Raw genomic sequence first — 286,390 nt, forward strand, 5'->3', positions numbered from 1 at the left:
GATACAGCTTGGCTCCTTGAAGGGCTGTTCATTAAAGAAAGTTCTAGTCACAAAGGAAGTTTTAAAATGTATTTTCACTTCAAAGAAGCAGAAGATAATCTGTGAATCTTCACAGAGTTCGATCAGAGGTGAAGGTTCATTAATTTTACAGTACATCTAATTTTTGGAATGTGAGTGTGAATGATTGTCTGTCACTCTCTGTGTTAGCCCTGTGACAGACGGGCAACCTGTCCAGGATATACCCTGCATCTCACCAATGACAGCTGGGACAGGCTCCAGCACCCTCATGACCCTGAACTGGATAAGTAGTTAAGAAAACAGATGTGTTGAGGGTAAACCAGTATAATCTAATATCTCAAATTTCATACCCCTTGTGTAACCAATGTAATATCTTTGTTTATAGGTATAGTAACAAATCACTGCCTAAACAATATGCTGATTAACCAGCTGGACTTGCATTAGCCCATGTGTCGATAAAGGGAGTTGATTCATGACTTCTATTATGAGAGACAGGCCCTCTACAAGATGGATTGTATGGGAAATCTATGTGAATACATTTGTACATAAATGAGTCTTTGTTATCTTTTAATGACATCCCCAGATAGGCAGGCTGGCTATTACTGACTGGAGACAAGCAGCCTGTTAAGCTTGTAGTGTGAGGGGTGTATCAAAAAACACAATTACAGTTTAGTCAACAGCATTATTGATTTGCGTAAGCACTGTGCACCATCTTGAGTTTGAACACTGGTTCTTTTATGGGATGTCTGTCTGTGATATTTACAGTTGCAAAGTTTTGGGGAAGTTTTATAATTGCGCAATGACACAAACACTACTAACTAAAGATCTGTAGTGAAAAAGAGCTGGCGCACTCTTCCTATTATTTCAATGTGAGTCTGTCACATCATTCCTTGCGGTGAACTTTCTGCAAAACACTTGGTAATGCAGTGTAATATATTGCACTTGCTGTGTGCTGATTGAAGTCGGTCAAATGACACTGAGTGCAAATGCCTTTTTAGCAATGTGCAGTTTTCAGCTGCACAAATGCTCATTGACAGACGAGGAAAAACACCTTTGACAACAAGCTGAGAGATCAGAACTTGGCTGTGAAGCAGCGGTGACTGTAGGCAGTGTTTAGAAGTATACACAGCGAGGATAAACATCAGAGAGGACCCTGCCAGGCAGCCAGTAAAAACAATGCGCACTACCTATCCGAGTCCCCCACCCCACAATTGTTTTTCTTATTATGTGTCTTTTCCTCTCTTTCACTTACTGTCTTTCTTTAGTTAAATATCTCTTCCTCCTTCCTTTTCTGTCTCTGACACACATTTATTATGCCTGCACACACACACACACACACACACACACACACACACACACACACTAAAAGTCCAGCCTCCCACTGTGTGCAGAATGTGTAATGAAGCCACCCGTGTATCAGGCGGGGAATCCAGCATAGGCAGCCTTCCTACTATCTCATCTGTTGATCAAAGAGCTGCTAAACAGACAGAAACTACAGTGGGTGCAAAATGAGAGCATGCACAGCAATACAATTAGCAAGCAGCTTTCCACTTTTTTTTTTCTTTTTACATGTTGAATTCCACTCCCTACCCCAGACACTTTCAGAAGCAAACGCAGCTATGTGCATACAAATGTGGAAAATATAAACATGCAAACATGTCTGTTTATTCCAAATATTTTTAACGCATATATATTCAAAGTATAATCAACTGTGGTTTCACCTTTGAGTGACTGCTCATGATAGCATCAGCCACTGATCTTTAAGTTGCTCAATTAAAGTGAGTGAAGAGCCTCAGCAGAGCAACGACTGGAGAGGAAGAGGAAGATCAAAGGAAATATAATAAAAAAAATCATTGCTAGAAAAACGGGGAGAGAAAAGGGACGTGTGAGAAAGTGCACAGAGAGAGATCATGATAGGAATAGGAGCTAAGAAATCTCAGAAGAGGAGAGCACAGTGGAAAAAACAGTTAGGCTATCCATCTTACCCATCTTATCCACTGTCGTCTTCTTATATTGATGGAAGAACAATAGCTTGCATGCAAAAACAGATAAGACATAGCAGTATGAAAAAAATAAGTTGAGAGGCAATTGTCTCTCTGCTGGCACCACATTTCTATCCCCAAACTCACAATCGTTTCTCCACTTAGTGATTGTTTTTTTTAATTGTTTGACCCTGTTGAGCTGTCAGAGAAAGCAGAGGTCAGTTCGTGTCATTAACAGCTGATTAACAGCAGCACTCCCATCTACAGCAGAAACCGTATGAAGCACGAAGCAAATAAAAAACATGCATTTATGAGATAAGAATGATGAACATGCGAAAAGCAACTCAAAATGCCAAGTGGTGCAGAGTGAAAACAATGCTGAGTGCCAGAGAGTTTAAATAATTACAAAACAGATATTTCAATTTCAATTTAGTTCTGACTTTTTTTTAGGACTACTTACATACAGTTGGACTAAAAAATTAGTCAAACCACACCCTGTTGTGCTTTCAGGGGTATTTTGCTGCTTATGTTTGGGTCTGCTTGCTCCTTACGGAAAGGGTCACTTAAAATCAATATAAAGTTGCTGATCACCTTTATCATGGGGTTAAAGATTTATAGCCTGATGGGAATGCAAGGTTCCCATCTATAGGTCAGAAGAGGTATGAAAATGAATCATATGCTAAGCACTTATGGGAGATTTTGGACTGACAGCACTGTCTAACAGCATCATTAAAACAACAAATGTGGGAAAACCCTATAGAAGATCTGTGCTCCTGACAATCATGCCAAGATATATTAAAGCTGTTCTGGGGGCATCTTTTTTGTAAGGCTCATTAGCAATGTGAAATATATTTTACTTTTGGACCCTTGTTACAGTACCTGACATTCAAACTACAGCCTCAATGTAAAAGATATAAAACAAACACTTGATCATTTCAGTAGACTGTAAGAGTCTCACGTGATTGGTAACATAATGTATGGCTGCTAAAATGATCAAACCTAATTACTGATATTACTGTATCTGACATGACTGAGTTGATTCACTGGATGTAATAATCTTAGGTACTTGTGCTGTTAAACTGCAAAATTAAGAAATGACACTTGTAAGAAATCGGCAGCAGGATGGGAAAAAAAGAAAGACATCCATGATGACAAGTGAAAGGCTATTAAGCAAAGCTATTAAAGGGACATTTGTAAGAGAATAATCATTTGAAACCTAATAATTAAAATGAATATCTTGTTCTTAAAACTATGTTCTTAACATTAAAACACAGTCCCAGAAAATTTCTGAGAGCAGTGCCAGGTGGGGATAAGTCACAAATCTACAGGGATGTGTTCAAATGTAAATAGAAATATGTAAAAAGGTCGGCATGTGCATGTTGTGGTTTGGGTTCCCTTCACTGCTTCTGTTTATTCAAGTGTGCCCTCCAATGGAGGAAAACAGGTCATGTTGACATAATAGACTCCTATGCTGGCAGTTTAAGTGATACTTGGTTCTATTTCAGTGCTTCTCTGGCTTCTGTGTTTGGACTCTTCAGCAAAGTTAAATTTCACCATGACTTTTCTCTGCCCTTAGGTGCCCAAATAAGTGAGCTGAGTGCATGTTCTAGAGGCGCTTCAGAGTTAAACTTGGACATTACCTCGGATCTAACCATTAAGCCACATTGAACATCACAAAATACTCTGTGAACATAGTGAATAAGTCAAGCCAGATATTATGAATGTCAGATAAACGGTGGGCTAGGAAATTTAAACTCAAAACTTTTTAATATTAAAATAAGCAACCAAATACTTTTCTCCCCAAATTCATAAAGTATTATTTCTGATAATCCAAAAGCCTTCAGAACAAGCACAGACTTCATTTGTAGCATATGTTCATTAGCAACACATTATAATGTAGTTTTTCGAAAGGTCGCTGGATGATTGCGAGGTTCTAATCCAAATGCTAATTCAGTAACTGATTGGAAAAGCACAGTAATGTGATGATAATGATATGCAGATGAGTTCTCATCAGAGCTGTCTATCCATTAATGAGATGATATTTGAGTGCAATGTGTGTGTGTGTGTGTGCTGGCAGTTGAATGTCTATGCACCAGACTTGTGTATATAAGGGTGCACATTCAATTTCATCAGACTTTTTGGCATATTAATGTTCAATCAATCTATCACAGGACTAATGCAAAGTTTGATTAAGACATGCCATAGTCGGCAATTAACAGACTGAAGAAACTACACTTGAATATATCACTACAAGTTTGCAGGACCAGAGAAACCCTTTTTTTTTTATCTGCACAGAGTTTGAGCTATCCCATTTTTTCCATGAGTACAAGAAAAAATATGTCGCTCAATGTGATTGTTCAAAAGGTACAAAGAGTTGTACAGTGATCAGGTGCCCTACTTTAGGTGGAACTACAGCTTTTTTTTATCCCCACAATGGAACCAAAACACCACATTCCAGTGTGCTGAAGTTTTAATTTGTTTGCCTGCTATATGTAGTGGGTGAAAAGTAAAAATTTAAAAAATGTTGTACCTGTTTTGTGTCTTATAACCCTTCTACTCCCCAACATTTTAATGCAGGATTATTTTTTTTACTTAATTTAAAAAAAAAAAATCTAAAAGTCAATACACCGATAGAATTTAAGGTTTTCAGCTATTTTACTTATCTCCCCTTATGAATACAATCTTGGGTCTCTCTACTATGTTTTAAATGTCTAATATATTGGCACTTCCTTCAAAGAGACTAAAATTGGTTTTTGATAAATATCAACACTCCAATTTGTTACAGGTTTTTATTGACGGTTATGCAGTTTAATGTCTCATTGCACTCTGAAATGAAAGCATACTACAAATAAGCAATTGGAGTTAAAAAAGAAAACATGAAATCAATTTATAGACCAAAATGTATTCGAAATTTTGGACTCATCAAAATAGCTAGCTTTCACTCTTCTGTCCGGTTCATCCCAAACCAGCTCGATGGGGTTTATGTCTGGAGACTGTTTTTGGCCACTCCATGTTTTCAAGTTTACCATCTTGTTCTTATTTCCTGATATAGTTCTGGCATAGCTGCGACTTATGTTTTGGGTCATTATCTTACTGCAGGATGAACCCCTGACCAACTAGGCGCATATCAGAGAGTACTCCATGGCCCTGCAGAATGCTGTAGTAGCCGTTTGGTTCAGGGTGCCTCTCACTCTGGATCCAGCAAAACAGCCACAAACCATCACACTTCCTTCTCTGTGTTTGACAGTTGACCACACACTATGTAACCATCTTTTCGCCTACTCGACAGCATATAAAGATCCTGAGTGATGAACCAAAGATTTCAAGTTTTGACTCATCAGTCCATAATACCTTCTTCCAGTCTTCAGTAGTCCGATGGCAGCGTTTCATGACCGAGGCAAGCCTCTTTGTCTTATTCTGTCGTCTTAGCAATGGCTTTCTTGCTGCAATTTGTCCTGTCAAACCTGTAGCTTGAAGTCTTCTCTTCACAGTTGAAACTAAGACTTGCTTCCTATGACCACTATTAAGCTGTACTTGAAGCTGTTGTCCTGTGAGCCGCCTATCACGCAAGCTGTTAACTCACAGAAACTTGTCCTTTGATTCAGTTATTTCTTTGGGTCTGTCGGATGTCTTCCTGTGAGAGTGTACCCCAGATTCTGAGTGCCTTTTGATGGTGAAGGAAACTGTACTCACTGACACTTTGACTTTCTTTGCAATGTGTCTGAAGGAAAGATGTTCATTTTTACATGTTATGGAAGAGAGACAATGTCTCTTTCCATTGTTAATTGCCCTTTTTTTTGCCATTTTTGTAGCTACTCACTACCTGCACTGCAGTACAATACTGTTCAACTGATGCTCACGAGGGTATGGTACCACAGTGTGTTCACTGCTTTTATGCAGACAGAGGGGGTTGTAGGTAAACTAGAAAAGTTGGAACATCTGTAGGAATTAGTAGCACCAGCTTTCAAGGCTTGATCAACCTCCACTGCTGGAGAACAGCTTTAAATTGTTAACCCATTTTGTGTTCCCTGAAAAAGGCCTTTTTGTATAATTCTGAAATGTACATTATTATTCAGTTTTGGGTAGCCTTAACCTTTTTTTTAACCTCTGGCAGCTCACCACTTACCTTTGTACCATTTCAGGCTTTTCATTGGACTTAAATGACTTGAATTACAATAAATAACTGAAAAAATTGGGGAGTTCTAAAACTTTTAACCAGCAGTGTATATCTTTGTAGTCCTTTTATAATAGAAGAAAAGGGTACATTTTGCTTTTTTGTTTTTGTTGGGGTTTTTCTCCCCTACAATCCCAACTCTGAAAAAAGTTAGATTTCAAGACAAAAATGGCTAATTTTGAATTTCCTGGCAACACATCTCAAAAAAGCTGGGAGAGATATACCATTGCATGGTAGCCCTTCATCTTTTAAAAACAGTCTGTAAATGAGGAGAACTGGACTTTGGGAGAGGACTGTTGTCCCATTCTCATCTGTATCTTGTCTTTTAGCTGATCAACAGTCTTGGGTCTTCTTTGTCATATTTTTCCATTTCATGACGTGCCAATTATTCTAAAAATACAAAATGTCAATTAATTGTGCTTTTGTCTGCTGGACATACGACAATGTCAAAGCAGTAAAACACAATTTGTATGCATTTGATCTTTTTAGAAGACTTGTATTCATGACTTTACACTGAGAAGTAAACTGCTTAATGTGTCTAGCCACCTTGCCATCATGATAAATGATGCTTTGTTTTGTCAGTTGCACATATACAACAGAACCACAAATCAAATCTTTGTGTTATTTGAGGGAGTGTAGTATGGATGACTCTTGATGTCACTTGACCCATTCTTTAATGGCGTCGAATCCCTAAACACCGCTCAAACGTCAGCACCATTTCAAGCTCACTAACACTACATAAAGGCAGAACTTATTCTGAATTCAGATTGGTCAGCTTTACTTTCTCTGCCCATTACCCAAATGAAAAATGTTGTTTCTTTCACTCTGGGACCCCATGCCCATTAAAGAGTGATGAAACACAACGTAACTGCTCGTCTCTGCTTAGTTCAAATTTTCATCCCCTAAATTGAGGAAGAAAATATATGATGGAATAAGCCTGTTAAGTTCTATTTAATGGCGATGTGCACTGAATCATAATCTTATCTATTTCCAGTAGAGCCATGTGTTTTGTCAACATTTATTTCTCTTTATGTGGAACCTGTTGAGTTGATTCTGCAGGATAACATCCTGCTGTAACATGTGCATTTAAACAGAGCCAAATACAGCGGGCTACACAACCAGCATGCTGATCCTACAGTCAGTTCCAACCCGTTTTGGCAGAAGTTAGTTATCAGCTTCCCTGCAAATGTCTACCGTCCAGAGCCAATTCAGATTTACCGGCCCTTCTGGAAGAAAAAAAATAAAAAAATTTACACCAAAAAACAGGACAATGTTGGCCAGTAGAGGGCAACAAAGACCAAACTAAGTTTCTGCATGCGGCTGTTCTTTCAAGTAATTCATACCTCATTAGTAAGAAACGCCTTTAACTTAGATGTCCACTTCCTTTTATCTCTAATCACTACTTTTTTTTTTATCAATTATTAAAATATCATTAACAAGGACATGTACCATTCCTCACTCTTTTCACTATTAATCCAACTGTGCAGCTGATTCTACTCCCAATATTTCAAACACACAAAATTAGTGGAATTATTCAGTATACATAATGCATATGAGGCGTATTAGTGTGATGACACAGACCCTCTCTATAGTTTTAGTTATATAAACATATTGGTGCTGTACTGACATCTGGTGGACAATTAAGTGGAGACAGGCCAGTCACTCTGCAGTCTGCTAATGATTGACAATGAATGTTAGGATACTTGATTTTGTAATTCATTGGCATAAAGTGATAGTTCTTAGTGTTGTTACTGGCATTCTATCCATGTAATAATTCACAAGGTGCTTGTTTGACTGCTTTCCCTTGAAATAGCCATAACCTTTCATCTATCAATTCCTGGAATCAAAGTTTTGTTATTTTTGGCTTTCCTCAACATTACTTTCACGTCCTGGAAAACAATTCCTTATCAGTTGGCTCTGCATAGATACTGATCTATGTACTGATCAGTGTCTGCGTACACAAAATAAAATACCTCTTTTGAGAGACATTTGGACTTTGGAGGAGGGAATCATTTGGTTTAGACATTAAAATGTTGTTAATGTTATGCATTAAAGCTATTAAAGGACTTGGCTTTTGAGAAAAGATCATTGTTTGTGGTTAAATTACAACTTTCTGCCATTTCTCTATACAGAATACATGCTTCTGACATAAAGCCCACATGCTGTGGAGATATTTTCTTGGCACACTTTGGATCCCTTCATACCCACGAAGCATCATTTAAACACCACCTGGGTACCAGTTACCTAGTTATTATTGCTGAACGTTTTGCAGATCACTTCAAACTGGTTTCTTGAGCATGATGATGAGTTCACTGTACTCAAATGGCCTCCACAGTTACCAAATCTCAATCCAGTAGAGCACATTCAGTATGTTGCTGAAGAGGAGATTTGCATCATGGATGTGCAGCCATCAAATCTGCAACAACTGTCTGATATGATCATGTCAATATGGAGTGGAATGTTTACAGCACCTTATTGAATCTATTCCATGAAGAGTTCTTAATGCCAAAGTGGGCCCAACCCAGTACAAGCATGTTTTACCTAGCATATTTTTCCTATCAAAATACATTTATTAATTTATGCACATGGACCTGAAAGAAAGAAACACTTTTTCATGACCATCTGATGTGTCAAAAGTGGAAATCTTCGCTTCATCGCTCAGGATCGTTGTACACCGTCAAGTAGGCGTAAACACATCCAAGTAGAAGTACTTCTATTAATTAAAGGCGACTATATCTTAGAATCACTGTTTGCTATCCATCCAACTGCAATTATGAAAAAGACCATATCAGAGCATATTTAAGCAGTTAGTTAAAGTAGCAAACAGATGAAAAAGACCAGAACGGTTATTTGCTGTAATCACAAACATTTTATTTTTATGTGTATTTCATGACCAATAAGATTAATAATTTCATAAACCATCATGTAAACACAATAGCCTCATTACAGTATAACTCAGGGGAGAAGCATTGTTAAAAATTAATGCACAAACGTTTACAAATCTTTGATGTTTGGGAACAACAAGAAAAGTTAGACATATGCAAGGTCTTCATGTGCTTCTGTCTGTTACAACACAGTTAAAATGTTTACAATTCCCTTTGCTCAAGTGCTGATTCAAACCGATTCACTGAGAATCCCAATAGAATCCCAACATGAAGTGACCTTTGACCAAATAAAAAGCATTTTGCAGTGTGGCTAAATAAAACAATTGCTTGTATAGTGATTGTTCATCTCAGCATTGAGCAATCACTCTGAGCAATAGATAGATACTCGTATCGATATTGAACCGTTCAATACAGTGCTTTCGGTTCGGTACACATATGTATCGAACAATACAAAATTTTTAATTTATTTTATCAACTTTTCTTCTGACGACGCTGTCTGTGTTGAGTGCTCAGTGGATCTGCGTTCGACTACTCTGCCTAGGCTGCACTGTCGAGCGCAGATCCACTGTGCGCAGAAAAAGCTAGCAAGACAGAAGCTAAGCTCATTGCAACATGGTTTATTGAACCTCCCCACCCTCATTCAGATCTGGCCTTTGAAACTATTTTGGTCTTCATGTGAAGTATGACCCTGAAGGTAAGCGCGTCATGGACAAAAGTAAAACAGTATGTCGGATGTGCCAGGCAATGCTCAATTACATGGGTGGGAACTACTGCGTTAGCGCAGTTTCCTCGTTAACGTGTTGACGCCGTCCAGCCCCACGCACAGGGCGATCCGCGGTAGCTCGTTAACGGAGATTTGCCGTGTTGTGGCGTTAACGTCAAGGTATGAAAACAAGGGGCTATTATGCTCATTTACAACTGTCATAAATAAATAAAATTTAGGCATACTGCATTACATGTGGATTAATAACTAGGGATGTTCTCATTTATGTCTGTTAAAATTTGATATCAGTAATAAGTTATTACAGACTGAATTTAAATTTAAAAATTAACGTCTCTCAGCTATTTTAACTTTCAATGATTGACAAAAGATATTTGTATTTGCTACTTGTTTTTAGAGTAATTCAAGATATGAAGCTTGATTTTGACACTTTAATATCAATATTTTTTATCACTATGTCTAATTTTCAATCTCCCACCAAAAAAGTAATACAATCTCTTCCTTTTATTACAGACAGTGTTGTAATAAAGTTCCTTGGTTGTTTGCATCCATCCAACTGTCAAATACTTGAAACATCATACTTAAAAACTAATATTACTAGCTAGATAAAAATGATTATCAGATTTGCAGTCACTAAGTAAACATTTGTTAAAGTATAGGTGAGTGAATCCCAGTAGCAAGATGCTTATTGACCAGTGTTATCCTTACCACAGCAACCGCTGGAGACAAAAGCAGTTCAGTTGTGGTCATAACAGTGAAGTAAGCAACATTGACCAAAATATAGCACACAGTAACCAAAGGAATCCCAATAACAATCGCCAGTGGTAAGGTCCTGAAATTAATCAACAAAAGAAAATTTATTTAAAAAAAATTCAACGCCTTGTAAATTATTGCCTAATACTAGAGTTTCTTTAAGGCATGTTTTTACCTAACTGGGTTTTTTAGCTCTTCTGTGATGAAATTTAGTTGGTTCCTGTAAAAGTAATGAAATGGAAAATATATGACACATACTTCTCAGTAGAGCATTGGACTCAAATGTATATGCACATACTCAGTAACCCAGTTAAGTCCAGTTTTCCTGGCCTAATAAACAGAAAAAGAGTTAGCCTCTTCAGCATCTTCGGTAGCAGTAACTTATTCTTTTGTGTCTTTTATGTTTTATTTGCCCTTTAAATACAACCTCAGATGAATGACACTAAATCATGTTTTCCATGGAAATTAAAAGGTTTAATACCAACTGGTGCTGCTAATAAACTACACTGCAGTGATCACTGGCAGTTTTGGCAGTTTTCTAGTCTGGATCATTCAGGTGTGTGTTAACACAGAGGCAAGGGGGAAAGATAGTAAAGATAGAAGTTAGTAAAGATACTGGAGAAACAACTTTACTATTCGTCAATCTCAGAAGAGTTGTAAGGCATGTATACATTTTAAAGCAAGCAATTTGAACTTCATGAATCTATAGTGCCAAGTGCCAATATTCCCAGGATTACAGAAGTTGCCAAAAACCGAAGAGTTACATTTCAGACTCTACAGGCCTTAGTTACCATGTTCAATGTTAAAGTTGATGACAGTACAAATAAAAAAATACTGAACAAGTATGGCTTTGCTTGGAAGGTTTGCCAGAAAAATGTCTCAGTTCTCTAATAAAATATGGTAGCAAAATTTGCAAATACATCTGAAAAAACCCAAGATTCCTGGAAGTATATTCTTTTCAAAGATGAGACCAAAGTGGAGAATATTTGGCAAAAACAAAAGAAATTATATCAGCACAAACACCTCACACCAACTGTCATGCAAGGTGGTAGAGCGGTAATGATTTGTGCTCGTTTTGCAGAGCCTGGGCACCTTGCAGTCATTGAGTTGACCATTAACTCCTCTATATACCAAAGCATTCTAGAATCAAATATGAGACCATTTATCCAACAACTAAAATTGGCTAAATTGAATCATGCAAGAGAGCAGTGATCCCAGCAAAGCTACAAGAGAATGAGTGAAAAACAAATAAAAAATATAGGTGAAGGAAATTTCCATCCCGGGTTTCCTCCGTGGCGTGAGCGATAAGCAGAGTTCTGTCCTTTCCTTATAAGATTCCTAATTATTCAAAGTAACACTCAAGTATGCCGTTCAGCGGGTTAGTTACAGCGCCGGGAGTAGCTTGGGAGAACAAGGAAACACAGACTGCTTCAGGTTGCTTTCCCATAATCAACTCAAAGGTTTATTAAGTACACAACAGCTTATATAGAGGAAAAAGGTTCGTGTGTCAGCAGGTTCTCAGTTCAAACCGGTACAGACCAAATAAGGAAACGTCTTCCTGCCTTGTGAGCAAAGAAGTATCCTTTGTGTAGTTTATCAGTTCAGCTACATTTTATGATCATCCCAGCAAAATACACTCCTAGACATAGAATACAGAGTTCTTTCATTAGTAAAATTCTGAAACAAACCACCTGGCTTTTTAACAAGCTCTTTTCTAAAAGATAAGGAAGGGAGGATGGGAGTAAGGAAGTGGTCTCGTCTCTGTGGTATTTTCGACCTTGGGGTACCAGCCTGTGATTCTTACACATCAATTCTTGGGTCAGAGAGAAAGAGTAGCTCTTTTCTGTATAATATCACTACAAAACAATATCCTGTAAATGCTACCATGGTATCAAAATATCACAACAGTTCCCCCCTTTTATCATGAAATGATAACATAGTATAAAGACAGAATGTAATAACATAATCTAAAGACAAATCATAAACGTAAAACAAATCATAAATGTAACTGGTCCTTCGAGCAAGCTTAATATCAAAAATTCTGAGAGCGTATACATGGTATCACACAACAGACAATAATCATCGAAAACATGCTGCAACGGTTACAAAGGCTACAATTAGTTCCTTCCATTTTCCAAACGTGTCCTGTAGCCACTTATCTAGCCACTGACCGTGGCCTGTATTGGCAATTAGTTCTATCTGCAATGCTTCAAGTCTATTCATAGCTTGTGTGAATGAACCGTTAGGGGCGGTATTATTGGGAATGAAAGTACAGCATACATCAACGGTCACTAGACCACAGGTACCGGTCCAATTAACAGGTAAAGCTAATCTAAGGGTATTATTGCACATCCAATAACCATTAGGGATTGCTCTAGTTAGGCGCGTGACCATGTGTGATTTAACTAACTCCCCCCAGTCAGTATCATTTAATACACCGTCTGGGGGAACAATGATCGATTCTCCGCTCGAACTTGAACTGTGTGTGTGTTCCTCCAGATATGATACAACTTCAGCCACAGAGACAGCTAGCCATGTCTCATTACAGCGTGCACCTGGGGAGTCAGAGAAAAATGTGTAGTTATCCTTTGTATAATCTATGTGGGTGTCTGGGCCAGTTAACTTTAGTCTGCGCAGACATACCATACTAGTATTAAAATGGAAAAGGATCTGTCCTAGGGGTAGTGAGGGCTTTAACCTATTCTTGGGGCGTTTCATTGGGGCGCAGGTCCCTGCGGTGTCATTAGATAACTTCAATAATTCGCCTAATGGAGTCTCAGGGTTAGTTGGTGTGTGTGTGTGTCTAAGTAGGCAGTCGAGAGGGCTCAGAGTCAACTGTAAAGTGTCTTTAAGGAGAGCATTATCTCCGCCGATTTTCTCTAGTCCCTCAGTGAGGGGGAAACCGGATATGGGGTATCCTACTATAACCTGTTCTGGGTTACCCTTTGAACAGACATAACAATTACTGTTTCCTAAATCACGAGCAGCTGTTCTAGCATTTTCATACCAGGAGTTAGCTCCTGCTCTAGGGGGTGCATAAAATGGTTTATTAGTGGCGTCTATGTTGCCATTTACTGATTTTAGGGAACGTGAGGAGCGTATTAAGTGGGTGTCTTGCAAAATAGAGCATGAGGTATTGTCAGCAAAATATGACCTGCAGAAATGTGAACATGCTTGCAGTCTACAATACAAGATAGCAAAGAAAAATCCTAAAGTTAATGCGATAGATATGATAAATAACCTAAATATATAAGAAAAACAGTTCTTCAGTCGTCTTCTGGCCTGGTCCCAGGTTCGAGAGACATAGAATAAGCGTCGTATGATGACAATGGGCATTTCATTTCCTCCATGATCAGGATGGAATGAGTCTAGCTTTATCAGATTAGACATCATGTGGTACTCTCGGCTTTCTGTTCCTGCTGGATGTTGAGTACCTTGTTCTTGTTCACGTGAAGGATCAAAGAGCTCTGAGCCTTGGCTCTTTCAGGCGTTGTGTGTTAATCAGTAATTGCGTGTGTGTATGTACATTGGATCCGGGCGCTGGCCCGCCGGAGATGTCGTCTGCTTGATCCGACGCCTGAGATGGTCCGATTGGGCTGGTCTTAACCCTGCTGGCATGAATCCACTGAGGTTGTCCGTCCGTAAGGATGCTGGTTCTCGTCACTGCCAGTACAGCCTGGGGGCTGGAAAATGCGCGGCCTCCCAGAGTGTCCTTGGTTTTAGCGGCTTCACCAACACCGCATCTCCTGGTCTCCACTGGTGGAACTGTGGAGGGGAGAGGCTGAGAGAGACAAACTTTCTGATAGTTATTATTCAGTGTTTCTACCAGATTGTGAACATAGTCGGACAATGCAATATACATCACCTTCTAATAGCGGTGCCCCTCTGGAAGCTGACCATGGTGTTGGAAACGGTCTTATTTCAAATGGAGATAATTTGGTTACTGCAGATGGAGTCATTCTAATCTCACAGAGGACTTGAGGAAGTAATTTGATCCAGGTCATTAAAGTTTTAGCACACTTTTGAATTACTTCTGATGTGAATGAAGGTCCTCTATCACTGTTAATTTGGTGAGGTATTCTGAATCTGGGTATTATTTCATTGCTCAACTTTTGACAGACTACTTCTGCAGTTTCTTTTGAGGTTGGATAAGCTTCTACTCATTTACTAAATTGATCCTGGTAGTACTTGCACTGGCCTTCAGTTTTACTGACCTGTTTTCTGGCGATAATCGTTCAGGATAGGGCTCCGGAAATAAATTAGAATGCATTGAACTTACAGTTCTTAAGTTGTAAACAAAGTCAGTCACGTAAGTACTTCCGCATGTTCTGGTTACGTAATCATGGAAGTCTTCACCGATTCGCGGACGTGAGTTGCACGTGACCGGAAGTGGGAGGCGTACTGAGCCGTTATTTGAAACTTTATATTTTTCTTTTTTTTGGTTTTACAGTTGATTTCGATTTTTTCTCGGACCTGTCTGAGTTTTTTGAATTATTCTGACCCATGTTCAGTGATTTCCAGAGGGGTTTACACGCTTTGAAGGATTTATGTTAGTATTTTGCTGTGGCACAGCTGAGGTTACTTTAAATTTTTGTTTGGGTGAGCAACTTCTCACTTAACGAGCAGCTTCTCGCAATACAACAGGCAACTTCCTGTGTCTTTCTGCTTTTAATTTACTTTATTCAAGGACTAAGGAAGTCGTCAGTGTATCTCTCTGGATCACTAAGTGAAACTTCGTCAGCATATCCCGTTTCTTTTATAGGTTGATCACTGAGAGAGGTATAATACGGTCTTATATAAATATAAAAGACGCATATTTACCTTCGTCAGGATCCCACTTCTGACACCAAAATTGAAGGAAATTTCCATCCCGGGTTTCCTCCGTGGCGTGAGCGATAAGCAGAGTTCTGTCCTTTCCTTATAAGATTCCTAATTATTCAAAGTAACACTCAAGTATGCCGTTCAGCGGGTTAGTTACAGCGCCGGGAGTAGCTTGGGAGAACAAGGAAACACAGACTGCTTCAGGTTGCTTTCCCATAATCAACTCAAAGGTTTATTAAGTACACAACAGCTTATATAGAGGAAAAAGGTTCGTGTGTCAGCAGGTTCTCAGTTCAAACCGGTACAGACCAAATAAGGAAACGTCTTCCTGCCTTGTGAGCAAAGAAGTATCCTTTGTGTAGTTTATCAGTTCAGCTACATTTTATGATCATCCCAGCAAAATACACTCCTAGACATAGAATACAGAGTTCTTTCATTAGTAAAATTCTGAAACAAACCACCTGGCTTTTTAACAAGCTCTTTTCTAAAAGATAAGGAAGGGAGGATGGGAGTAAGGAAGTGGTCTCGTCTCTGTGGTATTTTCGACCTTGGGGTACCAGCCTGTGATTCTTACACATCAATTCTTGGGTCAGAGAGAAAGAGTAGCTCTTTTCTGTATAATATCACTACAAAACAATATCCTGTAAATGCTACCATGGTATCAAAATATCACAACAGTTCCCCCCTTTTATCATGAAATGATAACATAGTATAAAGACAGAATGTAATAACATAATCTAAAGACAAATCATAAACGTAAAACAAATCATAAATGTAACTGGTCCTTCGAGCAAGCTTAATATCAAAAATTCTGAGAGCGTATACATGGTATCACACAACAGACAATAATCATCGAAAACATGCTGCAACGGTTACAAAGGCTACAATTAGTTCCTTCCATTTTCCAAACGTGTCCTGTAGCCACTTATCTAGCCACTGACCGTGGCCTGTATTGGCAATTAGTTCTATCTGCAATGCTTCAAGTCTATTCATAGCTTGTGTGAATGAACCGTTAGGGGCGGTATTATTGGGAATGAAAGTACAGCATACATCAACGGTCACTAGACCACAGGTACCGGTCCAATTAACAGGTAAAGCTAATCTAAGGGTATTATTGCACATCCAATAACCATTAGGGATTGCTCTAGTTAGGCGCGTGACCATGTGTGATTTAACTAACTCCCCCCAGTCAGTATCATTTAATACACCGTCTGGGGGAACAATGATCGATTCTCCGCTCGAACTTGAACTGTGTGTGTGTTCCTCCAGATATGATACAACTTCAGCCACAGAGACAGCTAGCCATGTCTCATTACAGCGTGCACCTGGGGAGTCAGAGAAAAATGTGTAGTTATCCTTTGTATAATCTATGTGGGTGTCTGGGCCAGTTAACTTTAGTCTGCGCAGACATACCATACTAGTATTAAAATGGAAAAGGATCTGTCCTAGGGGTAGTGAGGGCTTTAACCTATTCTTGGGGCGTTTCATTGGGGCGCAGGTCCCTGCGGTGTCATTAGATAACTTCAATAATTCGCCTAATGGAGTCTCAGGGTTAGTTGGTGTGTGTGTGTGTCTAAGTAGGCAGTCGAGAGGGCTCAGAGTCAACTGTAAAGTGTCTTTAAGGAGAGCATTATCTCCGCCGATTTTCTCTAGTCCCTCAGTGAGGGGGAAACCGGATATGGGGTATCCTACTATAACCTGTTCTGGGTTACCCTTTGAACAGACATAACAATTACTGTTTCCTAAATCACGAGCAGCTGTTCTAGCATTTTCATACCAGGAGTTAGCTCCTGCTCTAGGGGGTGCATAAAATGGTTTATTAGTGGCGTCTATGTTGCCATTTACTGATTTTAGGGAACGTGAGGAGCGTATTAAGTGGGTGTCTTGCAAAATAGAGCATGAGGTATTGTCAGCAAAATATGTCCTGCAGAAATGTGAACAGGTTCTCAGTTCAAACCGGATGGCGGCGTGTGAACAACGCGAGGCTCAGTGTCTCTCCAGAATCTGCTATTTAGCGGTTTTTTATCTACTTTTAACCGGATTATTCGTCCAGAATTGCTGTGCGTTGCTGACCTACAGCAGACAAGAGCTTCTGGACATCTGGACTCACAACTCCAACAGTTTTATCGCCGATCTCCGACTCATCCCAGAGATCTCCAGAACACCGGAGGCTGCCCACTCTCCCCGGCCGGGCGGAAGTGCACGCAGACGGCGCCGAGATCGTAAACAAAGGCGAGGTAGGCGCGGAGGGCTACGGGCTAAGCTAAAGCTAACACCACACCGGCTGCCTTTACCCAGTATTTTTCTCGCCAATGTCCGTTCTCTGGCAAACAAAATGGATGAGATACGGCTCTCCATCACTAACAACAGACGGATTATGGACTCAAATGTCATGTTTTTCACCGAAACATGGTTGAACAACAGCTGCCCGGACAATGCTATCGAGTTAGCAGGACGCCACACACACCGAGCCGACAGGCTAGCAGATGACTCCGGCAAGACCAGAGGTGGAGGTTTGTGCATTTATATTAACAATGCTTGGTGCATGAACTCCACTACTACTGAGAGTCACTGCTCACCTAATGCGGAGTTTTTAATGGTCAAATGCAGACCTTATTATCTCCCCAGAGAACTCACTTCGATCATACTCACTGCCGTGTATATCCCCCCCGACGCTAATGCTAGGTTGGCCATGAAAGAACTTTCTGCAGCCATTAACAAACACCAGAATAAACACCCCGAGGCTGCTTTTATTGTTGCTTTAGACTTTAGACCATGTGTATTCCAACCTGGCTGGAGCCTACAAAGCCACACCCCTCCCCCACATTGGACAATCGGACCATCTCTCCCTGTTCCTTACACCTAGGTATTCACCACTCATCCAACGTGTGAAACCTGCTGTGAGGACAATTAAAGTGTGGCCAGAGGGGACAGAGGCAGTGCTCCAGGACAGATTTAAAAACACAGACTGGAATATGTTCACCCACACAGACCTGGACCAGTACGCATCATCTGTACTGGATTACATCTCCGAAACCACAGACAGTGTCACCACCCAGAAACGGATCACCATGTACCCCAACCAGAAGCCTTGGATGAACCGGGATGTTCGTCTCCTCCTGAAGGCCCGCAACACTGCCTTTAGGTCAGGAGATGCACACGCCTACAGCACAGCCAGGGCTAATCTAAAGAAGGGCATCAAAAAAGCCAGACACCATTACAAAAAGAAGGTAGAAGAACACTTCTCCAACTCCAACCCCCGACGAATGTGGCAAGGACTCCAGACCATTACAGACTACAGGACCACCAAACCCTCCCCCGCATCCTCTGATGTCTCCTTCCTCAACGAGCTCAACAACTTTTATGCTCGTTTTGAGCGAGGGAACCCCACAACCACAACCAAAGCAGACATGACGCCAGACCACCAACCTCTGACTCTCTCCCCCACCGATGTAGGAGCGGTGCTGAGCAGGATCAATGTCCACAAGGCTGCAGGTCCTGATGGCATCCCTGGGCGTGTTCTCAGAGCGTGTTCTGGGGAGCTTGCAGGAGTGCTCACAGACATATTCAATCTGTCCTTGGCCCACGCTGTGGTACCGGCCTGCTTCAAATCCACCTCCATCGTCCCGATACCCAAAAACTCCAACCCATCTTGCCTCAATGACTACCGCCCAGTAGCACTCACCCCCATCATCACTAAGTGCTTAGAGCAGCTGGTCCTAGCACACTTCAAATCCTGTCTCCCCCCCACCCTGGACCCCCACCAATTCGCATACCGCCAGAACAGGAGCACAGAGGATGCAGTCTCCATCGCACTGCACTCTGTCCTCTCACACCTGGACAACAACAACACCTACGCCAGAATGCTGTTTATAGACTTCAGTTCAGCATTCAATACAATCCACCCCTCACAACTCATCAGGAAACTGACAGACCTGGGCATCAGTTCCCTCATCTGCAAATGGTTACTGGACTTCCTGACCAACCGCCCCCAACATGTCCAGCTGGATAACCACTGCTCATCTACCATCACAATGAACACCGGTGTACCACAAGGCTGTGTGATGAGCCTTTTCCTCTACTCCCTCTTCACCCACGACTGCAGACCTGCTGATGGTTCCAACACCATCATTAAGTTTGCAGATGACACCACGGTGATTGGCCTCATCAGTGACAACGATGAGGCCGCCTACAGGGAGGAGGTGGATCGTCTGGCTGAGTGGTGCGACACAAACAACCTGCTGCTTAACACCGAGAAGACCAAGGAGCTCATCGTGGACTACAGGAGGAATGCTGACCCACATCCACCCATCCACATTAAGGGGACGGCTGTGGAGCGTGTGAGCAGCTTCAAGTTCCTGGGAGTCCACATCTCCGAGGATCTCACCTGGACGACCAACTGCTCCAAGCTGGTCAAGAAGGCTCACCAGCGCCTCTTCTTCTTGAGGACTCTGAGGAAGAACCACCTGTCCTCAGACATCCTGGTGAACTTCTATCGTTGCACCATCGAGAGCATCCTGACCAACTGTATAACAGTCTGGTACGGGAACTGCTCTGCCTCGGACCGGAAGGCGTTGCAGAGGGTCGTGAAAACTGCCCAGCGCATCGCCGGAGCACCACTTCCTGCCATAAAAGACATCTACAGGAAGCGGTGTCTGAAAAGGGCTGGGAAAATCATCAAAGACCCCAGTCACCCATCACATGGACTCTTCACCCTCCTGCCCTCTGGGAGGCGCCACAGGAGCCTCCGGACTAAGACCACCAGGTACCGGAACAGCTTCTTCCCCACAGCTGTCAGACTCCTGAACTCTGCCTCCTGACATCTGACCCACGTTAAACTCATGGACTGAACATACACACACACAATGGACAACTGTACCCTCAAACACACAATAATAACATGGAGTGAACCACCACTCACAACCACTAGCACTTTATATAGCCTCTGTAGAAACTATCTACACCCTCACTTATCTTAACTGCACTACTGTATAGCTCTGTGTAAATAATCATTCTGTACATTCAATAATCTTTAATCCTACAACTGTTTACAACTTGCATAGTTCCCATTTCTGTATAGCTGTATATCTCAGATTTCTGTAAAGTTATTTATTTCATATTCTGTATAGTTTTTCATATTTATATCCTGTTCATAGCTTGTACTCACTACAGCCTGTACATACTTAGTTATAGAATATTCACAACATACTTCATACCGTGTACATTATAACATACCATAATAGACCCATTTCTGTAATATACTTACATATCTATATTTACTGTAATATATCTATATCACTAAAGCACTTCTGGATGGATGCAAACTGCATTTCGTTGCCCTGTACCTGTGCATGTGCAATGACAATAAAGTTGAATTCTATTCTATTCTATTCTACAGACCAAATAAGGAAACGTCTTCCTGCCTTGTGAGCAAAGAAGTATCCTTTGTGTAGTTTATCAGTTCAGCTACATTTTATGATCATCCCAGCAAAATACACTCCTAGACATAGAATACAGAGTTCTTTCATTAGTAAAATTCTGAAACAAACCACCTGGCTTTTTAACAAGCTCTTTTCTAAAAGATAAGGAAGGGAGGATGGGAGTAAGGAAGTGGTCTCGTCTCTGTGGTATTTTCGACCTTGGGGTACCAGCCTGTGATTCTTACACATCAATTCTTGGGTCAGAGAGAAAGAGAAAAACAACTAGTAAATGGGCCTTATTGAGTAACTCTTTTCTGTATAATATCACTACAAAACAATATCCTGTAAATGCTACCATGGTATCAAAATATCACAACAATAGGTATATCTGTCACTCAGTAAAAATTCAGCCCTTTCTAGCTGAAAAGCAGTGGTAGGAGTCGTGCATAAACAAATGCCCAAAACCTCACTGAACTGAACAGTATTGCAAAAGCAGTGGGCCAGAAATCCTCCATAATGATGAAGGAAACTGAGAGTCATAGAAGAAATGACTAAGTTAATTTATTGCTGCCAAAAGGGGTTTTACAAACTACTGAATCGTGGAGTGTATTCCAGTTTTCATACACTGCTCCTGCATTTGGACATAGCTATTTCATCATGAGGTTGTAATTTAATGGTTCTAGATCTAGTAAGATCTAGATGATTTTTTGCTCATCTCCTGTTATGTAAAACCTTAGAAAGAGGGTACACTTTTTCACATGCTTGTACTAGCAATGTAATACAGAAATGCATAACTAAAAACAACATACTCAACCAGTACATCATCTGTAATTGTATAGAAAGCTAAAATAGTTTCACAGGTTCATCATCAAGGCCCACGTTTCTACCTGGGCCTTGATGGTTATGGTATCTGCTTACTAAAAATATTTTAGTGTAATTTGTTGAATGCTGCCTGATCTGGATACATCAGTAAGGTTATTTGAGATAAAATGCAAGCAGTTTGAAGTATGTCATTTTTAAAAACAAAGATGTAAAACAGTTTTGTTCTTTTCTTTTCTGAATGCTGAGGATGGTGCCCCTTATTTGAATTCAGAAGAGCAGTACTCATCATATTATCACATATAGCCTGAGAAAGTATGAAACCAAGTGAATAATTACCATCCATCATAAGCCCAAAGCCCATTATAAAATGCAAGTCCAATTGCTCCAAAAGCTGTCTTTTTGTGTTAGCCTTGTGACAGACTGGCGATCTGGCCAGGTCACCAGTCTCGCCCTATGGTAGCTGGCATAGGCTCCAGCCCCCACATGGCCCTGACAAAGATAAGCAGAAGAGAATGGATGGATGGACACAAACCGCACAGCTGGTTTAACTGCTGGCACAGATAGTGGCAGCTGAAATGGCTGCGATGCATGTGGAGCAAGCAGCAGAGCAAAGAGAGCAGCTGTGGAGACTTCAGGACCGAGCATCAGGCACAGATTTTGGGGAGGTGGGTGAGGGTCACTTTGCCACCGCCCCCTCGTCCACTGGCGGTGATGATATACTGGATGGGGGAGGGTGACGACCCTTGGGTCTTTCTGGAGGCATTCAGAGCCACAGGCGTAACAGTGGCAGAGTGGCTCAGATGGCGGTTCTGAGCCTGCCGCTGGCCTCACGACGAAACTTTAAGGGCATCTGCCATGGATAACTTGGGCCTCTACCCGGAAGACCATCACCAGCGGTTCCGGGACAATCAAATGATGGCAGAGGACCAGCTGTTCATATGGGCCTGGAAGCTGCATGACACAGCAGTGAGGTGTCTGCAGCCCGGCCATCAGAGGGAGAGGCGTGGCAATGATGGTTCTGGAGCAGTTCATGGACGACCTGGAAATGGCACGTTGGGTCCGCTGCCATCAGTCAGCAAGCTTGGAAGCCACGGTCACCCTTGCAGAGGACCACCTGGCTGCACGGACCGAGGCAGCAGAGATCCACAGCCAGCCAGGAGACCACAGCTCATGCAAGCACTGAGATAGAGGCTCCCTGGCCCCTCCTTAGGGGAGCAGCAACTGGTGCTTTGGGCCACAAACCATTTTTCACCTGGTCCGCTTGCCCAGGCCCTGGAAGGAGCAGACAATGTATCCAAGCCACGGTGGGTGGCACAGGAGTGCTGGAAGTGCAGGCGGCTGGGATCTGAGTGTCTGTTGAGGTGTTTCACATACCTGGGGCTCCAAACACCTGCCCTGGTCCAGGAGGGATGTACAGCATTCCAGTAAGTTGTCAAGGGGGTACACGCCAGGCTTTGGTGGACACGGATAACACACAAACCCTGATCCACCAAACCCTAGTGGCGAATCCACTCTGCCTTTAATAATGCCCAATGGCAAATGGGCTATTAATGAAGGCAGAGTAGATGGAGGTGAACTGTGTTCCTAGGGATCTTCACAAGTATCCCATTATACCTCTGCACATAAAGTTCAAAATAAAAATGCATACAGTGAAGGCTGCAGATAACTCACGTCTATCCCCTATTTCTGGGAACAATTTGCTAGGGATGTGATACGAATGGCTATCCGGTGGATGGTCTACTCCAGGTATTACCTCCTGGAATGCTCATCTGTTTCAGGTCATCTCCTGAGTTGGGATCATGAAAGTGATACTGACTGATCAGGGCACATGATTCATGTCTCTCACACACTTAAAGAGTTGTAGGAATTGTTGGGAATTAAATCTGTTCAGACCTACAGTACGTCTACCACCCTCAAACTGATGAGTTGGTGGAGTAACTGAATAAGACTTTAAATTCCATGATTTGCAAGTTCATTCACAAGGATGAATGCAATTGGGATCACTGGTTAGACCCTTTGTTATTTGCAGTGAGGAAGGCTCCCCAGGGCTCCACAGGACTTTCAGCCTTTGAGCTACTGCTTGGCAGAAAGCCATGGGGGGTGTTGCACCTGATTAAAGAAAACTGAAAGAAAGGTCCAAGCCAAAAATGAGAGTCAATGCATCCTGGACCTGAGAGCAAAGCTGCACACTTTGAGGAGGTTATCTGGGGAAAATTTGCTCCAGATCTGGTAACGTCAACACTGTTGACTCAGGCAGTTTTCACCGAGAGACAAAGTACTTGCATTACTTCCTTCTTTAAGCTGAACGTTACTCACCAAGTGACAAGGACCCTTTGTGGTCACACTACAAGTGGAGGACGTTAACTATGAGGTGGTGCGCTTGGGGAGGAGCCACACAAATATGTCACCTCCACATTGTGAAAGCATGAAGAGAGGTGGAAAGCGCTTCTCTGGTGAGCCTGGTTAAGAAAAGGCTCAGCATGTGCGGAGCATGTGCAATGGGTGGCTGGGATCCTGGAGTCCCTGAGGCAGCTGGGTTCAGATCCAACCTGAAGAAGTGTGCAGTTGAACAGAGGGAGGTCCAGTATTTGGGGTACCACTTTGGGGGCGGACAGGTGCACCCAAAGATGGAGAAACAGCATCCATCACAGCCTGCCCATGTACTACCACAAGTTCATGCCCGGAAGGGTGAACCAGATCTGGTCCAGTGGATGGAGTGGTGTCAGGCGGCATTTGTGTAGGTGAAGAAGCCCTTCTTTGGGGAGGTCCCCACACCTTACTTTTCCCTCCCTTTTTGTCCTGCAAATGGACACCTCGAATGGAGGGCTGGCCATTTTGTCCCTGCAGGTAAGGGGGGTAAAGTGACCGATCTTGTACATCAGCCAGAAGCTGACAGAGCGAGGAAGAGCTGGTGACAGGAGAGTGGAGTCAGCTGGAAACCTGACTCCTTTTACCCCAAAACACTGTGGAAGCGCAACAAACAAAAGAAACACATAGCAAGAATACTGTGTGGTCTGAGTCATGTGTAGGCTTCACAGTTAGCTTTAATCATTTTAATTTCAATAAAAGTTGTTGTTTTTTTACATCTGCAAATTGGGCAATGACATTGTTCTGGACACCTTACAAATAAGGCACACATTAGCTTGAAATGGCTAATATGGCCTGAAAATCGTGGTTTCCATTGTAAAGTATAGTCATGTATGAACTTCTAAAGTGACTCTGTACTTGTGTATAGTTTATTGCTGTCAAGCATGAACTTACATATAGCCGCTGCTGCTAGACACTTGGTGACAATTAGAGGTGGAGAGCAGCCAGGGTAGAAAGGAGTAGAGGCATATTCTGCAAAGCTCAGTGTGATGATAGCAAAGGATGAAGGCTTTAACACCATAATAGTTGTCCAGGAGTAAAGGTAGGCAACAATAGAGCCAAAAGCCTCCATGAAACAGGGGTACTCGCCGCCTGATTTGGTGATCATGGTTCCAAGTTCAGCATAACACAGTGCTCCTATACAGCCACACATAAAATCACAAAAACACAGAAAAGAAAGTTGTAAAACAACACAGAAGAAGGGACTTTCAAAACTTGAGTCCATGCATTCAAAGCAGTGGTAAGAAACCTTGCATGTCTGTGACACTCATATATGCTTGGTCATTATATCTCCCTTGCTTCTTATGCTCTCATGGGGCGATTGTGGCTCAAGAGTTGGGACTTTGCCTTGTAATCGGAAGGTTGCTGGTTCGAGCCCCGGCATGGACAGTCTTGGTCGTTGTGTCCTTGGGCAAGACACTTTACCCGTTGCCTACTGGTGGTGGTCAGAGGGTCCAATGTCCGGCAGCCTTGCCTTTGTCAGTGCACCCCAGGGTGGCTGTGGCTACAGTGTAGCTTGCCATCACCAGTGTGTGAATGGGTGGATGACTGAATGTGTAAAGCGCTTTGGGGTCCTTAGGGACTAGTAAAGCGCTATATAAATACAGGCCATTTTCAATCCCGTTTACCTCTCCTTTTAGTTTTAATAAGCTTAAAATAAATGGTTTTAAATTTGTTTATTTCTAACTTTTTGTGTTACATTGCAGGTGCTTGTGCTTCCAGAAATAAATTTTATATATAAATGTAATATATATATATATATATATATGTATATATATATATATATATATATATATATATATATATATATATATATATATTAGGGGTGCAACGATACACAAAATTCACGGTTCGGTTCGGTTCGATACTTTGGTGTCACGGTTCGATATTTTTTCGATTAAAAAAAAAAACGTTCATGCCTTTTTAATTTGTCATTTATTAAATTTTCACGGCACATTCCGCACCACATCTCTGTGCGTTCATCATTTGTTTGAAGCCAGCTCACCTCCTGCAACTACTTTTCCGAGAATACGTGCTTCTTTTGTGGTTCGGACTCCTTCTGACATTTCTTTGGAGGTGGAAGAACATCACAGTAATTGCTTAAAGGAGCTTGCTTCTTTGACATCTTTAAGAGTTCTAAACAAATGTCTGTCCTCCTCCTGAAAATCTTATGTATGCAAACACGCGTTGCAACTTCTTATCTTGTGCCCGTTTTTTATTTTGACAGCGAATGCGCACCTGCGGACCACTTATGTGCAGCCCTGGTTATTTCGCTTGTCATATTGCAGCCACAGAAATTCTTTTGTCCATGAAACCATAAAGCTGCACTTTCTTTTTGCCTTATAGTCTGATTTGTCATAACTTTTCCGTTTTGTGGTAAGCTTTTCTTTGGCTGTCACTTCTTCACCCTGACCTGTCTTACTTGGCTCAGCAGAACTAAAATATTGTGGTGAGCTCAGACAAGGAGGAGACGAAGGTATCGTTTGGTCTTGCTTCCCGTGAGCTAGCCAGGGAGCACAGCCGTTTATTGACATCTGCAGAAGAACACTGCCGCTAGCAAACTGCTCAGCGCGGCAACAGCACAGCAACAACAACACACAGGGCGCCCTCTGACCCCGGAAGGACACACCGTCGCAGCGAGAGGGCGTCACCCGTCACTATGGCAACATAAACAAAACATAACTGTACAAACAGAACCCCGAACAGCCCTGACCCGCTACAATATGTATCCTGCTGCTTTTACACACGCACCCACATAACGCTCAGCGATTCTCTGCGCGATCAACCTCTCACATGTTTAAGCTTGCTGCGGGAGATTTCACTTGTCATGTTTGCATAGTAAGCTAACGATTGATAAGACGATGCCAGAGGAATTGGTGCGCAAATTATCATCACTCACCAATCAGTGCTGTCGCTCTCTATACACAGTTCACGCGATTGCAAAGTGAAAGCAAAAAACAAGCGCAAATTCAAACGCGATTTCAATATGTCACATATTGACAGTGGCTCACCAATGCCAATGACATAATTACCCAGCTACATTTCCGAAAGAATGCAAAACCATTGACATATATTTTTCCTTCCTACGATAGCCCGACGGGCAGGGCAGAGATAGATTTTGGTAGCCCGACTGGAAAAATCGGGATGTCGGCGATTTTGCGAGCCCTGTATCTGATTGAGGAATCACTCATCTTTGGAAAAGAAAGTTTATTACAGAGAAATGGCTCTTTCCAAAATAAAAGCTATACTATACGCTTCGTCTGGGCTATATTCTCAGCAGCATATTAAACATATCAGGTCCCCATAAGAAGAATCATGTGCTAACGGCTGTCTAAATGACTCGGGTAAAGTTTGTAGCATGCGTGCTTGTTGTTTTTGTCTGCTTCCACTTGTCTTTGCACTAGGATGATGTCGGTGTAAATGTGCAGTCATATTTGTTGTGTTCCCACTAGTGCTGTCAGCGTAAATCTCGTTGAAATGACGTTAACGCCACAACACGGCAAATCTCCGTTAACGAGCTACCGCGGATCGCCCATGCATGGGGCTGGACGGCCAACACCTTAACGAGCTAACTGCGCTAACACACTAGCTCCCACCCATGTAATTGAGCATTGCGTGGCACATCCAACATACTGTTTTACTTTAGTCCATGACGCGCTTACCTTCAGGGTCATACGTCACATGAAAACCAAAATAGTTCCAAACGCCAAATCTGAATGAGGGTGGGGGAGGTTCAATTTGCCATGTTGCAAGGAGAGCTTAACTTCTGTCTCGCTAGCTTGCCCTGCGCTCAGTGAATCTGCTTTCGACTACTCCGCCTAGGCTGCACTGTGGAGCGCAGATCCACTGAGCGCTCAACACAGACAGCATCGTCAGAAGGAAAGTTGATAAAATAAATAAAAAATTTATTTTGTATTGTTCGATACATATGGGTACCGAACCGAAAGCACTGTATCGAACGGTTCAATATCGATACGAGTATCGTTGCACCCCTAATATATACACTCAACAAAAATATAAACGCAACACCTTTGTTACTGCTCCCATTCCCCATGGGATGGACGTAGAGACCTAAAATTCATTCCAGATACACAATATAACCATCCCTCCCAAACAGTGGTCACAAATCAGTCCAAATGTGTGGTAGTGGGCACATCTGCTATATTGAGATAATCCATCCCACCTCACAGGTGTGCCACATCAGGATGCTGATCTGACAACATGAGTAGTGCACAGGTGTACCTCAGACTGCCCACAACAAAAGGCCACCCTGGAATGTGCAGTTTTGTCTCACAGCAAAATGCCACAGATGCCACAAGCAATGAGGGAGCGTGCAATTGGCATGCTGACAGCAGGAATGTCAACCAGATCTGTCGCCCGTGCATTGAATGTTCATTTCTCAACCATAAGCCGTCTCCACAGGCGTTTCAGAGAATATGGCAGCGCATCCAACCGGCCTCACAACCGCAGACCTCGTGTAACCACACCAGCCCAGGACCTCCACATCCAGCAGGTTCACCTCCAAGATCGTCTGAGACCAGCCACCCAGACAGCTGCTGGAACAATTGGTTTGCACAACCAAACAATTTCTGCACAAACTGTCAGAAACCGTCTCAGGGACGCTCAACTGCATGCCCGTCGTCCTCATCGGGGTCTTGACCTGACTCCAGCTCGTCGCCGTAACAGACTTGTGTGGGCAAATGCTCACATTCGATGGCGTCTGGCACGTTGGAGAGGTGTGCGCTTCACGGATGAATCATGGTTCACATTGTTCAGGGCAGATGGCAGCTGAGAATGTCCCAGTTCTTGCATGGCCAGCATACTCACCGGACATGTCACCCATTGAGCATGTTCGGGATGTGCTTGACCGGCGTATACGACAGCGTGTACCAGTTCCCACGAATATCCAACAACCTCGCACAGCCATTGAAGTGGAGTGGACCAACATTCCACAGGCCACAATTGACAATTTGATAGACTCCATGCGACGATGTGTTGCACTGCATGAGGCAAATGGTGGTCACACCAGATACTGACTGGTTCTGGGTCCCCAGACCCCCAATAGCGCAAAAAACTGCACATTCCAGGGTGGCCTTTTGTTGTGGGCAGTCTGAGGTACACCTGTGCACTACTCATGATGTCAGATCAGCATCCTGATGCGGCACACCTGTGAGGTGGGATGGATCATCTCAATATAGCAGATGTGCCCACTACCACACATTTGGACTGATTTGTGACCACTGTTTGGGAGGGATGGTTATATTGTGTATCTGGAATGAATTTTAGGTCTCTACGTCCATCCCATGGGGAATGGGAGCAAAAACAAAAGTGTTGCGTTTATACTTTTGTTGAGTGTATATATATACATATATATATATATATATATATATACATTCCATCCATCCATCTTCATCCGCTTTATCCGAGGCCGGGTCGCGGGGGCAGCTGCCTAAGCAAAGAGGCCCAGACCTCCCTCTCCCCAGCCACCTCCTCCCGCATATCCGGGGGAATACCAAGGCGTTCCCAGGCCAGCCGAGAGATATAATCTCTCCAGCGTGTCCTGGGTCTGCCCCGGGGCCTCCTCCCGGTGGGACATGCCTGGAACACCTCACCCAGGAGGCGCCTAGGGGGCATCCTTTTCAGATGCCCGAACCACCTCAACTGGCTCCTTTCGATGTGGAGCAGCAGCTGCTCTACTCTGAGCCCCTCCCGGATGGCTGAACTTCTCACCCTATCTCTAAGGGAGAGGCCAGCCACCCTTCGGAGGAAGCTCATTTCTGCCGCTTGTATCCGCGATCTCGTTCTTTCGGTCACTACCCACAGCTCGTGGCCATAGGTGAGGGTAGGGACGTAGATCGACCGGTAAATTGAGAGCTTCGCTTTTACACTCAGCTTCCTCTTCACCACGACGGACCGGTGCAGCGTCTGCGTTACTGCAGCTGCAGCCCCAATCCGTCTGTCGATCTCCGGCTCCCTTCTCCCATCACTCGCGAACAAGACCCCGAGATACTTGAACTCCTCCACTTGGGGCAGGAACTCATCCCCGACCCGGAGTGGGCACTCCACCCTTTTCCGGCTGAGAACCATGGCCTCAGATTTGGAGGTGCTGATCCTCATTCCCGCTGCTTCACACTCGGCTGCGAACCGTGTATATATACATTATTATATTTATATAGTGCTTTTTGAGTCTTTTCTAGTACGGACTACTCAAAAGTACGGATACTGTGTGAACTTGTTCCTATTTTGACCATCATTATTTGTCTACATGACTTGAAAAGAATATTAGATTCCTGATATAGCAACAGAACTGGTTGCTGAATACAATGAAATATGAGTTAAAATGTTGGTCTCACCAAGAGTAGATAACACGCCGCAAGCAGTCCAGATTAGGAGGCAAGGTCCCACAGCTCCCGAGTACAGCAAAACAGACTTTGGGGAAATGAAAATGCCTGAGCCAATCATAGTCCCCACAATGAGACAAATGCCACTCAGCAGACCAACCTAAGCAAGCACATGGAAAATAAAAAATATTAATGTGTTTTTTCAGTTATTTAATGTCAGTAACTGTTTTCAGGAAACTATCATTCCCATGTGTTCTATAACATCATAATTATATTATAAAATAATATTTTTTTTAGCAACACCGGTTTAATGCGTGGCTGTGCTTCAGCTCTTGGGATCTGAAATAATAGTGGAAATAGTTGATGCACCATTTCCGTGTCATATTTTGATTTTAAGTTGGTTGACAGCAGCAGTTAAACTCAAGAACTGGTTCAATCAGATATCATTACATTGCCATGCTGAGTGAGGCAGAGTAAGCTGCTAAAGACTAAATTAAAGATGAAGAAGTCCCTTATCATTAAAAGCAAAATTCTCACATCTCACAACATGTGAAAACAAACAGCAATGCCACTTTTATAGGTAATTTCATTTTTTAGTCACTATAGATAGATCAGGCAAGAGATAAGGGCAATACCCAGCAATACCTAGTCATGAAAAAAAAAAACAGAGAGGCTTGTCATCTCTATACTTGTTTAGAAATTTCCCAAGTATCCTTGAGAGGAGCAAAGAGCTGGTTTAATGTTCCTCAACCAGAGTGAAACCACATTTTTTATTCTGAATCTGAGGTCCAACAAAGGGGCAGACTCTTCTCTTTTGTACCCTTGCATGCATCTTGTAAGGGAGGATACAGAGTATGGTCCCGTCTTCATAAAAAGGATGACCACCACTTTAGTTTGCACATTCAAAGACACCACCTTGACCACAATGTTTCAGAGGCATGTCAGCACACACCCTGATATCCCTTTGTTGGTGTTGATCTGATATCATCATAATAATTTTGGAGGAGGATCCAAAGATCAACACAACAACCAACAACCTCTGAGTTTTCAGTTAGTATTTTCCAAGAATTTGGCTAATCCTATTACATTTTCACAAGTAAACCAGCATGAGTAATGTAAACTGGCTAAAGGCAAACCTAACTTGATAGTATATTTATTATATTGTATTGATTAATAAAGAAATACAGAAAAGACACATCCTGGGGTTATTGAATCCAGGTCACTGACCAGTGTCCGTGGCACCAAAGCGATAATTAACTAGTTAACTAGTAATTAAAAATTACACACTCTTTCAATTCTAATTGTTTTTTTTAATCAAAACATAATAGAAAAAATGGTTTCACAAAACATTAAATTATACTTTTTCATTTATTTAACAAAAATTAAGCCAAAATTCAAAAAGCAGTATGTAAAAAAACTGTCATGGTGCTGGGTCGTTGGCCCAGCGTTTTGTGTTTTATGATTATTTCCCTCTGTTCTAGTTATTCTGTGTCCTCCCCCCTTGTGTCCGGTTCGGGTTCTAGATTTCCTGTTTTGTTCTGAAAGTCTGTTGTCATTGTGTTCAGCTTGTCTCCTCCGGTCCTCATGTGTATTGGGTTCAGCTGTTCTTCCCTCCTGTGTGTGATTACCCGATTACCTTGTGTGTGTATATTTAGTGGGTGTTGGTCTGTGTTCATTGTCGGCTCGGCTGTGTTTCTTGGTATCCTGTTCCTTAGTCTGCGTCTCTCTGCTCCACTCTCCGTTTCGTTAAGATTTCAGGTTTGCTCTTTAGTTTCTCCCAGTTTAGGTTTCCGTTAGTATTTTCTCATGCTTCGTTGCCTGTTTCTGCCACTGCCACCTTGTAAATAAACGCCACTCATATCATCAGTTGGCTGCCTGCATTTTGGGTCCTCCTTTCCTCCACACCACACGGCTCACCCCGCAGCCGTGACAAAAACAATAATAGAAAACTAAGTATACCTCATTCAGTGAGAATTGAGTACCAGCCAACTGCCAATGATCAAATACACTTTTACACAATTAACTGATCATCAGCAAGTATGACCACTTCTAAGAGCAGAAACATTGTCAAGTTGTGGGTCTGAAGCATTCAAGTGTCTGATAACACAATGTTGTAAAGGAAAGACATTAGTAAAAATGTTAAAGAAGCAATTATTACTGCCAATAAATCTGAGGTTTCAAGACACTTCCCAATGTTTTCAACAGTGACTTGAAAAAGTAATCAGTAACTAATTACTGATTACGTCCCCTAAAAAGTAATCTCATTACTTTACTGATTACTTGTTTTCAAAAGTAATTAATTACTTAGTTACTTTAAAAAAAAAACATGATTTACAACCTGAATAGGTAATAAAGCAATAGATCTTTCAGCCCAATTCTACTTTCTCTGCATAATCCATCATACAAAATGTAATCAAGTAGAAAAGTCTCTTTTTAAACTTGTTTTATTAGTTTTAATCTTTTAACTTTATCCATCAAGCAAAAATTAAATTATAGGCAACATTCTCTGAGTGGAAGAAATTTGTTTGACATTTAAACCTATTTTCTGCGCATTCCAGCACATAAAATAAAATATTTTTTGTGTTTACACTCAGTCTTTCGAATAAATGCAAGTGAAACAGCAGAAAATAAATTAAATCAAAGACTCAGCGGTCCTGTTGCTCTATTTTTACCTGTATAGCAGGCTGATGTTTGCCCTGGTGCAGGTGTGCCGCAGCGGTCAGTGGAAGAATCCGCGAGTTTGTCTGTGAATTTCCCATTCCCTGGTAGTATTTGCCGGTGCTTGCTCGGAAGTTTAGGGGTTTTCTTCCCACGCAGTGAGCAGCGGACCCGCTGCTCTTCATCCTTTGCATGGACACTGCGACGGCGGATCTCCAGTCACCCCATCCCTGGACACTTCTCTACGCCGACGATGTCTTCCTGGCCGATGAATCGCGAATAGAACTGCAATACCAAACGCAGCAGTGGAAGACTCGCCTAGCTGACTTCGGCCTGAGGCTCAACACCAACAAGACCGAATACTTAGAGGCTGGCCCCCAGACCGACGGCACGATCAGCGTCGATGGAGAAGATCTGGCGAAAGTACCTCATTTCAAATACCTCGGATCGATGATCAGCAATGACGGCGATATCCTACTAGATGTACGAGCCAGGATCAACGCAGCGTGGATGAAATGGCGCCAAGTCACCGGCGTCCTGTGTGACCGAAGAATGCCCAATCGCCTCAAGTCAAAGATCTACAAGAGTGTAGTGCGCCCCGTCGCCCTCTATGGATCCGAGTGCTGGCCAGCCACCGCAAAGCACGAACAAGCCCTTCACACGATGGAAATGCGGATGCTGCGATGGTGCCTAGGCCTGACACAATGGGACCACGTCATGAACACCGACGTTAGAAAGAGGATGGGAATCGCGCCAATCACAGATAAGATGCAAGAAGCGAGGCTGCGGTGGTACGGACATGTGGTACGGAGAGATGAGAACTCAGTGGTGAGAACAGCACTGCGGCTCAGCCCCCAAGGACGTCGACCTAGAGGCAGACCAAAGCGGAGATGGATGGACCGAATCAAGGACGACGTGAAGAAGATCGAAGCCGATCTGACCGACGCCCTTGACCGACCCAAGTGGAGACGACTTTGCAGAAAAGTGGACCCTGCAACCGAGCGGGAAAAACGCTAGGAGAAAGAAGAAGCAGTGAGTAGCGGACGCTAATGTTTTTGTCACTTTTTACGGAATGAAACTCAAAGTAAGGTCAGTACTTCCACGCTTTAAACGCTGCACGTTCATACTCTCTGATCTGATCTGCACACAGCTGTTGCCACGAATGTTGCACTCGCTTACGTCATTGTCATCAGACACGGTTTTAGTAACGCAGTAACGCAGCGTGCTTACGGGAAAGTAACAGTAATCTACTTACCTTTTTTACAATAGTAATCCCTTACTTTACTCGTTACTACAAAAAGTAATCAGATTACAGTAAAGTGTTACTTGTAACACGTTACTGCCCATCTCTGGTTGTCAAGAGTGAGTATTCCAGAAAATTCACCCTAAGGTCAGGCTGTTTGGTGCTCGGAAAAAAGACCCCCCAAAAAACAAGAGCTGCGTCTTCCATAGGCCTCCGCTAGCATGTTAAATGTTGCGGATCATGACAGTGCAATTTGAAAAAGACTATACAAACATGGTTTGTGTAGAAAGGTTGGAAGGAAAAAGCATTTTGTATCTAAAAAGAACATGGCAGCATAGCTGAAGTTTGACAAGTTGCATGGGTTGCCAGGTGAAATTGTAGGGTAAAAATGTCCTTTAGGCACACCATATCAACACAAACAACTTTTGACAAATGTTTAGCACACTAGTGGAAGGGTAATGGTTTGGGTGACTCAGCCACAGGACTTGGGCACCTTGTAGTCATTTAGTCAACCACTAACTCCTGTATACAAAAGTATTCTAGAGTCAGATTTATCTGTCCAACAGCTAGCCTGACCAAAAGTGAGTCATGAGCCAGGAGAATGACCCCAAACACATCAGCAAATCTGTAACAAAGTGGCTGAAAAAAAGAAACTAATCAAGGTGCTGAAGTTCCCTGTCTAAGTCTTGAACCTAATTGAAAAGCTGCATAAACAAATATCTACAAACTTTAGAGCACTGAAGCAATATTGTAAAGAAAATTAGGTAAAAAAAATCCTCCACAATAATGTGAGAGACCAATAAGATAATAATTACTTCAAGTTATGGCAAATAAAAGTGGTTCTACAAGATACTGAATCATTGGGTGTACTTAGTTTGTCCACAAACTGCTTCTGCATTTTGGCTCAGTTTTTGGTAAATAAATAATGAAACATTATAATATGCTATGTGTTGTTGTTCATTTAATGTTTATTTAAATCATTTTAGTACCTGGTAAGGACTGGATTTTTTTTTTTACTGTCTTGAATTAGGATTGATGGAGGGTTACTTTTACCATGACTGTAAATGCCGATATAATAAAAGAAGACACGCAGCAGAATTACGTGTGCGCGCGTGTTTGTGTGGGGGGGGAAGATATGCGTGTATTCACATCGTTTATGTTAATGAGAGTGTGGGGAGTGAGTTGGAGGGTGGGGTGAGCTGCTTTTAACCATGTAAAGCACTTTGTGCTACATTTTTTTTGTATGAAAAGTGCTTTATAAATAAAGATTGATTGATTGATTGATTGAAGAAGAAATAAAAAAGCAATATCACATAAAAACAAGTCTATAAAATGTGTTTAAAGAAGAGACCAAAGTAACTGATTTTCCAAGCCTTATCTCTTCAGGTAGGTCATTCTAAAGCCTAGGGTGTGGTCACTTTTAGATTTATGCTTCAAATGTGAGACGGCCTCCCAGAAGGGCCCTACCTGAGGATATAAGGATGCAAACATTGGGTAAAATCTTAAAGATCTATTAAAATAAACAGCGATCTGGTGGGGCTTGATATAAAGATACAAAGCCAGTGACTTTTCTTTATGCCAGAAAGAGAATTACAGAAGTCTGCAGGAAAATATGTGTGAATGGACTTTTCCAGGATGAGAGCAACGACTATCATAATCCTATTTTAACCTGAGAAAACCTTTCAGTTCCCATAAGTTTATTTTAGGTCTTATGGAGCTTATTAGGCGTCTGGATTGCACTGCTGAGTGGATGATTATGGAGTTAATCTGTAGAGATGCTTGCTGTGGTACTGCCTGGTACTCAGTTCCAAGGCTCTATTATTGTAAAAGGTAAGGATGATCCTTTAGTGTGAAAATTTAGTGAGACTTGTTCTCAGGAACCTGCATGTATATAAAAGTCAAGCACACTGGTTCATACTTACATCTTTTTGAAGGGCAACGGCCTTCACCACCTCCTTGTTGTCTTTGGTAAGGTCAGTGGAGCCATTCTGTGACTTCTTTCTCTTCCTTATTCCACTTTCATCCATAGCAACACACTGGTCTATGAGGTAACATAAGTGTTGACACACATTACAGACCACTTGCATTAACTTTTACAGGAAACACATCTTTGTTGTCCCTATAAAAGGTTATCATGACATGATAACGTTTAGAGGGAAAACTATGCTCTTCCATGGGCAGTAAATGTTCCCCTTCATCAAGATACACAGTGACTCTCAGAAACAAGAGCTCACTAAAAATCCACTCAAAGCCAAATCAAAACTAAATTTGTTCACAAATTGATTCCCATAATCTTACAGATTTAATTACATTACCAGGAACAGATATGGCTCAATTGCACAAATTTTGATTTTAAAGAGTTTCACTACAGTATTAACCTCATGCAGTGATATCTTAGACTAATCATCAATAGAGCAGCTCAATAACAGCCTTAAAGAGATCACTGAAATATCTTTAGAAGGGTTTTGGGTTGATTTTAAGTTTATTATAAGGTGATTCAGCATGTAAGCATTGTTTGTGTGGAGCTTTTAAACAAATATAATAGCAATTTTTAACAAATGTCCCTTAGAGCTGTATTAACTGTAATCCTTAACATTCATTAACTATTTGAGAGTCAAAGGGTTAATTTTAGTGATTTTTTTGTGATTTGTAAAATACAATTTAAAAGTAGAACATTTGGATTTGGCGCTCTTTAGTGCAGTAATGATCAGCTCATATGCTTCATATGCTTTTTAACTGGGAAAAACTGTGAACATATTAGTATTCTAAACATAGACCCCAACTTAAAGTCAAACTAGGAGAACTGGTACAGACTGGCAGTAAGTCAAACATTATAAAAAAGAGTGGGAAGAGCTCAAATGTCTCTTACTCTGACACTCTGTGATAATATTTAACTACAAATTATAATATTAATACTTAACATATATCAAATAACAAACGACTTGTTTAAGATAGAATTGCTTGAATGTAATTACATTTAACAGTAGCTCTGCATCACCACTATCACATACTAGAGGTGGGAATCACCATGCATCCCACGATACGATATCACAATATTTACAATATTTAACGCACGATACGATATTATTGCAATTTTTTAAAATATTTTGCGATATTCAGATTCTATACATAAAAGTAAACTTTATCAATATTCATTTTATCTAATATCAAAGTGTCACACTCAGTCTTTCTCTCATTTCAGTCAGTTTTATTGTTGACAAACTTGAACGGTTTGTATTACAGTCTAGTCCAACTTAACTGAATGCAACCATCTGGTACAATTATAGCTATTCTGAACTATGCAATTTATGAAAACTATGCAGCACATTCAGCAACTGAAGAATTTGAAAGTACATTAAAACAAAATATAATTTTACATTAAATAAAAAAGTTTTAAACTTAATTAAAATAAAACATGTCTTAAATTAAAATAAGTAAACTGTCATGTTTATTGCTGCCAAAAAAAAAAGTGAAACACATTTGGACAGTGAAGGAATGTCAGGATTCTTGCTCAGAAAAAGGATCAACATGCACTGAAGTCAGAGCATGTTCCAGTCCACAAAAACCTTTTTGTAACAAAATATCGATTTCTGCTGTCCCTGTATCGATACATTATTAGCAAACAAAATATCACGACACTACACAGTATCGATTTTTTCCCCCACCCCTATCACATACTATGTAATACATGATTATAAAGAAATGCACATTTAAAAAACATGTTTTAACTTACTTAACTTACTTGAAGAAAATAAAAAACTCAATGTTGGACCTTGAATGCAGCTTTTTCAAACCCAGGTGCAGTGTTGTGAACACACAAATTATGTTAAGCTAAGTTCAGCGAAGTAGAGCAGAAATGTCTGATGAAAATTGGAAAAGAAAAAAAAAACTGCATTAAACTGAGCAACTCCTCTGGTGGGAGGTTCCCAAATGTGATTGGACAGCTCTACATGAGAAGGGGGATGAGTTAAGGCGAAGTTCTAGCTTCATGAAATCTATTGAGCAGAAGCTTTAAAAAGGGACTGCTTTGAATTACACAGCAGATTTTCTTAACTCATCATATTGTGCAATAGCAAAATTTTAAACATATGCAGCTCCCCAACTTTGTAAAACAGTAACTGAGAGTAAGAATAGAGTGAGAGTCTGACGGCGATACTATAACCATAAAAAAGAAAATCACATGATAAGCTTTCTTTACAGAATGTAGTGGCAGGCCGCCGGGCAGGCAAACAGTTGATGCCACACACTGTGGAACCACCCTTTCGCCTACTTGACGGCGTACAAAGATCCTGAGCGATGAAGCGAAGATTTCCAGTAGTCCAAACGTTTTCAGTGGTATAGGCCTTCAAGTGTCTGTTGGTTGTTAAAGTGTCTTTACAAGGAGAAGGGTTTGTCATGAAGACCTTAGAGTCTCTTCAACTTGCTGCTATAACTTTGCAGCACTCTTCACACACTGAAATTAAAATGGAACTCTAATGGAACCAGCAATTCAAACATAGTCTGCAAGAGCTCACTGTATCTCTCTGACCTGCCTTAGAAACTTTTTAAATGAACTGAAATTGCCAGCCATAAGACGCTACCAGTTACCTGAAATAGAAATGTCAAAATTTGTGACAAACACATCCAATTAAAAGTACTTCTATTAAATGAAAGGCGAGTATATCTTAGAATCACTGTTTGCTATCCATCAACTGTAATTATGAAGAAGACCATATCAGAGCATATTTAAGCAGTTAAAGTAGCAAACAGATGAAAAAGACCATAACGGTTATTTGCTGTAATCACAAACGTTTTATTTTTTTGTGTATTTCATGACCAATAAGATTAATAATTTCCTTAACCATCATGTAAACACAATACAGCCTCATTACAGTATAACTCAGGGGGGGAAAGCATTGTTAAAAATCAATACACAAACATCTACAAATCTTTGATGTTTGGGAACAACAAGAAAAGTTACACATCTGCAAGTCTTCATGTGCTTCTGTCTTTACAACACAATTAAAATGTTTACAATTCCCTTTGCTCAAGTGCTGATTCAAAATCCCAATAGGTTTACATGAAGTGATCTTTGACCAAATAAAAAACATTTTGCAGTGTGGCTAAATAAAACAGTTACTCAATACAGTGATTGCTAAACTCAGCATTGAGCAATCACATCACATCACAATATATATATATATATATATATATATATATATATATATATATATATATATATATATATATATATATACATATATATATATATGTGTGTGTGTGATATGTGTGTGTGTGTGTGTGTGTGTGTGTGTGTGTGTGTGTGTGTGTGTGTGTATTAGGGGTGCAACGATACACAAAATTCACGGTTCGATATTTTTTCGATACAAAAAAATGTTCATGCTTTTTTAATTTGTCATTTATTAAAATTATGAATATATATTTTAACTCAAAGGTACAGTTTTTAAATTTAATGTTGCTGAAACAAAGTAATAAAAAAAATTAATCTATCTGATCGAGAAATCACTCATCTTTGGAAAAGAGAATTTATTACAGAGAAATGGCTCTTTCCAAAATAAAAACTGTACTATACGCTTCTTCTGGGGTATACTCTCAGCAGCATATTAAACATATCAGGTCCCCATAAGGAGAATCATGTGCTAACGGCTGTCTAAATCAGCGGTCCCCAACCTTTTTTGCGCCACGGACTGGTTTATGCCCGACAATATTTTCACGGACCGGCCTTTAAGGTGTCGCGGATAAATACAACAAAATAAAACTAGTACCGGTACCGAAAAAAGAAGATTTATTCATAACACACATGAAAAGACCCAGGAAAACCGAGTTAACGATAAAAACGATAACAAAAAAAAACGCTGAAAACCAATAAAAACCCTGAAAACCATACATTTCACACATGAGCCTCAACTCTCGCGGCCCGGTACCAAACGATTCACGGACCGGTACTGGTCCGAGGCCCGGAGGTTGGGCACCGCTGGTCTAAATGACTCAGGTAAAGTTTGTAGCATGCGTGCTCACCAATGTAATTGAGCATTGCATGGCACATCTGACATATTGTTTTACTTTTGTCCATGACGCGCTTACCTTCAGGGTCATACCTCACATGAAAACCAAAACAGTTTCAAACACCAGATCTGAATGAGGGTGGGGGAGGTTCAATTTCAGGTAGCGTTGAGGCAGTAGCCATGTTGCAACGCGCTTAGCTTCTGTCTCACTAGCTTGCGCTGCGCTCAGTGGATCTGTGCTAGACAGTACAGCCTAGGCAGAGAAGTCGAGCGCAGATCCACTGAGCGCTCAACACAGACAGCATCGTCAGAAGAAAAGTTGATAAAATAAATAAAACATTTTGTATTGCTCGATACATATGCGTACCGAACCGAAAGCACTGTATCAAACAGTTCAATAACGATACATGGATTGTTGCACCCCGAATATGTATGTGTATTGTGTGTGTGTATGTGTGTGTGTGTGTATAGTTCACAAGTATATAATTTTTAAAAGTAAAAACAGATGAAAGCGTACCCTTTCATCTGTTTTTAGTTTATATGTCATATACTTCTGGAATATCCTGCAGATACTCCCACTGTATCCTGCAGTCATTCTATATAAACACAATTTCTGAGCCCTGAACCAACAAATTTAAATTATTTCATTTCATCCTACTTTTGCAGAGAAGTGAGCTCTAAAATGTGTCTCTAAGCCTTTAGGCACACTTCCTGTTTCCAAAACTAGACAGAGCATTTTTCATTACCCCGTAGACACCGAAACGCGTTATGCCGTCTCATTCAGTTTTCTCAGGAGGAGCTACATCCATTAGCAGCTGGAGATGCATAGTGATGGGCCCTATCAGGAAACAGAAGTTAGAGGTCAAATCAACACAAGCACTTAAGTAATCATCATTTCATATCAATATTTGATCATATAATTCTACATACTTCTCAACATATATATTTTAAATTTTTACAGTCAAAAATATAAACTTACTCATGATTTTGCGCCCCCAGTTCACTTTTCGGTAGACAAATGGGTAGTAAAGGATAAGACCACTGAAGATGAAGATGGTACAGTAAAGGTATTCCAGCTCTGGCTGATCAATGATGGGTGCCAAGACCAGGTAGCAGGACACCAGGACCATGATGCCTGCTAAGACCACCGGTATCTTCAAGGGAACAGAGAAGTACATAGGAAGTATTTGATTTATGTATTTGATTGTCTAATATTTGATGTAACACTTAAAAATAATAACTTTTACTACTACATTTTGAGACAAAAGCTAAATATGGCTGACTAACAAATAAAACAGAAATTACTGTTGACTGCATAGACGAGTCAAAACAGATAGAAATGTTTTCTAAAAAACTGATAAACTTTTCTAAAATCAAGTATATATTTGACCTTCTATTACTGATCATAACTATTCTGTTAACTAGGTATTGTTAAAATAAATAAAATAAATCCTCATCTCAAGGCTTGATTGTGGTCATTTTTTGTATGATGTGGTTTGTCAATCCAAATTAACAAGGCATCAAAATGAATAAAATGATCTTTTGTGCCAAACAGCATAAAAGATAAACTAGGCTCACCTTAACTGGTCTGTCCAGGTCCTTTCTAGTGAAGCGCATGACTATGAGAGCCAGTGCTGCCAGCCCATAGAAAAACCACTGAGCAAAGCTGAAGTAGTTAATGAGGGCGTTGATATCTGCTGGAATAATGTAGAAAATAGCCAAAACACCCTAAAACAGAGAAAAATTAAACAGTGAAATGCCATGTAGTGAAACAACACAGTGTATTGTTTATCTGAGAATCCATGTAAAATTTATAGGACTTGAAATGACACTGGTTTTTGGGCTCATTTAAAACTTTTACAATCTGTAATCAACACACCGTGAAAGGACATATAACGTTTTAAACAATAGATGGCTGATCATCTGAGGCCAAATAGAATGCATACAAAATGAGTCATTAATGCGTAAGACTCACATTGAATATAAGAGCAGGAGCAGGAGTGTAGCGTTTCACATTAATGTAGGATAAGATTTTCACCATGTGTCCTTCTCTGCCAGATGCATAGACCAATCTGTAGAGCAAAAAACATTAGGTTTACATTATTAATTTTTTTCTTTTTGCTATAAATTTGTTGTATTTTTTTATTTGCTTTTTCGTTCCATCCCCTTCAGGATTCTAACTTTCATTTTCAGATGTTGTTTCATTTTTACACATACATAAATATGCACTTCAAACCGCTCTAAAGGTACTGACAGAAATAATCTAGATTATGCCAAACTATCAGCATGACATGCAATATGTAATAGATGTCTCTTTTACCTGCCAGCAGTGAAGCAGCTTCCATTGGCAGAACCAAATGTTGAGAAGACAACAAAGAGAGGAACAATCCAAGATGCTGGGTAAAGGACTCTGTCTCCAAAAGTCTAAAAAAATACAAACTAATGTTTCAGAAAATACAAGGTGTGAAAACATGGGGCTATTATGCTCATTTACAATTGTCATGTCATTTACAGTAATTCAAGATATGAAGCTTGATTTTGACACTTTAATATCAATATTATATATCACTATGTCTAATTTCCTATCTCCCACCAAAAAAGTAATACAATCTCTTCCTTTTATTACAGACAGTGTTGTAATAAAGCTCCTTGGTTGTTTGCATCCATCCTTTACATTACAGTTGTCTTGACCCTGCAGTCAGCTATTGTTGCAGAAAGCTTGTTTTGTACTCAGAGAAAACTTAGCTGTTTCCATTTTACAAGCGTGTCCATCTCACATTAATGGTGACTTAGGCTGGGCAAGCTGAGAAGTCAGCAGCTTTTTCAGGATCAACACAAAAATAAACCTTCTTTGATTTTGTCTTCACTTTTCTCGAAACCAAACTTTTTTTCTTAAATTCTGAAACACATCATCCTTTCTATCCAGTTACTGTAACTGTCAAATACTTGAAACATCATACCTAAAAACTAATATTACTAGCTAGATAAAAATGATTATCAGATTTGCAGTCACTAAGTAAACATTTGTTAAAGTATAGGTGAGTGAATCCCAGTAGCAAGATGCTTATTGACCAGTGTTATCCTTACCACAGCAACCGCTGGAGACAAAAGCAGTTCAGTTGTGGTCATAACAGTGAAGTAAGCAACATTGACCAAAACATAGCACACAGTAACCAAAGGAATCCCAATAACAATCGCCAGTGGCAAGTCCCTGAAATTAATCAACAAAAGAAAAAGTATTTTAAAAAAAATTCAATGCCTTGTGAGTTATTGCTTAACACTAGAGTCTCTTTAAGGCCTGTTTTTACCTGAATGGGTCTTTTAGCTCTTCTGTGATGAAATTTAGTTGGTTCCTGTAAAAGTAATGAAATAGAAAATATATGATACATATTTCTCAGTAGAGCACTGGACTCAAATGTATATGCACATACTCAGTAACCCAATTAAGTCCAGTTTTTCTGGCCCAATAAACAGAAAAAGAGTTAGCCTCTTCAGCATCTTCGGTAGCAGTAACTTATTCTTTTATGTCTTTCATGTTTTATTTGCCCTTTAAATACAACCTCAGATGAATGACACTAAATCATGTTTTCCATGGAAATTAAAAGGTTTAATACCAACTGGTGCTGCTAATAAACTACACTGCAGTGATCACTGGCAGTTTTGGCAGTTTTCTAGTCTGGATCATTCAGGTGTGTGTTAACACAGAGGCAAGGGGGAACAGTGTTGGAGAGCAACGGAATACATGTGCCGCCGTTACGTATTTAAAATACATGTAACTGTATTCCGTTACAGTTACCGTTTAAAAAGGTGGTATTCAGAATACAGTTACTTTGCTAAAATAAAGGGACTACACGACGGTCTTTCCTGTTTCATATGTTAGGCCAGACCTTCCCAAAGTGTGGGGGCCGCCCCCTAGGGGGGGGCGCAGAGCCATTGCAGGGGGGGCGCGGAATGAAAGAGGGGGGGGGACAAAACGCTTGGACACTGCTAACACGGGCGCCCACAGAAACCAGGGGAGGCTGAGACCAGGGGATACAATTCTACTGTTAATGAACATGTGGTGTCCCCTCACGGAGTTAACTTGACACAATTCTCCTGTGTTTCTGTGAGCACATTATTAGACAAGGTTTTGAGTTCCAAGGATAATGTTACCACCAGCACACAGCCTAAAATGTCACCTGTCTCAGCTAAGGGTGCTAGCACAGCATTATCTGTACCCATTTCTCCATACACTCTACATAACACCCTTGAGTTACAGTCCACCTCAAGCATGGTCCCAAGTCAATGTACCATTACCACTATCATGCTGGTCAGTTCTCATCAACCAGATTCATACCTGAATATTTCATGTTTGCCCAGGAGCTTATCCATGAAGGTTTAAGTCATGTTTTTGTGGGTAATATTGTAATCCTTGTTTTCCCTGTGGCTGACCCAGCTTATCTGGGCCATAAAGATAAGTCATTGATTGAGACTGAAAGGAGGAATGTAGAAACAGGGCTTTCTGTTTTAGAGCCTATTATGACAGCCAACATGAGTCTTGAAGTGAATGAGCTGGTCCCTGCCTCAGGACATCTAACACCTGTTTGCTTCTGGACTGATAACTGTAAGATGTCATGTGAATGCAGCCAGCATCTCTCTTCGTCAGCTGGGGGGCCCGAGGAGTCCGTCCAGCCTCAGCTTCTGCTTCGCCTGGTCCATAAAAATGAAAAATCACCATCGGCCCACTGGGCAAATGCCCCAATGGCCAGTCCAGCTATGCGGTCAGCTAGTGGGTAACAGGCATCTCCGAAAACATTAGAGCACTTATGCAAATATGTGATGTCTTGATAAATCAAGCAGATATTTCAAGTTTACACAGCACTATTCTTGCCTGAAAATATCGTAAAAGTTTATTTTGTGACCCAGAAAGAGTAATATTTCAAACTCCGCCACTCTGTGTTCCTCTGCCACTGCCTTGTTTGAGTTTTGGACGTAATGGATTCTGGGATATTGCATTTCGTCATTTTGAGCTGATTGGAGACCAAAACAGACTTGCATCCAAGACTGTGATTGGCTGGTTTTGTGGCACAAATATAATGGTGTACAGAAAGAGTTGAGCGCGCACGGGCAGAAAAGTTGAAAGAGCAAGCAACACATTGAGGGCAAGCGCAAATGCAAAAACTGAGCAAGAGGGGCTGCTATTGTGTGTGCGTATGGATAATAGCAAACACTGAAATACATTTTTTTGCACGCAGCAATGAATTTTGTTCACTCAAATTTAGCTTTTCTTCACTCAAAATAAATTTCTCCTCAAAATGCGACACTTGCACCTGCAAAGTTTTTTTTACGTGCGCTCAGAATACTGGCACAAAAATAACGCCATAGTTATGTGTCTGTGAGCGCCAGGGGGGGAGAAAAAGTAGAGTGGAAAAGTACGAGCTGTCACCGAGCAGAAGTGGGAGATGGAAGCATGTAAATATAATAATAACCACTGCAGCCAAAAAGAGTGCCTGACAAGCCCAGTTGTAAGTAAGCTATTAAGACTCGACTGTACACTGTGTTCGTGTTTTCCTCCAAACCAATAAGTTCCTTAGGAGCAGCCTTTCAACACCTCTCTCTGTCTCTCGCTAGCAAAGTTGACAACAAAGTAAAGCTAGTTTTCAGCTACGAGCCCGTATTAGCCAGAGGTCCCTTTACTATGGTTTGGAGCCGCGGACCTGTTTTATATACGCGCGGAATAGTTTTATATACGAGATGACTGTAAAAAGTGCAGCTATACCTAATGTCCACCTACTGTTACTCATTTTATATTAAGATTTAAAAATCTAGTTGCTATTGGCATGGCGAGTAACCTTCAGTAATAAATCACACAGCAATAGTACATTCATGTAGTTGTAAAAAAGCATGGTAATATATTAAGTAATCCAAAGTATTCAGAATATGTTACTCTCATTGAGTAACGTAACGGAATACGTTACAAAGTACATTTTGGGGCATGTATTCAGTAATCTGTAGTGGAATACATTTTAAAAGTAATCTTCCCAACACTGAGGAGGTAAGATAGTAAAGATAGAAGTTAGTAAAGATACTGGAGAAACAACTTTACTATTTGTCAATTTCAGAAGAGTTATAAGCCATGTATACATTTTAAAGCAAGCAAGCAATTTGAAATTCATGATTCTATAGTAGGAAACATTCAAGACAAGTGCCAATATTCCCAGGATTACAGAAGTTGCCAAAAACCGAAGAGTTACATTTCAGTCTCTACAGGCCTTAGTTAGCATGTTCAATGTTAAAGTTGATGACAGTACAAATAGAAAAATACTGAACAAGTATGGCTTTGCTTGGAAGGGTTGCCAGAAAAATATCTCAGTTCTCTAATAAAATATGGTAGCAAGATTTGCAAATACATCTGAAAAAAACCCAAGATTCCTGGAAGTATATTCTTTTCAAAGATGAGACCAAAGTGGAGAATATTTGCCAAAAACAAAAGAAATTATATCAGCACAAACACCTCATACCAACTGCCAAGCAAGGTGGTAGAGCGGTAATGATTTGTGCTCGTTTTACAGAACCTGGGCACCTTGCAGTCATTGAGTTGACCATTAACTCCTCTATATACCAAAGCATTCTAGAATCAAATATGAGACCATTTATCCAACAGTTAAAATTGGCCAAATTGGATCATGCAAGAGAGCAGTGACCCTAACCACACCAGCAAAACTACAAGAGAATGAGTGAAAAATACAAATAAAAAATATAGGTATATCTGTCACTCAGTCAAAATTCAGCCCTTTCTAGCTGAAAAGCTGTGGTAGGAGTCGTGCATAAACAAATGCCCAAAACCTCACTGAACTGAACAGTATTGCAAAAGCAGTGGGCCAGAAATCCTCTATAATGATGAAGGAAACTGAGAGTCATAGAAGAAATGACTAAGTTAATTTATTGCTGCCAAAAGGGGTTGAATCATGGAGTGTATTCCAATTTTCATACACTGTTCCTGCATTTTGATATAACTATTTCATTAACTAATTAATTACATATAATATGTTGTGTGTGTGTGTGTGTGTGGGGGGGGGGGGGGGGGGGGGGGGGTGTATATCTGCTTACTAAAAATATTTTAGTGTAATTTGTTGAATGCTGCCTGATCTGGATACATCAGTAAGGTTATTTGAGATAAAATGCAAGCAGTTTGAAGTATGTCATTTTTAAAAACAAAGCTGTAAAACAGTTTTGTTCTTTTCTTTTCTGAATGCTGAGGATGGTGCCCCTTATTTGAATTCAGAAGAGCAGTACTCATCATATTATCACATATAGCCTGAGAAAGTATGAAACCAAGTAAATAATTACCATCCATCATAAGCCCAAAGCCCATTATAAAATGCAAGTCCAATTGCTCCAAAAGATGTTGCAGTGCCATCAAAAGCATTTGAAAAATTCTCTGTTTTTCCTAGACACAAATACATAATATACAATAATGTTAGTGGTTATACATTGGTTAACATTTATTAACACAAACATTTAAAGACAGAGTTGTATGTATAGATCTATAAGAAGACTGACCTTGTGCCAACAGAACGATTCCTGCTCCAACTATGACAAGAATGATTATAAGTTTGGCTGCAGTAAAGAAGTTCTGCACATAACTTGCCAGTTTGACACTCAAACAGTTGATGAATGTGATGATCACTGCAAAAAAACAGAAAATGTAATCATATATTTTCCCACCTATACATTTATAATTAAACACATTTTTCGAAGAAGACTTGGTATTAGGGGGTTAGTTTATCTGATAATTCTAAATTGACCAAAGGTGTGAATGTGAGTGCAAATGCACGTGGAGCAAGCAGCAGCAACTGTAGAGACTTCAGGACCAGACTGAGTATTGACATAGGTGTTGGAGAGGTTGTTGAGGGTCACTTTGTTGCTGCCCAATCATCTACTGGCGGTGACGATATACTGGATGGGAGAGGGTGATGACCCTCGGGTCTTCCAAGCCACGCTGGAGGCATAACAGTGGCCTCCTGCAGAGTGAGCATCGTGACTACTGCCTCCGCTCTCTGGAAAGGATCAAATGAGCCTGCCGCTGGCCTTACGATAGAGCTTCAACGACATCTGCTGGGCCATCATGGATAACTTGGGCCTCTCCCCGGAAGACCATCATGAACGGTTTCGGGACAGTCAGATGAAGGTAGTGGAACAACTGTTCATGTGGTCCTGGAAACTGAATGACACAGCAGTGAGGTGGCTGTAGCCCAGGCCGTCAGAGGGAAACCACCATGAACTGGTGGTTCTGCAGCAGTTCAATGAAGGGCTGCCCAGGGAAATGGCACGATGGGTCTGCTCCCATCGGTCAGCAAGCTTGGAAGCTGCGGTCACACTTGCGGAGGACCACCTGGCTGCGCAGACCAAGGGAGCAGAGAGCCACAGCCAGCCAGTTACCAGACCACAGCTCATGCAAGCACTCAGACAGAGGCTCCCCGACCCCTCCCCAGTGGAGCGGTCGCTGATGCTTCATGCAACAAACCAATTTTTACCTGGTCTGCTTGCCCAGGCCCTGGAGTGCTGGAAGGAGTGCGCCCGGGATCTGAAACGGGAGTGTCTGTTGAGGTGTTTCGCATACCCGGGGCTCCAAACCCCTCCCCTGGTCAAAGAGGGATGTACAGCATTCCAGTAAGGTGTCAAGGGGGTATACGCTAGGTTTTGGTGGACATGGATAGTACACAGACCCTGGTCCACTAAACCCTGGTGGCGAATCCACTCTGCCTTCAATAATGCCCCATGGCGAATGGGCTACTAGTGAAGGCGGAGTGGATGAGGTGAACTGTGGTCATGGGGATCTTCGCAAGTTTCCCATTGTACCGCTGCATATAAAATTTAAAGGAAAAATGCATACAGTTAAGGCTGCAGATAACTCACGCCTATCGCATCCCCTATTTCTGGGAACAATTTGCCAGGGATGCAATACGAATGGCTATCCGGTGGATGGTCTACTCTGGGTATTACCTCCTGGAATGCTTATCTGTTTCAGGTCATCTCCTGAGTCGGGATCACCAAAGATTACTGACTGATCAGGGCACATCATTCATGTCTCACACACTTAAGGAGTTGTAGGAATTGTTGGGCATTAAATCTGTTCAGACCTGCGTCTACCACCCTCAAACTGACGGGTTGGTGGAGTAACTGAATAAGACTTTAAGTTCATTCACGAGGATGAATGCAGTTGTGGTCATTGGTTAGACCCTTTGTTATTTGCAGTGAGGAAGGCTCCCCAGGGCTCCACAGGACTTTCAGCCTTTGAGCTACTCCTCGGCAGAAAGCCACGGGGGATGTTGCACCTGATTAAAGAAAACTGATAGAAAGGTCCAAGCCAAAAATGAGATTCAATGCATCCTGGACCTGAGAGCAAAGCTGCACACTTTGAGGAGGTTATCAGGGGAAAATATACTCCAGATCCGGGAACGTCAACACCGCTGACTCAGGCAATTTTCACCAGGAGACAAAGTGCTTTTATTACTTCCTTCTTTAAGCTTAATGTTACTCACCAAGTGACAAGGACACGATGATTACGGGACATTAACTGTGAGGTGGTGCGGTCGGGGAAGAGCCACACAAATATGTCATCTCAACATTGTGCAAGCATGAAGAGAGGTGGAAACCGACTTTCTGGTGAGCCTGGTCAAGAAAAGGCTCAGATGTTGTTTGCAGATGTGTTTGCCCCCTGTCCGGCTGTATGAACCTCTCATAGAGCACCATTTTGAAACTCAGCCTGGTGTGACGGTGCGTTCACAGCCATACAGGTTACCTGAACATAAAACACACCCGAACATAAAAATGGGGATAATAGAAGAGTCACACACTACGTGGTGTAGCCCCATAGTTCTTGTGGTGAAAAAAGATGGGTCTGTATTGTACTGCAAAGTGAATGAAGTGTCATGATGTGATGCCTACCCTATGCCCCAGGACAACGAGGCTCTGGACCAGTCAGGCACAGCTGAATTTTTCATGCCACTGGATTTAACCAAGGGCTACTGGCAAATTCCCTTGTCTGCAGAGTCCAAGAAAAAAATGTCCTTCTCCACTCCGTAAGGATTGTACCAATTTGTAACACTTCCGTTTGACTTGTTCAGTGCCACAGCCACCTTCCAGTGCCTCATAGACCAGGTGTAGCGTCCACACGCTTCATATCCTGCTGCCTACCTGGAAGATGTTATCATCCATAGTCATGCTTGTGCATGTGCAATGGGTGGCTGGGATCCTGGAGTCCCTGAGGCAGCTGGGCTCACATCCAACCTGAAGAAGTGTGCAGTTGAACAGAGGGAGGTCCAGTATTTGGGGTACCACTTTGGGGGCGGACAGGTGCACCCAAAGATGGAGAAAACGGCATCCATCACAGCCTGCCCGTGTCCCAAGACCAAGAAGGAGGTGAGGCGGTTCTTGGGGCTGGTCGTGTACTACCACAGGTTCATGCCCGGAAGGGTGAAACAGATCTGGTCCAGTGGATGGAGTGGTGTCAGGCGGCATTTGTGTAGGTGAAGAAGCTCTTCTGTGGGGAGGTCCCCACACCTAACTTTTTTCCTCCCTTTTTGTCCTGCAAACAGACACCTCGAATGGAGGGCTGGCCGTTTTGTCCCTGCAGGTAAGGGGGGTAAAGTGACCGATCTTGTACATCACCCAGAAGCTGACAGAGTGAGAAGGAGCTGGTGACAGGAGAGTGGAGTCAGCTGGAAAGTGTTTACCCCGAAACACTGTGGAAGCGTAACAAACAAAAGAAACTGTGGGATTATAATATTATTTTATGCCATGTTAGACCCCTAATTAAAGATTGTGAATTATTATGTAGTTTTAGTTTGCATTATTCTCCTGAATTAGAAGAAGGTGATAACTATTGCATTTGTTAAACTGATTTGCATTACATTAGACTGCTGATTTATTGTGAATGAATGATATTGTTTTATGATGCATTATACTGCTGAGTTATAAGAAATACTGTTCGCAGAAAGTCATCGCCTTATTTGTCTGATTAGAAGAGAACAGAACATACTGGAGTTTTCTGCCCCATCTCAGCAGGAGCAGATAAACAGGGAGCCAAGGTCGTAGCTTAGGCGCTGTGTGAGAGAAAGAATGTGAATGTTTAGGCTTTTATGATTAGGTGGGGGCCACTAGAGGCTATAAGAGTTTGATCAATGCTCCACCATTTTGAGATCTGATGCTGTCTGCGTACGGTGTCCATCTCCCACGCGTGTGATCATTAAAATCATCGTTTGACTCAACCCGGCCGGACCAGTGTTGTTATTTTGGTTTTTCCTCTTGTATCCATCCCCAATATTTGAATCCGTAACAAAACCCATAGCAAGAATACTGTGTGGTCTGAGTTGTGTGTAGGCATCACAGTTGGCTTTAATTATTTTAATTTCAATAAAAGTATTTTTTTTTACATCTGCAAATTGGAGAGTGACATCGTTCTGGACACCTTACAAAGTAAGGCACACATTAGCTTGAAATGGCTAATGTGGCCTGAAAACCGATTGTCTTCACAATCACTTTGTGGTTTCCATTATAAAGTATAGTCATGTATGAGCTTCTAAAGTGACTCTGTACTTGTGTATAGTTTATTGCTGTTAAGCATGAACTTACATATAGCCGCTGCTGCTAGACACTTGGTGACAATTAGAGGTGGAGAGCAGCCAGGGTAGAAAGGAGTAGAGGCATATTCTGCAAAGCTCAGTGTGATGATAGCAAAGGATGAAGGCTTTAACACCATAATAGTTGTCCAGGAGTAAAGGTAGGCAACAATAGAGCCAAAAGCCTCCATGAAATAGGGGTACTCGCCGCCTGATTTGGTGATCATGGTTCCAAGTTCAGCATAACACAGTGCTCCTATGCAGCCACACACAAAAACACAAAAACACAGAAAGGAAAGTTGTAAAACAACACAGAAGAAGGGACTTTCAAAACTTTGTATGAGTTCATGTATTCAAAGCAGTGGTAAGAAACCTTGCATGTCTGTGACACTCATATATGCTTGGCACACTCAATCGCTGTCATTATATCTCCCTTGCTTCTTATGCTCTCATTTTCAATGCTCTTCACCTCTTATTTTAGTTTTAATAAGATCAAAAGAAATGGTTTCAAATTTGTTTTTTTTCTAAATTTTTGCATTACATTGCAGGTGCTTGTGCTTCCAGAAATATATGTAATATATGATATATAGATAGATATAGATATATATCTATATAGATATAGATATAGAGATATAGATATGTAGACACACACACACACACACACACACACACACACACACACTTCACCAGTGTGCCACCCAATTTCTGGGCTTTCAAGTTAGGTTGACCAGAAAGTATATCTTCAGATCCATATAATTAGATTCAGGAAATCCAGATTAGATGGAACCCATTTTATATAAAACTCTGTCAAACTACAATAATCAAAATCTAAATACAACATAACTGAAATACAAACTAAAGCCATACTAAATAGCGTGTGCTAGTATAAACAGTACAAAACAAAAATTTAACTGACTTAGATCAGACATCTTTTGTTATTTTTTCCCCATTTAATTGTTTTCTCACATCAAACAGTTCACAGTGTCTGAGTGATAAAACAACGATGTTCTTTACGCTTTTCGGGAACATCTCCTTTGTATCTGTGAGCTTAATTAATCTGAAGACTAATGTGCACTAAAAATCCTCACAATAACGATTTTGACTTCAACAGCCAGTAAAAACATCTTCCACAATGAAAAATTATATTCCTGGCAGAAAACAAAAGGTGATACTGTGTGAGCTTGTTCCTATTCTGACCATCATTATTTGTCTACATGACTTGAAAAGAATATTAGATTCCTGATATAGCAACAGAACTGGTTGCCGAATACAATGAAATATGAGTTAAAATGTTGGTCTCACCAAGAGTAGATAACACGCCGCAAGCAGTCCAGATTAGGAGGCAAGGTCCCACAGCTCCCGAGTACAGCAAAACAGACTTTGGGGAAATGAAAATGCCTGAGCCAATCATAGTCCCCACAATGAGACAAATGCCACTCAGCAGACCAACCTAAGCAAGCACATGGAAAATAAAAAATATTAATGTGTTTTTTCAGTTATTTAATGTCAGTAACTGTTTTCAGGAAACTATCATTCCCATGTGTTCTATAACATCATAATTATATTATAAAATAATAATTTTTTTAGCAACACCGTTTAATGCGTGGCTGTGCTTCAGCTCTTGGGATCTGAAATAATAGTGGAAATAGTTGATGCACCATTTCCGTGTCATATTTTGATTTTAAGTTGGTTGACAGCAGCAGTTAAACTCCAGAACTGGTTGAATCAGACATCATTACGTTGCCACGCTGAGTGAGGCAGAGTAAGCTGCTAAAGACTAAATTAAAGATGAAGAAGTCCCTTATCATTAAAGGCAAAATCCTCACATCTGCTGTGACAAAACAAATTTCCCACGTGTGGGACTAATAAAGGTTATCTTATCTTATCTTATCTCACAACATGTGAAAACAAACATCAATGCCACTTTTATAGGTAATTTCATTTTTTAGTCACCATAAGTATATCAGGCAAGAGATAAGGGTAAGAATGCACTAAATGGTAAATGGCCTGTATTTATATAGTGCTTTACTAGTCCCTAAGGACCCCAAAGCGCTTTTCACATCCAGTCATCCACCCATTCACACACACATTCACACACTAAACTCGTACTTTGTCTAAATCACTGCAAAAGTGTTCCAGATCTTTCTGTGGATCTCATACAGCCTTACCCAGTCATGAAAAAAAAAACCCAGAGAGGCTTGTCATCTCTATACCTGTTTAGAAATTTCCCAAGTATCCTTGAGAGGAGTAAAGAGCTGGTTTAATGTTCCTCAACCAGAGTGAAACCACATTTTTCATTCTGAATCTTGGGTCCTGGTTGGTGTGTTGCCGGGGTTGTGGGCGGGTGGGTGCATGGGGGCCCAGCCCTGGCGCAGGGTGCCGCCGGTGCGTCGAGCCACCTGGGGGGCTCTTCAACTGGTGGGGGAGATGGTCACATCTTGCAGGAGCTTTCCGCTCTTCAGGAACTCTCTCTGCAGGAGGGGGAGATACAGGAGAGGTGGAGGAAGATCTCAGCCTGGGCGTCTATTGTCTTATGAGTGGATGGTGGTGTGGGTGCAGTTTTCTCTGTGGTGGGGTTGGGTGGACTGTCCTGGGCTCTGTGGGGCCGGGGGGCGCTGCTGCACTGGGCCCCAGTCTGGATGGGCCTGGGCCCCCTTTCCCTGGCGGGTCGCGGAGTATGGGGGTGCCTACTGGGGTCAGCGGGGGAGCTGGCCCCAGGGAGGGGTTACCTGCCCCTCCCTTCCTTCCCTCCCCATCTCCAGCTGCCTCCCTCTTCCCGCTCCACCACAACCACCCACACATGCAGGGCCTTGGAATAGGGGTATGTCACCAGGGTGCAGAGGAGGCTACCCCCCCCCCCCCCCCCCGTCCGGCTGCCTCTGCCTCAATTTTATCCCACAACTTAGACATTCACATTACTCACACTCTCATTACACATACATATAGGATCTTGGGGGTGGGCACGATACACGGAATCCAAATTACCATCAGGGTGTACACCTCACCCCTGGCGTCGTTGCCCACCTCTCAATTTTAAATACACGTAGACATTGAGGGCTAGCAGGAGGGACTATGCGCTTACCTGCTGCTCTCTGGCAGGTAGCTCCATGCCCTCCTGGGTTTTAAATGCACCTTAGAACACACATGCATCAACACTACAATGAGCGGGTGGAGGGAGGTTTGGAGTCTTCTCTCACCCCCATTCTCTGCGGCCTGCTGGAGCGGGGGGGCTAGGAGGAGGAGTTGGCCGTCCGACTGCGGTCTGGAGTGTGGGGCCTCCCTGCTGCTGCGGAGTCGGGGCGGTCTGCCTCCCCCCACCGCAGGGAAAAGGGTAACACCACCTGGGTCTGGGTGCAGTTCCCCCTCCAGGGGCAAGGGTACCTAGACCCGGTTCGTAGAGTACGCTTGGGGAGTGTGATTGTGTGTACAGCGTCTCTTTATGTCTGTCTCCACGTTGGTTGAGTGTGGAGTAAGTGCATATGAGAGCATGAGGGTGGGAATGGATGTTTGTATCTGTGTGTGCCTGTATGTCTGTGTCTATATGTCAGGTTGGGTGTCAGACGCCACCTCTCTGGGGACATCTCAGGCCCTCCAAGGTTTGGACGCCTATCTCCCCCCACCACCACTTCCCCTGCCAGTGGCGGACTCCCTCAGGTGTCGGTGCATTGGTGGTTCTTTGTGTCTGGGGGTGGGCGTCCGGGTACACACCGGCTCACTCCTTGGCGGCCGCTTATCGGGGCCTGGAGCCTGGGGCTCGCTCGGGCCACTTCGGAGGTGGGGTGCCCTCGGCCTCTCGGCCTGGGGCTCGGTCACTCAGGCACAGCTGGCTGCCGGCGGAGCTCACGGGCGCGTCACTGCAACCCCCCCTGGCTTCTGCTCCGCGGCTGCTGAGTGAGCCCTCATCTGGGACTCTCCTCAGCTCTTTCTGGGACAGTGGCGCGGCTGCCCCTCTGTTGGTCTTCCTTGGTCTCTTGTGTTCTGAGGGCCTCTGGATGTCTGGAGTTTTGATCTCCTTCATACCTGCTTCATGCCCTGGAGGACGGGGCTGTGGCCCCCCCACACCCTCTAGCAGATCATTACATGAAGGACCCTTTTAAAAAAACAAGCGCGTCCATGCTCACAGGTGTACACACTAGAGATGGCACGATACCACTTTTTTATGTCCGATACCGATACCGATATCATAAATTTGGATATCTGCCGATACCGATATGAATCCGATATAATGTTTTTTAATCAACAAAACTGTTTTTTTTTAAATATCTTGCTGCATTTTGTATAAGTTCATACTCAAGTTTAAAACAACAACTACACTAAAGCTATTCTGTTATACCTATATGCAAAAAAAAAATATTTCATAGTTCAGCAATACTGATCAATCTAATAAACTTAAACCTACACCATCCTCCCTATTCTGGTATTTTAAAGAGTACTTAGCGTAAATATTAAGCAACCTAACTAATAGGGTTCCAACTCCCAGCAACAACAAAAGTAAATAAATAAAAAATAGGGAACCACCCCTCACACTCCACCTCATGATGCTTAATCAACGTAATCAACCTTAATTTGATGCAGTGTGAAAAAAAATGCACAGAAATCAATTATTTTTCAAGAAATATTAAATAGATTCAACATCTTTCTTCAACAAAATTGCAGACTGCACAGATGGTACCTTCCCAAAGGAAAAAGTACTATAGCTTACTAGGGTATATATATTAGACTTAATAGTCACTATATACAGTAATTGACTTCTATTCATTTTACATCAAATTAAAACTTTGGGTGTAAGATTCGGATAATTATTTATTAAAAGCTAGACATTTTAAATGAGAATAAGAAAGAAAAGTATGTCTTTGTGCCCCCTTTTCCCTGTTAATGCCCTATCGGCCCCCCTGGCTAAACTTTGCTAGATCCGCCCCTGCACAGTTACCAGCGTCAGCTACGTAGAAAAAGATCCTGGAGTAGAAAGTAATATTAAATAAATTCTAACAACAGCTTATCAAGCTTAAACGTGCTGCTGTTGTTCAGCCGCTGGTTTCCTCTTTCTGGTGCAAAGTGGGCCAAAAACAAACAAGAGAGAAGGACTCGCGACAGAAAAGCCGATCAGCTGATCGTTAAGCAGTTTCATGATTGAAGTAGCAGCAAGAAGAGGCAGTTGTTCCATATATCGTTTGTTAAGCTTAATGCAGGAATGCTTTACAAACATTCAGAGATGGACTTACACACTTGCTTTACTTCTCTCGGGGATAACTTTGTCAGAGATGAAATGCCGGGTTGCTAGCGAAGCTCCACATGCTATCCAGACCACCGACAGGTCCCGCATGCCACAGCCGCTCTATCACGTGATGCATACTGCTCCGACGTGCTAACGTTCTGAGGTGAGTTATGGCGTGTTGCAAGTTTTGTGAGCTGCTTTCGTGATATTTAATGGATCGGATTACATTTTTTATTTTTTTCCGATATCCGATCCAGTAATTTAGGTCAGTATCGGACCGATACCGATACGTAATATCGGATCGGTCCATCTCTAGTACACACGGGTGATCACACCCACAAACTACACCCTTTTTGGCTCCTACCTCAAAGCACACTGTGTTCTGTTGATCTTATGTGCTGCACAATAATGTTTAATATTTTGTATTTACTGTCATATTCCCATATATCATTGTGATGTTGTTTATTCTATTACTCTTGTTCTCTTCTGCTTGTTTTCTTTTTTCTTTCTCAACAGGTGATCCAGGTGATCGATATATGCATTTTCTTTTTCTTTTTTTTTCCTGCTTATTCTGTTGGTTTTTGTCTTTTGCCCTTCTCCCCCGTCCCTCTTCTCAGCTGTTTCCCTTTCCCTCTTTCTTTCTCCCCTTCTTTCCCCCAGTCAAGTCTGTCCCGTATTCAGCAAGTGAAAATAAAATAAACAATAAAAGGTGAATCAAATGGACCATTATGGCAAGGCTGGGATGGTCAATTTGGTAAAGTAAATCCGTTGGGCATCTTTCTTTGCCTTTAGACAATAATTCTGATGGCAAAAGAGCCAAACGGGACAGGCAAAAAAATAAATAAATAAATAAATAAATAAAATAATAGTGGAAATAGTTGATGCACCATTTCCGTGTCATATTTTGATTTTAAGTTGGTTGACAGCAGCAGTTAACAAACTCAAGAACTGGTTGAATCAGATATCATTACGTTGCCACGCTGAGTGAGGCAGAGTAAGCTGCTAAAGACTAAATTAAAGATGAAGAAGTCCCTTATCATTAAAGGCAAAATTCTCACATCTCACAACATGTGAAAACAAACAGCAATGTCACTTTTATAGGTAATTTCATTTTTTAGTCACTATAGATAGATGAGGCTAGAGATAAGGGTAATACACTAAACTTGTACTTTGTCTAAATCACTGCAAAAGTGTTCCAGATCTTTCTGTGGATCTCATACAGCCTTACCCAGTCATGAAAAAAAAAAACAGAGAGGCTTGTCATCTCTATACTTGTTTAGAAATTTCCCAAGTATCCTTGAGAGGAGCAAAGAGCTGGTTTAATGTTCCTCAACCAGAGTGAAACCACATTTTTTATTCTGAATCTGAGGTCCAACAAAGGGGCAGACTCTTCTCTTTTGTACCCTTGCATGCATCTTGTAAGGGAGGATACAGAGTATGGTCCCGTCTTCATAAAAAGGATGACCACCACTTTAGTTTGCACATTCAAAGACACCACCTTGACCACAATGTTTCAGAGGCATGTCAGCACACACCCTGATATCCCTTTGTTGGTGTTGATCTGATATCATCATAATAATTTTGGAGGAGGATCCAAAGATCAACACAACAACCAACAACCAACAACCTCTGAGTTTTCAGTTAGTATTTTCCAAGAATTTGGCTAATCCTATTACATTTTCACAAGTAAACCAGCATGAGTAATGTAAACTGGCTAAAGGCAAACCTAACTTGATACTATATTTATTATATTGTATTGATTAATAAAGAAAAACAGGAACGACACATCCTGGGGTTACTGAATCCAGGTCACTGACCAGTGTCCGTGGGACCAAAGAGATAATTAACTAGTTCAGCTTACATTCCACTAACAGTAAGAACACAGGAGGAATGTCACACAATCAATATGAAAAAATAAAATAAAAATTACACACTCTTTCAATTCTAATTGTTTTTTTTTTATCAAAACATAATAGGAAAAAAATGGTTTCACAAAACATTATACTTTTTCATTTATTTAACAAAAATTAAGCCAAAATTCAAAAAGCAGTATATAAAAAAAAATAATAATAGAAAACTAAGTATACCTCATTCAGTGAGAATTGAGTACCAGCCAACTGCCAATGATCAAATACACTTTTACACAATTAACTGATCATCAGCAAGTATGACCACTTCTAAGAGCAGAAACATTGTCAAGTTGTGGGTCTGAAGCATTCAAGTGTCTGATAACACAATGCTGTAAAGGAAAGACATTAGTAAACATGTTAAAGAATCAATTATTACTACCAATAAATCTGAGGTTTCAAGACACTTCCCAATGTTTTCAAGAGTGAATATTCCAGAAAATTCACCCTAAGGTGAAAAAAGACCCCCCAAAAAACAAGAGCTGCATCTCAGAATCCACAGGCCTCCGCTAGCATGTTAAATGTTGCGGATCATGACAGTGCGATTTGAAAAAGACTATACAAACATGGTTTGTGTAGAAGGGTTGGAAGGACAAAGTGTCATGGTCCTGGGTCGTGTGACCCCGTGTTGAGTTTTATGTATCTTTTGTATTCATTTATGCTTTAGCTTAGTTCGTCTAGTTAATTTCTAGGGTGCTGTTTAGCCCTTTGTTTCTTAGTTGTTTATGTCATCTCCCTGTACTCAGTCTCCCTGGTTCGTGCGTCTACCTGTCATGCGTGGTTATGTTTAGTTCATGTCATGTCTAATCTCCATGTTTCCTGTTTTACTTTGAAAGTCTGTATTCAATGTCAGTATATTTAGTTTCACTTCTCCTGTCCTGTCTTTAGGTTCATGTGTGTCAGCTGTGCTCCCATGTGTGGCCACTTCCCCTGATCATCCCTCATGTGTATTTAGTCTCTGTGTTTCATGCAGTCTGTGTTGCGTCGTCTGTGTTCCCACCCTCCATGTCCTCACGGCCAGTCTTTACAGTCATCTTCATGATTTTCTTAGTCTTCATAGCTTATCAGTATCTGCTTCCAGTTTAGTTTAAGTTCAGTTTAGTCACAGTATTTCTGCTTTGTTTGAAACCTGCTCTCTTGTATTCGCACCGGGGTCCACCACACACACCACCGCACGGTCTGTCTCCTCAGATCGTGACACAAAGCCTTTTGTATCTAAAAAGAACATGACAACACAGCTAAAATTTGAAAAGTTGCATGGGTTGCCAGGTGAAATTGTTAGGGAACAATGTCCTTTAGACACACCATATCAACACAAACAACTTTTGACAAATATTTAGCACACTAGTGGAAGGGTAATGGTTTAGGTGACTTAGGCACCTTGTAGTCATTTAGTCAACCACTAACTCCTGTATACAAAAGTATTCTAGAGTCAGATTTATCTGTCCAACAGCTAGCTTGGCCAAAAGTGAGTCATGAACCAGGAGAATGACCCCAAACACATCAGCAAATCTGTAACAAAGTGGCTGAAAAAAGAAACTAATCAAGGTGCTGAAGTTCCCTGTCTAAGTCTTGAACCTAATTGAAAAGCTGCATAAACAAATATCTACAAACTTTAGAGCACTGAAGCAATATTGTAAAGAAAATTAGGTAAAAAAAATCCTCCACAATAATGTGAGAGACCAATAAGATAATAGTTACTTCAAGTTATGGCAAATAAAAGTGGTTCTACAAGATACTGAATCATTGGGTGTACTTAGTTTGTCCACAAACTGCTTCTGCATTTTGGCTCAGTTTTTGGTAAATAAATAATGAAACAGTATAATATGCTATGTGTTTTGTTCATTTAATGTTTATTTAAATCATTTTAGTACCTGGTAAGGACTGGATATTTTTTTTGCTGTCTTGACAAGGCTCGCAAAATTTCAAAATCTCTGGTAGCCATTCGGGCAGGCATTCTTCAGTTTTTGGTAGCCCAAAATAAATTTAGTAGCCCGAATAAAAAAGAAAGCAATTTTTTAATGTTTTGTTTCCGTTACAATATTATACTTTAATGTATAATATTGTAATGGAAACAAAAATGAATCAAAAAAAATGTTAAAATACAAATCACAACAACTGTATAAAAATTACAACCATCAACTCAAATACTTGGTTCAAATTGAACAGAAATTTCTATGAACTTGTAAGAATCAGTCTGTGTCAGATCCTGAATCTGAAATTTCCACTGAAGTCATGGGTAAGAGGCAAGTGGAACCAAGATCTAGGCCATTTGCTTTTTGAAGTTTGCAAAGACTGCTAAATTTTGCCAATAGTAGTTCACTCTTTCCAATATAGCACGCTGTTCTAAACAGCTTTTTCAGGAGTTCTTGTTGTGCTTGGTTTATTTTTAGTATGTTTTTTTGCAATTGCTGTTTGTTCTGGGAAAGATACTGCAGACTGGGCAATAATGCATTTCTTGCATTTCTCATGGGTTCTGATGGGGTCTTTCTTAAAATTACTGGTCCCAGTAACAAAGGCGCTTGTCGACTCAGAAATCAAATGAAACTCACAACACGCCTGGCAGAACATCATGTTATTTAGCTTGTCATATTCCAGCCACAGAAATTCTTTTGTCCATGAAACCAAAAAAGCTGCGCTTTCTTTTTGCCTCATAGTCTGATTTGTCATAACTTCTTCGTTTTGTGGTAAGCTTTTCTTTGGCTGCCCCTTCTTCACCCTGACCTGTCTTATTTGGCTGAGCAGAACTAAAATACCAGCGTAAATCCTGCTGCTTTTACACACGTACTTACATAACGGTCAGCGATTCTTTGCACACTCAACCTCTCACATGTTTAAGCTTGCTGCGAGAGATTTCACTTGTCACTTTTGAATAGTAAGCTAATGAGTGATAAGACGATGTCAGAGGAATTGGTGCGCAATTAATCGTCACTCACCAATCAGTGCTGCTGCTCTCTACACACCGTTCGCACAATTGCAAAATGAAAGTGAAAGCAAAAAACAAGCGCAAATTCAAACGCAATTTCAATATGTCACATATTGACAGTGGCTCATCGATGCCAATGACATAATTACTCAGCTACATTGGCGAAAGAATGCAAAAGCATAGACATATATTTTCCTTCCTATGATAGCCCGACGGGCAGGGCTGAGTTAGATTTTGGTAGCCCGACTGGAAAAATTTTGCGAGCCCTGCTTGAATTAGGATTGATGGAGGGTTACTTTTACCATGACTGTAAATGCCGATATAATAAAAGAATTAAGAAGCAATAAAAAAGCAATATCACATAAAAACAAGTCTATAAAATGTGTTTAAAGAAGAGACCAAAGTAACTGATTTTCCAAGCCTTATCTCTTCAGGTAGGTCATTCTAAAGCCTAGGGTGTGGTCACTTTTAGGGCCCTTCTGGGAGGGCCCTAAAAGAGAGACCAATAAGATAATAATTACTTCAAGTTATGGCAAATAAAAGTGGTTCTACAAGATACTGAATCATTGGGTGTACTTAGTTTGTCCACAAACTGCTTCTGCATTTTGGCTCAGTTTTTGGTAAATAAATAATGAAACATTATAATATGCTATGTGTTGTTGTTCATTTAATGTTTATTTAAATCATTTTAGTACCTGGTAAGGACTGGATTTTTTTTTTTACTGTCTTGAATTAGGATTGATGGAGGGTTACTTTTACCATGACTGTAAATGCCGATATAATAAAAGAAGACACGCAGCAGAATTACGTGTGCGCGCGTGTTTGTGTGGGGGGGGGGAAGATATGCGTGTATTCACATCGTTTATGTTAATGAGAGTGTGGGGAGTGAGTTGGAGGGTGGGGTGAGCTGCTTTTAACCATGTAAAGCACTTTGTGCTACATTTTTTTTGTATGAAAAGTGCTTTATAAATAAAGATTGATTGATTGATTGATTGATTGATTGATTGATTGATTGATTGATTGATTGATTGATTGAAGAAGCAATAAAAAAGCAATATCACATAAAAACAAGTCTATAAAATGTGTTTAAAGAAGAGACCAAAGTAACTGATTTTCCAAGCCTTATCTCTTCAGGTAGGTCATTCTAAAGCCTAGGGTGTGGTCACTTTTAGATTTATGCTTCAAATGTGAGACGGCCTCCCAGAAGGGCCCTACCTGAGGATATAAGGATGCAAACATTGGGTAAAATCTTAAAGATCTATTAAAATAAACAGCGATCTGGTGGGGCTTGATATAAAGATACAAAGCCAGTGACTTTTCTTTATGCCAGAAAGAGAATTACAGAAGTCTGCAGGAAAATATGTGTGAATGGACTTTTCCAGGATGAGAGCAATGACTATCATAATAATCCTATTTTAACCTGAGAAAACCTTTCAGTTCCCATAAGTTTATTTTAGGTCTTATGGAGCTTATTAGGCGTCTGGATTGCACTGCTGAGTGGATGATTATGGAGTTAATCTGTAGAGACGCTTGCTGTGGTACTGCCTGGTACTCAGTTCCAAGGCTCTATTATTGTAAAAGGTAAGGATGATCCTTTAGTGTGAAAATTTAGTGAGACTTGTTCTCAGGAACCTGCATGTATATAAAAGTCAAGCACACTGGTTCATACTTACATCTTTTTGAAGGGCAACGGCCTTCACCACCTCCTTGTTGTCTTTGGTAAGGTCAGTGGAGCCATTCTGTGACTCCTTTCTCTTCCTTATTCCACTTTCATCCATAGCAACACACTGGTCTATGAGGTAACATAAGTGTTGACACACATTACAGACCACTTGCATTAACTTTTACAGGAAACACATCTCTGTTGTCCCTATAAAAGGTTATCATGACATGATAACGTTTAGAGGGAAAACTATGCTCTTCCATGGGCAGTAAATGTTCCCTTTCATCAAGATACACAGTGACTCTCAGAAACAAGAGCTCACTAAAAATCCACTCAAAGCCAAATCAAAACTAAATTTGTTCACAAATTGATTCCCATAATCTTACAGATTTAATTACATTACCAGGAACAGATATGGCTCAATTGCACAAATTTTGATTTTAAAGAGTTTCACTACAGTATTAACCTCATGCAGTGATATCTTAGACTAATCATCAATAGAGCAGCTCAATAACAGCCTTAAAGAGATCACTGAAATATCTTTAGAAGGGTTTTGGGTTGATTTTAAGTTTATTATAAGGTGATTCAGCATGTAAGCATTGTTTGTGTGGAGCTTTTAAACAAATATAATAGCAATTTTTAACAAATGTCCCTTAGAGCTGTATTAACTGTAATCCTTAACATTCATTAACTATTTGAGAGTCAAAGGGTTAATTTTAGTGATTTTTTGTGATTTGTAAAATTTGGATTTTGTAAAATTTGGATTTGGTGCTCTTTAGTGCAGTAATGATCAGCTCATATGCTTCATATGCTTTTTAACTGGGAAAAACTGTGAATATATTACTATTGTAAACATAGACTCCAACTTAGTCATACTAGGAGAACTGGTACAGACCGGCAGTAAGTCAAACATTATAAAAAGAATGGGGAGAGCGGAAATGTGTCTTACTCTGACACTCAGTGATAATATTTAAATACAAATTGTAGGAAAGAATTGCTTGAATGTAATTACATTTAACAGTAGCTCTGCATCACCACTATCACATACTATGTAATACATGATTATAAAGAAATGCACATTTAAAAAACATGTTTTAACTTACTTAACTTACTTGAAGAAAACAAAAACCTCAATATTGGTCCATGAACCTTGAATGCAGCTTTTCCAAACCCAGGTGCAGTATTGTGAACACGCAAATTATGTTAAGCTAAGTTCAGTGAAGTAGAGCAGAAATGTCTGATGAAAATTGGGGGGGAAAAAACAAAAATCTCCATGAGACTGAGTAACTCCTCTGGTGGGAGGTTCCCAAATGTGATTGGACAGCTCTACATGAGAAGGGGGATGGGTTAAGGCGAAGTTCTAGCTTCATGAAATCTATTGAGCAGAAGCTTTAAAAAGGTACTGCTTTGAATTACACAGCAGATTTTCTTAACTCATCATATTGTGCAATAGCAAAATTTTATACATATGCAGCTCCCCAACTTTGTAAAACAGTAACTGAGAGTAAGAATATAGTGAGAGTCTGACGGCAATACTATAACCATAAAAAAAGAAAATCACATGATAAGCTTTATTTCATTTAATTTATACCCTTTTGTTTCTTGAGGGAGATCACTTAATCTGTTACTCAGTGAGCACTCCAAGAATCCCAGTAAGAAACTAAAAGTGACACAACCAAAACACCTATTACGTTTTTTTCTGTTTTGTTTTTTGATACTCTGAAAGAATTCCTTCCTTCTGAGTTTACCTAGCCTGACTTCCTTCACAATGCCTCTTTGATAAGGATATGTGACACCCCTGCAGTTGTGTGCTTGAACATTTGTGAGTTTGTGTGCTCATGTTTGACATTCCCTTTCCACTATACATGTTCTTTTACCTCTGAAAGAACATGTATTTTAGGCTGTAAAGTTAGCTCTGACTAGGTCACCTTTAAATATACCTTCAGATATTATTATACAAATCTTTGCTTCATTATGACATCCACAGATTCTATTACAGACATTAATATTCAATGAAATGAGTGAATCAAGCTAAAAATGAGAAAGCTTTGTATATTGTTAGAGTGAATTGTTAAATGTTTGTCATTTTTATGTTTACCATTTGTACATTGTTTTAACTCTGATGAAAGAAATTTCACTGTCCTTCCCCCAGATTCTCGAGGTTCTAGGTGGGGAGCTGTAGTCTTTTATCACAGACACATCCTTGTGCTTTTGATGTAAGCTTCCTGCGTTTACGACCCTTTGGTCAGCAGGAGGTCTGACACACACACACACACACACACACACACACACACACACACACACACACACGCGCGCACACACACGCACACACATGCACACACACACTTACTTAAATACAGAAGTTCACACATATACATACAATGCCTTGTCTTGGAACCAAGGGGGCGTGGCTTTGTTCTGACGTGTTTTGTGTGAACTGTCTCTCAATAAAAGGCAGCAGGTGGAGGTCAGATCTAGAGGTCATTTTCGTGGTGGACACAGACGAGGCCTCCCTTGCGCAAATAATTGATCGATCGACTGTCTTGTTTTCTTCATGATGAATAAGTCTCTAGAATTACCGGGGCTTGTGGAAACACAGACCCAACATATATAGGATCATATTATGTCTTATGTGAATAATCTTGTATGATCTGTGATGTAAATGTAAGTGCAAATTCAAACAAATGCCTTAACAAAAGTGAACATTGCAGAATTGTTGTGCCTTGTGATAAGGGCAGACAATGACCTGTTTAATTATGTCATTTTATACGCATCTGTTTTAAGAGATGATGGACTATGACTCTTAGGGGATTTGCAATAATGATAACTGTGGTTCAGATAAGACATGATAAGATGAAATAATCCTTTATTAGCTCCACAGGATGGGGGGGGTTCAGTCTTAAAGCGGCACAGAGATAGACGCATAGAGTCAAATAAAAAAAATACTAGTATCTGTAAAAAAATAAAATGTGGTTGTAGTTGTTGTGGTGGTTGTTGTGGAGGTTGTGGTGGTGGTGGTTGCCATCTCCCTTGGACTTTTACCACATGCTGACTCATTACATAAATGAATGGGGAAATTCACGTGTTTACGTCAGGCATTCAGTTTTACTGGAATTGTGTCATCTCCATGACAAATGTAGATGCGTGATTCATGACTAAACATCACTTTAATCCAATCATCTGCACTCAGTGACTGTTTCTTTAGCCCATTACAAGCTTGTTTTCTCTTGTTTAGGTGTTAGTACTGGTTTTGTTTGGCTTTTTTGTATGTAAATCCATTTAGCCCATATCTTACAGTTCTCTCACAAATTTGACTACAATTTTTGCCCATTCATTTTTCATTTTCCTGTTGTGCTTGTTTTTCTATTTTCAAAGCATATTTCCATGTCCTACACATCTTCCCATGTCCACCTGTATAGTTTCGCCTTAATACCTTTTCCACTTTGATTGAATTTTCTTCAAATTGTAGATACAGCTAACTGAGAATTACCAACATCTCCATGTTGAATTTCCTTCTTGAAGGACTTGTATATTTAATTTGAATATTTAAACTGACAGATCTCTTGTTGGAGGAATACTTCCTTACAGCAGCTTGTTAAAATTTGCAAACAATCTTTTTTAAATTTTTATTTTGAGTGGTTTGATTTGTGCAGGCATTGATGCAAATTCAAAGATGACTCCATATTAAATGTTTTTATTTTTGTTTGTTTTTTTCTGTATGTGATCTAGATTAAAATGCTTTATCAAGTATTGTTGGGTCTATGTTTCCACATGCCCCGCTAGTTTAGAGTCAAAAAGCAGCTCTTGGAGCTCACACTCCTCACCTGTCCCATAGCCCAAATCCTTCAAAGAGCAGCTTCCCTCGCAGCTATTTATTGACAAACTGTTACAATACACATCACAGCAAAAGCACCTCCCCTCGTAAGACCCCTCTTGATTACAAAGACAAGGCACTATGTGTGTATGTGTAGGCACTTGTATGCATGTGCAAGAACGTGTGTGTGTCTATGTGTGTGAGAATGTGTGTGCGTGTGTGTGTGTATGTGACCTCCTGCTCACCAAAAGGGTCGTAAAAGCAGGAAGCTACAACACAAGAAACAGATCTTCCAGATAGAATGTATCTGCAGTAAAACCTCCCCCAGCACAGAGTGGCTGGAGAGGTGGTCAGAAACAAAGGAATGGCTTTGATCCTACAGTTTGAACCAAGACAAATTTAAGAAACACAATGACAACATTCAACAATTAGACTTAACAAGTATTAAATCTACTAACCTCAGCCAAGGAAGAGTTATGGAGGACTTTTGTCTTTCACCAACAGCACTACTGATTGGACTACAGGCAGCCATTTCAGCCTTGTTACGCATAAGCCTCACTTTGTTCACACTGTGGGTGTGTTTATGGGTGTCATCAACATCACACATAAATAATAAATTATACTGATGGAGATCACTTAATCTGTTACTCAGTGATAATGATAAGCTACATTAAGGAATTATAATCCTAAAGTTCCAATTAAACACCTAAAAACCAATCAAATATACCCCCACATGCTCTCATCTCTAGTCATTAGAATCTTGAAGTTTTCATTTGACCTCTGTCAATGGAAAATTGTATTTAGTAGTCAGTATAATCTTTTAGTGATATAAGTTTGCATATGATAGAATACTGCATGTAGTTATTTGTATTAGGAAATATTCAACCATGTATACTTAGAGGCATATAATCAATTGTGTGTGATCTCTAACAGGCTGCAGGCTTGGTGTGCACTCCAGGAATGCACCCCCACGTCCTGGGAGCATGAGAGTTCGTACCTTGTTTTATTGTTTCACGGCAGGATTAACGTAGCTATGTCTGTTTTAGTTTAAGTGCTTCTTTACATATAGATGAACTGTTGGATTTTCCAGACCAGCAGGTTAAGGGAAGTTGTTTATGGGGTCACACTCTGACCCTTTGATCTCACACACACACACACACACACACACACACACACACACACACACACACACACACACACACACGCACTCAGTCTCAGTCTGGAGGCTTTACTGAAGAAGTGTTTTAGAACATTTTCCTTAACAACCTCTGTCCACATGTATTTTATTAGTTGTATCTTGGCCTGTCGATCCATCAGTGAAATGGAATGATTTTATGTCATTTTTGAGATTAAGTTTGAAATAATAATAAGGTGAAAAACCAAACTAACTTCAGATCTGGTTAGAATTATATTTGGTTTTGAGTGAGTTAAGAATGTGTATATTTGTACAGATTGGGGTCCATTATGTGTCTCAACAACTTTAGAAGTTAACACAGGATCAATTATTTATACAAGTTCACACTTTACTGGGTCTTACCGGGAATGCTACTATGTGCTTCTTTGTGATTTTTGCAGCAGGTAAACAACACATTGAAACAATGCTGGTCTGAACATTCTGTCCTCCAGGAGATGTTTAACTCTACCACCATCAATGTGTCACAAGAAAAAAAAAACAACAAAGGTGAGGAGGATTACTACAACAATTACAAAGGAATATACCCTCTGATTGATGAAAAAGTGTTTAGTGTTAAACTAGAATTCCTAGACACTTTTGCTGTCTTCATTGTTCCTGCTACTCGTATGTAACTTTGAAATTGGCAGGATATTAAAAAGGCCTATAATGTTCAAGCTGCTTGAGTTGAGTTGGCTCCACTTGTATGTTCCTCAGCTTGATGCGACCTTTCCTGAAAAATATGATTAACCACATTTTTGGGAAATCTCAGTTCAAAATCCCTGCCAAATCTGTTGAAAAAAAGAAATTACATAAATAGAACCTGTCTAACAAACTAGTAATTTAAAAGATATCAAAAAGCAGCACATCATGCACTGTAAAATCTAATTAGTTCCCAGAACTCAAAAAAATTGAGGAAACTCGTTGCCTCAAAAAAAATTGAGTAAAGCTAAGCTAAAAATGACTAAATTAGGACAACTTATTTATTTTGAGTACTCTATACAGGCTCATTTGTTCCCAGAACTCAAGAAAATTGGATCAAGTTTACGTAAGATGACCAAGTTAGGGCAACTTACTCATTTTGAGTACACTGTACAGCCTTGTTAGTTCCCAGAACTCAAAACAATTGAGGAAACTCGTTGCCTCAAAAAAACTAAGTAAAGCTTACTTAAGATGACTGTTAGGACAACTTATTCATTGCAAGTCTGCAGTATTAAGAATAACTTGATATTTCTGACTGTACAATACTAATTGTTTACGTCTGTGAAGGTTCTCAGTCATCCAGGTCATCGTAGTCAAAGGAGCTTGCAAAGAAAAGCGTCTGGACTTCTTTAAGTTACTTGAAGACGTTTCACCTCTCATCCGAGAAGCTTCTTCAGTTCTAAGGTCAAATGGTGGAGAGTCCCAGATATAAACCTAGTGGGAGTGACCCCCCACAGAGGAACAAAAGGACCCCCTGATGATCCTCTAATCGCCTGAGCCAAGGTGTGAAACTGGGTGTGGGTCCCAATCAGCCAGAGTTTTGGGTGAGTTCATTGTGAAACCTGGCCCCACCTTATCATGCGAATTCCTGAGATCAGGTGGCCCAGGATGTGAGTGGGCGTTAAGGCGTCTGGGAAGGGATCTCAAAACTGGATTATAGATGGCAGAGAGTTGGTGTCGTAAACCACCACCTCTGTTCAAAGATGGTCGCTCACAGTGGACATAGATGGCTTCTTTCACTCCTCTTTCTTTGGTTTGAAAGAGGAGTGAAAGAAGCCATCTGGCTCAAGCGATTAGAGGATCATCAGGGGGTCCTTTTGTCCCTCTGTGGGGGGTCACTCCCACTAGGTTTATATCTGGGACTCTCCACCATTTGACCTTAGAACTGAAGAAGCTTCTCGGATGAGAGGTGAAACGTCTTCAAGTAACTTAAAGAAGTCCAGACGCTTTTCTTTGCAAGCTCCTTTGACTAATTGTTTACCTACTGACAAACATTTCAAGTTCAACTAAATGAAAAAACAATTTGTGGTAACCTGAATATGATTAAAAATAATTAACAAAACTTTTTGTAATGATGTTAAAATCAGCCCAACTTTTATTTTCAAACACAACCAAGTATAACAGCCAACATACTGGACACTGTTCTGCTGAACAACACTGTTATATCACTGTTATAATCTCACAATGAAACAAAGTCTCAGATGTAATTATTCTGAAAATAAGTTTAGGCCTACCACAAGTCTGTTTTGTACTTACATTACTTATATAATCAAAATAAAATATTTATTGTTCTGTCACAAGTGCAGTCTCTGATTTAAACAACACATTTGTTTTTCATTCCAACACATGAGCTGGAATGTTGTAATGTTTTAAGGATGCTTGTTTCCAGTCCAGGCATTACTGCCTGAATGACTATCATGGATCGATGTGATCCAAATGTAGGTGCAGAAGAAAGTCTTTAACTTCCCTTAAGTACAGTGGCAGTGGATGTGGGTTGGAGATGCAATGAGCTTGAACCTGCAGGCGACCATCTTCACTGACCACACTATCTGTGACGGAGGACTCATCTCTCCTGGTGTCCTGCAAGCAAACAATCATATTTTTTGGAACATGAACTTAATTGCTTTCTTAAAACATTTTTTATGTGTAATGCTGAAATATCTACTTCATTTATCAAAATATCACATATTTGCAAAAGTGCTTCCACGTTTTCGGAGAGCTCTGTTATCCACCAGCAGCTGACCGGGAGGTCAAGGCTCGATAGAGTCCGGGAGCACAGCTAACTTCTGGCTATTCTTTTCAACCCCCCTGCACTCTTTTGCTACTCAGGTTAAACATGATATATAGTTAGTTAGTTAGTTAGTTAGTTAGTTAGTTAGTTAGTTAGTTAGTTAGTTGGTTATGGCTATGGATTGAAAATACCCCCACCCCTAACGGCTGCACCTCCCAAAGAATTTTATCTGGGCTCTTATCTCACTTTTTTTTATTTCAAACAATCAACAGAAAATTTCACCGACACAGTTTTATGTAAGGTTTTTAAGGCTGTTGTGTTAATTTTTAAGTAACATGACCCCAGCGGCAGCAGCAACGCTAGGCTAACACTAACTAGCTAGCAAGATTATAAACCTGGTGCTAAACTAAGAGAAGCCGCAAAATCAGTTTGAATAAGAGTAAACATTTACTCACCAAGTCAGTGTATCAGGTAAAGATTCACAGCAATGACAATAATCTCTTGAGCTGACGCTTCTCCAGGTTTGCTCAACATATCCCATAACAAATGCTGGCACCATGAACATGTGGACTGATCCGAGAGGGAGGAGGAGGTAGTCATGTGGCATTTTCAAAACACATTTTTCATCCTTCCGCCCTGAGAAGCAAAACTTCCAGCTTACTTAGTTTTTCTAAGTTTAGACAACTCAAATAAATTGAGTTTATCAGCATTTTTGCATAAAAAGTACTGGTAACTTATTTAAATCGAGTTCTAATAACAAATTGATAAAAATTGAGTTCAGCCCATTTAATATTTTTAATTAAACACAATATTACATTTTACAGTGTGCCATGATCTGAAGAAACCCAAGAACAACTGAGATTTGCATTGTGGGCTACTTTTTGTGAAAACTTTTGAATTTATCAGTGAGAGAATAAAAATCCTCGTCTCAATCATGTTTAATATCTAAGCAATAATATCTTCAATAAAAGGACTGAATAAATTCCTTGAGGAAGATTGCTGAAACTATCAGAATGGAAGTGAGGGAATTAATCAAGAGGGAAAAACTAGAGAGACAACTATGTTTGCATCTGCAAAAAAAAAAAAAAAAAAAAAGACCACATAAAAGAGTGGGCACCAAGAGGGAATGTAACCAGGATTTTATTTTAACTTCAAACACTGGCTTCCTCTAGTTCTTGCAGCTTTTGGAGTACCTACCGAATACAAAGGAAATGTTTAAAACGCTTTAAGGAGAATTTGAACCTTTGCCGCAGACACAGTTATAATCTGCTAACACAAAAACACACTGGCATATGAACTCAGTAACCCTGAGACCCAGAACTTATGACCACGTTTCAGACAAATACAAGGGGGAGGGGGTTTAGGATCTGACTGAGTGAGTTTTCACCAACAAAATTTAGAACAGTTTGTGAGAAAGTAAGAGTATTTACTGCAGTGAGAACTTTCAGTTTGACAGATTGGCAGACACTTTCATTCACTGAAACTCCAGAAACAGTCCCTTACTCCCATAAGCCTTTACTGAAATACTTGGAAAATCAAAGTTTCAACTCTAGAGTGTTATTGGCTTTTTCATTTTTATGTTGCAAACCCAGGACAGGAAAGTTACCAATATATGATTCATGGGTAGAGCTATGTTGAAAACAAATATTTACAGATATATATAGTTTAAAAAACATTGAAGCTACACAATTCAATAAAAGCTTAATAATTACTAAATAAGTAAAATGGAATAAAACTGCTGTATTAAAGCCTAAAAAAATCAGATTTAGGGCATTACATGTAACATTACATATTGTAATTACATATTTACTTCTATTTAAAATCATGTTACATTTTGCAATTTAGCTGCCTTTAATTAAAAGACTTTTCTTTAGTTTTACAGCAAAGTAACCACGACACATCATTATAACTGAGATAGATAGATAGATAGATAGATAGATAGATAGATAGATAGATAGATAGATAGATAGATAGATAGATAGATAGATAGATAGATAGATAGATAGATAGATAGATAGATAGATAGATAGATAGATAGATAGATAGATGGATGCTGAAAAACTGTTATAAATTGTATTTAAGGATCGTGTTATTGTTGATCTTCCAGCCTGTAGATGGCGATAACGGCTTCTGTCCCCAGTTCCCCGAATCATGTGACTTCCACCAAAACAAAGCTACCAGCCAGCTGACGGTGAAAGTACAGAGGTCAGAGGCTGAAACTTTTTAGACTTTTTAGACTGAATGAAACCGCTGCTGGTTTAGGATGAACACGACACTGAAGCACTGGAAAGAGGCGGCCACTCTGATTTTAGCCGCAGGACGCGGGCGTGGTTTCACCCCGAGAGCACCGCTGACAGGGGAAAGCGACTCTGGACAGTCACATCTGCCCCACGGGTCCCTCTTTGATTACGACGTTTTGCTGCTTAAAAGAAGCGGTAAAAGCGGATTCATGCCCAATGCTTATGTGTTTCCTGGGGGAGTGGTGGACGCATCGGATTTTTCCAGTGAGTGGCTGGACATTTTCAGATCTTTCACTAACTCCCTGACTTTCGGGTTAAGAAGTGTCAAACAGCCTCTGGAGACCAGACCTCCAATCTTTGCTACAGACCGACTGAAACTAGGCTCTCCCATCCCGGGAGAAGTCGCCCTCCGGATCTGCGCGTTGAGGGAAACATTTGAGGAATCTGGCGTACTTCTGGTTGCTCCCAAAACAGAGGAGAAAAAAATGTTAAAAAGCATAAAGGACTTTGGTTACATTGAGCGCTACGGGGTGAATGATCTGTGCAGCAGTGAGCTCACCAAGTGGAGGGCTCTGGTTAACCAGAACCCCTCCAACTTTATCAGGATGTGTAGAGAGCTGCAAGTGTTGCCTAACATCTGGGCTTTACATGAGTGGAGCAACTGGCTGACTCCAGCAGGCCGATATGGGACGACGAGATTTGACACAGCTTTCTTCATCTGCTGCTTGCAGGAGATTCCGCATACGCTACAAGATGATAAGGAAATTGAGCGTTTTCAGGTGATTACATATATCCAGCCAGATTAATTTATATTCTTTATAGACGCATGAAACGCACACGTGACCATCAAAACCTGCTTACCAATTCATTAAAAAGGGGGTCAGTCATATAATCCAACAGTATCCCAACTAAAATCTGGGATCTGGTAGATCAACTGACTCCTGAGCTACAGCCACTGAGGGGTGGCTCCTTTCTGATTTTTCTATCTCTTGGTATGGCCATATTATTTAGCAAAGATATCGTATAGCCATACTCAGCACAGATGTCCCTGTATACTATGCCAGGCACTTGGTTATAGGGTTCCATGTATCCCCTGCCTGCTAGCATCTTGCACGCTGCTGTTATGTGGTCATCTCAGGAGCATCTTTGCACAACTTGCACCGAGGGTCTTGCCTGGTGTGGTAGGACACAGCCTCTATCGACCTTTTGCTTATAGCTTACAGAAAACAAGAGATGTCAATTTATTCTTATTAGACAGACCTGCAGATCTTTTTGTCCACAGCCCATGCAATGCCAGGGGACAAAGTAAAGCAAAGAAATGCTCCAAATGTAACAGGAAATGAATTCGGAGAACAAAATTAAGACCTTTCAGTAATCACTGCTAAATACTTTATTGATCCCAGAAAGGAAATGATTGTGTTACAGCAGTGGGATAAGGAATAAAAACAGCACAGTCTGCAGTAAATAAACAACCAAATGAATGTATAAGTGCCACAGGTGCACAGTAAGGGAATTATACTGTTAAATAGTGCAAAAATTTACATAGACTACAATGATAACAAACAAAGAGTAAAACTGAAGCGAATGCAAGAGAATAGTGTAAATTGCATTTACAAAAAAATTAATAAAAGTAAACATGAAAGGGTATAATACAAAAATGTGTGTTTTAGATCTTATTCCTGACAGGTATGTTCACCTGTGACAGAACAAAACCTTATTGTACAGTTTTATAGAGAAATATAGGATTGATTTCCACAATCATTCTTTATGGCAGTGTGTTTGAATCAGTCTGAAGGAGCTCTGCTGCCTCAGTAGTGCGGAGTGGAGTGGGTGAGATTGTCTGTGGTGGAGAGCAGTTTGTTCAGTGACCTCCTGTCCCTCACTAACGGAAACACCTCCAAATTCTTGATAGTGATGCTTACCGCCTTGTGAATCAGTTTCTTGACAATCATGATTTCTGTTTTACGACACAGAGTTCGTTTTTGTTTTTTTTAAAGAAGCACAGTTGGAAAATATCATAGACCTAAGAAGTGGTTCGATACTTGCTCCTTTTAAAATTTTCCCAGTGCAGTCAACTTGCCTCTTAAATAATGTTCCTCATAAAAAAAAAGTGTGATCTCAGAAAATCACACTGTGAAGCTAGCATCTTCTCTGACCTCCCAAGATAAGAACTGATATCACCTGACACTGAACTTCTATATACAATTCCTCTACCAATCATTAAAATCTTCCAGGGGCCACTGGTTACACAAGGATAAGTCAGCGTGAGTAATTCAAAAATGGGGTTTTGCAGCTGAAATTACACAGAAAATGTGGTAAAATTAGTTTCAGTGGGTAAATAACACTAGCTCTTTCGGGTGTCTTTGTACCAGCTGATTGATATTGTGTACCAAATCAAAGGTAAGATCACAGTGTTGCAGTTCTAAAACACTAACCCCATCTGTGTGTTTCAGTGGTCCACACCCTCAGAGATCTTGCAGAGCTACCAGGCACAGGAGTTGTGGATTGCGCCTCCACAGTTCTATGAACTCAGCCGCCTGTGCCACTTCCCTCTACTAAATGATCTCCACAACTTCGCCAGCCAGCGTGCCACAGCGGGCTGCGAGCAGTGGATGCCCGTTGTTGTATCAAATGATGAACATCATATATCGCTGCTGCCAGGTGCAGATTTTATCATTATCATTTAATGATTTACACCTATCTATGTTTAATCTTTCCTCTCTCTCTCTTGGACTACTTACTCATCCAGGTGATAAACTTTATCCAGTGGACAGCCCAAGAGACTCTGAAGCTGCAAAAAACACAGCCCCTCAATCAAAGGATCATCAGGATGCTTCCCCGCTCCACCGTGTTGTCATATCAGATCCATACACTTTAAGGGTACAGATCACCATCACTCCAAAATACAAGCACGTCCTCCCTGTTGCACATTCAGCAGTGTCACATGACTCAAAAAGTCAGCTTTGACAACCCTGTGATCCTTGTCCTCCTGTGCCTATGAAATAAAAAGTCACAAAACCAGGCAAATTTACAGTCATATTTTTATATCGGTCTCAGTCATGTTGCTCTCATCACTGTATATTTTATTATGTTAATTTAAATGAGAAATTTTGCAGCACTTTGAGAGTTAATGTGTTTCAGATTGGCTTGTTTTGGGTAGAAATTCCTAGTACATGAAGCTGGAAGAGAAGAAGAAGACAAACATGGACAGAAGAGAAAGAACATTCAGTCTTCAGCTCAGGCCAAACTTTGCAGGACCTGCCAGACAGCTCATTTAAATAATGGCAGTAATCGTGTCTGTTTTTACAGTGTGTAGTTAGTTTTTACGTCAGGACAAAAAGCAACTTCAAAAATTGTATATGCAGTTTAAAGATTAGACAACTTTTTATTTGCACGGACCTGCCTGCACAGACACAGATGCATTAAGAGGTCAGATTTTTGTTCCAATAAAAATGTATATATAGTTATTGCAATCCAAAGACATGTTCTTCATGACTATACAGAGGACCAGAGTATCCTCAAACTTTGTCGCAGTTGTAGTGAAAGCTGAAGGCTGTGTTTGATCAGTTGTGCTTATTACTGGAAATATAGGTTGATTACAGCAATGCTGTTAATGAAATTTGTTAAATCTGATTAATTTAAACATAAAGGCTGCTGAAAAACACAAGTGTCTTGTGTGTGTTCATGGTTGTCCTTGTGTGGAGGATGCATAAGTAGAAGTTTTCCAGAACAGTGTCCTTCAGGACAAATTGAAGCCCTGTGAGAAATACTTTGTGCAAAATGGGCCACGCAGGATTTTTGCCAGTATAAATGAATTTATTATTGAGCATATTTGATCATTATTCATATTAACCTTTCAATAACGCTGCTTTAACCTGCCTTTTTGTGCTATATCTTATGATTATTTGTGATGGACATAAGTAATGAGCCAAATGGTTTGTCCTATTAAAATTAAGGCTCTCAATTCAGTTCAATCATCACAGTATAACACAAAGTCAGGTAAGTTTCAGGCATATTGTAGGGAACATAGACTGCTGTAAATCAGTTTCATCCATTTTGGTGCAAATCAACGTGATAACACATGCAGTGCTTCCTCTCCTTTGCTGTAATTTTTCAGTACCATTCTTGTCAATACTGGCAGCATGAAACAGTACCTGAAGCACATTCCTTTTGCACAGATAGCCCAGCTCCTCCAGGATGGCATACCTGTTTATACTGTCTAAAAAATGTTTCCTGTATCTCCCAACTATCACCATCAAAAGTGTGGAAGAGCATCAATCCAGCAGCAGGATTAGTATCTGCTTGTTTGTATGAGAAAGAAACACTACCAGAGCTCTGGAAGTGTTTGTTCTGCTCTTTCAAATAGACTTCAAAAGGGCTACTCATGCATGTTTTTCTTATCAAACAGCCAGACACAGGCTCCATGAGGGTGGTGTGAGGTAGTTTGTTAAACTATCTGAGAAAACAGTTCATATTAACCAGGTTTTAAAGTAAAAGTCTGGATATGATTTGTCATGAAATCCAAGACATGACAAATTTTGTTTCTTGTGGAACATGAGCATCCAAAGATTTTTTTCTTTTAGCTTTCAGTGTTCACTTAACTGTATATTTGACATAACAACAAGCTTTGTACAGATACAAAATTAATTTCAGATAAAAGAGGCCAATGGTTGAATTCACCCCGAGAGTTCCAGTACATTATGCACCAGTCACCTTTTTCAGAAAAGGTGCAATTCAGAGGTACACTTTCACTAATTCACACTCAAAATGTAAATAAAGTATATTACAACTTTATTTATAATGTTCTTTCTTCTGTAGTAAGAAAGAACCGAAAAACCACCTGTTTTTCGGGCCGGAAAACTGGTGGTGGCTCAACGTACCCATAGCCTTGTCTCACACATTTCTCCAGTACAGTATTTTAAGACAGGATTTTTTTTTCATAACTGTTTTTGGTATCGGCTCTCAAAAACACAAAGTGCACTTTAAATGTGACAGACCACCGTCTGCTGGACTGCTGAGACGACTAGAACAAGTGGGAAGAGGCTGAACCAGCACAAGAGATAGATCCAAATATGCTGTCATAATGTCACCTGTGTTCATCAGAAAAAGTACTTTAATGTCACTCTGATCTGACGAAAACATTTCTCCCAGAAAAAAAAAATGAAGACACACACTGAAGCGAGTCAGCAGCCCTCAGTCTGGTTTTCATCTTTCTGACATATTTTACCTGTCAGCTTGATAAAAGATGCAGAGCTTCTGTCCCCTTTTGCCCTCCCCTGTCCTCACACCTCATCTCTTACTGCTTCAGAGTGCCGTGTGTGTAGGATGGTGGTGGCAGAAAGCGGGTGAGTTGAAATAACGCTGCTGAACCTTCTGTGCTGTTTGCGGAGTATGTTAAGGGTTTCTATGGCAACTCACAGCCTTGAAAACCCACCATCTAAGTCCAGATGAAGTGATGATGCAGTGGTCTGTGTCTGCCAAGTGTGTAGCTCACCTCTTTGTGAACCAGTCTGCTTAGTGTGCTTGTTTCCAAGCGAGCGAATTAAGCAAATACATGGTTTTGTTGTGCATATGTTAAAATAAAATACCTCCAAACAGCTGTTGAGAAACCTGATTTACTCACCTGTAAAGGTGAGTGATGGAGCACTCTAAATATTTGATGCTACTTAAATCTCCTCCCTCTCATCCTCATGTTTAATTAATCGCTTTTATATTTTTAGATTTCCGGATGACAATGTAAATCTGTCATAAGTTTCGAGAGATTCAAGGTCCGTGACTCACTGTTAGAAGAGCATAGTGCCTCTGTGAAATGACAGCAACGATAAACAAGATGTCAGAAAGCCTACTGTGAATCAGATGTGAGTAGAGCATGCCACTGATTTTCACACATCGAAGTCTTGCCAAAGAATGCTTTCAGCTTTTTTGTTAGAAGATTAAATATCTTGCATTTTATCTACTTTGTTTACTCTATTATACTAGTTTCTTTTTTAAATGTTTCTCCACAGAATTTCTGTATTGAGAGGTGGAGAAGAGAGAGAGATTCATTTCCTGGAAACAGGAAATGAATCTGAAACTTGAATACCTTTACAATGTTTTACATATAGTTCATATATATATATACACACACATATATATATATGTAAAGGAAGGAGCCTCTGCTTCGAACAGGAATGTGGATGTACTGTAATTGCATTTAAACATGTGAGATAACTACATTCAGCCTAAGACTCAATTGACTTCAAATGCCATGGGTCCACTTACCATATACAATTAGTACAAGAGGACCTCCTTAATAGTGAAGAAGCTGATCATTAGGGTCCTTTCAGGGCTCATGTGATGTGCAGCTTTTCAGGTGCCAGCATTTAAACAGTCTTTTCATTAGAATTTGCATCAAACTGTTATTTTAATGATACAAGTGTAAATATTTATCTTGAATTATTGTTTTTAGTTAAATTGGCTCTTTTGTCAATCTAAATGGACCTCCTTCTGATTTGACTGATGACCAGAGTCATTACTTCCATGACTGTTTGTTGTTTCACTTATGAAATCAATGAGCGTTTAGTGAACATAAGTTAACCAACTTGCAATGAAGATGAGGAAACTCACAGGATGAACACGGTGGCCTGTTGGGGAAAGAAACTCAGACACCTACTTACATGAAGTGGCATGTTTTTTTAAATGAATAATAATGATAACACACAAACACTCTGACACAAAAATGCAATGAGTTTGTGCATAAATCTGGTTTTCTATTTCACTTACATAGACATTATGGCTATGTAAGAAATGAAGTTTTGTGATACCTGGATATTTTAGCCTGGAGGTATCAAAGTACAAGTTACTGTGATTTCAAACCCAGATTATGACAAAGTTTCAATGACCATTATTATTTTTTACCCACATATACATTTCTGAAAATATCTACATGCATGCTTATACCAACAATTTTGCTATCTTTATTTTTTAAGTGCACTTTTGTCTTTTTGACTTTTTACATTTTTTGTCAAACTTTTGTGGAGTTAAAAAAAGTGGAAGATGTTTTCAATCCTTTGCATAATTCTATTTTATGAATTTTAGGGTGGTTTGACAAGCATTAGATGCATTATCTCTCTATATGTTAAGGTTTTTGTTTTTAGCCCCAATGTACTAAAGCATGTGACTTGAAAATATTTCTGGAGCAGCACTCGTTTCTGTTCTGCAAATTAATAACTAACTTGCATTTATATTCATGTTGGGCTAAAGAAAACTGTCTTAGTGTGCATCTACCCTTAACTAACAACCACATGGGTGGAAACTTTGACTCTGACTGCTTCCAGTTCAACTGGATGCCAGTCCAGGAATACCCTTAAAGGCTCTTAGATGTAAAACTATTAGGGATTTAAGCATAGTCTACTTTCCATTTAAATTAAGTACTATTTTAAACCTAAGGTGGTTAAGTGGTTAATTCCCTTCTTAAAACATCTCTATGTGTGTTAGATGTATAGATCTCTAGCTTAGGTTTGCAGTGATTACAAACTAGGCCCGGACTGGTACACAACTTACCACACCTTCAGACAAAGTGACCTTACAAGCATGCCTGGTCATGTTTGTAAAGCACCTATCAAACTGCAAGCACATTTTCAAGTGTGTTTCGAAGTTTTATTATAATAAATATACTTGATCGTATGTACATTTTCTGAAACAGCAGTATATACAAACCTTCTATTCATGTTGCAATGTACATTCAACACTGTGCAAGAAAACCCTGAAAAGGAACATGAGCAGGCTTACAGTGAATGGGTGCGTTATTAAAAGACTGTGAACATCTCTTCGGTCCCAAGGCTCTCATCAAGCACATTGTGATTTGATGCGGTAAAGTAAGATGCAGGCCTATTGCAATCTGGCTATACAGATTATTATGACGCATTAAAACGGTGCTGAAAGGAGTGTAGAAGAGTGCAGATTTGATAACATCCGACCAGTGTGGTTTGACGAGCAGAGATTAACTGTGCTGGCTTCCACTATAGTTTCAATAAGACAACCGTTTTTTAGATGCCCCCCTGTTTGTTTGAGCAGATTTAACTTTTCTGGATGCAAAGCATCAATCCACAGAACATCATGAGAATAGTTAACCGTAGGCTACATTTCTGCTTGAGCTTTTCCACTAATCCACTTGGATTACGTGTTGTTTATATCATCCTGATGGCTAGACTCTGTCACGTAATTTTATGACCTTTTTTCCCACCCTCTTCCAAAAATAAATGGTCCACTGGCCCTCCCCCCCAAACATACTTTTTCTACCTCACTCCCATTATTTTCACACTTTGGCTATATTGTTCTAGTACATTTTAGCTTATCTAGTGCAATTTCTCGTCTCTGCCAAATACATTCACAAATCAAGGAAAGCTTAATAACTTTTCTGTGTCCACATTATTTTTCAAGCCCAAAAAGACGCTCTTTCTCTTTCTTATGGGCCTGCAGAGTCTTACCGCTCCCTGGGCAGCTTCACAGGATGTCCATCAGGGTGGGCTTTTGGTTAGACAGTTCACATATTGACGACCAAATAGCCTAGAACCAAGGCGACTATAACGATGACAAAGAATCCAATCACCGCGCAGATTGACGCAAAACCAGTCTCCCTGCTCCCTCCGCCACCTTCTTCTTCTTTGGGCTCTTCTTCGCAGATCGAGATGACACCCACTGAGGAATTCCCTACACTCATGTTGGACTTGAGCTCAGCGCCTGCCTCCTGCTTCGCCTCCACGGCCCACGGCGCCACCTGCACCTTCATCTCCATTTCTTCCATCATCTGGCTCACCTGGGTGATCTCGGCCTGTAGGTCTCTGAGGTCTGCCGTGTCGATATTGCTGTCCGCCTCGTACTTCATATTCTGCACGCTCATGGCCCGGGCCGCCACCGTGGTGGTGCTGCCGGTCATCCCTGTCTGGATGAGGTGTCTTGTGGGCACCTTGAGGGGGAAATCCTGTGCTATCTCTAAGGACCTTTTCATGTCCACCTCAAGAAGCTCCATGCAACTAGAGAACAGCACCCACAGGCGCTCGTACTCGGCCCGATCCTCTTTGCTGATGGTCTTATCTTTGAGCAAAGAAGTCAGTTTAGTCCTGTTGGCCACCGCCAGCTCCTGGGCCTTTTTGCGGGTCTTCTTCAGCTCCTCTCGCAGGTTTTGCGAGTCCGAAGTGCTCCCAAGAGCGATGACCAAATGCCTGTAGCAGGCGGTCACTTTGTTCAAAGCGTCCAGCATTGTTTTGCATTCCTCTTTCCCCATGACTGATAAAAAAAAAATCTATATCCTTCTTAGAAAATATGAAATGATTAAAAAGGGGGAGCTCTAAACAGCGCGCTTATTCGAACAATGCTTTAGCCACTGACCTCGGTTTAGTTTCCACGGGAGCTCACCAGCCGCTCTCTAAATCCACTCAACGCGCTGGTGAGAGAAAATTCCTCTCTATCCATGCTCCTTCCTGTGCAAGCAGATATAGAGAGTGGCTTAGAAAGTAATGCCCCGTAGCCTAAAAGGCTTTAGATTACCTTTGTGTTTTCCAACACGAGATCATACGGCTCCGCAGCCCGTCTCCTGCAGGACGGATGCGAACGTGAAACAATCCAACCACCCTTTTATGAAATTGCGATCCCGATTCAGCCACAGGTGTCACAACATCCGCCTAACCGTTTGCGTAGAGAGCTCGGCGCCTTTTCTCTTCAGCAGCTTAAAATAAATGTTCAAAGAAAATGCGCTGCCGGACAAGTTAGGTTCGCCATTCAGCGTCCGCGAGGAGCAACGCGAGCCATTGTTGTTTTGGTTTGTTTTATCTGCATGAGGAGCTGTCCACTTCAGCACCCGATCGATGATTTTTAAATACCAGTAAGCGCCTTCTGTAGTCACATGTGCACGCACAACAGTGCTATTCAGCGACAGGCAGAGGCAGGGCAGCAAAACAGCTTCACTCCCATTGGTTTTTTTTCCACACAGGCGTTTGGTTTACATTCTTCATGCTATTGGCTGCTCTGTCCATGATGTGGGCAGAACTGCGATGTCTATCAGCAGGGAAGTCAAATCACAAACACCCTAACTCTCTGACAATACCATGGTCATCAGGGTTCCTGCTTACAGTCGGCTGCACGAGGAAAAATAAAGACCGGTGAACCCAGAGAGGAATGTAAAGTAAATAAATAAAAAAATTAGATTGTTATTTATATAATTTTTTACTTAAGTTAAACAATCTATACTTTTAGTATGAATTGTTTAAATGAATGGTTCTTTTCTTCCTCTTGGAACTATCCTCAGTCTGTTTCAGTGTTGCCTATTACTTCATCTTCACTGCTGGAGGTTAGGCTAAAGAGCTTTCACTGGTACTCTCTCTCGTTCCCACAGTTCCCTTTCAATGGCCATAAAATAATCAAACTCTGATGCCCTGCAGTATATATATGTGGCTTGTAGACTTCCTGTGTTCTCTGTGTAACAGAGGCTATATTGCCATCAACATAAAAATGCACTGTACTTTCAACTAAGCTGCAATAGTTAGCAGCACACTGATAAATCTACCCTAATCTGTAATGTATGCCTGCCATCACTATGTTAGGAACTCTCCAACTTCTTGGTAAAGCCAATAACTAATAATAATAACTAATCCCATGGCAACAACTCACTGCACTTAGATGTGTAGACATGGTAAGGATGAATTGCTGTAGTTCAAACTAAGCACCAGAATGGAGAATAAAGGGTATTTAAGTGGTTTTAAATGTGGCATGATTTGTAGTGTCAGACAGGTTCCACTGAGTATTTCAGAAACTGCTGATCTACTGAGATTTTCCCCACATAATCATCACTAGGGTTTACAGAGAATGACCCAAAAAAGGGAAATTATCCAACCAGTGACAGTTCTGTGGGTGAAAATGCATTCTTGTTACCAGAGGTCAGAGGTGAATGACCAGACTACTACAGGCTGATGGGAAGACAACAATAACTTAAATAACCACTTGTTACCACCAAGGTTTGCAGAAGAGCATCTTTGATTGCACAACATATTGAACCTTGAAACAGATAGGCTACAGCAGCAGACAGAGCACACTGGGAGCTATTCATGTTAGCTAAGGACAAGGAAGCAAGGTTAGGTTAATTTAGGTTCATTTGTGTGGGCTCATCAAAACAGGAAAACAGAAAACTGGAAAAACATTGGCTGGTCTGACGATTTGATTTCTGCTGCAACACTCAGAGATAGAGTCAGAACTTAGGAATAAATAACACGAAAGCATGAATCCATCCTGCCTTGTGTCAGTGATTCAGGCTCTTGATGGTGGTGTAATGGTGTGTGAGATATTTTTGGCACACTTTGGGCTGTTTCGTACAAGTTGAGCATTGTTTCAATGCCAACAACTTACCCGAGTATTTCTGCTGACCATGTCCATCCCTTAGTGATCACAGTGTACCAATCATCTAATGGTTGCTTTCAGCAAGATAAAAAAACATGTAAAAAAAAAAGATCAAATCAAAGTTGTTTTATTTTATTTCATTTACATATATTTTACATGACAATGTGCTCACAGTCAGTGGACCTCAGTCCATTAAATCACCTTTGGGATGCATCATGGATGTGCAGCTGACATCTGCAACAACTGTGTGATGCTATCATATCAATATGAACCAAAATCTCTCACACCATAATCAGTGGAACAAAGAATCAGAAAGTTCTGAAGGTAAAACTGGCTTCCAACCCAAGATTAGCAACATTTTTTCTGATAAAGACATCGGTGAGTGTAGATTGTAGTGGAGGGTGATACATTTGAAAAGCTGCTAAAAAACAAACAAACACTATTGACGATGCTGCACCACCTTTTCATCAGCATATCAAAAATGCATAATTTTGCAATACTAAAAATAACAGAATAAAAAATTACCATCTGGTTGACATGTATTGCACCATTGACTGTCACAGCTGAGTGTGTTCATTGAACCTGATGTGTAATCAGGTTCAATGAACACTGAAAGCAAACCCAAAACAAACTGATGATACCCTGATACCAAAAGATCTTTCATACACTGACTAAACCTTCAGTCATATGTTCCTATAAAAAGATAAAACACTTTGTTTCTCCTTGTGTGTTGTTCCATGTGATTTTAAAGCTACGCTGATGTGATTATGAGACACAGGTTTGCGGAAATAGTATTCAGTTTTTCTCTTGCCATTTTTTTTTTCAGTTTTATAAGTGTGGTAAAAGTGGATAATTTGTGGGTTGTCACCACAGCTGCCTGCACACTGGGAGGAGGCCTGTTGTTGCACACAGTACTGGATGGATAATGTGTTGTTTAGTTGGCTCCTGCTGTGTTGAGAGATGAGAGGCACATAAGGCTGAGTGGTATTTGCCTGCTTTGCTCTTTTTGCATTATTCAAGCGGATGGGGCCTAATGATCCAGTGACTACAGTGCAAAGCTAATGGACTGGAGTGCAGTGAATGCCTGAGGAACTGAGTGAGAGGCTTATTGTTCGTTTCACATAAAATGACATCTGCTGTGGCATGGGAATTGATTTCTTCTGTTCAATTTATTCCTAGTTTGAATCCATTTTTGCTCATATCACTCATTAAAAACATTATGCATGCCCGCCCCTCATATTTGATGCTTTATAAGGTAACTGTGTACTAAAACCTGCAGATCACCATCCCAAGATTACAATATGTGGCTCTGCTGTAAACTGCACTGTTTAATATATTTAAAGTGCTGGTAGCCATTTCAGCACTTTCTGACTAATAACAAATATCTTGGTTGAGTCAGATGATCTTGGCAAATGGATCGTCTTTCCTTTCATGAATATGTTTCCATGGCTACCTCTCACCTCTTACTACTCTTCAGTTATTTTTCTCCAAGGTATTTCATTGCTCTGAGATGTCATCTTTCACTTTGTGCATTTAAAGTTACAAATCAGTTGTTTTCTGTTGTTTATTTCATGTTCTCATGAAATTCCTTAAGGAGCTAACTTTTACACAGACTAAACAAATAACTCAGTTTCAATTTTCATTTCATGCGCTTTCATTAATTTATTTTGAGCTTGAATTTAAAGTGTAAAAAAATAATTAAAAATATAGGAATTCATTCAAAGATTAAAGACCATATGAATTCCCAATAAACGTATAACTGGGCTAATGTAGACTTTATTACCTTTATAAATAACTGATGAAACGCTAAAGTAAGTCGGACTTGCAGGATTAGAAAATTGGCCATAGTCTCTGTCTGTCTACCTCTCTGTCTTTCTCCTCTCCTGTAAAAAGGTTGCTGATAAGCTGTTGTGTTAGATTCAAGTGATGAGTCAGACATGCAGTGGTCTGATTGCTCTCAGTGCCAACACGTGATGGAAAACTCCATTTTTGATTTCCACAGGATTTTTGTTTGCACAGGACAGTAAAATGATATAGAACTCTCCAGATATTACTGTTGTTTTTACACAGATTATCGAAGAAATAAAGAAATACCCCCAAATCTCTGTTTGTGTAACAATGCATTATGAGTACATCATTAGATCATTTACACTGATATAGATCCCAAAGAATATGACACATATAGCAAGTTTGTTTAGCCTGGAAGAGCTACAGTGATGCACTAAGTACACACCATGATTCAGTAGCTTTTAGAACTACCTTTAGCTCCAGTACACTGAGTTGCTTTCTGTGTAACTTTATCTCTCAGATCATTGTGGATGAATTTTGACACACTCTTCTTTACAGTGTTGCTTCTTCCTCTCAAGGTCCTGCCACAACATTTCATTCAGGTTGAAATCTAGACTTTGACTGGGCCATTACAACATCTTGATTGTTTTCTTTTTCAGTCCCTCTGTTGTAGAGTTGATGTTTTGTTTGGGATAATTGTGTGTTAGATGACCTAATTTTGAAAATGCTTTAGCTGTCAGAGAGATGACCACACATTTGACTCTTTAATACTTGGTACACAAGGGACTTCATGGTTGACTCACTGACCGTCTTGTGGCTGCAAAATAAGCCCAACTCTACACCCCTGCACCACTGTGCTGACAGTTGGTATGAGGTGTTTGTGCTGACATGCTGTATTTGGTTTTTGCCAAATGTGGCACTGTGCTTCATGGCCACAAATCTCCATTTTGATCTCATTCTTTCAAATGATGTTTGAATAGATGTATGAGTGTGTATTTGCCAGGGTACTTGGCAGGAAGGTTGTTCCAGGCTTTTTAAAAAAATTGCCATCTTTCCTTTTTGGATCCATGTGTCCTCCGGTGCTTCTGTCTCTTTATGTAGTCCAAATATCAATCTTTGATGTTGAGTTCAGGGTATTGTGGAGTCTTGTTCTTCTTGTGATTCTTGTGTTGCTGCACAATGAATTTAAAAGAAAAAACCCAAAGGTATTCCTCAGCTCATTGTGGTACTAAAAGCTGAACCATTGCCCCAGTCTTAGGTCCAGGTTCTCTCTGTGCTGCACTGAGCCTTTAATGAGTCCCTCTGTCTGGGAAATTTGCCTCTTATGCTTTATCTCTGACAGGCTCTATAAGAAGTGTCATTTACCTTTTCTTAAACTAAACCAAGTAGCCTATACAAACTGTGAAAGGAAAAAACACGCACACATACACAACATAAAACAAACTTCCATAAGGCAAAATTATCCCATTAGCAGAATTCACCAAAAAAAAAAAAAATGTCTAAACAATGTCAAACTTGTTTTCCATGGAGATTATTAGTTTTTAGTATATGATAGCATTCAGATGCTAAATTACTCCATTTTTCAATGGAGTAATTTTATATAAAATAAAATATAGTATATATGGAATGTTTAACTGAGAAATTTCATGCACCAAGAGCTAAGCATTAAAATAAGAGGCTCAAGAGGTTAAAAAGAGGAGGACTTTAAAAGGGAGGAAAACATCTTAGTGTGTAAAGGAGACACAAATGATGCTATAACATGATACAAATTCTATAATCCAGATTAGCAGTTTCCTACAGGTCCTGGGATTAGCAGTATAATGCTCACTAATGTATCTTTTGAAGAACACTGATCTGTCTCTCTTGCATTTTCGTCATATGGAATCAATGGTTTTAGGGAGGAAATGGAGGCCTCTGATGCTTACTACACTTTGTGTGAGATGATGGTTAAAAGAGGACAGACATAAACACGGTTTCCCCCTGATCTCTGATACTCTGACCAAACACATTAGAAGACTCTAACGTCTGTAAGCCCTTTGATAATCCCAGTAAAAAGCTCCAGCACTACCTGATATTTCCCAAATGACCAAATATGCTTTCTAGTTACAGCCAGCTTTAAGTTTACACTAGTGCAGTCATCAATGTGACTGCTTTTGTTAACACTTAAGTGACATCCTATTCTTAGTCTGTGGGGTTTAACATGATGTTGGCCCACCCTTTGCAGATATAACAGTTTCAGCTCTTCTGAGAAGTCTTTCCACGAGGTTTAGGAGTGTGTTTACGAGAATTTGCATTTTTGGACTGGCTCTCAGTCTCCTATCTAATTCATAACAAAGGTGTTCTCTCAGATTGAGGTACTCTGTGCAAGACAGTCAAGTTTTTCCACACTAAACTCACGCATCCATATCTTTATGGGCCTTCTTGTGCGCTGATGTACAGTTCCCAGTTCCAAAACTGTTCCCAGAAAGATGTAAGTGTGAATTTGTCCAAAATGTCTTGGTATGCTGAAGCATTAAGAGTCCTTTACAATGGAACTAAGGAGCAAAGCCCAATACCTGAGAAAAAAAACTCCATTGTCAGGTTCCCTTCTCTTCCTGGCTTGAGATGTCCTTCCGTCTTTCTCTCTCTCACACTCTTTGTTTCTCTCAGTTCTGCGTTGTCTTCCAGAGGTAGATTGTTTTACTACTCTTTGCTGCGGTGATCACATACCTGAATTCAGCAACCAATCACACACCTGCAGGTTGCCAGACCAATTATACTCTGGCTACTGGAAGCTGGAGATTCTCTTCAACTGACACCAGATCATTGCACTGTTAAACAAGCTCAGCTCACCTTCCAATCAGTATTGCAAGAATCAGTGTTTGTGCGTTTCTTTCCCTCTTTCCCTCTCTGTCCAGAGCTCTTTCAATGCAGAGTGGAAAAGGGGATATTAGACCAGCATGGGAGAGTAGCTCAATGAAGACAAGAACGCTTATGGGGGATAACTTTGCAGTCACCACCTAAGAACCTGTCTTGAACACTGTATCATAATAAACTTTTTTTGTTCAACTTACCTCTGTGCTCTCCACTTTATACCAGGATACCCACGGACTTAACACCTACACCATGATCCCCTCTAAACCAAACCTTACTTTTAGCACACAAGTACTGTTCCTCTGGCAACCACCAAACCCAGACTCATCCATTGGATTGCCAGATGGAGAAATGTGATATGTCACTTCAGAGAGCACATCTCAACCACTCTACAGTCCAGTGGCACCAAACTTTATACTACTCTATCCTAAACTTTGCATTGGGACAATTGTTATTGCCAATTGAATTGGCACTATACAAATAAAATTGAACTATATATATATTTAAGAAGATATTTATAATCCTTTTCTGATAACATCCTTACAGAAAATCTCAGGAAAAGTCCTTCTAGACTGTATTATCCAGGTGAGCTTGTATGTCGTCACGATATCATCTCTAAAATCCACTTAACGACCACTCATTTCATTGCTTTATAGAATGACAAGGGTCTTACACACCCATGTAGCCCTATACTCATTTGAGCTTCTTCTTTTTTTTTTTAAACTTTGCAGCTTTGTCTTTTAATAGCTTCCAACATTTGGCATAGAAGAAGGTGGAAAATAAAAGCTGTATGCAGAATTAGGAAGATTCAGTCACTTAGAAAAAGAGGCAGAGCACAGAGGGGAATAAAAAGCAGAGAAAGAGGAAGTCTGTCTTTGTTGAATTATAGATGGACCTTATCCACTATGTGGCCTCTTACACGCATAGCATGCAGCAGTGGAGTGAACTGTGAGTCATGCCTCAACTCCACAAAGATCTCCACTCAACCTTGACTTTCAAATATATACACACACAAAGACTGAGTGTCTGAGGACACTATATTGATTTGCAGTGATGTAAGACAGACTTATCCCAGCCCCTAGCTCTAACCTAAATGTAACCTAATTAACCCGCGTAGGCTTTAGTGTGGGTTTTGTTTAGACCATATGGTAAATAGACACATTTTGAGAAACTGAAAGAGCTTTCCTGTGATAGATTGGTGAACTGCATGTATAAAAGTATAGTTGGATGATGGATGGATGATTTGGAATAATTGAAGTTCTTCTAAATCAATGTTCCAAAGAGACAAGGTGGATGTTAACTTAACCCAGACCCTTTTTCATAACACCCTGATGGATGTTACAAACTCAAACCAAGCCATGCCCTTGCAAAGATTTTTATTTAAACTGTTTTATTTCAGTAATCATGTTACATGTGTTTGTACCTGGTTCTGTCTCACTGCTGTTTATAGGTGCATTTCTTCAGTATATCAAGTTTATTTTAATGATTTTCTTTGTTGCATTTATTTATGATGTTGCCAAATACAGTAATCCAGTACTGCTGTACTGCTGTTTTAAAATGTGCTGCATAGTAAATTTGATTAGATTTTCATACCAAAAAGAAAGATGAGACCCTAGAAGCCATGTGCTTCTAGGGTCTCATCCCTAGAAGCACATCTTACTCGCTCCCTATGAAAATGATAGCCAAGCTTACCTTAAAAGCCCTCATACAAAGTTTGCATTGATCGCTGCCAGTGTAAAGCAACATTTATTAAAGAAGGGATATATGTGACTATGTGAGGCTGTGGCTGAAACTGGCTAAACTTTAAAAGAAAAAAATGCTTTTTCTTTCCTAAAGATGCAGTCATCATTCAAACTAGTTGCAGTCACATGCTGGGGAGCTGCTGATCTTCTCATTTAACTTTCCATTACAGAAGAAGTAAGCGTGTTTCCTTGAAGTGTTTACCGCATAGACTCTGAGAAAAAAGGCCTACATTCCCTTAGCTAGAAAATATTATACAATGGCAGCCTTTAAAGGACAAGTATATTTTTTAAGTTGAGGGCAGTCAGTAAGCCTCACTAGTTTGTAACACAAGATAACATGTTTACCTGGACAACTGAGATGAGCCAGAAGATCCAATAGCATTTGCCGCGTCACATCAAGGCAAACTTCAGAAAACTCTGAGGTATGGCAAGCTTTAAAAGTGATATATTTGGAGAATAGTGTCAGCAGAGGAAATGAAGATGCAGGTCATTTGCTTTGCATGCTAAACATTTGAATCAGTTTTCTGAAATTAATTTTGCATCAGCCCTTTTTTCATTCGTATTGCTTCTTGTCATTCTCCACTTCATAGTATCTGATAAAAACATATTAAAACAAGCGGTCCATCCAGCCTGTCATCCTGTGGCTTGCATGTGAAGGAGGTACTTGTTTATCCTTAGCTCCCCTCTCTGGAGCATTAATGTCATCCATTGTACATGTGTCTTTTTGCAGAAAATAGAACAGTACGATGAATGGAGGAAACAACAGGTGCATTAAGGAGATGTCCTCCACTGGGCTCTGAAAAGATATTCAGCTCTGCAAAAACATACTATAGAAGGTTTACATAGTTAATGAGAGAAATACATTAGTGACCTTTAAAAACGCTGAAGTGTTGCTTATTCATAACACTCCTCTTGGCGTCATTTACTGAATGTGCATATTCCAAATAAACCATACGAGCAGAGCTGATGGCCTGCAGGGGGGAAGGGTCATGACCTGTTTGTGCTCTTGCAGTTTTAGAAAAGCAAACAGATTTCCAGAGTCAGAAAATCCCTTCTAAAAGGCTTCTAGGATTTGTGTGGTGAAGGTGGGTGCAGCAGAGATAAGCCTTTGGAAAAGTCAGAGGCCATTCCATCTAAAGACTGTGTATAAAGTCTGCGTTTCACCTTGACCTGGGTCACTTTATATGATATCGTGGAGCATTTAATGTCCATTACTATGTCTGTTTCAATCATATTTAGAAGAAGACCTCATACATTTTTCTGTTGTAGATTTATTTAGCGTGATACTTGTGTACACTCACAACCAGATTACCTACTGGCAATAATAAACATCCAGTACTCTCATGTATTTACTGAAACAGGAAAAAGAAAGATAAAGGTATCTTAATTTATTTTATGTGGTCGCTAATATAATAAAAGTGACCAAACATTCAAAAAAAAAAGAGGAAAAAAAGGCCAAACCCATTTCAGAAATGTTTCCAGCAGTTTTATGGTGCTAAAAAGATTACTTTGCTTCATTCAGCCATGCTTCACAGAGGTCATGAGAATGACCAGGTCATGGGAAATGCATTGAATTGTATTTATCTCCTTTACCTCAGTTTGTTGAACAAATCTTGTTCTTTTAATTTCATTAAGCAGGCCAATCTACCCCTTTAATGGAGGGCTAAGCTGGTCTCCTGTACTGGAGACTGAATATAACCAAGGTGGCAATATTAGTGTTCTTGAGATTAGCTAAATCAAGTCTTACTTCATCTAGTACTCTAAATACTACGATCTAGCATTTTATTACACCGTGCATCTACTCTCCACTGTATTTTCCTCCTCCTTTTCTACCACAAGTAGATTGCTGACCATCTACCATCAACACCAAAGGATTTTCCTCTGAGGGTTCTCTCTTTAACTCTTTTTTCTTAATAAGACATTAATCTTCAGTTATGAGTCTCTTCTCTTACGGTAACTCAGGGTCAGTTGCCTTGGCACAGAATAAGCTTTGCAATGAGAAAATGTCTAAACAATGACTAGAAATATGGAGTTTATATCTTATACAAGAGGTGAATGTATAGCCATGTGACATCACTAAATGTGATATGAAATGTGACAGAGAAACTGAAACACTCATAAAGTAGCAATAAGCACAAAGTAGGTCCAACATGAGGATGCTTTATTGCCCCTTTTCACTCTAATGAGGACTAAACATTGGAAAAAATTGTGCTGTTCTTAGTAAGATGTTAAAGTTGGAAACAATTTATTGAGCTCATAGGTCAAGGAAGTCAACTTGCAGCCAAAGGATTTGCCTCTTGGCCATAAGAAAGAATGCAATTTTCAGGCTTCACTTTTTGGACATAGATGTTATTATAAATGGTCCTCTGTGTGCGTATTTTCTACAAACATCTTAGGTTACAAAATTTGCACCATTCAGCTCCGTTACAAGTTTATTAAAGTGTTAGATTTATTTCTGAAAACACTGACCGGCAGCCAAGCAAAAAAAAAAAGAAAAAAAAAAGGGGGGGGGGGGGGGGGGTCCAATATAAAACTAACCCTCTTTCTGAATCTGTATTTTTTTTTTCTTAAACACACAAAAAATATACTGTGCTAAGTACTGAGTTTGGGGCATAAAACTGACAGATTTCCCCTTGAAACAATGAAACAAAGCAGGTCTTGTAGTTGTGTGTGTATATGTTCATCTAAGACAGCTGGCTGCTGCTGGTAACTTTCTGTAGGAATGAGAGCAGTCTTAAACTTCCTCTTACTGCAGCAAGAAACAGAATAAATATAGTTGCAAGCTGTTGAATTATTCCCTTGAGAAATGTGATTAAAGTGATTTCCCTCTGGTTTTCAAAAGAATTTCCTTCCTTGTGTCATGCCGTGCTGAAGTATTTATATGCACAATTATGCTAACTTAATCCTTAACCAACCACAAAAATTAATATATAATTTGGATGCATCTGGTAGAAACCCAACAAGTGAGATTACCCAGATGGGGCTTCTTCTCCAGGACAAATCTAAATAAGGTTTTTTCAATGTCTGCGTAAATGCATCAGTCTGGAGCTGTTCTATAGACTCTTGTTTCTATTCTCTGTTTTGCTTGTTCCTTCTTTCTCTCTCTCATTTGCCTTTTTTTCTCCTCTCACCCCTTGAGAAGTAACTCAAGCCTTCAATTCTGTTTTCCTCTGTTTATTCCTGCAGCAATATACACACACACACACACTGACAAGAGGACCACCTAGAGTCACATCACGCACTCACTTCAAACCACTCAGGGCTCCACTCGTCTTTGCTTCACTTCATTTCACTCAAAAGTCAGCATGTTAACAAAGGACAGCGGAGGAGACTGCACCAAAATAATAATGGGTACTGCAACCCATAGGCTCCCATTGGGAGAGTTTATTTGTTACATGATCACTTGACATTCATTATTTAATTGGATGCAAGACTCCTGAATACATCAAGAGTTCAAATCAAACAACCCCCTCTTCCCACAGTTTCTATTCACAGTCTCTAATGCCTTTATAGGACATCAATGTTTTGTGAGATGCACATGAGGCATGAAGAGCCGTTTGGAGAATGCAGCACACAATTTAAATATATCCACAGTAGTTGCTCCTTTGGAAGTCAGTCAGATGCTCATCTAGCCGTAATGGAGAGAGAAGCAGTTCTGGAAATGGAAAGAGCTTCAGTCCCCAAATTCAGCCTTTAAGCTGCTTTAGAGGATTGCCGGGTATTTTTTTCTCTCCCTCGCTCTAAAACAGACTGCCAATATTGGCTCTAAACCAGAATGGGAGAGGGCAGACTCCCTGAGCTTTCACTGTGCAGTTGCACAGGGCAGAGAAGGGCCAAGCTGCTTTGTCTTGGCTTTGTAATCCACTCTTGGGTGACACGTGACGGCAGAGACTTCTGCCAGTAAGGTGTTGCCTCTCCCTGCTGTACACCCTGCTGTAAGAAGGGTGCACCTGACCTCAGCTGACCAGATTTAGTGAGTTTATTTTGAGAGAGATTTCCTAGACAAGTCAGAGTTTTATTACAGTATTCATCCTCTTTTTTCTAAATACATATGTGCATGTTGATCAAGGTTGAGTTACAAGAGCATCCTCAACTTCAGACTGATTTTAAAGGTATCCATGCAACAAAAGTGTATGCATAGTTGTTTAATTGTGCAGAGTTTTAACCCTCTGAATCCTATCCTGGCCATTTGTGGCCACTTTGCTTTTCGCTTTTCAACCATTTTTGTTCTGTTAATGCCAGTGGAATGAAACTTCCCAAAGGTGTGTATTTTTGTCAGATTTTTTAATTTTCAACATCAGCTCCTTAAACAGTGTTGACCTTACTCACTGGAGTAAGTGGCATAAAAATTGGGTACTTCAAAAAGTAGGAAAGATATACCTTAAAGCCTCATGCTGTTATAAGGTTTTTGTGGGCAAGCATTTGATAAAGATCTGCAGAAGTATAAAGTAAATTTCTAAAGCACCAGTATGGTCCCTGAATGCAATTCAGCTGAGATGAATAATGAAAAAAAAATAGCTATTCAGTAATTCAAGGGCAATAACCTGAAGTAACAGGGTCCCTGTTTTTATTAATTTATTTTTGTTTCTTTTTTTATTGAGTGGAGTTTGCCCCAATACACACACACACTATCTAAAACACACACACACACACACACACACACACACACACACACACACACACACACACACACACACACACACACACACACATCACCTGCTCTTTAACTATAGTTTAGCTTTTTCACTTGAACTTTACCTAAGGTTATTCACTGTAATTGGCCAATATCACCCACTAGTGGAGAAATCATGGTATCGCAGTTTTTAAGCGCAATTCTATCATTAACCACACGGTGGCAATGTTTAACCAAATATGATTCGACGAAAAATTACGAAAGGTACCGGACAAACCCGAAGCGAACCCCGGAAGCTCTGTTGTTACTGGTGGCTTTCAGCCCGTTGTTCAAACGATGTGTCGCTTGCTGCAGATCCAGCTGCTTTGAGGGTTAAGAGTTCAGCTGAAACGCTACGCCAGAATGTATTGAGACAGAGTTCCCAGGAAAATACATGACGAATATTAAGGTTTGTAATTTAGCTGTCACTCCAAAGGTTTTGTTTTCTCACTCGTCATTCGTATAGAGTGTTAGCATGCTAGCGGCGTTAGCTTATTTTAGTGGCTTGTTAGCAAGCGAGATTTACCAGCCATCCCGGTTGCATGTGAACTGTCAGGCTAGCGGTGCGTGCTGGCGTACGTGCGCGTGTGTCTGTCTGTGTGCGTGTGTCGAAGTGTTGAGTTTCTATCACGACCTCTGCAGGTATTGTAGATCTGAAGATCGACCCCAGTTGATGCTTTTAGCTGGCAGACAGATAGTCCGTGATACCTATACTAGTACGACGAGTTCCACTGATGGCGGAAGATCAATGAGAAAGTGGTTTGTGGTCTGATCAGTCATACCTCTAAACAATCTTTTTGAGTGACGAGACGCCTAAAGACCCCTGATGATGATGATGATGATGATGATGATGATGATGATGATAATAATAATAATAATAATAATAATAATAATAATAATAATAATAATGTATCTGGTCAAACTAGTTTAAAACCAGTAAAAAGTCATTTACATTTCAGTTTAGTTTCTTAAAGAGTAGTTCAAAGTGGTTTGTAAAGGTTTACATGGTTAGTTTTTTGTATCAACGTTGAGGAACTGGTCGTGTTTTTCCCCCCGTGTCTATTAATTTGTGTATTTGATTAGTATTACTATAGTTTGACCACATTGAGCTGATCCAAAGAAGGACTGATTGACCAACTCGGGGAAAAAAAATGTTACTGTTTATATTTGCAGTGTCACCTCATCACCATGACTTGCCTTAATTATGGGTGTGCCACCTGGAAGTAAAAAAACAGTTGTAAATATATATGGCACATACTCTCATTCTGCTATAAGGAAATTAAGCGATGTATAAACTGATCGACAGAAATGGTTTCTTCAATCTGTAATTATGGCCGGTCACAATAAATAAATAAATAAATAAAAATAATAACTTCAGTTCATTACACTCTGTGGAAACTGAACAAATATTTGTGTGCCTTTTGTCTTTTTCAGCCAGCAGTCCACATGTGTATTTCATCCTGAATGCTGGCCCAGGAGGTGCACACCACAGCATGCTGTTGTGAAGCTGGAACATATTAGGTATGTAACAAGAGCAAACAGAGGAAGGACCTTGTGCCACCAGTTTGTCGCTTATGCAAAACCTGGAGAAGTTGCATTCCACTTCTTGGTTTTGGCTGATGAAAAGCGACATTCAGATCAGCAGAGAATATTTGCTTGATCCACTTGCAAACTGGTTTAATTTATGGTATTTTCAATCGTTAATAGCGAATCTGACCTGCAATATTGATGGTGTATGTAAAATGTGACAGTGAGTTGTAATATAACTAAGTAAATCTTCTTTTATATATCTTCTTTTATTTATATATATATATATATATATATATATATATATATATATATATAATTTCCTTTCTTGTTTAGCGTGTTGGGGATATAACAAACCTCAGATTTTATTAGAGGGGATGAGTAACAAAAAAGAAATGGAAAGAGCAGGGGGAAATCTTTGGATCATGAACAAAAATTAAACTCAATAATTCAATCAGATAATGTCTGATTTTAACAGGATTAACTTTTTTAAATGGGCATTAACTGCTGCACGTGGATATCATGGTAGAGGAAGATGGAACCACGAGATGATATTGTCGACGTTTGCATCGTGATCTTGGTTTCTGTTTTGGTGGAACTGCTACATCCCTGTTGGCATGCGATGACTCAAGACTAGTGTGAGTCCCATAAAGTGATCTGAGCAGAATAGCGTTTGGGTGCTGTTTCTGGTTACAAAGATAGGAAAAGGAGGAGAGAGGACAGTTGGTGGCTGTTGTGTTGTGCCCTCTGACTGGGAAGGGCAGACAGCTGGACAAGCAGCAGCTGCTGCGGCTTAAATGGACCTCCTCTTTATTGACAATGGAAAAATCAATACTCCTTAAACTAGCAAGAGCATTTTTTGTCCTCTTTAGGATGGTGATTTTCCTTTTTGTTTGTTTTTATTTAGTTTAACAGTCTACTGGCAATGCTGTCTGTCTTCACCTGGCCTGTGGTCCTAATGGCATCAGCTTTGTGGATATTAAACTTCAGCATGACTTCTTAACATACAAATGCAATGTTGCCAGTGGTATTGGGAATATGCAATGAGTGAGTGAGTTATTCTTTTAGCAAGTGTAGCTGACTGCTGGTGATTGAGCAGCTTTTCCTCAGTATATTCATCAACTGGCACAAACTGTTTCTCCTGTCATTGTAATTAATTGAAGTGAAGCATGTATATGAGCTAGACAGTCGGTCACTATCAGTTTCTGGGCTGACTTTTTCAGTTCCTGTTATACCCATTATAACTGGGTGGGAAACATTAGCTCAGCTTTGCTATATGAAATATTGCAGTCTATCTATACGAAGGAAGTGCAAAATTCAGCGACACACACAGTCATCTCATAACTGAAGCTTTATTTGTGGTTTATTGTTTTTGTTCCATGCATCACATTCGGGTCGCTTGATAACAAACTTCCTTTGTTTTAAGATAGTTTTTATATATAAACAAGGTTTAACAACGTGGAGAATTTTATTAACGTAAGACATCCTGTATTTTGTTATTTTGCACAATATAGAAAAAAATGCACTGCTGTAGTTTATTTGGAGGGTTACAATATGCACAAAGTAGTTTCATTAGATTAGACCAGAGATGCTAAACTCATGTTACATCACGGGCCACGTACAGCTCTCTTTGATCTTATAGTGGGCCGCACCAGTGAAACTCTCCTTTTTGTCAGTGTAAAGAATAGGGCTGCCACGATTAGTCGACTAGTCACGATTACGTCGATTATCAAAATCGTCGACAACAAATTTAATAGTCGACGCGTCGTTTAAAGCCTTGTAAGATCCTGAAAGACGCAGGAATAAGTAGTAGGATTTAAGAGTGTAATAACGGACTGAAACAGAAAATGACAGCACTGCATGTACGAGAATGCCAGCTGCCGTTAAACCTCCAAGAAGAAGAAGCAGTTTCCGATATCGTAGCCGTGTCCAAATTCAGGAACCGCATCCTCTTGTGCCCGCATTTTAAGGCTGATTACGTTACAGCGACACGACAAAGGCTTTTCAAATTCGAAGACTTCTGCAAATGCAGCCGACAAATGTGTTCTACTTTTCCCCAGATTTGAAGGATGGGTCGGGCATATGGCCCAACCTATCCCAGAATTCATAGCACAGCTCAGCATATTCCTGTTTCCAACAATGGCGGCAGCTACTTAGTTTTAATATTACTCTTATTATTCTTTCTGGGTCACAAAATAAACTTTGAACATATTTTCAGGCGAGAATGGAGCTGTGTGAACTTCAATCATCTGTTCGGCTTATCAAGACACCACATATTTGTAAAAGCGCTCCGACATTTTCGGAGACATCTGTCACCCACCAGCTGGATAGCTAGCCGGGGGCAAGGCTCACTGGAGCCCGTGAGAACACCGGACTCCCGGCAAATCGTTTTCAAACCCCCCGCGGTCTTTCGCTACTCAGGTTAAACACGATATATAAGTCACATGTCCAATGGATGCATGATCTGATTAGTCGACTAATCGCAAAAATAATCAGTGACTAGTCGACTAGCAAAATAATCGTTTGTGGCAGCCCTAGTAAAGAACTTTAACTACACATTTAGTCCCTGATATATTTTAATGTGAAAAAGAAGATCTCAATATAAACCATACATACCAGTTTTTCCTCACAATGAAAAAATGCTGCTGTAGTAAATTAAATAAATCTATTTGGGATGATTAAATTGTAAGAAATAAGTGTGTAAAATGCCAAAAAAGTTCTGGTATCATATTGCCCAACCTACATTTTAATTATAACACGAGAGGATTTTGTTATTTGACAGAATGTCCTTTTTTATATAATCAGTTAATGAATTTTTTTTAAAATTCTGGAGCTACTGGAAAAAGAAACATACTTTTCTATAGTAGATGGCAAAAAACAAACTTTCTGTAATTTAATTTATTTATTTACTTTGATGTAGTATTAATGGTTATTAATGAGGTATTCAGGAGAAGAGCTACAAAAACTTATAAAATTACAGTTAAATGCCCCATATTTATGTCCTCCTTAATATTTTCCAAAGCTGCCAAGCTGGCCAGATTGGAGCCTTTGGCAGGCTGATTCTGGCCCTGGGCTTTATATTTGACACCCGTGGATTAGACACACAAGTTACGACACAATGTGTGTATAGGGACATGAGTGTGTTTTGAAATAATATATAAAACAGCACAGCACATTTACCTTTCTGAGTTCGTGTTCAAAGGTGTATATGTTCTTCTGTTGTGCCTGACACTTCTGATTAAAAAAAGGAAAAAGCTATTGTTCTTGAATGAAAGGAACATCAATTAACAAGAGTGGTTAAAAGTGGCAATTTTACCACTTCTGTGCTTGCACACTGAAAATTAGGATTTCTTTTCACAATTTGAACTTCAAAAACATCACTCCATCACAAACAGTGTGTCTCTGACAGGGCATGATAATCAGACAGGTATGTCGTTAAAGGTAACCTTTAAAAAAATACAAACTTATGGTAAACATTTGTTTTGTGCACTATATCTGTAGCTAAGATATGTTAAAGCAGAGACAGTTTGACCACTCTTACTATCTGAACCAGTTGTTTGCACAAGTTACATATTGCTAGCTTGCGTGACGTAATATTTTATCCATGTAGGATGTGTTTGGAAGAATTTGTGTGTTCTAGCACTTACTCTTGTGTAACAATATAGATAACTTCCCATATTATCAAAAGGGACAATCCACACAGACTGTGAAACATGCACTACTAAAGTGTCACCTTGCAACACAGATTTTACAGAACACCTCTATTATTTTGAACCAGTTACCGTGAAATCACTTTGGGGCTTGAACTGAACTCCCAAAGAGAAAGAGGATGTCTGTTTTCTGGCAGCCAGAAAGGCAGTTTTCAACACTGCAGGGTAAAAACCTCATACTGCAACTTCAGTGAAAGTCACTGTCATGGAAAGGTGTTGAAGGTGCAAGCACAAGCAAATATCACCAGGGTATTCCAAAGACAGTCTGATTAGAAATTCTGCACAAGACTGACTGCTTAGCTTTGCACCACCCTATCTCCTGTCTCATTTTATTTAAATGCTTACCTAAAGGAAGCAGCTAAAGCACCTCTACTATTCACCTTAAGTCAATTCTGTAGCGTGGTAATGAGGAAATAGTGTAAGATTGGTGAGGGTGGCAAGACCTTGTGCAAGGTTGTTCTTCTGGCTGAGTCTTATCACTTTAAGGGCCTTGAATATTTGTGTTTGGTTAGCAGGGGCGCATGTATTCTGTTGTGAAAACTGGACATTGTTTAAATTTTTTTATTCCTCTTGTTCCTTTAAAATGGGATCCGTTCTTTTATTTTAAGAGTTAACTCTTTTCATTTGTATTTCTCTGCTCCTCTGTATATAGGCACGTGAAGCAGACACTCATGTGCACTAAGGATGCATCAATCCCACAGTTTCCCGTCTCCATTTGGCTTTGGGCGTATGCCAATACTGAGTATACTGATCAGATAATAATGTTAAATTAATAATTGTATTCCTTGGAGTCATTCTTTCAGCAATTTATTTGCACTAGTCTCATAACAGCTCGGTGTAAGAGTCATTAGGCTACTGCATATTGGTATAATTTTCCAGATGTGCAAGTTTCTCCTTTCCCTGTTGTTCTTCTGTCTCAATGCAAGCGCACCTCCTCACTCGTGTGTTATGTGTGGAGTTGAGGTGATGAGTGAAAGGTACAAATAGTTGACGACATCATATAACCTTGCCACAAGTGAGACAAAGTTTGCCCCAGTTCCCCCCAGATTTGCTGTCATAGGGTGCTAGACCCTGGATGGATGGAATTGTTTTTCTTCTTCTTCTTCTCCTTCTTCCCGTTTGAGTGTTTGGTGGTTCAAGTGTTCCAGCAATGGTAGAAACACTAGATTTGACCTTAAAGTAAGGCTGTGTGATATTTGTTTTCTCTCTTTTTTTAAATACTACAGAATCTAAAAAGCTTTGTTATATTATTTTGTTTTGTCTTTTTTTTTTTTTAACACAAAGCCTACAAGCCAAAGGGAAAATAGGCCCACAAATTATTATTAGCCTTTATTTCTCCTGAACATGTAGCTCAGCTGCGGGATCAGTTTCCTAAAGGTACCAGAATAGCCATTGATTTATCCTGAAGCTGTGGAGATAGTTTCCCCAGCTGGTCCTGAATGTTCGCTTGCGACCTTGAGGAGTATGCCAATGAATCATGCTGAAAGGCTCAACAGGCCCTGAGCTTTGAGGGGGTTGAGTCCAGGGTTGAGCAACATTGATCATATACATACTTTGCCCCATTTGTGTCAGCTGGCATCAGACGTTTGTCCAAAACTTTGAATGTATAAAGTTGCCATAAACTATTAAGAAATGATTTGATTATGTGATTTCAAATTATTTTGGAAAGCACTCTGATCACTAGTTATAATCACTGCTGTCCTAAGGTTTAGTTGTCATTTTACAGATAATCATGACCTAAGAATAAGTACCTTACATTCTTGTTTGATGCTATTTGTAGAACTCTTAATTAACACACATTCCTCATTCTTTTCCCCAAACATTTTACTATTTGTCTCTTTGATGTACTGATTCTAGTTTAAACCGTATTTATTGATTGACTGCTATTACTTTTACTGCTACTAAGTTTGAATGTCTTTCCTCTCTCTAGGGCAGAATGCAGTCTTCAAACCACAGATTACGAGATATGGAGCAGCACCATCCGCTGCTGTCAGCAGGTGCAGATGTCGAGACAGGTAGCCTTGCAGCCGGAGTGATGGTTGGAGGTCCACATGTGGGTCACACAGCAGGAAACCGCACTCTGTGGTTTATTCAGGACAGCTGTGGTATGGTGTGTGCAACCATGACCTGGTTCCTGGTTCTGTACGCTGAATTTGTTGTGAACTTCGTCATGCTTTTGCCTGCCAAGAACTTCTGGTACTCGCTGTTGAATGGTGCTACCTTCAACTCACTGGCTGTGCTTGCGTTGGCCTCGCACCTGCGCACCATGCTGACTGACCCGGTAAGTATGTTTATTACAGTAAGGGTGGAGAAGGCAAAGGTCACTGAAAGTGTGAGAGTTTCAGTCTGATGGCAGTTATTTGTTTTTGCAAACAAACAACATTTACAAATATTAAATAGAACCTGGCTTATTGTTGTAATTTTGCAAGCTAAATTTTTGGTGCTTTAGCTATCAAATCATCTTAATGAAATAAAGATGTGTGGCATGATGCTCAGACTTTGTATAGTAGTCTTACTGCAGTAGATGTTTTGACAGTGAAGCTTACACCAAAAATCACTGACAGTGATACTTGGAGTCACTCACTGATGTAATCTGGGACACTAAGCTTAGGGGTAGTGTGTGAGTGGATGCTGTGCACGAAAGCAGCACAGTGCAGCCTTCTGAACTGAATTTCTGTCAGCTTGTTACTCTAATCTGTTAAGAGCATTTGAGGTTTTCAAAAAAAATGTTCAACTTTTAATTTGGTTTGCTACTGACTTTGCTTCTAATACTTGGCGAATAGTTTAAATACAGTGAAGTCATGTGTCGGGGGGATTGCACGTCTAATACTGTTAGTGCTGCTGTTGAAATGTCAACTGATTCTAACTCAAAGAAACTAAAATGTCTGGTGACAGCCCCACTGGTGCCTCCAGCCCAGTGGCCCTTCCTGAACAAATGCTTAATTGAAATCCACCAAGTAAAACACAGAAGTGTATGCTGTAGTGGAGAAACTGGAGTTTCAGCTGTACTTTCAAGGTCTTAAGGTCATCTGTGTATTTGAGTTTAAGTGTGCGTTACACACTGGGTGTTTCAGTCGACGTGCCAAAATGGTTTTGGGCAAGATACTGAACCCCGAGTTGGACCCAGTGCATTCATCAGAGTGTGAATATGTGTGTGAATGTTTGCGTGAGAGGGTGAGTCAGACATAGTGTATAGAAAAAGCTGTGAGTCCTCAAGTAGAATAGAAAAGTTGTGAATAAGAACCAATGCATCTGTTTGTGTCTCAGTTGGACTATTGCCATTTTGGGTTATTAAGATTAATTACTTGTATTACTTTGTACAAGTAGACATTTTGTTCCTTTTATTTATTTATTTTTTAAATTAAAGTATTTTTTCCCCTCTCACAGCCTAGAGACATTAGGAACAGTGGGTGAATTGCTGTATATGCTTGAATTCTCAATGACCCCAGCATAATGCATTTATGTGGATCTTTTTAATAAATAGCATGTTTCTTTTTCTGTCTGCCCTTTTCCTTAGGGTGCAGTTCCCAAGGGTAACGCAACAAAGGAATATATGGAGAGCTTGCAGTTGAAGCCTGGCGAGGTCATCTACAAGTGCCCAAAGTGCTGTAGCATCAAGCCTGAGAGGGCACACCACTGCAGGTCAGTCTAACACCATGCATACGCAGCAGGCAGAGCATGAGTAGCATGTAATGAGAACAGAAGCACATTCAGACTCTGTGACTTAGTAATACACAGGCTTGTTGTAGCAGGAAAAATGTTCCTTAAAAACATATTTTATGAAAGGACAAACAGAGTAGCTGATTACATTTGCATTAGCAGTCAGTTTGTCATGAATTAAACTCTCCTTTCTCCTGCCTGCAGTATTTGTAAACGATGCATCAGGAAGATGGATCATCACTGTCCCTGGGTCAATAACTGTGTGGGAGAAAAGAACCAGAGATTCTTTGTTCTTTTCACTGTAAGTACACAGTTGCAGTCGTGAGTTAATCTGTTTGTTAAAGTTACAAAGCAAGTAGAAATGCTCGTTTTACATATGAGAATACTGTTTTTAATCCTCTTAGAAAATTGCTTGTTTTCCACTCATTTTAAATTTAAATAAATACATAAATTATATTTTATTTGGTACTACATGGGAGATATTGCAAAAGTCTTCCCACTTGCTTCATTTCCATGATCAAATAAGCAGCTCAGCTCAGTAGAGATGCACCGCACAGCAGGAACATGCCGACATTAAATGTGCTTTCATGGCCATCTGTGACTCTCTTGACAGCATCAGCACTTCTTTCTGGTTTCGTGTGCTGACTGGAACTTTTTTGAGGGCAGAAACATAAAGCTGTCATATATGGTTGAGTGGCACAAGGTCATAGTTAACTTTCCTTTCAGATTGCCATAAAGGAGAAGTTATCTGTGGAAACACAGGTTCATCATTTAACCCTTTAAAGAACAGCATATCGTATTTGATACATGTGTTTTTGTGAGTTTTTGAGACCTCTACATCATCAGCGTGACTTTTTTTTTTAACCCTCAAAAAAGAATATAAATTGCATGACACATTTTTAATGACTAAATTGCAAAAAATATGGTTTATGTAGTAAATGTGATATAAATGAAAACTCATAAATATATATATGCAGATTAAAATTTCAAATATTTGTATTAGTGCTGTCAAAATTAACGCGTTAACACACATTAATCCGCCATCACGGTCAACGCGGTTAAAAATTTTAATGCAATTAACACATGTGGTAGAACCTGTGTTAAAAGATTGAAGAAAACTATTCAAATTCTCTTTGAATTTAAGTATAGATTATTTGTTTCTTCTGCATTTACTTCATTATATTGGATAAATGTCTGTTACAAGCTTAAATATAAAGTTGAAAAAATCAAGTAATCAGGATCAAGTATAATTACAGACAATTTTGAGATTAGTTATTTTTTTAATCTATTAACACCACTAATTTGTATATATTTTGTCTAAATTGTTAATGGCCTGCATTTGTATAGCGCTTTACTTAGTCCCTAAGGACCCCAAAGCGCTTTACACTACATTCAGTCATTCACCCATTCACACACACTGGTGATGGCAAGCTACATTGTAGCCACAGCTGCCCTGGGGCGCACTGACAGAGGCGAGGCTGCCGGACACTGGCGCCACTGGGCCCTCTGACCACCACCAGTAGGCAAACATGGGGTTAGTATCTTGCCCAAGGATATTTGGCATGCAGCTAGGAGGTAGCCTGGGATCGAACCACCGACCTTCTGATTAGTGGCAAGGTTCCACAAACACTCCATTATCAAAAAGTTAAAGATTTCTGGCAGTTCTTTCATGGTTCAGGTTTTAAAGGGTTAAAATAGAAAGTTGTTTTTGTTTTTAAGTCTAAATACTTAAACTTGTGAATAGAGCAGGGTGATATGACCAAAAATATTTATCACGATATACATTTGAAAATTTGCGATAATGATATAACTGACGATATAATTGACACTAGACAAAATACTTTACAACTGCACAACTTTATTAATGTAAAAAAAAACAAACATCAATGTGTTTTCACTTAAACAAGCAGCTGTTTTTTATGTGCATTAAAGTTATATAAAAATTTAACAGTGCAAATGCAAATTCCTTGCTGACAGTTTAACCAAAAGGCATTTCCAGTGGAAACTGGCCGACATATCCTCAGCATAACCATGTATAATATCCACAAAACTTAAAAAGAGGTTATACACACACAATACGGTAATATTATGTTGAAGCACAGTACGTATCACTCTGCGAGGCTCCTGCCTACGATAGCCGTAATGCTCCGACAATCCATCAAGCGGTAGCTTAGCAAAGTCGTATTAAAACGTTTGAAAGATTTTCGAGTGCTGTGTACCACATAAAATCGTTTCGAGGTCAGTAAACACAACCAGAATTCATACATAAGGCACACGGGATTATAAGGGGCTCTGTCGCTTTTCAGAAAAATCAAAGGATTGATTTTAAGTGTTCTGTATGTGCCAAAAAACACGGTAATAACAACGGCCCACTAGCATGCGCTACCAAAAATAGTGCTTTGTTGTGTATCTGACGGACGAAAGCCAAGCCAGTTCCACACCACTGAAGTCGCAGCATTTTTACAAACCAGTTCTGGTTCATCCGTTTCATTCATCGATCCGTTTTCGCTCTTCTCATTCTCCGTCGCCGCCATGCTTTTTCCGCCATGTGCGTATGAAAACAAAGACACTGCGCATGCGCGTTTTACCCATATTCTATCGCGATATTTCATTTTCTTATCGTTGCCCAACATTATACCGGTATCACCTTGAACAGTATGATCTGGCCCAGCTCTACTTGTGAATGTGAAATTTATAGTTTAAGGCTACATTACTCCAGTGAATGTCAGTAAACTTTTGGGTTGTGAGTGGTTTTGCTTACCTTCTTTGTTTTGTATATGTGACTTTTTTTGTTCTCTTCATCTCTCCATAGATGTACATAGCCTTGATTTCTGCCTATGCCCTCGGCCTCAGTGGCATGCACTTCTTCACATGTATTAAACTTCAGTGGAACGGTAAGGCTTCTCTAACGTAACTTTCAAAAACATGAACACATGATGTCAAAGACATGCAGTTTAAGGCAGAAATACAACTATTAGTACAAGTGGTTGAAACTCCTTAGAGACATGAAGAAAAGAAGCAGAGTACGGAAATGAAAGAGATTTTTATCCTGTTGTCAGAACAGCTGCTCTGCACAAGTCATTGAAGTTGTGCGGCAAAGCCATCATTGAGCTGTCATCCATCACTTCCCGCTCCCTTGTGGGTCTGTCTGTAAGAGTGAACCAGAAAATGAAGATAATATTTCATTCTTCAAATTCTAGCTTCTCGTCGTCTCTACAGGATAATACTCTGACCTCCCAAAAAAATACAGTCTGCCGTAGCAATTGTATTGTAGCAAAGGGACTATTTTAATGGTCTGCACTAGATTTTATCCAGTCACCTATGTGACTTTTAAACACCCAAAGGGAAGACATTTACCCTTTTAGAATCTGTCCTATTTTAAATGTATTGTTATTTGATTGGCATTTTATATTCTGTTTTACTCAGTTGTTCAGCGCACTCTGAAACCTCTAACTTTGTTCCTCTAACCAGAGTGCAGTGAGTTCTCTCCGGGGGTGTCTGTGCTGCTGCTTATCTTCCTGTGTCTCGAAGCCATCCTCTTCCTCACTTTCACAGCTGTAATGTTTGGTACGCAGATCCACTCCATCTGCAATGACGAGACGGTCAGTATCTACTGCGCCATGCAAGCTTTGTTCCTTTCAGCAGTGGAGGGATTAAATGTTCATGAATCGAAGAAAGAAGTCATAGACTAATTTTATCAAGTTGTTACGGTGTCATATTCCTGCCTCAGCAATGTCATCTCATTGGTAATCATGATCATTCGTTAATTTTAATCTGTAAAAGTCACAGGAAATTCACCTAAAAGTTGTGTACCGAGATAGCAGTGATATATTATTTATAAAATAATCAACTGAGACATTGTTCAGGCGTACATTAAATTTCTTTAGCTATAGTAGTATAATTAATATGCAATGACTTTTGTTCTAGTTCTCTGCATAAATGTTTGTGTTAGCATGCTAATGAGAAAGGAAATGGACAACTTATTGAGGATCTTTCCTTTCTGGTGGGCTCAAATGTGTTGCAGGAAATTGAACGTCTTAAAAACGAGAAACCCACTTGGGAGCGTCGCATGAGATGGGATGGCATGAAAGCTGTATTTGGGGGTTCGCCATCTTTGCTGTGGTGCAATCCGTTCACAGGCCTGCGTCTGCGGCGCCTAATGCTGTTGACCCACGGTCGCCGTGGTGGGTCTGAGTTTTCTGTCTGAGAAGACTGCAGACTGATGCAACTCACCGACACCTCACCGTGTCTGGTGTGGTGGAAAAAAAGGATTTCTTCTATGCCCTCTTCGACTGGAGCTACCATGAACCTCCGGCGGCGTCTTTCCTGAGTAGGTGACAAAACATTCTGCAGTAATGGGACCCAAGTGTATCACAATCACTACTGAGAGTCTGTGTTGTCTATCACATGCTGATGTGGATCCAACACATGTGATATTGCTTTGCACAAATCAGATGAACAACTGGATTTTTTTTTTGCAGGGTGGGCAAAATGAGGAGCTATGTGGTTTGTGTTGTTTGGTAACGCATGCAGTACGTAACTCAAGTGAGTCTTTTTATTCCCCACCATCCAAGATGCTGTTTGAACTCAACTAATGCACCTTGGGACACAACTTGAGTATGTTTTGTTTGCTGTGCACATGAGATTGGAGAAAAGTCTTTGAATGTTTTTTTTTTTTGAGGGATGGATCAACAACGTCTTTCATCATCACTGGAGCTACACAAGTGGGTCGAAATGGAAAGTGCTTGAATTATTTTTCTTTTGGCCCAGACAAGAGAACCACTGACAGGGGATTCACAGTCAAGGACATGCACTACTTGCATGACACTTGAGGAAAAAGCTTGGTTATGGAGCACAGTGGTCATTAGAGTTTGAACTGTGCTGCATGTATAAGGCTTCATTCAGCATCTTAGTCTGGAAATGAGGCTTTAATCATCTTAACAAGCTACCATGAACACAATGCTCATTCTTATCTAGGAGATGGCTTTTTCTATCTCTTCATCTCTGTTGTTTTTTGGGGGTTTTTTTGTTTTGGGTCCTCGGGATAAAGTTGTTTAGGTTACTCGAGCTAAAAGAAATTTATTGGTGAAGCTTTATCACCATGTGCACACCTCAGCAGATGACCATGACTCACAGGAGACGACTACTGCTAGTCTTCATTTGGACAAAACATTTTGTAATAATTGTGTATGTGTATCCATTTCCATCACTCCTACATGCTGATCAACATCTCCTTATCTCTGCAATCAGTTAAACAACAGGACAACTGATGGCTGTGCTTTCATGATGAAGTGAATTAGGCCGAAGACTAAATGTTACTAAGTTTGCGTTGTTTAATACTTTCATGTTTTGTTTTGTTTTTAACCTCTGTGTGGGAAATCAGAGGGAACTTCTGTGTAGTAGGAATTTTACTATATACAAAAGTTATCGGAAAAGTCTTCACAGCATTTTAAACCCTAAAAAAACAACGTTATAAGCCCTCAAGACAGAGCCGAGTCTCAGACATGGTCACTTTACATGCTCCTTGGCCACCGTGTGTAACAATGAGTTGAAAAGGAAGGTTTGAAACGTTAGCACAACCTCCTTTGGGTCATTGTTTTCACATTCTGATCGACTGTGCAAAGCTCCATTGTGAAGTCAGCTTGTAGATTTAAAAAGAGTGCTTTGCTGAAAAAGACTGAGGTACCAGGCTCACTATACGAGCTTTAATACGGTCTCGGGGAGCTCAGCAGAGGCTTGTGAGGCCTTTTTTCCTATTACTGCAAAAGTTTCAGGCATGTACCATCTAGTGGCAGGACAGCAGCAGACACTTTCCCAGTGTTATTAGAACACTTTGCCATGCCTTTGAAACATCAAATCAATTGAATTTTTGAGATTGAAAGATATTGTGATTTTTGAAAATGTCAATTTTGTGGCTGCCACTCTCCTAACTTCACTCTGCCTAACTAACGAGTTTGTTGGCACCGGATGAATGTGGCTTTTCGAATCTGCAGTTTACAGTCAAGTCCAGATGCACAGGCTGGTATTATCAAAGTATTGTCAAGTCTAGACTCTTAAAGTCTAATTTATTTGCTTGCTGAACAATATTACTGCTGTTTGTTTTCATCTGTGGTCGTTAAGAAAAGGAACTGTGCCCACTGTTTACAATAAATAATATCTGATGCTCTATGGCTGTAATGTTTTGAAAAACATGCTGTCATTAGAATGATATTTGACAGCACTGTCATCAGAAGGGTCACAGCACTGAAAGCTAATTAATATCAGGGGATTATTTTAATGCTGGCCTCATTTCTCATTTGTATTCTGCTGGATTTCATATATTTCCTATTTAAACATTGCTTTACTTTCACTATATATAGATCATAGAACATTCAACAAGTCCCTAACATGCTAAAAACTGAAAACTGTTAAAAGTTAAGCTTCATAGAAAGTAGAAAATGAAAATTTTTATAACTGAAAGAAGTTTAAAATTTGCCAGAAAATAATACTAAAATTCCCATTGTTTAGTTTTGCACGCATATATGTTGCTAATCATGCAGCAGCTGAATAAATGTGTTGCAGGAAATGTTGACGAGTCCAATAAACTATTATGTCATTAGATAAAAGGCAAATATCAAAAGAAATAACAGTTCTAATGCAGTGCTGAACTGTAAGTTGTAGTTGTTGTGGGTACAAAAACAAAAGTAATTGCAGATATTGCTGTGTCAAAGCATTTGAATTTGATTGGTATCATTTGGGCAAGATTGATATGGTCAAGTATTTGACAATAGGATGTCCTGCTCCATGACCGAACTCTTAAACTGTCTCATGTCTTTTTCATATTTGGTAACAGACTCGATGAATGCTGAAGGACTACACTGATAATCTCTGCTTTCTGCTGTATGACTTTAAAAAGCTACAATCACCACAGGAAGATGAATGTTGAACAACATGCAAAGATGCTTAAACCAATACAACACTATTCTGTCAATGCTTTTTTTTTTTTCTCCTCACAGTAGTTGGCAGTTGAAGCAGAGTCCTGCAGAATATAAAGGATAGAGAGAATTTTGTGTTGTGTCGTAATGGTTCTTAACAGGATGGGTGTTTGATCACAGATTTACCGTTAATATCACCATGAACAGTTGTGAAAGTTTTGTGTCCTACACTCCTGAGAGAATGTTTCTTCAAGAACAAAAGTCCTTCAGCTTTACAAGCAAAGTATAAAGGTTACTATTAACAATATATAAATGGAATGTTTTATTCAAGTTTTTTTAATGGTGTCATAATCTTATGATGTCTTATATTGTTAATGTCATACTTTTACATAATAAACTTGATTAATTTAAAGCTATACACTCGGATTAATTGCCTGTCATACTCATGCTCACGTGCTCCTGATTTGCTTAAAGCAGTTCAGCAAGTGTGAGGTTGGGCAGAATTTGGAGTGGATTTTGATTTTCATCATACATTATGGAGTATATGTATATTAAGTCATTTGTGATGCAGATGCAGTGTGCAAATCATCTTTCAGTTGCTTCCTTTAGGGGTTGCTCCGTCTCACCCTACCCCTCGTTTCCTCCTCTGTCACACGAACCCTCTGCATGGCCTTCATTATTACCTCCTTGAACCTTCTATGTGGTCTTCCTCGTTTCTTCCTGTCTGGCAGCTCTGGATTCAGCATCCTTTGTCCAATATATTCCACAATCCCTCCACTGTGCATGTCCAGAACATCTCAGACGTGCTTCTCTAACTTTGTCTCCTTCATGCTCAGCCTGAGCCATCCCTCTGATATATTAATTTCTTTTCCTGTGCATGCCAGTTACGATCAACAAAAACCTTAAAATCTCTAACTCTGCCACCTCCTGTCTTGTTGTTAGTGCCACCATCTCCAAACCATACACCATAGCTTCTAAAACCTTCCCTTTCGCTCTTCCTCCTTTCCTTCTGTCAGAAATAAATACTGCCACTTATTTCCATCCATCTGGTACTGCCTACACTGTACAAAAAGGTTGACCCCACGCACCATCACTAACTCTAGATCTACTAAGCAAATCAGCAGCAAAAAAATACACACTGTAATTACATAATTAAGCATTTAAAGTCTTCAAAGTTCAGTTGAGCTTCATTCAGAATCCCTCCCCAGAAACAGACATGCACAAAAATGTAAATGAGAGCAATTATTTCAATAGGGGAACACCAAACTTTTAGTATTGTTGTAATGCAAGTATTACAGCAACGTACAGGTGTGCTGAGTTGGCAGCGATGGAGCAAAATGCTTGCAAGGTACAAGTAATGCAGTAAAAAACATTTGAAAAGAACAGCGCTGATTCTTCCAGTCCGCTGGGTGGCAGCATAGTGCTATCCTGCTAGTGCAACGTCGGCTCAGAGAAGAAGCGCTTGTGTTTTGTAAGCTGAATTTTGACTTTCAGGCAGAACTCTTTTTAAAGTCTTAATTAAATTTTGTATTTTTGATATTGGACTGGCAGTCATGGTTGTAGTTTCACCGATTTTTAAACGTTATTTGGGGATATTTATTGTCTTGGATGAGTTTCTCTTGTGGTTTTATACAACTGGAGTGACTTAAGTGCTGCCTGAAAAACTAAATTCGGAGAATAAAATGCCCCGGTTTGCCTTTCGGCCAGCCTTCAAATTTTCCCCGCCTTCATCCTAAATGCTTTCCTGCTTTACCGTCTAACTTGACGTGAATATGGCGGCAAAGGAGACTGTAAACAGTTATCAAGTGAGCGTTGAATCTGTCGTGAACGGCTGGCTAGTGGATTATTACTTCTTTTTGGCTTTAGAGTTCTTTAAAAATGAACAATACGAGGATTTCTGTGCCATTATAGATATACTCGACTGTAAGTATAAACAGTGTTTTTGACTAGTTTGGCTAGCTCGTAACCAGCTATAGTACTACCAGAACTGCCTAACTTCGTACCAAACTTAATACAAGTTAGCGGACTTAAATATTAGTGCTCCTTTATAAGTTGTCTTCTATCTTGGTTACGATAATACATGCTCTTAAACTTTCCAGGCGCCAGCTGACAGAAAATAAATGAATAAACGGGGGAAATTTCATGAATCGTGTTGTTGTGAGACTAAGCGGACTCATCGTCTTGTTATGTCGAGCGAGGCTGCTCTTATTTATTTGTTTTGATCTTTTATATACACAAGGAACAATTTCAGTTCTGTTTACATGTATGTACGTTCACGTAGTGGTTTTTCAACATACTAAAATGTGTCTTTTAAGAAAAAAATCAAGGTGATTTTAATGACATATTTATAGTTTTATTACCATACAAAAGACATCTTTTTCTTAAATACAACCTCCATACGCCTTATTTTTGGTTTGTTTTTTTTTAATTATTTATTTATTTATTGAACTTGTTTCTAGGGCATAGACTTCTTTCCAGGTGACATGATAATGGAGTATCAACAGGACTGTCATAATGCCAAGTGTTTATGTAGCTGTACTTCTAATGCTGACAAACATGATACTGACATTACCTGAAAATGTTATTTGTAGCCAGTCAGTAAAATCGGTTATGTATTCCTTCAATTTGAGACACCTCAGTAGACGTTAAAAAAGTGGGCATATAGCCAGCTATTATTGCCAGTTACTTAGGCTATTTTGTGTTATTAATTTCTGTGTGTTTGGGGGAAATAAGAAGCTTCTTTATTGTTTTATTGCAGGTATTATGGCGCGCCCTTTGGAGTCCACGGATGACATCGCAATGAAATTTCGAGTGTTGCAGTTTATCTCCCGGATAAATGAGGGTGAAAACCTTGGTGAGTTCAACATTAATCGACAAGATCGGCACATCTGAGTATTACTGTGGTTCTTTAAGCGACATCAGTGTACAGCTCTGTGCATCAAAATAAATCATTTGCAAAAATGTAATAACTTACCTGTCAAATGATTAAAAAAGGGTATGTAACTAATCTGCAATACATTGTACCACAGTTATGCCACAGTTAGACACATTTAGAGGGCAATATAAATAATAAAAGCTTGTGATTAGAGTCTGACTACACACTCACTGGCTACTTAATTAGTTACACCTTGCCTATACTGGGATTGATCACCTTTTGCTTTCAGAGCTGCCTCAGTTATTTGTGTCACATAATTTTCCTTCCTTGGTCCATATTGACATGATATCCATTGATGTCTATTTAAATACCAGTACACATTTTTATGTAATATTCTGATATCACAAAAGTATCATATCACAATGTCACTGTTGTAGCAACGCCATGCCTTGATGTTCCCTAGTGTGGACAACAACGAGAAAAGCCGAGGCATGTCTCAGAGCAGGAACCACCTGTCAGCTTCCAATGATATAGTGAAGCAGCTCCCTTTTTAGATCCCAACTTCCAACAAAGGAAAAGTAGTTTGTAAAACACCAAGGTGGAAATGTCAAACTTATTTCACTACTTGAGGTGGTGCTAGTTTCAGTCGTCATTATGCAAATGTACTGTTTATAAGATTGGGGAAACCTGCAGTCAGCTGAGACTGAAGGAGTCACTTGGATGACTGACAAAACGTTTCTCCCACTGAAAACGCTGCGTCCAGATGAACAGAATCAACTAACAACAGAATTGGGGACTAACATGCTAAAGTCACAGCGGAGATCAAGACTCACCAGACCAGGCAGAATTTTCCATTTTGAGTGAATGAGTCAACTCAAAATAGTCTCACTATTCTCCTCTGACTTCTCCCATCAATATGACAATTTTTATTCAGCGAACTGCTGCTCACTGGATGTTTTCTCTTTATCTGACCATTCTCTGTAAACCCTAGAGATGATTGTTAGAGAAAATCCCAGTACATCTTAAATGCACAGACCAGCCTGTCTGGCACCACAAACATGCCATGTTTAAAGTCGCTGAAATTCTTATTCTGATGCTCGGTTTGAATTCCACAAGTAGTCTTTACCATATCCAAATCCCTAAATGCGCTACAGCTGCTGCGGTGGGATTTTAGAAATTTCTATTAAGAAGCTTTTGAAACTTATTGGTATTATTGTACCTAATAGTCCAGTGATGTCCAGTGAGTGTATACATGGTATATAAAGGACATCTGGTGACATATCAATACTAGGACTGCTTCTGTAGCGCTCAGTTGTCACGGCGTCACTCACATTTGCAACTAAAAACAGACAACGTAGCAGAAACATATCTAAGAGCAGGGGTGTGTTAAAAACATTACGCTCAAGCTGCTCCGGTTTTTAAACAAAAAAAATCGTTTCTAAAAGAGAATTCAATGAGCAGTTTATTTTAAAAGACCTGTTTTTTTCTCATTTTAATATTTAATATTTTAAAAATTGCTTATTAAAGAGACAAATGTAATTTTCCATTATTACTCAATTGATAGAATACTTGATTATCAAGAATACTTGATAACAAAACTAAGTTTGATTTCTGTCATAATCAATAGCCTGATTCACAGCTTTCTCTAAATTCATATTTGAGGTTGACATCTCGTCATACTGCGAATATTGTGAATAAACACAACAGTGAATATTGGTTTGTCTTTGCCTACAGGTGTTTCATTTGAAATGGATGTGCCATCAACTCCTCTGGAATCAGCCTTAATGTTACTGGAAAAAATAAGCCAGGAATTCAGTATCCCACAGCAGGAGTATGAAAAGGTGTCCTCTTCTCTTAAAGATATGGTAAGCATTTCTCTTGAGCTGAATTCCTTTATTGTACTTCCATTCAAAGTAGAGCTGGGCGATATGAGATTTTTTCATATCACGATATGTTTTTTTCATTTCAGGCGATAACGATATCTATCACGATATAAGCCAAATAACTATATTTGTAAGATTTAAATGTGCCGTTGCTCACAAGTAAAATGTGAAATAATCAGCAGCTTGTTTTTATTTAAATATTTATTTCCCATAATAAGTTCAACAGGGTAGATGTACTTAAGGAACATGAGACTTTTTCAGATAAATAAAGGCAAATATTGCAAACTACACAAAAGGCAGCCGCTAAAGCGTTTAAGTTTCAAAATAGAACAAACAAAACAGACTAAATTGTCAATTCCACTTAGAAACAAAATATTAATTCTAAAAATAAATCTTAGTTTGTTTTACAGAAGATCAGACAAAACTGACTAACTTTTGTCAATATCAAATAAACTGAGAACTAAAAGGAAATTCTCAATCTCTCCTTGTTGTATAGCTTAGCTTTTCAAACAGTTTTAACAGTTACTTTAGTCTGACAAAAGCCGAATGACGAATTAGCGCTTCCAGTCAGAGACTGAGGCTACGTCCACACGTACACGGGTATTTTTGAAAACGGAGATTTTCCGTTTTCGTTTTAAAAAATAATCCCGTCCACACAATAAAGGCAGAAATGAAGGAAAACGCTGCTATGAACATGCCAAAGCAGCAGGTGGCGCTAGATTCCTAACCGTGCAGAAATGTTGGCCAATCAGAAGTCTAGAAGCCTCGGTGGGGAAAAAGTAAACAAAGCTGCAGCATAGAAGCAGAACCGAGTCGTATGTGTGGAGGGACAGTAACTGTGTGTATATGTAAGCATTTAAACACTGCAGAGAGTAGAATTAACAGTATTGTAGAAATTCATTTCACCGAAACAATAACGTGGCGCACAGTGTCACGCATGCACCAGTTTATTGTATTTCCAGACTTGCTTTCGGCACAATTTACAGTGCACGCTACTCTGTTTTTTGTCAGACTTGAAATAGCCGAAATACCTTCACACTACGGAACTTCTATGGCTCTTCCGTTCGACAATCTCTCCGGCATTGGAACCATCATCTGTTTTCTCTTCGGTCACGCTCGGTTGATTTTTCTAGTCGGCACACTCATTTCCTCCATTACCCGCTGGCTGCTTCCCAAACAAACACACGTGCGGCTTGGCACTTGTGCTGTACGTAACAAGTCACGCGGACGTGACGCTGCGGCTGTGATTGGTTCGGCTCTGCGCTACTTAATTTGGATTGGCTGACCTTTTTTTTTTTTTTTTTTTTTTTTTGAGGACAAGAGCGGCGAAGTCTATCGCGATAGCTTAATTTCTCTATCGAGTAAAAGTTATATCGCGATACATATCGTTATCGTTCTATCGCCCAGCTCTAATTCAAAGACAACTTCTCCCTAAATTAAGTGGGTTGTTTTTGTTTTTACATTTTAAATATCTGCACTTGTTCAGCTTTTACATTCTTACATACGTCTACAAAGGCAATCAAAACAGTGGTTTCTAATTATATTCTGTTTAGCAAATAATATATTTCTGTCTTTAGATTGTGGGGATTTTCATCAAAAACAGTAAGTTTGAGAAAGCAGAAGAGGTGCTGATGAAACACTTTCCTCCCAAAAATATTGGAAAGGTGAGGTTACTCGCTAAACCTTTTTTTCACTACACGATAATAACATTTACATTAAAGTCAGTGTGTAACTTTATCCCTACTGATAAGTTATTTTGTAAAGTCTTGTTTAAAAATTGATAAGCATTGTCATATCGATGTTGATATGCTGTGTAATACAAAATAACCAGGATGGGAAGCTTTTGCTAATCGTTTTATAGCTTTTAAGTGTAGACAAAGACACAACGGTTAATTTCATTTCAGATCTACTAGGCTTTGCAAGCTTAGGCCATAAAAATACTGGATAATGGACAGTCTGCTTTCCCATCTTGCATCTCCTCATCAGCCACAGTCATCAGTGTGCTGATATGATGATAGCGCTGGTGCAGGAAGACATTATGTGGAAAAGACAAATTAAAACAATTGGTTTAGCTTGCATGCCTTATAAGTGTCCCTTTTATTATCTGGATGGGGTTGACTGATCACTGAATGATCTTTGGATGGTGGAGCCTCATTTCACTGTAGAATCCTCCCCAACTTTTTCTGCATTTGTTTTTTAGCTCCAGCTCCCTCCAGTGGCCAACCTCCCCCTTTACAACAAAACCATCAAATAACTGCATTGGCTAGTTTTCATTTTCTGTCACATGAATGTTAAACAATGTTGGGTCTGATTTTATTACATCCCTAAAACAATTTAAAAATTAAAATGGTGCATGCTAAGATATTCAAACACATTATATTTTTAATGTCACGTTTCTCACATTTTCTGTAGAGAGCAACATTCATGGGTCTCATCAGGAAAAAGAATAAGATTCATGAAGTCATTGAGCAAATCAACTTTCAGCACTTCAAGGAGGAGATGCTTGCGTTTTGCCTGAGGATCTGCCACTTCAGCCTTCCTCTTCTTCATAAGGTATACATGCTCTGTATTAAATATGTTTTGTTTTTTTTAGTTAATTATAGAAACTAATCAATAGAATAACTTTAAGTAATGTGAAGTCCTTTTAAACATTTGGGGTCAAGATTGGCCCATCTTTGCATTTAGACATTTCAGCACTTGTTGGGAAAATGGAATGTACACTGCCCGGTGCATCTGCAAAGAAATTGCTGTTACATGAGGTTGACAGCATTAAACTGCAGTCCAGCATTAAACTGTACCCTCTAAACCAGGGGTGGGCAACTCCAGGCCTCGAGGGCTGGTGTCCCTGCAGGTTTTATATGTGTCCTTGAACCAACACAGCTGATTTAAATGGCTAAATTACCTCCTCAACATGTCCTGAAGTTCTCCAGAGGCCTGGTAACGAACTAATCATGTGATTCAGGTGTGTTGACCCAGAGATCTAAAGATCTAAAACCTGCAGGACACCGGTGCCTGGAATTGCCCACCCCTGCTCTAAACCAAGTCTCCAGGGTTTTGGAGATATTTTTTTTGTTGGTGTTTTTTAAAGCCTGCGCATCTTGTAAAATTATCAGGATTTCTATATGTTTCTTTATTACCGGTATGTCTATTCTTCATGTACATCCCTGCTGTAATTTCCTGCTTAAGGATTAAGGATTTCATAGATCCAGCTCTTTCAGCTCAGATATAATATATGCTGACACCTTGATTTGTAGTATCTTCCAATACTAGTATTAATCAATAATAAGTTCTTCTTTGTGAGGAAGAGACCAGGATGTTTAAGGCTGCAAATATCAGATTGCTTTCTTGAGCAGTCCTAATAGCTCAGTGTGTTTAGTAAATGCATGAAAGGTTCAACTTGCTGTATATTATGAATTTAAGTGCATTGTCTTTTGACTAGAATTGAGATTCAAATGAAGAACAAACCATGTTTCATATGTAATCAATTCAGAAATCCTGTTCATGGAAGTTTCTTTGTTGTGAATTTGTGTGTGTGTGTGTGTGTGTGTGTGTGTGTGTGTGTGTGTGTGTGTGTTTGGTTTATGCATCCCAGGCTGCAAAACGTATCATTGAAAGAACCCCTGTGGATCAAGACAGCACAACAACTGAAAGTGATGAACAAGCTGAACCTCAGCCATGCTCTAGTTCACAAATAGCCACTGTCCAGTTTGTACCATGGTAATCGCTTCCCTTCTCTTAGTTGATTAGTAATGTTAGTAATGTCTAATGTTAATGTAATGTCCATAGTAATGCCTATTAAGATCAGTGGCAAAACAACAGTCAGTTTGAAAATGTGTGAAGAAAAATAATTCTCCCTTTTCTTTGAATTGGAAGTGATTATTAACTATATTAATACTCACCATTAGCAGCTGCATTAATTGTATGTTGCACTCATGTGATCACACTGTCCATGCATGTAAAAACATTTATGTATTAGATTAACTGTACATACCTTTTTGTTGTCAGGATGTTTGTTTGTCTGTTTTTCAGTTTTCTAGTGTTAATAGTATTTTATTGTCTTCCAGTACACATTCACTTATCCCGAAGACCAGGCTAGAAGCGGCCTACAAATCCCTGGCCACAGGTTTAAATAAAAAAACATTTGCTCAGTTGGAGGAAGAAGTAGACAGAGAGGAGCTGGAAAAAGAAAATTTTTGCGAACAGCTTTCCATGACATCAGAGAGGTGCACAAGTGTGGACTTGGAGGAACTGTTATTTCAGAGAGACTCAGGAGGCCCTATGGAAGCTTCCCCAGCAGACCAACCAACACAAGCAAATGCCATTCCTCCAATTTGGGCAGATTTACACTTTAAGAATCCGATTGTGCTGTGTAAAAGAGAGAACTACACTGTGTCTCGGCTGGTGGTGGAACCAGACAGTCAGGCAAGTTCACGCTGCACAACCGCTTTAGAGGAACTGGAACCTGAGGTCAGAAGGAAAAAAACACCACAGACACTGTCTGCATCTAATGAAAAAGACCGTCAGTGTCGGGGAACAGACAAAAAAGGTGCCACGCCCACCCAAAAGAGCTGCATTCAAGCCAACAGAACTCGCACCAGGTAAGTTAAAGTAGCAAATAGCAAGATGTTTTTGCTATCCGGTCGTTAAGTCTGACGTCATTAGCCGTGCCTGGGCCCAAACTCCGCTGCAGGTCCTTAAGTCACACGATCACTGCAGCATCACTGAGAGTTAAAAACTGTCTAAATTCTTTCATCTGTAATAAAATGATCAGTGTGGCTGCTCTACCAGGTGTAACAATTACGTTTAACATCCAGGCATCCATGAAAACTGAATCTATGAAGTTTAACGGAGTTAGAAGTTAGCAGGGAGTTAGCTCGCTAATTTCCATCTAAATATAATATACCATGTTCTGACCGAGGGATTTCTGAAAAAATTAAGACGTACAGCTCAGCTATCACTTCCGACATAAATGAAGACAGAAAAGTAAACAGCAGTGACTTTTGTAGGGTTACTGAAGTTGGACTAGCTGGTATATAATGATGTGCTACGTGATCGTTAGCGATCATATAAACAGTGAAGCTGGAGGATGAACGCTAACCTTTTTCCACTCGATAAAAAGTTAATGTGAGGGTTCCCGAAGGTTAGGGACAAATGCAATCGCATGGCAGGATGCTGTAAACAGACCAAACGTCAGTCAGGAGAACAACTGAGATAATCCATCCACAATATGAGGTTAGTCATTAATATACTGCTGCATGGGCTGGGCTGCAGTTACATCGTAAGGTTTTAAAAACAGATTTAAAATGATTAGCTGTAATAAAAACTGAGAGAGGCCGACAGTGATCACTGACTGTTTTTAGGGACTTGAGATTAAATAGAACAAGATACAAAGCATTAAAACGTGTTAAATACACAACAGCCTTATTAAACACAGAGTAGTTTGGGCCGGGAAGCAGGATTCATCACGTCCTCACTTAAAGACCGGATTGTTTCGCCTCGTCCATGCCCCACAACTTACGTCTGCCCCTCAGTTTGAGAACCACTGTGTTATGAGAAAGTTACTGTTTAGTAGATATACAACATTAAAAACCGTTTGTTTCAGCTGTTTGAGTTGACTCCTCTGACTCTGCATCCAGCAGGGAAAGTTATGCTGCAGCACAGCAGTTTGATGGTTTACTAAGCAATAAGTCCAAATGTGCATTTCTCACCTGTTACTGGTTACTAGATTGTCAATTTTCAATGTTTGAACTTATTTTATAATAACTTTGATGTGAAAACTAATAACAACCATCAATCCATTTTTCTGCTACTTATCTGGCTCTGGGTTATGAGGGCAGTAGCCTGAGCAAAGATGTCCGGATTTCCCTATCCCCAGCCACCTGTTTTAGGTCTTCTGAGGGTATATTTTGTTTTCACCATGTCAGCCAAATCACTCCAGCATGTCCTGGTCTCCTTCCAATTAGACATAGCAGAAAACACCCAATTAAGTCCTAAATCCTAGTAGGATGCTAAAAAAAAAAAAAACAACTCACCCAATTGTCTTCTTTAGGTCCACAACATGATTGATATTTGACCAGTTTTATTTATTTATTCAGGAATCAGGATAATATGGACGTCAGCCGTACCACATCCTCTTCAGTGGAGAGCTCACCAAGTGAGTCACCTTCTCATCCTGTCCGACAAACAACCTCCACTCCTCACAAGGACTCTGGTCAAAAGAAAAGTCCTCGTCTTTTAAAATGGTTAGTAAACGCCAGTAACTGAGAAACTAAAAGTGGTAGAATACACCTGGGTGAATATTTCACCCAGCGTGATTGAGTAATAGTTCTAATCATTTTTAATTTTTATCTTTTGTAGTTGTGCTTAATCATTTTGCCAAACAAAAACACACTCTGGATCTTATTCACAGGAAGCGACTGTACCATGATGCACAGGAGAGCAAGGGCGGCGAAGAGTCGTATGTTACCCCTAACAAGAGCGGTATGTAACACTTCATTAAATATAAAATGTTTATAAATATTCAATAAGACTAAAGCAAGTTTGCCATCTGAAACATCTGGTTTTAATGTTTTTCTGTTTGTTTGTTTTTTTGCCTTCCTACAAAGGCTCAGACATGAGCACCAATTCAAATTCAGGCCAAAGGAAAAGGGTAAGTATAGCAAAACATGCTACAAAGCTAACTTGTCACTGTACTTTCCTGTGGATGTTATTTATAAATATAAATAATTAATTTATAATTTATTTACATAAATTACACTAAGTCAAACTCTTTGTTCAATACAGGCATCTCCATTTACAGTTTAGCATATATATTTTGTTCCTCTTTTGCACAAAAAGTACTCATTTGCAACCATCATACAAATGTAAGTTCCTGTATGAATAATGCAGTACACATGAGGACATTTCACTTTAGTCAGTTACATTAAAAACAATTGAAACAATGTTTGGACTCTCCACAGTAGGAAAAAGCTAACAAATCTTTCAATTGTGTTGCAGAAATGGACAGAGAGTGAGACGCAGAAGTTAAAAGACGGGGTCAAAAAATTTGGAGAGGGCAACTGGTGTAAGATAAAGGAACACTACGGCTTCAAAGATCGAACAAATGTCAACCTGAAGGACAGGTGGAGAACAATGAAGAAGTCAAATATCGTCTGACTCACCAATGTCATTTTATCCCATCTCCATTTATTTATTTTTGTTTCTTAAGCAAGTTATTGATAATTTTAAAAATTTGTTTATAGATTTGGTAAATGTTCAGTGTCCACGGCTCAAAGATTGTTTTGTTTTGAGGAAGGGATAAAATGTTACTGTAATGTTACTGTAATGTTACTTTCATTTGTGTTTCACGGGGTCCTAGAGGATTACAAGACATGACTCATACGTCCCTTTAGTGAACAAGGACAAAATTCAAGGTCTCTCTTCTTCCCCCCCCCCACCCATATAATCCTAAATTTAAGTGACATTAATTAGCTTTTTAAATTGGATCCATTCTGTATGCTATTGTGACTACATGGCACTGAAGAAAACGAGTCTCCCCATCAGGATGCTACGCAAATGTTGATTAATTCCACATTGTGATCAGTGCGGATACAATTTAGTATATACAGAGTAGCTTTAAAAGTCAAAAATTTCTCTCAGTCTTGTGATCTCAGAAAAGCAGAACAGACCTTTTAATTAAAGATATGACAGCAGCAAAATATCCATTTAGCTGAGATCTACAGGTATATTTTCCCCCAAACAAACTATCGATAAAAAGAATGAATGGAGCAACCTTTTGTGTGTGTGTGTGTGTGTGTGTGTGTGTGTGTGTGTGTGTGTGTGTGTGTGTGTGTGTGTGTGTGTGTGTGTGTGTGTGTGTGTGTGTGTGTGTGTGTGTGTGTGTGTGTGTGTGTGTGTGTGTGTGTGTCAGGTCTGATGCAGTGAAATAGATATAAAAAATAAGCCCAGGGAATTTAAAAATCCTTTCCTGTTTACAAGCACAAACCCATATTGAGACATACATTTTATCATTCAGTCCCTATTAAAAATAATGATGAACATGAACAAAGTTCTGCTATGACATTACTGTTGGTAATTCTGGGTAAATATAGGTGCCCCTTAATGTTCTTTATTCTTCACTTACAGTATTAATAGCTTCCATTGTTTTTTCTCTTCAGTAAATATAGTGAGATTCCAGAAGTGACACTGCAAAATAAAACACGTTTCCTTTTCTCCACTTCTCCGATAACTGTCTCACTTTCATATTCTGTGAAACCGTTCTTTGCTGTCATTTTCATTTATGCGTGTAGTCCAATTAAACCCGTGTAGACTGAAATATCAGTGAGCTACCTTAAAATGAAGATTTAAGTAGGAGAGTAGTGAAATGTAGCAGATGGAAAAAATTATATATACCAAAAGAACTGCGTTAATAATGCCTTTACAATGTAAACATGTTACTTTCTGCTACTGTACTTTTTTTTTTTTTTTTTTATCCAAATACATTTCTTTCTAAACAATACCAATTATTTTTAGGCTTTAATTTTTATTTTTTGGCCCATAAATTGCATTATTATCATTCAAGCTCCCCAGGAAAATAAATGAGGCGTTATTAAAATGTCACAACGGTTTTAATGGCTCAAAACTGTACAGTGCTACAGCAACAAGATAGTTTGCCTAGTCGAGGTTTCTGTAGCAGCTTGGTGTTTGTGCGGTAGGAAAGCTCTGCTTTCTCATCTGGGATTGAAACCTGGATTATCAGGGCTTGATAAATCAGAGTTAGTTAAATCTAGATCAGGTATGTGTAAAAACAAATTGTTTAAGGCAAAAAAAAAAAAAGGAAAGAAAATGCAAAAACAAAATCACTGTTAAAATTGAATGTCTAAAGCGTAATGCGCCTTCCAGTCCAGTGTGTGGCAGCACGAGGTTTTGCGAGTATACGATTTGCCAATGAGTTCAAAGAGTAAGTGTAAGATTTAGTTCTTTTCTTCTTCTTTTTTTTTTACTCTAAATTGAGACCAATGTATTGTTATACGTAGTATTAATTGAGAGTTGTCTCAAAGGGTGTCTTCTGGGGTAGTTGACCTGGTTATTAACTTCTGTCCGACAGAGATAAAGAGTATTGTAAGGAAAAAATGAAGAAAAGATGGCAAAAACAGTGGCAAGAGGAAAGAGGGCGGGGAGGGGGAATGAGAAGCACAGGACAGGAAGGAGTAGGAGAGAGGAGGTGGTCATATCCAGAATAAGATTTGAACATATTGGTTTAAACACTACACTATTCATAATGGGGAAACATAATACAGGGAAATGTGACTACTGTGGAGAAGAGGAAACTATAGAAGTATCAGGTGGAGAGAAGTCAGCTGACCCCAAACCTCAGTAATATGAAAATGAAACTAGATCTTATTGATTTACTTGAAAAGGTCTCGTGAAAGTTATCAGGCCTTATTCCGGTTTTTAAAAGAGGGTTTGGGAGGATTTGAGGGGGGCGGTGTGAGTGACGTTCCGTCCACACTCCATACCAGTTGGTGGTGGTAATGCACAATTCAGCTGTTTGCCAACCGCCCATAAAATTTAGAACTAAAAGAAGAAGTCTTCCGTTGGATATGAACGTTTTGTCTGTTTTTGTATGTGGTGTGTGTTTTGTTTTGTCTTTTTTTACGCTTTTGCTGAATTCTGCCTCTAAAGAATTGGAATGAAGCGCCACCTGACAAGCTAAACCCGGAGATTAATAACCCATCACTCCCTATGAATATGGCGGCAAAAGAAAACGTAAACAGTCGCCAATTTGATACTGAATCCGTGGTGAACCGCTGGGTAGTGGATTATTATTTGTTTTTGGCGCTAGAGTTGTTTAAAAAGGAACAATATGAGGATTTCTGTGCCATCACAGATGTACTCGACAGTAAGTAACAATCAGTTTAGCGTGTTTTGACTAGCCTACGTATCTCTGGGATTACCAGAACTATGTTTTGCAAGCTTGTTATCCTTGAAAAGTGAAGAAGTGCTCTATATATGTCAACGTGTCACGGTTCGTGTGCTGGACTAATTGTGATGTAGGTTCGTGGTTGCATGTCCCACTGGTTTATGTCATTTATGTGACATTTTTATCAATCTTGTTTTTATTGTAGATACTTATATTATTTTGCTACTGCCTACTACTTGTTTCATCAAAAAAATAAATATGCATTTTTTAGCCTTTTGATTGTTTTCTTACAGGTGTCTTGGTTCGTCCTTATGGGCCCATTGATTTCATGCCACAAAAGATTCAAGTGTGGCGGTTTCTTTGCCGGATAAATGAAGGTGACAAACCTGGTGAGATCAACATTGACCATTTATTATCACACATCTGTCAGTCTGATTCATGGTAGTGCTTCTTTTGCATTGTGAATAAACACTAAAATGAACCTGGTTTTTTTTTTTTTTTTTTTTCTCCCAGCTGCAGACACGTCTTCTCAGTCGGTATGTCCTCTGGAATCAGCCCTAATGTTGCTGGAAAGTATGAGCCAGGAGTTCAGTATCCCACAACAGGATTACAAGAACGTATGCACTTCAATTAAAGAAATGGTAAGCATGTTCCTTATTGTTTTTTTTAAATCACCTATTCAATTTATGCACATGATTCGTTTTTACATTCCCTTTCACAAAAACATACAGACATACTATTTTGTTTAATCAGAGACTATAAATGAAATTATTGTGCTGCTAACTTGATGGTGTAAATGCATGGGCGAACGTGTGTACACATCTTTTTTTTTTTTTTTTTTTTTTTTTTTTTTTGTGCCAAAGGATGAATACATGAACTTACTAAGCCTGAGCTAAATTCATTTTTTTACATTATTAATCAGGTTTCCCAAAATGTTGATTCTGTTCATCTGGATGTAGCATTTTCAGTGGGAGAAACATTTCATCACTCATCCAAGTACCTCACAGCCCGTTGTTCATTCAGTGCAGCCCACTGAATGCTATCAGCTATTGTGCAAATGTACTGTTTATAAGGTTGGGGAAACCTGCAGTAGTTGAGACTGTCGAAGTCACGTGGATGAGTGACGAAACGTTTCTCCCACTAACACTACACAGAACAGAATCAACCTTTTGGAATTTACTTACCTGGATCATTGAGCATGCATCAAGACATTAATCAGGTTTTTTCAACAAGTTATTTGTTTCTGTCTTTAGATTATAATGCTTTCTATTAAGAATGGAAAATTTGAGAAAGCAGGAAAGGTGCTGAACAAGCACTTTACCAAGAAGATGGATGGCAGGGTGAGTTCACTAATTAAAACATATTTTTCCTTAAGCAATATTCTTTGATTGTTTTATCTTGGTAACTCTATTCACATTGATTGCCATTTTGACATTATTTACAGTGTTAAAATTAGTAGTTATAAAAATGCTGTGTAAAAGCAATAAGAGTAGGGGTACTTGGTTAAATCATGCTTGCGGAAGATGGGGGGGGCTTTTTAGCTTTAACTGTAAACACCAAAATATTATTATACTAAATTATTGATGGTGATTCATGAAGTTTTTTAGGTGTTCATGTAGTGTCTTATATTAATGAAATATTTGTGTTCTGTGTAGAGAATGCTGTTCATGGGTCTTATCAGCAAGAAAAATAAAAAGCATGAAGTAATTGAGCAAATCAACTTTGCACGGTTCAAGATGGAGATGCTGGCTTTTTGTGAAAGGCTCTGCCCATCAAGCGTTCCCTTTCTCCAAAAGGTATGAATGCTATACTTAAGATAAAGGCTTTGTAGTTTGTTTGGGGTTTTTTTTGGTTTCTTTTTTGGTTGTTTGTTTCTACTTTGTGATCAGTAGGAAATGTTTGCCTGTGACTTCTGTTTATTCTGTTGAAAAACAATTAACAAAACATTGTGGATTTGTCTGTAACATAAAAGTCTTTACACTTACACTATATAAAAGTGTATATTTTTGTGTAATTCTACCAGGCTGCAAATCGGCTTATTCAGGAAAAGAATAAGGAACAAGACAGCAGTGCAGCTAGAGCTGATGAGCAAGTCCAACCGGTCCCCTCTTCAAGTCCACAAGTAAACATGGTCCAGTCTGTACCGTGGTAAGATATCTGTCCCTCTCAGGTGATCTGATCTAATCTGATCAGATTAGGTTTTATTAGATCCTAATAAGTACAGTTATGCTTATCTGTGCTGAGTATTTGCACATTGTGCTCTCTTATAGTCTTAAGCTGCCCGGAGCCCTCACACAAATGCCCAGAGAAAAATCACTCCCCATCTGGACTGGGAATTGCAAACATCCATCACAGATGACTGTTTTAAATTTATTACAAATGAGAAATGTGGTCGTAGTTTCTTCATTATTCAGTAATAGTGAAAGCTATTTCAATTCTGAAATTGAGTACTACTTCCGTTAATATATTGCACACTCTGTATCTACCCCTTGTCAATGCTGGGCAGCATAATATCAGTTGAGAACGGTTGCAGCTTGAAAATCCAATTTAGATTTCCATTTTTTTTTTTTTTTTATTGTTGTTTTTTATGATATTTTCAGGAGTACTAGATTCAGCAAACCATAAAAGGTTTAATTAGGTCCCCTTAACTTTAAAAATACACAAAATAAATCAATATAATCCCAAATTTTTTTCAATAATAATTTGCTCTCTGGTGGCCACTTGAGTACAGTGAATGCAACAAAGAACCAGTTTGAAATGATGTGAGCCTTGTAACAGAGCATGTTATACTGCTGGAGGCGGCTGTCAGTGTACATTTGGGCCATAAAGAGATGGACAGGACCAGCAGCAGTACTCAGGAAGCCTGTGTCATTTAAACAGTGTTCAGCTGGTACTACGGGGCACAAAGTGTGCCAGCAAAAAATATTCCCCCACACCATTACACTAGCATCGCATGTGTTATGCATTCAGACATGCTCTTCTCCATACATTGGTTGTACTGAGTGGTTACTGTTTACCCCCTGTTGGCTCAAAGCAATCCGCCCATTTTCCTCTGAACTTTATCAGGTTGTCTTGACCATGTCTACATGCCTAAAGTTTCTGTGCTATCATGTGACTGGCTGACTAGGTGTTATCGTTAACAAGCTGGTGAACAGGTGTACCGATTAAATTAGCAAGTGAGTGTGAAAAGTTAAATATGTGGCGAGACATCCCTTTTCAGCCCCTTTTCCTTGTCTGCATCTTAATTTCCAGCAAGCATTCAACTATCCAGAGGACCAGGCTAGAAGCAGCCTACAAAGCCTTGGCTACAGGATTAAATGAGAGAATGTTTTCTCAGCTGGAGGAAGAAGTGGAGACAGAGGACCAGGAAAGCGAGCATATGTGTCTGCAACTCTCACCTGATCCTAAAATGGACACCAATTTGGACTTGGAGCAGGAAGTGTTATTTCAGAGAGACTCAGGCAGCCCCATGGAAGCTTCACCGGCAGACCAACCACCACAAGCAGATGCTGTTCCACAAACTCAGGAAAGTTCGCTCTCAAAGACAACTTCTGTGCCATGGAACGGACAGCTTTACACTCTGTCTCGGCTGGTGATGGAACCAGATAGTCAGGCAAGTTCACAGTGCTCAAAGGTTTCAGAGGAACTAGAGACCGAGGCCAGAGTAGAAGAAGCACCACAGACACTGGCTCTGTCAAATAAAAGAGACTCACAGTGTCCAGTTACTGACCAAGAAGTTTCCATACCAGCACCAAAACGCCACAGAAGGACCAACAGAATTAACAGGAGGTACTTATATTTGTTTTTTTCTTTTCCAGGAAAATGATTAGTAGGCACTATTTTCTTACAAGGTTGTAAGGTTTTGCATTTCAGCTTACTTTTAGTATTTGTTTAATCAGTGTATGGCATTAAACCTTTTTTTTTGCTTTTGTTTACAGAGTTTCAACTAGTTTTGCTGAGTTGTCAGCAGAGAGTGAGGAGGACTCTCCTCATTCTGTGGCCAGCACAGCAGTTAGTGTGAAACGTCATAACCAGTCCAGTAGTTCACCCACCAGGTAAAATATTAGAACTCTTAACAATAACCAGAAAGACTTCACCGTCGTTAGAGCAAATATGCATTCATGTATTGTCAGTTTGTTTGTAATTATTGACTGTATCTCCTTGTTTTAAGCTAGCTCAATATTAATGCTAATAAAAGTTACTCAGGTCAACTTACACTTAACAATAAACTAGTTAAAGCAGCTATTATACTCGGTTGCCCACGGTGACTCAGATAACTGTCCACACAATGAATGAATAGTTATTCCTGTTTTAGTTCTTTGAAGTCTGACTGAAGGGTGTGTGCGTAGTTGATGTTCTATAATGTTTTCACAGACATGTCCAGACAGTCACAAATCATTGGCAGGCATATGGATGTCAGCACAGAGCCTCATGAAATTTATGTAACTCAGAACCGACAGCGTGTAGTAAAACACATGAGACATGAAGCTCAGAACTCTAAACTATCCTCACTCTCTTATGTTTCCCCCTCCTCTCTAATGTGAGGGTTCAGTGCAAGTGAACAGGACTCACTTTCAAAGAGAATTCAAATTACACTTTTGTGTATTTGATGATGTCATTTAGTTAATAGTAATTGTTTTTTTAATTAGAATTACTCTTTGTTTTATTACTTTGGTGCTTAAAAACACATATATTAAACACTACAGATAAACAGTATAGTATCTTTCAGATCTCCAGTCAAAGCAAATGTTACATTTTGAAGATAATAGTCTAACAGTCTAACTCTTGTCTAACAGAAACATCAACAAGTCAAAACAGTCGTCATCAGACAGTGAAGGAGAACCACAGAAGCTCTCAGAGCCTTCAGTGAAGGTCTCTCCCAGTCTGCTCCCTCTGCACTCTGCTCCTCAGACAAGCTCCACTCCTCACAAGGATTCTGCTCAACTCAGCAACAACTCCTATTCAAAGAAGTGAGTAGAGATAACACCAGTAGTTTTGGCTATGAATAGATAGACGTCATATGTTCAAGTGTTCATCTTGAGTGTAAGATAAGTGATTTACTTTGATTTTTTTTTTTATTGGCCACAAAGATAACAGCAGTGAAATTACAGATGGGGAACACTGTAACTTGTTAAATACTTTATCAAGCATGGCAAGTCCATATGTACAGCTTCACTTTATACAGGCTTGACATGTCTTATAGCTAAAGATCTACTTTGGAGAACATTAACAATAACTTATTTTTCTGATGTTTGCTGTGCTGCACATTAACTGAAAACATTGAAAAACGGTTATAGATTTTTAGATTTCAAAATGAATTACTCTTACCTACGATGTATATGACACCAAAGCAATCGTCTTAATATACATTGTAGCTTAAGAGGCTGGATGGAATCATTTCAAACTATGGAGCAGAAAAGTGTGAATTAATGGAGAGAAAGAAAAAAAATTCCAACAGAAGAGACGTGCAAAAGACTAAGATTAGCTCAGAAAAAGAAAAATGCATGAAAGAACTAGCTTCATCAGAGACCCATTTAAGATTACTGAAGACAACAAAGAAATCCCTGGAAGAACACCTTGGAAAATGCACTCCGACCCTGCAAAGTCAAGGGTCAGAGTCCATCATCAAAGGAAAGCTCTCCAACCAAAGGTTCTCAATTGACAACAAACAAAAAGCAATGATATCTGAGAAATCCATCAGAAGATGCTATGATGCAAATCTCAGACCATGAACAGATCAAGCAACTCAAGCAGGATGCTTGTAGGGACCTCGAGAAATTTGATCACTCTATGCTCAAAGCTTTGGGCCTTCCAGTTTGGCTTGCTGCCTCATGTACATTTTCTCAAAAGTGACTTATAAATTTATTTATAAACTTAAAGTTGGTTAACAGCTTTGTGGCATCATTGACTCTCATTTGTACTTTTCCCAGATCTAATCATACTCGTTGAAAGTCTAGCCAGCCTCTACAAAAAACTATTGCATCAAAAATAATTTTGTCTTTGATTCCTCATCTTTCTTCTATTGTATTGCTTCGTATTCTTAAATCTCTGTATCTACATCATGGTTTAAGACCTGATCCTTTTTGCAATGATAGTGTATCCCCCACATATTTTGTTTTTTTATGAAGAAGTTATTTATTGAAACATTTATATACAGGGAGTGCAGAATTATTAGGCAAATGAGTATTTTGTCCACATCATCCTCTTCATGTTGTCTTACTCCAAGCTGTATAGGCTCGAAAGCCTACTACCAATTAAGCATATTAGGTGATGTGCATCGCTGTAATGAGAAGGGGTGTGGTCTAATGACATCAACACCCTATATCAGGTGTGCATAATTATTAGGCAACGTCCTTTCCTTTGGCAAAATGGGTCAAAAGAAGGACTTGACAGGCTCAGAAAAGTCAAAAATAGTGAGATATCTTGCAGAGGGATGCAGCAGTCTCAAAATTGCAAAGCTTCTGAAGCGTGATCATTGAACAATCAAGTGTTTCATTCAAAATAGTCAACAGGGTCGCAAGAAGCGTGTGGAAAAACCAAGGCGCAAAATAACTGCCCATGAACTGAGAAAAGTCAAGCGGGCAGCTGCCAAGATGCCACTTGCCACCAGTTTGGCCATATTTCAGAGCTGCAACATCACTGGAGTGCCCAAAAGCACAAGGTGTGCAATACTCAGAGACATGGCCAAGGTAAGAAAGGCTGAAAGACGACCACCACTGAACAAGACACACAAGCTGAAACGTCAAGACTGGGCCAAGAAATATCTCAAGACTGGTTTTTCTAAGGTTTTATGGACTGATGAAATGAGAGTGAGTCTTGATGGGCCAGATGGATGGGCCCGTGGCTGGATTGGTAAAGGGCAGAGAGATCCAGTCCGACTCAGACGCCAGCAAGGTGGAGGTGGAGTACTGGTTTGGGCTGGTATCATCAAAGATGAGCTTGTGGGGCCTTTTTGGGTTGAGGATGGAGTCAAGCTCAACTCCCAGTCCTACTGCCAGTTTCTGGAAGACACCTTCTTCAAGCAGTGGTACAGGAAGAAGTCTGCATCCTTCAAGAAAAACATGATTTTCATGCAGGACAATGCTCCATCACACGCGTCCAAGTACTCCACAGCGTGGCTGGCAAGAAAGGGTATAAAAGAAGAAAAACTAATGACATGGCCTCCTTGTTCACCTGATCTGAACCCCATTGAGAACCTGTGGTCCATCATCAAATGTGAGATTTACAAGGAGGGAAAACAGTACACCTCTCTGAACAGTGTCTGGGAGGCTGTGGTTGCTGCTGCACGCAATGTTGATGGTGAACAGATCAAAACACTGACAGAATCCATGGATGGCAGGCTTTTGAGTGTCCTTGCAAAGAAAGGTGGCTATATTGATCGCTGATTTGTTTTTGTTTTGTTTTTGAGTGTCAGAAATGTATATTTGTGAATGTGGAGATGTTATATTGGTGTCACTGGTAAAACAAAATAATTGAAATGGGTATATATTTGTTTTTTGTTAAGTTGCCTAATAATTATGCACAGTAATAGTCACCTGCACACACAGATATCCCCCTAAAATAGCTAAAACTAAAAACAAACTAAAAACTACTTCCAAAAACATTCAGCTTTGATATTAATGAGTTTTTTGGGTTCATTGAGAACATGGTTGTTGTTCAATAATAACATTATTCCTCAAAAATACAACTTGCCTAATAATTCTGCACTCCCTATACAGTGCTTTTAAGCTCATGACATTATTGGTAGCCAATGAAGAAACACAGACACTGCTCACTTAAAACCACAGTGTACAAGTTTAAACCAGATAACAGCTTAAGGCATTAGTAGTGATTTAGCATTTTGCAGTTAAAAGTTTCTCTCTACTTGTACACATTGTGCTGTTCCTTTTTATAAAACCTGGCTGTTTAACTTCAGAAATAAAGAGTAAAACATCATTTTAATCACCAATCACTCAAAACAGGTCGTTCCTTTTACAGAATATCATTGACTTTTTTTCTCATCTTGCAGAAAGTCTAAAAAGTCAATACGGTTATCGTCAGACAGCGAGGAAGACCCGAAGGAGCCTGTGACCTGCAAGAAAACTCCAGTACAAAAGCCTCATAAGCAGCTGTCCAGTGATCCTGTGGACAATCAAGTGTAACTACAGAATCTTGTATTTTATACCGGTGCTCTAGACGACTAATTAATCATATGATATTTGACCAGTTTTATTTACTTTGACAGGAATCAAGATGATACGGATGACATCCATATTACAGACTCTTCAGTGGAGAGCTCGCCAAGTCAGTCCCCTTCTCACCCCATCCCACAAACGATCTCTACTCCTCACAAGGACTCTGCTCAAAAGAACGTCCATTCCCATTTAGAATGGTTAGTAAACACCAATAAGTCTGAGAAAGTAACAAGAGGGCTGTAATATGTTAAAATGTAACATTTTGAATGCTTTATCCTTTTGATTGGTGCACATTTTGATTTGGTTTGAAGGTGTGAAGTTCCAGTCAATGATTTAGGGTGCCATGTCATCTGCTAGCGCAGGTGGCAATTGGTCTGCTGTGTTCTATTAAGCACAAAGTACACAAAGCAGGCTCTTACCAGGACATTTTAGACCAGTCTGTGCTTCCATCTGGAGATGCTGGTTTCCTTTTCCAGCAAGACTTAGCACCTGTCTACCCACAAGCTGAAAACTGTTGTCAAAGCAACCTGAGCTTTGATAACATTTCAGCAGTTAGAATAGAATAGAATAGAATAGAATAAAATTCAACTTTATTGTCATTGCACATGCACAGGTACAGGGCAACGAAATGCAGTTTGCATCCATCCAGAAGTGCTTTAGTGATATAGATATATTACAATATATATTAGCAATAATATAGATATGTGAGTATATTACAGTTACTCAAGCTAATTGCCTCCATGCCACACCACACTGATGCAGCAACTCATAGCAAAGGAATCCTAACCAAGTGTTTGATTTCTAAATAAAAACCCAGTATGAAATTAGTATACTGGATATTTCTGTTTTTAACAATCTGAAATCATGGATTTCTGATTTTTGAGCTACGGGTCATATTCACTTTTTTATGGTTAGAAATATTTAACATTACTCTATAAATATAGAATAAAGTTGACTATTTTTGAATTGTAAATGTCTCATATTGTTTTTTATATGCACTAGTCATTAGCTGAGAATATTTAATATGTGATTACATGCAAACACACACGAGTATTCCTCCCAGCATATCTGATTAATAGCCCTAATTATTTTTATCTTTTGTAGTTGTGCTTAATCATTTTGCCGAACAAAAACACATTCTGGCTCTTATTCACAGGAAGCAACGGTACCATAATGCAAAGGAGACCAAGGAGGTATGGAGCGACGAAGAATTGTATTTTACCTCCAAAAAGAGAAGTAAGTAATAGTTCATTGAATATTCAACTCGAATTCATGGAGTTTAGATGATGGGGTTCAAATAATTTTGTGTATTTATTTTTTTTTCTTCTCACAAAGGCTTAGACATGAGCACCATTTCAAATTCAGGCCAAAGGAAAAGAGTAAGTATAGCAAAACATGCTGCAAAGCGAACTGGTCACATTACTTTACTGTTGATATTTGTACTTAAATGCCTTTGTCACATAAATGTGTGGAATAGTCCATAGGGAGGACTTCTTGTTCAATATCACACAGTAATTTGCTGCTTTGCCTTTTGTTGCTATCATACAAATTGAAGTTCCTGTATCAAAACCATTGCATGTTCAGTCACTTGCACTGGTATTACAACTTGATCTAAAATGCTGTCATTTTTAGACTTCCCACAGTGGCAAATGGCTAACCGACATGTTTTTACTGTGTTGCAGAAATGGACAGAGAGTGAGACGCAGAAGTTAAAAGACGGGGTCAAAAAATTTGGAGAGGGCAACTGGAGCAAGATAAAGGCATATTACAAATTCAAAGATCGAACAAATGTCAACCTGAAGGACAGGTGGAGAACAATGAAAAAATCAAATATCGTCTGACTCACCAAAGCCCATTTCATTTTATCCCATCTCCATTTATTTGTTTTGGTTTGTAAATGTTGAATGTTTGTGGGTCAAAGATTGTTTCTTTTTGAGGAAGGGATAACAGAAATTGCAGTAATAGTGACTATTGTAGCATCTCTGCAGCCCTAAATAACAAACCCACTTGTTGAATTGATACAGAGATGGGAATAGCTTTAAAAGTCAGTATGTTACTCAGTCTTATGATCTCGGAAAAGCAGAACAGACCTTTAATTAAAGATATGAAAGCTGCAAAATATCCATATAGCTAAGATCTACAGGTAATTTTTTCCTCCCACACAAACTATTTGTAAAAAAAAAAAAAAAAGATTTTAATTTAAATAATACAGAGATGTGGATTTATTTCAAGATTCAAGTTACAAAAAACATACACACAAAAACAAAACCCTTCTCATTTAATACAACAGGGAGGGGACAAACCAGGAAATTCTGCAAATGGCAGAAGTGAGTCAATAGACAGATTGTTTGTTTTAGCCTCTGGACTGTAGGGAAGTGTTCCAGGTATAACAGCTGCTCGTGAAGTAGGAACTTTGATCAGATCATGTCACTATAAAATGTTTAGCAGCTAAAAGTTGAACCTTTGACTTTGAGTGAGTGTTACTGTTAAAAATAAACAGTTTGACAGTCCACTTGTTTCTGCATCTTTATGTTAATGTTTCCTCATTTCTTATGAACTCGCCGACATCAGCCTGGTGGAACACAACGATAGACATGGGGTCCACTCGCCGACACTCCTGCGTAGACTTGGCCGCCACACCAAAACCCTGAAGATTAAGACAAACAGCCAGCCTATAAGTGCCTTTTGTCATATAACCTTGAGTTAATCAGGTATTAACCTCTTTTTAGTACATGAGTGGATCTATCCAATACCCTATTGTGAATACACGGCACTGAGGAAAACAAAACATCTGCATAATATGTGCTTTGTTTTCCAGCATGAGTGTTACCAACAGGAATATGTATCTTTGTTGTACTGTGAATACTGCCCATAACAGTGTGACAAGAAGAGCAACCTTTAAAGGACTTACCAGAGGCACATCTGCCATGGAGTAAACCACAACTCCCTGATACTGCATCGTGTTCTCAGTAATTCTGCCAAGACCAGATTTTAGCACGTGGTTCCCATACAGGAAAGACTGCTCTGTTCCAGGTTTCACCCACACCTTAAACTGAATACATGATAGTTTCAAGTTATTCATACATGAATGAATGAGTCCAATATGACAGCACAGATGAAAAGCTTGAACAATTAAGAGAAAGCCTAGAATTTCTAAGCACAAAGAGCTACTTCTCTCTTGTTCTCATAATATTTATAAACTACTTAATACAGGTTCTCGCCATTTAGGGTCTTCAAAAAGCAAAAAAATACATTCAGTTAAAGTATCCATGTAGCTAAGATGTGAATCTGTATGCACAGATATGAATCTTCTCACCTATGAACTTCAATTTGTTGAAAAAAGATCTATTTTTATAGAGCATGTTAAGCCTAATGCAATGAGATGGAAAAAAATAACAGCCTGTTTATAAGTATAAACAAACTTTTGTACAGCACAATTTTTCATGCAATAAATCTGTAATAGCACACAGAATTGCACATGAGCCTGCAAATCATGTCCAGTGTTTCCCAGCAATGAACAATGATTTTATTTCTGATTGAATATTTTGATTTTCCATCTGTATAGTAAACAGCTGTTTATGCATGTGAAAAACAATTTCTACCCGTTGTGTGTCACTGATCCCAAAAACTGGTTATACACACTCCACTACTTTACATTTTTGCTGTAACTCTTTCAAAAACCCTTCTGGAAGATGATCTGGTGGCATAATTCAGAATGAGCCTCTACTATAGAGGACTTTAGTAATACCCGTATTGTTTCGTTTCCTACATCTTATTTAAGCTCCGCTTGGTATATTGATGGGAGGGAATGACTTGGCTGTGTGTTGTTTATAGTCACCTTTGCATATGGAGCAAGGAAATCCAGGGCTGTGATGTGCAGGCGGAACTTCTTGGTCTTTGTAAACTTCCCAAAACACGTACCCACTGACATGAGTTTGTCCCGGGAAAAGTTGGTGGCCAGCTTTAAAATTTTCTCACTGTGGACAGAAAACCAAACGCCTTAATCCTTACATGTACGGACAGGTACCCAACATGCGTGTTAATTAACCAAAATTACCTCATGTAGTAGACTCTGTCATGGTGCAGCCTGAAACAGTAAACGCCGTCTGGTCGGTCCACTAGAAGTTTTATGTTTTCACCAATGCTGTTACAAGAGAAAACACATGGATCACACACACATTCACAGCGTGAGCTACCGGGCTTGCTGAACGTGTTGGTATAATTTGAACCTTTACAGGCTAACACGGCGCAGGAACCGTTCACTCACTATTTAGATAACTTCTCGAACATCGTTTTGGTCTCTTCTTCTGTTAGCGGCCTCATATTTACTACTATAAATCCTTAACGTTAGCAACGGATAAACGTGTCTCCTGTGAGAAAAAAACGTGGGTTAACGCGGAAGCAGTAATGCTTTAAAACGGAAGTTGTGTGACGTAACAGTGATCACAGTTCCTGGTTTTTTGCCTCCTTTAGCGATCAGTTTGGACGGACGTGTTTTTTCTCCGGTAAACCGGTCGCCATCTGGTAAGTTTTCTCATACTAAATAATTACAATTCACAAAGAAATCTTGAGGAGTAGTTGGCTCTAATTGCGAAAACCAGCAATTGTTTCAGTTTTTGTTTTAATTTAATAACTGAAGTCACAGCTTCCGAAAATGGGCTGCGTTAGCTCCGACAGCTAGCTGTCAGTGGAAAAAAACACAGACCCGCGGCTATCATCGAGCCCGTGAACGTTAGCTGGAAAGCTAGCTGTATTAGCATGTGGTAGAGCTAACACTCCAATTTACTTAAGCAGTTCAGTTCTAATCAACGCCGACGCCCCGGCACAGCAGCAGTACATGTGTTGAACTGCACCCAGCTGCGAGCTGTGTTCAGACTGGTCATGTAAAGCGTCTTTGCCGCAGCGGGGCGAAGTTACATAACGCTCATTTGTTTGTAAATACCGATTAAGTTCCAGTAATCCAAGATCACCGGCAGAGTTGGTAATCCTTAAAGGATGTCAGATGTGGTTAAAATCATCATTAAACACGTCTGCGCTCATTTTACGACTCTTGATAATATGATTCAGTTGCACTGAGTGTCAGCGGTGCATAGCGTCAGCTGCAGAGTCAGTGTTACAGACTGGGAAATACACTCCGTCAGCGAGCACTTCGCTTTTGGCAGATCATTTGATCCTCCTGTCACCAATTGTTTGACAGCCAGAAGGCCTTCTACTGTGTCTTTCTGAGGCATCGACCAAAAAAAACGATTGACATTTCGAAATATGTGGTAACACTGTTTGATTATATCACCCTGTTTTGTGTGTGTGGGTTTTTTTGTTTGTTTGTTTGTTTTTTGTTTTTTAATCGTTTTGTTCGACTTGTTTACTCGTTTCAGTGTGAAATTTCATTGTTTATAATGTTTTTATGTTTGGTATTAATTATTTTGAGTATTAGTTTAGTCTTTTGTGGCTGATATTTGGACAGGAGTTGCAATACAAACACAACACTCTGTAAAGGGAGTTGGCTCACATTGAGAGAGTCATCCAAAACACAAAGCCTCCCCACCCTAGTTGTGTTGACACACTTGACTAAATTTGACAAAGACTGATGATGATTTTAAGATTATTTTATGTAATTTAAACTTAAATATGCACCCAATTTTAATTAACTATAATAGCTTTGTTGATCATATGTTTAACTGCATTTTCTTTGATCCTTGTAAACAAATTAGTAGATTAGTGATAATCCCACAAGTTGTTTTTTTTTGTTTTTTTTAAACAACATTTATCCCTTTTAACTACATTTTTTTTTCCTAAGATATTTGTCAGTATAGCAACATTTACCATACTGATATCTTAAAATAAAAATTGTCATCCAACACCAAATTGATGGCCACAGTGTGCTTCCAAAATCAAATTTCTTTCCTTCATTATAGAATTAAGTATATTTTGAACAAGTACAGTACAGTGAAGACAGTTTTATTTTTTATTTATTTTCCCAAATGGTGCTCCACATTGCTGCTGCCCTATTAGTGAAATAAGCCTCTAGACGATTTCAAGTCCACAGAGATGTTAATTAAAATGGAAAGCTTATCAAGGTGTCGGAGCTAATAACAGCTTTCTGAAAATTGAAACACTGGCTGTTCGTTTAACCTCACAGCCCAAGGTTGGATTCAGGTAGTAAGTTATTTACCACCGGAGATTAACCACAAAAGGGAAAGTAACAGTGATCCCCTGGACAGCTTGTTGAAATAGAGGCCACACTCTGGCCCCATTTCTTTTTCTTAAGACTTGTTACAAGAGAAGTTAAATTTGAATGTGGTGAAGTTTCTGTTTTTAACCTTCTGACGTAAATGTTTCACCATGCCTCATATGTAGTATGTGTCTGACAGTAGTTTAAACGTATGATTAAAAATAACCATAGATTACCTCATCAGACGCGAGATGGTATCATACAAAAAGTGGCAAGCTTCCAATAAAGGAATTTTTAAATATTGTTTTCAATCAAAAGTTGCTTCCTGTAAAAGTAAGTCCAGGGAACTATTAGCTATGGGGAACATGAGCAGCCGAAAGCTGCTGATACACATCAAAATATATCAGCAATTGATTGAAATGTGTTTTTTTTTTTTTTTTTTTTGTTTTTTTTCTTCTTCTTCTTCTTTTGTTAACGTGTCAGCAGGTGTGTGGTGCTCTGAAGTGGGACAAGACTTTTCGTGCCAACGGTTTACCCCCAAGAAGCCACTGGCCTGTGTCTGTCATCAGTTTCCGGCGTGTGTTTGTGGTTCTGGTAACACGGAACAGGAAGACGGGCGTAGAGACGTCTGAGCAGAGAGAGGAAACTGCTGCGGCTTCTTCGTTGGCCTCAGAATGACTGAGTTCTGGGTTTGTTTCAGTTGCTGCATTGCAGAGCAGCCACAGCCTGTGAGTATGAAATTTGCAAGAAGAACTGATTTATTTAATTTAAGCTGCCTTGTTTTTAAAAGTTTTTAATTTGAATATAGATTAACAAAGTAGCATTCATCCAGTTAAACACATCCTGGCAAAAAACACTTTAAATATATTTGCTAAAAGTTATCTGTTGGCAGACAGACAGTCTGGTTATAATAGGGAACTGTTTGATGTCACAATAATAACCCCTGTCCTGCCGCAGCAAGTCTAAGTTGTTGAGTCCTTTGGAATGATCGTGAGTAATGTATCGATTACTCATCATATGTGGTTTACTGCTCAACTAATTCAGAGTTAATGACAAAAACATGCAGACCTTTGTACATTTCCTGTTTGTATTAAACTCCCCAAGTAATTGTTCTCATGGAAGGCTTTCAAATTTAAATTAACTTCTGAGTTTAGAAAACAAAAACTTCAATCAGAAGTTTCTTGTAGCTGCTCATAAGACGGGCACAGTGATTGGGAGGGAATTTGGATCATTCCTCACTGAAAAACTATTTGTTATTATATCTGGGATATCTTGACTTAACATTGAAGCTATCTAGGTCATGCCACAGTATCTAAATTGGTTTTAGACCCAGACTACAAAACCTAGTTTTCTTCATTTAAAAAAGCAAACCAAGAAAAACCCTTCTTGTTTATTTACTTGTGTGCTGTCACATGATCTGCCATGACTGCTGCCCAGATATCGTTCTGTAATGCGGTTATGAATTTATTGCTGCCTTTGTGAATGTGAGGTGTCGCGGACCTGAGCTATAAAAGCAGCTCAAGATAAGCGGGATTTATAGCCTCGCAAATGTGTCCGTCTGCATACAGTTTTCAGTCAGAGAGGGGAGACGGGTTTTCACCCACGCGAGAAACGCTGCCGTGAAGTCCTCCTAGATCCTGACTGCGTCTCGCTGGAATCGGATGACGTATGCGACTGCCAAATGTTAACTGGTTGATAAGTGGGCCAGAAAAGAGCAGGGAGCAGTAGCAGAGTTCCACGGGAATAGGAGATCCTGTTTAAAAACTTCAAAGATCAAAAAATAATGTATGAAAAGCACAGACAGTGACTGCAGTGACAGTTTTCATTGTTTTTAATATTCGGTTTCACTTCAGCTTTTGTGTTTTATAACTTCGTTCTTCTTCGTGTTTGGCTCATAGACCAAAAACAACATGAGCCACAGTTGTCCACAGATTGTTTGTAGCACAGACAGTCAGGCCCTGGAGCGGAGTGGACAGCTAACACGCTCACTCTGCTCCACCATAAATCCCACTGTACTTTCTGCACCATGTTTTTATGGATGGTGTTTTGTGTCGGCTTGCCAGTACTCTTTTTGTTTCCCTCTAAACATAGCACTCCACATTTTGGCAGGTTTGTTTTCTTTTCTGTTTGCCCACATTTGTCTTATTTGCCCACAGAATAGTTTGAGAATCTTTACAGTGAGGCATTCACATAGGTTTAGTTTTTCCAGCCTGAGTGTGATTAATCAGTGTCCATCATAGAAATTCTAAACTTTTCCCTGTTGTAGGTTTAGTAACCCTGGATTGACAAAACAGATTCAGTAAAACTTCATCACTTTGGTAGTGAACTATCTGTTAACAGATAAGATAACACAAATGATTAGTTTTTACCTTTGTCTCAGTGCAGATCCACTATACTTCAAACAAAGATTTAAAAAGTAAACTGATAAGTGTTTAGTTTCTGATTCACACATGCTCTTCTCAGTTCCCAGTGATAGTAATATTTGCTTTGTGTGTAGTATGGTAAGTCTACTTGTGATATTAATATTTAAATTTAGATTTTTGCTACTTTTCAGAAACGGCGGCGAAGGATCGATCGCTCCATGATTGGGGAGCCGACAAACTTTGTTCATACCACACATGTAGGCTCAGGGGACATGGGCCTGGGTTTGGCATCAGTAAGTTTTGGTTTTTTTGTTTGTTTTCACTGAATTTTCAAACATGTGTTTTCAGCCAGCTAACATTTATATATTTCTATAGGTCGACCTAGTTCAGGCCCAGATGAAATCTAAAGGAGGATACGCGCACACAAGTTCTGAAGGTTCGCAGTTGTAACGAGGTGAGAGATGTCCTGATATCCCTTAGTGAAACTGACATTAACCACAGATTTTTCACTACCCCAAAGCCACACAAGCACAGTTTCATCTTGTTTTCATGCAGCCAGAGCCAACTTATAAAAGGTCAAGTTTGTTTTTGAGTGAATTTTCGTTTTTTGTTTTTTTTGTTTTGTTTTTTCCCTTCCCTAGCAAAAGCAGTATTTGTCTTGTTCCTCTGTCTTCCAGTTCTTTTAAATAATAGATTAGAAATATCAATATCATATAGGATGTGTGAAATTCTAGACTTGGGGCTCTAGCCATAAGTCAGTGATAGTGTCAAAGTTCTCGTGACTGTTTCCATCTTGTAAACCTCAAAAGTTTGCTCCACCCATGCACTGTCAAAAACAAGTGATGGCAAATCAAGCCTGCACACAACAGCAGGCTTGCCTTATGTGGCTTTGAGAGGAAATGGGAGAAATGCAATGAAGCACATATTTACACTGTACTGTGCATGGTATTGTTTTGCTGATTACCTCTCAAACTGTCTTTGTGAGCGTGACTCAGCTGTCAGAGTAATGACAGTGTAATCGTGCCAAAGTCAATTTAAAAAAAAAAAATAATAAAAATCTTTATTATATAAAAATGACATACTTTTTTTTTTTCTCTTGACTTTACTGAATTATACTTTTTTTTTTTATAAAATTAGCCTTACTTTAGCAAAATTATAGCTCTCTACTGTCCTAAGACATCAAGAAAGCTACATCTGCAGGGTTGCTTTTTTGGGTTTTGTTTTTTAAGGTGGGGGTGGTGTAACCACTCCCACACAGTGTTGCCATAGGTGCTAAGACAGATCGAACCCAAAGATATCAAATACTTTCTGGGAAAAACACAGATGACTGTAAATTTGACCAAACCAACTAAGATTTTAAAATTGGGACTGACAAATGCACACAGACACAAAAGTACACCTCCAATCAGAAGCAACTCGAATCCTAACATTTGTTCCACCTTTTCCTCCAACAGCTCTTCAGTCTTGTGGAAACTACTGTTGTTCATATAAGGAAGAATTTTCAAAAAGCAGTTCTGTCCATAAAGGACACAGGACCAAAAGATGAAACTACTGCTTTACCTTGATGTTGTATATATTTTTATTTTTCCATTCCCTTTTTTTGTTTTTTGTTTTTAATGAAAGCACTGCTATCCATTTGCTGCCATACTGTTGCACTGTAAAGAGAAACTGTTTAAGAGTAGGGAAGAGGGTTTAGAAAGCTCATAATCTCAGACAGACGTATGTTTGTGTGTATGCATGAGGAAAATTTACTTCAAAGATTCTTGCTGTTGAAGCCAATTTGGATGCCTGTATTTATTATCTTGATTTGACAACGGACCTCATGGTGGCTGGGCCACGCTGGAAAATTGGAACATTGAGTTTCCTTCTTTATCCTCAGAGGTTTATCAAAGGACAGGTAGCAAGGCAAAAAAAAAAAAAGCAACACGTTCATAGTTTTATTCTGAGAAATACTCATTATACTGAGTTGCTTTCAGGGTTGAAGATTGCTGTTTTTGTAATAAACTTGAAATGAGTAGAGTACACTGGACCATACATTGTACACTCACACTTGCTTAGGAGTTCAGCATTGATTTCAACTGTTTTTTGTTTGTTTGTTTTTTATACTCATTTAGATTGAACCATATAGGATTTTAATAAACTATTAACTTCCTAATCTGCCTTCCTGAAGTCATGTTATTTGTTTTGCTAGTGCGATTTGGAAGCTTAAAGCTGAAGTAGGCACAAATCTGGAAAAGGCAATGTTTTAAATGATCACCTTTCTCCCCTTTGCTCTTTGCTGTTTTGTCAATAACCTCTTTATGCTAGATTCTTGAACAAATAGGCTTGACCAAAGGTTGCCACGTGACTGCTTCTTATGTAGCTTCACTTAACGATACCTTTGCTTGTTGGTGGCTTTTTCTGTCATCAATCCACCATCTGAAGGCACATTTGTAGGTCAGCCAATTGAGAAGACTTGATTGTCTGTCACAGTGGGCAAAATTTTTCGATTGATAGAAGAGCTTAGAGGCGGTGCAGAAGGCTAGTTTCTTGCAGAGCACATTAAAGTACAATATGCTGAATTGTTACTGTGGAGCCTTTGCCTACGTATGCCAAAAATGGTGTCTCCCCCAGCTTTAATGCTTTGTTTGAGCTTTTATTTATTTTTGCAATTGCATGTTTTTGAATGCTATGTGTTTTGTTTTGTTTTTTTGTTCATTTGCCTTTTTGTTTTTTGTTTTTTTTGTTTGTTTTTTTTTGTCTTTCCAAGGTTTGTGTACCAACAGTAGACTTTAGACCTTAACTTGGAAGTAATCAGAATGTCGCAAACACTGCAGCAAAAGTGGGTTTTGTTACAGTCGGCAGTATTCTCATATCTAGTTCACCTACCTATCATCGTGGGGGGGGGTTGTTTGTTTTGTTTTTTTAAGATGAAGGGAATTTGCCACAGATAATGCTGTCCTTTTTCTTAAACTAACCTGCCATGACTGTTACAGCTGATAAATGCAGCTTGATGACTTCCAGCCACATGTGACCCACCTTTGTCGCAGTGTTTGAGCTTATGTTGCTTCTGTTTTGAATTATTGCTACATATAACCTTATTTTGTTTTAAAAAAAAAAAATAATAATTTTTTACTAAAAGTATTAACACACCACCTGACCGTCTTGGACATTACTTTATTCACAGTTTGCCAGTGTTTTTAACCTTCAAGCACATAATTTTCCTATTTGGGGGAAAAAAAAAAAATAAAAACAGATCTTATTGCCTGGTTATTCTAGTTGTCAGTCATGTCAGTGATCAGACTAGAATGTCTTTTTGATTTTGTTTTTTCCCTTGGAATTATTGTTGTTGTCCAAATTTCTGAATTAGGGTCCATCTTAAGAAAAAAAATCTAAGCAGAAAGATCAAAAGTGCTGAGCAAACCAGCAGGCCTGGACCTAATAAATGTCATTGTTTGTCCTCTTTGTACATCATATTGATTGACTATTTCAGCGACAAAATGTGTTGAATGTATTAAGTCGAGCATGTAGATTGGTGTTAAATGAGTGCTATTGTCAAAATTTCTATGGTACAAAGAAAACGTCTCATTTGATGTTGGTACTTCAAATCATAGAATACATTTAATTGATGTTGTCAAATTTCTTATATCAGCCTTAAGACTTCTTGCAAGTACTTTGCCCATAACCCCGGACAGATTTAAGATTCATCAGGTTGAAACATTGTAACAAACATCTGTGTTTCTGTAGTTATTCCTATGTGCAGATGGATCCACATACATGTACACGTTTTTGTTTTGTGTTTTTTGTTTGTTTGTTTTCCAGCTCTGGGATAAATGCTGTAGAATGTGCAGTCATACTTGGATTGCAGTACATTATGTGACCAGCAGGCTGTGCCAGTGGACTGTTTGAATGTGACTTAACAGTTTTGTGTTTGGATTCCTGTCACAGGGCTTATTTTATGATGACACTGTTATTACATGATGTATAAAAGTGATGGCTCCACGCTTTCTCAGATTCATATATTTCTGTATAATATTACAAGAAAGGTGTAGTTGGCAAAATCCCCCACCCCGCCCACCCTCAGAATCTGCCTAATGTGTAGTTCTCACTTTAAAGGGAAAATCATCTTTCCTTTATTGCATTTTCAGAATAAGCCAATAAATGTTATACGTTGATGTTTCACCAAATGTGTATTCCATCTTTTCATTTTTAAGAGGAAAGCAGTGAAAGCATCAGTGTAACAAAGACGATACATTTTTAATACAATACAAAATTTTACTTTATATAAATCTAGTAGAATTTTACAGTAAGAGTTCTCACCCCAGAATGAAATACTGCCCGTGGAGCATACTTGGATATACTTTTAGATTGTTAATACATTTGAGTGTTGAATGCTGCAAAGAGGAACCTTATTAACAAAAGTTGGGCAATTAGTGGCTGACATTTCCCGATGCTTGCATGATACTGATAGCAACTAATTTTGAGCGCTCAAAGTCTCATTCACGCAATTGCGCACACATTTATGTTGCACTTTTATCTATTTCTTATCGCTTTGTTTAACACTGACAGGCAGACTTGCACTGTGATGAATACATCAAGGGCCTCTCAGGGTTCAATATGTTGCCCAAAGGTATTTCACCGTTTAGACAAAATGAGCCAGAGAATGCTCTATTAAATGTTCTAACTGTTAAACTACCCAATTTTTAAAATATTTATACATAAATATTTAAAACAATTATCAACTTTTATATGTGATGCAGTGGTTAGCACTCACAGCTAAAGATTCTCAGTCTAAAACTGCTGGCTGGCTGAGGCCTGCCTGTACCGACTTTGCATGTTCTCTCTCCACCTGCATGCACCTTACACCAGCAGTCCCAAGGCATTCTTGTTGGGTTAATTGAATGTGAGAGGTGATGATTCTGTCTCCATGTGTAATCTGTCCAAAGTGTATGACACATTTGGTCCCACGATAACTAGGATAGACTCCATCCCTCTGTGATCCCGAACTGGAAAAAGGGAATTGGCAAGATTAGAAATAAGCACATCAGAGGGAGACCTTGGTTTGGTGCTAAAGTTAGAAAGTCAAGGTTTATATTAGATACAACAGGCAAAGGATCTAACAAGTATGTACAAAAAAGAATCAAAGAGAAGATCCACAGAAACAGCACAGGTCGACATGCAGAGGTTTGATGTGGCAGAAGAGGATGTAAGGGATAGACTGTGAAGAAGGTAGATGATCTGCTGTGGCAACCCATAAATAACTACAATGTCTCTAATAGTAATCCTTGATAGCAGATTCACTTTATCAACATCTGGTATTTTTATTGCACTCTTGTGAAGTGTTATTTGCACTCTGCTTGTTCTGCTGTGATAGACCCGAATGTCTTCTGTTAAAAAGACGTGTAAATTAAAAACACTAATGTATTTGTTAAAAGCACATGTTTGAAGTTTTTAGGTTTTAGCCAGTTATAGCAATTAGATAACTCTGTTTTCAGAAATTTTAGTTTTTATGTTGAATTAATGCACAGTAGCTCCCGTTTTCTTACAAATGGCATATTGGCTTAGTAATTCCAACATGTAAAGCTGTGTTCAAGATTAAAGATTTAAAGCTTTAATCAAGATTTAAAGCTACAACTTTAAAAGCTGTGCTCAAGATTACAACTTCGAGATAAGATCAGAAGATTCAAGCTGTATTCATTGGTTACATGGTTTCATATCTCCTAACACAACAAGGAATGAGGTGAAGCAGATGTTTTAAAAAATAGAAATGTAACATCTGCTCCTTGTTATTCATCACAGGATTGGGTTTTGGATGCTTGTCAATCACAATGAGTTATCATACTCCTCACATATTTCAGGATGTAAACAACGTGCAATAAATGTGGAAAAAAAAAACTAAATCAAAAAGAAACTTGGCAGCTTTTTAATCACACACTAAAATTCAGTATTTTTTGCATTCATTTTTATATACACACAGGATGTCAAGAATCCTGACAAGTTCATGCCCTTGTGTAATTTGTATTTTGTAAAAGCAGGTTTATTTATATATATAATGTAATATATAAACAAATAATATACACAAAAAACAACATGGGTATTATTCACTAAAACACACAAAACACACTGAACAATCTATAGCCTTAAAAAAGATACAAAAAACAAACAAACTTGTATTTCATGTTGGAAAGTTTTTTTTCAAAAGGTAGTAAAATTAATTTACAAATGTAGAAGTCGCACACATATTACAAATGGACAAGGATATAGAATACACCGTATTGTAGATTGGGTCAGCTTTCTGTGAATGCAGGTAAAGTGAGATTTGAACTCCACTCACAAACACAAACCTACAAATTGTTATTCTTTGTTCTTTGTTTATTCTTTGCTCTTCATTTACTGGCTAAACATCCAGTCAAGCTCACTGAAACGGGCGAACAGAAACTGATCCTGCACTGCGATGAAATGAGATCTGCGAGCTTGGGGTCATTTCTGTGAGTGTTAGGCACTAAATCTAAACATAAGTAATGTTGACAGAGGTAAAGCTTGGCTTGGAACTGGATCTTCATCCCAGCATGCTCAGCAGAGAGGATGACAGAGCAATGTTCCCTGCCCTCTCGCATTTCTCCTATTTCCTGCAATTAGCTTATCAGAAAAACAATAAGAGGGAAACGGATGAAGGTTAGCAAGAAAGCTTAAAAGAAAAAACACACAAAGTAAACACAAAGAGAAGGTAGATGGAGTTCTTGGGTGCACAGCTATGGCATCAGTGGTTGCTGATGTGTGGACCAGTCGGAAAGTTCCTTGATGTAGTTTGGACCAAATAGATCGCTGCAGTTCTCTGAGTGCAGAGGATATGAGTTATCATCTCCAGGACCTGAGAAGCATAAAACAGCACATAAACACACAGTCATGGCAACAATCATGGCTGTTGTCACACCTTTAATACATTTAATTTTATCCCACTTTTACAGATTGTTACATGTACACATAATATATTGAATTTGATCTGTCAGGCTTAACGTTCATCTACCTAATAGAGCTGTGTTTGTTTGTTTGTTATTCTCATAGTCTTTCCCTCAGTGTTACTCACCCCAAAATCCATATTTATACAAAAATATATAGTACAACACACTTCCTGTTCATGTTTACATTTACTCTATCCGAGTAAAATTAAAACATTTCAGGATGTAATTTAATTTAATCATTAGTTATTATCAATCTCTGACTCTCTTCCACAGTGCATTTCTCTGTCTTCTCTGTATTATTCTAGGGGGTTTACCTTACAATACAAAGCGCCTTAACTGTTGCTGTGATTTGGCGCTATATGAATAAAACTGAATATAATTGGAAATGTTTACATTAAATCCACATACAGTAAAATGCTGTACTGCAGCTTAGTACCGTGAAGTAGAAGGGTTATGTTTTTTCATAACCATTTCATTTAACTATTGACTAATAATACTTTGCAGAAATAAAATAAGCGTCATACAGTGCCAGTGGTTCCAGAGATTGTGTGTTCTCCATCCTCTCTGCTCCCCGGTCTGGTTCCAGAGCTCAGTGTTGTTTAAGTGATCCATCAGCTGCAGGAAACAAAACACTGAAAGTTAGTCAAACAGATATACAGAGCAGCACATACAGAATCAAAACTGCAGCAAAAAGAAATTCCCAGGAAACTGATCTCGGTTAAGTCAAATATGATGTAGTTCAATTACATAGCAATTATTTTTCGTTTCCTGAGGAAAACCCACATGTTTTTGCAAGAATACCAAGACTGTTGGTTTGCATTTGATTAGTTAGCATATTTAAGATATAGTACCTTAAAGACGGCCTCACTCTGTTCCTGGTCCACTGGTTTGGCGTCCCACATCCCTGCATACCAACAAGAACCATCATCAATCTTTTCAAAGTGTCTCTTACATCCAAAACACCAACAGAGCACTTTAAAGACAAAGCATCTCACCCTGTCTTTGAATGCTGGTAAATGTGTTCTCTGCAACAGCTTCCACCTTCTGTGGTATGTCTGTAATGGGCCTTGTTGTTGTGGGTTGCCAAATCTGTGTGTTGTGCATGTCATTAGATGTGCATTCACCTAAACTGGTCTGTCTTTCTCTGGATCGGTCGAATAACCGCAGCCCTGAGAGGAGAGAGAGTAGGACTGAAACATGAGGCCAGTGTTTGCAGGTAAAGTTGGGAAATACACTTTAAGTCTGTATCTTACCTCTTCTGCGTTTCTGTGTTTGTGAGCTGGGCAGCATCCTGTAGACTCTGTAGGCATTACTGCCTCTCTTTTTGCTGTGCTCTCGCAGCTCACAGATGTCAGGCAGAGAATTCAAGGCACAGCGGAAATTTGCTTTCCATGTCTTTGGATCTGGCTTATCTTTGCCTGGATGGTACCGTCCTACAGAAGCATATACAGAAAGGTTAATGATAAAGTCAGAAAAAGACTGTGGTCAGGTGTGTGTAGCTAGGGAAGTCTGCGGTGTGTATAGTTTTAAATACAGACTTTATTTAAAAGCTGCACACAGCAAAAGCACGTCTTCTAAACCTGCAATATTTCTAATGGCCAACAGGGGGCAACTCATCCGGTTGCAAGTAGCCAAATCGAAAAGAAGTCAATGAGAAACTGATCCTACTCATTTCACAAGTGACTTCAGTAAACATCCTCCTTACTAGGCTATGGATGGCCTCAGTTATAAGTGTCACAGCTTCTTTGTTACAGCATAATATTTGTTTTAAAAATCATGGTCCCAGTTAGAGTGACAACAAAACAGAATACACTTTAGGGCACACCTTCCTTGTGATTTACTAGAGATAATCATACTCATGGGTGTGCGTAATTATAGAGGCTGAAAAATAGTCCAGAAAACAATGGAAGGCAGCTACAGCCAAACTCTTTATACTGTTAAATAGAGTTAAAGGTGTGGCTGCACCTATTAACATACTTAACAGTAATATCACAATTTGGAATGTGTGAAGTCCTTAAAATATAGTCAGATGTGTCTTATAATTAAGGAAACTCAATTTATTAAATTTTGTAAATCAACAGGAAGTACAAGGAAAATGAACTACAAGTCTGATACAGAAATTGTAGTACATGTAGCAGTTTCTTGGTTTCTGATTGAAGACAAAAGAACGTGGAAACACACTGACTGCAATAAAGAAAAAAAATGCTACCAATTTTGTATAAAACAGTGGATGTAAACTATAAGGCCCTGCAATAACCGATATAGGCAATTGCTCCATTATGCTCAAACATTTTTTTTTATTGTGTGGAACTGTGGGGATCAACCTTTAAATGTACCTTTAGATACTAATTATTAACAAGCCAAGTTACTGTGGTCCCACCAATCCACTGTTTCTAAAATCTCACAGCATGGGCTTTCACGATTTGGTTCTTTAAAAAGTTGCGTAAAATCAAAGTCCATCTCAGACTGTGTACAATTATTTTTTAGTCTAAGATTTGAGAGGTATTTATATTTTCACTGTACAAAAAGCTAGAAATAATAAAAAATTATATTTATCTTGTTGGGGTAAAAATGTGAACTAATCCTGCAATTAATTTTTGGGTTTCAAAAGAATGATTTACGAAGATATTTTTTAGTGTTATGAGTGAATTATTTTGTATTTGTTGTTTTCTTTTCCTTTTCTAGGGTAGGTTAGCTATAGTGAAACAAATGTAAGCCAGGCATATATAAGCATTGCTTCTGCCTGAACCTGTTCAGTCACTTGTCAGTACATAGATAGACTTTATGTGTACTGTAACAATCTCTATTTATGTGATTGCTGAATAAAGTACTATAGTAAAAATGGGGAAGAAAAACACAGCTGTGGCCAGCAAAACAAGGTTTTTAAAGGGAAATTCTGATGTAGTTTGACCAGTGTACCTATGTCACTATGCCCTTTTTGGTTTCCTCTCATTAAAGTGAATAAAGGGAACAAGAAGTAATACAAAGCACATATCAACGTAAGCACTGCAAAATTCCTGAAGCCTTAAAGTAGTACCAAGGAAAGGACCACACGGTAATCTTCAGAGACTAGTTAGTGGTTGACTGATTAGTTTGAAAATCACAGCCTTTGGTTTCAACTCTTTGTAATGACACTAGCCCAACTGTCAATAAAAACAACAAGTAATCAAATCAGAACCAGTGTATGCATAATGTTTGACTTGTTCCCTAGTTCTGCTTTCCGAAATTGTGTTATTACACACATTTAACGCATGTTTGTACCACAACATGCCACTAAGGGTGTAAGTCCCCTGTTTGGATTGGAATTTCAATGTATTTTATTTAAGATTACATTTTAATTATATTTACCTACAAATACTTAAAGATAGTCATAGAAAAAGAAGATTTTTACATCCTTATTTTTGCTACATCTTTATTTAATATTCATTGTGTTGATGTGCATGGATGGTCTGTTTTTCAAATGCTTCTTTATTTTACCAATAGAAATGCGAAAAGGACTGTTATCCCTTACAAGCATTTAAATCTCCTTTTTTGTAAAATAACTTTAAGTTAGGCAAGATAGGCAAGACACTCCCAAAAAGTGTAAGATGGGGGAAAATACATTTTTTCCTCTCTAAAGTTACAAAATAATTAAGATACTTATGCAGTACTTAAATGTACTCACAGTAAAATTGTTTCTTTGTTTGTAAAACCTTGATCTCTTACCTCTTTATTCTAGTGTACCCATGTTTAAGCATTCGAAATTCCATTTAATTACAAAAGAACTAAACCCTTAATCGCGGGCCCTATCATGAAGTGTTACCAAGATTCTCCATCACCTGGTGCCAGACCAGGCTTAATGGTGAATCGTTAACATCATTCATCATTAACCCTGCTGTCAGGTGACTTCATCCAGTCTATGGTCGCCTTTCTCAAATTTAGCACAACAGTTTAACTTGGCTCTCAGCCAGCCTTCTGAAAAGAACTGTTAAAGTAATAAAATCACCGGAGCTTTAAGATCCACTATGGATCACTTACAGCAGACAAGGGCTAACAGGAATTAAAGGGGCACATGCAGCGGCCACTGAAACCTCCCATTCATCAAGGTTTCCACAAGTCTCATGTCAAAGACCTTTTTTTATTTAAGACATTAACTCCATGTAGCTTTTTATGGTTTGTGTTCAAATCAATTTAGTATTTATTTCACACCGTGTTTTTACACAGACAGTTCATGAATATGTTTTGTCTCTTTTTTAGAGCTTGTTTTTTTTAAGCCTTAATGTTGTACTTTGACAGCAATTCGATCGCTTTGAGCATTCACAGCAAGTGAACTGGAGCTTTCCCATGATGCAGATGCAGTCATAAATCGCAACTTTCCCAAGACGGAAACATGTTTAACACATGCGCACATGCACTTATGCTTCTCTGTGCATTGACCAAAACAATAATGTGGGGATAGAAGACTATGAAAAATATATGTTTTATATTCTGTGAATTGTGAAAACTCTGTGATCCACTAAAAGGAGTGAGGAAAATTACTCAGTGTTATGTATTAAATTACTAGAAGAAGGTTATCAGACTACTCATGAGAAGATATCAGTTAAATGATCTGGGAAGATAACATGTATTAGAATGCTTCAGTTTGGAACTGGAGAGCGTCAGAGGGGACTTACATGAACTGAACTGACATCCCTAACGTCATTGCAACAGCTTGTAGTGCCAACTATTTACCCTTAAAGAGACCATGTCTATGTTTGATTGGATAAGGCTTGTTTTATTTGAAGTTGCCGTCAAGCTCTCATCACTTAGCTGGAAAGTAAACAGGAATGTGGTAGATCTAGAAAGACTGAGCAACACAACCGTGGAGCTCTTCACTGGAAACACTTCTAGAACAGAAGAAACCGGTCTATAGGCAAATCTCATCAGGGTCGTTAAAACAATGATTGCAATGCAATCTAAGTAGCATTTAGAAACTTTGTATCTGTTCTCTAAAGTATGTAACCCTAAAAAAATACATTCCGTGTTGAACATTCCCATGACTTTGTTGTTTTTGTTTTTGCGAATAAAGTAATTATCCTGATCTTTTTGTTAGATGTATATTTTTAGGTGAGCATATCAGCTCCCTAACAGATCCCTGATCAGACTTGTAATAATTTTTATTACTATTTACTGTAAAAACAAATAAATATCTTTATAGTTCAACGCTAATATCAATAAAGCGCTGAGATTCTGTCCCAGGGATTGATTTTGGTAGTTATTTGTGGGATGTTCCTGTGGTTTCTGTTTGTAGTTCTTGTTGCTCTGTATTGAAACACGAGCGTGCAGTGAAAAAAATGTAGCATAAGAACTTTGTTCTGATCAGTAAGAGCGATCAGTACAACAGATGGATGATAAAACAGTCTGAATTGAGCCGAGAAACAATCAGATGAAACAAATCACATAGTGTCAGTGTTTTGCTCTTACCTGTATGCATGGCCCAGCTCCGGAAAAGGGTAGCATCTCGCTCAATACTCCAACCATGGCGAGCGGCATGTTTCCATGGGATCTGGAAGATTCGTGCTGACTGTTGAATGAAAAAGAAAACAAACTGTGATTTGTTGTATTATTCCCAGGATTATTTAAGAATAAATGCCTTATTATGTTTACCTACTGTGATTTTAACTATAGGAAACTTTCCAAACCCCAGTTGTATTTGTATATGTGTGTAGGTGTATGTAGATATGGTGGTAAGAAGAAGGTGATCTACCTGGTCCAGCCAGCTGACTCCTGGATACCTCCCAGACTGAATCTGTTCCTCCAGCCACGGCCTCAGCCTGAGCCGGCCTTGTTGTTGCATGCTCCAGTCTGTGCTTCAGGTGAGTGGAAAAGGTGGTCAGTACAAAAGCAGGAGTTTCAGCAATAACAGAAAATTTCTTAGGAGCTCAGATTAAATCAGAGGTTATGCTGGGACACCCTTCCTACCTGGCTGGTTCTTCCAATCAGAAGACTCACAGTTAACACGATCCTGCTCCTCCTCCAATAGTCTACCACACAGGCTCTTCCTGTTACAGAAAATATTGTATACTGCATGTTATTTGCTTCAAGTGGAGTTGAATTGGAATAGTGCGGTTATAGGTGGGAGGAGAGTTGTAAAGCTGCTTGTACAGGTTTTTTAATCCTTTTCCAATAGTTGAATATAGACAGAAAAGCTGGTTTATTAACCAGTTGTTTACAGTTAATTTAAAATAACTTGTATAAACATGGGGGAAAAGGTAAATATATATTATGTTTGCATGATATGTGAATTTTTGTATATGTCAGCTGCTGCAGAAAGTCAGTGTCAGTATATTTTTTATTTTGGCTTTATTAAGTCACAGCACAGTTACTAGATAGCATCTATTCATGTTAAGACCACAAGGTGGAAGCACAAGCAATGGTGTAGTAATGGTGACGTTCCCTTACATGTTGCAACAGGGCCTCGACTTTTTAGTGTACATGTTCAGTACAGTTCAGTTAAGCGTGAACATTTCTTTTAAACCTATGCGCCCACCACTAATACTGAGCATAGCCACACACATATACATACACACAGAAGCAACAGGATACAGAACACACACACACACACACACACACACACACACACACACACACACACACACACATATATGCACTATGTAGTATAGAATATAGTGACTTTCACTCACCATAAATGCTTGATGTCTTTATTTTAAGTAGCACATAAACACTAGTTTACATTAGTCCACTGTCATGTTTAAGTACACATATTTACTACATGGGGATCCAAAAAGCAAATAACATGTATCCTACTTAAGGTATATACTTTTGAATTGTATTTTGCATTATGGTCAATTCAATTATGTATAAGATATAATCTCAAAAATGCATTACCAAATTTCATTGGTGTACCAAAGCACACAGCGGACAAAGCTTGTTGTGGATCATTCAAACCTGTTTGTCTCGTTGAAGGAAACACAACTCAGAAGTATTCACATTTATTTGAACTTTTTTATACAACAGAAAATTATTAAGATTCACATCACCCAAATACAGAATAAAGTTGTTTCTTTCAGTTGCATATATTAAAAAGTAACTATGTTTTTATTTTGACAACTACAACATGCTGAAGGCGATGACGTGTGCTTCTGCGGAAACAGATCAACAGTTCCAAAGAAGAGCAATGAGGAAGTAATTTCATAACTCTGAACAGCAGCCCTGAAGGGCAGATAAGTGTTGCGGCTTGTTTTAGTCAGAGAGTGCAGCCATTTCCAATGTAATTCCTACTTAAAAGGTTTAGACTTAATGGGCAAATTGTCTATCTTTTCTATTCTTTTAAACTGAGATTTAAATGAAAACTCTAAAATGGCTCAAGGGGATTACTGAGTTGACATTTTAGACAGATTTGATACAGCTTAGTCATCTCAGCCTTTATGCATTTAAGGAATCTGTCTTCAAAAAGAAATGCAGAATGACATTTAAAAACAAACGGCAACACAAACCAAACTGAACAAAAAGAAGAAAGAAAATTCACTTTGTTCAATATCAGATGTGGAATGTAGATAAATGATGTGATAGGAGCTGTTTTGCCTATCCCTTTGTAGAAAACAAATACTGAAAATATTAAGGCTACAGGCGCATACTGGTTGATATCTGATATCAGTCATTTTATGTGGAAGTTTCATGGACACTTCACAATTTTCAATCAAAAACTTCAGAAAGAAAGTATTTACAGTTGAAATGTTTTCAGAATGAATACCTGTGGATGCTCTATATTGAAAATGTATACATTTATATGTAAAAGCAGGACTTACAGTGTAAAGATCCCATGCAGTGCAAAAAACAGACACTAATTGGCTCTTGAGTTACAATTTTAAAACCGTATCCAAGTTCAAGAATGAACCATAGGTCACAGTCACAGTGCTACACAGCTTGATAGCCAGCATCTGTAATTATTGGCACAGAGTGGTCAACAGACATTAAGGGGGGAAAAGGTATTTGGAGCTGCCCGCCCTGGACATTGTGGATAAAACCTGGAAAGACTTCACTTAAGATGCTTTGAGGAGTCTTTTTGAATAATTTTTCGTACTCACCATTTCCTTGCTCTAAAAGCAAAATATCAGGTTGTTTCTCCAGACTTGGAAGTGCCTGGTAGTCATCATCCATTGCAAGAAAGCTGTTTGACCCTTTAGGCACACAACCATAACAGGGATTTTCATCACAAATTGTGACCTCTTCACCTAGCTTTGGTTTACCACTGATGACCTCATCAGAGCTCTCAAACTCTGCCTCAGCTCTGGATGAAAATTCACAAGGATCAGATGCATTAGTCCCACTAGAGACAGAGGACAAGCTGGTGTCTTCTTCATATGAAAATGTCCCAGAATCTGCTTTGTAGGATTGATATGGCATGTTTGGTTGCCTTAGAAATGAACCAGAATCCTGCTGAGCAGGAACTTGACAAGATGGCAGCAGCTGATGAGGACAAATTCCCATGTCGCTCTTACTGGGATGGTAATCAGGGACACAAAGCATTTCAGCCTTCTCCTGTGCCTCCAAGTCGCCCGTCATGGCCTGATGTTCAGAGACGGGGATTAGGAGGGAATAGGTTTTATTTTCAAATACAGATGATCCTGAACTGGTGTCATTAGCTTGGACACTACACGGACTGTAGGGAGCTGAGCATAAATCGCTTTTTTGCATATTCATTAATTGTGTAAGGGGACTGGTGGTCACTGGTGATATGGGGCTAATATTCAGGAAAAGTTTAGAAAGCACATCATGAACAGCTTTAGTGATAGGAGGTTCTTCGTTCATAGTCTCAGGGGGTTCGGCATTCGCATAACTGAGATCGGAGGAGCCCGTGCTGATCCCACTGGTTTGCTGAAGGCTTCCACTGCTTGTGTCTGTCAGTGACATCTTCGACCTGAGTAGAGAAACAATTACTGAAACTGCCAGATAAAAATCCTCAAGAAAATATCTTGTAATGCTGATGCATCAATAGAGCCAATACTGACCCCAGTTTACTGTCATCTGGTATAAGGGGCTCAATGCAGATAGTGGAGGTAATGGATGGCTCAGGTTTTAAGACCTAAACAAAAGGGATTAGCAGTCTTAAACATGACGCAGGTCATAAATTCAAGCTCAGCTGTAATCCTGTCAGATTGTGTGAGAAGTACTATCCGATATAAGGTGCAGGGCGCCGTCAGTAAATGTTATACTCAGTGAACTAATTAAGTTGTTTTAGCCTGCCTACCATTGGTGCAAACCTCCTCCAGCCCATGTATTCATGTTTGATCTGTGCTCATGAAACACACGGAAGGGTGAGGAAGTCAGCGAAGAGAGCCATACTAAGAATATAAATGACTGCAGATGGAAATAACACTGTTCTTCTGAGTATAACAGTCCCAACCAAACTGCTATTTAACCTCCTAGGACCTGGCGTCCACATATGTGGACATCACATTTTGGGTTATTTAGACCAAAATACTCAATTTTGCTCTACAAGGGCCTGATATCCACTTACAAGGACATTATGCTGCTACTGTTCTATCAAAATTTTAAATGAATATCTTCATATGTGGCTCTTATTTTTCCTAAAAACAGATTTAAGGTAAAAAAAAACAAAATCTGGTAATTCTTTGTTTTTACATTCATTGAGTCCCAATATGCCCAAATATCAAAGAGAAATTAAAAATGCATGCCGTGGAAGACTTCAGGTCTTAGGAGGTTAAGGACAGAACATAAATCCAATGAATTGCTACTAATGAAGAAGTAATGAAAAAAAATTAATAAAAATTTCCCACAATTATTACTATCAAGTCAGAAGCTTTTAACTAGTGTGAAATATGTCTCACCTGTTCCTTGTTTGGATAGATATTAAGAAAGCTTGGATTTGGAGGTTTGGTAACTACATCCCACCAGTTTATTTTAAACCTAAAAGGAAATGTTAAAAAAATAAATCAACAAAAAATAAAAAAGCTCTAGTATTTAGGAGAAATGTGCACTGGCAGAAAAAACTAACTTTTTATATGCACAACCTACTTGAAATAACAGCCACACATAACAGCGCTTAAGATGACGGCAGCAATACTGAGGCAGATGATGATAACCACGAGCAGGTAGTGTGGGGAGCGAGCTGTGAAGGTAGGCGTTTGAAAAAAGTTGAATGCTTTTTCTATTTGTACAGAAAATACACAACTATGAGCAAACACTACTGTATACAGACAAAAGTATGAATCAGCTTTTGTATTCTTTGTCATTTCCAAAAGCATAAACAAAACCTTTGTGACCAACAATTCAAGCAAAAATGAAAACAGGGGAGAGGATGAAAATGATAATGAAGAACAGGTTCAATTTGTATTGTGACATACAGTGGGGCAAAAAAGTATTTAGTCAGCCACCGATTGTGCAAGTTCCCCCACTTAAAATGATGACAGAGGTCAGTAATTTGCACCAGAGGTACACTTCAACTGTGAGAGACAGAATGTGAAAAAAAAAAATCCATGAATTCACATGGTAGGATTTGTAAAGAATTTATTCGTAAATTAGGGTGGAAAATAAGTATTTGGTCACCTCAAACAAGGAAAATCTCTGGCCCTCACAGACCTGTAACGTCTTCTGTAAGAAGCTTTTCTGTCCCCCACTCGTTACCTGTATGAATGGCACCTGTTTGAACTCATCATCTGTATGAAAGACACCTGTCCACAGCCTCAAACAGTCAGACTCCAAACTCCGCCATGGCCAAGACCAAAGAGCTTTCGAAGGACACCAGGAAAAGTATTGTAGACCTGCACCAGACTGGGAAGAGTGAATCTACAATAGGCAAGCAGCTTGGTGTGAAAAAATCAACTGTGGGAGCAATCATCAGAAAATGGAAGACATACAAGACCACTGATAATCTCCCTCGATCTGGGGCTCCACGCAAGATCTCATCCCGTGGGGTCAAAATGATCATGAGAACGGTGAGCAAAGATCCCAGAACCACACGGGGGGACCTGGTGAATGACCTGCAGAGAGCTGGGACCAAAGTAACAAAGGTCACCATCAGTAACACACTACAACGGCAGGGAATCAAATCCCGCAGTGCCAGACGTGTTCCGCTGCTGAAGCCAGTGCATGTCCAGGCCCGTCTGAAGTTTGCCAGAGAGCACATGGATGATACAGCAGAGGATTGGGAGAATGTCATGTGGTCAGATGAAACCAAAGTAGAACTTTTTGGTATAAACTCAACTCGTCGTGTTTGGAGGAAGAAGAATACTGAGTTGCATCCCAAGAACACCATACCTACTGTGAAGCATGGGGGTGGAAACATCATGCTATGGGGCTGTTTTTCTGCCAAGGGGACAGGACGACTGATCCGTGTTAAGGACAGAATGAATGGGGCCATGTATCGTGAGATTTTGAGCCAAAACCTCCTTCCATCAGTGAGTACTTTGAAGATGAAACGAGGCTGGGTCTTCCAACATGACAATGATCCAAAACACACCGCCCGGGCAACAAAGGAGTGGCTCCATAAGAAGCATTTGAAAGTCCTGGAGTGGCCTAGCCAGTCTCCAGACCTCAACCCCATAGAAAATCTGTGGCGGGAGTTGGAAGTCCGTGTTGCTCGGCGACAGCCCCAAAACATCACTGCTCTCGAGAAGATCTGCATGGAGGAATGGGCCAAAATACCAGCTACTGTGTGTGCAAACCTGGTAAAGACCTATAGTAAACGTTTGACCTCTGTTATTGCCAACAAAGGCTATGTTACAAAGTATTGAGTTGTATTTTTGTTATTGACCAAATACTTATTTTCCACCCTGATTTACGAATAAATTCGTTACAAATCCTACCATGTGGATTCATGGATTTTTTTTTCACATTCTGTCTCTCACAGTTGAAGTGTACCTCTGGTGCAAATTACTGACCTCTGTCATCATTTTAGGTGGGGGAACTTGCACAATCGGTGGCTGACTAAATACTTTTTTGCCCCACTGTATATGGGACGTTTAACGCAATAACCACATTATTCAAAGTGTTTGGAGAAAGTACATATTAACACTAATGCAAATAACAAATGTGAGTGCACTCTCTGGAACGTAAATAGAAGGACATGACATCATAGTAATTCGGTTGTTTTGGAGAAAAATTCAAATGAACAAACTGAACCTTCACAGCAAAGTATGCATCGCTTTGCTTTTGAGATATTCAAGGATCTTTTATGTTTGAATACAGGACATTGTAGTTCAGCTTTAATGTTACAATCTGAGGAGCTCATCTCCACTTTTCTCTGGAGACAGCGGCTTCCATGAAAGTTAGTTTGAGAGTTAATATTAAAACTCATTATTTTTCAGCTGAATGTGTAATAGAAATATAATTTGGGCCTCTTAACACAGTTAAGAAATACAGAATTTAAAACTGAAAAAAGACAATACTTACCAGTTTGAAATTCCCACTCTTCGCTACTGTCACTGAACTTGCCACTCAGACTTATGAAGCTTTTCACGCTGACCACATATGCTGAACTGGGATCCAGGTCTTGACCTTTTATTATATAGTAATTTAGTCCATCAACTGTGGCTGGTTTGAAAGGTCCAGATGTCTAGTATGGAGGAACAAAAATGAGTTTGACAGTTGTCCATGTTTACATCTCCAGAACAAATAGTTACTGTGGCATTGTTCCTACCTTTTCTGTTTCTCCTTTTTTATAGTAAGTCACCACAGCAGTCATTTCATTGTTTAAAAATCCCTCCATGTTTGACGTCCACTTGACTTCAAAATTCCCTTCAGATTTATTGACTGATTTGATTGTTGGAGTTTTTGGTTTTACTGTACAGAAACAGAAACAAGAGCATTAAAGTGAATGTTTGTTCGCCCGGTCTTTCTGGCAGATGCAGAGTTATGGGCTGTAATTTAAAAGGTCCTCACATACAAGGTCTTAAATAATCAGGCCCCATCTTATCTTAATGACCTTGTAGCACTTCGCTCTTGCGCTGCAGGCCTACTTGTTGTTCCTAGAGTATTTAAAAGTAGAATGGGAGGGAGAGCCTTCAGTTTTCAGGCCCCTCTTCTGTGGAACCAGCTTCCAGTTTGGATTCGGGAGACAGACACTATCTCTACTTTTAAGATTAGGCTTAAAACTTTCCTTTTTGCTAAAGCATATAGTTAGGGCTGGACCAGGTGACCCTGAATCCTCCCTTAGTTATGCTGCAATAGACGTAGGCTGCCGGGGGATTCCCATGATGCATTGAGTTTTTCCTTTCCAGTCACCTTTCTCACTCACTATGTGTTAATAGACCTCTCTGCATTGAATCATATCTGTTATTAACCTCTGTTTCTCTTCCACAGCATGTCTTTTATCCTGTCTTCCTTCTCTCACCCCAACCGGTCGCAGCAGATGGCCGCCCCTCCCTGAGCCTGGTTCTGCCGGAGGTTTCTTCCTGTTAAAAGGGAGTTTTTCCTTCCCACTGTCGCCAAAGTGCTTGCTCATAGGGGCTCATATGATTGTTGGGTTTTTCTCTGTATCTATGAAGCGCCTTGAGGCGACTTTTGTTGTGATTTGGCGCTATATAAATAAAATTGAATTGAATTAAAAGAAGTCAACATACTGCTCTCTGTGACACTGAAAACTTTTGACTCCATGACGTTGCCATCTTTCCAGATAGTTGCTGTGTGAGTTTCTCCAAGCACGAGTATCAGTCGAAAGGAGCAACAACATTGTCCAGTGCCACACTGTTGTAAAAAGCAATTCTTCTTACTGTGGGAAATAATAATACAAAATGTTTAAAACAAATGATATTTATGACATCTTATGCTGATTAAGCTAATCTTACATTTTTATGTACAGCATTTTCACCCAATGCCTCCATCCCACATTTTTATTTCCTCTAGCTTACAAAAGCCAGTGTTTGAGTCTCACAAAATCACGGCTGGAAAATGAAAGCATTCCCCCTGAAATCCCAAGATGATCACTAGATAAAAGAGGAGTTGAAATGGAAGAGTTAGGCTCCATAGTGTGGTGGTTTACACCTTCGCCTAATAAACAAAAAAAAATTGTGGTGTTTTATTCTGGGAGGAGACAACCCCTTACGAATCTCGAGAAAACCAAAACAAAACCAAAGCTCCAATAACATTGCTGCGGAGACCCCATGTCAATAAGGGAGCGGCCAAAGGAAGTGTACAAATACAAAAATCCACTAACAAGAAGTACAATATATGTTCTTCACGTGAATGTTAATATTTATCATTTTATTTACTTTTATTTACTTTAGTTCAGCATTATAACATGCTTCACTTTCAGTTTGTTAGGATCATTTCTGTGAGGATCAGTCGCACCCCTAAAACAAGCAGGGACACAACAAACAACCAGCAACAATACTCCCGCATATCAGTCCAAATATGCATCCACTTAATGAGTCAAGTCAAAGCAAGTACAAACCCGCCGAAAGAACCCGCTGTTACAGTCCCTGCTCCGCACACTAAGTCGACAGTTCAGAGCTATTAACAAAAGCAGGATCCACTCAAAGTGACGCAGCTGGTTTAAATGTCATCAGGTTAATATTAAAATTAGACTAAAACCAAACAAAACCATCTCAGTCATACCCGTCTACACTCTGGAGAGTCAAACTGTACTCAGTGCAGTTTTGTAGCTCCAGCTGACACAACATCAGCTCGTCAAAGTCGTTGGTACAGTCAAGACTGGAGTTAGTTGTCTGATCATTTCCTGCACGAAACATAAATTATAAATTGTGGCTCCTTAGGATTTCACACAACAATTAATTCGTTTACTGTGAGCTACATACCAAAGGGAACAGTCACGATGTGCCCTAAAAGAAGGAAGATAACAGAGATCCTGTTGCAGACTCGTCTGGAAAAGAAAAAGGGAAAGAGAGATATTTTCTTTCAACAAACATGACGGATTCAGTAAGAAAGACAACTCCAAGTTATTCAGTTTACCTATTTGAATCCATTGTAAGATGAGTTAGTGCATTTTTCTGCTATGGAAAATACACAGCTACGGTCTATATCCTGGGTACGCGAACGCTGCTTACGCCCGAGTCTCACAGTCTTCCTGTTATGGGAGCGATAGAAGGATATATTGCGCCACATTAGGGGAAGTCAGTCCTACTCACATTTCTTTAGAAGGACAGAACCGTGCGCATAAAGCCCACAACAGTAGCCGGGGTGCGGCGAGTCGACTTAAAACAGCTACTGAAATCCCAGTGTTTGTGTAGAGTGAGAAATTGGGTTGAAATTAAAACAAACACCCCCGACAAAAAATAAAAATAACAAATAAAACATATACATATGAAGATTTAAAGCAAGCATCGATATTTTTCCTACCACATCACAGGCACCCGTTAACATGTCCCTCTGTACTGTGTTGTGTGGTTTCTACTCATGTCTCGTGTCTTTTCTCAGCTGTTAGCACATTGAGAGCATTTATTGTGAAAGGTGAAAGTGACTAATAGCATGTTGGCCTATGTCCCACAGAGGAATGAATTATCTGACACAGCCGTATTGAATACGCTTAATGAAATCTATTTAATACTTCAACAAAAATATTACCAACTTTGTTGGTAATGACAGCTTTGAGGTGTCTTGTGTGGCCCGTTGTTCCACACAAACACTCTTCAAATTCTGAAGTTCTGTGGGCCTCTTTGATGAACTTTGAGCTTCGCTTCTTTCCACTGATTTTAAGATGGATTCAGGTCAGGTGATTGGCTGGGCTATTCTAGCAGATTTATTTTCTTTTTCAGAAACCCATTGAGAGTTTCCTCGGCTGTGTATTTGGGATCAATGTATTTGCTGAAAGGACCCCCCTTATTTCATCTTCATCATCCTGGTCCATGGCAGCAGATTTTTATCTAGAATGTCTCCATACATTTTTCTATTTAGCCTTCTTTCAGTCATATGAAGAATGCCAGTGACGCTCTGAAAAAGAGCCTCACACCATGATATGCAGTACCTTTTGACCTCCAAACAATGTTTGTAGTAGGGGATCCAAAAAGTAAAATTTTCGTCTCATCTGGCCAGATTATACACGAGTGTATTTCACAGCCGTTTTTTTTCTCTAAATCTTGTTCCTTAAAATTTGAAAAAGCTTCAACATGCTTTTTCTTTAGCAATAGTCTTGTGTGGTGAATGTGCACACAGGCCATGGCAGTTGAGTGCATTACTTATAGTTTTCTTTGAAACCATTGTACTTCCTGCTTCCAGGTCTTTCTGTAGCTCTCCACCAGTGACTTTTGGCTTTTTGACAAATCTTTTGATAATTTATTTCACTCGATCTCTGAAATCTTGCAGGGACCACTTGGCCATGGCTGGTTTATGGTGAAATGATGTCCTCGCCACTTCCGAATTATGGCCCCAACAATGTTTACTGGAACCTTCAGTAGTTTAGAAATTCTTCTGTAACCATTGTTTGTATGCTATGTACATTTGTTTTGCAATAATAGGGTTGCGAAGGTTGTGAGAGCGCTCACCATGTTTAATGAGAAAGCTTTTCACAGACTATATGTTTGGACTGAACCAGCTAAACTTAATTTGTATTAAGTGGGAGCATTGCTTTCTAATTACTGATAGATTTCAGCTGGTGTCATGAAATCCCATGCTTTTTTTTGCTTGCACCTCTCATTCTTCCTGTGTTGAATATTTTTTGCCTTAGTTATTTGTCATCATTACTGTTAGGGAAAATGTTCTAAAACACTTCTTCAGTAAAGACTCAGAGAAGAGAAACACACAGAAGTTCTTGCTAGCAAGGGCAGTCTCCACACTAAGAGACTCCAGTGAGAGAACTGCCCTGGTCTTTATTTATACTCTTGAGCGTATGTGTGTGTGTGTGGTGTGTGTGTGTGTGTGTGTCACTGCTGATCAAAAGGGTCATATAACATACAAACACAAAAGGTACATCCTTGGCCATAAAGAGGGTAGTCTCCCCCACCCTAGATGGCACGGTGAGGAAGTCCAGCAGTTAAAGCACTTAGACTAAAACAGACATAGCTACGTTAAAACAATAAAACAAGGTGCGACCTCTCCCACGCTCCCAGGATGTGGGGGGTGAACCAAGCCTGCAGCCTGCTAGAGATCACACATCTTGTCACTACACAATTGATTATATGCCTCTAAGTATACATGGTTAAACATTTCCTAATACAAATAACTACAAACAGCATCCTACCATAAGCAAACTTATATCACTAAAAGATTATACTGACTACTAAATACAATTTTCCATTGACAATTACACATAACATTATGTGTGTGTTGGATTGGATGGGCTGCCTCTCTCTCTCTCTACACACACACACACACACACACACACACACACACACACACACACACACACACACACACACACACACATATAAGGTGAAATCATTAAAATGAAATGAACATGATGTACAGAATTTAAATAAAGGTATTTAGTGGTTAGACTCTGATGGCGCGACTTGGCGGAACGGTATCCCAGTGTTGATAGGGATTAGATCAGGACCACCTGGAGTTTAGACACTGGTGGATGAGAGTACAAAATACTTGATGATGTAATGGTAGGTGCTAAACTTTGCCAAGATGGATCAGACAGAAAAAAGTTTTAGTTTTATTTTTCTGATTCATATATTAGACCAGATGCAATGTTGAGAAGAATTTGTGATCACATTTAAAAGGGAACACTTTTCAACTTCAGATGTACAGTATATACAAAAGATATCTGCAGTTCTACAGTTGTATTGCTCTACTGCATCATTTTGCACACTTTTAATCAATATATTCACAACTGTCATAAAATAAAATGTGACATTTTGCTTTGATGGGATCTTTATTTGAAAAAAGAAAACAACAACCAAAAAACATATTAATAGACATGTTATGATGCTACCTGTGCTACCTTTCTTTCTTTCTTTTTTTTAACTAAATGTATTCTCAGTGACGTTTCCTTGTTTGAAGACCAAAAATATGTCTTGTACTGTTCTTGTCCAAGAGTTGATCCTGAGTTAAACTAGAAGTGTTTAGTGTGGTGCAATTTGGATAACACATTAACTGCTGTGTTGAACTGTCAGTAAAAAGGACCGTAAAGATCTAGTCTAAAAGTATACTGTGCGTGATTGCAAATATATATATATAAAAAAACACCCAGCACGCCCCTGCGGGCGGTTTATCCTTCAAGCTCGGGTCCTCTACCAGAGGCCTGGGAGCTTGAGGGCCCTGCGCAGTATCTTAGCTGTTCCCAGGACTGCGCTCTTCTGGACAGAGATCGATGTTGTTCCCGGGATCTGCTGGAGCCACTCGCCTAGCTTGGGAGTCACCGCACCTAGTGCTCCGATTACCACGGGGACCACCGTTACCTTCACCCTCCACATCCTCTCGAGCTCTTCTCTGAGCCCTTGGTATTTCTCCAGCTTCTCGTGTTCCTTCTTCCTGATATTGCTGTCATTCGGAACCGCTACATCGATCACTACGGCCGTCTTCTTCTGTTTGTCTACCACCACTATGTCCGGTTGGTTAGCCACCACCATTTTGTCCGTCTGTATCTGGAAGTCCCACAGGATCTTAGCTCGGTCATTCTCCACCACCCTTAGGGGCATCTCCCATTTTGACCTCGGGACTTCCAGGTTATACTCGGCACAGATGTTCCTGTACACTATGCCGGCCACTTGGTTATGGCGTTCCATGTATGCCTTGCCTGCTAGCATCTTGCACCCTGCTGTTATGTGCTGGATTGTCTCTGGGGCATCTTTACACAGCCTGCACCTGGGGTCTTGCCTGGTGTGATAGACCCCAGCCTCTATGGATCTTGTGCTCAGAGCTTGTTCTTGTGCTGCCATGATTAGTGCCTCTGTGCTGTCTTTCAGTCCAGCTTTGTCCAGCCACTGGTAGGATTTCTGGATATCAGCCACCTCCTCTATCTGCCGGTGGTACATACCGTGCAGGGGCCTGTCCTTCCATGATGGTTCCTCGTCTCCCTCCTCTTTCTTGGGTTTCTGCTGCCTGAGGTATTCACTGAGCACTCGGTCAGTTGGGGCCATCTTCCCAATGTATTCTTGGATGTTCGTTGTCTCATCCTGGACTGTGGTGCTGACACTCACCAGTCCCCGGCCCCCTTCCTTCCGCTTAGCGTACAGCCTCAGGGTGCTGGATTTGGGGTGAAACCCTCCATGCATGGTAAGGAGCTTTCTTGTCTTTATGTCAGTGGCTTCTATCTCCTCCTTTGGCCAGCCTATTACCCCAGCAGGGTACCTGATCATGGGCAGGGCGTACGTGTTGATGGCCCGGATCTTGTTCTTACCATTCAGCTGACTCCTCCGGACTTGCCTGACCCTCTGCAGGTACTTGGTGGTTGCAGCTTTTCTAGCGGCCTCTTCATGGTTCCCATTCGCCTGTGGGATCCCCAAGTACTTGTAACTGTCCTCTATGTCTGCAATGTTGCCTTCTGGTAGTTCAATCCCCTCAGTTCTGACTACCTTCCCTCTCTTTGTTACCATCCGACTACACTTCTCCAGTCCGAACGACATTCCAATGTCATTGCTGTATAGCCTGGTAGTGTGGATCAGTGAATCGATGTCTCGTTTACTCTTGGCATACAGCTTGATGTCATCCATGTACAGGAGGTGGCTGACAACTGCTCCGTTCCGTAGTCGGTATCCATAGCCAGTCTTGTTAATGATCTCACTGAGGGGGTTCAGGCCTATGCAGAACAGCAGTGGGGACAGAGCATCTCCTTGGTAGATCCCGCACTTGATGGTGACTTGTGCTATGGGCTTGGAGTTGGCCTCTAGTGTTGTACGCCACATCCCCATTGAGTTCCTGATGAAGGCTCTTAGGGTCCCATTGATCTTGTACAATTCTAGGCATTCCAGTATCCAGCTGTGGGGCATTGAGTCATAGGCCTTCTTGTAATCAATCCAGGCAGTGCACAGGTTGGTCAGTCTGGTCTTGCAGTCTCGGCTGATTGTTCTGTCTACCAGTAGCTGGTGTTTTGCGCCTCTGGTATTCTTGCCAATTCCTTTCTGTGTCCCGCTCATGTATTGACCCATGTGCCTGTTCATCTTAGCCGATATGATGCCTGACAGGAGCTTCCATGTAGTACTGAGGCAGGTTATTGGTCGGTAGTTGGAGGGGACCGGTCCCTTCTTGGGGTCCTTGGGGATCAGGACCGTCCGGCCTTCAGTTAGCCATTCCGGGTGTCTCTCGTTAACTAGCAGCTGGTTCATTTGTGCTGCCAGACGCTCGTGGAGTGCAGTCAGCTTCTTCAGCCAGTAGGCGTGAACCATGTCGGGCCCTGGTGCTGTCCAACTCTTCATACTGGAGACCCTTTCTTGGATATCTGCCACTGTGATGGTTACTGGACCCTGTTCAGGGAGGTCGCTGTGGTCTGCCCTCAGATCCTCTAGCCACTGAGCATTGCCGTTATGGGTTGTGTCCGTCTCCCATATGCTCTTCCAGTATTGCTCCGTCTCCAGCCTTGGTGGTGCTGTTCTCTTATTGTTCCCTTGCCACTGAGAGTACACCTTTGCTGGTTCTGTGGAGAACAGCTGGTTTATTCTCCTGCCTTCTATCTCTCTGGTGTACCTCCTCAAGCGGCTGGCCAAGGCTGTGAGTCTTTGCTTGGCAGTTTCCAAGGCCTCAGGTATGGACAGCTTGCTGTATTTCTTAGGCACCTTATTTGTCGCACCTTGCTGCAACTCCGTTAGTTGGCTAACCTCCCTCCGTGCTACTTTGATCTTGCCCTCTAGCCTCCTTCTCCATGGAGGGTACTGCCCCTTGTCGCTGTTCAACTTGTAGCCAAGCATCTCACTGATCACTGCTATATATATATATATATATATATATATATATATATATATATATATATATATTTATATATATATATATATATATATATATATATATATATATAAAACAATTAATTATTTTAAATTTAAAACTGTATGTCTTTGAACTATGGGGTTAAGAGAAGGATCCAAGATGCAGGCACTGTCTCTGATGCGAGTGAGCTTTATTATCAGGAGGTGAAAACAAGCAAAAGCTAGGATGGCGAGGACAGAACTAAGCTGAACTGGGAAAACTAGTGAACAAACCTGAAATCATAACATGCAGGGAGGAACACGGGATGATGAGCAGAGAAACGCAGACGGACCGACAACGAGCAAAGGCAAACACACACTTTTAAATACACGGAGGGAAACAAGGAATAGCAAACAGGAGGGAGACACGGCTGAACCTAATTAACATGACGAAACAGGGATGGCGGAAAACTGAATACAGTGACACCAGACATGGACCTTCAAAATAAAACAGGAAATAGACAGACTGAACTTACAGACAGACTCAGAGACACGAAACAGAGAGAGCCAGAGTACAGGGACCAGAGCAAAGGAATCCAAAACCTACGAACTAGAAATACAAAACAGAAACCAAAACACTAGTAAACACGAATCAAGAAGAAACCACAGACTAATAAAAGATAATAATACAAAATCAAAACACCGGGTAGGACCCTGACAGCAACCCTGCAAACTGTGATTTTGCATTTATCTTAGATTACAAAGTGTTAGCAGGCACCACTTTGACAGAGGAGCATCTTCCATTTTCTGTAATGATTCACGGTACACTGGATTAAGCAATATGTTTATGAAAAAGTATTAGCACAATCTTACTGTATTTGTCCTAAACATTTACATTTTAGGAAGTGGTTTGTTTATTTCAAATAAAATCAGATGCTTTTTCTATGATTTTAGCTTAGCTTGTGTAATTTTACACTACACAAACAGCTTAATTTTCAAAGATGCCTCTGTCATAACAGCTCTGCATGAAACATGACAAGACAAGAAACAACAACAGTTATTCTGTAAATTTGACAGTTGATGAAAGATGAAATTTAGTAATCATAAGCTACAAGTCTGTGTTTGCTTTGCTCCTCTGTGCAAAATTTTTTAAGGTGATTCTTTCACATTAAACATGAAGCAGTGATTCATCGAATGAGTGAGTGTGACACACGTTGATATTCCTTTAGTATTAGGTGAGTATGGATATCACAAGTGCTTAAACAACATAAAGAAAGTACGTTGAAGCATGGCGAGGTGGCAGGCAGGCAGGTGCATGAGAGGCAGAATGATGTGCCAACCACAGCTATATAATCGGGGAACAGAGAGCCCAGGAGTTCTCAGATGGCACTGATGAGCCTTTCCCCGCAGGGGTCATCAAACCTGTCAGTAGACATTGCAGAGAAAAGGATGGTTGGATTGTATTATGGGTGTGGATAACTCAACCTGGAGAACTAGACTGGGCTTAAGAGGCTTTGAGCGATAATGGTGAACTATGATGTAAATTTTTCACATCAACAAGAAACCCATCGTTGACATTTAATATTCTTCTTTTGGCTGCCTCCTGAATGGCTCATCTGCCTCCATCTCCTGCTGTTGCATGAATACTCCTCTCATACTAGTGAGTCTTCTTCACATCATCCACACTTTTCGTCTCCATATTACATTCTTTGTCCAATATATCCCTCCTTTCACTATCGCTCCCCTACACATGCATAAACCATCTCAGCCTTGCTGCTAAAATTTTGTTGTCTCCAAAACCCTTATATCAAATAAGTATTTTTTATTGGCATACTTTATGTATAAAATAATAAGGGTGTGATATCTTGCTGTATCTTGTAACATATACAGCATAAAAAGTGACCAGAAGATGTGTTGTAAGCTTCCACTCAAAATTTAAATAGGTGGAAAATGTTGAGAAAGAAAGTGTTGCAATGTGGCATAATCATGCTAGGCTGTGGTTGCGCCTGTAAAAAAATGAAAAAAAGTTTTAGTTATTTTCTCCTTTTTTCATATATTATATTATCTGTTGTTACACTGTGAATGTGTTCCATTAATGTTTTTAAAGTGTAGACTGAAAAATATGAAAAAAGGTCCCACAAATTTAGGAGGGGAATTGAAAGAAGTTCAGTTTTGGTTTGTGATTTGTCCGGTGCTGAAATATATATAAAGAATACACACTACCAGTCAGAAGTTGGGACATACCTTTTCATGTATTTATTTTTATTTTTTTTCTACATTGTAGATACATACTGAAGACATCAGAGATATGAAAAAAGATATATGGAATTATGCAGCAAAGAAAAAAAAACTTTAAATATGTTTTATATTTTAGATTCCTCAATGTAGCCACCTTTTACTCTGTTGGCAGTGCTGCAAACCCTTGGCCTTCTCTCAACGAGCTTCATGATGTAGTCACCTGAAATGGTTTTCACTCTACAGGTGTGGCTTTAGGGTTCATTTGTGGAATTTCTTGCCTTCTTAATAGGGTTGGGAACATCAGTTGTGTTGTGCAACAGTTAATGGTTAACTATTGGATACATTTGAAAGGTCATAAAAAAATCAATCTGTTAAGAAAGTGTTAGGAAATTGTTGGGAGAGGGGAAAGGATTTTAAAAATAGTTTTGGGTGGGTTGGGGATGATAGAGCTGGAGCATTTAAAGTATATGACAAAGAATTTAGTCAGACATTATTGTTGCCTTTAAGGCCTACATGGACATGGAAATACATTAAGGTAAATAGATCATTATATATTAAGAATATTAAGAAGAGGAAATTTACAACAGATATTTGTCAAGAATTTTATAATAGATTGGAGAACAAGTACAGTGACTATTTACAGTCACCACAGCAGTCATTTCATTGTTTATAAATCCCTCCATGTTTGACGTCCACATGACTTCAGAATTCCCTTCAGATTTATTGACTGATTTGATTGTTGGAGTTTTTGGTTTTACTGTACAGAAACAGAAACAAGAGCATTAAAGTGAATGTTTGTTCGCCCGGTCTTTCTGGCAGATGCAGAGTTATGGGCTGTAATTTAAAAGGTCCTCACATACAAGGTCTTAAATAATCAGGCCTGATCTTATCTTAATGACCTTGTAGCACCATATCACCCTATTAGAGCACTTCGCTCTCGCTCTGCAGGCCTACTTGTTGTTCCTAGAGTATTTAAAAGTAGAATGGGAGGGAGAGCCTTCAGTTTTCAGGCCCCTCTTCTGTGGAACCAGCTTCCAGTTTGGATTCGGGAGACAGACACTATCTCTACTTTTAAGATTAGGCTTAAAACGTTCCTTTTTGCTAAAGCATATAGTTAGGGCTGGACCAGGTGACCCTGAATCCTCCCTTAGTTATGCTGCAATAGACGTAGGCTGCCGGGGGATTCCCATGATGCATTGAGTTTTTCCTTTCCAGTCACCTTTCTCACTCACTATGTGTTAATAGACCTCTCTGCATTGAATCATATCCGTTATTAACCTCCGTTTCTCTTCCACAGCATGTCTTTTATCCTGTCTTCCTTCTCTCACCCCAACCGGTCGCAGCAGATGGCCGCCCCTCCCTGAGCCTGGTTCTGCCGGAGGTTTCTTCCTGTTAAAAGGGAGTTTTTCCTTCCCACTGTCGCCAAAGTACTTGCTCATAGGGGGTCATATGATTGTTGGGTTTTTCTCTGTATCTATGAAGCGCCTTGAGGCGACTTTTGTTGTGATTTGGCGCTATATAAATAAAATTGAATTGAATTGAATTAAAAGAAGTCAACATACTGCTCTCTGTGACACTGAAAACTTTTGACTCCATGACGTTGCCATCTTTCCAGATAGTTGCTGTGTGAGTTTCTCCAAGCACGAGTATCAGTCGAAAGGAGCAACAACATTGTCCAGTGCCACACTGTTGTAAAAAGCAATTCTTCTTACTGTGGGAAATAATAATACAAAATGTTTAAAACAAATGATATTTATGACATCTTATGCTGATTAAGCTAATCTTACATTTTTATGTACAGCATTTTCACCCAATGCCTCCATCCCACATTTTTATTTCCTCTAGCTTACAAAAGCCAGTGTTATAATAAGACTAAAAAACCCCCCAAAAAAACCATCTCAGTCATACCCGTCTACACTCTGGAGAGTCAAACTGTACTCAGTGCAGTTTTGTAGCTCCAGCTGACACAACATCAGCTCGTCAAAGTCGTTGGTACAGTCAAGACTGGAGTTAGTTGTCTGAATATTTCCTGCACGAAACATAAATTATAAATTGTGGCTCATTAAGAATTCACACATAGAATAATCCATTACAGCATTTGTTCACTGTAATGTACATACTAGAGAGAACTGCTGCAGTCGCGATGTGTGCTAAAAGAAGCAAGATAACAGAGATCCTGGTGCAGACTCGTCTGGAAAAGAAAAGGGGAAACGCAAAAGGAGATCTTTTCTTTCAACAAACATGGCGGATTCAGTAAGAAAGACAACTCCAAGTTAATCAGTTTACCTATTTGAATCCATTATGAAACAACTGAGTGCATTTTTTTCTGCTATGGAAAACACTCAGCTACGGTCTATATCCTGGGAATGCGAACGCTGCTTACGCCCTAGTGATGGGTCGTTCGCGAACGAAATGGCTCTTAGAGCCGACTCTTTGACGTGAACGACGCGAGCCGGCTCCTTATCGCGAGCCGTCACGTGTTTTTTTTTTTTTCTTTCTCTCAGCCTCTCTCTCGCACTTTTTTTCCGCTTCACTCTGCACGCGAGCCTTGTGCTTTACGCTGGGCAGAGGGGGGAGGGGCGGTAGTTACACTCAGTAGCACAGGAACAGAGCCAGAGAGAGAGAAAGAGAGGCAGGGACAACAACATTAGAAAGGTATAGTAATCATCCACAACTATTTTCGGTTGCAGATGATAAAGGATTGAGAAAGTTTATTCATGCAGGTCCATATGACAGAGAATATGCATGTTCTTTTAGTTTTCATATTATAATTTATATTTAATTGTGTTGTGGTTTGCAGTGTTTTGTGTTCTTTTCACTTTAAATTTGTGAAAGGAAAAAGCTGAAAATGTAAATAGTTAAAACTTGAAATGTGAATAGTTGATTTTTGTATTAGATGATTTATTTATTACATTTTATGTGGAGTGAATAAATAAAAGTATATTTACGGTGGCCCCTAGAGACAAAGCACATACAAACTTCAAATCACGTACGAACTCTGAAGCATGTACAAACTCCAAAACACGTAAAAACACGTAAAAACTCCAAAACACGTAAAAACACGTACAAACTCCGAAGCACGTAAAAACTCAGAAGCATATAAAAACTCAGAAGCACATAAAAACTCAAAACACGTACAAAAGAACAACAGAAGTGCTCCAGGATGCTGGGCACAGTGTTGAGCCTTTGTTATCTTGTGGCTACACAAGCCAGCAAGTACCAATGACCGGATTTGGTGTGTGGTAATAACAGGTAAATGAACTTTTTTTAAAATTATTTGAATATATATATGAGTGCCTGTGTATAAATACACAAACAATACACACATGCTTTCAATTGTGTAATTTAAGTGATCTAGTAGCTCTGCTTTGGAAGTTCAGTTCATGCTAGAAATGTGTTTTGGAGTTTGTACGTGTTTTGTCTCTAGGGGCCACCGCATATATTTATATATAAACATATATAAATAAAACCACTTGTTTTTACGTTAGTAATTCCTTTTGTGCATAATTTTATATTATTGTTAATAATAAATTAATTAAAGCAACAAAACAACCTGAAGAGCCGGTTCGGAGCCGAAAGAGCCGGCTCTTTTTAGTGAGCCGAACCGAAAGAGCCGGATCTCTAAAAAGAGCCGGAAATCCCATCACTATTACGCCCAAGTCTCACAGTCTACGTGTTATGGGAGCAATAGAAGGATATATTGCGCCACATTAGGGGAAGTCAGTCCTACTCACATTTCTTAAGGAAGACAGAACCGTGCGCATAAAGCCCACAACAGTAGTCGAGGGGGAGTTGACTCAAAAAAGCTACTGAAATCCCAGTGTTTGTGTAGAGTGAGAAATTGGGTATGCATTATCTGACACAGCCGTATTAAATACTCTTAATAAAATCTATTTTATACTTCAACAAAGGTATTATCACCTTTGTTGGTAACGTATTACCAACATTGACATTTACATTGACATGTAAATGTTTAGAAAGAAACCCATCATTGACATTTAATATTCTTCTCTTGGGTGCCTCCTGAAGGGGGCACAATGGCTCTCCTGCTGTCACTTGAATACTCTTTGCTTACACTGGCCTTCTGCATGTCCTTATTTACTGCATCTTGTGATTTTCTTTGTTGTCTCTCACTTTTCGTCTCCATATTACACATTCTTTGTCCAATATATCCCTCCTCTCACTATCGCTCCCCTACACATGCCTAAACCATCTCAGCCTTGCTGCTCAAATTTTGTCCCCAAAACACTTATATCCAGTGAGTAGTTTTTTTATTGGCATACTTTATGCATAAAATAATAAGGCCGTGATATCTTGTTGTATCTTGCAGCAGAGATATACAGCATACACAGCATAAAAAGTGACGAGAAGACGTGTTGTAAACTTCCACTCACAATTTAGATAGTTGGTAAATGTTGAGAAAGGAAGTGTTGCAAGAGTTGTAGATCTTGTTCATGTGGCATAATCATGCTAGGCTGTGGTTGCTGCTGTACAAAAAAATGAAAAAAAGATTCAGTTATTTTCTCCCCTTTTCATATATTATATTATCTGTTGTTACACTGTGAATGTGTTACTGTTTTTGAAGTGTAGTCTGAAAAATATATTTAAAAAAAAGGTCCCACAAAGTCAGGAGGGGAATTTAAAGGAGCTCAGTTTTGGTTTGTGATTTGTTCTGTTGGTTTTCTTTCACACACATACAATCAGTAAAACTTTACTGATATAACTGTTACTGTATTGCAGCACAAAACGGCTGACATGTAACTCAACTGCATTAAGGTTGATGTTATTTACCTGCTATGCCCAACGGCCAGAAAGAAAAACCAACATTGGTTAAATACTTACTTACATACTTGACGATGACGTTGGTTGGGTGGGTTGATGTACAGTCATATATGTACAGGGTTGTACAGTAGGGGGCTGGGAACGCAGCCTTGCGGGGATCCGGTGCTGTAATATATATAAAGAATATACACTACCAGTCAGAAGTTTGGACACACGTTCTCATTTGATGGTTTTTTTTTTTTTTTTAACTTTCTACATTGTAGATACATACATACATAAAACCTTTTACTTTGTTGGCAGTGCTGCAAACCCTTGGCCTTCTCTCAGTGAGATTCATGATGTAGTCACCTGAAATGATTTTCGCTCTACAGGTGTGGCTTGTCATTGGTTGAATTTCTTGCCTTTTAATGGGGTTGAGGCCATCAGTTGTGCTATGCAGAAGTCAGGTTGGTAACACAGCTGACAGCCCTATTTGACAACTGTTAGGATTCATATTATGACAAGAACCAACCAGCTAAGTAAGACAAATGACAGTTCATCATTATTTGAAGAACTGGAGGTCAGTCAGTCCAGAAAACTGCTAACACTGAATGTGTCCCCAAGTGCAGTTGCAAAACCAACAAATGGCAATATTGGCTCACATGAGGACCGCCCCAGGAAAGGAAGAGTCACCAGCCTCAGAAATCATTCCCAAAATTAACAGATTACTAGGGACTACTAAAGATTACTAGCGACTACTAAGAAAAAGCAACAAGCAGAAGAGATTGGTTTGAGCCAAGAAACCAAGGAATGGATATTAGACTAATGGAAATCTGTGCTTTGGTCTGATGAATCCACCCGCCTTGCCTTCGCATGACACAGAAAAGGTGAAGCCAGGTCTCTACATGCATGGTTTCCACTGTGAAGCATGCAGGTGAGTGCATTTTCCTCTGTGCTGTGTGAGGCTGGAGGTTGACCTGTTCTGAACAACTATTGGCAATCAGCTCATCAGCAAATATACAATGATTAATTTAAAAAGACAATGGAATAAATAATGTATTTAGAATGATAGTTATTCCATTGTAAATATCTAACATCCCTCCTAAAGTTTGAAAAATCCTAAAAAGTGTAATCTGGATTTTCTATGACATCAATGCTCAAAATTTCACTTGGCAATCTAGAATAATATAAATATTTTTCATTGTAAAAAGTTAATTATGAAATCAAAATTGACTCTAGTTCAAAGTCCTTATGTGCTCTTGATTTGAATTTCTCATCACACTAAGTCATTGACTCCTGTTTATTCTTTATTAAGAGCCTTCTACAGCCATCAAACTCTGCATATACTCAACACTATGATGTAAAAAAAAATAGATATCTTTTTATAAACGTATTACAATGAAGTCAGTGTTCAAAGTGTAATACTGTAATACTGATCTTGCCCCCAGCCCACCTCAATTTTTTGTTCTTGTGCCGGTGCCTCTAAGGCGATACTGAGTTTCGCCAGTAGGTGGCAGTAGCGACTCAAACAAACGAGTGACTGGCAAATCCCTTACAAAAGTAACGCAGGCCAGTTTTGGTAATGGAAGCCTTCAGTAACACCTAACTGCTGTTTTGCTGTGTTTCAGAGCAATAAACCTCAATTTGCACCTGGATGAACCTTGTCTTCCTTCAGCATGTAACAGTAACATAAAGTTATTCTGGCTTGTGATCAATTTGTAAGTGATTTATGAGTCAGTTATGAGACTAGTTAACCCCTACTAAATCTACTATTATATGCTATTGTTTATTATTAGTACATTTTCTACATATTACGCCATACCAATAGGAAAAACTCTGGGCCAGACACAAACAATCAATTAAATAAATGAAACAATGAATATCTAATGCGTGTTTGCATGCTCACCCACTGCAGGTGAGTCTGTTTTGGTCATGTGATTTCATGCAAATTCACAGTGCAGAGGCGACAGTGTCTGCTCATGCTGAGAACACAATATGGAGGCGGACCCTGATAGACATCCAGCCTCCAAGCAACACTGAAGGAAGCCAACATTAAACATCTGAATTAAACAACGTGAACAGAAAAGAGCTACATTATCAGGAGTATTGACTAACTACTGAAAAGTTTATAATAAATGCAGCACTATTTGTATGACTCAGTGTAGCTGTAAATGTATTGTGTTTATCATTACTATATGCACATTAGTCAAGCTTTCAGATATGTGACCCCCTCCATTGTCATTAACAGGATTACATTCTTCTTTGTGGGTTTTGTTTTTGCTATCGGTTTTGTGCTCTCATTTATTAACGACTTTAATTTGAAGTACCAATCTCTAAAATGGGTCACCGCATTGGGATCCAAGTTACAAATGATACGCAATGATGCTTGAAGAATTTAATATTAAATTGTTTGTGCAGACTGTACAAAGTACAGCATACTGTAGATCATTGAAAGTCTTCAGTAATGTCTATTTGAAGCAAACACATCTCAGAGTAATTCACTTTGAACATTTTTTTAACTCGGGAAAAGCAAAGAGATTAAAGCTCACTTGTTTTAGCATTCATGACAAATTTAACATATTTTGGTCTTATCAGTATTTATACATTCCAGTAATACATTTCAAATGTCCATCCATCCATTCGCTTCCGCTTATCCTTTTCAGGGTCACGGGGGGTGCTGGAGCCTATCTCAACTCTCATAGGGCTACACCCTGGACAGGTCGCCAGTCTGGCACACAGAGACAGACATCCATTCGCACTCACATTCACACCTATGGGCAATTTCGAGTTTCCAATTAACGTAACCCACTAACTGCATGTCTTTGGCCTGTGGGAGGAAGAACCCACGCAAACATGGGGAGAACATGTAAACTCCACACAGAAAGACCCTGGCCTGATGGTGGAATTAAACTCAGGACCTTTTTACTGTGCGGCAACAATGCGAACCACTGTGCTGCCTCATTTCAAATGTGTTATTTACAATTAAGTGAAAACAAAACAAAAGAAAATAACTTGAATTTTGGATATAAAAACAACATGACAAATAAAACTTTTTTCCTAAACATTTGTTGAAAACAAACACTTAATAAATTACGGTTATAATTATAGCCATATAATATCTGAAAATTCTTCAGCAATGTTTCTTTGAAACAAACAGAGCCCAGGGTAATTCACTTTGATTGAAAAGCATTCTAATGGCAACATGTACATCACTTATACCCTAAATATCACAGTTTGTTTTTATTTGAGATCGTACACCATAACTGAAAGCCCATTTCAAACCTACACAACAACCTTCTACGTAACTGACTTGCACTTCCCGAGAAAAATAACCACTGTTCAGTCGACACGTACCACAACGACCTGAATGGTGTGGAAGGCTGTGGTGTAGGGATAAATGGAGTTTCTAGTTCCAGCGTCATGTATGAAGTAGATTTATCGCAAAAGTCAAAATAGACCTTAAGATTTACCCTCTGGTGAATGCATTCAGAAACTTGCCCAAGGATATATTGGCATGCAGACTGAAGTAACCTTACATTAGTAGATGACCTGCTCTACCTCCTGTGCTCACCCCTCAAATCCACCGGTCAAGTTAAATTCAGTCAGACCTTTAAGGGTCGGGTCTCCCTTGTAAAAGAGATCTTTGGTCTCAATGGGACTAAACTGGTGAAATCAAAGTTAAATAAATAAAATAATGTTTGTTATGAGTACATTTTAAATATGCTGAACCTAAGTGTTCTCACAGTGCAAATCTTTGACTTACTATATAGAATAATTTCCAAATGACAGCAGGATCATATTCTATAAGAAACAGTTATCATGAGATCATTTTCATGCATCCATGTATTAGAAAGAGCTAAAACTGAAGTTATGGTCACAACACTACACACTTTGATAGCCACTCTCTGTGATTATTGGTACAGAGCAGTTAGTAGATTTAAAACAGGTGGGTACTTGGAGTTCAGAGACACGCTGCCCATCCTGAACTGGAACAACTGGGCTTAAGATGCTTTCAGGGCTGTTTCTAAGTGACTCCTCCTCCGACTTGTCCAAATGTTCCTTATGCTCAGTATTTCTGTGCTCTAAAAGCGAAGCACCAGGCTGCCTCACCAAACTTGGAATTTCCTGATAGTCGTCATCCACTGCAAGAAAACTGTGTGACCCTATGGGCACACATATGGGGACCTCTTGATAGGACATGTCTGTTGATAGAAGAGGTGAAACCACTGATGGTGAAATACCACTTAGTTGTGCAGGAACTTGACAAGCTGGTATCTGGTGATCCGGACATCTCTCCATTCCACTGTTACTGGGATGGTAAATAGAGTCACAAAGCATTTCAGCCGTCCCCTGGGTGTTTAAGTTGTCTGTCATAGTCTGATGTAAACAGCCAGGAAGAAGGAAGTGATAGGTTTTATTTTCAAATGCAGATACTCCAGAACTCGTTTCAGAGAATAATTCACTTCCTTGTGTATTGTTTGACTGTGTCGGGAGACTGGTGCTCACTGGTAATATTGGGCAAATATTTGGGAATATTTTACAGAGCTCATTCTTAGCAGCTTTAGCAATAGAAGATTCTCCATTCACAGCAACGGGGCTTTCAGTATTTGTATAACTTAGATCAGAGGAACCCGTGCTGACCCCACTGCTTTGCTGAAGGCTTCCACAGCTTGTGTCTGTCAATGACACCTTCGACCTGAATACAAAGAAACAATTACTGAAACTGCCAGATATAAATCCTCAAGGAAATGTCTTGTAATGGTGATGCATCAATGCAGTCAATACTAACCCCAGTTCACTGTCATCTGGAATAAGGGTCTCAACATGTATGGGGATGGTAATGATGGGTTCAAGTTTCAAGACCTAAGCAAAATGAATGAACAGTCTTAAACATTTCAGTTGAAGGAGGAAAATCTTTTGGAACTTTAGTATGTTTCTCAAAGTGCCTTTTGTATTCCTTAAGATATCATTTCTGGTTGACTTAGTTTGCCCTGTTTTTGGGACAATAGGATTTAGTGACTGATTTTACCGTAGAAAAAACCTGTTAAAAAATGCAGAGCTGGATTCTGATTTCAGCACAATTTCTGTTAAATCATAGCGTTTGTGAAGGCCATTTGACTCCAGGGCTGATTATGCCATGAACAATGAAAAATTAAATATAGTGTCACTTAAGACAGGCCACAAATTCAAGTTCAGCTGTAGTCCCTGCAGATCAGCTGATTTTTAGTGCCAGTCTTCATCAGCTGATGGCTAAGCAGATACATTTCTATTCTAATCGCCAAATGTTGTCCACTAGATGCATTAGATTTTCTTTTGACTATAACAGTCCTGATAAAACTGCTATTTATAGACCAAATGTAAATCCAATTATAGCAAATGATGAAAAAGTGATGCAATATAATAATTTAATGAAAATCACCAACAGATTTTAAATTGTTAATAATTATTAATAATAAAGTAAATGAATGCAACCATTGAAGTTAGAAGTTTTTGACCTCACCTGTCTCACCTTCTGCTCACTTGGATTAATATTAAGAAAAGAGGGATTTGTAGTTTTCGGAACTGCATCGTAATAGATTTTTCTCAACCTAAAAGGAAATGTAGGAAAAAAATGATGACCCCATTCAAATATTTAGGGGAAATATGCACTGACCGAGGCACAAGAAAAACTTGTTGATCTACATGACTCACTTTGCATAACAGCCATATTTAGCAACGCTGAGGATGACTGCAGCAATGCTGAGGGTGATAATGATAACCAACATCAGGTTGTGGCGGGAAGGACCTGTGAAATAACATGTATGAAACAAGTTTAATAATTGCAATCTTGCACAGATGTTATACAGCAGAGAGATATAGTAGGATAAAGTGCATAGCATATGCTTATATGTCTGCTAACAGACTTGTATTTTGTGTTAGATGTGTTGTGTTGATGACACTGTGTGTCACTACTTAATGCTATATAATTCCTAAACAGTTTCTTCATATTGCCTCAAAAGGATAGTTTTTAGTTATTTTTTTGTACCAATGAGAGTGTCCCATTGCATTTTTTTTTACTCTATGCAGCCTCCAAAATGTAAGTTACAAAGATAAAATATACATTTTTTAAAAAGTCTTCATACTCTATCTTATGCTATACACGGTATGAATGTTCAGATCGATACTACTTAAAACAGGACATAGCATCATAATTTATTGATTTATTGTTGCTTTGTTGTTCAGGAGATTAAAAAAGAGAAATTAAAACTGTACATATTATACATACAAACTTTTTATCTCTTTGCTTTTGAGATTTCCACAGATCCTTTATATTCGAATACACTTCTAAATTCACTTTTAATGTTACAATCTAAGCTGCTCATCTCCACTTTTCTCTGGAGACAACAGCTTACATGATAGTTAGTTTGAGAGTTAATATTAAAACTCATATTATTTTTCAGCTGAATGTGTAATAGAAATATAATTAGGGCCTCTTAACACAGTTAAGAAATACAGAATTTACTGTTTTACAACTGAATAAAGACAATTCTTACCAGTTTCAAATTCCCACTCTTTGCTACTGTCACTGAACTTGCCACTCAGACTTAAGAAGCTTTTCACGCTGACCACATATGCTGAACTGGGAGCCAGGTCTTGACCTTTTATTACATAGTAATTTAGTTCATCAACTGTGGCTGGTTTGAAAGGTCCAGATGTCTAGTATGGAGGAACAAAAATGAGTTTGACAGTTGTCCATGTTTACATCTCCAGAACAAATAGTTACTGTGGCATTGTTCCTACCTTTTCTGTTTCTCCTTTTTTATAGTAAGTCACCACAGCAGTCATTTCATTGTTTAAAAATCCCTTCATGTTTGACGTCCACTTGACTTCAAAATTCCCTTCGAGTTCATTGACTGATTTGATTGTTGGAGTTTTTGGTTTTACTGTACAGAAACAAAAGAGCATTAAAGTGAATATTTGTTCACCTCCAGAGAGTCTTTCTGGCAGATGCAGAGTTATGGGAAATAATTTGAAAGAAGCCAACGTACTGCTCTCCATGACATTGATAGCTTTTGACTCCATGATGTTGCCATCTTTCCAGACTTTTGCTGTGAGAGCTTCTCCTAACACACGCATCAGTTTGAAGGAGCAACAACACTTTCCAATGCCACACTGTTGTACAGCGCAGTTCTCCTCACTGGGGAGCAAAGGATAATATGCAAAACACTTTAAACATTCATATGCCACAGCATATTTACACTGTCAGCCACAGCATTGAAACCACAGACAGATGAAGAAAGTAACAAGTAATGACTACACATTAAATGCAGTGTTAATGATTAACCTTGGATTCCAGTTACACCCAACCAATCATCTTTGGATCATGCTAACCTCCTGCTACAACAACGCCACATTTTTATCCTTTGTACACATGTCCCACATACTGAGGCAGTGTTACTCTAGTTTACTAAAGTCATTGTTTGAACAGCACAAAAATTATGGAATAAAATTAACAGTGCTCATCTATTGACATATTCCCCTGAATCCCAAAGAAGATTAACAGACAGAAAAGCAGCTGAAATTTGTCAACTGTTTAACACTTATTGATTAAAAAAACAGCCTAAAGAAACAAAAACAAATTTGGGAAAACTGTACATATTGTAAAAGTACAATATGTTTGTTCTTCACAAGAATGTACCAACCATTTAACTGCCATAGCTTATTATTTTAGTTTTTTGCTGTTTTTTTTTGTTTTTTAAAGTTTGATATAACTCTGTGCACATTCATTTTACCTCTCAGCACCAGTAATACCGAGTTTGCTGGGATTTCCACTGAGAACTTCCACACAACAAGAACTGTCTAGAAAGTGAATGAGGAACACAACGAAGAGCAAAAATCCAAACATCCCAATCTAACTGAGAATCCACTCAGTGTGCCAATGCAAGTCCGGTCCACATACAGCCGACCCAGGAACCCCCACACAGGGCAGATACCCTCAGATAAATCGTGTCTATACCCGGACACGTAGGAGCTAGTAGCAAAAGCAGCACCCAGTCAAAGTAAGCCTGTTGGTTTTAATGCCATGGCTGATCGGTGTAATACTAAAATCATCGATTAAAAACACACCGGGCATACTTGTCTTGGACTTGGAGAGTCATGCTGTACTCAGTGCAGTTTTGCAGCTCCAGCTCACACTGCATCACCTGGTCAAAGTCGTACGTACATTCAAGGTTGAAGCCAATTGTCGGATTCTTTCCTGAACGAAACATATTATACAAGTACGAAAATTATGAGTGCTCACACAGGGCTCACACAGACTATCTAATTACAGTATTAATATTATTATTATTATTTTACTGTAAGCTACATACCAGGAAGTACGGCCGCAGTTATGTATCCAAAAAGAAGCACGGTATAAGAGATCCAGTTGCAAACTTGTCTGGAAGAAAAAACGAAAATAAGATATTTTCTTTTAACAAACCTGACGGATTCGTGAAGAAAGTCAAATTTACGTTATCCAGGTTACCTGTTTGAATCCATTACGAGACAATTTAGTTCGCGTATTTTCATAGAAAGCGGTCTGCTCGGCTCCAGCCTAAATCCATTCGCACAGTGTGTCTCACAGTCTTTCTCATGTGAAAGCTGTTGCAGAATGCACCACTCATTTAGGGGAAGTCAGACTCACTGACTTTTCTTTGGAAGGACAGAACCGTGCGTATAAAAACGGGGGAGGGGGGAGTAGACTTACTGTAAAACACTGTAAAATCCCAGTTTGGCAGTAGAGTGGGAATATGGAAAGTTATGGAATAAAAACGATGGAATCATTTAAATTAAGCAAAATTTTCCTCTTTCTTTTTCCCGTGCACATTATCGACAGGAACTAACATTACCAATTATATTTTGTTGGGTCTCTAAAGTTCACTGGCTGTCCTCAGCTGTTTTATATTACATTTATGCTAAAAGTCTCTGACCGCTTGTGTGTCATACTGTCATAGACCTGCGTTAGGCTACGTATAGTAAACGGAACCTGAACATGAAATTATACAGCTTTCATGGAAACATTTTAAGCCTACTATTGCACATAATAAATAATGCCTTGATTCTAGAATTGCGATATGCCATTCTTGCACAAAGGTCGTTTTTATTATATGGAGAACATGAGAGGAAAAAATAAACCATGTATAAATAATTTGGAAAAAAGTTATGATAAACACAGTATGATTATTTGTGACAAGCTAGACAATAAACAAGACAACAAACACAAATGATTCTATTCTATTCTTAAGGATATTTCTAATTGGCAAATTACTGCTGCAGTTTTGCAGTTTGATTTAAAAAAAATACAGTTCACATTTTCAGCATTTTTTGCACAGTCAATAGCCATGACGTGACATAAATTTATATATAGACTTATTTTAGGTTCAAAACATAACACACAATTACAAGAAACCTTAGACCCATACCAGGCACATTTTAATGAATGTATACCCATGTATAGTGTAGCACTAATTTTCATTCACTGATGATGTAAAAGGGGAGGAACATGTTTTAGTCACATTGACAGGAGGTTTATATGTCCCCTTTCATCTTCTTCCACAAAGTGGAATGTATATAAAGCAAGTTGTGGTGTTTAACATGAATGTATTCTCAGAGGAATTTCCTTGTTGGAAGTCAAACTGCCATTGTTCGGGTGCAGGAGTCAAACCTGAGTTGTGTTGGATGTATTTTGGTTATATAAATGTATTGAGGGTTACACTTTACTTTACTTTAAGTTTTTCCTCTGTATGTGTTTCAGGGTAATTTTCGGATCTCTGCCAACTTAGAACACCTGGGCAGTGTGCTCCCTGACTTCAAATATATTACTGGCACTCCACACTCATGTATCCACGCCCAAGACTAAGCCTACTGGTTTCTATACTGTGTTTTGTTTAACTGCCAAAACAGTGATCCTCACTTTTTGTCATGGCCTTATGAGCCAGGATGTTTCCTTGAACTGTCTGAAGTTCACTGAAAACAGGAAGTCAGCATGGAAAACAATGGGAAAAACATGTGTGCTTTTGTATGTATGTGCAAAGATAATTTCATCACGTATTTGAAGTATATGGAAATTAATTTGTGATATTATCAAATAAATAAAAAGATACATAATTTAAATACAAGTGTAAGTATTTCATATGAGACATAGAGACATAAAATGTACATGTTTAAAACTTGTTGTGTGAGAAGTAAACTGTTTGCTTTTGTGTGCAGTAAACTGAATCCAACCTTTTGAAGGCAAACCATTTCTCACTCACCATCGATAATTCCACAGTTTTCCCTTCTCCTCAGGTTAAGAGCCTTGGTGTCATCCTAGACAGTTCACTTTCCTATAAATCTCACATCAATAATCTCACCTGTTCTGCCTACTTCCATCTACGCAACATTAACAGATTACTTCCTTCTCTTTCCACCCAGTCTCCATTCTTGTCCACAGTCTTGTTACCTCCCTTATTGACTACTGCAATTCTCTTTTGCATGGTCTCCCCCAAAAATCCCTCCATAAGCTTCAACTGGTTCAGAACTCTGCTGCTCTCATTATCACCAGAACCCCCTCCTACCAGCACATCACCCCCGTTCTTCAGGAACTTCACTGGCTCCCTGTGAAATTCCGGATAATATTCAAACTTCTTCTGCTCACCTTCAAGGCCATTCATAACCTCGCTCCTCCTTACCTTTCTGACCTGTTAACCACTACCTGTTCACTTCGATCTTCTTCTTCTATCCAGCTTACTGTACCTTCCTTCCGCCTCACCACCATGGGAAGCAGAGCTGTCAGCTGCTCTGCTCCCAGGCTGTGGAACTCTCTGCCCCCAGAAATAAGAAACATTGGTTCTCTCCCCCAGTTTAAATCCCAACTCAAAACTCATCTTTTCAAATCTGCATATTCACTGTGAATCCACTGTTTGTTAATTTTATCTTGTGCTTTTGTTTTATTGTTCTTATTTTGCCATTGTTTTACTAAGTGTTTTATCCTATTGCAAAGTGTCCTTGGGTGACTTGAAAGGCGCTCATATATAAAATCTATTATTATTATTATTATTATTATTATTATTATTATTATTAATTGCATTTGTCCCTAACCACCAGAAACCCTCACGTTAACTTTTATCATGTGGAAAAAGGTTAGCGTTCATCCGTCAGCTTCACTGTGCTAATGTTATGCTAACATAGCTGTTTTGCTAGTGATCACGTAGGACATCATTATATACCAGCTAGTCCGACTTCAGTAACCCTACAAAAGTCACTGCTGTACGTTTTAATTTTTTCAGAAATCTCTTAGTCAGAACATGGCATATCATGTTTAGGTGGAAACTAGCGAGCTAATTTCCTGCTAACTTCTAACTCCGTTGAATTTATTAAATCTGTTTTCATGGATGCCTGAATGTTAAACTTAATTGTTACACCTGGTAAAGCAGCAACGCTAATCATTTTATTAAAGATGAAAGAATTTAGACAGTTTTTAACTCTCAGTAATGCCGCAGTGTTCCTTTGACTTTGGGACCTGAAGCAAACGGAGTTTTGAACCCAGATTACTCCGCAAGGCTCCTGACTACGGCAGCCGTACCGCTCCGCCAAGCCATCAGGCGGTGCCTTCATAGCTTACCAAAGTCGTACTAAAACATTTTTGACAGATTTCTGCACGCCATGTACTACATCAAATCGGTTCGAGGTCAGTAAGCACAACCAGAATTCATACATAAGGCACACTGTTGATTTTTGAGAGAATTAAAGGATTTTAAGTGTGCCTTACAGTGTGCAAAATACGTTATACAGAAGAAAAGAATATATCACGATATATATCGTTACCCCACATGCTTCAAATTATACCATGATATGGATTTTAGGCCATATCGCCCAGCCCTACTCAAGAACATCTCTTTAAACAGTCTTTTCTCTTACCATTGAGTTTCTTTTCAGATCCAGAATATATTAATTTACATGAAGTCTTTGTATGATATTGAAGCCTTTTTTGTGGTGAATTATGTACACAAGAATGTCCTAAAAGGGCTTTCTTAAATAATGTCTGATTTTTTTCTCTCTCTCAGTTGTCCTGTTAGGTTTCCTGTAGGTTTTGTTTCACAGCTTTCAATTTTCTCCTCAAACATAAAGTGGCTTGGTGCCAAAAGAAAGAAAAAATAGTCTGACGTACTAACCGATCAACTATTGCAGACACGGTCTGTTAATCAGGCTTACAACACATTGCAGGGAATCTGTCTGGTCTTGCAAGTGCATTGTCAAAGAAGACAGTTTCGTTTTTCCCTTTAGGTTTTTCAAAACACTAACCAATCCTGCACCAGCTATGGATATAAAATCTCAAGACTCGGTTGTGTTCCTAACATTGGACAAGCTGATTCTTTTTCACACGAAATTGTCTTAGACTCTGGATTGTACAACTAACATGTCGGCTTGGCGCAACAAACAAAACTACAGTTTTTTTTAGAAAGTTTAATGAAGAAACTAGACAAGCTGGTGCTCTTCAAGACAGCTAATAATTTCACACTGACAAATATGAGACAATCCTGAGTTTCAAGTTCTTCAAGTTCTCTTCTGGTTCAGTCCATCTGTTTGTGTCTAAAACAGACTTGAAAGATGATTCCTGATGTCTATCAGTAGGTTGTCAGTTAGTATTATTACTGGTACTTCTCATATATACACATTTTAAGCAGTGTTCTTTCAGAAATCTTCGGTATCTTAAATATTATGACACGTCACATTTATATTTTTTCATCGTCTCAGACCTTATAAAGCATATGGTGTTTGAAAGTAACCAAAAAGAGGTTGTGGGGTTTTTTTTATTTTAAATTAAACCACCTGTATGTAAAATGAAATGCCATGTTTATATTTCCTTAAGAGGATATACTATTATTGAAGAGCTGTGTGCATTTTCCGCACCCATACATTACATTCTCTGAATAACTTAGGGTGGTGACCACTTAAAGAACAGCAGTTTTTCTTTTATTTGCAAAGCTATCCTTAATAAAGTACCATTCTATTTATTTAGAATGGTACTTTATTAAGGCTGAAGTTCAAGCCTTATTTTGAAGGTCTCTTGCCGGATGTATAATCTATTTTTTATACTCGCTGGCTGCGGCTGCTTCTGCTCTCTGACTAAAATGTCTATCGTCAGTTTTGATAAATTACCTCAGGTATCAAAGATTTGGATCGCTCTGAGGCGGCTTGACAAAAAAGGTTCGTGAGTTTGTGTGAGTTTCTCGTCTTCTCGTCAGCCGTGATTTTTTTTTAATTACTCACTGATGTCAGTCTGTGCGTCTGTGTCCATGGCAACCAGCCCCTTTAACCCGTTAAAGTCAAAATGAGGATTGTGTGCTCATATTTTCTTTTTCTTTTTTTTCCCCAGATAATGTAAGTTAAATCCATTTAAAAAAAGTTTATATATTATTTTTTGCTTTATCAGGCAATAACGTACTCATAAATAACCCCCCAAAAGGGTAGGAGCATTTCGCTGGTGACTGTTATATTAGACCGCGAGCTCACATCTAAAATTATTTTTATTTTATTTTTTTCTTCAAAAGAACCAAAGAGGGAACAAAAATCTGATTATAGGATTACTAGAATCATGCAATTGGGTATTTAGCAAATATATTAAACGGTTAATTTTAATAAGAGATGAATGAAATACTGTAACAATCAAGTGTTCAGATGTGAGTGTTTAAAATCCATGTCAAACATGGACAAACAACACACCAAAACATTTGTGCCTAATAGCCTATATATATATATATATATTTACATAACACTTACACATAATATATATCTAAACAATCTGCAGTTAACTGAAAATACTAAACACAACAAATGTCTCTAGTTAACTATAAAGTCCATTCACTTCGATTGTAAATTTGATTTTTCATGATACTCATGTGAAGTGTGCTACCATGCATTCAAACACAGTATATGTAAATCCAGCTTTCTCATGACGGCCATAAGACATAAATAAGCACTTCTGTGTTGAGAGAGATTATACTAAATATACTGCTTTTTAGATCTGATGCACTGATAACATTCAATTAAGTTCAATCCAATTCAATTTAATTTTATTTATCAATCAATCAATCAATCAATCAATCAATCAAAATTTATTTATATAGCACATTTTTAAGACCGAAGTACACCAAAGTGCTTTCCATTAAAATCGCAGTACAAATAAAATCACAATGAAATATAAATTACAAATATATAAAATAAGATAATTACATAATCTAAATACAGAGCCAGATGTAAATTACCCTAATTCGCCTTAAATGCCAGATCAAACAAATACGTTTTTAAACGTGATTTAAAAGACTGAATGGAATCTGACGCGCGAATATGAAGAGGGAGAGTATTCCATTATGTAACGTCAAATCACAAAAACAGTTGCCTCAAAGTGCCTATAACTATACTAACCAAATGTCCAGCTACTGGCATGTTTTCCACAGCATTGGTGGCTGTTTTGGCTTATATCTTTATAAATTATAAGTGAATGATTGATTAACCATTAATAAATGCACTGTTTGCAATTATGTAATGGTAACATTGTAAAAAGTAGACTCTTACATTTACTTTGCTGCAGATGAAAAAGTGGCTACTCTTCGAGAAGTGTCTATTCCCCCAGCTGCTGATGTTACCATCATTGTACAGGTATGCATTCATCCATCCATTGAGTCAGCCAATCAACTTTAAAATCTCCAAAGTTATACATTTAATTCTCACAAATATGCATTTAAAGCAGACATTAAATTTAAAGATTTAAAATGATCACAGTCCTCACAGCATTTGTTGAGATTTGATTAATCTTTTATGTGTAATTATGTAATTGTTCTTTCTTATCATGTGTATTTTTGGATTGATTTGTTTTGTTTTTGTTGTTTTGACTTTGACTTTAAATCATTGATTGTTAATATTATTAAGTATAAAACATGAATGTGCTCTTTTGTTGTTTACTTATTAAAATATTGCCCATTATATTATATTATATTACATCACCTTTTCAGATTGTCAGCAGTGCTTTTGGGCTGAACTGCTCCAATGTTGTGTTCAAGGTACATGTGTAAAATACAGGCATTTCTCTAAACGTTTAGTGGAAGTGGGTCCATGTGTCAAAAATGATTAATGAAAAAAAAAAAATTGGTGGGAGCTCTTGAAAACACAACAAGCTGATAAGTTTCCTCTGTGTGTAGATAAGGAACCATCATGGCCATCTTATCCCTCTGAACAGCTCCATCCCTGCTAACAGCAAGCACATGTATGTGGTCTGGTGATGTAAAAGTCTTTACATTTAATCACTGCATACTGAAAATATATAATCAAGCAGTTATATATTTTTCTTCACAGACCTTACGTGCTTGAGGTTGCAAAGATCTTTCAGCATGGTAATCAGTGTGTTTATCTTTAACAGTCTGTAAATGTTTCTACATTTCATAATCCTGTTAATGGAATAACTACAGCCAATCAGCTTAGCTTATGGGATATACAAAGGCAATGGAATTATGAACAAACCTTGTATCAAATGTGGTGCTGGGAGGGGTCCCAGCACCTCTATTCTGGAAAAAGTATTTGCAATGATTCATTTGCTGTAAAAGAAAAATAGAACATAATATAAAGTATTAGATTTTCTTGTCATGGGACAGTTTTTTAAACAACAGACAGAAATTTTAGAAGGTATCACAAATGGAATATCCTAAAGACTACTCTTGGTCAGCATCCACATCCTGTGAATGGAACCGCAGCTTTAATAGTAGCAGTGAATGGACTCGTTTTCCTTTATTTTGGATGGGAAACACATGAAACACTTAAACATGAATCAGTTTATCATGGCTAAATTATTCTACAAATAGTAAAGAAGATACAGAAAGAAAGATCACTACAATGTATAGTCCTGAACAAAAAGGCACCTTTTTGATTTCTGTTTGGTTTCATATTACTTCAGTGTGTCCCAAGCCGAGAACCATCCCCATGACTGTGATCAATAAAACTATGAACACAAGACTACAGACTATTGAAAGAAGGGTAAGTGCAAGTATTCTTTAATGAGAGTACAGTACAGTTAGTGGTTTGGCAGTAGTCAACAGACTGATCTCCGAATGAATATATTAACGACTTAATAACAGATGCTACTTGTCTGTAAATGATTTTAGATTGTATTTTTAATTATAGATACAGAGACTGGAAGACCTTCTTCCTCAAGTCAAACTCAGGCGTAATGAAAAACTAACCCAGGTATTTAAACTTTCTTAAAGCGGTGAATGCACTGAGAAACGCAGAACCATATTGAAGAGTTTTAGCCTCTTCATCAAATCTCTTAACCCATTAAATCCCCAAAATTTCCCTGCAAAATCAGTGCATGCATTTTACTCCTTAGACATCCCCTACACACAATATGTTTAATTATTTTTTAATGTCGTAGGGGCTTAGAGCAGCAAAAGTTGTTCCCAGTGGGTTTAAATGGGTTAATATTACAGTGAGTTTTTAAAAAATCAAACACCTGGTCATTATCTTTTTGTTTGTATCAGGAAATTGAATGTCTCAACCAGAAGTTGAGGTTTCTTCATCAGAGAATGCAGGTAAATCAAAAGTAATTATCATCCAACTTCTGCACACAGGGTAGTTTAGTAACTAACTTAAAAAGTGAAAATCTATTATGGCACATTCACATAGGATAAGGCAGGGTAAGATATCCTTTATCGATCCCCTTCAATTCATTCCCTTCCTTTCACTCATCAGCATAAGGAGCAGTTGGTATTCACTGTCAAAATATCTGGTGGACCAACTCCAGTTAGAAGCCAGTGCCTTGAACAAACACAAGCTGACATGAGAATTAACCTAGCGTATTTTTTTTTTTTAATTATAAATTAAAATAAAGCAAAATCTGTGTCTTTTTTTATATAATTCCTTTTTCTATTATGACATTGGGGATTTGTCTATTTATGATGTGCTTTATCACTCATCTGCACCTTAAATAACAGATTGAGATATACAGCACTTTTATTTACTTTTATTTCAAATACAGTTGAGTATAATGAATAATGTGTGTTAGACATATTTACATTGTTTAGGTGTTTTTCTTTTATGTTGGTTCTGCTCTGAATTGTTGCAGGTAGCAAATTCTCACACATGGAAAGGGGTGTTGATCAGAGCCCCTCTGTGGTAAACTGAGAGCTGCATTTCAACTGCAGAGCAATGGTTATAATTGCCATCATGGTGCATCATGTACAGCTGGTTCATGATTTGTGTTTCCTATGTTATAGTGTTTCCAACTACTTATATTATTTATATTAGGATTTCAAACACCTGTAGCCATCCATCTAGTCACAGTCTGGACAAAAAGGCCTTAAACATTTAGATCACAGACTCGTGTTTGTATTCTCCAGGTTAATGCTGATAGTTCTTTCGTGTACTGCTTTTCTGTCTTCAAATGTAGTGAATATATTCCTGTCACCCACCCAAGTATAAGAGCAATATATCTGTAAGACCTTCACTTACTTGAGTAGCAAACAAGTAGCAAACTCATTTTGACTGGTGAACGATGAGTTTGACTGTATACTGTGTGTACCTTGAAATAAATAAAATAATTGAAGGAAAAAAAAAATAGTCTGACTGCATTATTTGTTATTAATATTTATTCATTTTGGAACTCTTATGCTCAGAATCTTTGTTGTTGTTTTCTCTTACTGGTTGTGAAAAAGACAATGGTTGCAAATGTTGGGCAATTTCCTGCCTTTGTAACAAATGATGCAAGCACTGAAACCGGTCAGGTCTGTCACACAGTGTTCAGTAATTTTTCTTGTGAAGGGGATTATGCATATCCAATTGCGACATAATATGCAAAGGCTAGGTGGCATCATGGGATTTTATGAAAAACTGTCATTTATTTGTCAAAACAAATGCTCAGAAATTTCTCCCTTATTGGTCCCTTTAGGCACTGTGCATTGAACTTTTTGATGTTAAAAGTGAGCAGTAGAGTTTGTTTTCAGACACTGCTGAATCATCATACTGGACATAACTTCAGTTTACACGTTATCCAAACAAGTCTTAAATGACTGGATTTGAAGAAAAAAATGAATACAGACACTTCACTCTGACAAATTTTCCAATTTTAGACGAAAATGATAGGCAAAAGGACAAAAAATGTATCTAACAGAAATTAATTTGATTTGTTTTACTAATATATCTATAATTAAATAAAATACATATCATGCAGTAGTTGAAAACATTATTTTATTAAAATTATCGTAGATTCATCAAGAAATGTCGTTTCATGTGATCGTCTTATACAGTAGGTGGCGGTGCATCCTCCAGCTGACTCACGTACAACATGGAAATGAAGACACGAAGAAGTAGCATTTTGTGTACAGTTAGCAAAAGGGCATGTTTGCTATGACGGCATTAAAGTTAGATATTGGCGGGCTTTGCTATGTTTTTCGTAACGTTTGTAATAGTTTTTCGTGCTCAAATCCTTCGGTTACAAAAACAGATCAAATAAACAGTCATGTATTAAGTGGGTAATTAACTAGCGGTTAGCCTGCTATCTGCAGCTGCGTGTCTCAGTTGACTGAAATGTCTTATAGACGGGCACTGGTGGATTGTGCGGTGTTGTCTCTGCAAGATCCCTGTGTGTTTTATCCGTGTTGCAGATGCTGTTTCTCCAGGATTGATGTTGACCAGCAGGACACTACGAGGTAAACACAAAGGTTCAGTTGTAGCCGAGAAACGGTAGCATTGTGAAAATCCCTTTAGAAACTGTGCTGAGAGGACTGTATCTAAGTGAGATACAGTCCAGTTAAAAGTGAATGGATTTCCTTTAGAAAATTAGAATATTTTTTTATACAATGTATGTTACCTCCGTTACCTGACAGTATATGGATACTGGTCAATCGTCTCTGTGTACCCACCACAGATGCAGATGCTTCAAGTGTGGTTACAAGTGCCTGAGAGAACAGGTGGATTACAGGTACCGTCTCTCACTGAGGGTGGCCCGGGACGGACGTATATTCGGGATAACAGTATTTGGAAACAGCTTGAAACCATTCTTTGGCATTCATGCAAATGAATTACAAAGGTGAGTACAGAAAACACAATGCAAGTTCCTATTATCAAGACTGAATAACTGTTAAAATGTTTTCCCAGGTTTAGGAGTATATATTGGGATAAAGCAGAGGCCATGGATACATATAAGTTGAGGTCATAGTATGTGATGGAGTTGGTGTACTGGTTGTTGTCACTTAGGGTTTACTACACCTCCCTCCGAATATAAGAGGGTGGAGAAAACATTAGAACACCAGTGAGTGCTTTGCAGTTCAGTACAACACCAGGACCACCATCCACAAAAATGCCAGAATTTAAAATTTTTGGCAAGTTTCTATTAACCCCCCCCAAAAAGAAGGAAAGAAATGGCAGTCCTATTGTATTAAATTTAACAGGTGTACCTAATAATATGGATACATGCTATTTGTTTTGTACCTCTTCTTTTTAAAGTGCAGATTTTAGTGGTTTTTTGTCAGTTTCAAATGACTACAACGTGTGAAGAACATAACATCTTCTCTGATGGTTAAGTGAAGAGCTGTGTGGGCTTTGTGTCTTTTATAGATTGGTGGAAAACTTGGACAGACCCGTGGAACAATCTAGAAGACTCACATTGCTGGTGAAGGCAGTCGAGGACTGTTTCATTGGCAGACATTTCATTTTTGGTATAAAGGTACATTCGTAAATCACGTGTGTAAAAGTATTATGTGACATGCAAGATCAAAAGTTATTCAAATACATATGAAGACTTAAAAATAGGCATTCAACATTTTAGTCACTATTGCTGTTTGGAGGTTTTTTTGTTTTCTTTTTATATAACTTGAAATCAGTGACTTCCTGGTCACACAAAACAGCAGAAATTAACTCAAACTCAATTGTCCATATTTTTTTATTCCTGCTGTTACTTTGAACATAAAATGATTTAAAAAAAAACATGAAAAGCAAGACAAACTATGCAACAATTAAATAATAAACGTCTCTCCACATTTCACAATTTTAGTTTCTCAGTTCACCATTAAAGAAAATAAAATAATAGGATCAATATATGTCCAAAATGTGTTCTAATTATGCTTACTTTATTTTTGCATTGTTTGAGCTTAGCTGTCTGTGGTATCATCTGTGTTGTTTAGGTGATGGAAGCAGAAAGTGCGCTTTGGTTTGGAGGACCTGTTCTAAGTGGCTCCAGCAGTAAAAATGCAGCACAGTTTGTTGCTACTCAGATGATTCTTCCCAAAGCAACGGGAATGGGAGGATGCACCGTGGTCAGTTATTATCGGGTTCTTCTTCAGAAAGCTTCTGAATCTGAACTTGTATCTGCTGATACCAGCAGAATCTCCAGTCTTCCAGCAACAACCCCGCTCCTCATTCATGATCATTCTCCAACTAGCAGCTTTAGTGATGCCACACTATCTGCCTCTCATCTTTTGCCCCGATCACTTCAAAGGTAATGAAATTAAGAAATGATACAATCTTCTGTATTTTCTGTCCAAAAAAACCCTACTAACTAGAGAGTCATGTACTCCTATGTACTATTTCTTTGTAGGGACTACAAAATAACAATAAATGGCTCTGAAAGCCAAAGTAAAAACCACACATATTCTCATAAGCTACTGATATTGACTTCTAAGCATGTGGGTGGAGGTGCTGTTACATTACATGCAAAAATGATAATTGATAATAGCTTTTGTTTCCTTCCTAGATCACGTTACATAGACTGCACCCTTACTCCCACAGCTCCATGGCAGCAATCACTTGGACTGGTTACATCATCAGCAGAGCAGGAAGAAGGCTGCAGTACCCAGGAATGTGGAGATGAAAACAGAAGTCAGGCTGACAAAAGTGTAACACCATATCTTGCACAGAGGGGTTGCCAGGAAAACCAAAAAGTGGAAAAGGACTTGGCTCCTTTTTTCTTATTGCAGCACAGTTTTTATGAGAGTCCATCATCTGAGAAGGGAGCTGGAAACAGCCTTAGCCTAAAGACTTGGTTAAGGCCGTCCCAGTATTGTCAGAATAGCCCCAAAGAAAAGGAGTTTTCTACTGGACAGCTCACCAGAACATTTTCATCAAGCTCATTGGCTTGGAACGATTTGCCTTTCTCTGAAAGTCTGACAGAGTTTTTATGTGAAGCCAATAAAGATTTTGACACTGATAGAGATACGAAACAAGTTCAGAATGTTCACTGGAAGGAAGTAAAGGCAAGAAATAACCTGGGAAACAGCAGCTTAATAAGTGAAACATCTTCCCAAAGAAATGCACAAATAACAGACAGGCATTTGCAAGCATTGTTGGATGCCACTAATACCCCTGCAACAAATGGATGTGGCTCACAAGATTCAGCCAGCAAAGAATGTAAGAACCCTCTTCTGTTTGTCAAAAGGAGTCAAGATAGAAACATTTATTCCCATGGGTGTTATCAGGTGGATGGCACAGCTAGTTCACTGTCTTTTCAAAAGGAGGAAGAAGAGCAGCTTGAGGGGGATGCCTACAACTGTTCAGCAGATCTGTTTGGTAGCTCAGACACGATCAATCTTGAAACGGAGAGGCTCACCATGCATGCAGAAGCCGTCGGTGATGGCATGGAAGCTTGCTCACAGTTTTCCAAGGCAGATGAGCATCATCTGATTTATGAAAATGCGAATGTGACACAATCAACACCAGATAAAGGGAAATTTAAAAAAAGTAAATGCAGGGAGAGTTTGATTCCACAAGACACAAAAGGATTTGACTTTGTCCCTCCCTCTCAGTCCACACCCATTGTAAAACTAGGCGTCGTATCATACTCATGTGTTGACTTGTACAAAAGCGTGACAGGTGAATTCAGTTCCCAGCCTGTCAATCAAAAAAGTTTTAATGCAAATTTACATGAAATGGAGAGTAAAAACAATTCTGTTCATAAACTGAACTGTGGTAATGCTGACCAGGCTTTGCAGAGTGAGATGGAATCTGTCAAAGAAAACTTTGTGTGGAGAACTACATCCAGCAGACACAGCCACAAACTTACCCCCAAAAGAAAATTCTTGAAACCAGTCGAGCATAAAAACAGTCTACATCCACTGCAGCACCTTAGGGTGCAGGAAGAGGCTCTAAACCGCATGTCAATCAACTGTAAAGCAAGATTTATTGACGTGTCAGAGTGTGGCTATGACAATGAAGCAATTGTTCCTCCTACACCTGCGAGTAAAATCCAACAAAGTGTGCCAATCCGCAAAAGAAAGCTGACAGACAACCGCAACAATTTTGGTTCCATCGAGTGTGTGCTGAGAAAGACAGAAAATTGTGACAGTGAAGAGGTTAGCGAAGGGATTCATGGGAGCCAGACATGTGACTGCTCTAGAGATCTGTTCTCTGACTCTTTCTGAGACATTGTGTTGCAGAGTGACTTGTAAGAAATCGTGCTCCATTGGAGTAATACTGCTGTTATTTTACTCTGTGTGAAACAGAAAAAGAGGGCTCATATATTAAACACTATAGATAGAAGAGAGATGCTGTCTTGACCTTCAAGTTTGCACTTTGACTGAAAGTGTAATGAATTCTCTTCCTCCGCCTTTTTCATCAAATGCTTAGTCTAACTCAATGTTTTTAATTTTTATGCACTGTTTAGAAAGCGCTTTTAATTAAATGAAATATATAAACATGTTACATTTACCACAATCATTGCCTGGTCTTATTACAACCTGAGCTTAGCAGCAGTTAAGGTGGGGCAAAATCTCATCAACGACTATGGTTTTTGAAACATGTATAGAATGTGTTTGTATGTCCACATACTTATAGATCCATATTTTTGAAAGTATTACTGTCTTCTTTGAACACATTAAGGCTTTTTTCTAAAGGCTCAAGTGACTAAAAGCTTGAGCTCACAAGCGTATGAAAAATTATAGCTATTTACTTTAAGATGTTTGTAAGGTTAATATGTAATTAAGTGGATATTTAATTGCTATCTATTCAAGGACAATAACATTTTTATTTTATGTTTTCATTTGTTTATATTAATACATGTCAATATAAATAAAGATTAAATACTATTACAAAAGATTATTTATGGAACAAAGGTCCCCTGATAGTTTAAGGCATGCTTTAGACCACAAAAGCCAACAACGCTGTCACATCCTGAAAGCTCTCCAGTATAATTTGAATCACACCAGAGTCCTAAGCAGACCTACTGTTCTCCTGGGTTCACACTGCAGTTGTGCCTTTCGAGGGGTGTTTATGTTGGGATGAGTGTGTAAGGTGTCATGCCAGAGAGCCAAGAATAGCAGCAATGACTACAATGTTCTGGGGGTGTGATCAAAATAGAGAAATGAAGACGATGTTACATTGGTAAAACTGGAAGTGGAACAAGTGAACAGCTGGAGCCTTGTACTGCATGTGTTACAGAAACAAGATTGGCATGTAGTCAGCTGGGTACGGCATTATTGTGTCTGTGTGTGAATGCACGTGCCTCTTTGGTTGGTACTTGTATCTTAAAAATGCTTATGTGCACAGTTTAACTGATTTTGGAAAACTCATGTGAATACATGTGACATGTGAATTTGCTGTTCATTTGGTTTCGCAAATGATTATGCATGGGTGTATCACAAAGTCTTGGTTTGCCAGACAGGTGGTTGAGACCGAAATATCTCTAAATCCCATGTACCATGATGTTGGTAATGGCCATGTGACGATACCTATGATCCCACTATATGTTAATCTACTTGATGCAATGGCAGAAGATTGCTTTTGAGGATCCCCTGCTTTTATTATATATTTTTTTCCACTAGGAGCACAGGCCAAATGAGATTATTATTGGAAATAAGTCAAACGTTTTTGATTTACTTCCATGCTGCATGTGATAGTCATCAAAGACCATTATCAGATAAGAATGAAAAAGAACCTATTATACTAGCTTGGTTTTGATTGTTGTTTCTCTTCTGTTAACCTTGTCAAACGACATATTCAACATTATGCTTTGATGTCCTCCAGCAACCATGGTTAACAGCCAACTAATAATGCCCTAAAGGACATTTTCAGTCACGAATGGATTCCAGGATCTGTGCAGTGTATTTTTGCAAGGCTTCTTCTTGTGGAGAGATGAAAAACAGACCATGTATTTGGTGTCGAGAGTTTTATGAGTACTTGACAATTTCTTTGTGAAATTTTGCTTTGGTGCCTGTTTTTGGATTAGGTCACAGTGACATCCAGCTACTACTGCAATGTGGTTATTCTGCTATCTGTTGTTAGCTGCTTCATTAATAATAAAAAAAATGTATTCTTTAGTTTCAGTAAGTTTAATTACATGATTTATGCAAATAGGAAACACAAAATGAATGTTTTCATATTCTGAATGAATGTGGAAATGCAAATGTGATGATTCAGGACTAGCAAGTATTGCAATTTGCAACTTACTGCACTAGTTTACATAAAATATAGGTGAATGGGATAAATGGGATTGTTTTTGTTTCTATGTAAATTAGTCCTTAGCCTTTTGAGGCTTTATGAGTGAAGCCCCATAACATCATATTGTTCCAAAACCTGCAGCTGTGTCTGTGAGCAAGGGAGACACTGCCTTTGCATGCAGCAGTACAGTACGTGAGTTATGTCACCAAGCACCCAGTGAATGGAAACATTCAAAGCCACGGTGTGCCAAGCTTAAAGTACGTGTGGTACTCTGAGAGAGAAAGGGGTGGGAGGGGCTGAGGGGCACGGTTACGTAATTCAAATAATTACTATATAGGGCAGATCGATTAACTATTAAAATTCTGTTTTTGTTCATACTATGTATATGCTTTCTTTGACATTCTTTTAAAATTCGGCTGCAGTGAGAGGCAGAAATCATGAGACACAGAGTCATGCATTAAGAGTCACCTGGCTGGAGTTGTACTATTAATCATACAGTGATGTCATGCACCTCAACCATTGGCCAGCTAAGAGATACAATTTTGTGATACTTTGCCTGTTTATTTTACCTACATTGCACTGTGGCACTCGATGACTTCACATTGCGTATACTAAAAGTACTAATGCTAAAGCGGACATTTTTAACACCTGGCAAAATATTCATTTTCCATTTTCTTGTACTTTTATAAACATGTTATAATGAAGCTGACTAAAAAAATACAGTATATATATATGTATATATATATATATATATATATATATATATATTTTGGTATACTTTGAAAAACGAATATAATTTGTAGCATATGCAATAACTATGCACTTAATTCTTCATACTTTAAATATTTCATAGCAGCTAAGAATTTTTCAGTCCTTGACCTTCCTCGACATTTCCTGCGACATTAAGGGTTGTGACCCTCTTTTTAGTTCCACTGGACTTATTTTTATTACTTACTTTGTGATGCAGTAGTAGTGCTACTGCACACTTTTTAGGTTAAATGTCCTGCTGCGTTGTGGACGGAGGTGTGGCTGTGACATTAGAGAGCTAAAGAGATTAGAAAGGCGTGACAGGCACATGGTGTGGAAGGGTGGAGAAATGGCTTAGTATGGCGTTGTCAACAAAACGTCAGCTGAGGGGGACTGGCTCGTAGTCCTGACACTGGAGAAGCTCCCCTCTGTAGAATCAAAGCAAATAGAAATACTTAAATACATCCCACTTTTCTTTTTTAGTGCTAATCATAATGCTTTTCTCTAACTTTACCATTTCAGCAGAAGACTGGTGGAGACTCAGAGCTAACAGAGTAATTAATGTTTTGATAAGATTAAAATCAGCTGTGCACTCTGAATGTCTATAGTTCACATTAATTGCAGACTATTTTATAACTGTCCATGACCTCTGACCTCTCAATAAAAATAAAAGCTCCTTAAAATACTTCCTGCTTCTGTTTTATTATGGGTATGAGGGACTTAATAGGAGCTTGCACTGTCTTTTGTCTGATGTGAGTACAAATACTGGTTCTGATTGCTTTAGTTCTGTGGTATCTTGTTGGCTGGTCCGTGGGCTGGTCTCAGTCCTCTCCCCAAAAGAGGCTATGGAGATTCTGACGTTAGACGCTAGCACTCCTTATAAGCACCTGTCCATTCATGTCACGCCATGCTCCCAATAGGAAAAGCGTGTGATTGTTTTCCGAATGAGACAGTGTGCGTAGATAGTAAAGTGGTACTATATATCCTGCATATACAGTTCTTTTCTTCATTTCACTGCAAGCAAGACAGCCGAGGTTTGTTGTTTTTCTTCCAACATAATATGGAGGTAAGGGATCATTTTTCCTAATGTACATTTGAAATAGTATGTTTGATCAGTTTAATAGTCAGGTATAAGTTTGGAGTTCAGAGTAGATTTTTTAGCATTTTTGTTGTATATTAACAAGAAACAAAGACATTTATTGACAGCTGTGTGTATTTAAAATCTGCTTTTTTCCCATGTGCTCAAAGTAGTTCTAGAAATTTAGAAAACCTCATAAAGAAATGTCTTATGATTTTAACAGCTTATATATTTAAGAGAAAGGCAGTCTGCTTTTATATTCTTCGTGTGTGCACATTTTCTTTAATTTGGCAGAAATGGGGACATAAAGCTCTAGAATACATGTCCTTACTAAGTTTTAACATCTGTTGGATAGTGCATTTTAGGACAAAATCTTTAAGCCTTAAAATATGCTTTAGATAGTGAAATGTTTAGGAAGCACGCAGAGCTTTTTCAGATTTGTTTTGATCACTTTAATTATTCCTTCTGTTCAAAGTAACCTAACCTTGCCACTGTTTAGTGATGGGTGATACAATCCAAATCCAATCGATACAAAAATGTAACCCCGCTTATCTGAAGGCAATAAGGTGCTTTGGCAGTGTGAGCAAAATTATCAGGTGTATTTACTCTTTGCAGTGACAAACTGCAAGTGATAAACTGACAAAATTTGGTAATTAAGGAAGTGTATTATTGAGATTCGCCGCCCTAGTTCATCAAACATGGACAGTGGAATCATCTCATTAGCTTCAATGCACTGATTTTGATTAATTTGATTTTGTCACCTGATTAATGCTGTGTCAAGTGTCTTTGTGAACGTGTTCGTACTAGCACTTGATTATAATAAGCAAGAATCTATTTTTACTTACTGCTCTGTACTCTCCAGGTGGCACCTTGTGCCCAGGAAGTTGGTAGACATGCGGCATTACTGTTGGCTTATCTGAACTTGCAGAGAAAACAAGGCCACTTTTGTGACCTTGTGCTCAGACCGGGACAGAATGCAGGTCAACTTTACCCCGCACACAGGTGAGAAAAATAAGCTAATAACAAACAAACACACCAACATATACATATCATCAAACTGCCCAATGATATCATGATTATACTAACAGTGTGTGTCTTACACGATGTTCAGGATTTCAGACCTCACCACAAAACTGCTCTTTGTTCCCCCAGATGTGTGCTGGCAGCCTCTAGTCCAGTGTTGGCATCTGTCTTGTCCTCTGCTGGCGCTCTGGTGGAGCTGCAGGCCAAATGTCTCTCTGACTCTGTATTAACACCTCTTTTGGACTATATTTACACAGGGGATTTGCCCTACAGTTACGGCCAGCAACAGTATTATAGTCTGCTCACAGCTGCCTGCTACCTGCAGATGGATGAACTGCAAAAGGCTCTGAGGGCTCAACAGCAGACTGAGGTTTGCACTGCAAATGGCGCAGAGGCTTCTGCTGAAGCTGAAAAGAATTCTTATAGGACAACTGTGAATACCTCCCCTCATATGCCATCAACATCCAGCATTTTTACCTTTAGAAAACCTGACAAAACAAACATCTCCAGTGAACAAAGTATGACAACTTCACCAGACAGCGATATTCAGTATCAGGATTCAGACAATGTGGATCCGTTTAGTGAAAGTCAGATGCTCTCAGCTGCTATGGATTGCAGCACTGATGAAGTAGAAATAGATACAGGTAGAAATAGCAGAGACCACTGCAGTGGAAGGGATGCAAGGACTTTAAGCTATCCAAGTGCACCCTGTGGTATACTTGAAAGAACTGAAAGGAGCACAAATGCAGGACATGCCAGACAAGCAACTTATCTAACGCCACAGCATTTGACTCTGAATGTCCCTAGCATTGCTGAAGTGTATCACACGTCTAAAGTGGACAAAGAGGCGGAAAAGGATCGGCTTAATCCAGCTGGCATCTGGCAAAGGTACACAGGTGACACTCTGGTGAGGACAGCTGAAAATAGGAGGAGCTCATCTTCATCCCCACATTCATATTGTGCGGCAGTACCTGTCATCTGTCACAGCAGCAGAGCAGCTATCCCCCAGCTAGCAGATGTGTCTCCTGTGTCTCCCTGCCATTCAGCCCTCCAGACTTCAAGCAACTCCAGCAGGTCTCCAGTCTCACGTTCAGCGAGCATAGAAAATGACAGCATTATTGAAGGTATTACATCTAAATGCAAACGTCAATATCAAGCACAGAGCCAGGAATACGGCCACAATAAAAAACACACTATTACACAAAATCTGAATAACAAGGATAATTTAGATCAATGTGCTTTACAAGATTTATATTACAAATCCAGTGGAGGTAGATCTCATTTTGACAGCAGCGATTCAGATCATTTTACAATGCAGGGCAATGAATGTGTTGACAGAGGATCATCTCACTTTACCAACAATAATGATCAGCATGCTTATTGTGATTCCTTTCAGAAAAATACACACAATCTTAGAGAAGATTCAGTGCTGCAGAGTAAGGACTGGAGTCAAGAATTGAAGCATAAAATTGATCTCAGGTTTGATGATTTCTCAACCAAAAAAAAGCAGCTGGATTTCTTTGAATCCTACAATGTCAGCAAATTGGCAACAGCAACAGCAGAACCAGGAGGTCTGAGAGCTGAAGTTCCACTTATTGCTCATCCTGTGGAGGACTTAAACACAGAACATCTAGGTCCAGAGGAAGAGGTGAAAGAGGAACACAGTTACTCTAATAGAGTTCCAGCTGAAAGTGATATACAGGACAGCCACTGCAACTATGAACCAAAGAAAGGGTACTCAAACATATACAGAGCTGACACAAGTGCAAACAATGCTCCTTCTAACCATGATTCAAACTACAGTCCTACAGCGGTGGACACCAAAGAATACCATGCTGATAGCTTCCCGAAAGCTCTGCAAACTGAAAAGACCTCAGGCACTGACATCACAGAATCACATTCGATTTTTACAATGCCTGCGGACAGAAACATGTCTGACACCAGTGTTGACAGTGCTGTGAGACACTCTTATCATGGACATCTTCGTTATCATTGCCTACAGCATGATGATATGCAAGAGGATGTGCACTTATTGCAGGGTGGTTCTGATCACAAACGCTCCCACTCAAACCACTTTGATGATTCTGATGGTTCAAGTGCGGAGGAAGACTTTGGTGCCTTTGAGAGTCCCCTAAAGCAGCACTACAGCTCAACAGAGACTACAGACCAGTTTCTTCTTCTGGATATTAGCACAAGACCTGCAGAACTATTAGTATCCTGCAAACACCGATCTGGCATAGAAGAGAAAGGGGATATGTTTGAAACTGGAATCTGGGCATATGATGGAGCAGAGAGGTACGAAAAAACATCTGTAGCATCTGTTGAAATGAAAACAGTTATGGCTAGGGCTAAATTTGGAACTGGGAGACTTGATATGGGTGGCACACACTGGGCTGCAAAGACAAATGCTGAGGAAAGAAAGCCTGTTGTTCAAAGTAGTCCAGCTGTTGAGACTATTCAAAATTCTTGCATTGTGTCTGAAGTTTCCAACCTTAAAGAAGGTGAGAACCAAACCATTACCTCGACACACTGTTCACCTCCTGGAGTGTCAGACTCCATGCAACCCTCTGTGTCTTTTTGCATGGCATCTGGCCTTTCAACCAGCATGCCAACCAATAGATCAGCTCATCTGTCATCTCCTGTTCACCACCCATTCCAATGCTCTCTATGCGACCGTTCCTTTAGCCAGCGAGGTTCTCTAAATAGACATGTGCGGAGCCACCTTGGTGTAAGGCCCTTCCCCTGCCCCCGCTGCCCTATGACTTTTTCACGCCAATACCGTGTCACCGAGCACATGCGTGTTCATCAGCGATGTACCCCTGGGAATGATTTTCAAAAGCCTCCTGCTTCATCAACTTGAGACTTTGAGGAAAAGCTAGGAAACTGAAATGCATTTTTCATTATAATATAATGTGTGTTAGGATGACAGTTTCCTTTAGTGTCTTGCAAATATATGTAAGACAGGGAATTTTTTTACATGTTCGATTTTTAAAATCAGAACTTGCAGATGAAAGTTAGTGACTTTAATGCAATTAATATAGGCTATTCTAAATAAGCAAAAACAGTAGGAGGGCAAGAAAGTAAAGAAAAATAAATGTTGTGGATCTTAATCATTTTAATATGCAGCAGTAGGTAATCCTGTTGATTCACAGCTAGAGCATCCTGGATTCAAACCAGGGCAGGGCCCTCCTGTTTGGAGTCTGTGCATTTCATCCGACCTCTGGGATATCTGGTTTCTGTCACCAGCAAAAACAAGTGTTCTTGCGCCCTTGACAAAGGTAATAAAACTGGTGGGAGTTGTTTCCCATAATGTGTTCAGTATAGAGAATTTGTTTTCCTACAGCCATTAAATAAAATAATCTATTAACTGAACATAGTGCAAAGGCAACATATCAAATGCATAAACAGAGAATGAATCAAATGAAATGCTTTTTTGAATTTGATGCCAGCAACACATTAAGAACAGAGTGCGAGACAAGGCCATGTTGGCAGTGATGCATCATCTCTGATATCAGAAACCCTGTATAAGTATTTGGCAACTGAGGTAACTAAATGCTGAAGTTTTAAAGGCAATATGTTTCCCATTCTTACCTTAGTGGAAGATTTTAGCCTTTAAAGACTCTTTAATTGTTGCAATGTTATTTTGTCATTCACTTGTTGAAATGAGCCTTTCCTTAAAAAGGTTTTCCTTTGGATGAAAGGACTTATTCCAAAACCTGTATACTAATCCACTAATATACCTCTATACCATGCAGTACTTTGAAATGTGCATTGATAACAAACCACATGGCCCCACTTCTCTTTACTGCAGATTTTGTTTTTCATATATACATGTGTGCATGTGAGGATGTTCATTTTTAATCTTTGCATTTTTTTTTTCCGCTAACATTTGTGAATGCAACAACAAATCTTGTGATTAAATATTCCTGAGCCTATGCAGTTATTTCCAGTACAGAACAAATTTGGTTTTAAATACAGTTCTGCTTAGCTGCCATGTCACCATTGGCCTTTGTGAATATCTCTGCATACACAGATTTCTCCAGATTTTCTGTATCTTTCAGTGATATTATGTAGCTGTGTCTTAAATTGGAAATATTGTTCTTAAATTGTCTCTTACAGAGTTGTGAATTCCTCCATTCCTCTGAAAGATGTGTCCTCTTTTTTCTGTTCCTTTTATAACCAGTCATGTTGTTTAGTCATTGTCTTCCTCCATGTCACCCTATCCTAGCATTCTCCTGTTAGCCCTAAATTTACATATCCTTCATTCTTCACCATTTTTTTTTAATTGCCCCATTATAACATTTGCTTACATCAAATTCAAAAGTATACAATTTTTAACAGTTGATATATTCCCTTTTTACTATTTTAAGCTAAACATATGGTATGACTGATTTGCAAATCAGTACGAAACCCAGAAGCAACCTGGAAAACAAGGTGGCATTTCCCTGCAAACTAAGTGTAGAACAAATGAATATTTTATGTTTATATATTTGGTATTTCACAATAACAATGTGAAAATAATGGCCAAATCTACAGAAAATACCATTCTGCAGCTTCCCTCTACTTTATCTGTTCGGCTTGCAGTTTACCGTACTGGCAGCTATTGCGTTCGCATATCAGTGTAAAACACTCTAAAAGATTGCGGTATACTACTGGCACCAAACAACAGACAGATACCAGCTCATGCACAAAGTAGATCATTTAGTATCTAAACAGATAGAGTTTATTAGAGACCAAACCGAGTAAAACTCAATAATGACTTCACATTCACCAGGTAGCCAGAACCATGACATTTCCTCTCTGTGTGTGATTTAATTTAAGGTATTACCATGTCAACTAACTGGCTGGTACATTATATTCCAAAGTTGCTTTCACGGCCTTTCACTTCCACAGGTACCAGAGCTGTCTAGTCTAATGCAGAGAGGGAGACACACACATATTCTATGCTCTTATTAACTTTACATGTTTAGCCATTAAGTAGTGTAGTAGATCTTTGCCATAATATTGACTTCATTCCATTTAGTGTTGTGATTCTGAATGTCTCTATATGTAATAGTTATATGTCTCACATAGTGTTCCCTGTAAGAGAGGACAGCTTGTTGGGTGTCACAGTGTTTGTGCCAATGGTGTGAAACACGAGTCAAGGGCAGCTATGAGGTTCTGTGCATGTTCTGTCTGGTCTATTCCAAAATATTTCTGTTAGGGACAGAAGGGTGAAAAAGGATCATATTATTTGGTATCTTACACCTGGTATGAACTATTGGTACCTTTGATAGGTAAATACATATATAAATAAAAGGGCAATGCAATTTATGAGAGGTGCTTTAAGTTCCTAAGATTGTGTTTTCATGTTCTGAAGTTCCCGCCTATTTTAATTTTTTTTTTAAAGTTGGGTTATTAACTTGTGATGCTAAAAAAAACCTTGTAGGACATTTACTTGTGTACTTATGATTAATAAGGACTGTTAATATTGTTTTGTTATACTAATGTAATAGTTTGGGCTCTATGGCTTTTGAAACATTAGCTGTGAGATGAGCAGTCTCCAGATAAAATCAACCAGCTGATCTAAGAACACTGGAACAGTCAAACTGCAAAGTGAGACAAAGACAAACATTTCTGATAAAAAAGATGTAATTAATTTTGAGATCATTTAACTTTAATATTATAAGAATGTAACATTGTACTTTAACTGCATTAAAAGGTTTCATGAAAAATGTTACGATACCTTAAAAATATTTGTGTGTGTGTCTTTCTTGCATCTCCTTTCTGTTTCTTTACTAACATACAAACACACATATATCAGCACACATTACAAACAAATACAATTAGTAGGGAAATATGAAAAAAGGTGCAACACATGCAATAATGCAATTAATTAATTGTATTAATTTTATAAGGAACCATCAGAATAGTTGCTAAAACTCAGTTGAGGAGGTGCCCCAACAGAATTAAATGGCAATATCTAATTAATTAAGGTAAATTGGACCAGTAAATACATTTGTACATAAATTTGGTTTATTAAGGATAATATTAGCATGTGACATGGAATATGAACCATACTTGTATGAAACAGATTATTAATTTGTTCCTTATTGATTTATCAAGTTTATGTTAGGTTATACACCATGCAATTTCAAAACGATGCATTGAATCTGCCGCTTCAGCAAACTAAAACTAAAGGGTTTGTTTATACAGTATATATATATTTCTTCTCTTAATTTTTCACACTTCAGACAGTCCTCTTGTGTTTGCTATTCAACTGACGAATCAGGCGATGCAGCAGTCATCACTACAATGGCCTAAAGGAGGAGAAAAAATTAGCGTAACTTGACCTTTTGCAACTTTTTAAAACAAATATTGGGTAATAAGTTCCTTGTAGGACATTCCCAACACTAAGCAATGACTGCAGTGTGCCCTCTTACCTGGCTTTTTGTGGATCGCAGGGCAATGCCAGCCAGAGCTGACATTACAATGAAAATAACCGCTACAACAAAAGTGTAGAACACAAAAACTGCTTCCAAAGCCAATCCCATGAGCTAAAAAAAAAAAAAGGTTGACATTAAAGAAATGAAATACACTGTTACGTAGCATTTAACGCTATATTATATTTAATTTAATACATTTAAGAATTTAATTAGTTAAATTTAAAGCTCCAGTCAAAATACATCATGCTGTCCAAAAGATAGGTAAATAACAATAACAATAACAGAGACATAAAACCTGAGGCTGAGAAATATGATAAAACAATTACCTGGCGATTTTCCATTGGTTCAGTAAATGAAAAGGTTCCATTATCATAGATGTAATCTAGGTGGTAGGAATATGCTTCTATGTCAGGCAGGATGCGTATTAAAGTCCAGCATGCGACCAGTATGGAGACAATGCTCAGAGATAACGAAATGGTTACCTGCAGACACCAACAGACAAAGATGGGGGTGATACACAGTCATTTAAAACAAATAAATTCCACTGTAGTCTATGCAGTTCTGTGAAAAACTGAGTACACATGAGAACCACTTTTAGCAGCAATAACTTCAACTAAAATGTGATAAAGAAATCACAACCTCAAGGGTTAGGGTTCTGAGAAACTTCTTAAGAAAAAATCCCATTATATTGAGGTTGGTAAGCATTTGTTTATGCACAGCTCTCTTAAGGTCCAGCCACAGAATTTCAGCTGGACTCAGCTGGACCATTTCAGCACCTCAAGTATTTTTATTCCCAGTTTCTTTCTTGTAGATTTGCTGGTGTCCAAGGTTTTGCTGTGAAAAGGCTTTCTAATGGAAACCCTTCCAAACAAACTATTCTCCTTCAGTCTTTTTCCAGTTGTACTGTCATAAAAGTTAACATTTAACATGCTAACAAAGACCTGTAGTATAGTTTGTTTGTCGCATGATCTGACTTTGGGGTGAATTATATGATGTCCACATAGTGAAGATTGTTGTTAACATACTGTACATCTGAATGCTCCAGACCAGCAAACTGCCAAAAACATCTACTTTTACAGAGATGCTCTATTAATCAAGTGCATTTGCAGCACTACATACCCTGTTTATTTCTATGGAAGCAGTAAAGGTGTGATTTATCTTCACAGGTGTTAAGATATTAACAATGTTCAAATATAAGTCAAACTATAAATTAAACTATAAATCACTGACGATAATGCAATATTAAATTCTAAGGCATCCATGAACACTTTTATTTGAAGAAACCTCTTGTTCAATTTCTAGTTCTAGTATAATTTTGCTATAATATAACATTCATCATATTTCAGTAGAACTTACTGTTTTCTTGGTGGTGTTATGTTGTGCCAAAATGTATGTAATTCCACATATGATTAACTATGAGAAGACAGAGAGAAAGACAGATTTATTACATATCCCATGTGTTGGATGTTTGTAAGGTGACAGGAAAGCAAACACTGACACTAAAATAAAGTGCAATATAAATTCTGATTATTTAATACTTCTTAAGTTAATGTTAAGTTAATGTTAAGTTAAAAAATATTGAGTCACGTCAAACTTCCCAAGGCACTCTTTATTATTCTTGAACTACCAACCAGTGTCCCCAGCAGGAAGCCTGGTGGGATGACTGTCCATACATCCATCATCTGGGAGTCTGCCGTGATCGCAACGGATATGATAAAGAAGGATGCACCCAAGATCAGCACAATTGTCTAGGAGAAAACATAAACAACGTTTAGCATGATTTTGTTAGCTATGTTTTATTTTCTGTGGCAATATAAGCCTCAAGTTCTTCTCAAATGTGGAAAGATACTGAAATGAAACAAAACAACAAACATTCATGTGCATTTGTGTATGTGTCAGTGTCTTACACCAATAATTTTGGGTTGTCCCTTTAAGAAGCGGTGTAAAGGTTTTGTGCCCCCCACTGAGGTGCCTTGAGGATTTCCATTATTCCCACCTGGATCACTCACAGAGAGGAGCTCAGCAGACATCTAACCCATTAACACACAATGGTTCACAATCATTATTCTCAATCAATTCTTAACAAATGCATGTATCAAATGTCAGATTTATCATCTGAAAAACTCTGGCAGCATGTGTGTAGCTAATGGGATTTCTTCTTATGACAGCAAAATATTTTTTCACTTTTAATCATAATTATACACTACAGCATTAATTTTTAGTTGTATCTTAGGAGATAAAAGCTCCCGGAGTCCATTTAAGCTTGTTGAGAAGCCCAAAAGCCTGATGCTACAGATGCTGCTGAAATAGCATGGAGTCTGCAACAGATTAGCTACTAGCAACTGACCAACAATAGTCCAATAGACTGGCTGCCTGGTGCTTCAGCTTGTTGTCTGTAAGTAAACTGAGCAACTGTAGACAGTAAGCACATTCACAACATAAGCAGAAGTACTGTACTATAAAATATCTATTAAAAAAAGGAAAATCTGCTGTTCCACCAATCCACCGACACTCAAAAGCGTGTCTGCTTTAAGCTACAACTGTACTTCATTTTGAAGTGACTGACTACAAAATAAAGTTGTTTTTTTACCAAGCAAAAAGAAAGCTAGTAAACAAGAGAAAAAACAGACCGTAGGCAGCTGTGCAGTCAGAGCTGTAGTTCAGTGTGGAAGCTCCTCATATCAGGTTCATATCTGGAGCAGCTTAAGGGTAATCTCTGGACGATCACATCATTTTGAACTCTGAGATTTTTGGGAGTGTTTTTCTCTTTTTCTCCCCATTCCTCCAAAGTGTTTACTCATTTCTGTGTAGCTGAAGGGTTTTACTTTTTACTGTGAATTACTGTGAACTATTCATTACAGTGTTTACTTACTAGTCAGTTTTATGTACTGAACAATCAGGTGGACATTATGATCATTGTTATTTTTTTCCATTTTAAGTACATTAATATTCAAATGTGTAAATAGGTACACATGCATGAGAACAGACATACATCTTCCAACAAAAATCTTTTTCAACTAATTATAAACACTTTCACTCTGTGGAATGTGCTGAATCGAAATGATCGACTCCTTAAAATCGAGTGAAACTTTTCATCACTCCAGCCAAAGCAGCAGAGGGGAGGGATGAACTGTTTTTGTGTGGGGGCTAAAATGGGGCAGGGCTAAAATGAAGAAGTGGACTGTGGCAAAATATCCTGAGAGCAGAAAACACAGAAAGAGCTGATTTCCTGTTTAGCTATATGCTGTTTGGTGTTGTGCTAGATGGAAAAAAAAAATCAAATTGAACAGCAGAAGTTTGGGAAAGACAAAGTTTTAAAGTGATAAACTGGTAAGGAAGAAACGATTGGCTGGATTGAATTTTAAAATATAAAACAGATGCGGTTTAATAACAAAACTACCAAGATTAAACACTTCCCGTCTGTGGTAGAATAACTTTTATTTTACTGCAGCACACTCATGAGCTCTGCCTCTCAAAATTAGTATATTATAATATAGAACCAAAAACAGTTCAATAAAAGAAAAAGTACAAATTTAAAGAAAGCATTATGAGGAGCCTATAGGCAAATTTCTGAGGTTAAAGGAAGAATTAGGAACTTACGCAAGAAAACAATCAAGCACTGCATGCAGAGTCAAAAAAGTGTAACACAAAATCAATATTAACTTTAAGTTTATTAAAGATGTGTCCATTGTACAGATTGAATTACAATGTTAACAATGGTTTGCACTGGATAACGGTGGCCTGTTGCTTAGAGCCAAAAACATAACATTTACATGGGAAGCAGCAAAGTAATCATCTAAATCAACACAGAGTCAGAGTGAAAACTAGTCAACAGTTTGAATGAATCTTTCACAGAAAGAAATTAGCAATCACCAAATGGGATTTTCTTTAAAAATGCTGAAAGCAAAATTTGAATTTTGACACAATGATCTCATCTCCTTTTTTTCTTCTTTTTCAGAGCAACATGCCTCCTCAAAAGATCAGGCGACAACACAACAGTCATTACTTAAGAGCATGCGTTCTGAGCATCTTTTTCCTCTGGCACAAATTACACTGGACTTCCCAAAGACAGTTTTTCATTAAATGAAAAATAAATTCCTGACTTTCTTTTAAGTTAATCACAACACACAGAGTATCTGTTATATGTACAAACAGTGACAGTATAACCAGGTGAATCACAATCAGTCAGATTTGTTTCTGGCATTCTGGTATTTCAGTACAAAACACATGAACAAATACTTGTGTACTAAAAATATACTTGTTAATTTCAAACTAAAAATCTAATGAAGTACTCTGGGAATAAATCTTTATGCGATTTAAAACCAGTTAGGCAGTGGAAACATATCTCTTTTTGTAAACAGCTGAGGTTTTATCTTGGTTGCCATTAACGCCTCAAACCACAGGCAGCACTAAAACAACTGGGTGTTGATTTATTGCTTCAGTGGTTGCGTGATGAAAATGGCACCTCTTAGTTGACTTAAAAAGAGATTTGCCTTGAGGCCTTAAAATGGGTGTGAATATTTGAATGAGCACCAGCATCAAGGTATTTTAGACAATATACTGATTCACAAGAACTTGTATCATAGTACGGTCACAAAAATTATGTTAACACCATACGCAGTGGTTTTCCCATTTTAAGTAATATAAATTAAAAGAGAGGTTTACATTAGGCATAAAAGTTGTTTAGTGGATGTTATTAGATAAGTGATGAAAATACAAACGTCTGATAACAGACAAAAAAACCCCGTATGTACAAACTACAAAAAATAGGCATGTTTCATACAAAAACTTTACAGAATCTGAATACTCTTCCTTTACTTTCCCTCTGCAGGACAGATAAGCGCTTTACATGAAGTACACTAACCTGTGCAATATATCATATTGCATTACAAAACTGAAAATATACTTAGTGTTAAATTAGCTTATGAAGCAATTGCATTGATGGGCATTAGTTATTCGAATGAGTAGAGAGATTTGTATATTACATTGTACGATATCACAGAATGTCCTTTTTTGTACATTTAAAAACAATAGATAGAAACAGACAGAATTTCATTGCATTGTCTTGCACTTGTCTTGAATATAGTCACTGAAGACTATAATATGTGCCATGGCCACATGTTTCACAGTAGCACGGTCAAAAGACCACACGCTTAGCTTTACTTTGCAAAGGAGTTTGGCACAGGAGATTTTTGCATACCCTATTTGTGCTATTTTTGCATGCTCTGGATGGTTTTACCATATATAGTCTGCATTTTCTGGTGCAAAATGTCCACTGTACTTGAGGTCAGAAGACAACCTTTAGCCACATAGCTAGGTAGAATCTTATTTAAAGTTGTAGTTTAAGTACAACTAATACTGCATGCTACGAGCAGAACAGAAACCGCAGCAAAGGGCCCATCTAGCATTTCAAAAGCTGAACTAAATTGGCAATTTATGTTTTATTGTCTGCTATTTAGGCAATAGTTGAAATAGTTGATTTACTAATTGTTATCCTTTGGAATATACATGATGGGTGTAGGTTAAAGGCAAGAATGGTAACCAGTCGAAGGAATCAGTTAGTTCTGTCTTGGTGCCTTTAGAGAACCAACAAACATGTTTTGAGAAACATTTTGTAGCATAACAAAAAATCTAAAGAAATATTATACTCATGCTGTTTGCAAGGTTTACTATGTGTATGCATTAGAGTCAGAACACTTGCAAATGTGAGTTAGTTTAATTCCCAACCAGCTGCTGAATTTCATCACAGAATTATTTTGGTTTTGCTTTTTTTGTTTGTTTGTTTTTTAAATCTCTTTTCTTGCTTTGTTTTTCACTCAGCAGTCTCATTAGCAATTGATCCTAAGGTTGCCATTTTTAGTCCTCTGCTTTTATCTCCGTCTCCCTGACTACTTTCGTTATCACTCCTAAATGTTAGCACAGCTTGTTTCTTTGTGTTTACTGTAGAAAAAAACATTCATTTCCTTTGAATTGGTACTCAGTTATTTTTTTAAGTATCACCTGTGAGTTAAGGAGCCATCTTGATTTACCATATTAGGAAAAGCTTGATGGCTTCATTCATCTTCACATTTATGCTAAAGCTGCTTCATGCTAGATTCAGCAGTTTCTTCAGCTCATCTTGGCTGGCTGTGGGTCTTCCTCTCCCTCAATAGTGCCTTCAGGAAGTACTTTGTTCCAGTAATTGCATTGGTCAAAATCATCAGAGTGAGGGAAGTCTGCTTCCTCACCTTGCATAAAGACCGGAAAGACATGATCCACCATATCACACAAACGGCCATAGCTGAGAAAGAAACACAAGACTTTTGTCATTTTTCCTGTTAGAAGGCAGAATGCAGACATCAAAACATGGCCATGCACACGAGACTGATAAAAATCAAAAAGCAACTAGGCATATAGCTTACGAGGAAATATTTGTTTTGGCATGCTCCTGCACCAGCTCCCCCTTAGGATTGACAGTGAAAATCCTGTTAAGTGGAACGCCCACCTCCTTATAGGAATAGACATCCTGAAATAACACAAACAACCAGCATGCTTTAAAAATCACTGAGGCCAAAATACGAGCGAGTAATCCACACTGCGGATGTCAGCGCAGTATTCTCACCGTAGCTCTGTTGCCAAAAGCAGCGTAGAATGGTTCAGTGTTTGGGTAGAAAAGGTGCTTGATGTCTGTGAGACACTCGATCTTAAACTTCTCGGGCTTCTTCTCAATCACCTCCCTAAACACAACATAATGTTGAACATTCTTTTTTTTTTTGTCCTCATTGTAAATCTGCCTCAGCTAACTTTTTTCAAAGGGTACATCTAAGTAATAACCACTAACTTGCCAGAGTAAATACTTTTGCCGTAGTTTAAATATGCAAAAACAATAAAGGTTACCTATTATTACCTGCAACTAAATATTTTAGGTTTTGTGTTAATGGCCAAAAATAATCTAGAGTAGAATTTTTCTACCCCTTGCTCTATATCTGACCTGTGCAAGGCAGAAAAAAGACTGCTTGGGCTGAGCAGCACTGGGCCCATTGGCAGCATGGTTCCCCTTTCATTGACCCAGTGGAGGTAACCTCTTGTCATGTCAGCCATGCCAATGGCCCTTGCAGAACAGTACATGAATTTATATCCATTTCTGTAACAAACAAAAGAAAATATGAGAGACAGAAACATAGCATTGTGCTTCACCCCAACATACTGTATTTTAGCTGGAGGACAATAAGCAGCACTCACAGGCTGACTCTGTGGTAGAGCCGTGCGATACCCTGGTGTGTCCAGTCTTTACCCAGCGTAGGGAGGATGTGGCCCAGAGTGTCTGATCTACAGCGTAATGTAAGACAGACAACGTCACAGAATAAAGCTGTCCCTTTGAACCCAAAAACTGTGTAAAGTCTGACTCCTGCTGGTAATATGATAGAACTGAACAGGATGTAGGCCACTAAGTGTTATTTCACACCTTGTAATGGTTCCATCTATATCGGAGATGACTATCTTGTCATCCCAGCTCCAAAGATAGATTGTGCCATGACATCGGCACGTGCCTTGATACTGAGTGGTCACGCTGAACACCACTTCATTAGGACCCTCCCTTAGCTGCAGGCTAGCCTGTAAACACACAGATGAGGAAGGTTGAGAAGTTTTCTTGAGGTTTTGGACGTATTTCTATTTTCACTTTGCCTCGACTGCTAAGTAATTTAAACTTTCAGATGGTCTTATTAAAGACAGTGTATTATTGTTTGTTACTGTACAGATTCTTCTATATGTAGTGAACCACATGAGCAAAATATCTTAAATAAGGTAATTTGTATTCCTGTTGATGTCAATAAAAGCAAGTGTAGAAACAAACACTGTACCAGTTGCTCTGACGTGAGCCGAAGAGTCTTCTTGTAACAAATGCCACCAGAACTCTCAAGGGGCTCTGACTGAAAGACTCCTGATATCTGACTGGATGATTTGTGGTCTTCATCACTTGAGGATGATTCATCCTTCAGCCTGAATTATACAAGACAAAAATGCTCATATAAGATTAAACAAGTAGGAAAAAATATGTCAATAGGTGCGGAGAGAAAAATACACAGTTTTAAATCTAACGTTACCTGTTTACTGGGGCCATTGTTATGGAAGTCTCGTCTTGGTCTCCAGCTGCTTCTGTCACTGATTCCTGAGGAACAAAAAGGTCAAAGGTCACATGTATGACCCAAGGAAGAAATTTGACTAATCCTTTCCCCGTTCTTCCTAATGTCCAGTAAATGATACGGTGAATCGTAGATAAACAAGTTCATCATCTGCATATCTATCTGTGCACTTACTGACTTATAGTCATTGTTCCTGCTTCTCCATGAGAACCACCAGCGTCCTCCTTTCTTTGGCATCTTGTCCTTCATAATGTTCTCCACCGATGCCTGGAGACAATCATGCATATACAACTCAAAACTGACCGAAAATGTAACTTAAAGCTGACAAAAAAGAGAGAGCACAAGAAAGCACAAAAAGAAAATCTAAAAGGCAAAGTAAAATATGACAAACCACACTAAACTCCTGCTAACTTGCTTGTAAAACAATTAGAATTGAAAACAATAAGACATGCAAATAGAAAAATAGCAGATGCTAGATTAAATGAAAAGGAAGATGATGTTCATGGTTGGACTCAAGTGAAAATATGGGGAAAAAGAGAGGCTGACGGAAAGGGTAACAATGATAAAGCAACAAAGCAGGCAGATAAAGTCATGCCCCGACCAACACATAAGCAAAGCCAGAAAACATCATACAGGCTGGGTAGGACTGGAGCCAAACAGACCAGGGAGGCAGTATGAGAAGAAGCCAAAAGCAGAAAACACATAACTCAAACACCAACACTTGGTAAATATAAACATCGGGTGGATGGTGAAAGAAATAAGGGATTTAAATAAAAGGGAAAAATAAGAAGGGGGACAAAGACATGACATTAATCAAGTGTTAGGTCAATGAATTTACCACAACAGTTCACTGTGATATAGGACTGGCAAATATGCTATAAGCTCTCCCATGTGTCGAGTAATTTTGATCGGTAGCATGTAAGTTTTGTTCACTTGGGATAAAGTGAAAACATTTAAATCTTCACTTAGTTTTGAAATATTGATTATTGAAACAAGGAATGAGTGTGAACACATTTCAGTTGGTGTTATTTTGTTGTATTAATGAGAGGTGGCTGGCAAACAACAATAGTGAACCAGAGTGGGAAAAAAAAACAGATTAAGGATAAATTGTAAAATGCCAGAAATGCTCTGGAGTAAAGGTGGTCCATAACATTGCAACACAACAAACACACCATATAACAAATAACAATATTGAATACAACAGTAGATAGTAGCCAAAGTAATGTATATTCATCAAAGCAAAATGTGGCTTTACACATTGTTTCAGACAAAAAACAAAACTCTTCATTTACACATTTTATTGATTAAATACAACAAAACGTAAAGGTCCGTCTTCACAGTTTTTGAGAGGGCAGAATTTGTGGCATTCATGTCGAATGGAAAGAATCAGGAGTAAATACTTGTGTATCACTGTGGTGGTCTTACCTGTGGCAGTGGTTTCTGGTAGACCTGCATGGCCAGCATGACAGGAGCAGCTGTGTTCCAGTTGTAGTACCTACAACAGGTGACAGAGGAAGCTATTATGCACCCGTTCATTCTTAAAGACATCTACTGGCAAAGGATAGCTTACATATTTGCAAAAAAAAAAAAAAAAAAGCTTGTATATGTCAGACGCTCAGTTCAAATAAAGAGCAGTAGAAGTACATACTTGCTTCCTATCTTGACCACAAGGTTAGGGTCATCAATAATAGAAGGGTTTTCAGAGAACTGTTGGTAGGAAACAGCCTTCTCCATGAATTGCTCTGTAGCAGGAACAGACAGAGGCAAGAACAAATGAGAAAAAAAGATCTGATTGATAAGATAGTTTTTTCATATAATAACTTATTTTTATCTAACTGTGTGAAATCTTAAAAATCAATTCATTTCTGTTTAAAATATGTAAAACGCGAACAGACCTGCAACATTATTTATGAATATTGTTAAAGTTTTCAAATTAAAAAATATAATATGTTGTTTTTAATTTCTTTCATATAAGCTTTATCTCGACAACTGCAAATATTTCATGCACATTATTTCACTATTATTATCCAACATCATCATTCCCTGTCCCACCTTTTGTAATCTCCCTGTTATCAGTGAGTCCTCCACACAAAGAGATAGCAACATGAGGTAGATCACACACTTGATCCACCAAACTGTCCACGCCACTGTCCACCCCGCTGCTGCCGACTGACTGTGGGGATTGGTTAGCGCTCCGCACACCCACCATCATCTCAGTGTCCCCCTTCATCGAGCTGCTGCCTCCGTCACTGTGGAGGGAAAAATACACACACATGGATCACACAGTAATTCTTCATACTATCATGCCATATACTATGTAAACAATGGTCTAAAATGTATTTAGTACACTTCAAGTTCTTCAAGGCTAAATTCAGTTTTGGAAATTGGAGTTTTCGAAGACCTTGAGAGGAGGAATATCTGTCTTCTCTTAGTTATAAAGAAGTTCAATGGCTGTTACCATGTGGTGACAAAAATACAACTGAAAGGTCTCCTTCTTTCTCGTAACCTAGCTACCTCATTAATCTTCTTCATGCTATCAAGTTCAAATAATCTGCTATTATAAGCACTTACAGTGAAGCAAGTGCTTAGTTATTGAAAAAAAAAACCTAATGTTATACAAAAATCATCCATAAAGTATTCTGTGCTCTGTGTGTCAGTGGAAAGAAATACTGTGATCCCTAATATGGCCACCAGAGGGTGCTACAACACATGCTGTACGTACGTTTTAGGAAAGTAAAGAGCAGCTACTTCAGGCTCCAGTTCTGTAATGTCATCCAGGTAAATACCATCAGCACCCAGGTGTTGACTTCTCTTTTCTAGAAGAGACATTTATCAGTGCATAAAAGAGGAAACAGAAATTTAGACACACTGAGATCAAGATATCCATTGTTTACGAGCAGAAAACTCAAACAGTACCTTTCCTCTTGGACGGTGAATCGGTCCTTTTGATGGGACTATTCCTGCTATCTTCCAAATGATCAGGAAGAATTCTTTGAGACACTGAGCATGTTGTCAAACTCTCCATCTGTACACATGACGGCCCAACACTTTTCACTTCTCTCTCTAAAGGAAAAAACACAGCATTTCTCAAAGCATTTTAATGTGACGCTGTGCAAATTTATCCTGCTTTTAGATATTTGTACATTCAGTGCAAAGTTTTATTCTACCTTGTTCTCTGACAATGTGTCCATTTCTGTTTTCCTCTGTGTCTTTGTCCAGTGGTGGCACTGGACTGCACAGAGTTCCCATGTCACTGATGGCTCGGAAGTGAGTGCTAGAAGACACCGGTATGGAGACAACAGCGGCAGAATCCTGCTTCTGGTGGGCGGTCAGGAAAGATGGCTGTAAAAGAAAAACAGACAGTCAGTTCAGACAATATTTGCTTTCTTACATACATTTTATTAACCCCACCCCTTAGTCATGTTTCATTTTCTCCACTCATACAGGCTGAAGTCTTAACATTACTTATAAAATAGATATGGCTTTGTTGGTTCTGATCAGCAGGTGGAATCAGTTCAGAATCAGCACATTTGTGTCCATTTGTTTGACTTTGGGTGTGCAACCTATGCAGACATACTTTAGTGTAGTCCTCCAAGAAACTAACAGTGTGCAGCCTAATGTTGATGAAGGTGTGTGTCGACTGATACACAAAGTGGATCAGCGTGAGTAGTAAAGGGAGCAACTGTGGAGCACAACCCAAAGGCGAGAAGCATGAAAAAACAAAAAAAGCAGCACGAGAAGTGCTAATAATGGGTGCGGTGGACAGTTTTCATTGTTTGCACACTTTATTTTACCTTCACACCTTAACACAGTAAACAGCTACAACATGCAGTTATATGTATATATTGTATTTTATGACCATGCAGTTGATTTAATGCTGCCATCCCCAAAAGGCAAGCCAACAGACTCAATTCATGTGATGCCATGTGTGGTTATGTACCTGGGCAGCCTGTGGTAACTCCCCCCAGGTCCATAGCATCTCAGGGTTGTCCTTAGATGGATTTGTTAGCTCTGAGTCACTCTTTGGTGTTGATGACTGCGAATCGTCTGGGCTACTGGAAAAGTTAAAGTCAAACATTTGTTTTGGATTGTCTGGTACTTCACAGTTTCAAAGTTACAAAGTTATAAAATGTATCATTCTTTGTGCAAATTTTTATTGCATAAATAATGCACTAAAATTAGTGCATTATTTCATATTTAGTGTTCAGAGAGGGTGGAATCTAAGGTGATACCTAGTAGGAGAAGAGAAGTGAGAGGACTGCTGAGGACAGGAGATGGATAGACCACAGGGCTGAGGAATGGACAGAGTCTTCTTAATCAATTTACTACAGAAAGAATAAAAGACAAAAGGAACACAAAAAAAGAGAAGGGAAGAAAAGAGAGAATGAAAGACAGTGAATTGTGATTCCATCTAATTATCATGAGGACAAAAAAACATATTAAAATGTGCAATATGCTATTTCATGAGAAGAGTTTATTAAAGAGTTCAAGTGTGTGTCTGTCAGTGTGACAGACACACACTTACATCCAAATACCTCTGTGAATGAGTCCAGTCAGTGCTGGGGAGAATGTGGGCATTGGCAGTCAATCCCTGATCACCATACACAGGTCTGATCACAAATACACACATCCAGTGAGATGTCAGTCATGTGCACAACCATTTTATTTCATCATTAGTGCAGACACTGGTATTTACTATGTAAACAGTGCGTCGATGCAAGTCGTATCACATCCAAGAAACTATGGTATGGTCTTTTTATTTGTTGAAAATTGAAATGTCGTGGGCTGTTTGACTGTGACCGCATATCATAAACCAGCCAAGGAAATACACTCATTAAGTACAATTTAGAGAATGACTTGAAGCACACACACTTTTTTTGCTTGTCTTTAAGGGTTTCAGGATCATGTGGCAAACTTCCTAAAAAAGGCTTGGAATGCCTCCAGTAAGGATGACCCCGTGAGCCATTCTTTCAAAGAGACAGTGCGCGCTGTGGGAAACGGACAAATCCTTGGAGCAAGTCCAACAAGCAGAGCTGGTTTCCAAGAGGGCTTCACACATGAACACAAACATGCACAAACCTGCACACACACATAAAACTGCTTCTCTTTAAACACTTAAGAAAATTATTTATTTATTAAACAGAAACTAACCTTAATTCCATTTAACACCGGTTAGAGAGAAAATTGATCCTGGTTTTCAACATAAACACACCACATTGATTTTTCTGATGCCTTCTCACTGTTTTGAGCTGTGCAGGACTTGCTTAGACAAATTAAAATCTAGCAATGTTTGAATATGAATCTGTTGAAAGCAGGTGGGCTGTTTGTTATTGCCATTCAAATCTGATCAAACTACACCGACACAGCAGTCCTCATGAAGCACGTGTTCTAAAGTTTTCAGTGTTATATTCTTCTCTCATTAAGTACTTTTTCAACACATATTTTAATTGGAGATAAAGTATTGGAATTTCAGGAGCGGGACCACACCTCCAAACATGCTCCTTCCGATTCTTATCTACCCCAGTTCTACAAGCAGTTCCTTCTTGTTTACGTGCCCCACCCTCCATCCCCTCTTCAATTCTTTAACTTCTTCACTTCTATTTAGTACATGGGGATCTGCTTGGCCCGGGAGCCGCCACCAGGCCCCTTCGAGGTCTTCCCCAAATCGCAGTTCAATTCACATCCAAGCCATTCACCTTTATCTACTAAAACGCTGTGAAAGCTAAAATGAGGACATAGGCCCAGATATGAATATATATATATATATGTAATCTGTGATTTAAATGATATAAATACACACCCAGCTTTTAGACAGTTCAAACAGCCACTTAAACACATACCCATGCATGAAAAATGTAAGCACACACACACAAACACACACAGGTTTTCCACTTAACGCAGTTAAGGAATTATTGGCAGTGGTTCATCGGCTTCGCAAACAACACTGTGACAACCAACAAATGTTTTTTTCCCCTGTTAAATACCAGGCTGGCAGGTATAATAACCTCTCTTTCTTTCTCCCTCTCTGTTTCATACACGCAAACATATTCAGACTTTCTCTTGCACACACACACCTGCTGCTGTCCCCCTCCATTTCCTCATCTGAGCTCAGGTCAATAGTGAACATGTCCTCATCATCTGAGAACTCTTCTCCACTTTCCTCTCTCCTCAGTCCTGCGCCTCCTCCACCTCCCTCTGGCCGTGCCTTCTTCTTTCTCTTTCTCCTCTTCTTGGTTAACCCTCCTTCACTTTGCTGCAGTCCCAGATTCTGAACAGGAAGCGGGCTGCATGGGATGGAGTCTATATGATGGGAAATAGTATCATAAAAAACTGTTTAAGAAAATGCAAATTGTCACAAATTCTAACATCGCTGTTTCCAACGGCGCCTACCATGGTGACGAGAGTTGCCCCTGGCCAGATGTGACTTCATTAACTCCTGCCCTGTTGACATGATTGGTGATGTTGCCAGGTAGGATGGAACCACTTCCTGTTTCCAGGGAAAGTGAGATAAGGTCTGAAATTAGCAATACTTGACGCAAGTCTTTTCTGCTGTACCATCTCTTGTGTAGACCGCAGCATCTATAATAGCTGCTGATACTGACATGAAAAGTGCTTCTACTTTTGTTTTTTTTAATTATTATTATTGCGTTATTGAGAACTCTTTGTTCATACATTTAATGATGCAATTGTCTTCTTTGGTTTAAGCCATTAGCTTTGACATTTATATCTGGAGTTTTTAAGAATTATTACACAACAGCAAGTAAAAATTTCCCTCAGAACAGTTGTAATATAAAATAGATTGAGAATCCAATCATGTAGGACAAGATGCAAGAATAAAGTGGAGCATTTTAAGGTCCCATCACCCTCTCTACAGCTGGGGGTGATGAAAAAGCCTTGAGTATAGCAGGTAATGACCAGGCCAAATATGTTTGTTCTCTGTCAAAATGTCATAGCAGTCCATATTGCAGATTGCTGATTTTTCTATTCTAAAAGAAAATGAAATATTGCAACAACAGATATGGTCATTCCTACTGCCAAACAGCCAGCTAAATAATCTGGTGAAAATTTGAGCTCAGATTAGCAAAATCACAGAGATTTGCTCATCAGCGTTGCACTGCCAAGAGGCTGCTAGAAGAATAAAGAGAGACAGAGAGAGAGAGAGAGAGAGAGAGAGAGTGGGGGAGGCGGAGGCATGATAAAGGGATGATCCAAACAGAGCAGACTCACACATGCCTTGCAGTTCACGTGTCATTGCACAGTCCAACACAGCACAATTCATTTAGACTGGAGAGGAAAAGGGATAGTACTGAGTACAGATCTACTCTGAGCTCTATACTTAGAGGGAAATATCAGCTCTAAAGCCAGTTTCAGTTCCAGTATTTAAATTGTTTTTGTTTTTTTACTCCAGTCTGTTGATATTTCAGTTTCTCACTGAACTATAAGTGTTATTCCCACAATTTCCTTAGAAAAAGAGCATTTGTGCACAAATATAGAGTTCTTAAACCACACAAGATCAACTATAAAGCGATTTGTTTATATGCTGCAAAATGCAATGTAATAAATAAGATTACTTCAATTACTGAGTAAAAATCTTTCCAACACTTTGGTTTTACATCTGTGATATTTGCATTAAAGGGTTGTTAAATGCACATGCCATAAAGATAAAGAGAGTAATAATTCTCTTTATGTGTCACCCTTTAGGGCACAAAGTCATTAAGTTACATCATCGGAGATGTTTCTTTTATTAAAGCACTGGTATTGAAAGATTTCTAATGTTGTAGCATGAAGATGAGAATTTTGGGCTCAATTTTTGTGCATTTATTTGATCATGCACAAACCCCTGCAAACTTTGCACCTTGAGAAACACAGATGAAGAGTGTACAGAGTGTACATTAGGACTTGAGATGTGACAACTTAGACTGACACAGTCTGCAAGCTCCCATGATGCTTGTTCTTTTACCTCTTCATGTGAGTGGCAAACACACCGTGCTGTGCTACCAATGTGCTATTACCAGCTAGAGGTTTTATGTCCTTGTACTGCTCCTCTTTCATGACATGTACAGTATGTCTCAGTAATTTCCGAGGGCAGTCTGTGTGTAACAGACTATACAGTGTGTGAAATGGCAGACCTATAAATAGGTCTCCGGTGGTTTTCCACTCTCTGGAGAGAGAGTTATGTTAAGGGAAAGGATTCAAGTCGAGACCAAAACTATAAGACAAACATGGTCAAACCGAATTCGCAAATAACTCTATGTGGGACTGAAACTAAAAGCCATTATTTTCTTGTCTGTTGTGGAAAGAGGTATTATAGTATTGATTTATTAATAGCTTCTCTATAAGATGGACAGTAAGTAATGGATGCAGCATTAGATGGACGTAATCCTTCGGAAAAGGAATTAGAACCTCTCAGATTGCAACATATTCCTTTTCATTCTTGGCCAGGGGAAAGCGCAAGCTCCTGGTTACTCACCACTTCACGAGTAACATTGTGACTGCTGATAGATGTTGTTTACTACAATAGATCTTCCTTGAAGTACCTCTCAACCTCAAATACTCCCATACTCCCTCCTACCTCCCATGAGACGTTACCTATCGCGTTACAGAATCAGGTTTCAAAACAGAAGGGAATGTTCCCAGATTATGCCGTTTCCTGTGACGTGTATGTGCATGTGCGCTGCAAATACTTCTGTGTAATACGGCGTATTACAGATACATGAAAAGCTAAAATCTGACAGATAAATTCAGCTTCAGGGGATTGAGGCAAACCAGTGGGTAAAGTCTATGGTTGAATAATGTGAGCCGTTTCTATTACAGATGCCCCAATTTATCAGTTGAACATTGTATCTGTTGCCATTTGCCTGGAAGCAAATAAACTGGTGTCTGGCACTGGCAATAGTCAATGTCTGTCTGTCCTCGCATGACACTTTTGTACTGCGTAAATGTTCATAAGAGCTTTTAGACTTGAAAAACAAATGTCTTTGTTTCCCTGGCTGAAATGGGAAGAAAATGACAAAGTGTTGCCTGCTCCTGGCTAATTGTTGGAAGTAAGAAAACACCCTGTATAACATAGTTACAGGTCCAAAACAACACAAAACACCTTTAGGCAAATGTTGCTATGAATTGACACTATATGAATCAGTCATTCATTTCTATCAAATTTCTTTTTCTCCACCCACATATCAAAGTTAGACAATGACAGACTGTCGACTGTGTGTTTAGTGTCTGACTGACCAGTGTTTGTCTCTGCTTTCTGCTTGTCATGATGGTTTATTTCTGGGAAGCTAAACTCGTGTTTGCCAAGAAGATGCCACAGGAGGACAGAAGCACTTGTTGTGCCTTGTTATTGAGCCTAGTGTTTTGCTAAAATGTTTAGCTACTTATCTACAAACAAGTTGATAAGGTCTATGCTTGGATTTTTTCCCCCAAGTATGACAACACTAGGATATTTTATATGCACGTGTAAATAAAAAAGGTACTCAATTCATAGAAAACCTCATAATATTAAGAAATTTTGAAGTATATTTTACACTCCTTAAAGCTGTGTGGTAAAACTGACGCCGCGAGTGAGTCAAGGTACATCTTTTTTCTTACTCTGGGCTTGTCAGGGCAGGACGAGAAGACATTTAAGTTTGGCAATTAAAGTTACAACAACGTGTAGTTGCAGATTAATCAGCGAGTGGTAAAACCAGTGAGAATCGCTACTACCTAAGAGGGCAAATAATAATTTAGCTCTGTTGGAGCACAGTGATAAATCAAGCACTTCTTGTATATTAGTTCAGGCTTTATGACCTTCATATCTGCGAGTAATGTTCTGTGCTATTCTCGTGTGTGTTTACTGATTCAGGAGTAATGACTCTGTCAATCACTACTCACCATTTTGTTCTCAGTCTCTTTAACAAAGAAAGCCTCTCCATTTTCTCCCAGCTTCATGTGTAAGCTCACTGGCTCTCCATTAATTTCTATGTCCACCTGCAGAACAGAACAGAAAAAGAATTGATTAAGACTAATGCCTTAGACTTCATTAGCATTCCCTGACAACCTCCAGACTGGAAGGTTGAGAAGACCAATGCAGTACCTTTAGGCTATAAAAAATAAATAATAATCTGTTATAACCTAATGTTATCATTAAGATACGGACTCATGAGTTTTACTGATTGTAGTCCTGTTTTAAATATACTGTTATAATGCACTGTTTTAGTTTCTTTTTTTCAAAAAATATACTATAGCGCTGCACAAATGAATGCAGATTAAATTTACATATATTAAAATTTACATTTAGCTGTCGTGAAATATAAAATAGATTTTAAACATGTGCAGGTTAGAGAGCGCTCTATGATCTCACCACTTTCTCACGTGACCGCAGCACACCCATCTTGCCAAAGCGGACGTGAAACGGAGAGCACTGTAAGGAACCATCTGGCTGCCGGACCACAATGACATCTATACACCCAGACAGTGTTGCAGGGTTGAGCCCTCTGTACAGCTCCTTGACCTGCACAAACACCTGCCCCGCCAGCTGACCCACATAATTCATGGTTTGCAACTGGGAGATAGAGAGTGAGAGAAGAAATATAGGAGATTATTCATCTGTTTTAGTCACGTTTCATGTCTTTAACGTCAAAACACAATGCAAGGCCATCTTGTTACATAATTACACATTAAGACACATTATTGATATACTGAGTCCAGTTTGTGCCCACTCATGCCAGCTAACTGCATAATCTCAAGTGGTTTCTGGCAGGTTGCTGATACCTCAAGCAAAGACAGCTTCATCATTCTTTTCTCTATTCTTGTGGTGCTTCTGAGTGCGGGGTATGTTTGTGGGTTTGACCAAAGTTGGTATATGAGAGCATTGTGCTTTTCAAAAAAGACAGAATGAGGGGGTGGGTTTACCCCCCACCAAAAAAGACAGCATTATAAACTCAGCGCATTTTCCTTTCTGTAGTGCAAATATACAGTCCATCAGGGATGTCTGGCATTACTCTAGTACGGCAAACATGCTCTTGTGAGCGCATCACAGACAGGGAAATGCCTCCAGTGTCCTCCAAGATTTATGGTTGTGAGTAATGGAGAAATGAACAGCAACCCATCTGTTATGAACTGAACAGCCTTATTAATTTTTTATGAATAAACAAGTTGATATTTCATAAGCCTTCTTCTGTTGTACTGTCTTTGCAATGTACAACCTAATGGCCCTACAGCTATGATGGCTTATTAATAGTAGCCACTATGTAATAGTCAATGTTAATTGTAACCAGATATTTTTAGAGAGAATGTTTAAAAATATATAAATCCCCTTTTGGTGAGAGGCATACAGAAACAAGAGGGAGAGCGGGAAAAGGTTACGAAAGGGCGGTGAGGCCACGTGTAACATGGGTTTAAACACATTCAAGAAAATTGTAACCACCTGTCACCTGCTTGTGCTGACTAAGATAGTGTCACATACACAAACATTACAGCACGCCCAGTCGGCAGATGGCTTCGTGCTTCAGCAAACTGTGCAAGAACGCTGATGATGAGGATGATTCATTAACACACATCAATTATTGAACATCACAGATTGGGGATCTTTTGTTCTAATGGCCTAGCTTTATTCCACTGCTCATCAAAGCCACATAAGTCAATCATCACACCCTTGGTCTAACCAGGCCACAACAATAATAACACAACACACCACAACACTGTTATTAGAATAACGACTACACGCTGTGCACCTTTCCTTCTTTTTTCTGCTTCTGCAGAGGAGTGTGGTAGAAAACGGCTTAAATTCAGTGATATCTGTATATCGTACAAAGTAACCCATAATGCTGTTCATGGAAATCAAAATGATTAATATGTGTTCTAAATGTTTATTCAACATTCTTTCTTTTAACATGGAAAGAAAATAATAGGATGGAATAGAAACTGTAGTGATAGCTATCGAACATACTTTGCAAATGAACAAATTTGCATATAACCTCATGGGAGAAAATATGTTCTTTTTCCTTTGGTAGTTTGTTTCAACATGTCAGTTTCTATGGTGCAATTTCGAGCATTACAAATGGGATAGGCAATAATTATTTGATCCCTTGACCCAACTCTGACTCCCTGGACCTCTTGTCCATTTATTTCAACACCATGAATATGAGTCCATCAATTTTCATGCCACAGACCTGACATTACGGTAAACAGAAATCTCCCGCAAACACATCTCTCTCTCTCCTTTAATCTCTCTCTCTCTCTCTTTCTCTCCCTCACACACACACACACACACACACACACACACACACACACACACACACACACACACACACACACACGGCCAAAGCCATGCCCAGTCCTCCAGGACGTTTCTGTTAAAGAGCCAATCACACTGCGCCTCAATTACGTAATAACCTATCACGAGTCCACCCAAGGGGTCATTATGTGTCATTAAATGGACATGCAGCACAAGAAACAAAACAGTTAGGCTACAAGAACCTGATCTCAGTCACTGCTGTTCTTTTTCGGATAAGTGAGCAACAACGCTGAGTTGCATTCACAGTGTGTGACATAGTGTGCTGAGGCTTATTTATAAACATAAAACATCAGTGGCCTCTCACCACAGGAAAGACAGTGTGCAAACACGGACAGGATAGCTGAGAGGTAAGAGAGAGATTGAGGGATTTACAGACAGATGATAATGTGAAGGATTATCCAATTAAATCAATTTAATGTGACTGGAGCAGCCAGACACACCGGGATGATTGTCTGTGACAAATGATAGCTAAATAAAACAAAAAAGGGAGGGGGGTTCTATATATTAGACAGCACTTTACTAAATCACTATACCGTCTGAAAACGCACACCACGAAATAAAACCATAGATGCATATATTATACATATATACAAATATATAAACAAATACTGTCACAAATATTGTGGATATTTCTCTTATGCAGGATGTGAAGAGAAGCTGCATCAGTACGGGATTGATAATTACGTCGTAGTGTGGCTCTGTGGCGACATGTAAACATCTGCACACGGGGTGAGGCTCTGCAGTCTGCATCAGGGCTCTGTCTTCATTCAAACAGCCCAAGCAATATATAACACCTGTACTTCAAAAATACCTAAACCCCATGACATGTTTCTCACAGCATGCTACAGAAGCAATGTAGTCTTTGCTTACATTATTTATGGACGTCGCTCTTCCCTCCAGAATATTTCTTCCTTCCGATTTTTCCACTAAGGGTCCTATACTGGTTTACGGCGTTAAGTGTCAGTGCTCAGCACAAACATCATCGGTAATATTCACACTCTTACAGCTTTGTTGACATCTGATCGTGGCTTCTGTGCTCGAGGATGATATGCGTTTTAAATCGTATGCCGCGTTCAGGTTACCTTGGAAATCGGACGCATGAATCGGGAGTGACGTCACTCCAGTATTAACGTCTGGAAAACAGGATTTGTTTTTACTTCTTAGCAAACTACAGTCTTTTGTGCACCACTAATACTACTGGGAAATACTTTTACTGTTTTTAACACACATTTGTGCACAGAAGCTGCTCAGTTCTCCGCCTATGGCTTATTTAGCGAGCACGACAGTGCAGATTACAAGTTTTACAGTTTAATTTATGACATCTCGGATTGTTAACTCGATATTAATGGGGTTGCTCCGACTTCTCCGGTTGGAAGTCAGAGCTGACGGGTCGTTCCAGACGAAAAATAAGACTGCAAACTCGGAACTTTACACTTCCAAATTACTCTGGAACGCACCACGTGGATTAAATATTCCTCCCTCCACCACAGAGCTGCAACCTCGGACTGATCGATTGGCTGAGCACCGATGACGCCACACAATGTTTGCTGAACAGTTCCCTTAAAAAATCAGTTATGACTATATTATTGTTTTGTCTCTGCTTGTGTTTACTGTTCACACTTTCTAATTCCTGCATTATACTTTAATACTTCTTTAAAAAAAAGAAATTACATGCAACAACTTTATTAATAAAGTAATTTAAAATCTTATCATAAGCCCCTATAAAGGTAATTAATTATGTTGAAAAGGGACAATTTGACCTCAAAGTTCGTTGAAAATATTTCACAAATGCACAACCGAATTATACATTTCAATATTATATACTAATGTAATTAAATAATACCTCTAATAATTATATATAGATAGCGTACTATATCAATTACTATATCTATATATAGATAAATGAATATATAAAATATGTAAATGCTATATGTTAGTGTAAATTCACTTCTTGGTTCAGTGAGAAAAGGATTGTCTAAAAGCAATGCATACATAGCTTACAGTTTTTAACAACTTTATTTTAATAACTGACTAAATATCCTTAGAGTAAAATATAGGTTAAAAAGTTTGAAAATCATTACGTTTTATTAAAATTACATTAATTAAATATTACATGTGATACAGCATCCTTCTTTGGAAACAGGGAGGATTATCTGAGACATTTTCTGAGGACACATTGGGGTTAAATAAGAATTAAGTTCTTCAGCAGTGATGACATATTAATGTCTTTCATGTTTTAGTTGATTGAAACGTCACATTCTACATATAATACAGTACATAGCAGAGTATTGACTGTAACATCATTGGAAAACTCAAATTACTTAGATATGGCATCATTAAATCACACTGTATTCATTTCTACTGAAATCTACCCAAGCGAAAAGGAAAAGAACCTTGTTCTAATTCTGAAGACATGCAAGCCTGGTATGAGCAGCCAAGGAGACAAGAATAGCACTGACATTCAGAGAGCTTGAAGGCATCAGCATTGTGCAATGTACTGACTGTGTCTCAGTGGTCAAAAGTCTACCCATCTGTCCGGAGAAACTAAACCTGTAACTGCAGTTGGTAGTTTATCTATCTAATACATTGCTATAAAAATAAAAATGAAGGAACACTTTGAAAACACATCGACTGAATTTAAAAATCAAAGTGAAAAATTGATGCAGCAGTAGGCTAATCGATTTTGCCCAAATTTCTTAGCATCTATTTAAAATAGTCCTCAGGTTGTATGGGCTCCGCATGCCTGACAGCGTTGGGGCTTCTAACGAGACAATGGCTGGACCAGGGTATCACTGAGCTCCTAGTAAGTCTGAGGTGCAACCTAGCAGTGTAAGATGGACTGAAACAGGTCCCAGAGGTGTTTTATTGGATTTAGGCTGGGCGAGCATGGCGGCCAACCAATGGCATCAGTTCCTTCATCCTCCAGGAACTGCCTACATACTCACCGCACATGAGGTGGGACATTGTCGTGCACCAGGAGGAAAAGAGGAGCCACTTTACCACTGTACAGTCTGACAATGGGTCCAAGGATTTCATCCTAATACCTAACGCTTGTCAGGGTGCTGTTGCCTAGCCTGTAGAGATCTGTGTGTCTCTCCATGGGTATGCCATCCTGGTCATGCTGAGGGATTTTGCATGCAGCATGATATTCTCTACATCTTCTCCAGACCCTCCAGACGTTTGTCATATGTGTTCAGGACGAACCTGCTCTTATCTGTGAAAAGCACAAGGTGCCAGTGGTGGACCTGCCATTTCTAGTATTCTATGGCAAACGCCAGTCAGGCCTCATGGTCCTGGCAGTGAGCACAGGGCCCACTGGAGAAAGTTGGGCCCTCAGGCCACTCACATTAAGTCTGTTTCTGATTGTTTGGTCAGAGACATCCAGGTATCACCTCATGCTAGCAATAGTTACACTGGCCCTAGCCAAATGCAAAACTATTCAAAAAACATTCAGAAAAGATATACAAGGCACCATACATCACAAACTGTGTTGCACTGTGTAATCTGACACATTTCTATCAGAACCAGCATTAATGATGATGATGAGATAATCAGTGTTATTTGCTTTACCTGTCAGTGGTCATAATGTTATGCTCGACTGGTGTATATACTTTATAGATGTATACAGTTCAACAACTGCAACCTTAAGCAAAATCATATCCTACGAGGAGGGTAATATAATCCTTTATTCCAACAATATAAAGCAGCAGATTTTAAATTGTAAATGAATGCTTGTAATGTTGTATTTTTTCTATTTCATCATTTTGGCGAAATGCTCTTATTCACTTTCTTGACTTGACTTGATGAGAAAACTGATAACTCCCATATCTATAGTCCTCTGTCAGATGTTCCTAACTATAATCCATAATCTGATAAAGTTACATTTATATATGGCGCCCTGAGTTGAGTCTGTACTCAGAGTTCTCATTTTAGAAAAACAAACAAAAAAGTTTCGACATAAAGTCTCCCCGAACTGGGTCTCATGGCTTTTTCTTGTTACTCAGTGTTTCTAAGAACCAGCCCAACTCCCATCCAACTGCCCCCACGCCTGCTTGTTCTAGACCTCTGTGTGTGTTTATGTGTATATGCGGTCCGCATGAAACTGCAATCCCATGTGATACAGTTCATGACTGTGGATCAAATTCTGCTGTCATTACAAATATACTTTGCACCGCCTTGCTGTGGAGCACTTTATCATGGTGTCTCACACACACATACATTGCGCCAGGCAGGGGGGAGAAAGGAAACACGTGTTGGGTTTTCTAAGAACTGGAGCATTCAACATGCAGGAAAACATAGCCAACTAGAGTGGGAGAAGGAGAGGAGAGAAAGAGACTGGAAGAATACGGAGCAGACAACAGCGAATCTGGAGAATGCTAATACTTGTTACTGCTGTGTGTGAATATATGACAGAAAGAAATAAGTGTAGAGATGTGATGGTTTATTTACTGCAGTGTGTGAGGTCATCAGTGGGTCAGGTGCTCAACAAGGTTAAATGTATAATAATAATGATTTGCAATAAAAATAAGTACCATAATATCTTGTGTGAAAGATACACATTTGCATTTTTATGTGTGAAGGGAATAAAAGTGAAAGCTGAGGCAGGTTTTAGTGTAATCTCAGGAATTTCATTAATTAGACTGTGGCCATGTGGTTTTCGTGCATATGTGTGCAGGTTAATATTTGCCTTGTTCAGCCTCAAACTATATGTGACTGTGCATGTATGTACATGCTAAGTGTTTCATCTCAGTGTGTTTACAGTGCATGTGTGTGCGTGTGGGGGTGGGTGGTTGCTGGCCGGTAAGCTTTCAATTGCTCCAGTGATTGCCTTGCAGTGTTACTACATATCAGACACGTGAGAGTGCTTGCAAACGACTGGAGGGAGGTGGGTCGTTTCCTGAGGCAGGGGTTGCCTGATCTCTCACAGGCACTCCCCCTTTGGGCCACAATGCAATCTTTTCATCACCACGGAGATGGGGGTGGTGTTTGGGGGGGTTGGCCTGGTTGAGCCAATGGTAAAGCTGCCTGGGCCACACACTACAGACCTGCTGAGTCTGTCCCCACTGCAGTACTGCAGTGCGTGCTACAGGGCTTTAGAGAAATCTGATTAGAGTGGATTCCAAGGCCAGACGTGAATGGTTAAAGCCACTGCTGCCAATCCTGTATAAACAACACTAACGTACAGCATGTTGGAGCAGCATGTGCATGAAACACTGATTGCTTTTGAAATTCTATATTCCAAACTGCGTCTATATTTGAATGAATCTTGCCCTTCCCTTGCAAACCACCGTAGAGAGTTTCTGGGCAATCAATAACAATCAATACCAATAACAACTAACTATAGATTAAGTTCAGGAAGATGTTAAAGGTGCAAAAGAAAAATGTGGGGTCAAAGCACTGCTGTGGAACAGCATCACTGACTGATGTGTTATATACCTTTATAACACATGTGGGCTTGAGGTAATGTGTGGAGATATCAGCTGTTAATCCAACATGTGATTTGACTGCACACACAGATAAGAGTTCATCAACTCTAACTACAAAACCAGCAGACATGCAGAAAATGCTGTGTAAAGTATACACATCCTACACTTCCTCCATCTGCACACAGTGCTCCTCTTTTAGCAATTTTCTATAGTCCCTCTGAAATCTTTCTGTCTTTACATTTGATTATATTAGCAATTTCTGTCCCATATGTGGACACTCCAGACCTATTTCCTCACTGGTTGTAGTGTTTTGGGTTCCTTTTTATTTTATTGATTTAATGCCAATTAAGTTTATAGTACAAGCCTGAACTTATGTTATTCTGCCTGCCTCATGCATCCGTGCAGTATATATTTAGTTCTGTTACCCAGGACCAGCTGCCATTGGGGCTTTCATCCTCACTGTGGCTGGTGAAGTCTTCCTCTTCCATGTCATAAATGGCTGCTTCTTAATGAAATGTTCTTCAAGGAGTCTCCAGAAATCTGGCAGGAAATCAGGAAATATTCCTTACATGTAACAGACAAAAAAAAAAATCAACAAAGAAGCAGTTCAGTCCTTTTAGATGGTCGATATGTCAAAAAGCTGTGTAGTAGTTACTGATTTATTTAAAGCTATATTTTATGAAAACTTTGTCTTCTGGTATGAAAAAACTATCTTCATGACAGTGAAAAAGCAGTTCTTAGTGTATCTGGATGAGTCCTTAGACTGTAATGTGTACTGTTGTTTTGACTGAGCTGCTAATGCTTGGGCAGCAAGTGTTTTGGACTAAATTTATCAACAAGCGTTTTCTGGGAATGGAGTACTTGGGAGGAAATCTGAGAGCATCCACTGCTGCTGTACTATCCTGCTGCTTCAGGTGCTGATCTGACACCACATGACAGCAAAATTATATAGGACTGAAATGTTACCTAGATAGGCTATAAAATCTTTGTACTTAAAGTATGCACTGGACCAGTAATAGACATAATGTAGCTATTAAAGTTTGCTTTTTGTATAGAGTGAGCCTTTATGATGTCTCAGGTTTTACATTTAAACAAACACAAGTTATTTAAAATGTCTGTACATTTATACAGTTAAAAGCATACAAAATTGTACATACAAAATACAGTCAATTAATGTTTCTTATACACGTACAAACAAAATAATCACACAGCCTTCTGGAGCACAAAAAATGCCCTGCATCTGATATAAACAGCTCAGAATTCTTATTCTTGCACACACTGAAACAAATTTATTTTTTACATGATAACAATCTGATGAAATATAATTGAAAATATTTGACATGTAAGAACATACATGCAAAACAAGCATCTACAAAAATAACCCTACAAAAATATCGACAGAAGCCAGCTACCATGTCACACAAATGATTGCCTCCACGTTCCTTAAAGCTCTCCGTGTTGCCTGCACTTGCAAAGAAATCTAAACACTGAGTAATTCTAAACAACTGAATCTGCAAACAGATATCACAAAAATCAAAAGTAGCACTGTGAGTTACGGAGCCTAGCAACTTTGTTTCAAGGATAAAAATGCCTCTTTCCTGTGCACGTACAGTCCCCAGACATCTCAGACAATCAGTATATCTCGCTGAGAACATAAATGTATTTCCAAAACACGAACATTAACCTATTTCATGGAGCAGCACATAAAGCTTAAAAAAAAAAAAAAAAAAAAAAAAAACAGAACAAAAAAAAAATCCCTTTCCTGTTTTTGTTCTGTTTGACAATTAGTAATTTCAGTCCTGTCTACGACAAGCCAAAAGTGCACATCTGCTTCAGTTATATGTGTTTTCCAGTCAGGAAGAAGAGCGGCCGGTCCTCTTTGGCATTGGCAGTCTGGAACTCATCACTGAGCCTAAACCTCCACTCTTCTTCCAGCTCCAACCTGCCCACCGTCTCCCTCAGCGAGCTACGATCTGCGCTGATGACACACAGAGTTGCACCTAAAGCAAGCAGACAGGAGGGAGAGCGACACTCTTTAACAACAGTGACACAGAGCAAGAAATAATTACAACAACGAGAGCATGGCTTCACCTTTTTGAAGTACTTTCCTGATCTTTATTCCCTTTTTTTCTTTGATCAATATAAAGTGATAACTACTGACTAATTTGCTCTTATTTTGTGGGACTTAATGTAAATTATAACTGTTCTAGCTTTACTGGTATTTGTTTACTTAAGTAGAAGTGAAGAAGATTGCTGGTCTGATATTCAGAATGATATCAATCCGCTCCAAATTCTACACTGCACACTGCTTTGACTTCTTCTTAAATGAGTCACCTGTAACAGACATGCTTATTGTCTACATTTGGTCTGCTGCTGCACCTTTAAGGAAGGTGAACTTCTTGAGGAACCCGGGAGTCACAAAGGAGTCTGCAAAACAAAGGAGGAGGCCGCTGAACAGCAACCCTGCTGTACTGATGTTCACAGAATGAGGTCTGGAACTCACAAAACACACAGTCACCTACAGGAAGCAAGAAGATTAGAGTCTTTATGAAGTGTATGTTGAAATATAATATTAGATATTATGATATTATGATATTAGAATTTCTTATTTGTGTAATTTCTTTTTAAAACCATGTCTACATGTATGTGTAGATGTGGAGTGTGTGTGTCTGTATACCTCAGGTCCCAGGTTAAGGTAGCAGTCCACAGACAGTACAGGGTGCGTGTAGTTCTTGGTGCTGAGTGGAAACAGTTTATGGCTGTTGTGCTGGAGATATTTTTCCAGAAGGAGCTGAGCTGGTGTAGCCAAGAAAAGGTGCTTACTGTCTGGGGCACAGATGTACTGTGAGGGGCTCACAGAGGTGGGAACATCTGTCATCTGGAGACAAAATTCTTTGCTTATTAACAATAGCTTGTGAAAGTAATAGGTTTTTTTTTATGTAATTGCAGAATGACAAGGAAAAAAATATCAATGACTATCTGTTGCCCAGTTTATGATTGCTAGTTTATGTTTTGATTTTGCTGACTGTGGACGATACCTTTGTCTTGATAATAAATGTTCTGTATCCTCCAATGGCGATCTGCTTCTTCATGACACTGAAGTTGTTGAACCTGCAGACAAGCAGCCCGGCACTGTGCAGCCTCAGAGTGAAATCGACGTCATGACAGGTGAAGCGGTTCTGGTCATACTGGACATTCTGACTCCGGTCAACATTGAGGAGGAAGAAGTCATGAAGATGACCTCGAGAGAAGGGTTCCCGCAGTACATTACCTGGTTTAATACAAAGGGAAAAAAAGTTACCATAAATATTATTTGAAGGCACAAACAACTTATTTTAAATAGTTGCTTTTTTATGTGAAAAAAATAATCTCTGATCAGTAAGTTTGTTTGCCGGATTAAGTTAGAAAAATGCGGGGAAATAATGGAAGCAACTGTGATTTGTTTTCTTATAAACAATCTGCTACACCTGCTTTTGGTGAGGTAAAATACATCAAGTAAAGTTGGGTGCACCCATTGACCTTTACCCCTTCTTCTCTTTTTACTTTATTTTCAGTTGTTTAAGAGAGACCAAGAACCTGTAATGTACTGCAAATTGGCAGATATTATAAAGTTTAATTATTTATTATGAAAATAATATTTTTCAATGAAGAAAAATTGATTTTTGCATGTATATAATATCAGTTATAGCGCTTAGAAAAAAAAAAAAGAAATTGCCAAAAATCAGTATCAGCTGGTCATAGGAAAAAAATCAGAAAAAAGAAAATATTGCAGTCGGTGCATCTCTACTGCTATGGTCACCACTGACCTGTCAGCGCACGGCTGCTCCACTTCCTGATGCCACATAGACCATAGTAAGATAGGTCTGGACAGGCCTCCATGTGCTGTAGCACCTGTTTCAGTGACACAGCGTGCTCTAGTGGGCCACTAAGTAAAACAGAAATCAAACACTGGTTGTGTTAAATCAAACCAGAAAATAAAACAACAAACAACAAGTCCTTTAACTCATACAATGAATTATGTTGTAAATAATCTGTCACTATGTACTTGCGTGCTTCTAGGTCTACTGTGTTCCACATAACACAGGAGTCATCAGCCAGGATGATGAAAGGCCAGACATCACCTGCTGGACCCCCTCCCTCCAAACGTCGGCTGCGTTCCAGCTCCAAGTTGTGATAGGAAAGCTCTTTAATCAGGAAGTGAGCAGCACCTGCGAGTTGGTTAAAAAAACTTTAAAACTTGGGTTGACTGTCGCTGAGAATACTTGGAGGCTTGGTGGTTCAATCCCTGGCTGCTCCAGTCTGCATGCTAAGGTATTCTTGGGTAAGATAGCAACCCCAAGTTGCTCGCCATGCATCCGTATGAATGCTATAGATTAAGAGCACTTAGGCCTAGAAAAAAGGGCTTGTGTGAAGCTGTGTCAATGGGTGAATGAGGCAAGTCGCATAAAGTGCTTTAAGTGCTCAAGCTGAGTAGAAAGCAGCTATATAAGAATAAGTCCACCAAAATGGTGATGAAGAAGATACTTTTGACTACAGCCTTATTCCATAAGAAGTCCCCACAGTTGATTGATCTGCATCATAGATTTTACACAGCATGGGCTTCATCATCCAGGATAAAATCCTCCCATTTATTGGGGGTAAACTAACTGTCGACCCTCCAGATTATGGAAGACTATGGATAACAGTTTACTTATTACTAACATGAGTAAAATACCTATTCCAGCACCATTGAAGACAGTGGGCAGCACCAGCATGATGTGGTTGGGCCAGTACTTTTTGTAGACGGCCATCTCATATTCTTTGACCACCAGGATATGCAGATGAGAGGCTCCATCCATGGCGTGGTACAGGTTAAACAGACCGTGCTCGTGACGGCCGGTGGTTGGGGTGAAGATTGGACTCTTGATGCAGTCTGGGCTCTGGGAAAGAAGGGGGAAAATAAATAAAATAAAAATAATGCTAATAAAAAGAAAATTGTTATTTTTAACGTGAATTTCATTAATAAAATTCTGTATTACTATGTGCAAAAATAAATTAAAATAATGCATGCAGGCTATACTAACAGCGTCCTCAGGATACCCCAGGATTTTATTAAAAAAATATATAGATTATGTTGAATTTAAACTCTATTTAAAGTCCAGGAAATAGTCACAGATCAGAGCATTTCTGACTGATGCAAGAAACAAATCTTGTAATTTCAAACAATACTTTCTCAAACCCGAATCTTTTGTTTGCATAATTTTGTGAAAACAAATAAGAACTGCTGGGCTGGTGGGACAATTTTAGCAATTGCTAAGCTAATTGCACCACCTAGTGGAACCACCTGGGTGTTGCACTGTGGCAAACCCCACAAATCTGTTCACAGAAATAGTCAACAAAAACAGCGGATGAAAATGTTCATGGAAGCAGATAAGGCAAAGAATTCCTTTTAAATCTTGACACACAAAACTTCTTCTTCTAAATTCTACTTCTCTATTATAATTACCACCTTTTTCTTGATGTGAGGTGAACAGAAAGGGGAACATTTATTTTCAATGATCAAGTTAAATGATCAAGAACACACCCAGTCAGAAGTGAGCGGCAGCCGCATGCTCTCCAGTTGGCCTCCGGGTTGGCTGAAGCTGAAGTATTGCTCTTTAGACTTTGGGATGATGAAGTAGAGCTGGATCTCTTCCCCAAGCAGTAGATGAGTGAATGTGAAAGCATGCAGTGTTGACTCGCACATCTAAATTATGAGTAGAGACAACTGTCATGTTCACATGTCAAAGACAGTTTGAGTGCGATTTTTTAACTCTGTCTGCTTGCATGTACTGTCCTGACCTGGTATCTAGAGTTGAAGCCCAGGTATTGATGACACTGTTCGCAGTGATGATATGTGTTGTAGGCTGCATACTTAGACAACTTTATCCTAGCTGTCCGCCGACGTAGGTACACATCTTCCTGTCGCACAGGATTTCCTGGAGAACAAACAACCAAAGGCAGATAAGGACCAAAAAACAAAATACAAAAGTAACAGGTAGCACAGCTACAGGTAATATTCATACTATGCACATATAGTTTTGGCTTTGTGTTAATATATTGATAAATAGATCAAGTTTTTTCCAGCTTTACTTACCTTCAGAGTTCGGTTTATATCCAGGGCAGTATATGGTGCTGATGTCATCATATTTGGAGTCGTGGATGGTGTAGTCGAAAGGCATCGTCCTCGCAATCTCTGGGTTGGGCCAGGGAGCACTGGCTGGATGGTACTGCACTTCCTCTGTCTGGGAATCTGAAGATACAAAACATTTACAAATGAATACATTGAAAACAGGTTTATGTACAATCTGTACTGATTACTTAATAAATACTGACAGATATGATTTTATGATCCAAGCAGCGGCAAAAACAGTAACATAAGAATCTAAAAACTGGTGAAAGCTACAGGAAATGCACTGACTGCAGTTGATGTCTTCTTCATCGTAGATATCCACCTCCATCAGTCTGATCAGCATGCGCGACAGAATGCCCAGGAAGTGCAGGTATGCTCCTGTCTTACCCACCTGATGTCGGAAAACAACAAAGATAAAATAATGTGAATATAAAGTACAACATATGCTCGAGTTTGAATAAAACGAATAAAAACAGAAATCACCTGTGGGGGGCCACTGAGCAGCAACCTGCGAGGGTGGAAGTTGTCACTTCGGCCTTCTGTGCGATTGCTGCTGTCCATGTGGTACGAGCGAGGGACCGTCCACTGACGATAATAAAGTGACTGCTCTGTACATGTCATCATTTTACTCAGTAAAGGCCTGCACACAAAATACAAGATTGGTTGTATATATTTTGACTCACAAAATATTACTGTGGAATATTTTTTAGACTCTTTCACTTTCAGTATCGCTGTTCTATATGCTCAATGTTCATATGAAAAACATGGAAATATACGCACATATGTGTTATAAATTGTTGTATATGTCCCCTACCTGAAACTGCTTGCCCACGCAACAGACATGTGTGGCAGGAATGAAGTACATCGTGGAAGCCCGCTGCTGTCACTTGCAGTGATGACGTTGTAGAGGGCACGAGGCAGGAGCACAGAAGGTGGCCGACTCGCTCCCCGTGCCCAGGAGCAGCTCGGATCAGGCGAGGAGGCTCGCGGAGAGGACGAGCCCGATGATGTTGATTTAGAGCGTATTTGCATCTGGGAAAGTAACGGTTGTTGTGGGGGCATTTGAAGGTAAGGTTGAGAATTTGTTTGAGATAACAGCTGAATTTGAGTCTGGGACTGCAGCTGGGAGATCTGCTGAGACTGCGAATAACATGGAGCATAAGGTTGCGTTTGGGATTCTGGTGCAGTTTGGGGACATGGAAAAGACTGAGAGGAGCACTGTGGCTGAAGATGAGTCTGTGACTGTGAGGAAGACTGTGGGGCATCCAAGGCCACCTTCTCAACATTTGGAGAGGTGGCGCTTTGAGCAGGGTTAAGATCCAGAGCTCCACTATCTGGGCATGCCTGGAGTGGCTGGCTGGGCTCCCCTGAAAATACCAGGAAGAAGAAAATATATAGCATGTTTTCTTTAAAAAAAAGAAAGAAGCATTTATCATTTTCCCAAACAAAATGAGTTTATCTATCTCTTTAGATATGAAATATAGTTTTTGTGAAATCTTACCATTATCTTGTCCTTCCTCCTCTTCGTTGTCAGTACTACTGAGTTTTTCAGCATCGCTTTCGAGCAGGTCACTTCCTGATCCAAGGTTTTGTGGTGGTCGTGACTCTTTCTTCACTAGATAAGCAGCCAGTCCCAACTCTTGTTCAAGCGTGGTACGCTGCAGGTATGAGCAGCTTATCACTCGAAGGTCACAGTACTTTAGGGACCTGTTGAAAGAACGACCCCTTTGTTTAAACTCAAAATTACAACTATGACAGCTTTTTTGACTGTGATGCAAGAAAATGTGGGGTTATACCTTTTTAATCTGTTAAGGCCAAAACAGAAAGTAACACTAACACTAGAACAAAGGTAAATACTGTCATGTGAAAAATCAGGGAGGGATGAATAAAATTCAAGTAAGCATACCTGGGAAGTGACTCTCCTAATGGCTCAGCCCCTGAAAGGATCAGGATGCAAGGGAGGGCTTCCAGCTCCAAGTAGGTACAAGGAACCCAGTCAGCATCCTGGATCTTCAACCATTTCTACATGAAACAGAAGGACAAATCAGACTACATGCAGCTTTCAAAGTATCTGAGAATCTTTTGTAGTTCTCTGCAGGTGAAATCATATATAACATATTTCTGAAGAATTACTACCCCACCTTGATCTGATCTGTAAAGGACTGTCCAATACTCAGAGCTTGCTTGGGATTCCCCAGTATGATTTCGAAATTCTCCTCCAAACCCAGCTGCTTCCTCACTCTGGACAGCCGTTGGTGGGCCCACGCTGCCAGAGCCAAAGAGGGGATTCGCACTAGTACCATGTGACCATGATGGGCCGGACACTGCTGTGCAGCATTGACCAGTGACTGTACAATTTCCATGGTCTCCACTGAAGTGTGTTTTTGGAGATTGTGGGAACGGTTGAACCTTCCAGACACAGCCATCAGAGCAACACAGTAGTGCTGGATCAAAACTGTGGTCCGGATCACAGCACTGTGCAGCTTTGGAAACCTGGAAATCAGAGACAGAAAGATCATAAAGCCTTCTTGCTGTGTTCTTGATATCATTTTAAAACTCCTTTTTTAATCATACAGTGTTTATGTTGATTTAACACATGTGAGTGCACAACCTTTCTTCCAAGGTAGCTGCCATGCTTTCAAATGAGGAATCATAACGCATCAGAGGCAGGCTGTTCCCTGAATGAGTCGACTCCAAAAGCTCTGACACACCAAAGTACCGTGTCCTCTCATGATACAGGTCCACATCCTGTATACACACAGCCAACAGATTTAGCCACTTGTGTGAACATATAGGCATTGCTAGTCTAAAAATGTTACACTAAAAGAGAGTACCAATCACATAGAAAATTAAATCTTACATTACTAAATGCAGACGGCCAGTGGATCTCGTTGTAGGGACTGATGCGGGTGCATTGTGTCTGAAGAGCAAAGGGAAACGAAGTGACGTGCAGAATCAGGATGTTTGTAGCATCTCTGACTTGTCGGGAGTTTAACAGTTGGTCCACAAGACCCAAACCACTATCTGAGCTGCTGTAGGTTGCACTGAGAGTGTTAAAGAGGGACAAAAGGGAAGAGATCCAAAGAGACTGAGTAAACACACTCGATTTGCTCTTGTTGTACCAGTTCTGATACTGTTAAAACAATGACAACTGAAAACAATAATCATTACATTTTTCTTTTTACTTTGCACACAAACCTGCTAATATCCCAGTGGGCATGGTCGTGGACCAGGATGTAAAGTGTGTACGAGTTACTGTGTGCTTCCCGGATCAGGCTGTCAATACGTGCCTGAGCGCTGTGGTCCATCTTGACCACATAACGTTCGGCCTCTCTGTGAGAAACACATGCCTGGTCTAAACTGCCAAGCTCCTGCAGAACACCTGACAAATACAGAGGAAAACACAATATATATAGGAATAAACACATTAATTCAGATTCTTTTGATTAATGAAGAACCATGAACACGATTGCTGGCAAAAGACTTATGTGACTAACCAGAACTCCAGAGGTGGAGAATAGTCTGCTGAAATGTAACCTCAGAGGGCGGTACAAGGATGAGGAAGCTGACCCTGTCAAAGGAGCCAAGGTCCAGGTTCTGTGTGCTGGAGTCGGCTATAGCACAAACATGGGACAACAGCTTTCTAGCCACTGCCAGCTGGATGGGACGCACCTCTCGCCAATCAACAGAGTATTCTACACAAATACAAAAACAAATTTTAGGCCATGTCACTTGACTCTGATGTATCCACTTACTGTATCCACTAAGTCATGTGTGCTTTACCTGAACAGGTGTCTTTGGGACCTGAAGCTGTGTCTTTTGGGCTGTCTTTTGAAAGGTGTGCATGTGAGTCCTTTGGACTGTGTGTGACTATGGGACTTTTATTACTCCTCTCCTCAGCTGATTCTTGGCAGCTAGATAAAGGAGATGGCTCACTGCTGTCCAGAATGGCATTGTCCAGAAGGGAATCTATATCACCATCTGCAAAACATAAAGCCGCACAACAAGTTAGGAAACAATCACTAAAACAGAGCAACAGGTCACAGATAGAGAGACACACCTTGTCCGAGGGAATTGCAGTAGTGGATGAGTTCTTGTGCAACACCAGTGGAGAGCTGATGGGCAATTTCTTTCAGACCCTGACTGGGAGAGAACATACTCTCTGCCAAGGCACGACACTGGTGCTTACCTACAATACAATACAATACAATACAATAAAATACACAAAGACGATAAAGACCACATTTTTCACATACAGTATAAAAGGCATACATTAAAAATACAGATCCCACCTGTAACTACCACACAGGACTGTGTTTCCTGTCCTGGAGCAGTGACAATGATGACCACATAGTTGGTGTTTTCAAGCCGTCCTTCCATTAACCTGCTGAAAGTTAGGTGGAGGCCTTGAGTCAAAGATCCTACATCCTTCCCCAACACTACCACGCCCTCACCATAAGATGATGCAGCCAGCTGGGCAAGCCAGGGAAGCTGGCTGGGGGTCAAGGGTTGTGGGCTTTGTGAGGGCAAAGACAGATACTGGGGGAGCCCAGGCAATACAGGGGGGATCTGGAGACAGAGTAAGATGAAAACTTTGTTAATTTATTGTCATTATGTTTTCTCTCTTTTTTCTCAAATATTTTGCATGAAAAAGTTATTAATATTTGCTTCACTGTACTAAACAGCTGAAAAGAAAGCTGTGGTGTTATGAAGTGTTTAAAAAGCCCTGTAGATATGTACCTTAAAGTCTCCTAAATTCAAATATAGATGTATAAAAATTTTTTTATTTTTTATTTTATTTCTTGCAGCATCTGACCTCTATGCCATAGTGCCTCCCTGGGGTTCCAGTTGTTTGAGGTTGCTGGTACTGTCTGATCTCACTGAGGTGGGACTCCCTCCAGGATCTCATGAATATTTGTTCCAAGTCCTCAACCAGAGGTACCTGGTCAGACCCTTGGAAATAGAGGTGAGAAACAAAACTTAACATTTATTCATTTAAAACAGTTTAGCAAGTAAAAAAGCCACAGTTTTGATGAACTGTTTACTACAACAGCGTGTTTCTGAAATAAAGATTGCATACTTACCAAGCTGAACAAGGTAATAGACAGTGAGCAGAATCTGCATCTCAGTGGACAGTGGTTGAATGGGTGATGGCCCATAGTGCTGGTAGACTCTGGGTAGTGTTTGTGAGCTCAGATAACAGCTCTGAAGTAGAGAACTGACAAGTACATCACTTACATTGCCAGTCAGCTGAGGAAGAGGGCCATGACCTGCACACATTAAAAGCAGTGCACAGATAAAATAAAGAAAAATATAGACATAACGGGGAATGAGGGAGAATGAAACTCAGCTGGAAATAGGATGGAAAAAAATGTAATTCAGTTTTATTTAGATACAATTCACAACAGTTGTCTCAGGTTGCTTGATATTGTAGTGAAAAACCCAACAATATTAGAAAGAAACTTCAAAAACAAATCCCCCTATGAGCAATCACAGGAAGGAAAAACTCCTTTTTAACAGGAAGTAAACTCCAGCAGAAAAAGTCTCAGGGAGGGGCAGCTGTCCAGAGAAGAGCTCAGACAGAGACAGGACAAAAGACAGAGCCAGAGTATAATCTCTGAATGGTTTAATACAGTAGTGGTGTATAAACACAAAGAGGGTTTATGATGAGTGAAGTGCTGGGAAGTCCCCCAGTACCCAAAGCTTATTGCAGCATAACTAAGGGATGGTTCAGGGTCACAACTATAAGTTTTATCAAAAAGGAAAGTTTTAAGACTCATCTTAAAAGTAGAGAGGGTATCTGGATCAACTGAAGATGTTTCAGGGTGTTTTTAGAGCAACCTGATAATCATGAATTACAATAGCCCTACACAGAAGTAATGAATGCATGAAGAAAGATTTTTAGGGTCGAGTACAATAACCTCAGTTTTGTAATAATTTATAATTAGTAAAATAAAGGTCTTATGAGTCTTTATGTCTTAAAGGCTTGTATGTATGTAAAAAAGTAAGCATTTTCTGAAGTAATACATTAACAGACAAATGCAAATGAATAAAGTTGTTGGTGCAGAAAAGGCAAAAACTGAATGCAAGAAAAAAGGAAAAAAGAGACATAGGTGACCTATGTATTTGTATTTTTCTTCAGTTAACACAGTGAAGTCTGTAAGCTGGTTTAGGCAGGCACCTCGTACTCTTTGGCCTCACACAGACTAAACTGGACCAATTTATCTATTTACATAGCAGACTCTCTCACCTCTACCTCGGGCATGTCAATACTGGTGTTGTCCTGCATCACCGCCTGTTATTTCAACTAATTTACTGCTCCAGCACCCACAAGAAGGCTCCAGCTGTTGATTCATCATACTTAACTCACAACCTCAGTCTTACTTTTTGGCAGACTGGAAGACTTGGATGGAAATACTGTGACGGAAGGAACCAAATATTTAAAAAACACAACAGGTGGTAAGATGTTGGCTGGCGTGGTGAAGGGCAGATAGGTTAGGAAAATTTAGTGAAAACACAAAGTTAAGTTTACAGAAAACAGAAAGGGGCTAAAAGGGTGGAGGGGAGGCTGACCAACACCATCAGGTGTTGGCTGGGCTCTGATCCACGAGGAGGGGCAAGCTAAACTAGCCTTTGACTAAAAATAACTCACCCGTAAGAAAAGCTGAGTTCAGCTGAATGGAAAATTATGATGAAATACAAGCTGGATGTGGACTGTCACAAATCCAAATAATCTTGTGAAACCTAACAGCATGTTCTCTTACTCAAGTGCAACACATTCCTAATCCATGAGTCCGCGAGGACCTGCTTGGGTCTGAGTGACATTGATTGCATCATCAGAGGTAAGCTCCTTGCAGACATCTGCATGTCCTCCAGTTTATTGTGACACTGCAGTACCTACACTACAAGGACACCAGCATATCATTTTATCCAGGCAGACTAAAATAAATAATATAGGAACTACCACACATTCATGGCATCCACAGTTGACCAAGTGTGAGCACAATTCCAGCCTTAGTAAGGTAGAGTAGCTCTCACTCAAATTTCTAACCTTTGAAAATGACAGGTTGCAGTCTGCAGGTTTGCAGCAGCTGATCCGGAACTATTACTGGCACCTCTGGAGGAGAAAGCGGTGTTGAGATCCACTGTGATGAACCCTGTTGGGCTGTAGTCTCTGCATACAGAAGGAAAATACAAATATTTAGACAGAAAAACACACAAGAAGATCATACAACACACAACTGTCTTGTTGATACGTTTATAGAGTCAAAGTAGAAGTAAAATATAGTCTTTTTTCCCTGATTGTACCTGCTCTGGAGCCGTTGGTGGCGACAGAGGACACTGATAAAGTTGATGAGGCCAATGAAGATGGTGGCGTTTTCGCTGTGCTCTCAGGCAGACTGCTGGTAGACGATTCAGGTGACCAGCCCTTGTGCCTCTTTTTGGGAGGCCCAGTATTTACATGTACCCCTGAAAGATGAATAAAAAGAAAAAGAAAAAGCTTATTGAGCTTGACACACTCAACTGGAATATAATTAGATTTAAATCTTTAAATTGCACCATTTCTCATTTTTTCCAGATGTGCAAACTCTACTTCTCCTGCATGTTTTGACAGTTAATTTGTTAAATTAGATTTTTTTCTACAACTCAGGTTGTTTTAGGATTGATTTTCTGTAAAACATCGAGTAATCTTGGTCAACAAACCAACAGAACATCTGTGATTTTGGTTAATCCAACAAAAAAAAGAAAAGAAAAAAAGAATTGCATCTTAGTCATGCATCAACCTGTCTTTTCCTCTTCAGTTTCTGTTGTAATACTGTAATATGGGGGACACATAAAAGGCCCACTTGTTAAAAGGACCATGAAAAAACAACACTGACAGGAAGGAAGCTTTTCAATAAGAGAGAAAGCAGGAAAAAGAAGATGAGACGGGGTATTTTACAACCTTGGTTTATAGAGGTGACAGACTGAAGCAGAGGGCGGGAGAAAGACAGACAGAAAAAGGGGATGTAGAAATTTAGTGCCTGAAGTGCTGGCAAATGAAAGCAGGGAAAACAAAAGACATCCCTCTGCAGACAATGCAGCTGGCTGGCGTCTGTATAGCAGGGGTGTTATAACACACACACACACACACACACACACACACTCACACACAGTGTTTTGACTAATGGAGGCAGGAGCTCTGCTTTGAGAGGTGAGAGGACCCTTGGGAGGGAGTCAGTGACAATAGACACAAAACTCACTGTGTTTACATGCACACAGAAGCCAAGAGATCAGGTTAAAACAGCAAATTAAAAAAATTCTGCAACACATTACATAAGCTGTGTATGCAACTACTTTATGAGATATTAGATTTGTAGCATAACCAAAACCCCTTTAAACAAAATATCATCTGTAAGCCTTTAAACCAACTGGAATAAACTGCAGAAGTCACCGGAGTGCACAGTGTACCTGTAGCTGAGGGTCTTCCAGGCCCTGACTGATTTAAAGGTGGCTGAGTGTTGGAGGGAACAGCCTGGTTGTCATTTATCAGAGTGTGGGAGACGTCAGCTGTTTGTGCCTCCGTATGTGAAGCTGCCATTAGCAGAGACAAACAACAAAGTTGAGTCAAAATAATCAACAGTAATGAATGAAACTTTTCATTGAAACTATTTCTGTAATAATTGCATTCACTCTTCACTTTTGCTCATTTAAGCAAAATACAGATTGTCTGTTTACAAATTTTTGACGTGCCAATAACCCTGAGCAGCCTTGTGTTTAAATAAGACTTGCACCCTGAAAATGATTCAATTAAATCTTTTTTAATACAAACAAAAAATGATGACAAAAAACCAAAAAGGAACCCAAGAATCAACTTGTCTTTCCTGGAGCTTATCTCTGTATTGTTTGTTACCTGATGGCTGGCTCAATGCTTGATTTGGCGGCTGTTCATCTGGTGTCGATTGGCCTTCTGAGAGGGTGGGTCCCAACTGTCTCATCCTGCCATCTGATATGGAAAAAAATATCACCACTGAGACAGAAACGCAGCAACAAGCTGCTGTAACGGCTAGCTTTAAATGTGTGTATGCATCAATGTGCAGGTGTGCGAGGTTCATGGGAAGACAAAGTGTTCCAGTCATGGTCTGAAAGTTCAGCAAAGTTATCCAGACGGCATAATAATAATGGCATCCTTCTTAAAACTGGGCTCAGGGAGGAAGGCATACTAATAAGCAGTCAGTGAGAGTTACAAGCGCATCAGAAAACCATGTAGCAGAAAAGATTAAAAACAGTATCGAGTAAAAACGCGACGGTCCTGGAGACGTTTGTGGGGAACGATGACGATAACTTACTTAACCAGCCAAACACATGAACTTCCGTCACTGGGTTTAACCTAGTTTGGTTTATTATTAAACAATAAGCAAATAGGAAAAGAGCTTCATCCATGAGAACAACATATATATTCCACACTTCTTAATATCAACACTCCTTCGTGCTTTGAAAACGAGCATTAAGAGATTTCTTGACTGGTAATATTGCAGCAATACATACCCCGAGCTCCGATTTTTGTTTTTAAAATAAGTCTCACATTTTACTCCTAAACTTCAGGATTAACAAATCATGAAAAAACACAAGCGCTTTCACTTCATAAAAGTTCATCAGTAAACTATTATGCCTCTGTCTACAGTCTACGCTCTCCAGTATGACCTCTCACTTGCACTTATGGCTTTACTACTTATTCACTTGGTTGGGAATACATGAGCCAAAGATTCTACACAATGGATAATTATTTTGAATATGATTTGCTTTTGGATGTTAAATGAATAAAAAAAAACAAAAAACACAATGCTGTATATGTACATGACTAAGCTACAGCATTAGCTGTGAGAGTTTGGTCATTGTTTACACTAAAACAAGCATTGGGTGTTTTGTTTTTTTTGTCCTAACAATGCTAACTGAAATATACAGAGAAGGATTTTCAAAATAAAATCAGACCTTGAGACCTTCTCATAAAGTTAATTAATCTGTCAATGAAACCATCATTTAGTGGCAATGTTTTTCATTCCCTGTCTTTAATTTGAGCGGAGTAGTAAAAAAAAAAAAAAAAAAAAACATATCAAGAGCAATTTATTTTATTCAATGGACTACTACCTGTTTAAAAATAAATACAAAAGACCACAAATTAAAACAGCAGAGAGCACCTTTTATCTTTACTGCATCATGATGCTTTTAACAGTCCACTTTTTATTCTGAGCACTTATGTTTAAGTTATGTTTAAGAGGGGATAGGGCTCATCTATAAACTGCTGGAAAATGGTAAACTATATTTCAAGGCAGATCTAGGTTCTGCCCCGTGCTTTATGTTTTTCTTTATGTGAATCCTATTTAATGCAGAAGATGGACACCAGTAATTGCTGAATCTAAATCTGATCAAAGACAAATGTTTCTTGAAAAAAGACGTTTATGCACATCTGTGACCTACAGTGTTTAGTCACTACAATTGAATAAATCGGTGTTTGTGCTACAATCAGGAAGTCAACTTAACTGTCTGACTACATTAACATGTGTGCACCTCTTACCATTTCCCCTCCAACAGATGGGAGCTCCTCTGACGAGCAAGCCCTGGCTGTTTCGGTACAGATAGTACTTCAAGTGCTTCTGTTTCTTGGGCTGGGTGTTGAGCTTCAGGTTAATGTGATTGGAGAACTCTGTGAAATAGCGGAAACCTTTCTCTCCACAGCCCATACAGTTTCCTGAGAAACCTGTTGGGGGTACCAAAATGAAAAAAAATTATTACAATAAAAAGTATAGAAAATAAAAAGTATTTTTTGCGTATCCCTACATTCACACAACTGAATGGCACAAATGCACTCTTTATTTTCCTCTTTCAGCTGATTTTTTGTTAACAACAATTTCCTGTTTCAGTCTTCTCCCTCACCCAACAGTGCGTAACGACCCCGTTCGTCTGGCAGGAAGCGGCGGTCCACAGCGCAGACCAGCAGGTTCTCAGGAAGAGAAGGAGACTTTACTCCAACCAACATGAACCCAGGGGGTACATCCAAGGGATCAGAAGCAAGGGAGGACAAGCGAAGGTCCTTGCCTGCTTGACAAAAGCCTGTGGAGTGGAAAATCAGGACAGAAAAGTGCTTTTCAGTAAATGAAAGGGCAGTGTGCCTTGTGATTGACAGTCCAGGGTGTAACCTGCGCTTCATCCGATGACAGCTGGAACAGATTCTGCACACACACATCCCTTAATTGGATAAGTGGTCAAGAAAATTAATTAATGAGTAGTACATTTTTATTGTATTTATTTTTATTAAAGAGTGAATACAAAATTAGACACAGAAGACAGCTCAACTCAAGAGTAGGTACAAATCCTGATTTTTTCTCCATTACTTCACCCATCATGTACAACGCATTCACAGAGGACGTAACGCCTAAAAGGTACATCTCCTTGTCACTGTTCCAGCTCCGAATCCTATTTATAGTCACTATCTTGCACATGTATTCCTGAGAGTGTATGTTTATTGGTTTTATATGGTGTTTATGTGTATGTATACAAACCGTCAGTGGTGCAGCATCCCTCAGGTGGGGGCTTCATCTGGTAGGGTATCGGAGGACTATTAGACTCTGAGCCATCTTCATCTGTTTAGCATGTTTGAAGCACAACCAAAATCTTTACATTTTCAGCATAAAAAACGTGACAGGAAAATAAAAACTAAAGAAACTGAGATTCAGCTGAACATCAGAAAGTCATCAAACCCTTGTGTTGTTCAAAATATCATTTCTCATGACCATCCATAAAACCCACCGTCACGTGCCAGTGGCTGCTCTGTCTCAAGGTATAACTGTGAGAAGACAGGTCGGGGTATTATCGTGTCCGACCTCAGTGAAGCCTCAATGGAGTTATGGAGGACCTCCTCAAAACGTGTGGTCCGCAGCTGGCCTGCATAAGAGTTCCCCATTGATGTCCTGTAAAAACAAAGTGACCTTATCTTGTGGACAGTACAGGACAATTTGTCCATGCTAATGGTATTTTTTTTAGTTACTTTAGAAAAAGAAACTGCAAGATGGGAAAAAGACCACATAGAAGTTCTGTGATGTTTGTGGTTTCTATGGAAGATGATTTCAGAGGAAGAGGATTTCAGGACTTCTTAAAAAAATAGCTACCGGTATGTTATATTTTTTTTATCTTTGGTCCAGGTGCATGTTTCAAGCACACACAAAGCCTACAAAGGTGACATTCAAGTCTTATTTATCATAAATAGTTAAAAGGCCTCCTTTTAAGGTAGAATTGATTTTGAAGTAGCACACACGCACACGCACACACACACACACACACACACACACACACACACACACACAAATAATCAGAAACACATCTAGTCACAAAGAAGCACAGGGAGAAACACACACACACACACACACACATGCGCACACACGTCTAAACAGTGGTTACTGGTGGATGGAATCTGTCCAGACAGCATGATATAAAATCAGCTGCTCTGACAGTGTCAGGGCACCCTGACCTAGACGCTACTCCCTCCCTCTGTTTTTCTCCTTTCTGCTCTAGTGCATCTCTCTCTCGCTCTCTCTCCGCTCTCTCCCTGCTTCGTTTCGCTTCTCTACTCGTCAATTACATAATAATACAAAATGTAATAAAACACTGAGTATTTTCATAAAAGACTTCTGTCAGAACCAAATGTGCTGCAGAGAGAACAAACTGATTCAACACAGGGGGAGAAAAAAAAAAACAAGAAAAAAACAAGGCTGAACAGTAAACACCAACTTAATCCCCCTCCTCCAACCCTCTGAGTGCTCATATACTAGCTGCTACAAGCACAGACCCACACAAGCTGCACATTACTGACTGGCAAACCTGGGTACACGAACCAAATAGTCAGAAACCTGAAGGGTAGATTAATTTCTTTTTAAAGGCTTGCATGTCAGATTACAGCCTTAAAGCTGAGTAAGTACCTTACACTATGGTTCTCTAAACCATGAGGCTCATGTACAAAATCTTTAAAAGCCAAAATATGACATCCAGTTTTAAATATCGTGGTATATGGATTAATGAGTAACAGATGTTAGTTTTCGGTCTCAGTTTTCTGTAATTTCAGCTTAAACAAATCGTCTTTAACTTAAACTGACATGAACTGCCATTTATAATAAAAACTGCTGTATTCATTTACTTAACTGACCTTTAAAGAGTTTAATATCTTTACAAAAGTTAAACCTGGTTAAACTTTTCCCTAAACATCTATCTATCTATCTATCTATCTATTACTGGGACAAGTCTTCTCTTGATTTCAGTTTTATTTTCTCATCTTGAAACACTTGTTGGAAAGAGACACACGTCCTCTCTCTCACATTTCCCATACACATACCTTACCAGTCAACCTTCTGCTTCCACACTTTCATATGTAAAGAAGCAGAGCTGGCTTTTAATGCCTTGCACCGTCTTGTAGAGAGCAGAAGACAAAAAGCCCTGTCATAACACAGTCGGGACTGAGAGGAAGTAATCACACCTTCTACCAAAGCGCAGTCTGATCTTTTTACAACCACAGAAAGAGACTGTGGGGAGGGAAATGGAAGGGAAAGCAGATTAAAGCAGAGAGGTGTACTCCACCTTTTACTGAATCTTAACCAAAATCCTAAACTTCAAATAGGCAAATGCTGTCAATCTAAGGAAACAGAATTGGCTTTCCCTTGAGCTGTGTGGTGTGGTTTTGTAGCTACTTGTTAATAAAAAGTGGTTCCTTGTGCTATCACTTCAAAGAGAGATTTTCTTCACATATTGTTATGGGACACTCTCAAAGCATACAAAGCACTGACAGTAATCTTCTTCTGGGACTTGTATTGTTCAATAAAAATGCCCTCATCTTTAATCTCTAGCTGCACAACTAAGGAGGAAGACATGATGCAGATTCTTTACTTAAGTAAAAGTGCCAACACAATGCAAAATCTTGCTAAGAATTAGCAGGAACATTACTGCAGCATTAATGCATTTTACTGTTGTAGATGCTTTTGTTTCAGCCACTTTTGATCAAGCTGCATACTTTTCAGTATAGCAATGCATCACATGCTAGAAGATCATTGAATGTTTGTAAAAAGAGTACCAAATATCTCTAAACAGTCCCCTTTTTATTAGCTCAGAAACATTTTGTTGTCACGATTTTGTGACAATGCAGTTTACAGTTGCAAAAGGGAGTTTATAGTAGTTTCTATATAAAAAGGAATAAATACATTTCTTAATGGGATGAGGAAACCTCATCTTTGAAGCTGTTTCTGAAATGTACTCGAGTATGAGTGTAAAATACCTAGGTAAAGGACAAATAGTCTAGTGCTATTTATTCAGTTACATTCTATTATATTACTTCTGTACTCTTACTGTTATAGGTCCTAAATTAATTCTTTTTACTACATGTTCCAAGCAAAACAGAGATCACTTACACATGAAGGAAGACATGCAGCCGAGATGACAGAAATTATCTCTGAACTAAAACTTTTAAGGAAGCTTTGTTGATCTTTTCTCCTCCCATCTCCCCCACCTTCCTCTCTCCTTGGCATGGAAGTGGGAGATCCTTTCAAGTCACCACCACCCCCCACCACCCTTCCCTTCTTCTCTTTCTGCCTCTGTTTCACCCTGGGGAGAGAGGCACTATTGTGGTGGTTTATGACCTCTTGGACCCTGTTCCCACTGCTGGCTTCAAACACAGCACCTCACACATACAAACCTGCAGTTAGGATCCTCCCAAAGCTCTGAGCACCACGCAATCCACACACTGCACTTTGCCACCAGTACATTTATATTGAGAACTTCAACACTTTTAAATAAATGGATGTAGCTGCCTTTAAATAACAAATGAAGAAGATGAGCTCGATTTGTTTATTTTCTTTTTTTAATGAAAAAAAACAACAACAACAACAACACACAGCACACATCTCGTGAGTCCCTACTTGCTAATATATGCAAACTTTCATGCACATGCTGACTTTTGAGGGCATGGATGAATTTGATTGAGAGACGTCTCATGACCGTGAGGTCAAAGGGGGGTTTAGATAACAATGTTTAGCTAAGGCTTTGATGTGGCTTATACTTCTTATACACATATGCACAAACATGCACAGTCACACACACACGCACATGTAGGCACTCGCGCATGCTCTCTCATAGGCTCTAGCTCAGCTGACACAAAAGGCTTGTCTTGAGGGGTGAAAGGTCATCCCGGGGAGGTCAGATAAGAACCCCAGGCTCTTTCTCCGTTGGCCAGGCACACATACCAGCCACACACAAACACATGCAGTAGCTTTTCTTTCTTTATGTTCAGTCAGACATGAAGGGTTGCAGTCTCCACACACCGCAAATATACAGCCATAAATCTTTGACTTCAGAGGACATTATATTAATTTACATTACCTTTCTGAAGACTAACTCTAAATTCAACTTTTAATTGCCTAACTGGAACCTAACCTTGAAACATGTCCTCAGCTTTATATTTAATTATTTACCTCATGGATTTGAAAAAAAAAAAGTGTTCCTAGAAGTAAGACATAGCCAAACACATACGATACCATTACATAACAGTTCCTGTTAATGATCCTGTTAACACTGTTGGTCATATACATATATTCAGCTAATTGTGCATGTGACTGTGTGAGAGAGATAAGACGATAAGGCAAAGGAATGTCGAGCACGGTCAGCTGGTCAGTACAGCATGTCTTTCGGCACCAAACAGCAGAAATGGAAAAGAAAAAAAAGCCTCCAGCTTTGCAGATGCTCTGTGAGCACTGAGCCAAAGCCTGCCACATATGTAAGGGGAAGTCAATAATACACACACAAAAACACACAAGCGGACCTTTTGATAGGTCCATAACTGACCACTGACCCACAGTAAATGCTTTCATTCACACTTTGCTCAGCTGACACTGAATCGATGGTAAGGGAGCCAACTGGCCAACTGGTCAGGCAACTCTTCAGCCAGCCATTCAAGCAGCCATCCACACATTGCACTGGGAAGCCACTCAGCCAACCACTCGCCTTTGCCAACACAAAGATATCCAATCACTGAAAATCAGCGATTTTTCACTGATGTTTCTTTCTGAGCATGCCTACATGTACATCAATTTTATAATAAAACACAACATTGCATCTGACAACATACAGTACACAATACATCTGTTGGAGTTTGTGCACAAAAATAAATAGCTGGAAGGGACTACAAAGCTCCAACTCCCTGAATTTTCAGTGTCTGCTACGCCTGCTGCTTCGCTATCTCACTCAGCGTCCTTCAGCAGTTTTTGTTTCTTCTGTTCTCTCTATCATGCATGACTCCAGGGAAACTTGTGTTGTCTACATGCATGCAAAATCAGTATGAACCTGCACCTTACGATGTAAAACAGTTTAGCTGCAGGATGGCTTACAACGTGACTAAAAAGGGTCTCATTACCCAAATATTATTTGTGTTATTTACTCTGTATCAAAAATTGAGTTTAGCTACACATTACACCTAACATGAAATAAATTTTCATGACACAAAAAGATTGATGTACAGGCTGTAACCACTGTGTTTAAGGACCTAATAGAAGAGAAAAATAGGCAATTTTCAAGACAACACATGACCTGTTGACACATCTACATAGATAATAAACAAAGTAACATAACAGGAGTATAAATGTCTCAACAAGTAGGCATCATTATTAGTTCATCTTACAAACTGCAGCCCAAATTAAACTTTATTTAATTAGTCAAACTGACCTTATGAGAAACTTTTTCATTACGTTGGTACAGTAGGAGATGGGGACAAACTAACAAACTATCTGCACTAGCAAACATAACTAATCCTGTAAAATAGTCAGATGTCTATTCATATTAATGTACAGAATTCACCTGCTTGCTGCTACTACTGCACATTCACCCAATGTATATACTATATATGTTCTTCCGCTGCCAACCTAAATCCTATGTTACATAGACAGCTGTCCCTCACTATTAAATAAATACAAACGTAAAAGGTTAAAGGCACATACACCACGGGGGTTTCAAGCAAACAGTCAAGACACAGCGCCACAGCTCATACCCACTCTGCTCGCAGTGATCACTACAACATCATCTACAACCGAGCTGGCAGAGAATGTTTTTCATCAGCAAGAAACCCAAAAAGATAATGTGTCATGCCTACAGAAATTACACCAAAAAATGAACTGGCTACTGGGCGCACTTACCTCTACGATTCAGCGAGAAAAATCGAGCAACTACTCTTCAAGAAAAGCCTGCAAGCTGATCTGGTGTTGTGTCACCATGTCTCCGGTGCGAGAGACTACAGCGGGACTGATCGCGCGTGTCATCACCTCTGATCCTCCGCGTGGAAAGGTCCCCCCTCCCCCTCTCTCCTCAACAATGGTACAGTCCGACTGCGAGCGCTTGCCTTTTTTTTTTTTTAAACCCTAATTCATGTATCTTTTTCTTCAAAAGCAACAAGATACCATTGCTCTGTTACTGTATTATTATTATTATTATTATTATTATTATTATTATTATAAGGAGCGGACAACAGTAAAGCTGTGGGGATTTTTTTTTTGCAAAAGTTATTTGTCACACAATGAGCTCCCCTGAAAAAAAAGAAAATGGTTCAAAATGTTTAGATGGGAATTTTTTCCCCCTCGTTCTCTCTTTCTCCTAGCTAGCGATTAAATAATTAGTCAGCCTTGTAAACATTTCGACAACCAATGAATCATCTCTGAAGTTTCAAAGAAAAAAAACAACCCAAATTTACACTAAAAAAAATAGAATCGTGGTGATAAAGAAAATACTCCAATGGTACAGCCATGCAAAGTGAACAAGGAAGAGACTGAATGGTTTTTACCTCAATTAACCCCCTTTCGCCTCAAAGTTTTTACCCGCTTTTGAGAGAATCAGACCTCAAGGGAAAGAAAATTATGAAACAGGATAAAACGGTTGAGAAAATTGATTCAGTTGAGCACGAAAAATCGTCTCTCCTGTATTAGGAAGAATTTAGTGGACCAATGACTGTGCCAACGAAAACACAAAAAGCAAGTAGATGCATATCTATTATAGGTACTGCTATTTATTTGATGCTTCAAGACTCTTTAATTCACCAACAATATCAACGTTTGACATCTCAATGAATCACATTACTTTGATTATTAACGTCAGTTTTCACGACATGGTGCTGCAATTGGTCACTAGGACATAGTCAAAATTACATTTTCTCAAGAATATGTATGCTGGTTCTAGAGCAGGGGTGCCCAATCCCGGTCCTCGAGAGCTACCGTCCTGCAGCTTTTAGATGCATCCTTCTTCCCACACACCCGAATCAAATGAATGGCTTGTTATCAGGCCTTTGCCAAACATGATGGCATGCTGAAGAGGTAATCAAACCATTTGATTCAGCTGTGTTGGAGTAGGGATGCATCTAAAAGCTGTAGGATAGTAGCTCTCGAGGACTGGGATTGGGCAGCCCTGTTCTAGAGGTTAGAATAAAAAACGACATTAGGCTCCAAAAAATTACTGCATTTTTGAGATTCACTGTCATTCGCATATAATTTTACACTAAACACTCCGCAGAACCCTTAACCGTGTCTCAGATAAATTCACTAAAAGAAGTCTACCTTTTAGGCGTTCAGCATCTTGCTCCTCAAAACTTTAATGTGGAGGCCTGGGGATCGAACCACCTACCTTCTGATTAGTAATTTAATCGCTCCTGAGCCACTGCAAAAAATAAGCTTCCCCGATAAATAACGTTCCTTTATTAGTTTGAAAAAAAAAAGCGCAAATACAAAAGTGTACTACTTACACCTAACTTTCTTCTCTTACAGTTCGGCTATTGAACGCTAACGTTTGAGGCTCACACAGCAGTCATTTGATAGATCTCTGTCGCCCTCCAGTGGAATAAAAATGAGCTTATAGTGTGAAGCATGAGAGGACCCAGGAATACTGCTAATAATGCACGTTAATCAAAGATGATTGGAACTGTGTTTTTTAAACATACTCATATTTATCTCAAAATAAATAATAAAATAAAAACCACATCGTACAGCCAGTGAATGAAACAAATGCTCCAGATTTTAAATTTCCTGCAGTTGAATATTGCTTGTTTCCTTTAAACAAGTGAAGTAAGTGAGTATGATGTGCAGGAAAAAAAAAAAAGAACTCTGTTCTGAGAGTAAAAAAAGAAAACTGTGCATCAGGTGACCACTCTCTTTGCTTTCATCAACATGGGTAGTAGTGTCCATGTGGGAAAAGAGCATGCCAAACAAAAGAAAACCCACCTACACAGCAGCACAAATACTCATTTCTCATTCATCATTATTCCCCCACCATATTCCCCTATGACACATTAAGTCTCGGCGCTTAAGAAGTAAAACTTCATGTGACAGAAGTAATATTTTTATTTGTCTCATAAGGATAGCTTTGTTGGTCCCATAGAACCCATTTAGGAAGCACAGTCACAGCAAATGCAGCTGTGGCTGTGTTATGCTGTAGATAGGAGCTTGAATCAGTCCTTTGGGTGCTGCTGCATTGGGGAGTCATTTTTGTTTCTAAGTTTTGCACAGAATTTCTATCAGTAACAGCTTAGAGGCAGGTCTTATGTAAATAATTCTAAAAACAATATCAAATCTAAAAATGTACAAATATTTGTATATCTCAGGTGCAAATGCAAACGTTATGCATTCTTCATGTGACAAATAAATCTAGATCATATCATACCTCAATCACTTTTGTGAAATATTAATTTATCATTTGGTATAACAGATGAAATAAATGCCATATTACACACCAACCTCAAAATGAAAGTCAGTGGTGTGATTCATTTGCTAAAATAATGTGCAGGGATACTTAAAAAAATCCAGATATTTGTAAAAGACATAAAAATTTTCCCATGTTATCCTCCCTGCTGATTACAGTTTATATTTTGTCACAGGGATTCTCATACTTCATCGTTCTACTACCCCAACTGGGCAGTGCCAATCTGTACAGTGGCATAACCATGCCACGCCAACACAACATCCCCTGATGGGAGAACAGGTGTTGGACAGGGTCCAGTGGAGCAGAGCGAAGTGGGCTGCCATGATATATCAGATGAACCGGCCAGCACCGACTCCTCTGGCCCCAGGGAGGGGGACCCGGCCATTTATTAAGTGTGTGTCTGTGTGTTTGTGTGTGTAGAGGTCCTGTGAGGGCAGCAGCGGTACAACAATGAAACCCAACAAAAATGATTGGGACCCAAAGCTGCTACAGGGAACCAGGCTGAGCTGGGAAAGCCCTTAAGAAAAACTATAAAGGCTTCCTTGAAGCAATTAATAATTTTATAAGACAAAAAGGAGACATTTTATTGATAGTAAAAGAGAAGAAGTCACATTAAAAGGCTCTAGACTTTCTGTCAGCACTGTCTGACAGATACACGACAAATTATGCTTTAACATTAACTCAGTAAATGAAACATCCAAATTTAATTGATTTTGTTTTCTTTTTAAATTTTGGGTGGCCTTAAAACAGACTCCCCACTAACTTGTACTTTGTGACTCAGACCTTAAGAAACTGGTTTATTGGATTTTTGAGATCAGTTTCTCAAGTCCCTTTACTGCTAATTTTACAGCCAAAATGACACTAGGTATGATGATTTGCTAAGTCGCTGTGGAGCCATATTGGCCTAGGCAAGGCTTGTAGTTCCTGTTAATGGGTTGAATATAATATTTTATGTCCCGTTGCTATAGCCACGGTGCTTAACTTGTGATGTAAAAATAGTCAGGCCCATTCATTTTAGTATAAATACTTCACTTCGCTTCACAGACTGAGCTGTATGTAAAACATGTCTATTTGAATGTGCCCTAGCAGAGGGAAAAGGTATTGCTACTTTACACATAATGACGGCCCAGGTCGTTTGGTTGAGAATAATGGTGGTTTCGCTGTAAAGCATATCACTCTCATTAGGTTTTTACACACTGGTCGTGCCTAACTGGAGATGCACTTGTCTGGATACACACACACACACACACATACATGCTTGCATGCACACATAGACTACACCCTCACAAACACACACACACACACTCATATCCATCTCTAAAGTCATTAAATCCCTTTGAAAAGAGGCCTCATTTGAGAGAAGCAATAAAATTTTTAATCATTTTATTACCAAAAGAGTATTTAACAAGTGGGTAATGAAACGCCAAAGGCAGGTTAGCTGAGTTTAACCTTCATAGAGGAAGCCATGTATCACATGCTGCCCCCAGGCATGGTGGGACAGAAATGTCATCCTCCATTATCCACCATACCTGAAGTGTGGCTTTGCGCGGCTGGCAGGCAGGCGTCTCGCTCTGCAAGGCAAGGCTGACGGGAAATTAGGGGGAATTCAATTAATGGACGTTTTTTACGCACCAGGGAGAGGGCACAGCTGCACACACACCTTAATGCGTGATGCACACACAGTGTAAGAAAGGTAACACATCTGCGAATGCACATACACATATCTCCAAGCATATCCTACATGTCCCGCACAGCGAGGGGCAGCTGATGGGACAGGAGGAGCAGGTGAAAAGCATGTTCTTTCCCCAGTTACCGGTCACCATCTCTCTTTGGTGCTCTCCTCACTTTGTCACATCTACTCTCTTAACTTTTTGTCTTCTTTTTTCTGGATGTATGAAGTCAGCTGTGTTGAGTCTTGCATTCTCTCAGTCTTCTTCAGGATAGTATAGCAGGGTCGCTCCATCGCTTTCCCTCAGTGGGTCAGTTAAGGAGAAAATGAGGCAGAGGGGGACACTTACTGTCTGTCACCATAAAAGAACCATACCTACTTACCTGCTCCCAGTAGCTCATATAAAACACTGTTAAACTGCGGTGCAGGGTAAATTGTGGCTTTGTGTGCACGCCCACTTCCAAGAGCGCATGTGAAAGAGGATGAGAGTATGGCAGGAGAACAAAAAAGGGAGGGACACATCATTCAGTAAATGCACCTGTTCAAGAATCGTAGTTATTTATTTATTATTTTCCTGAAAAGCAATCATCAAACAAGTTTTTAAGGGAGGGGAAACACACCAGCCACCTCTGGAAGAACCAAATATAGCTCCTTACATTACATCTTCCAATTCATTTGACATGCAGGAATAATTTATGGTTGATAACAAAAATACTCTATTTTCAATAACAAGCTTCTGTGGTACTTAGAGGGACTGGCCCCCAAAGTTAATTGAAAAGTGTCCTGGCCCTCATTTGCATAAGAAACACATTTAAAGGTGAAAAATTATAAATAAATATGCGGCCACCTGTGAAATATGGCTTTTGGCCTGCTGGTCATTTATAACTTTGCCTTTAATTACGTGACAGGCTGGGGTTCTGCAGCTGTAATGAGAGGCTGGAGTGATGGAGAGGAGTGTGGGAGAGACAGAGGGCTATAGGTCATTTAGTGTATGAACAGACAAACATGCATGCAGAAGCACACAGATGGACAGACAAGCATGCATGTTGAAAGATATAAATATATAGACACACTCTCACATGACTTTCGATACACATAGGTAAACAAAGAATATACATAGAAATGGAGTCAAAATGCAATTTTAATAATATCGGGATTCCCATGCATTATATTTTGAAGACTTGTAATCAAAATCAGTATGTAGCACAACTTACACCTTTTGACGACTAGTCAGCCGATGCAGTATAGCATCCTGATCAGTGGAGATGCTATCCATCCCAGTAATCAGGATGCACCAGCTCCTTAATGCTCCCTAATGCTTGATATTTTGACATTTGCCATCCTGGGAAACAAAGTTGAAACTGGCTGCTGATCATTTTCCTCACACCTCCACAGTAAGGGCTGCATTACGGTGCAGTGTTTGGCGCTGTTGCCTCATAGGAAGAAGGTCCTGGGTTCAAATTCACCAGCCAGCTGGCTCCTGCTTATGTGAAGTGCGCATATTCTCATGTTTTTGTGTGGAGTTTGCTTGCTGTCTCTCTGCCTGTGTCTCCGTGTATCAACACAGTAAGACACACAAAAACAAAACCTGTGACAAGTACCTGTGGCATTTCTGCATACTCAACAAAAAGCAAAAAAGATCAAATACATGAAATCCAAGTAAGAAACCGAGATGTAAATAGAACACATCTGTACACAAGTAATGCTAAAATTCCTTTTTTGAAAATTTAATACATTCTTTTTATTTTTTTCTTTAATATGTATTTATGTTTGGGGTTTTTTTTTTCATTTCTTGGAATGTAGTGCAGTAAGTGTAATGATTTTCTAATTCACTACCTGGTGAAGGCCCTTTAACAAAGCGTTAGAATTCTGGACAGGCTGTATTTGCAGACAAACATATTGAATGACCAGTTAAAACTAGCTATGACAGAAGTGAGGCAGGGAGAGACAGACATGCATTGCAGATCATCATTCGATATGTAGACAAAAGACTGGGTGGTGGCTATGCAGTGTGTGGCACTTCTGTCAGTCTCTTCTCACTCCCTCACCTCCTCTCTCCCTCCCTCCTTGTCCTTTATGCATAAAGAAAACAGCTTGCATTGCCCTGCAGGTACTACCAGAGCGTCGCGCCGCCGCGCACTGCCTTCACTTTCACCTTCACTCCTTCTCTGCGGTCACTTCCCGGTAGAGCTTGTGCTGCAGCAGCAGCACTTTCTGGGGTGTTCTTTCTCTCGCTCCCCTTATCTCATTTTTTTTATACCCCCAATCTCTGAATAGCAGTAGAGAGAGGAGGGATGAGGGAGGGAGTCATAAGCATGCCCCGCCCCAGCCCAGTAAGTCCTATTATAAATAGAAGAAGGCGATATTTCACCATTTCACCCTCCAGAAATATTACAAGATAGACAAGCAAGCAGGGGCTAATCCCTGGGATGAAATTAGCGGTGGAGGGGTTAGCAGCAGGATGGACGGATGATAGAGGAGGGGGGAGGGTTCTGGGGTGGGTAGCTGAGCCCAGCTAGAGGCAACTCGTCCATAGGGATAATTACAAGATGCTCCTGGGGTCTGTCTGTCTGTCTGTGGGCTCTATTGGGCTGGCCTTCATTTTTGATGGCTCTATTTTCAACACAGGGGGTGCGGGGGACTCGCTCTCTCTCCCTCACTCTGTGCGCGTGGGTTGCCCTTTCTTTCTGTGTCTCCAGTGCTTCAAATACATAGTAAAAGCTATTAAGATTGAAATTGTTCTAGGGGCAGTGAGCGAAGGAGGGAGAGAGGGGACACACTCAAACCCCACAATGGACTGTTTAATAATGGTGTGTATGTGTGTGTGTGTGTGTGTGTGTGTGTGTGTGTGTGTGTGTGTGTGTGTAGAGATGGCAGGTCCTGTGGTATTTTCTTTTATTCCAAACTACATTTCTCTTAAATTTATAATAGCAAGCTTGAAATTGTGACCATAACGCCTCATTTAAAACTTAGGATCAGATTTATTCCTCAACTTCAGTTTATCTGACTTTTCTAGTTTTTATTTAGTTATCGACCAGTCTAGTGGAAGAATACCTTGTATTTTTAAACCTTTATTTATTACTGATCTTTTTTCCCCCCAATCATAGTTCTAAATAGAATTTAGAACACCAATGAGAAAAAAAGTGGTCACAATTTTCCTACATTGCAGGTAAAAGTGAGCAGATCTCCCTCGCTCCCTCTTTGGTCAGTGGTTGGGAGGTGAGTGTGGCAGCAGAAAGCTTTGACCAGCACACTGACCTCTCTCTAGGGAAACAATGACTTTGAAAATGCTGGAACACACATGTATGCTTTCTCTCTCTTTCTCTCTCTCGCACACACACATACACACAGTCACGCACACACACAATGAAGAATGGAATGGGCAAACTCATTCATCACTTTCGCAAATATAACAGGCTATTGTAAGAGCTTGCAAAACAGGAGACAAAAGCCAAAACAATTGCACTTTAGTCTGACACATTACCCACCTACTGTGCACACATTTGCAGGCACAGATCTGCATGGACATACATTTCAGTGCATTTAGTAAAAATTAAAAAGTTTTATCTGAATTTTTGTCATAATACAGCTGAGCAACTTTAAAATAAATACAATTTTATCACTTTCACATGTACTTAATGTACCACTACTTTACCAACACCTCATAAAAAACACTTTCAGTATTTTCTTCTCCTAGCAACCCAACCTGGGACTGACTGACTATTTGACTATTTGAGTATCAGAATCAGAATCAGAATCAGAGAATCAGAATCAGAAACTTTATTGTCATTGTCATGAGAACAACGAAATTAAGAATGGTCCCCGATCATTGCATCATCCCTAGCAATATCAAAATATAAATAAAACAATAAAATTCAATAAATAAAATAGATAGAATACTTAAAATACTAATAAGATATAACAGTAAAACATTCACATACATTCCCACACACATGCTTCAGACCGTGCATAGATTAACACAAGAGTGGCGTGATGGACATTTTTTTGTAGTATTCAGATGTGTTATTGCAGTTGGATAACAGCTATGTTTGAGTCTATTAGTCCTTGCTCTGATTGCCCTGTACCGTCTGCCTGAGGGCAACAGTTCGAACAGGGAGTGGCCAGGATGTGAGGTGTCTTTTATGATGTTTTGGGCCTTTTTAAAACAGTGGGCGTTGTGTAGAACTTCCAGTGTGGGGAGAGGGCAGCCAGTGATCTTTTGGGCGGTGTTAATGATCCCTTGGAGTGCTTTCCTCTGAGCCCCTGTGCAGCTAGTGTACCAGATGCATATGCAGTAAGTTAGAACACTCTCAATGGTGGCTCTGTAGAAGGACACCAGCAGTCTCTGTGTGATGTTATTCCTCCTGAGAATTCTCAGGAAGTACAGTCTCTGTTGGGCCTTTTTCAGCAGCTCGGAGGTGTTCACACTCCAGGAAAGGTTCTCCTCTATATTGACTCCCAGGGAGCGGAAGCTTGCCACCCTTTCTACACAGTCCCCATTTATGAATAGTGGTTGGATCTCTGCCTATAATTCTCTGAAGAAAAATGGCCTTTTATTGTATTCATTTTAAAAATATTAATAAATGCTGGCTGTCATTTCTCAGCGGATAGTCCTCTCGAGCATGTTGCTGAGTCTAAAAAAATGTTTGTCTCTAAAAAACTGGTGACTGAGACTTGCGCAGCAGCTGAGGTGTACAGTGTTGGACCTGTAGATGGAGCTCTGCACCAGGAAATGATACAGAACTGTGGAGGAATGTGGACCATAGCGCAGAATAAGAGTGTGTGTGTGCGCGTGTGTGTGAGGGAGAGAGAGGGAGAGCTGGAGAAAAGGGAAAATAGAACAAGAAAGATGGAAAGCGTGTATGTATCTGGGTGTGTGTGTTATAAAAAGAAGAAGAAGGAGGGAGTAGAAAGAGAGAAGTGTACAGTACCTGATGTTACAGAATAGTCTAATGACCGTCCTTCTTTGTCTTTGAGCCCGCAGACAGAGTCATCCAGCACATTCAGCACCAGAATAGCTACAGAACAACCACGCATAAAGTGAAGTTATAAACAAAAAAGAGCACACTAGATTACTGAGAGAGACAGGGCCAGGATGACATTTCCTTCTGATAACTGCATCCTCTCACATAATTCACAGAATCGCCTGCATACCTGGACTGGAAACTCCTCTGGGTTCAATTAGTTATGAAAACTATTGTTTCGTGCCTAAACTTCTATTAAGAAAATGAAAAAAGCTGATTATTTAATGCTTGAACAGGTTTACATCTTAAATGACAGAAAACGGGCTTACAAATAAAAGCATAACAGGAAAAAAAAAGAAGAAACATACATTCCATCACACATGTAAATTATAATTGAGGGTAAATGTAATTGTAATTACAATTAGGGTTTTGTTTTACCGTTCTAGCAGAAGTTGTTATTTCTCAAACAATAAGAAAAAAATATTTTATTTAAACAACAACATAATGGGATTTTTTCCTCTCGGTGAGCAGAGTGTAATAAAATAGAGTGAAATAAAATGGTTAGTGATATGTCGCAGTAAGGAAGTTATATTATCATCACATCTATGTGAAGAGAATCATTTATTCAAGGTCAGGTGAATAACTGACCCAGTGGTTAAGCAGCTGCCACATTTTGTTACATACAGTTACACAGTAATTACACTGTAATTACAGAATCTAAGCAGCAACAAACACAGACATAGAGCGTTTTGATTCTTTGTCGAGTTGAGACACGAGCAGTAAGTGCATTTTTTTTCCAGATCACCTGCAAAAAAATTACATATCTTAAGCTAGTTCCTCTTTATAATAACGTGCACCTTGTGGATAAGAGCTTGAATAATTCCTGCCTCAATCTAAGAGCCACTGAGTGACACATATGTCATATTGTTTCCATCCACCTTTTGCATGAAGGCGTTTCAGGGTAAAATCTGTTTATTCGGTGTTACTGGGAATGACATTAATCTGACAGGGATTCCAGTCTAAAAATAGAAAGACAGATGTGACCAAAAGACACATTCAGTGCTGCGGTCTTCACTGCGCGTCGCAAAAGCGTGTATGTATAGCCAAGTGAAAAGTGGTGATTTACAACAAAGTGACAAAAAGAGAAAGCAGACAGCAGATTTTTTTAAGGTCAAATCCATATTATTATTATTAACTGGAGAAGTATTTAATAAATCAATTTAAAATAGTAAAAATATATTCAAGTAAATTTAAAATAAGTTTGCCTAGTTTTTAGATTTTTTATTTTTTAATCCTCTATTTTGTTTGTTGGTTTGTTGTTTAAACAATTATTATTACTACTATTATTAGTAGTAGTGCTTTACCTTGCATTTTTCTTCAAATGATTTGAATGCTCAGATGTCAGGCTGACTATCCATGTGCAAATCGCAGGGAAAAAACAAAATTAAATGCTAACTCTAAATCAAACTGACTTTTAAAATATTCTTCAGAATTTGGTTTCAATAAAATATCCTGGAAATGATCAATGTCACATATTTTGCCTTTTCAGCATTTAGTCACTGATTAAATATTGCAGAAGATTTTTGGGCCATATGCTGTGATTTAACAGAAACTGCAGATGCACGTTTACATATGTTGGCTCCTCCTCTGAATATAAAAAAGGTGTCCTTGACAGTGACTCAGGCCCTCTGTATTGATGCTTTCTATCATTATTTAATTGAACTTTTCTAAGATATAGTGTTGCTGTAACCCAGATGAGGTTTCAGATAGGGAGAGAGGTAAAAGTCAAACTCTTGTTTTCTATCGCAGCTTTTCATAAGCTGTTGATTAAACACGGGACAATATTCCAGCTTTTCTTTAGACCATCCAGATTGTTTTTAATATATTTCTTAGACTTTATATGATGTGGATAACAGCATTTAATTTTGTGATGTTGTGTGCGTTGACCAAACAGACGTGTACCTTTTAAAGGAATCGGGGAACTTTTGCATTTTAATCTCTCTTGTAGTGTTACTTCTTTTATTTGCAGCCACAGGGGAGGTCAGAGAGAAAGGGTAACTATATACTGACATGTATGGGAACCACTCAGCGTCCAGTATACTGCATATGCTATCAATTTAGCTTTAATCATTTTTCCTAAACAGTGTTTTCCCTAAACATACACACTTTATATTCAACAAAGTGTGATGGCTTTTTGGAGTGCAATGAAAAGGTCACAAAGGTGTTGATGTCATTTATTAATAAAGCATTCGATTTAGACATGCCAACAAAAATGTGCTGTAATTTGTTTCATCGTTTTTTTATAGTTCAGACAGGCTTTGACTTAGCCATCATCACCTTTATACACCCTCAAGGTGTCTCTCACATATAAGGACACGCACGCACGCACACACACACGCACACACACACACACTAGTGCCTCTTTAGTGCTCACCATTTCACTGTTCCGCATGTCCCACTCAGCAGTGTATGAAAATAAAGACAGCGTCCTTGCCAAAGACACACCAGCGTTGCGAGTCAGCCTTGTTTTTTCTTTCAAGTTTCCTGATTGGATTTTCGTCACTGCATGAGGAGTTTGTCAAATGAGTCGTGACAGAACTCGCAAAAACAATTCATAAGCGTACGTTTTTAAAACCACATTTAATGCTAAACTGTTAATATTGAAAATATACTGAAATTATTATTAGTATCTATCAACGTAACTACTTTAAATGCTGATATATACATTTAAAAGAAAAAAGAAAATTACAAATAATAATAAAGAAGACATTATACTATTTTTTCTTTAAATTGCCCAACATTATTTTTATGTTACATTTATTTCTATCAAGTGTCTTTTAATTATTGTCTTAAATAAAACACATAACGTGTTTCACCACAAATGCCAGTTTTGCTTAGATTTCCATGTTTCTAAATTCAATGTTCCCATAAACAATGCCATAAATGACATGTCTCAAGAATACAATAGGGCAAGGGAGGGACACACTCTTTCTCGCTCTTCCTGTCTGTCCAAGTGCACTGACTTTGGTTTTTGCATGATAGTTCCTAACGGTTAAAACTAATGAATTGACCAGCCTCGGGGAGGTATATATAAACCTATTAGCTTTAATAAAGTCCGAAGGTATAAAATTACTCTCTGAGGTATTTCACTATACACTTAGTACTCTCTTCAACCTAATAATATCAGCTTCTCTTTCAAGTACATTGTCGTGGTCTTTGATTGCATTCTGGGGGTCTGTCTGCACAATTATTTTCAATTTAACCACTTAGATGACAGAGACGGGAGCAGAAAAGTGTGTGGGGAGATGTGTTGTCTATATTTATCCTCAGAGACAACGCCAGAGTGTTGAGAGACAGAGGTGGATATGAGAGATTGAAAAGCAGAAAATTAGAAGGAAATGGAGAATAAGAGAGTATAAAACGATCAATGAAGAGAGACGACGAGAAAAACAGAAGCAGAGAGAAAGACATAGACATTAGTTGAGTATGTGGCACCTAATCCCTGATTCAATTTCTACCCTTTACACATGACGAATTACACTCCTGTCCTTACCTAATGCTTTTAACACATCCCTATAAGAGGTCTTAATCATGTGAGATGGGCCCCGATGTTACTGGCTGTACATACGCACATGCATAAACGTCAAATACACATTCACAGACATGCAAAGTGTGTTGGCTGCACATACATACAGCACATAAACAGGAACACACATGCACACCTTCAAATACACACAGATAGGCTGATTAGCCTAGCCCTAGTGCTAGCCACCCCGGATAAGCCACCAGGTGGATAATGTGCTGCTTTAGCGCCTTAATTACGCTATAATCTGTTCAGCGCCTCAACCCCCTGCACAGAAGGACAGAGACATAGTGGGGGAGGTGGGGGTGACTGAGGTGTGGGTTGGTGGGAGGTAGAGGGGGACTAAAAGACAGGACAAGAGAAGAGTGGGTGGAGGGAGAGAGGGAGCAGAGAGAATGAAAGGAAAAGGAGCCCTAAGGCACTCCTCTTCTTAACCTACCCCCCCCCCCCCCCCTCATCTCTAAACTCTCTGTGGTCCTCCTGTGTTCACCCTGCATGTTTCTCTCAATCCTTCCTTTCCTTTTCCCCCCCTTATATGCTTACTTGTGTCCTAAATTCCTTCAAACACCCCCTCGACACACCCGTTTTGTTCCCTACAACACTTCAGCTCTCAGATTTAGTCCTTCTGGCTACCAACACTCACGCTGTTCTCCATGCATCTTGAGCCTCTAGTTTCTCCTCACCTTCCTCAACCACTCACCCTTCCCTCTTCTGGCTGTTCTCCCTCCATCCACCTCTCTCCTTTGGTTTGTGTGTTTCAGTATCTCAGGTCCTCCTGTACCCTGTACCTGTCACTGTGCACGGCCCTTTGACAAATCACGTGAAGGGCAGACTGAGTTTTGTAGGACGAGACAAAGCTTAAACATATGGCTGCAGTGTCCCCAGGTGCTATGCTGTGTGCTCTAGCAAGTCCCTGTGAGTCCTTATATATAACATTAGCTACCTGTATGTGTACCAGAATAGTACCCTTTCTGTCTGTCCACTTCAGAGTGTTTATCTGCCTCAAAAGTTCTGACTGGCTTTCCAAGATGCACACGTGATATTAGTAATGTAACTAAATACTAATGGACCACAACCCCCCCCCTTCAATATATATACAACAACAGGAAGCAATAAATCTCCATATAGAGTTAAACAACTCACCATAAAGCTTTGGGCCTGTCTTTACATGTAGTTTGTCACAGTGTGGAATGATTGATATCAGAAAAAAAAAGACTTTTACATAAAGTCTATTCTGCATTTTACTTTTGCGGTGGAGTATTCAGTATGTGAAACTGACGCATACCTTATCCAACCACTTATGTCACATATGTTATACACTGAATTTATTCACAAGTTATGGTCAGTTGCACATACTACATAAATTTAAAACTACTGATCTTATTTTTCTTTAGCCAATGGAAAATCAGCATGAAGACTAAAAGCATTGCAAACCAATGCAATGTAGTTGTATTACTGTTGTTAGTCATATGCTGAAAAAAAAGAGTGATTCAAAATCACTGGGTCATTTGACCTCGTAATATTGTTTTTTTTTATCATTGTCGGCTGGTTACTGTTCCTTTTGAAGTGTACACACACACACACACACACACACACACACACACACACACACACACACACACACACACACACACACACACACAAATCACATCAGTTTTGCTAATGAAGATGAAGTGAGATATGAGTGTTTTCTCACCGCTCTCGATGCCAATTAAGTGCCCCATTTAATGCTAATTGGCCACTGAACCTCAATTTGCAGAGTTATTTATTCTTTTGAGCTTTTCTTTCTTCTCATAATGTAAGTCAACACAGGAGAATTACTATCTTTCCTCTGCTCAACCACTGTAAAGTTTGCTAAACCTAAATACATAGGATACGCATTCAAGTTTACGGCAGCACTTCACACTTCAGCACACGCTTTAAAGCTCTGCAGCTTTTTCAGAGGTGTGCTGCATGAGTGGTTTAAAAAGTTATAAGGATCCTTTACTACATTTTAATGCTGTAAAAACATGTCAAGACTGAAATTCAAGCTTAAAGCCGAAACAATTTTTCACAGCCTATTTAATGCATAGTCTGAAATGTTCACCCACTATGCACTGGTACCAAATATATGAAAGTACAGTCACTATGGTAGAGGGCTGTTATTTGTATTTGCTGATGCTTACATTTTAGACATGTGAGACTGTCAGCTAATTTTACAGTTTCTTGTAAATAATAATTGCTTATGAGTGAGCTCTAATATTCTGAATATGCATACTTTCTTTGTCAAGATGAAATAAAGTCAGTGGATCTTACAACGAATGCCATCACTATCACAGTATAACAGCATATCTTTATTTATTAAATGAGAAGAGAGGAAATGTTTGGGCATGTCCTACAAAGTTTTGAAGTTCTTTCCTTTTTAAACTTTACATGCATTTGCTGGCATGCAGAATAATTTTGGGCTTTGCTCGTCTCTGGGGCAATGGCCTCAGGAGCAGGCAGACCCCCACGGGGTACAGGTGTCAGGCAGGTGTGCACTGTATGTGTGCGAGTTTTAAATGTGTGTGTGTGTCAGTGAGTAATGGCGCTATCAACTGGCCTCCACGATCCATCATGCACGTCCCTGGCCTAGCACCTTTAGGCCCACAGTGCACATGCGCACTCTGATTTAAATGAGCACACACACACTCACGCACCTAAACAAGCAGATGTATTTAAGCATGAAAATATTTAGCAAACGGTTCTTTTGCTCTGAATCCCCCCCATGGACAAATGTACACACTGTAAAAAATACTGAATACACAGTTGCTCTCAAATCAACATTACCTTTTAAGACTACTGTTAAATGAGAAAGTTGTGAAATTGTATCACAACTGTTTTACAAAAGGTTTGTGGGCCTTTTGCTTTGCAGTTCCTCACACAAAGCTACTGCAAAAAGGCAAACAAGAGGTTATAGATTTAAATCAGACACTTGCTGCTTTAAAAGGAACTGCTATTAAAAACTCAATTATACTCCAATCATGAAATGCATCGTATTGTTTGAGTATGAAAAAGGGGCCCATTTTAAATTCTAACAACCCTCCACTTTCTATTATTTATTTTCTGCCTCTTTGGTGTTCTGTCTTTCCATCTAGTTTCTTCTCTTTGTCCAAGCAGTTCATCTGTCGTCTTTCTTCATGTAGCAGAAAATCCTTCTGAACAAATTGCTCTGTTCAGTTATTATCTCAACAGGGGAGGTTGATATTATAATTAACAAAACAATAAAAGTTTATTAATGAACATTAAAATGCAAAATAGCAGGAAGGGAAGACAGTGGGTGCTATCAATCAAAAAGAAGTGACTCCCTCGCTTTCTTGAGTCTTAATTAGCCGTCCATACATTAATGGGTTGAGTGTGTTTGTGCGTGTGTGTTCGGGGGAGGTTACAAAATGACTTTAATTGATCAGTGACCCCAAAGTGGGCTATCATCAAGTTGGAGCCTGAAAAATAATTTATAAAAAAGGTGTCAGATTTTCTTTTCACAACAACTAATTATGAAACCAAATGAATGCAGCTTTTACTTGGTTAAAAGCTTCATCTTGTCAAATGACCACTTTACAATATGATACTCCAAGTAACCATAGAAACAATACTAATGCTTTATTCTGTTGGTTAAACCAAGTAGTCTGCCTAGTAAGTGGTGGTGATCAGGATTACACATGATGGATAACATTTTTTTCAGTAATCCCAAAAGGTTGATTCTGTTCATCTGGATGTAGCATGTTCAGTGGGAGAAACATTTCGTCACTTCTTCAGTCACTTTATATAAATCACTTGAATGAGTGACAAAACGTTTCTTCTTCCCTTCTCTCATAGTTAGTATCCTCTATGTTAGTCTTTCATTTCAGCCTGTTGTCGATGCGGACACTACTTCTACTCTGCTACTTCTAAGTACTTCTACTCCTCCTGTCACTGGATCATCAACTAATCCTCCTGCTTAACACTAACACATCAACCACTGCAGAGTATTTCTATAGGCAAGATAACATGGAATTATACTGATGCTACAAGATGGAAAAGAAAAATCTGTTGATAGAGTAATATTTAGCCACAGTAGGAGAAGTGTTTTGGAAAAAATGTGATGTAGCAAAAAAAAAAAAATGCAATAAAATTGTACATAAACACAGAATAAATGTTGAAGTACATTGGCTGGAAAAGTTTCCACAAGCTGCATGTCTTTGGACGGTGGGAGGAAGCCGGAGTACCCGGAGGGAACCCACGCAAACACGGGGAGAACATGCAAACCACTGTGCCATGAAAAAATATTAATTCATGTAAACTTTATGAACAACCAGTGAACCACTAACTAATGTGTGTGAAAATGTCACCTGTTAGCACTCAAATATAGTATAACCATATCTCCATCCAGACTTCATCTCATCTTATGACTTAGTGACATACATCTACCACCTAGAATTCCAGCTTACCAATAAGAATTATTTCATTTGAACAGAAAGCAATATAAACTAAAGGTTCTGAGACCGCCACGGAGTCGGCCGTAGGAATTCAAACTTCCCTCCTAAACCTAAACTAATAAAAAAAAAATAAAAAAACAAACAACCAAAAACAAAAAAAACAAAGGAAAAGGAAAAGGAAAAAAGGAAAGAAAACACATCCCCACAGAGAAGCAGGTATCACTGGATGCTGAAGAGGTTCTTGGTCTGGAGAAAGAGCCTCATTTAAATAGGTGCAGGTCAATCATTAATTACATCAACCTGAGAAAGAGAAATGAGAGAGTGGAGCAGAAAAGAGGACGCAAACACAAGGGAAGGTGTGTAACATGCTCCTTCAGGTAACATGGTTATGGAGGTAATATTAGAAGAAAAGTAAATGCATGGCTGGAATGGCTGAGAATACTAAATACAGAGCATTTACACATGTTAAACAACAACATTATACAGTATTTTGTCTTCACAAAAACCAAAAATAAACAAACATTAAGGAAGTCCAGAAGTATTATTTAGTTTACATTACCTATTAGCACATAAATGTCTGTAGACCTGAAATTGCTTGTTAAAAATATATCGTGATACATGATATGTGACACATCTCAGCTTGTTCATAATGTTTCCATGCATATGATATTTTGAAATAAAATCCATGGCAAATACAGTTAGAGTTATTCAATACTTCTTAATATTAAAACTGAGCACATGCAAATTAAAGTTTTTGCCAGTGGTCCCCAGGATGCCAATACATTCATATTTTTTAAAAGCATTGATAAAAACTGAAACAGGACATAATGAAGTCGTAAAGTACAAATTGATTGATAAAATCACAAAAAGCATTTATATAATAATGCATCTTTGAAATATGACAAAACACATACCTCATCTGTACCACACTGGTAGGATGACGGGTGAGGAAACATTCGTATGGACACAGTATTATTAATATTTTGGGGCTTTACTGACTCGTTACATTGCCATTTGGTTTAAAGAAGTCTTTTTTTTTTAAAAAGCTGTGAGGGTGTAGTTTAACATCACACATCAGTTCTGGGTTGAATTTACAGTATATTAAAAAGCCAACCAAATTAAACCAGTGACAAATTAGGTTGCCCTCCTGAAGCTATATTTAACATACTTTAAACCAATCAGAAGCTATCTCTTTTCTTCCTTCTATATCTTTTATGCATACACATACAGAAATTACTGAGGCACACACTACTACACCCACGTGAACACATACAGTATACAACCCAGCTCGATTTATAATAGTTGGCATGACCATGTGCCCCCTCTCAGGGAGGAACTAAGAGAGTTCAAATCGTGGCCTAATTACACCCCGCTCCGCTTCGCTCCCTCCGCCCTGTGCTCTCAGAAAGTAGAGCGCACAGCTACGGCGCACACAAAAGCCCAAACACGCACACATGCTCTGCTTTCAGAACAGACAGCGTGTTTCACACCAAACTCCCCTGTTTCAACAATATGTGTACAGTTCTGCACACAGTACTGAAACTATTCCTTTGCTACCTCTGACAAATCTTGCCACATGTGTATAGTCAACCTACATTTTTCTTTTAGTAAGACTCAGTCCATAAAGTGGAAAGTCAGGTGGTTCAGACCTGGATACCCCCAACCCTGCCAAAAAAAAAGAAAAGAAAAAAAAAGGTGCGAGTAACTCTATATATGTATATATTTCAAATATATATAAGAAAACGCAAGATAGATAAGGAAGTTATCTTCAGTTTAATAATAAATAATTTAATAATAAATGTTGAGCCGCTGGGGTAGTGACACTTTAATCTGACTTTTTGATAGTTCAGTAATCAGGGTATGGGGGACAACATACAGAATATGCAAATCAAATGAAGAGGGCCATGTACATTACACATAAACTCACAGCTCTGCTTGCTATGATGACACACTGATTAATCATAGTTAATAATGGTGAAGGTCACACAAATACCTGACGACCAGAGATCGTATGTAATACCTGGTTATACATCACACAAATGTGGAGAAGGTCAAGATGTAATACCAACAAAGTCACACACTGATAAAAGCCTGGCATCTAGCAGTCATCTCTATATCCTCTTCTCACCTAAACACATAGACCTACTGTTGACTGAACCTAATGCCAGTTTATGCAAACTGCTTCATTATGTTATTGGATGGAGGAATAGTTTATCTTCAGGATAGCCACATGTCCTGCAGGACTTCTGCTGAAACTCTGACTCCGAAGCTTGGTTCAAGATAAATAGCTGCCTATTTTTCTTCAGTAGTGCTCTTCAGCAGTGCTCTCCAAACTCCTCTGAGAAATGCAGGTTAGTGATCTAGGAATGACCACACAGGCTTCAAGCAGGGAACATCATGATGGTGACAATGATCTGGTGGAGGGCAGCGAGTCTTTAAATACCAAGTGCTGATTAGTCAGGGTGCAGGAGAGACAGAATGGGAAAAAACAAACCCCCGAGGAAATCTCCCTGGATATGTTCTCCCACGTGTCCAGGAATATGAGCGGCAAACACTTAATGGAAAAAGTTACTGAATTTAAAGTAACGTAAGGAATTGCAATCAATTCAAACATTATTGTCAAGTGAATCCTCTTTGAGTTTGACCATAAATTCAAATAAAACACAGAGACTCACACATTGAGCTGAAATTCAACCAGTGCCCTAAGATTGTCATCTCTCACCGGCTACAGACCACTGATTGAGAGAAAGCTGCAGCTAGTACATAGAAACAGATGTCACACAGTCATCACTCTGGAAAAAGTCTTCATGACAACCAAGAAGTGGAGATGTTTCCATTTGTGGGCCTCTGTGGACTGGGTTTATGTTCTATGTTCCTTCATGAGTATCTGGAAAACATGAACGTGACTGGGGGCAACTGGTTGCAGAGGCACATTGAGGCTCCAGGCAAGCGGCTGAAGGATAGGGAGGGCAATAATTTGCACACCCATAGATCTATATATAGCATATTAGGAACCCAGTCCACATTAGGTGATGCAATTAATATTTTCATTGGAAAATAAATGCTTCTAAGTAGGGCATTTTGATGAAAGGGGATGAGTATCAGAGTTTTAATTGATGCCCAAAGAGGAATTCATACAGTATATATATCGAAATTATAAACATTAGCAAATTTTAGTTGATAAACTTCCACCAGCAGCTTAAGGAAATGGAAATCTACACTGATATACTTTTTAAGGTTTGCTTTTTTTAAGTCTCTTCTGAGAACATTTAAAAATAATTATTTAGTTTTTAATACTGATTGTACCACAGATGTCTGAATTGCCTTCCTACCTTCCAGCTTTCTGACAAGCGCCCATGTAAAAAAAAAAATCGGGTTCTGACTAATGTTCTTAACCAAAGAAAAAGTCGTCAAAAAACGGAATCATTTGAAGCGTAAAATGTTCCAGACCTCTTTTAAGACGCAAAGCTTTAGTTCAGATCAACTGACTTTGTCTGAAGATTGACAACTTGAAAGTTGGGAAATCTGCCAGCAGGTCTCTAATAACATTCACACACACACACACACACACACACACACACACACACACACACACACACACACACACACACACACACACACACACACACACACACACACACACACACACAGGTAATGTCTGACAAAGAACAGACTTTATGAAAAGAAATGGAAATAAATTGGATGGTTACAGTTTAATAACTAACATTTCTTTCTGCATTTCTGCCATATGCTCAGTCTTTCTACACCCAGGTTGCCCAGTAATATCCTGCATTTCTTACCACGAGTCTTAGTTCAAACGAAGATTACCAAAATAATTTGCTTCATTAGCAAAACTCATGTGATTTATGTGTGTGTGTGTGTGTGCTAAAGGTGGATAGTGGATTTTGGGGGGGGGGGGGGTCTCCTCACAAGTAAGTTGTAGACAAATGATTTGGCCCTGTGTATCCACTCTGGGTTTTTTATTCTTCATTTCATCCATGTAAATTAATCTGTCCAACATCACTCTCCTTATTATAGCCCTCCTATAATATGTACATTGTGTTTATCTTTCTAGTCTTAAAATGTGAAAGTTAATGTGTTAACCTTATCTTTAAAATAATGTTTTATCTTATGAGATCAATATTTTGTGTACTTACAAGTAAAGTCTAAAACATAACATTATTATTATTGTTTTTTCTAAAAAAACAAACAAAAACCCTTCTCATTTTTATCTCAATGACTTTCTGTAACTCTTTGTAAACAGTTCACTAGATAGTTTTCAGAACAATGCCCCTTTATCAGAGTGGCGTTAACAAGGGCCTGCAGTGCAATTTGTCCCTGTCCTGTTTCACTGCTCTATACGGCTTCATTATGTGGTAGTTGTTTCAGTAGCACACGCTTGCACATACTGTACATACAAAAGTGTTGTATATACACACACACATTTTGTACATAAACAGGGTCACAACAATCTCTTTGATGAGAACATGACAGGACAGGTAAATGTGATTTGATTCTCTTTACCAGGCTGCCTGCGAAGACAAATGCAACAATGACTGCAAGCAGAGCTGGTAATATGGCATATGACTCCCACAGACATGACACGCAGCTCTGCTCAGTGTGGACACCTCAAATCAACGGGCAAAACCAGTGAGACTGAGAGTAATGAACAGAAGACAAACACATATATGGAGAAAATGGGAGTTAAAGAGAGGAGGGAAAATTTTTTTGTAGCAGTTAAGCAGGAAGTTTGATATTACACTACCCCACTCAAAGGTTCTAGAAAAACTCAACATTTTTTTTTACAACTTTTTCTAGTTTTCACTTCTTGATTGATATTTTTATTAGAAATACCAGGTAAATTCCACTTAAATTTATGGACTATTAAAACCAGACAATATTTAACACCTTTCTTACATTTTCCATCATTGTCATTATTATTATTGGTAAACTTCAATTAATATTATTCTTTTTAAAATATATATGCAAAATGTGATCTTTAAAAGACCTTAAAGATGCAAAAAAGCAGTTATGTGAATTCTGTATGATATCAGTTCAAGCATTTTTAAAGATATAATTGTATTTAAGATATATCTTTTAAATGTTCTCTTTGGGGTGTAACTTCAGTAATCCAGTAACCATAGGATGTTTCAAACTTTTCAACATCAGACACCCTCATCAAAGTTACCTAATGGAAGTTGATCAAGCTCAGATTTGAGTCCCAGGAGACACCACCAATGGATCCCCGCTTTTAATCTAAAGCCACCTAGTGGCTTGCGCTGAAGCTGTTTAAACTAATACTGATTTGTTTCTTTGTGTATCAGTTTAGCGTTAAGGATATAGCTTTGCATAAATTTACAGAATTTTCATTAACGTATCAGTGTAATGTAGAATGATCTATCAATATTACGTAGCAACTGGAATCTTCTGGTGTGACTTCAGGTGTGCAGACTAACGCATATAACATGGCAATTATTAACTTTTGCCTGAACACTTTATTAGTGACTATCCTAATAACAGCTCACTAACATCAACCAACAAACAAAGAATTGAAATACTGCATGAGATAGTAAAATGCACAAAATGCACGCTTAGCTACAACCCGTTTAGTGGAGATGAGTCTAAAACTAAATGGAAAAGTTGGCATACCACACACAGTCCAAATACATTTCCTTTACGGTTGGATTGCATGGTATGCTTTTTCTTTTCTTTCTAGGCTGTCCTTGCAAGTATTTATTCTTTTGTATATAATGAGCTATTCACTTGCAAGTTCTGTTAAAAAACATAGCATACCGGATTAAAAAAATCTTAAATTACTTCAATAACTTTATTTATACACCCTTTAAGTTGTCAAATAAAATCAAGTGCAACACATTTTATCAGCAATCACGCACACATGGATATATACACATACACGGACGCACACATATATACCTGTGTGTATAAAAGGGGCATCTATAATGAACGCACCTTAAATATCTTTTTTAGATGTCAGGGGTAATTACTGTGTGTCAACCTCCAGAAGGATAACGTAACATGTGTGTATGGTAAGGCCGGTGTGTATATGTGTGTGTCTTTCAAAGAGAAGTTCTTATCCTGAAAATCAAAATCTCTTCAGTAACCTGCCAATATTTTATTTTATCTTGTATAATTAATAATTTCTTTAATATACTGTGTGTGTGTATGCAGGTGTGTATCCAGAAAGGGAAGGTCTCATGCCGTTATTGTATGATGTGCTTCAGCCTTAATGCTTCTCTCTGTCCCTTTGAGACACAAAATGTACCTGAAGCAAAGGTGTAATGCAACACACACACACACGCACGCACGCACGCACGCACGCACGCACGCACACACACACACACACACACACACCTAGCTTCAGGTGGCTGCTTCTTTGCATCATGTCAACCTTTGTTTTCACTCATGACAATGGTTTCTTTTTTCCCCTTGATGGAATATAACATGATGGCTTCAATATGACACCAGTGCTGATGGGCTGGAATTGAGGAACTCAATTTCCAGATGCCACGTAAACAGATGTCACAGAAATAGTAAACTATAGTTATCTAAGCTCCTTGAGGCGAGTGTTGTTGTGATTTGGTGCTGTGTAAATAAATATGTACATAAATATATATAACTTCAGAGCTTACTTTGAGTCTATACATATTGTCAGAGCTATAAAAGCAAGAAAAGCACAAGTGTAAAGCACAAGAATATAAGTTGGTGCATTAGCGTAATGAGCAAGCGGGACACGGTTCTAGCTTATTATGAACATGTTATTATGAACACATAAATATTCCGAACTCCAATCTTACTCTTTGTTCAATGTAATTATAATAATATACCAGAATATATGAGAAACTATGTGCAAATTTGTAGAATATATAATATATGTAGGATGATAAAGGCCATACACTGTGCTGTGCACTTGTTCTTGTATTTTGATAAAACTGTAGCATCTGTGTGGAGTTATTTACACATTTATGTGATGTGATCTGATGTTATTCTACCATAATTCCCAACTACAAAAAACCTAAACACAGACACAAAAACACAAAAAAACAGGTGATTAGCTTTTTTCCACCATTGGTTTCCCTTTTTTCCTGTTTGTTTCATTTGTGCAGAAGAGGTGCACAAATCTGTCTCTGATAGTGTTTGTGATCAGTCACTTCCAATGTAAGTGGAGCATGTGCTCTAAACCACCGACCCAATGTAGCAAATACCTCAACACTCAGTTGTATGTTATGGAAGAGACATGATTTGAAAAAAGGAATGAAAATAGTTTGGCCTGGTACGAGTATTTTTTGGTGTTTGTGTGTGTTAGGGGAGGCAGATGTAGCTCACTACATGAGGTCTGCTGAGAAGAGAACATCTGATCTCAACTGCCACAAAAGTGACATGTCTGTCTATGTGAGTGTCTGTGTGTGTGTGTGCAAGTTAAGATGAGGCCCTGAATCACACTGCTGATGATCTGTCTAGTCTAGTCAGACCCCTGCGAGTATGTGGTTGTGATTGGGGGTGGGTCGGGGTTGAGAGGGACTCTTAAAATGTCACTTGGCACTCTCGCCTACAGCTGCATTTTTAACTTGACAGTGACCTCAGCGCACACACCCAAACACACATTAATACTATAGTTTTTCTTGCTTTCCTGTTTTCTAAATAGTAGAAAATTGATAAATAAAAAACACTGAAAAAAGTAAAGACTGTAATTTTTACTGTTGAGATATGACGGATACAGTGAGAGGTATGTGTTTTCACAGTCATTGTTACATTATTGATACAGGTTTAAAGTCTGGGTATTGATCTTGTAAGGGTAGTAGTGGCCTAATTGATTAACCACTTGCTTAATGCTGACAACATTAAGAACATGTTGGAACTCCATCACCAGGGCACTTGAAGGAGCTCAGTGGAAAACATACATGCGTACACACACAAGGCCCTACCTTTGTCATATGTTAGCTAAATCAGCTTACCAAAAGAATTCCACCGAGGAATGATAGCGAGAACATGCTTTGGTAAGACTTCACACATGTCCAACCGTTCCTCTTTGCTTTCATGTTAAAAGTGTTGCATCTCTCTGTTACCAGTCTCCTCCTTATCTCTAGTTCTCTTTCTCTCTCTCACTCTCTCTTATAGATGCCAGCCATAATGGCAGTGCCAGGCAGGTGATGGTGATGCCAAGCTGGAATGACACACACATACACATACACAAGTATACACAAACGTCTCCCTACAGACATTCTTAATTAGACTCCACCCGTCCCCCATGGTCCCTGTGGCAGGCGAGAGAAAGGGAGGTTCACTCGTTTGGACGTGTGAGTGTGTCTGCTTTTGCCTGTGTGTGTCTGTGGTGTGTGTGTGGCTGTATACTGTGTGTTTGTGTCTGAGGGGCCTATCTTTAGCAGATGCTCATACCTCTCCCATCTCTCTGTGTGCTGAGCAGCGGTGCTATCATTAAAGTGTCATTGAGAAGTGGCACCACTTAATTTTAGCTGCTCTCACTGGGGGCACTGCTGGGAGACGCTGGAGACTGAGAGGGAGAGAGGGAGGAGGAAAAGGAGAGAGGGACAAGAGATGGAGA

The 286,390-nt window shown here is 39.3% G+C and overlaps 19 protein-coding genes across 32 annotated transcripts; 8 read left to right on the forward strand and 11 right to left on the reverse strand.

The window, feature by feature from the left end:
* Positions 1-11,968: 11,968 nt before the first annotated feature.
* LOC112435162 (b(0,+)-type amino acid transporter 1) lies at positions 11,969-36,240 on the reverse strand. The gene is made up of 4 exons (XM_076881757.1): positions 36,128-36,240; positions 30,317-30,464; positions 24,858-25,100; positions 11,969-14,314 (listed from the first exon to the last, which is right to left on the reverse strand). The coding sequence occupies exons 1-4, from the start codon at positions 36,230-36,232 to the stop codon at positions 14,262-14,264; spliced, it is 549 nt and encodes a 182-aa protein (XP_076737872.1). The 5' UTR covers positions 36,233-36,240; the 3' UTR covers positions 11,969-14,261.
* Positions 36,241-38,973: 2,733 nt separating this feature from the next.
* LOC101464823 (b(0,+)-type amino acid transporter 1) lies at positions 38,974-64,772 on the reverse strand. Of its 3 annotated transcripts, none has more exons than XM_004539545.3 (13): positions 64,637-64,772; positions 63,535-63,653; positions 53,116-53,263; positions 51,827-52,069; positions 47,753-47,878; positions 47,540-47,639; positions 43,519-43,563; positions 43,298-43,421; positions 42,531-42,634; positions 42,186-42,282; positions 41,789-41,938; positions 41,190-41,364; positions 38,974-41,048 (listed from the first exon to the last, which is right to left on the reverse strand). In XM_004539545.3, the coding sequence occupies exons 2-13, from the start codon at positions 63,637-63,639 to the stop codon at positions 40,987-40,989; spliced, it is 1,479 nt and encodes a 492-aa protein (XP_004539602.2). In that variant the 5' UTR covers positions 63,640-63,653; positions 64,637-64,772; the 3' UTR covers positions 38,974-40,986. The 3 variants fall into 3 exon arrangements, with proteins under 3 accessions (XP_004539602.2, XP_004539601.2, XP_076737863.1); XM_004539544.3 differs by having other exon boundaries at positions 64,628-64,766; XM_076881748.1 differs by lacking the exons at positions 53,116-53,263; positions 64,637-64,772 and having other exon boundaries at positions 63,535-63,634.
* An 8,585-nt stretch (positions 64,773-73,357) lies between these two features.
* On the forward strand, positions 73,358-77,123 carry nudt19 (nudix (nucleoside diphosphate linked moiety X)-type motif 19). The gene is made up of 3 exons (XM_004539543.3): positions 73,358-74,241; positions 75,916-76,123; positions 76,212-77,123. The coding sequence occupies exons 1-3, from the start codon at positions 73,486-73,488 to the stop codon at positions 76,427-76,429; spliced, it is 1,182 nt and encodes a 393-aa protein (XP_004539600.2). The 5' UTR covers positions 73,358-73,485; the 3' UTR covers positions 76,430-77,123.
* A 3,963-nt stretch (positions 77,124-81,086) lies between these two features.
* Positions 81,087-83,377, reverse strand: LOC101464259 (regulator of G protein signaling 9 binding protein). Its single transcript, XM_004539542.4, has one exon. It carries the CDS (start codon positions 82,725-82,727, stop codon positions 81,987-81,989), a length of 741 nt encoding a protein of 246 aa, XP_004539599.1. The 5' UTR covers positions 82,728-83,377; the 3' UTR covers positions 81,087-81,986.
* A 12,766-nt stretch (positions 83,378-96,143) lies between these two features.
* On the forward strand, positions 96,144-112,116 carry zdhhc7 (zDHHC palmitoyltransferase 7). Of its 2 annotated transcripts, XR_190895.3 has the most exons (9): positions 96,144-96,296; positions 97,322-97,408; positions 103,055-103,405; positions 104,642-104,766; positions 104,989-105,085; positions 107,597-107,678; positions 108,256-108,386; positions 108,809-109,114; positions 109,266-112,116. XR_190895.3 is itself a non-coding variant. In XM_004539541.3 (8 exons), the coding sequence occupies exons 3-8, from the start codon at positions 103,061-103,063 to the stop codon at positions 108,989-108,991; spliced, it is 963 nt and encodes a 320-aa protein (XP_004539598.1). In that variant the 5' UTR covers positions 96,144-96,296; positions 97,322-97,408; positions 103,055-103,060; the 3' UTR covers positions 108,992-112,116. The 2 variants fall into 2 exon arrangements, 1 of the variants encoding a protein (XP_004539598.1); XM_004539541.3 differs by having other exon boundaries at positions 108,809-112,116.
* A 1,158-nt stretch (positions 112,117-113,274) lies between these two features.
* On the forward strand, positions 113,275-124,674 carry LOC101463570 (telomeric repeat-binding factor 2). The gene is made up of 11 exons (XM_004539540.3): positions 113,275-113,621; positions 114,457-114,552; positions 116,308-116,438; positions 118,034-118,120; positions 118,869-119,009; positions 120,049-120,173; positions 120,521-121,054; positions 122,552-122,698; positions 122,866-122,936; positions 123,062-123,105; positions 123,453-124,674. The coding sequence occupies exons 1-11, from the start codon at positions 113,471-113,473 to the stop codon at positions 123,609-123,611; spliced, it is 1,686 nt and encodes a 561-aa protein (XP_004539597.3). The 5' UTR covers positions 113,275-113,470; the 3' UTR covers positions 123,612-124,674.
* Positions 124,675-125,869: 1,195 nt separating this feature from the next.
* LOC101487114 (uncharacterized) lies at positions 125,870-137,041 on the forward strand. Its single transcript, XM_004539536.6, has 14 exons — positions 125,870-126,336; positions 126,651-126,746; positions 126,871-126,998; positions 127,611-127,697; positions 128,013-128,153; positions 128,381-128,505; positions 129,610-130,146; positions 130,296-130,412; positions 131,154-131,327; positions 134,366-134,494; positions 134,582-134,728; positions 135,688-135,767; positions 135,867-135,910; positions 136,214-137,041. The coding sequence occupies exons 1-14, from the start codon at positions 126,180-126,182 to the stop codon at positions 136,370-136,372; spliced, it is 2,121 nt and encodes a 706-aa protein (XP_004539593.3). The 5' UTR covers positions 125,870-126,179; the 3' UTR covers positions 136,373-137,041.
* Positions 135,819-138,939, reverse strand: nip7 (NIP7 nucleolar pre-rRNA processing protein). Its single transcript, XM_004539537.3, has 5 exons — positions 138,799-138,939; positions 138,589-138,675; positions 138,370-138,508; positions 137,443-137,583; positions 135,819-137,178 (listed from the first exon to the last, which is right to left on the reverse strand). Exons 1-5 carry the CDS (start codon positions 138,852-138,854, stop codon positions 137,059-137,061), a joined length of 543 nt encoding a protein of 180 aa, XP_004539594.1. The 5' UTR covers positions 138,855-138,939; the 3' UTR covers positions 135,819-137,058.
* Positions 138,926-145,227, forward strand: cdc42se2 (CDC42 small effector 2). Of its 2 annotated transcripts, none has more exons than XM_004539538.4 (5): positions 138,926-139,055; positions 141,187-141,431; positions 143,258-143,359; positions 143,442-143,520; positions 144,521-145,227. In XM_004539538.4, the coding sequence occupies exons 2-4, from the start codon at positions 141,378-141,380 to the stop codon at positions 143,514-143,516; spliced, it is 231 nt and encodes a 76-aa protein (XP_004539595.1). In that variant the 5' UTR covers positions 138,926-139,055; positions 141,187-141,377; the 3' UTR covers positions 143,517-143,520; positions 144,521-145,227. The 2 variants fall into 2 exon arrangements, with proteins under 2 accessions (XP_004539595.1, XP_004539596.1); XM_004539539.5 differs by having other exon boundaries at positions 138,946-139,055; positions 141,190-141,431.
* A 3,735-nt stretch (positions 145,228-148,962) lies between these two features.
* irf1a (interferon regulatory factor 1a) lies at positions 148,963-156,578 on the reverse strand. 2 transcript variants are annotated; one of them, XM_004539535.4, is made up of 8 exons: positions 155,948-156,578; positions 155,733-155,830; positions 155,450-155,549; positions 151,261-151,440; positions 151,003-151,176; positions 150,859-150,911; positions 150,532-150,622; positions 148,963-149,916 (listed from the first exon to the last, which is right to left on the reverse strand). In XM_004539535.4, the coding sequence occupies exons 2-8, from the start codon at positions 155,820-155,822 to the stop codon at positions 149,798-149,800; spliced, it is 807 nt and encodes a 268-aa protein (XP_004539592.1). In that variant the 5' UTR covers positions 155,823-155,830; positions 155,948-156,578; the 3' UTR covers positions 148,963-149,797. The 2 variants fall into 2 exon arrangements, with proteins under 2 accessions (XP_004539592.1, XP_076737939.1); XM_076881824.1 differs by having other exon boundaries at positions 155,733-155,835.
* Positions 156,579-156,673: 95 nt separating this feature from the next.
* LOC101486355 (uncharacterized) lies at positions 156,674-165,390 on the reverse strand. The gene is made up of 11 exons (XM_014408829.2): positions 165,305-165,390; positions 164,918-165,032; positions 164,764-164,828; positions 164,564-164,684; positions 163,570-163,718; positions 162,648-162,790; positions 162,401-162,563; positions 160,025-160,118; positions 159,838-159,916; positions 158,998-159,071; positions 156,674-158,906 (listed from the first exon to the last, which is right to left on the reverse strand). The coding sequence occupies exons 2-11, from the start codon at positions 164,929-164,931 to the stop codon at positions 157,904-157,906; spliced, it is 1,905 nt and encodes a 634-aa protein (XP_014264315.1). The 5' UTR covers positions 164,932-165,032; positions 165,305-165,390; the 3' UTR covers positions 156,674-157,903.
* A 5,550-nt stretch (positions 165,391-170,940) lies between these two features.
* Positions 170,941-175,399, reverse strand: LOC143416511 (uncharacterized). 2 transcript variants are annotated; one of them, XM_076881769.1, is made up of 5 exons: positions 175,270-175,399; positions 175,104-175,174; positions 174,892-175,012; positions 174,546-174,694; positions 170,941-172,167 (listed from the first exon to the last, which is right to left on the reverse strand). In XM_076881769.1, exons 1-5 carry the CDS (start codon positions 175,281-175,283, stop codon positions 172,091-172,093), a joined length of 432 nt encoding a protein of 143 aa, XP_076737884.1. In that variant the 5' UTR covers positions 175,284-175,399; the 3' UTR covers positions 170,941-172,090. The 2 variants fall into 2 exon arrangements, 1 of the variants encoding a protein (XP_076737884.1); XR_013096897.1 differs by lacking the exon at positions 170,941-172,167 and adding an exon at positions 172,979-173,740.
* A 4,725-nt stretch (positions 175,400-180,124) lies between these two features.
* LOC101486062 (uncharacterized) lies at positions 180,125-186,377 on the reverse strand. Of its 2 annotated transcripts, none has more exons than XM_076881778.1 (10): positions 186,251-186,377; positions 186,096-186,163; positions 185,860-185,980; positions 184,773-184,921; positions 184,525-184,667; positions 184,278-184,440; positions 183,436-183,529; positions 183,245-183,332; positions 182,534-182,607; positions 180,125-182,440 (listed from the first exon to the last, which is right to left on the reverse strand). In XM_076881778.1, exons 1-10 carry the CDS (start codon positions 186,292-186,294, stop codon positions 181,627-181,629), a joined length of 1,758 nt encoding a protein of 585 aa, XP_076737893.1. In that variant the 5' UTR covers positions 186,295-186,377; the 3' UTR covers positions 180,125-181,626. The 2 variants fall into 2 exon arrangements, with proteins under 2 accessions (XP_076737893.1, XP_014267545.2); XM_014412059.4 differs by having other exon boundaries at positions 185,851-185,980.
* Positions 186,378-190,821: 4,444 nt separating this feature from the next.
* Positions 190,822-195,338, forward strand: LOC143419944 (uncharacterized). 3 transcript variants are annotated; one of them, XM_076887822.1, is made up of 9 exons: positions 190,822-190,953; positions 192,338-192,405; positions 192,759-192,806; positions 192,945-193,009; positions 193,099-193,136; positions 193,694-193,773; positions 193,921-193,983; positions 194,277-194,327; positions 194,861-195,338. In XM_076887822.1, exons 1-9 carry the CDS (start codon positions 190,878-190,880, stop codon positions 194,912-194,914), a joined length of 543 nt encoding a protein of 180 aa, XP_076743937.1. In that variant the 5' UTR covers positions 190,822-190,877; the 3' UTR covers positions 194,915-195,338. The 3 variants fall into 3 exon arrangements, with proteins under 3 accessions (XP_076743937.1, XP_076743942.1, XP_076743940.1); XM_076887827.1 differs by lacking the exon at positions 193,921-193,983; XM_076887825.1 differs by lacking the exon at positions 192,759-192,806.
* Positions 195,339-196,073: 735 nt separating this feature from the next.
* On the forward strand, positions 196,074-202,040 carry ddias (DNA damage-induced apoptosis suppressor). Its single transcript, XM_004539532.3, has 5 exons — positions 196,074-196,442; positions 196,661-196,822; positions 197,350-197,458; positions 197,916-198,229; positions 198,485-202,040. The coding sequence occupies exons 1-5, from the start codon at positions 196,321-196,323 to the stop codon at positions 200,145-200,147; spliced, it is 2,370 nt and encodes a 789-aa protein (XP_004539589.2). The 5' UTR covers positions 196,074-196,320; the 3' UTR covers positions 200,148-202,040.
* Positions 202,041-203,833: 1,793 nt separating this feature from the next.
* Positions 203,834-209,156, forward strand: LOC101484443 (uncharacterized). 3 transcript variants are annotated; one of them, XM_004539531.5, is made up of 4 exons: positions 203,834-203,974; positions 204,849-204,988; positions 205,139-206,133; positions 206,406-206,470. In XM_004539531.5, the coding sequence occupies exons 1-4, from the start codon at positions 203,969-203,971 to the stop codon at positions 206,423-206,425; spliced, it is 1,161 nt and encodes a 386-aa protein (XP_004539588.2). In that variant the 5' UTR covers positions 203,834-203,968; the 3' UTR covers positions 206,426-206,470. The 3 variants fall into 3 exon arrangements, with proteins under 3 accessions (XP_004539588.2, XP_004539586.2, XP_004539587.2); XM_004539529.5 differs by having other exon boundaries at positions 205,139-209,156; XM_004539530.4 differs by lacking the exons at positions 203,834-203,974; positions 204,849-204,988 and having other exon boundaries at positions 206,065-206,133; positions 206,406-209,156.
* A 553-nt stretch (positions 209,157-209,709) lies between these two features.
* On the reverse strand, positions 209,710-214,153 carry LOC105940936 (uncharacterized). Its single transcript, XM_014410819.3, has 7 exons — positions 214,065-214,153; positions 213,342-213,464; positions 213,066-213,182; positions 212,791-212,847; positions 211,761-211,916; positions 211,432-211,545; positions 209,710-211,308 (listed from the first exon to the last, which is right to left on the reverse strand). The coding sequence occupies exons 2-7, from the start codon at positions 213,462-213,464 to the stop codon at positions 211,261-211,263; spliced, it is 615 nt and encodes a 204-aa protein (XP_014266305.2). The 5' UTR covers positions 214,065-214,153; the 3' UTR covers positions 209,710-211,260.
* A 933-nt stretch (positions 214,154-215,086) lies between these two features.
* On the reverse strand, positions 215,087-232,892 carry lpin1a (lipin 1a). Of its 2 annotated transcripts, XM_004539524.4 has the most exons (24): positions 232,705-232,892; positions 229,900-230,100; positions 229,431-229,526; positions 225,948-226,044; positions 225,632-225,857; positions 224,093-224,167; positions 223,790-223,882; positions 223,498-223,612; positions 222,725-222,899; positions 222,474-222,620; positions 222,280-222,373; positions 221,610-221,806; positions 221,206-221,299; positions 220,983-221,052; positions 220,191-220,277; positions 219,732-219,824; positions 219,519-219,583; positions 219,276-219,414; positions 218,879-219,027; positions 218,656-218,742; positions 218,405-218,557; positions 218,036-218,150; positions 217,836-217,939; positions 215,087-217,714 (listed from the first exon to the last, which is right to left on the reverse strand). In XM_004539524.4, exons 2-24 carry the CDS (start codon positions 230,089-230,091, stop codon positions 217,543-217,545), a joined length of 2,835 nt encoding a protein of 944 aa, XP_004539581.2. In that variant the 5' UTR covers positions 230,092-230,100; positions 232,705-232,892; the 3' UTR covers positions 215,087-217,542. The 2 variants fall into 2 exon arrangements, with proteins under 2 accessions (XP_004539581.2, XP_076737930.1); XM_076881815.1 differs by lacking the exon at positions 220,191-220,277 and having other exon boundaries at positions 232,705-232,891.
* Positions 232,893-238,308: 5,416 nt separating this feature from the next.
* Positions 238,309-260,707, reverse strand: greb1 (growth regulating estrogen receptor binding 1). Of its 2 annotated transcripts, XM_012919688.4 has the most exons (34): positions 260,613-260,707; positions 255,199-255,359; positions 254,952-255,032; positions 254,326-254,502; positions 253,967-254,149; positions 252,305-252,397; positions 251,863-251,985; positions 250,720-250,881; positions 250,463-250,585; positions 248,496-248,681; positions 248,228-248,364; positions 247,704-247,980; positions 247,472-247,600; positions 247,195-247,392; positions 246,909-247,106; positions 246,610-246,793; positions 246,272-246,455; positions 246,023-246,159; positions 245,553-245,904; positions 245,318-245,433; positions 244,913-245,118; positions 244,226-244,778; positions 243,895-244,051; positions 243,700-243,802; positions 243,376-243,531; positions 243,081-243,217; positions 242,824-242,985; positions 241,975-242,179; positions 241,306-241,468; positions 241,067-241,185; positions 240,299-240,531; positions 239,938-240,138; positions 239,640-239,778; positions 238,309-239,260 (listed from the first exon to the last, which is right to left on the reverse strand). In XM_012919688.4, the coding sequence occupies exons 2-34, from the start codon at positions 255,350-255,352 to the stop codon at positions 239,097-239,099; spliced, it is 5,892 nt and encodes a 1,963-aa protein (XP_012775142.3). In that variant the 5' UTR covers positions 255,353-255,359; positions 260,613-260,707; the 3' UTR covers positions 238,309-239,096. The 2 variants fall into 2 exon arrangements, with proteins under 2 accessions (XP_012775142.3, XP_076737948.1); XM_076881833.1 differs by lacking the exons at positions 241,067-241,185; positions 241,306-241,468.
* Positions 260,708-286,390: the final 25,683 nt, after the last annotated feature.

The sequence above is a fragment of the Maylandia zebra genome, linkage group LG1 (assembly GCF_041146795.1).
Source record: "Maylandia zebra isolate NMK-2024a linkage group LG1, Mzebra_GT3a, whole genome shotgun sequence".
In the NCBI taxonomy this organism is placed as follows: domain Eukaryota; kingdom Metazoa; phylum Chordata; class Actinopteri; order Cichliformes; family Cichlidae; genus Maylandia; species Maylandia zebra.

Coding starts and splice junctions, on each gene's coding strand:
- zdhhc7 (XM_004539541.3), top strand. CDS start 103,061: ATGCAGTCTTCAAACCACAGATTACGAGATATGGAGCAGCACCATCCG. Junction 104,767..104,988: donor GAGAGGGCACACCACTGCAG/GTCAGTCTAACA, acceptor TCCTGCCTGCAG/TATTTGTAAACGATGCATCA. Junction 107,679..108,255: donor TATTAAACTTCAGTGGAACG/GTAAGGCTTCTC, acceptor TCCTCTAACCAG/AGTGCAGTGAGTTCTCTCCG.
- nip7 (XM_004539537.3), bottom strand. CDS start 138,854: ATGAGGCCGCTAACAGAAGAAGAGACCAAAACGATGTTCGAGAAGTTA. Junction 138,676..138,798: donor TTCGAGAAGTTATCTAAATA/GTGAGTGAACGG, acceptor CTCTTGTAACAG/CATTGGTGAAAACATAAAAC. Junction 138,509..138,588: donor GACAGAGTCTACTACATGAG/GTAATTTTGGTT, acceptor TTCTGTCCACAG/TGAGAAAATTTTAAAGCTGG.
- LOC101486355 (XM_014408829.2), bottom strand. Junction 160,119..162,400: donor AGAGTGGGAATTTCAAACTG/GTAAGTATTGTC, acceptor CTACCTTCACAG/CTCGCTCCCCACACTACCTG. Junction 159,072..159,837: donor TCTATCCAAACAAGGAACAG/GTGAGACATATT, acceptor CCTTTTGTTTAG/GTCTTAAAACCTGAGCCATC.
- LOC101464259 (XM_004539542.4), bottom strand. CDS start 82,727: ATGGGGAAAGAGGAATGCAAAACAATGCTGGACGCTTTGAACAAAGTG.
- lpin1a (XM_004539524.4), bottom strand. CDS start 230,091: ATGAATTATGTGGGTCAGCTGGCGGGGCAGGTGTTTGTGCAGGTCAAG. Junction 219,584..219,731: donor GGAACAATGACTATAAGTCA/GTAAGTGCACAG, acceptor TTTGTTCCTCAG/GAATCAGTGACAGAAGCAGC. Junction 217,715..217,835: donor GCCAAAACAAATATTTCCTC/GTAAGCTATATG, acceptor TTTCTTTCTCAG/CTATGGCCGTTTGTGTGATA.
- LOC101464823 (XM_004539545.3), bottom strand. CDS start 63,639: ATGGATGAAAGTGGAATAAGGAAGAGAAAGGAGTCACAGAATGGCTCC. Junction 47,640..47,752: donor AATCGTTCTGTTGGCACAAG/GTCAGTCTTCTT, acceptor ATTTGTGTCTAG/GAAAAACAGAGAATTTTTCA. Junction 42,283..42,530: donor AGCTGCTTCACTGCTGGCAG/GTAAAAGAGACA, acceptor TTTGCTCTACAG/ATTGGTCTATGCATCTGGCA.
- LOC112435162 (XM_076881757.1), bottom strand. CDS start 36,232: ATGGATGAAAGTGGAATAAGGAAGAGAAAGAAGTCACAGAATGGCTCC. Junction 30,465..36,127: donor CCGTTGCCCTTCAAAAAGAT/GTAAGTATGAAC, acceptor GTGCTTGCTTAG/GTTGGTCTGCTGAGTGGCAT. Junction 25,101..30,316: donor CGGCGTGTTATCTACTCTTG/GTGAGACCAACA, acceptor GTGGCTGTATAG/GAGCACTGTGTTATGCTGAA.
- LOC101463570 (XM_004539540.3), top strand. CDS start 113,471: ATGGCGGCAAAGGAGACTGTAAACAGTTATCAAGTGAGCGTTGAATCT. Junction 113,622..114,456: donor CATTATAGATATACTCGACT/GTAAGTATAAAC, acceptor GTTTTATTGCAG/GTATTATGGCGCGCCCTTTG. Junction 120,174..120,520: donor ACTGTCCAGTTTGTACCATG/GTAATCGCTTCC, acceptor ATTGTCTTCCAG/TACACATTCACTTATCCCGA.
- LOC105940936 (XM_014410819.3), bottom strand. CDS start 213,464: ATGTCTGCTGAGCTCCTCTCTGTGAGTGATCCAGGTGGGAATAATGGA. Junction 213,183..213,341: donor GACAACCCAAAATTATTGGT/GTAAGACACTGA, acceptor GTTTTCTCCTAG/ACAATTGTGCTGATCTTGGG. Junction 212,848..213,065: donor GCTTCCTGCTGGGGACACTG/GTTGGTAGTTCA, acceptor GTCTTCTCATAG/TTAATCATATGTGGAATTAC.
- greb1 (XM_012919688.4), bottom strand. CDS start 255,352: ATGGGGAACTCTTATGCAGGCCAGCTGCGGACCACACGTTTTGAGGAG. Junction 245,905..246,022: donor GCAGCTACCTTGGAAGAAAG/GTTGTGCACTCA, acceptor TCTGATTTCCAG/GTTTCCAAAGCTGCACAGTG. Junction 240,139..240,298: donor CATTTATTATCAAGACAAAG/GTATCGTCCACA, acceptor TTTTGTCTCCAG/ATGACAGATGTTCCCACCTC.
- irf1a (XM_004539535.4), bottom strand. CDS start 155,822: ATGCAACAACAAGGCCGGCTCAGGCTGAGGCCGTGGCTGGAGGAACAG. Junction 151,177..151,260: donor AACACAGAAACGCAGAAGAG/GTAAGATACAGA, acceptor CTCTCCTCTCAG/GGCTGCGGTTATTCGACCGA. Junction 150,623..150,858: donor AGAGTGAGGCCGTCTTTAAG/GTACTATATCTT, acceptor TGTTTCCTGCAG/CTGATGGATCACTTAAACAA.
- LOC143419944 (XM_076887822.1), top strand. CDS start 190,878: ATGTCTATCGTCAGTTTTGATAAATTACCTCAGGTATCAAAGATTTGG. Junction 192,406..192,758: donor ATGTTACCATCATTGTACAG/GTATGCATTCAT, acceptor TCACCTTTTCAG/ATTGTCAGCAGTGCTTTTGG. Junction 193,774..193,920: donor TACAGACTATTGAAAGAAGG/GTAAGTGCAAGT, acceptor TTTTAATTATAG/ATACAGAGACTGGAAGACCT.
- ddias (XM_004539532.3), top strand. CDS start 196,321: ATGTCTTATAGACGGGCACTGGTGGATTGTGCGGTGTTGTCTCTGCAA. Junction 196,443..196,660: donor GACCAGCAGGACACTACGAG/GTAAACACAAAG, acceptor TACCCACCACAG/ATGCAGATGCTTCAAGTGTG. Junction 196,823..197,349: donor CATGCAAATGAATTACAAAG/GTGAGTACAGAA, acceptor TGTCTTTTATAG/ATTGGTGGAAAACTTGGACA.
- LOC101484443 (XM_004539529.5), top strand. Junction 204,989..205,138: donor CAACTTTACCCCGCACACAG/GTGAGAAAAATA, acceptor TTGTTCCCCCAG/ATGTGTGCTGGCAGCCTCTA.
- LOC143416511 (XM_076881769.1), bottom strand. Junction 175,013..175,103: donor GACTGCAGCAGTTCTCTCTA/GTATGTACATTA, acceptor TGTTTCGTGCAG/GAAATATTCAGACAACTAAC. Junction 172,168..174,545: donor TTTCAGTGTCACAGAGAGCA/GTATGTTGACTT, acceptor GTCTACTGACAG/GTTTGATGACCCCTGCGGGG.
- nudt19 (XM_004539543.3), top strand. CDS start 73,486: ATGAACACGACACTGAAGCACTGGAAAGAGGCGGCCACTCTGATTTTA. Junction 74,242..75,915: donor AGGAAATTGAGCGTTTTCAG/GTGATTACATAT, acceptor TGTGTGTTTCAG/TGGTCCACACCCTCAGAGAT. Junction 76,124..76,211: donor TCATATATCGCTGCTGCCAG/GTGCAGATTTTA, acceptor TTACTCATCCAG/GTGATAAACTTTATCCAGTG.
- cdc42se2 (XM_004539538.4), top strand. CDS start 141,378: ATGACTGAGTTCTGGGTTTGTTTCAGTTGCTGCATTGCAGAGCAGCCA. Junction 141,432..143,257: donor TTGCAGAGCAGCCACAGCCT/GTGAGTATGAAA, acceptor GCTACTTTTCAG/AAACGGCGGCGAAGGATCGA. Junction 143,360..143,441: donor TGGGCCTGGGTTTGGCATCA/GTAAGTTTTGGT, acceptor ATATTTCTATAG/GTCGACCTAGTTCAGGCCCA.
- LOC101487114 (XM_004539536.6), top strand. CDS start 126,180: ATGAATATGGCGGCAAAAGAAAACGTAAACAGTCGCCAATTTGATACT. Junction 130,147..130,295: donor ACCAACAGAATTAACAGGAG/GTACTTATATTT, acceptor TTTTGTTTACAG/AGTTTCAACTAGTTTTGCTG. Junction 131,328..134,365: donor AACAACTCCTATTCAAAGAA/GTGAGTAGAGAT, acceptor CTCATCTTGCAG/AAAGTCTAAAAAGTCAATAC.
- LOC101486062 (XM_014412059.4), bottom strand. CDS start 186,294: ATGAAAATACGCGAACTAAATTGTCTCGTAATGGATTCAAACAG. Junction 185,981..186,095: donor AACTGCGGCCGTACTTCCTG/GTATGTAGCTTA, acceptor TGTTTCGTTCAG/GAAAGAATCCGACAATTGGC. Junction 183,333..183,435: donor AAATATGGCTGTTATGCAAA/GTGAGTCATGTA, acceptor ATTTCCTTTTAG/GTTGAGAAAAATCTATTACG.